Source organism: Mastacembelus armatus, chromosome 6 (genome assembly GCF_900324485.2).
Source record: "Mastacembelus armatus chromosome 6, fMasArm1.2, whole genome shotgun sequence".
NCBI classification, from domain to species: Eukaryota; Metazoa; Chordata; class Actinopteri; order Synbranchiformes; family Mastacembelidae; genus Mastacembelus; species Mastacembelus armatus.
This window is the reverse complement of record NC_046638.1, coordinates 946,798-1,168,675: the sequence shown is the minus strand read 5'-3', so window position 1 is coordinate 1,168,675 and position 221,878 is coordinate 946,798. Positions and strand designations below refer to the sequence as shown.

Genomic DNA, 221,878 nt, shown 5'->3' with positions numbered 1-221,878 from the left:
CATACAAAACCAAAACTGCGTCAGCATACCAACACCTCTCTCTAGCTTCAGCAGACATGAGACCAGGCTGCAGCAGCACAGACGCCACCTGTCAGGAACAGAAGCAGAACAACTGTAATCACTTTATTTAGTTTCTGTGTCCTCAGGGGAGCTGCTGATTACAAGTCCGACACTTTATGGACTCACTGAAGTCTCCACCAACACTGTTTGGGTTTCAGGGGATTTGTCCTTCACAACCACACAGTCAGCTCATCTCACACTGCTGATACACACCGTCATCCGCCACAGCTCAGTCACATCTGGGTCACGAGTCCGCTGAAATAAAAACGCAAGCACAATCATTTCTTCAAACACTTTGGCTGCAAAGCAGCTTTTAATCAGCTCTGTCTTCCTGCAGACGTCAAACAATAAATACAAAAGATAAAACAGTCTGTCCGTCATTTCACATCTCCTCATTGTTTAAGGCAGTTTGGCAGTGAAACCACTGCAGGTACATCCCAGTCCACTCCACATTTACCCTGCACCTGCACAGAACCCAGAGCTTCTCATGGGCCACATTCCTGCTCAGTCTCCAAAAACACATTGAGCTCACTGTGTCCTCTGATTCTTCCTTTCTGCTGCTCTACATTTCACCTCATTGGCCCAAACACTCCAAACAGCGTTGGGATGACTGAGAAGACTTTGCTGGTTTCAGGGAATGATGTCAAAACTCATTTTATTATTAACCTGAGGGAAGCCTGGTCCATCCAGGACACTGATTTAAAAAAGCTATAAACCCCCCCAGGCCCTGCAACACTGACTCAACCCTGACTGTTCTTTTTTGCAGCTGGGATAAGAAGTGTTCGTTTCTCTTATCTGACAGTCCCAGCACTATACGGCGTGCTGTTTGTCCACACTGGGGCTCAGCTCCTCTGCGTCCCCTCCTCTCTCCTGGTTCCAGTCCCGCAGGCCCTCTGGCAGACTGGTGTCCTCCTCCAAGCTGCCCGTTCCCTCCACAAACTCCTCATACGTCGACTTCTCCTCGAACGGTCGCGGCCCCAGCAGCTCCAACATGTCCGCCTTGTCCAGGACTTCCTTCTCCAGGAGCCGCTTCCCCACCTGAGGACACATCAGACACATTCACACACAAACACACAACTTCCCCACTCAAGTACCTGAAGCAGGTCAGCATCCTACAAAACCCAAACACACAGTAACACACAAGCTCCACCTCATTTCAGTCAACTAACATCATCATCCACAGACCAGGTCTGTCTGTACCACAGCTACAGCCTGCAGGAAGAACCTGATCACTGCAGGACGTTTCATTCATTATCAGAAGTGCACAGTAACTACACACACACGTACTTCACTACAAGTCTGAAGTATCTCTACTCTACTGCAGTATTTCCATGTTGTGCTACTTCATCCTTAGACTTCACTACATTTCACATCAAAGCCTGTACTTTTTACTGCACTACACATTATAGTGTAAACATCATATCATATACATTCATGTGAAATGGGCCATTCTGCACAATGACTACTTTTACTTTGGATACTTCAAGTACAAATGGATGATGGTACTTTTGTGTCTTTACTGCAGTAACATTTTTCATGCAGGACTTGGAACACAGGATTTTTACACCACAGTATCTCTACTGTTACTGCAGTAAAGGACCTGAGTACTTCCTCCACCACTGTAAATTACAGATAGACCTCCTTCCTCCTGCAGGACACTCCACAGACTTTCACCCCTGAACCACTAAACACCCCACACCAGGTGACGTGTCTCACCATGTCTACCAGGTCCTTCTTGTCCTCAATGAGCTGCAGCGTGTGACTGTACGCCCTCTCCACCAGCTCCCGGACCTCCTCGTCGATCATCTCGGCCGTGGCCTCGCTGTACGGTTTCTCTAGGACCATCTCGCCCTGCCGGGGCAGGTCAAAGGACACCTGTCCCACCTTCTCGCTCATCCCAAACTGCACCACCTGACACACAGAGAACAGTGTCATCAAGGGGTCCTCGGACCAACCAACACAAACACACTGGTGCTGAATTAAAACAACAACCAGGAGCCAGCAGGTGTGTTGCGTACCTGAGCGTAGGCAGACTGCGTGACCTTCTTCAGGTCATCCTGAGCTCCGGTGGTGATCCGGCTGAAGAACACCTGCTCAGCCACACGTCCTCCCAGCATCATGCACATCCTGTCAAACAGCTGCTCCCGGCTGTACAGGTACTGTTCTCTGGGCAGGTACTGAGCGTAGCCCAGGCCCCGCCCCCGTGGGATGATAGACACCTGGACGACAGCAGCACAGGTATCAGACACTGACTAATTCCTGAAGATCTTCATCACATTACAGATGTATTTCAACCTTTTCTGAACCATATCAGCCTGTTAGTGTTTGGTTCAAAACACAAATCAGCCTGTGGGTCTTTAATGCACCTGCATCTCACTGAACCCACTGAGTGTGAGTGTGAGTGTGTGTGTGAGTGTGAGTGTGAGTGTGCACGTACTCACCTTCAGCAGTGGGTCAGCGTGCTGCAGGAACCAGCCCACGACAGCATGACCAGCCTCATGATACGCTACAGTCTTCTTCTCTGTGGGCTGCAGGACCTGACTCTTCTTCTCCAGACCTAAAAACACACACGCACACACACACGCACACACACAGGTCTGAGGCTGACAAACACTGATACTGTCAGCATTTAAACACAAACACAGCAGTTGCAGTTTGTGGCGTCTCACTGACCTCCGATGACACGGTCGATGGCCAGCTCGAAGTGTTTGCCGTTGACAGATGGGTCCAGGTGTCTGGCGGCGATCAGAGCCGCCTCGTTGCAGACGTTAGCGATGTCGGCTCCTGATGGGTTCACAGTGCAGAACACACCCATTAGCTCAGTACCAACATACACGTCCTGTTTTTATGGACTCAAATCCAAAGACAGTCTCTGCTTCAGCTGATCAACTACACAATTATATTTTATAATTCTCTACACTGGCCCAAAACACCCACATACTGTGAAACAGGATGTAGCTGTGACCTACCGGTGAACCCTGGCGTTGCCGCTGCCATCTTCCTGGCCAGAGCGTCTTTGTCCAGATTGGGGTCCAGTTTGATTGGTCGCAGATGGACTTTAAAGATGGACGCCCGGCCTTTAATGTCCGGGGGACCTGACACGACACAGAAGGACAGAAAGGACTCAACATTCTGCAGACAAGCATCTCACATTTAAGCAACCAGGCCACAGCTGGGTTCACGGCACCAGAGCCATCGACAGAAACATCAGCTGGGCAGGGAGCTGCTGACAAACCAAAACTGTCCTCATGTTCATGGACAACAACAACGTACTGATTTCACTTTAAATGGACAAACCAGTGTTTCTGTTATTAGGCCCAGTGTCTGCTGGCTTCTTTTATAATAATCACTTAGATACTGTGATTCTGCAGAGGAAACAATCTTTGGAGTTTCACTGCAGCATTCACTTCTCATATTTGCTCATATTTGTCCCAGTTTCACTGAGCCAGCAGTGACTCGAGGAAACAACCAGCAGATCAAACAATAATTCAAATTAATTTTCATTTCAGCTGAGTGTGAAGACAAAGAGTATAAAGACCCATCAGCTGTACCGATGTAGATCTGTCTGTCGAAGCGTCCCGGTCTCAGCAGAGCAGGGTCCAGGATGTCAGGTCTGTTGGTACCAGCCAGAACCACCACATTAGTGGCCGTGTTGAAACCTGCAAGCAGAGAACATGGAGACTTAAACCCCTCCCAGCAGAGCTCAAAGTGTGACCCTGAGGAGACACCACCCAGCCTACCGTCCATCTCCACCAGCAGCTGGTTCAGGGTGTTCTCCTGCTCGCTCTGCCCGCCAAAGTTCCCTCCCCCTCTCTTCCTCCCCACGGCATCGATCTCATCGATGAAGAGGATGCAGGGGGCGTTCTTCCTCGCCATGGTGAACATGTCCCTCACCTTCAGCAGAGAGAGAGGCAAGGCAGCGTTGTTAAAAACAAAAAGCACCGAAAACCACAGTAAGATCAATTCAGACCAAGATCAAACATTGTTCAAATCAAATAACACACATCTGGTCTGGGTTCCTTTACTCACCCGGGCCGGACCGACGCCCACAAACATCTCCAGGAACTCGGAGCCATTGACAGTGATGAAGGGGACGTCTGCTTCTCCAGCCGTGGCTTTGGCCAGCAGAGTCTTGCCCGTGCCTGGAGGACCGGACAGCACGGCACCCTGGGATATCAAGCACAACATGACAGTTTACCGGTACAGGGACTGAACAAACCCATGTAAACTTTCAGGAGCCACGTCCGATAAGAGGTTCAGTGTGGAAGAACAAAAGAAATGAGAATGCAGGAGAAACCACAGGAAATTAATGAATTTGGGTCTTTTACCTTGGGGATCTTGGCTCCAAGATCCTGGTACTGCTGCGGGTTCTTCAGGAAGTTCACAAACTCCATGATCTCCAGTTTGGCCTCCTCGCAGCCAGCCACGTCCCTGAACTTCACATTGATGTTGTTCTTCATCATTTTGGCCGTGGACTCACTCATGCTGAAGGGCCCGCCCCTTCCACCACCGCCGCCTCCTCGCATTGGTCCTCTCCGCAAGGTGAAAAGCAGGAAACCAATCAGCAGCAGCGTGGGAATGACGCTCATCAGAAAAGAGCTGGGGGGACAGACATTTCTCATTATTTGGTCAAACGCCTGTCAGGACGGCAGCTGAGCGCCGATTGTCGTCTGAACCCACCCGTCGCTCTCGCTGCTGTAGACGACGGCGGCTTGCTGCGCTGGCTCGAGGCCCAGCTCCATGTGCGCCGCCTCCAGGTTCCTCTCAAACGTGTCAACACTGCCGATGTTGAACCAAACGTAGCTCTGGAGTTCACAGAAAGAGCCAGAACATCACGTCATTGCACTGACACACCCAGAGTAAAGCAAAGCTCTTCTGAGCTTGTTTTCATTTGCACTGGATTCACAGTGTAAATACTTTTCAGATGTTTTCTATAAGCTTCACACTGTGACTGGCTGGATCTAACATGACCACAGGTTTGCACAATAACAGTTTGTTAGGTTTGTTGCCCTTTTGTGAAGAATTTTTGAACTGCAGTGTTTACAATTTAGTGCCACCTAGTGGTGGAGCTGCAGACTGCAACCAGCAGCAACAGGTCAAGTTCAGTCTGTCTCTCTTTAATGTTACAAACATCAGCTTAGAACAAAGGAAGATTTTCTCTCACCGCGTCAGCATCAGCTCCCGGCACCAGGATGACTCTGACATACTGTTTGTTGATGACCTCCAACCGGTCCACCTGGACTCAAATTCAAAGACACAGCAAATATTTCATTTGCTCTAACAATTGTTTTATTCTTGAGTGTTTTCTAATTGTGAGCTTGGTCAAATATGAACTTTCAAGTTTTCAACAGTAAAAATAAATAAATCACTGCAGCATCAAATGCAGTTCAACCTTTTCTAAAACATGTCATCACAGCAGGAATTTGCATTGGCCAATCACATTCAGGTGAGTTTAGAACAACAACACACCACCCCCCACCACACAGCTCCTTGCCCTATGTTGTGTAAGCACTCCTCACCACGCCTCTGCCCAGGTAGCGGTGGACAAACTCCTTCCAGCTGATCTCTCTGCCGCTGTCTCGGAAGCCGAAGTAGAGCAGAATCGAGCTGACTCCGGCCACCGTGACCGCCATGTAACGGAAATCCTTCTCGTCCCAGGGGAAGTCGCCCTGCAGGCCGGGGAGAGACGGGCAGGTTATAAACATGCAGGCGAGGATCACACACAGGACAGTACCTGCAGGACTATTGTTTCTATTGTTTTCTACATGCAGGTTAATACTGCAGACATCCAGCTGTGAATCAACACATACAGATGTTCGTACTAATTGGTAAACAAAGAAAAATGAAGAACAAACTCTTGTGAAGTGACACATTGATTTAACTGCTGCTGAATCACGGAGATGAAAAATTCCTGCTAATTGGACCCAAAACACAAAGCTCCACTTCCTCCCAAATCCACATCAGATCCATTCAGTCCAAAGGTCCAATCAGGACCATGCTAGGTGACTAACGCTACCAAACCAACAGGTTAGCTTTAGATGCTAACATCCAGAAGGAAGAAGGCCCCATGTGGATCCAGTGTGAGTCCTTTGGCTGCTTTGATGCAGCCGTTTCTTGTCAAGTTTACAGCTTTGACCACATGGTATTACTAAGATGTATTTTAACTCTTATTAAAGTGTCTTCACTTATTGTCTCTTCCACATCAAGTTCATCAAACCCTGTATAGAAACATAGTGTCGTGGTGTGACCAGCAGGTGGCGCCGTTTGACAGAGTCACATATTTCAAACCATTTTCAACAGCTGCTTCTGTATAGATTCAGTTTTATCTGTCAGATTGTGACTTCACATTGAAATGACACTGGGCCCTTCAAAGAGGAATTCTTCATTTCATTTGAACTACACAGAAAATAACCCCAACCATCTCTGAGTCCGTATTAAATGTTATTTATTTAAACGTGTGCATCGTAATTCTGCATTTTACTGATGAACAGAGATTTAAAAAGTGTCACATGCCTTTTGCATTCGACTCCACCAGTCTTGTCCTCCACCCCTCGACCTTCCTCCTCCTCCTCCTCCTTTACCATCTGAAACACACACATTATTGGTTGTTTACAATCTGCATCTATCTCCTGTTCACATGGACATTTGCCTGATATAAACATTAGAAAGCATCAAAACTGATTTCAAAAATTGTCCAGATTCCCTGAAGATTTCTAAGAAAACAAATAAACAACCATGTCCACAACAAACAAAACACACCTGGGCTCTGTTTACAATATTAATTACTATTAATTAATTACAATTACTCATATTATTATTAAAATTAAACAGTTGCATTACATCAAATTAAAAAATAAATAACACCAATAGCTTTTTGTTGCTAACACCATCCCCACACATGGACTTCACCTTATCATCGCTGACATATGAAAATAATCTGAGCGGAACACAACGTGGGCCTCAATAACATGAAAACTACATTTTATATTTAAACACATGGTCTCACAATTTAATTTAATTTCATAAAGAGACTTTAAATATATGCTCTAAAACATCTAAAACATTTCCTAAGCACAGTCCTGGGGGGTGAATAAAAACATCCTGTCCGAGGTGTTTTTCTTTGTGGCTTCTGGTCCAGCACCTGTAACGTGCACTGGGTGACGTGCACACTGCAGAGCTCACCTTTGGGCTCAGTGGAGTACAGCCGTCGCGGGGCTGGCTGGGGTCTGCACCAGGACCGGAGGTTAGACCGGAAAACGTTCTGGAAAAGACGACAGAGACACATTGAGATCCGAACCCGACAGGGTCTGATGAAAACTCTTACAGGAGCTCACCTGGTCAGAGACTCAGCTCGGTCCTGATGTACCTGTTTGTCTTTGTCCTTCACTTTTCTATGACAGTTTTCACTGTTGCTCATCACAAGCCAGAAATGTGTTAATATGTGGTTCTTTTTGCTGATACTTGATTCCCTGACTTAATAAAAATAATAATAATAAAAAGGACAGCCGGGTGTGTTGATGATGAAACTGATTATACGGGTCCTGGATCAGTATTAGGAACAACTCGCATCACCTGTGTCCTTTTCGCTGCGGTTGCATCAGAATCTCCTTCAGCATTTTAACAATAATTAATTTCTGCAATCACTTCTACCTGCACCCGCAGCAAAACTATCGTCACAAACCACCTCGTTAACGTCTCAGGATACAGATATCGATTCAACAATCTTCCCAATAACTAATTCATTACCTGTAACTCCCAAGGTCAGCTCACGGCAAACACTGTCTCCACACATAAAACTACTTCTTTCTTGCCTTGGGTGTTTTTTGGCAGGTCTGGATTTATGCCGAAATAAAAGGTACATTATAATTAAGCACGCGAGGTATTAAATTGAGTTTTAAGAGTTGTGGTATTTTGTTGGTAAACAAAAAAACACTAAAATCAATGATTTGGTAACGCGGTTTGGCACGTTGTCGGGCTGGCACATCCGCGCCCGCGAACAAACACACACAACGCTTCGATACCGTTTTCAGCTCGACTACAGTAAATCCCAACCACCGATTCACACACTACAACAGTTTTTAGACAACTATTAGCTACTCCGCTAAACTTCCCCCTTCACCTACCGGGAGAGCGGAGCTCCGGTGTCCGGCTGCGAGGAGCCGTCCTGCCGCCACCGCGGAGAGCCGAGCCCGGGCTCCTCCAGCCCGGCAGAGAGGCGAAGCGGCCGCGGAGAAAAGCCTCAGCAACTGCGACATCCTCCGTGTGCCGCTTGTCCAGCCTCTGCGCCAAAAAAATGCACTTTTCGGTGAAATCTTACCCGCTAAACCTCATCACGTAACATCACCGCTACAAGCTACAGGTGTTACCGAACAAACCGCAACAACGTGAAATGTGGACGCCAGATTTGAGACCGGCTCCCAAAGCGCCTGAAGAAAAGTTATCGTTAAAAAATAGATTATTATTGCTAAAATTAACGTACATGTACAAACATGTCGCTTTGATATGTGGAAGGTATATTTGTAATTAGACACAAATAACAACAATATAGTTTGTTTTTTTATTTTTATTACATTCAGGCGCCATGAAGGGCACCTGTGACTTCCTTCTCTCTGATTGGCTGACACTTCTACAACGCTTTACTCATTCTCACTAGTCACCGATTAGCCGAACCCGAACCTGCATGTTTTTGGACTGTGGCACGAAACCCGGAGAGAACCCACGCAGGCACAGGGAGAACATGCGAACATCCCGGGATGGAACAGGGTTCGAACCCGGAGCCTTGTTCCTGTGAGGCGACAGTGCAGCAGCAGATGTTTGTCCATGAGTTTATTCCAGCCATGAAAGGTTCAACAGCTGCAGAAAATAATGACATTTGGCAAAATAAAAGAACATAATACACGAGGACATTAAATTAAATTAAATTAAATTTCAAATGTGACGTCACACAGCGTCACATCTGCGTCAAAAAAAACATTGGGTTGATTTTACTGAGAAACGTCTGATATAATGTGCAGTTACTTTCATTGCCAGTTAATATCAGTTATTTTTTGGTCTATTAAAATATTTAGCTGACATTGATCAGTGTTTCCCTGAGAACTTCTCATTGTGTCCATACAGTTTTCTTTTTTTTTTAATGACACTCAGAAGCAGCTTCCAACAATGAGTCAAATGATCAAATGATGAAAAATAAAACTATCAATTGTACGTTCAGTGGCTTGGGGGTAAATATTAGTTTTATGAGAAATATTTTTCATTACAGATATATAAAGGTCAAAGGTGAGCTTAATAAAGAACAACAATCTGAGCCAGACCACACTGTTGCCTTATAGACCTGAGTGCAGCTACATTGATGATGAAAATGCACATGTATAAACATAAAAACTGCCTGTATGTTGTAATCACGTTTTAAAACTCAGCCGGTATGAAAGAAAAATTAGCAACTGGGCCAAAGAACCGAAGAGAAAAAGCTGCCTGGACTTTGGCACACTTCAGAAATCTGGTTTGGTTGTTGGAGCTGGTCGCCCTCTGACCTCAGCTTCCTCTGTAGGTGCTGTAGGAAAAGCGGCTCATCAGTAGAGGGAGGTGAAACCTCTGGTCTGGGTCACTGATGCTGAACACGACCTGGAAACAAACACACAGGTGCTGTTGGTGAAACCACCACACTGGCTGCATCACCTGTTTTAATTCACTCCTCTCATGGTCAAATTCTGAGACACACTGATCCAAAATACATTTATCTGAATTAATCCTCACTATTGTCTGTTTTCTCAGATTTGGCACCACCGTGTGGTAAATGTTGGTATTTTCATCCAACAGTTGCTAATGAATATTATTTATCTTCATGTGCAAGTTTTTCAAATCATTTTATTTACCATTTAATTACCAGCTATTTAAATATTACTAGATTATGTATTGACCTTTAGTCAGTTTACTTCTAAATTACTGTATTAATTCCCAGTTTCATTGTCCAGTTTGATGAGAATCAGTGCAATGCTTTTCTTTAACGTGACAGTAAATACAACACTTATCTTTTAAAATAACAGAGCAGACCTACTGAGATACTGTTACCACAACATGAGTCGGACTCTGAAAACAACACTGAAGCTCACCTCTACATAGGGGTAGAATGAGGTCTGTCCCAGACCCGCCCAGTATGAACCGGTCTCAAAGCGCAGCTTGTATGTGCCGGGGATGAGAGCTTCCTGGCTGATGAGTCCTGGGCAGCGTCCATCGTTATTTGTTGTCCTAAACAAGAAAAACAACACTTTAAATTTTCCTGCAGCTGAGAGACACAAGGAAACTGAGCCTGGTCTAGTTTACGTGAACTTATCAGACTGTGTGGAAAATCTTCGTTAATGAACCTTCCACTTTTCTCTAGTTAAGAATTTTTGGTTTCCTTCTTTAGTCTTGATTTTCCACGACAAACAATATGTCATGGTGCAATAAAGACTCTCTTCCTCAGGTCCAGTCACATTTTGGCCTTTGGTGTTTATTTGCCGTCAGTTATTCTCCTGACCTTTGACCTTTGACCACAGTACACAAAGATCATTAAAGGTGTATCTTTTCTATTAGAGGTTCACTGATGCCTGAGTGAGCCTACATGACTATTTTATCATTGACTGATTCTCATTTTTTAGATGATTGTATAAACATTTGTTTTTTTAACACCAAATTTAATTTTGGCACAGTAGTGACACGGTCGTGTCCTCCCCAATCTGAGTAGATGTTTAAAGCTCATTTATAAAAAGATGAGTTGTGCAGTGATGTATTCTGTCCGCAGGTTCAAACCCTACCCGACGCTCAGCATGTTCCACACCATCAGTGAGGAGTCGAGCCGATGCAGGCTGAGGGCCAACCTGGCCGCCGGGACGCCGTCTCCGGTGTTCAGCACGTGGGTGGTCAGAGGACTGGAGCCTGCTGCGGCCATGATCTGCTGCAGAGGTGTGGACAGGTGAGCTCTACCTGAACACTGACACCTGCCACAGCTACAGCCTCAACTGGCCTCACGACGTAGCAGCGTGGACGTAAATGCAACTGCAGTTAATGTCATTTTAACATAATTTGCTGCATATGAGGCCATTAAGCACCAGAAAAGAAAAAGAAACGGCAGCAACATTTAGTCCTCAGGACTAAATAAGGTCACGAGCAGACACACAAAGACAACCTGAAGAAGCTGTGACCACACTGATGTGTCATATTTTTAATTGCAGTGATTCTGGGTTGTAGTTTATGTTGGCTGGTGTCTTCACAGGTCAGTTAAACTAAACCCATACACTGACAGCATCTGAGTTAGTGAGAGCACACACACACACACACACACACACACACACACACACACACAGTCTGTGCAGGAAAACAACTACAAACAACAAAACCCAGAAACAGCAGCAAAGTTTCCTCCCTGGAAACAGACGCTGCAGAAACAAATTCCTGCTCGACTTAAATGAGATAAAATGACGTGTGACACATTTTGCAGGAATCCAATGATTCTGTTTCAAGACTCTGAGCAAACCCAGTGGCAGAAACAACACCGCGCTTCTCCTTTCATGGACTTTCAGTCACATTTGACCCTTGACCTGTTTCTCATGAGCCCCAGGAGTTTCAGTTGTCACTCATGTGAAAGTGTGTCTGACATTTTCATGTGCTCTATTTTAAAAGCAAAGAGGCAGCACAATTATTTCACATTTAAAATGACATAAACACCAGCAAACTGGTCTCAGAAGCTTTGAGCCTCTCAAGCAACCACAAGAGGAGACCAAGGAAGAGCAAACAGAACTGTAGGAAAACTGTGAAGACACGTGCAGATTAAAAACATTAGTGATGTAAGTAAAAGTGCATTAGTGGAAAACCCAGAAACCTCACGTCTGAGTGAGAACACATACCTCTGTGAACGCTCCTCTGCTGCAGTCACTCAGCTCCAAACCTTATCCAACCAGTTGGATCGTCGCTGCACACGCCCACTGCTCAGACAACTACCCAGCATGCACTGCAAACAGACCTGGTGTCAAAGGTCATTGTGGCTCTCATGAATCATTAAAACCAGCTTGAGGGGGGGGGGGTTGTTCAGTGTCTGTGCATGATAAGGTTCAGCTGAGTTAATTACAACACAGACACTAACTCCAGTCCCACAGTAACATTGGTGTCTACACACACACATCACATAAAGCTCCAGACACCTCAGACTTCTGAAAAATATCTTTACTACACTCACATTGACGTCAGTTACATTCAGCACTGGGCACAAACACAGAAGCAACAACAGCAGAAACGACAGTGAAGCCAAACGGTGGCGTCATATTTCCAAAATGATTTTGTACCTGCAGCTACAGGGTTTCTTAATAAAACAGAAGGTTCACGTATAAAGAGCCACAAATATTTTCAGGTTCCATTTTTTTTTTTTTTTTAAACCAACAAATATTTTCCATAAATGCTCTGATCGTATTTACAGTCCGCCACAGGTCGTCCAGCTGGCTGCAGACGCTACAGGAAAAGTCTGTGTGTGTTTGACGCTGCAACAGTTTGGTGGCTGTGCTCTCCATAAAACCAGGCACCAAATCTCTGCTGAAACAAACACGCTGTCATAAGATGATGGGAAACGTGATGGACGTGAAAATTAGACGCTGGGGTGGTGGAGCATGTTGGTCACCAAAGGTTTTAGGAATTTTCTGACAACAAGCAGCAGTGAGAAACAAACAGCAGTTAATAGACATCAACACATGCAACACACATTTGCAGTAAAAACCACTTTAGCTCCTGCCTGGGAAAAGGGCAGAATTACAGCTCATTGATCGAACCGGGACTAAAAACCTTAAGGTTCACGTCTCGACTACAACAAAGTCCTTGTTGACTGATATGTTAGAAACTGTTTTATCTGCCAAACTGGTCAATCTGTTTACTGATGTTGGCAGATAAACTGAACCAAACATTATTAGCTAATAAATCATGAGCCCAACTGGTGAAAATGTCCCTTTTATCATATAATAGTTTCTATGATAGAACAGGATCATCTTTCTATTTATACCTGCCACATGTAGGTCTAGTTTAGAACTAATTTCCTGGGTGAATGAAATGATATAATCCACCCAGAGAGTCATAAAACCATGTTCACTGAGCCTTTAACACCAAACCATAATGTGATCCTGTACACAGCTGGTTACACATCATAACAATAAGCCTGATGAGAATAAACTGTGTGATAAGGAGCTTCCAGCTGCTGCCACATTGACTTTAACACAGACAGAGTTGGTGATATGACGGTTTTAGGTAAAGACAATGTATTAGGGCCTTTGTCACTATAAACATACAGTGTGACAATCGGGGAAAGAGCAATGAATAACTACACATCTGCCAAAGCGGCTTTTTGGTAGATGCACAGTTAAATGAAAAACTACTCTGGTCCACATCACTACAGAGAGGCCAAAATAAAATCTCAAATCTCTCACTGTGACGGATCATTTGTCTGCTGAAGGTTTCTGCAATTTAATATCTATACGTTAAATGACGTCATTGGAAATCGACAGCTTCCTGAACTGTGGGATCTCAGATCAAAATGATGCACAACCACCAATAAGGCGTTTCATAAAAACACAGAACTTCAGCTGCATCGTCCCGCTCGTCAGCAGCAGAGCAGGTACACAGGGGACGGAGAAGACGTAACAAACTGGCAGTGATGAGGAGAGTCAGTCCAGTGCAGCTCGTGCTGCCCGCGCCTCCATTAAGCATCTGTCATCCTGGCTGCTTTCAAGTCCAGCTTCTGTTTCTGGAAAGCAGAGAGAGCGAGACGTACGAAACACCACGATCAGAGACCTCCGGGACATGAAACAGACAGAAGTTTGAAAATTCACCAGATTTACTCAAAAAGTTGTTTTTCCTAGTCTGTCAGGACACAGGAAGGACTTTAAAGGACTTTCTGTTTGGTTTATGTAAGGACACTTCAGCATCTGATGTTCTCCACAGAACTTCAAAAAACTACAATGACCAGAGGTTTTAGGAAACCAAACCATGGCATGTGACTGCCAGGTTTACAGTTTAGTTGGTGTGCAGGCAGTTCTTCTCTAAATGGGATTTAAACCAGGCTAATGATTCTGATTCCAAAAGTTCTGGGAGCCTGCACTTTAAACCTAAGATGCTAAGATGCTAAGATGCTAAATGCAACCTAAGATAATGTTCAGCGTTGTAGCTTAGCGTGTTAGCATGCCACTGCTTTTGCAGGTATTTGGTCCTAAAGCAAACTGTGTGAGATGTGGACTCTAAAGTCACTACATGAAGTCAGGTACTGCAGACCACATCCAGGAACAGACCGGTTATCATGTGCTGTGGTAACACCAGCCTCCTCTGTGGCCTCAAACTAAACCAGCAGCCTGGTTATTTAAAGTGTGTCAGTGTTTGTACCTGAGCTGCAGCATCACAGGTCGTCCTCCAGATCAGACTGATGCTGCTTTATCTGCTTTAAACACACACAGTCAATGGAAACACACTGCAGTTAGCCTTCATTAACACTTCCTGCCTTCCCATCCTCATCATCACTGCAGCCTCACCTCCACTGGATTTATCCCCACGCTGCACAAAATCTCCTGTTCACACAACACACACACACAGACAAATGGTAATTACTCACACACACACACACACACACACACACACACAGTCTCTTCCTGTCAGAAGAACAATGCAGCAGATTAAGGGCTGGTCTGTTCCCCACCTCTGCTCAGATTAATGAGGCAGCTTCGCTGTCAGGCAGGTACGAAGCCTGCAGGCTAATTCTATGTCATTATGTTTCCCTGTAAAGAAACAAACGCTGAACGCGCCGCTCAGCTGATCCACCGAGGCGCCGAATAAAAAGACCCGCAAGGCAACGAGGAACACGTCATCCTCCGCGGATTATGCAAATTGTCTTTGGGACGGACTGTGGTGTGTGCAGGTGTGAGACAGTGTGAATCTTCGGCACGACTGAGGTTATTGTAAAGACACAGGAAGAGACGCACTGGGCAGATCAACAACGTCCTCTGTGATTACACTCACTTTTTAAAAAGTGGTTTCAGCCCTTTCAGTGTGTTGATAACACAAAATGAGTCTTTACCCAGTCGCTCCATCAGCAGGTTTCAGGTTCTCAGTTGTTCAGACTGTCTGCTTTAGTCTTTAATCTCCTGCTTTAATCTCTTATTTAATGAAGCAGATTAATTAACTTGGCAGTTGCACTAAAAACAACAACATGGTGCATAGAGACAAACAGAAGAGTCTCGTCCTTCCCCCGCGCTGATATTAGTCAGTGTAAATGCCTGATGCTCCACCAGAGGGCAGGACTGCATTACGTTTCACGGGGCAGCTGACCATGGGGGGGGGGCAGGTAGGTGTGTGTCAGAAGGGTCTGGGTTCGAATCCCTGTTCTAACCTGTGTGGAGTCTGCATGTTGTCCCTCCCACAGTCCAAACACGTGCAGGTTCAGTTGGTTGGTGACTCTAAATTGCCTGTAGGTGTGAATGTGAGTGTGAGGCCCCCCCATCCTCGCTGTTTCAGGGTAAGCGGTATAAAAATATATGGATGAACAGATGCGTGGAGGTGGTATGTGTACATATTTACCCTGTGGGGGTAGCTGTGGGGGTAGTAGTGCTGGTAGTGCAGCGGCTCGTCCTCGCTGGCCTCTCCTGGCTCAGGACTTTCTCTCTCCAGGCTGCTGACTGAACCTCGGTGAGGAGAGTCCGACACACTGGGCTCCCTGCTCAGAGCATGTTCTGACACACACACACACACACACACACACACACACACACATCATTACTTATGGCTGAAAAACAAAACTGTATTTTGCTCTGTGGGTGTTTTGACCAAGTATCTGAGCCGAGGGCCTGACGGTGGGTCGGACCCAGCACCTGCAGTGATTTCTGGGCCTGTCGGACTGAGGAGATGCTATTCTGTCCTCACCAGCAGGACCACAAACAAGGTTCATGAGAGGCTGCAATGACACTTCATCAATAAAGGATATCTCACCCTTCACACACAAACATGGCTCAGTAACATTCAAGTAAAAATCAGGAGACGAGTGTTAACAATTAATGAAGTGATTTAAAATGTTTTAGGGTAAAAAATATTTCACGAAACTTAGTTTGCTCCAAGACCTTCTTCTGTGCGGCTGCAGGGACAGACCCACCTGACTCCTCCTGACTCTCATCGACTTCAGCTCAGCTGGAAAAGTTAGTGTTTTCTTTGTTAATGTGCACGGGGCAGGTGTGAGCCCTGGCAGCAGGACTCTTAAAGCATGTCCTTCTCCCTTATTTCCTATTTAAAGAAGGTAAAAACAGTAATCCCATAAACACACTGAGAACAGAAGAACCAGAGTCAGAACCTGTTTCACATTTAAATACTGTTGCAACAGACTGATTTAGACATTTTCAGTCTAAATCTGAGTTCAGCTCCGTTTGGACTAAACTGTCGAGCACTTTTCTGATTTTGGGGGAAAAGTCAGAATTATTTAAAGTGAAGACCATCGACATGACACTTTGGATAATTTCCTCATCTTTTTATTCTATTTTATTTTCCAAGGAAAATAAATAACACACACACACACACACACACACACACACACACACACACACACATGCACAGAGCGATCTGGTCGACGACAAGATAACTCCTGAGCGCTGAAGGGGAGCTTATGAAAGGTTATGAGGCCGGTGTTTATCGCTGTTTACCTCGCCGTCATAATCCACGCTCCACTGGCGGCAGTTTTGTCATTGAACCATTACTCTCAGATGCAGCGTGATAGCAGATCACATCTGATGGTAAACACACCGACTCTCTCTGCGAGTCCCCCACAGATCATTTGCAATAATAAACTTCAGTTTAGAGTTCAGTCGTTCGTGGGTGCATTAAACCGCATCAGGCTCATGATATTTATTCTTTTAATAAAACCGGGAGGCCCGGCCACCTCCGGGGTGATGGACACGGCTCATATCGGCTGATTACATGTTTATTAAAACTGGTCATCTGCTGGATGGAAACAGAAAACCGTAAATCGTCCCCTCTATTGACACGTAAATAAACGTGTGGCCCTAACTGGTCTCAAAGTGACTGACAAAACCTACACAGCAGCTAAATGTTTTCATCTCTGCCCATAATGTTTGCAGACGACCACAGGCCAACGTTAGAGGGTCAGTTAGCAAACAGTGGGGACTTTCACTCCAGTTATTTTCCCCATAACAACAAACACACTTCACATGGAAAAATGAATCCTTTAAAATAACTGATGAAATAATTGGAACCAGACTGTTTGTCTGATCGAGGACTCAATCAGGACTCTGCTCTTCTCTGTCATGTGTCTCATCTGTCTCCAGCTTAATGGAGTCTGTACCTGAGCAGTCCTTCCTCTGTCTGTCCATCTTGTCCACACAGTCCAACAGGCTGTCGATCTGAACCTTGATCACCGTCAGCTCCCTCTTTATGGCAAGAAGCTCCGCCATCTTCACTGCAGACAGACAACATAAGACAACATGGACTGATACAGTATATTGACAAAAGTATATGGACAGACATTTTTCCTGGGTTTTCCAGCTTTGTGTTTGTCCTGTCCATGCACAAACACCGCTCTTCACTGGTCTGCACAGATCCCTGACCTCAACCCCACCCAACACCTTAGGGATGAACTGGGACACCAACCGTGACCCAGACGTTACCACCAGCGTCAGCGTCAGGCTTCACTGATGTTCTTGTGTGTGACTGGGATCAATAATTTCCCAAAAGAGATCTGAGGATCAATAATCACATGAGAACATGAGTAATGTTTGGATGTCCTCGTGTTTTCTAGCTGGAACAGAACATATACAACAATGTGTAAGCTCACTCAGGGCTGTGTGTTTGCAGGAACCGTCCTTAAATAGAAAAACAAACACACCTGAAAAGAAGGAAGGACCACAGTGTGGTTTCACAGCTGCATGTGGATGCAAATGTCACCCAGTGACCCCTGCAGTCAGCCTGTAGTCCTGCACCATCAATTACTTTCTGCACTACACTCCCACCTCCTTCTGCTGCACGATCCCTCGCCCTCGCTGTGCTCTGTAATGGACTGTCGGCGCCGCCAACAGCTCACCAAACAACCCTGAAAACTACTTCACTCCTGAAATCTTTTCGACCTCGGAAGCTTGCAAAGGCAATCTAATTTCCTTGTGATGGGGCGCAGTAAAAACTATTAAGGCTTGTAATAAACCAGTATAAACAATTCTTATTTGCCATGCACTATTAACTCAGTCTAATTGCGAGTGCTGATAGGTTCAGCTGGGTTATAGCAGAGAGGAGAGCCCCGCGGTACAGAAGCTTTTAATGAAGACACCATCTGGCGCCACCCTACCCACCTTCCCTCCAGCACCCTGGGGCCCTACCACTGAGACGAGCCGTTGCACAGGCGGCAGATAACACGAACAGGGCTTTAGAGAGGAAACATCCTCGCAGCGATCCACTTCTTGGCCTCAAATGTGCCGTAGCCCAGGCCGAGGTGCTTGTGTGGATTTGCCATTTAAAAGCCTTTAATTGGGGAGGAGTGAGGCGTTTAACACCCCTGTGCATTGACCTCTGCCCCCAGCAGGGTGTTGGTGTCTCAGCCCTCTCCAGTTAAAAGCTTTTTAACATTCAAACCCACAACTGGCTGAGCTGCTCCTGCAACAGGACACACTCGCTGTCACTATTCTTCTTTTTGTCCTTTACACTCTGCAGCGTCGCAGTCATAACCTGGATATAATGACTTTTGATGTTTTCACTTGTTTCAGTGATCACGTGGATCTCAGCGGGTGCATAAAACCACACAACTCTCTGGGCTCAGAAATACTTCTGAAAAATAAAAGCAAACAAAAGATCAAGGCCGACTAATTCACCCTTTGAATGGTAAACTCCATCAGAGCCTCTGAGAAGTGTCCAACAGGATCATGAAGCAGTCAGCAATCATTTTATTTTGGTAAGTGGTTTACTGATATTAAGATTATTAAGGAGTTTGACTCATTTCCTGCAGTATTCATTCATTTAGAGTCACCAACCGACCAGACCTGCATGTGTTTGGACTGTGGGAGGAGAAAACCCACACAGACACAGGGACAACATGCAGACTCCACACAGAAAGGCCCCGGGTCCACCTGGGTTCAGACCCTAATCCTGACCTGCATGTGTTTGGACTGTGGGAGGAGAAAACCCACACAGACACGGGGACAACATGCAGACTCCACACAGAAAGGCCCCGGGTCCACCTGGGTTCAGACCCTAATCCTGACCTGCATGTGTTTGGACTGTGGGAGGAGAAAACCCACACAGACACAGGGACAACATGCAGACTCCACACAGAAAGGCCCCTGGTCCACCTGGGTTCAGACCCTAATCCTGACCTGCATGTGTTTGGACTGTGGGAGGAGAAAACCCACACAGACACAGGGACAACATGCAGACTCCACACAGAAAGGCCCCTGGTCCACCTGGGTTCAGACCCTAATCCTGACCTGCATGTGTTTGGACTGTGGGAGGAGAAAACCCACACAGACACAGGGACAACATGCAGACTCCACACAGAAAGGCCCCTGGTCCACCTGGGTTCAGACCCTAATCCTGACCTGCATGAGTTTGGACTGTGGGAGGAGAAAACCCACAGAGACACAGGGACCACATGCAGACTCCACACAGAAAGGCCCCTGGTCCACCTGGGTTCAGACCCTAATCCTGACCTGCATGTGTTTGGACTGTGGGAGGAGAAAACCCACACAGACACAGGGACAACATGCAGACTCCACACAGAAAGGCCCCTGGTCCACCTGGGTTCAGACCCTAATCCTGACCTGCATGTGTTTGGACTGTGGGAGGAGAAAACCCACACAGACACAGGAACAACATGCAGACTCCACACAGAAAGGCCCCGGGTCCACCTGGGTTCAGACCCACAACCTGCTGCTGGGAGGGGACAGCACTACCCACTGCCACACTGTGCTGCCCCACGTTACCAATATCAACACTAAATGCTAATACAATGCATCCTCTTTACAGCTTGTTCTGCAAAAAACAAAACAAATGAGTGTTTCTTTAGATATAACAACATCCTCCCTGTCCCCAGTCACAGCAGGTTGAGTTGTGTTCATTCATCTGTTTCATTTCATCTGGCTCATTAGATTCTAAATGTGCCACTTTTGCAGCATTTATCTTTCTCTGACCGTAACTAAGTGCAGCTGTGTTCAGTTTAACTGACACACACAAGCCCCAAAACAATGAAATAAAAGGTTCTTGCTCTTCAACATCTCTGCTTACAAAGGTCAGGTGACAGGTAACACCAACATTTACGACCCCAAAGTCTGGACGAGAAAGAGAAACTAAAGCAGGTGTGTCACAGGCTTTGAGCTTCGCAGTAACACCAAACAGACTCAGGAGACATAGAGCTGAAAGGTGTCCCACTGAGTCTTTGCTTCAACATAAAAATGCAGGACTATCTTCTTTAGAAAATAAGACTGGTGGATCTGCTGCATCAAAAACCTGTGACAGACTAAATGTAGGAAGGTGTCGGGTACGAGAGACAGCAGGGGGTCAGCCGGAGTCCAACAAACATGCAGCGTGCACACAGCATCGCTCTTACATTTGGCGTGGCTGCTCCTGGAGGACGGGCCGTGCGTGCTGTTGCGCCTGCCGGACGCTCTGCTGCGCTTCACCCTCAGCGCCGCTGTGGAGGAGGAAGAGGAGGAGGAGGATGAAGGACGGGACCGTTTCACAGCAGTGGGATCCACCGGGACGGAGGAGGGGACACACTGGTAGTCAAACACCCTGCAAGAGACACGCACACACACAGTGAGTCCCATGATGCACCACGGCCCGAGGCTGCTCGTTTGTCTCTTGACTGTTTTATTTCGGTAATGAAGTGGAGGGTAATTTATGTCATGAGCAGATTTAATCTTTATGTTCCTAATAAAGTGCGGAGCAGTTCAGTTTGGGAGGGAGTCTCTGCAGTAGTTTCTATTAAAAACAGACAAAAATACAAAGAAAGCACACAACGCTCATTAAAGCTGACATTGTCTTTCTTTTTAAATAAAATAAATCCACCACAGGGCACCTTGTTGCCTCAACGACTCTTTTACTCACTTCTGCTCTTTTGGGGACAGATGATTGATCAGCACAACAGAGTGAGGTTGGTGTTGGTCTCTGTTTGTCTTATTGTGAACAAATCTCATTAGAAGAGCAAAAGCATCAGTGCCTGTCTGTGACACTCAGCTCCAAGCTCACTGGCTCCTCTAATGATGTCAATCTTACAGAGAAATTGTTCTAGGAGCTAAGGCTCAGTAATTTTCTTCAACAGCTGTTCACTGTAAAACAAATTAATAAATAAATGAAGGAAGTCAGAAGAAACTGCAATTGTTGTGCAAGAATCCACATTTGGTTCCCAGTGAGTAATAGTGGCAGCAGGACGGTGGGACTGAGTCAGAATAAACTAAAGTGTGTGTGTGTGTGTTTATGGTGATGAAGAAACATGTGAAGACTTCTTCCATCACTGGTGGGGCCTTGTCTCCTATAAAAGAACAGATATTCTGTCCCAAATATGTATTTACCTGCCACAGAAAATAGTCCCTAAAAATGTGCTTTTTCAAAGGTTCAGTTCCCAGTGAGAAGAAATGGAGGAGCAGCAGGAAGCAAAGCTGCATGTGACACAATGACAACTGGTGAGATGAATGTCAGCTTTTAACAGATACTGAATAAAACAATAACCTTATTTATTGTTAAAGCTGCTCCCCCTCATGTCTCTAGAGGGTCTGATGACCCAAACTAACTCCCACCATAAGCTCCTCCTTCCTGCTCTTTGCCTCTCCCATCTCGTCCTGTTTCCTGAAGCTACGACGTGAACTACGGATGCCTGGTTGGGACAAAGTGTCCAGTCCAAAGCTAGCGTTAGCTGACTGAGGAGTAAATGTGTCAGCCCAGTAGATGCCCTGGTTCCTGCTAATGTGACCCAAAGCTCCACTTCCTCCCAAACTAACATCAGATCCATCCAGTCCAAAGGTCCAATCAGGACCATGCTAGGTGGCTAATGCTACCAATCCAACAGGTTAGCTTTAGATGCTAACACATCCAGAAGGAAGAAGGCCCCATGTGGATCCAATGTGAGTCCTTTGGCTGCTTTGAACTCTCTCCATGTGAAAAAGCCAAAGCCATGTTAACCCTGGTTGTTGGTCTTTCTTTGTCCCACTCTCTCTGGGCTAAAGAACTCCGCCTCTTGGCTCTGGCAGCCACTGGTTCCCACTTTGAGCTGCAGAGACTCCTCCATGGCTGCTGTTGGAAACCACTACTGGCTTCTTCTGACCTTGGCCAGGTGGCAGGGGGGGCTCACTGACGGAGCAGACTTTGCCAACACAGGGTAGAGAAGCTGGAATAACAACTGTAGGTAGCAGAGAGACTGGGTACCTGCAGGGACCAGACTGGGTGGAGAACGTTAGTGAATGCGCCTTTAAAGATCTTTATGTTGAGTAAGAACCAATGGTCCTGGGGCTGAGAGTCACTTCAGTGTGACAGACGTGTTAAACCTCAGCTCCTCTGCTTGAAGGACGTTTTCTCTGCTGTGACAAAAAAAAACTTCCGGTATTAAAGTGATCTATAAGGAAATTAATCTCCAATGAAAGCTCTGTCATTGTTATGTAGCAGCAGTCGAAAGTCGACCGAAAGTGAATTTGTCTTACAGCTGCAGCAGCTGTTCTCACTGAGTTACCTGCTGGAGGTGAAGGACACAGTGATTTGTCATATGCAAACTGATTTTACTTCATCAAATAATCCCACATTTGCTCCTTTCAGCGTTTCTGCAACGTTTCCCTCTGACTAGCAGGTGTTGGTGCTCGCTGGCGCCTGTTTTTTCCCGCCGTCGACGCGCCCTGATAGGCTGCGTGGTGCTGTGGGTGAGAGCTGAATGACAGCTCCAATTTGATGCAAAGAGCGATAGAGGCGGCGACGGGGAGGGCGATGAGCAGCCTTTCCTCCCTGTCAACCTCAGCTGTCTATCACAGCAGCCATCTACAGCTGGAGGAGGACTGACTGCACAGGAAACATGAACACACTTCAGCTCTTTCGCTGTCACACAGACGAACATGTAGAAACACACCCCTGCACGGCCCCGCTCAGCTCAAGCCCCAAGACGCTTCAGCGGCACAGAAAATGAAACGTCTGCACTGACTTAACGTAGAACAACGTTCAGGGGATTTTCATGTTTTCACCTGAATGAAGTTGTTGTTCTGTGGGCTGAGCCGTCCTCCGTGTGTCTGCATTTATTTAAGTGGAAGGAACTAAATCAAATCCTGGAAACTAATCATGAACGTAGCCGATAGGAATTTTCTCTAATTAAAAAAAACAAATCTGCTTTAATACCAGTTTTTTCATGACATCTGAGTTAAACCTCTCAGCACGACTCCATAACCATTAAACACAGAGAGAAAATAAAGGATTTCATCTACTATATGAAACATGCATTTATTTTCAGAGGAGGAGTCTTAAAAATAGAGCTGTTGAGATTTTAAAGTTCTGGTTCAGTAGAAGGTTTTCACAGAAGAAAAACTGCAGAGAAACTAAAAGAAGATCTAAAAATAAATCCTCATTTAAGGCGCAGAGGTTGTTCGTACCTGCAGGTCTGATGGAGCCTGAGAGATCTGACTTCTCCTCACACACTCACACACACACACACACACACACACACTCTTTATTTCTGTCTCAGTATTTTTATTTTTCTGTCTCTGCTGCTGTGTTAGTGCCACACAAACAGTTTGCTGCAGAGGATTAACTTTTGATCAGCAACTTTCTGAAGAGCGCGGCGGCATGATCAGCACACACACATCCACAACACACACGGGCCGCCTGCCGTGCAGTCGCAACACATCAGGATAAGGGGTGCTCCGTCAGGGGTCGGGGCGGGGGGTACTGTACGTCGCTAAGCTGATAATCCGCAGCCCAGCAGATAAACGGCTATAAATATTTACAGGACGGCCGGGCTCGGCGGCTTTACACTCCGTCTCAGCACACAGACAAACTGCAGCTGTGCAATTCTCTGTGAAAACAAACAAACAGCTCCTGATGTTTCCTGGAGGCGTGACAGGCTGGCTCACAGGGTCAAATATTCTGCCCCCACTGGACAAACAGAACCAAGGTCTCTGGCACAAATGATGTGAAGAAGATCAATTGAATCTTCTGAAACTGCTCTTTAGTGGTTGCATTTGTCACATCAAGCTATTAGACTTTATTTTCAGGCCCACATCCTGTCGAACAGCCTCCACAACTGCCTACACAGTCGGATTTATCGGGTCCGTTTTTATGTTGAAGCTCCATGTGCAGGCCACTACACAGTAAACCCTGAAGCCCAAACTGTCCTCGTGTCTCGTGACCAAGTGAGTTTTACATTTTGATGTTTAATCTAGTATCAGATGCTTTGCACAAAGTCTTCCTACTTGTCCATGTGGTTGAACCACTTTGTGCACTTCACCCTCCTCCTGCCACGCCTTCACAGAGTCCTTCCAGCACGAGAGCTGAGGTCTGACACGTCTGACACGCTAGAGTCGGTCTCACACCCAGGACTGGGGCCGGTTACTGAGACCTGGTATTAAACCAGCCCCGGGGCTACATTTTCAGAGACCACAATATCCATATCAGGAAGTTAAGGCTGACCTCACGGGGCCGTTACCAGTGTGGAAGGAGTCACGTTAAACAAACATGTTCTACATTTCTTCTTCATTATTACAGTCTTGACCCCACCCATCATCCCTGCCCAGGTCTAGAACGTCACATTACAGCCGTCACTGTTTGATTGACAGGTGTCATGGCAAAGGGGACACTGCTGTGTTACGGGGGTTGGACCAGAGTCCATCGGTAAGTGAAGGAGCAGGTGTTCACTATATGAATGAAGGACATGTGAGAGGAGAAGACGGTGAACACAGAGGGAGGCTGGAAACTGAGTCGAGTGTTTATCTGAGCAGCTCTTGTTTTTAAAGCGTCGGCCTCCGTCTCTCTCTGCACTCGTCTGTTCTGTCCTCTGCTCCTTTTTATCTTCTGTCTCTCTCTCCACAGCCTCCGTACAGCTGTCCTCCGCCTCCTCCACCTGTCCTCGGCCGCCTGCAGAGATCTGAGCTTCAGCCTGCGGAGGGCTGCTCAGGTGCCGTCGGCCCACGGCTCTTTGTACCCGTGTTTTTATTTAAAGGATTTTAGTTGTTTATGTTTCCAGCGTCTGTCTGGGAGCAGGTTTTACTATGAGCACATAAAGACTCTGCAGTTTGTCTCTGCCGCACATTTAATGAAATGTCTTTTGATCATCTCATATTTTTATTTTAGCTATAGAGCTAAATTACAAGGGTGATTCTACTTTTTACCGTCTGACTTTTATTAGATTGATTGGTTTTCTAATGAAATATTAATATCTAAGGATTAAAGTGCAGCTTCTTATTAAGCTCAAAGCATTAAAAGGATATTTTATAGACACATTCATAGTTATATTGTGATAGATGTTTATATTGGTGAAGCTGAGACTGATCTATGAACATCTGCAGTATCTGAATTTTGCTCAACATTTAACTGTCAAACAAGATGATGTTCTTTGGCTTTTCCTCACCATTGGACCAGCCAGACCCGGTCCTGCTTCCTGCTGGGCTGGATGGTCCAAATAATGGACCCCAGTCTTTACACACACACAGTTTATTGGAAGGACTCAGTCAAAGCTGGGACACCTGGAGGAAACTGTTTGCAAGATCGAAGGAAGCATCACTGCATCTCTGACATTTCACTTCACTTTCTGCTTTGGACCAGTTCAGCTTCAGCCCTGGACCTGAGCTGAAACATGAGCAGTCCTGAACCTTTGACTGCTGGTGTGACTGAGCCAGTTTCCATCCCTGTAAATTGTGTTGTTCTCGGTAACAGCAGCAAACAATCTCCTCTGAACATTTTATTGGAGTCCTGCTCCTTTTCCTCAGCCTGAGACACTCTGGGGCAGAAGTGAAGCTGACATGGATCTTTTTTGTGCAGACGACTCAGCAAATTCTAGACGACAGAGAAAAACCAACAAAGAGTTTGTCGGGAAATGTGCCACTACGGCAGTTTGTTGTGAAAGAGGTGACAGTTCAGAGAAATCAGAAGCTGAGCTGGTTAGAAACCACCTGAGCTGCTGAGATCACAGACCTCAACTACCTTATATACTTCTGATTTGAAGTACTTTATATACCGCTGGGTAGCTGACGTTAACTACCTTATATACTTCTGATTTGAAGTACTTTATATACCGCTGGGTAGCTGACGTTAACTACCTTATATACTTCTGATTTGAAGTACTTTATATACCGCTGGGTAGCTGACGTTAACTACCTTATATACTTCTGATTTGAAGTACTTTATATACCGCTGGGTAGCTGACGTTAACTACCTTATATACTTCTGATTTGAAGTACTTTATATACCGCTGGGTAGCTGACGTTAACTACCTTATATACTTCTGATTTGAAGTACTTTATATACCGCTGGGTAGCTGACGTTAACTACCTTATATACTTCTAATTTGAAGTACTTTCCATACTGCTGGGTATCTGATGTTAACTACCTTATATACTTCTGATTTGAAGTACTTTATATACTGCTGGGTAGCTGACGTTAACTACCTTATATACTTCTAATTTGAAGTACTTTATATACTGCTGGGTAGCTGACGTTAACTACCTTATATACTTCTAATTTGAAGTACTTTATATACTGCTGTAAGTACTTTATATACTGCTGAGTAGTTGACGTTAACTACCTTATATACTTCTAATTTGAAGTACTTTATATACTGCTGTAAGAACTTTATATACTGCTGGGTAGCTGACGTTAACTACCTTATATACTTCTAATTTGAAGTACTTTATATACTGCTGTAAGTACTTTATATACTGCTGGGTAGCTGACGTTAACTACCTTATATACTTCTAATTTGAAGTACTTTATATACTGCTGGGTAGCTGACGTTAACTACCTTATATACTTCTAATTTGAAGTACTTTCCATACTGCTGGGTATCTTGGGAATTTCCCTCCAGGGATCAATAAAGTTTGATGATCCGTCTGTATTTTGTTGGATCCGTCTGATCCTGAGAAGGATCTAAAGTTATCAGATAAATGTAGAGCAGGAAAAAGTCCAAGGTTTAGATAAATGAAGCTTTAACAGTTATCTCAGGATCAGGAGATAATCATTTCATTAACTCAAGATAACGAAGCTCATTTCCTCATGATATTTATGGAGAACTGGAAAATGAGCCTGTGGGTCTTTTGACTAAATCAGATTTCAACCTTCAAGATGAAAACAAATATTTGCAAACAGCTGACCTCAGCGTCATCAAACTGTTGCCAGAAAATTAACCTCGTCTTAGAATTTACAGCACAGGTCAAAGTTCAGGTCCAGGGCTGAAGCTGAACTGGTCACAGCAAAGTGGTTTAGTGTCAGAGAGAAAAGCAGAAAGTGAAAGTCAGATGTCTACGGATCAGGACTAGGACAGTAAACTCAGCTCCACCTTCAACAGTCCAGCACAACGTCCTTAGAGGACAGAAAAATTAAAAACCTGAACAAAAATGAGACTAAAATGTGACTGATGTAAACGACTAAATGTCTTTAGGTGTGTGAACAAAATAAATAAAACCAAAATCAACAAGCGCATCTTTTGTTTTTTCTCATCTTTCTCTGCTTCTTATTCCTGTTTTGTTTCCTACAGAGCAGCACATCTGTCTTTTCTCAGTCCTGCACCTCACAGTCTCTCACCTCGTCCTCGCTCTCTTTTCTCTTCATCCTCCCTCTGCATCTTTTCCCTCAGACTCACTTCGCCTTCCTGGTAAATCACTGCGTCACAGTGACTCTCACTCTTCTTGTAATGAGAAGAGAAATAGAAAAATGGACTTAAATGGAAAAAACCTACAAACTGATTGCAATGGTTTGTCAACACACACACTTCACTTTCCCATTTTCTGCATTAAAGCTGCTTAATTGAATGCAATTTAATTAACACACACACACACACACACACACACACTGTCTGACTTCATTTCCTGCATCGGAGTCGATTTAATTCAGTTTAGTTTAAATGCACAGAAATATTTTCCTACAATTTCGTTTTCTGCATCAGACACTTTGATTCCAGTTAAACAGTTTCCTTTTCGGCTCCAACACGTTTTGTCGTTTCCTTCACATGCAGCTCTGCAGTCGCTGTAATTACTGTGCAGTCCAGAACCTTCCTCTGTTGACTCACACTGTGATCTAGCCAGAGGCACCTTTTCTCTTATTTATGTTATTTCCAGCTAGCTCCAATGTAAGGTGAACTACTGGATATATATGTTGTCATGTTTTGGTTCATCGCATCTTTTTTTATTTGGATTTACATTATTATTCATTTCTGTTCTTCACATTTTTGGTCTCTCCCATGTTTTCTATTATTCTGTGTCTTTCTCTTTGTGTCGTCTCTCAGCTCATCGTCCTTTAAGGTCCCTTTACTTCCCTCTTAGTTTCTTGTTTCCACTATTATTTTCATATATGCTCAGTATTTTGTTCCATATGACTGGATTTTGCTGGTGCTGGTGAATCTGCTCCCTTCTGTACAGAATAATCTAAACTGAGGGTGGATGAAGGGCGGAGGGCAGGCCAACAGCTGCGCTCATCCTCACAAAGAGACTCTTCAACTGGTTGAAAGCTGAACACAACAAGGTCAAACTGGGATCCACTCACAGTTTTCATCTTTTCCTGGAACAGCAAACAGCTATCAGAGAGAGGCGGATCATTTCCTAACCTCAGTCTGCCATCAAACGGGAGCAAAAAGGGAGTCGAGCCCTTTATGTTCTCAGAGGGCGACCGATTTCCTCCTCAGCGTTGAAAACATGCAAAAAAATACATTTAGAAGCTGCTGAGTCTCTGAGATGTTGTTGTTCTGGCCCGTACTAACTAAAAAAGAGGCGGCGTTATCTTCCCTTCAACACATTTGTTGCTGCCTATGACAAACTAGCTCATTTGCACATGATTCTCATTTAAGTGCTGGCAGCTTGTTTTATCAGATTCAGTCTGAGGAAACCTGAACAAAGAGGACGAGATCAACAGGTGTTCAGAGTGAGACGCCCCCCTACCTGTTGTAGTGGTTGTCAGCGTACCTGTCGTAGTCCATCTCCCCGTCAGACCTGAGGAGAGAGACACAGGTGAAGCTTACACCTGGAACAGACAGATGAGCTTGTCAAAAGCCTCTGATGACATTTGTCTTCTCACAGTGGTCAATGAGGACAAGCCATTTCCTCAGTAAGCACAGGCCCCATAAAGGGGGTCCAGGACTGACAGGGGCCCACAAAACACATGTACAGTATGAGCCTAGTTAGTTATGGGAACCCCAGACCATTAAAGCTGTAACTAAGTAATTTACAGACGAATCTATCCCTGCAAAATTAAAAGAGATAAATCCACAAAGTAGTGTGCTCTTCCAGGTACGTTCAGTAAATCTGCTGCAGGTCAAACTTTCACAGAAGAGCCTGAACCCCACACCAGGACTCTTCTAATCCCCCCAGGACAAGGAATAACCATCTGACCCACAGCAGGAACAGCCCTCTGAGGCCTCGCACTAATAAAGAGGAGACAGACAGGCCTGCACAGATAAAGGTAATGACTCTGATAGAGAAACAGGGGCTTTGATGACAAATTCATATTCTTCGGGTCTTGTGTAGGTGTCACTGCTGCCGCTGCCATGGTTCGTCTTCATCAGCCATGATGGGCATTAATCTGCGTTTAACGACGTATCGATCAGGGGCCGACTCAGAGCTCGGGCTCGGCCGTGCGTTTCCTATCGAGCCGTGTAGGAGCAAACTTTTAAACACGACTATCGATCTGCAGGACGGCCCCCGCTCCTCTGAGCCACATCACACTAAACAACTCTTTTATGGCTCACACTGCTGGTTTATCTGCGTAATTAGCTTTGAAATCACTGCAGCTCCACCTCAGAGGGCGCTCCTCGCTGCAGTTATCGGCCCACAACAGGCGACACAACCGGCTGCTCAACTCTTCACAAACCCAGTCAGACCGGGTCAGATGGGGCTCAGGTCCACTGTGCTGCATTCAGGAAACTGGTGAATCCTTTTCTTTCTCCTGGTCACTGCTGAAAACTGCTGGAGCACTGTCCCAAATCGATTGATCACAGCGGCTCCACGAGCTTTTAAAGGGGGTTTTCTGTTAAATGAAGGCAATAAAGATGTTTAACTTGTCTGAGTCGGCACATCTGAAGTTATCGCATTTCCCAAACCCATTTTCTTCAGGCAGTTAGAAAGAAAAGCCTAATTCAATAGATAGTCTAATAAAGTGGCTGCACATGTAATTACCAACTCATAAAAATGGATTCAGTGTTAAGTTACTCCTAAAACAAACGCTCTCCGTGAACTAGAACTCAAAATACTGTAAAGCCTTAATAAGCATCTATAGCAATAACATCCAGAAGAACAAATCACAGCACAGACACCACAAAAACACAGACCCAAGACTCTACAGCCAGCCCCTCTGAACTGGGACAGACTGGTTTCCAGTACCGTGCAGTTTAGGAGCTCAGGGGGTTCACACCTGGTCCATGTCCCTAACATCAAACAGCAGGTCTGATGGGAACAGCAGGAACCTCAGAGACTCATCCTCAGACTGTAAGAAAACAAAGATGTCCTTCAGGTCTGACTCAGATGGTCTTTATCTGACGGTCTCCTCCATTATCAGACCATGTTTGGTTAAATTATTTGCTGTGGTGTGTTTACTGTCCAGACACAGACATGTAGTTCCTGCGAGTCACCATGTAACTAGGTTTTAACAACATGAACAACATCACAGCTGGAACTAGTCCAGACCGAATCACAGAAATCCCCCCAGTCCGTCTGCAGCGTTAAACACAGAAAGCATTTATTCAGCAAGTCTACCTCTCTTCTTCCGGTTTAACGGGTATTTTGGTCGTTTCAGGGACATTTCATCACCTCTGCCTCGGAGGTTAAGCTGCGGTCTTGTCTGTCAGCAGGATTTTCACAGACCTAACAGCAGCTTTCAATGAGATTTGGAGGACAGATCAGCCCCAGGCCACAAGCAGCTAATTAGATTTTGGAGATCCAGGTTTCAGAACACATCCAGAGGGGGTGTTTGCAGGGTCAAGATCTGAATTTAAATTAAATTAAAAGTGACAGGAGTGATGCGTTTGGGAGTAACAGCAACAGTGTTGGTGGAGGTTTGCGCTCTCCTGAGCCCTTTAGGTGAATCATAAAATAGTCATTTGCATTATTTTCTTGACAACAAAAAGCTCATTTGAAGCAAGTTCATATTAAACCATAACCCATAAAAATCCACAAAGACACTAAGAGACACAGCTGCAATCTTTCTGATCCCAAATGTTCCATCACATATGGAAGCCCAGAGGGGACTGTAGGACACGTGACACCACAATGAAAAAAGAAGTAATCATCAAATTACCTGGAGTGACTGTGGTCTCTTCTTTATGTCCCAGTAACTGGTTAAAGACAGAAGAAGATGGAGACAGCGACAATCACATTTTCCCGCCGTGAGTTTTCACTGGAACCAGGATGGTGATGATGGTTATTGGCACTGTCACTAACCCTAACCCTACACTGGCTCAAAGTTGAGTCTTTCTGAACTGGGGCTGTATCTGTAGTGAGGCTCAGTGTTCTTCCAGTCTGTCGGGCTCAGTCGGGGCTGTGACGCCAGGTCTCAGGCTGCGTTCACGCAGACATCTGACTCACATTAAACAAAACTGTGTTGCTGGGGACGGTAGTTTGGCGAACAGCTGAGACCAGCTGGAGGAACAGATTTATGTGTTGGAAGCTGATTAGACACAAAAACACATCATGATGGTTCTGATCCTCAGACGGGACTGTACAGCTTCTCCCTCTTCGCTCGTGACGACCTCGAGGTGATCAGCAGAAAGACAGCGTTCACGTTACAAAGGCCTCCACCAGGAATCTGCACCTGCACATACAGACAGTGGATCTTGTTCTCCTAATCACTGAGGAGAAACCTGTTCAGGTGTTAAGAAGGCTTCATTTGGTCTGGGCTGGAACGGTGCAAACCCAAATGGTGTTATTACAGAACCCAGCGGCTGTTCTCCTGATGGGAATAATTACACAGCAGCAAGGAATGTCAATAAACAGCCCATTTACAGAGAGCGCTCATGGAGAGAGGGAGAAATCAATGATCTGTTCAAACATCCTGCTCCCTATTCTGCACTGACATGAGGACTCGTCTCCGTGGTGGGAACCTGCTGGAAGAAGCAGCAAAACAAAGAGCGAGAAGAGACGCGACCGAACTCCGACGCAGCACAAGGAGAGGAGATGTGAGGAGGAAACCAGGAGGAATTAGCATTTTTATAGCCGCTACTTAACGCTCAGCTCCTCCAACACTAATGACAGCATTCGGCACCGATAACCCCCTCACACTGCACAGCGTGCATGTGGTCATACATATTCATGTGCGGCAGGTGAGGCCACGCTGAGCCGTTTGTTGCATCTTCCACACACACACACACACACACACACACACACACACACACACAGTCCAGCATCACGTCCATTTATTCTGATTTACAGCTCTGCCTCACCAGGCTGCTGCACTGTCATAAATCAGCGGCGGCGTACTGTAGAGCGGCGTGCTGAAAAGGTGGTTAATGGGCCTTTCAGTCGTGTTCCTGCCACCTCAGCTCAGACTGAAGGGCGAGCCAGGCGGTGACCTCTGAGGTCAACGTGAGCTCTGCCAGGTTTGGTTCCAACACAAGGACACAACCGTGTCATATGAAACCAACTTGTACTGATGTAAGATTCTTTCCCACAAACCTAATCACTTTCAAAGATTAGACTTTCTGAACAGTCCAAGTTATTCCCTGATGCCTTCGTAACTGGGACCTTACCCGAGACACCGGAACCTGAGCTGGGATGGTGCAGAACTCTGCGTCTAGTTCAGTGACCCTCAGCTCCAATGCTGCGACAATATCACATTTATAACAAACATCATTATCACTGAGCAGGACAGAGAAGAGAGAGAAGATATTGCTATCAGATTTCTGTTCATCATCTCACAACAGATGCTTGAACTGGCTTTTTTTGCAGATTATTTAAAGATCCTGTTCTGATTTGTGCTAAATTTGAAAAGCTGCCTAATAAAAGCTGCTAAATCTCCGTGTTAGAGATATATCACATAGAACAGAAACAAAAAGTCAGACTAATACCATAAAGAACAGGGATTAAGACATTTATTTTGTAGATGTGCTCATTAATTAAATAAGATAAAAAATGAAGAGACTATTTAGAATTAACCAGTTAATAAAAAAAGGAAATAAAATCTTTAAAACAGTCAATTTGTGTGCAAAGCAGGAAGATCTGGAAATAAAGAGTGAAGCAGCCAAAGCCCAGTGGTTCTGCTGGTCAGCATCTACCAACATGATTATCTTAATTATATTGAAACTGCATGTTTTGTCTGCATGTAAACAGGTTCAGGGTTGATGAGGTGAAACAGGGAAAACAGCCGCTGCCATCACTGCTCCATCAAAGACAACATTTACATTTAAACAAGGGCCTGCTTGGGTTCCTCACTTCATCTTCCGTGTGTGTGTGTGTGTGTGTGTGTGTGTGTGTGTGTGGCAGGTCAAACGGTTTTTGTTTTCTTGTTATTTTTTGTGCAGCATCTTTATTGAGCTGTTATTTTTCCCCTCAAAGGAAACGCTGATTCATCTCTTTAAACGCTCATCTCAGCAGGGCGATCGAGGGACAAGAAGACATAATTACAGTGTTCCGCACGCCGCTCTCTCTCTCTCTCTCTCTCCCCCTCATCAACACCTTATCTCTCTCTACCTTCTCTCCCGTCCCGTCTCTCCTTTGATTCCTCTGCGTCTGCTGCCTCGCTCAGCTGAAGTTAATCAGGAGGTGGTAAAAACAGCGTTTACAGAGTCCACCTCGAACGAACCCGCAGATCAGTGTGAAAGCTGCACAAACTGAAACCTGCTGGGACCCTGGGAAGACGCCCATCGATTAATTAAACACTGATTCACATGGATTCACAGTTGGAAAAGACCTGCAGGCATCCCAGCATGCACGGCGGAGCGGAGGGGGGGGGGGCCTTCAGTGAAGTTTGCTTCTCTCAGAGTTCAGCAAAACAAAGAAAAAGCACAAATATGAGACAAACAATAGCTGGAGCTGATATTCCAGCACATCCATATTGACCCAGCAGCTCGTGTTGCTCACAGAACAGTCCACATGGTCTAATTACTAAAATCAATAACACAAAGCATCCACTCTTCACTGACACAACCATTTCCTCAACGACTATTCATTTACTCAATAACTGGACGATATGAAGGTGCTTTTCTCAAAACAAGCATTTCAGACCATGTGACTCACATTGATCCCTCATGTCCGTAAACAATCCGAGGCACTCAGAGAGACCAGGTTATGCAGGTAACCAAGGCACAACTGCAGCAGGTGAGTTCAACACCGTCAGGAAAAAACTCCCCAAAAACCCTTAAATGGGGAAAAAAACCTGGAATGAATCTGAGGACGTTCGGCAAAGGAAGGATCAATATCCCACACACAAACACCTGATCAGATCAGCTCCATGTGAACAGTTCAGGTGGAATCAGATTGATCTGGACTGAGGAAATATTGTACCTGCAGCAGGAGACACTGTTCATTCTGATGATTTTAACCAGATTACTCAAACAGGGCACAGAAACCTGCTCTCCACTTTCAGTCAGCAGGTTTAGAGAAACCGCCTAAACACACTGAGCAGATGTGTGTGTACGCAAACACAGTGAGCCATCGATCTGTGTGTGTGTGTGTGCGTGCGTGCGTGTGTGCACTCAGCAGGGCGCCCGCTCTGACTGGAGACATCATGTCATGTTAAACTAACAGCTGCTGGTCTCTGTGACACAGATCATCCACCACGATGACAAACACACTGACGCTGCCTCCAGAGAAACACACACACACACACACACACACACACACACACACACACACACACACACACACACACACACACACACACACACACACACACACACACACACACACACACACACACACACACACACACACACACACGGGGTGAGAAACTGAAAGGCTGCACAGTCAGAAGATTCTCTTCTCTATTACTCAAATAATTCTCATTTCTACATTAAGCTGTGGAAATCTGTAAGCACACCTCCCTCTCTCTGCTTTCACCCTCAGTCCACACTAAAACAGCAGTTCCTGTTTTTCCCAAACTGCCTCTGGTGTTTGTAAATCTGAAACTGCCCTTGGTGGTGTACAGGGAAAAGACGCCATTCAAAATAAAACGAGGTGCAGTGGAAACAGACTCATATCCACGAATCATGTGACAAACATCAGCTGTGTGGGGAGGACGACGAGGATGTGACCTTCATCGCACTAACAGGCGTTTGACTGGAGTCTCTTCATAAAGCTCCTCTTCCTCGGAATGAGACAGGAAGAGAAAAGACGGATTTGTGTGTTCGCCGTCCAGAGACACCTGAGCAGCCAATCATCTCACGCGATTGACGCCGATCAGTGAGAACATGGAGTCTGGGGAAGCTCTCGGCCCGTCACAGTAAAGTCAGAGAGGAGACGGGCTGTTTCTCTGAACGCTGTTTAACTTCACAACAGCGAAGTGCACCGCTTCCTCCGCTCAGAGTTTCCCAGGAGTCCCTGCCTCTGAAGCTCTGAGTCAGACTGAAGCACAGAGACACGCAGGCTGCTTCAAAAAGCTTCTCTTTCAAACATGAAAGGACGTCTGCAGGGGCAGCAGCGATCTAAATGCAGGACGGGGCGACTGGGGGATCTCAGAGGGCTCATGGACGGGGCAGAGAATCGAAGGCTGAATCTTGATACCATGAGATCTGCTTTGACAGCTGTGCTGTCTGACAAGAAAATCAGTTCAGAAGCAGAAAGTAGCAAAATATTTTGTTTAAACAAGACAAATCAAATTATAAAAATTTACTAAATGAATCATGAAGCTGAGACTCGTCAGATCAAACTGACTGCACTAAAAACATAAATATATATATGCAGAGTACTGACGTCGTTTACTGCAGTAAAGTGTGAAAATCCTCTGTTCCACATTAAGGCCCTGCATTCAAAACGTTACTGCAGTCAAAGTACAGAAGTAAAGTACAAATACCAGTACAAGAACTTTACTGCAGTACAGAACTTGAATAAATTTACCGAGTTACTTTCATCATTCAGGGATCAAAGTGCACAAACTCTAAAAAAACAGAAAATCAAAAAACTGCAGGATGAGAAAGAAAAACAAGAAGTGACAGACCAGAAAACTCGACTGTGAAAGACTTTTTCTCCTTCAAGTAAAGTCTGAGGCCACAAGGAGCCGACTGCCGGGGCCCGTTACAACATTTTGCGGATGTGTATCGTGTCATTGATAAATGACAGACGCTGCCTCGCCTCCTGTATGTTTTCATCTCAGGTGAGTTCTCAGCTGCTCACAGCAAGTTTGGTGTCGTTAGTTTTGATTAGGAGACAGGAGGAGGCCGGACCCATCTGGAACACAACCTGGTGTGATCAGGCAGGAAAACACACACAGACACACACAGTGTACTAGTAGCAGTTTGTGGTACTGGTTCTTAGTGTTGGTCTTGTGTGTAGCTGTTCCTGCCAACACAGCAGCAGAATAATAGGATCGGTTCTATCTGTTCTTTAGTGGATTTGTTCATTTCAATGGAAGTGCTGCAGTCACTGCAGATTCACCGAGGATTAAAACCCACAGACATCTTCAGTTCAGACTCTGACCTTTGACCCCAGCTCCTCAGGGGTGATCGCGCTGAAAGTGTGATTGAAGCTGCACCGTGAAGTCTGTCACAGTTTCAGCAGCTGGTCCCTGCAGAGTGAACTGCTCCCACCGGTTCTCCCCACAGACCCTCACACTCTCTGCACGGCCGTAAATCCCAGCTCTGGCTGCCTCAGAGTCGCGTTCGCCCCCGGCTCTAATCCGTCCAGCAGCGAGCGGCGGTGGGATTTGGAGGCAGTTTGGCTTTAGTTTCCATGTAAACAGAGAATGAGGTTAAAGCTGAGGACAGCTGGACCGTCACTCACTGTCAGCTTCACACAGCAGCAGATCCACGGACTAACACGCAGCACTGGAACCACCACTGCTACTCCTATCAGCTGTTTTAGTGATGTGACAGCAAGGCAGCGGCTCCAGGGCGGCTGCACTTCCTGTTCAGCCGTCTGTGCAGCACGAGGACTCAGACGAGAGCTGAGTCTGTACGTGTTCAAACAAAAAACTACTAGAAAAGCCAACACTGACTCCCACAGGTTCATATGGGAGGAGGGTTCTGTGTGAAACAGAGTATCTGAGAGATCAGGTACTAGTTTGTTCACCACTTTAGCCCCAGATGCCACGTCCTGTCCCATTTTCACCAAATTTATCAGACAAGGTTGAATCCTTAGTGCCTACATTAATAATTTCCACCCAATCAATCGTTCGATCTACGGACTGATTGTAATCAGGTGTGGACTCACTTGTCGGGGGCACCACTTCCTCTCTTGGCTGTCGTGGTGCGACTGGTCCTCAGCTCAACGTTCATCCCGGTGTCTGAAAAACAAGCCGTCAAATCAGGTTAGACCCCGACATCTCACCAGTGACCGGAGGGAGACAGTGATGAAGGTGGACAGGTAACACAGCCTGAGACACACACACACACACACACACACACACACACACACACACACACACACACACACACACACACGCTATAGACGCTCGTTGACATGACGTATTCCCTAAATCCTTACCTTAACCATTACAACTAAATGTCTGACCCCAACCTAAACCAGATTATAAGATTAACCCTAAAACAAGTTTTAACCCTCAAGCAGGAGTCTGAAAAAGTGAGGACCGGCCAAATTGTCCTCACTTTGCCAAATGTCCTCAGTCCAAAGAGAGAAGTACAAGTACACACAGACTCAGAGAGCTCAGCTGCAGAGCTCAATAAACGGCCTGAGAGTGTAATTGGCCTCCATCTGTCAGACTGCAGTTAATTTCCTCTCACATTTATGTTGCTTCGCTCTTTTCAACAACAAACATATACACGTCCGTCAGCCTTAAAGAGACAGCACATGAACCAGACCTGAGTTTGGTATTTTTGCCTCTTATGGAGTTTGGCCACGTGACAAAACTGTACTGACGTCAGCCGTGAGCCTGAAACGATCATGGTGTGGGCTCCCTGTTGTCCAGGTAAACTGCTTCTTCCTTATTATTAGTAAAATGGAATTTAACTTTTATCCTTGTCCTTGTTTCACATCCTGGTTGTCCACCAGTAGAACTCTCAGGAGCTCCGGTTCTTCCACCCAGCCTCTCCTGCTTTGGTGCTATTTGTGTAAAGAAATAGTGCCTGGCTGCTATTTCCATTTATACTCTCAGGAGCTTATTGATCTGTAGGTGAGAAGAGCTGTATTGATCAGCAGAGGATTATGGGAAACATTGTTCTGATCAATTTGAAACAAGCTCCACCAGAACGACTCTTTCTTCTCACTCCAGCAGAGAAAATTCTGTTTTTCTTACAGCCAGAGAGTTTTTCCTCTCACTCAGGTTTTATATACGTGAGCTCAGGTCTCCGCTCGAATGTTTCCTCTGTACTTGTGTTCATCAGTCCTGTACCGTCCCAGTGCAGAGTCCACATTGAGACACTAACAGTCTCATTTATCGAGGATATTCTGGAGTTTCCCAGCAGCAGCTGTGTCGACGGATACAAACCAACCAAACTCAGAGATTGTTTTCCTAAAAGTTGTTGCTGTGTCTGGTTTGAAATGATCTGACGAGAAATGAACCATGTGTCAAACCAAAGTCTGCGCAGACAGACTGAGGACCCGAGAACCACAAGAGCAGACACTGACCTACATTAACAGGCTGACAAGTCATTTTTCCTTCTTTCTGGAAGGTTTTATTAGAAACGTTTCTGTCTGAAGCTAAAGTTTGTGTTTGTATCTATGGAGAGGAGCGTGGTTCATAACTCCGATCCCTGACTCTGATGAAGGCCGCTGAGCTGAACTGCAGTTTTTTCACTGCACACCAAATGGCGTTTTGACTTTGTTAGATTGCTTTGCCTCTTCCAACCAGCTTGGCAGTGGGTGAGGTTGGTCCAGAAATAGCTACTCAAACAGAACTGAACCAAACTGTGTGAAAATCCATCCAATAGTTTTGAGACATTTCTGACAAACCACAGCCTCACGATGATGCTGCAGGAGAAGCCAGGTCCCTCAGATTCGTCCTGATGGGAGCATGAATGTCTGCACCAAAGTGATGATGTGGGACTGAGACAAAACACTTTCCTGTCAAGAAAATAAAGTTCTTCCTCTCTGGCTTCCTGCCGATCCATTCATTCACCATTTGGATTTTAGAATTGGAAGCCGAGAGCAGTCTGTCTCTCCACGACCTCCATCAGAGCTTGGTTCCCGCCTCCCAGGACCACCTCGCATGTCAGACTGTGTTCGTCGAGGCAGCAGCTTGCCCATCATCCCCCCGTCCCCCCCGCAGCGCTGACAGTCAGCAGCAGGGTTGTTTATGGCTGCCACGCCGGCTGCAGCTTGTAGGACATTAGTCTTTTAGTGCGAGGTTTATGAGCGCTGTCACTCACCATCTGTTAACTGCTGGGATGCCTTCAAACGCCCCCCCCACCCTCCCCTGGAGATCAATAAGGCTGCCAGGTCGCCGCGCTGAACGGGTGATTGTGCATCATCGACTGAGTGATTACAGCTATTTGCCGTAAGAGGTGGAGGAGAAAGAAGAGGAAAATGAGAAAGGAGGGAGGAAGAGAGACCGATGACAGCACAATTTCACACCCTCATGGTTATTGGTTTTCAGGGACAGGCTGTTCAAACCAGAGCAGAGGCCGGCTGCTGGTGCTGGGACCAGTGGATGACTCCTGTCCATTGTTTTTAATGGTTTGTCAGGGACGGGGATGATGATGTCTCCGCCTCGGCCACATCTGTGTCTGTTCTGATGCACAGAAAAATCAGAGCAACTGACAAACATTTCACAGCTGTCACCATGAGGTCAAACTCAAGCAGCAGCACAAAAACGACAACAGACTCAAAGGACGAACACTTTCTATCAAATTAAATCTTTGACAGATCAGAATAAACCCTGACAGACCAAACACAATCACCCTCTCTCTCTATGAGGATTTATTCAGACTGTCCCATTGTACAGGACGTCGACCATCCACAGGGGACCTGGAGACTCCATTACAAACAAAGAGCTGAATGCAGGAAAATGCTCCCTGGAACCTTCAGACATTCAACATAATAAAAAGGATATGAATGACAGAAAATCACAAAAGCATAATATCTCCCTCATAACACTGGGATGATATTTGGAGTAAAACATTCTATCGATCAAACAACCACAGGGTCAAACTGATGAAGGAATCTGGCCCTGATGCTCACAAACAGTCTGGTCGGTGTTTTCAAGGGCAGCGAATCAAAACACACAGCTCTGTGGTCCTGAACGGCCTCAGCAACAAGACACTAACACCAGAACATCCATCCATCATCCACCACTCATCCCAGCAATGGGTGGGAGGGACAACTGTGGGAGGGACAACATGCAGACTCCACACAGAAAGGCCCCGGGTCCACCTGGGTTCAGACCCTAATCCTGACCTGCATGTGTTTGGACTGTGGGACAACGTCTGTTGTTCTGACAGGAATCTTGGATGTGGCCCAATTGATCTCACAGCTCGTCTCAGGGGTTTACACATCAACATCAACATACAACCTACAAACATCTCAATCCCCCAAACCTGGTGATACCTTCACTGACTCCTTCAGATCGCAGGAACGCACATCACCGAGACACTAAAATCAAATCAAGGATAAGATACTTAAATGTTTCTCTGCAATCTGTTGAGCAGATCCTGAGCTTCTCTCTCTTCTTAAACACCGAACTAAACGATGCGTCTCGATGTGTTTGCTGCCGCCTTGTTCACCACCTTATCTGACGTCACGGGACTGCTGTTGCATTTTGGGAAATATGTCAGACCAGTAAGTGAGTGAGAATCAACCCTCGCTGGATGTGACATATAAAGGTCAATACGCGAAGACGTTACATTCAGCCAAGGAGGGCCACAGGAGCCAGATTTCTTTCCAGTGTGGTTCATTCGTGCTGCAGTGAAATACCACATTAGAGTCTCAGGATCGGTTCTTCACAGCCGGACGATCACAGCCTGTTCTGAAATGTTAGCAGCCACATTCAGTGTTAGAGACACTGCCGTTCTTTCTCCTGTGTGACCGAGGACGTGAGGATGTGAGCGCTGACATTTCAGTGATTTTGTGGATGAATAAACAGAACCTTGAACCTGACTCCCAGTAATGAGTGTGGAGGCTGAAGCGGGTGCTGATGTCTGCCATGGTTAGATGTGTTTTCATCAACCCAAAGACCCGAGAGCCGACTGATATAAATACTTAGTTTTTTTTTTCAGCCTGTCTGGAGTTTCATCCAAACACAACAGACGCAGCAAAGCAGATTAATAACCAGACTGTTTCAGTTCCACCTTTTCCAGACAAACCTGCTGTTGTCTTTTACCATTTATACTGATGTGTTGTACACATCAAATGCACCAAAGACTTTTCTTTTTGTATTTTTGCCAGTATCTCCCAGTCATATAAAGGCAACCAGTGGAAACGGGGTTTTCATTTTACTGGGATTCTAGCTCTAACCAACAAAATCAGTATTATCGATCAGCAAATCTGTCTTATTTTTTCTCTGGAAAATTTAATTTATAATATTTTCAAATTGCTCTGACATCTCTAGTTGGCCAAAGACTAAAAACTGTAAATATTTAATTACACCACAATGTCCTTTTTTTAGTATTTGAAATATTTTATTTTTATTGTACGTACTTTTACTGTTATTTTTTTCAGTATTTCCTCTCTCTCTATTTGCTGCTTTAACATTTGGAATTTCACCACCGTGAGACAGACAAAGGTTAAACTTATCTTAGACACAGAACCTCAGCAGGATTCATGAAGCAGCTGCAAACCCACAATAACAGTTTGAACTGTCAGACCTTAAAACTGGACTTCATTCCTTCGATCCACAGCTCCGAGCTAACGGCTAACTCCGCCCACTGTGCTAACCTCTGAGCTAACGGCTAACACTGGCCTCTAGGCTAACATCTAACTCCGCCCTCTGTGCTAACAGCTACCTCTGGCCTCTGAGCTAACGGCTAACTCCGCCCTCTGTGCTAACAGCTACCTCTGGCCTCTGAGCTAACGGCTAACTCCGCCCTCTGAGCTAACGTCTAACTCCGCCCTCTGTGCTAACCTCTGAGCTAACGGCTAACACTGGCCTCTAGGCTAACATCTAACTCCGCCCTCTGTGCTAACAGCTACCTCTGGCCTCTGTGCTAACGGCTAACTCCGCCCTCTGAGCTAACCTCTAAGCTAAGGCTAACTCCGCCCTCTGTGCTAATGGCTAACTCCACACTCTGAGCTAACCTCTGAGCTAACGGCTACCTCTGGCCTCGGCTAAGTTAGCAGAGTAGCCTACTTGAGTACAGGTACTTAGTTACTTTGCACCACTGCACTTAGTAAATAAAGATGTTAATATTTTTGCCAAACATCTTGTTTGTTCCTCTCAAACTTCAGATCCACACCCACACACACACTTTTAGTTTCTTGTGGGGACCACAGAAATGCCCGGAGTGCCCCCCAGAGGGCGCTGCGAGTTCAGTTTCTACACCTTCATGTATCACTGCGTGTTCTGGTCTCAGTCCCTTAAAAAAACATATTGGACTGTGGAAAACGTTTTTGATTAGTGATATCAGACTGACGAGCTCCAGCCTCAGACTCCTGTGCTCACTTTCCAAAAACGTCCTCACTATCAAAAGTTACAGACAGAGCAGACGCACAAAAGTAAAAAAAAACCACACACACAAACACGCACGCACTTGTTGGTCTGTGCACAGACCATCCCACAACACTCAGGACATGTCACATTATCTTCAGCTGAGGTCTGTGTAATAAAACACACAGGCAGAAACTTAACACACACCTGCACCTGGTTTATATCTCAGCGTCTTAAATCATCATCACCACGTGTCCACAAGTCTTACACTGTGTGTGTGTGTGTGTGTGTGTGCGCGCGCGCGCGTTACTCACGTCTGTCTCGGTGACAGTCCCTCCTGAAATGGGTCATAATCAGCGAAGAAGAGGAGGAAGAGGATGCAACCTGCAGACTGGATCTGTGCAGACTAACAGAGCTGACCGCTGAGGATGCCAGTGGGTTGTACCATCTGACACTGAGAGGGGTGGAGGAGGGAGGACCGGTGCATTTCTCTGCAGGAAGAGGGAGGAGGGAGGAGAGACGAGAGAGGCGAGATGACAAGCAGGTGAGGTGGAACCAGTAGAACAGAGGCCAGAAGGTCCAGTCCTCTCAGCACACCTCGGAACCTTTGCTTCTTTTTTTATCCTGCACCTGGAATCAGGCAGGTGAGCTCAGGATTGTGCATGAAGAAATGCAGCGCCCCCTAATGGACAAAAACACAGAAGAGGAAGTAAAATTAAATCACACCTTAATTTCCTGCTGCAACACAAACATGTGCTCAGTAAATCAGCTGCTCTGTTTTCTCAAAGCAACAGAGACACATTTTAAATTGTTGTGCAGAAACAAACAAACAAACTACAGGATGATGTATGTTCTTGTGTTTGAACTGACTGGTGCATGTGCAGTTTGTCTTTTACAGGCTGTTTTTTTTCATGTTTGTGTGCTGCTGTGAAATCTTTGAGGTTCACACACACACACACACACACAGGCAGGACCAGCCTGTAAATACCAGGAGCCACAGACATTTTCCAGTGAGCACAAGTGAAAGTTTTACCTGTCGACTAATGTCAACTTCTGGCCAAAGAGCAGATCCTGGAGCTTCTGACCCCTGATGACCATGGGAGGCATTAGCTGCTAGTAGCCCAGCTGAGTGCTAACCATTAGCCTACTGCAGGTGTGGCCAGTCCTGGTCCTCCAGAGCCACTGCCCTGCCTGTTTCAATTCAATTCAATTCAATTTTATTTGTATATTATCCAAATCACAATACAAATCATCTCAAGGCACTTTACAAAAACAAAAACTAAATCCCCTGATTGGCTGAACTCACCTGGTCCAGGTAATCGCAGTAGGCAGGGATAGTAGGAAAACAAGCAGTGGCCCTCAAGGTCCAGGGTTGTCTCCTGGATCCTGGATTATTTTGGATCAACAGAGAAGCTGATCAGGCCGATGCTGTAGTTTGAGTCAACAGACCCTTTAAATAAAGATTTTTTTTTTTGACTGTGAGGTTTTTAACCACCTGATGTGTTTTTTTTTCAGTTACAACTGGATTTTCAGGATATTGATGGAGAAAATAAACAGCAAAGTTTAATCAGTGTTGATCATGTGACCCCGGTCAGAGGGACCGACCAGCTGTCATCCTGCTCTGTTTAATTACAAAATCCATTAAATGATTTCATTTTAATTAAAACTGTCCTATCCAATTAAGATATGATGATGAGGAGAGCCGGGTCGTCTCCTGGGCTCCGTTATTTATCTTGGAGTTAACCTCCGCCAGCAGCCGGCCTCCCAGCATGCATTTCAATGAAGGCTGATCCATCACATGAATTCACATGTATCAGGCTGTGCACAACATCCTGGTTCTTACAGCAATAACCCACGAATCGACACATCAGCCCCTCATCTGCATGTTTATTATAAAGTTAATATACTTCCAATACAGGTCTTTTCTTTTCAGTACAGTAATTTTCATGTTGTTGTACTTTTACTTTAGTAAATGATATGAAATACCATCACTGTGTATATCAGAGGACTACAGGGCAGATTCCATAAAGGCGTTTCATTAAAGTTTGATATGCAGCAAGAGAATAACACAAACAGGTTCAAACAGAGTCAACAGTTTCTGCAGATTGTTTGTTTCAGATCTTTGATGTGGTTCTGCAGGAATCACAGCTTCAGCCTGTAATTAGTGACTTCACCATCATAAATAATCATTTTCAAACTGCGGCCCGGCCACATGTTAGGGGACGTTTCTGATCCAAACACACCAAAAAACCTCAAAACGTTCTTTTTTTTTTCTTCCTGGCAACACACACAGGTTGAAGTGAAAACCTGCAGCGCCACCTGGTGGAGATCAGACACACTGCACCAGCACCAACACTAAAACCTGTTAATATCATTGTGTTATTTATTTCTGGGGGAATCTATTTTGAACAGGAAGCTCAGGAGGAATCTGAGGTTTACCACTATGCACAAAGTGCAGCTGAGGCTGATGGGAACAGCAGTGGTGGAAAGTAATTAAATACTTTAAATGTAGTACTTTAGTTAGTACACTTCTAAGGTATGTGTAAGGTATGCCAAACCTTGTACTTTTTCCTGCAATACTCTAATAATATCAGATACATTCATATGAAATGGGCCGTTCTGCACAATGAGTACCTTTACTTTGAATACTTCAAGTACATTTGGATCCTGGTACTTTGGTACTTTTACTGCAGTAACAGTACCGTGGAGCCTATATGGAAGGATTTCTTTCTTTTTAATTGTTTCCAATGTGCTGACTGGTAAAACTCCCACTGGGGTAAAGACTAATGTTTTATGTTTTACCCTCATCCAGGTTCTGAATCTGCAGGATCAACGTTTCTGATCTTTCTGAGCGTTTTCACCAGCAGCGACGTTTTATTTGCTTTTCTCAAATCCACAGATTTTCAAGGCGTCATGTGAAAGAGCGCTGACAGGAGATTATACGTCCACACTCTGCCTTTAGCCGCCTCATAGATGACTCGGAGTGTATGTGAGTTAAAGGCTGGACTGCACGGTGCTTATATTGAACATTTCTTCCCTGCAGCTCTTTTCCAGGCGCAGTTATCAGATATGGCCGCCCTGTCATTTAGAAGCCACACGACATTATCCTGGTTTAAGATTTCCAAAAAAATAAAAAAGAAAGTTTATAGTTCACATTCCTGAGCCTGAGAGAGAATCTGACCAGAGTGTAGCTGCTTTGTTGTGCAGGTCATGATTAAAAGACGCCACAGCAGCTGACTTCTCCTTATAATTTGTGAATCTATTTCTGGGGGATTCTGATGGAGCCAAAAAAAGTGAAAGCATGTTCCAGATGTGGGAGCAGCTCTCTTCCTCCTCCTCCTCCTCCTCTTCCTCCTCCTCCAGCTCCAGCCTCTCGCAGGGAGGGAGGGTGGAGGTGTGAGGGAGTGGAGGAGAAATTTGGCACGTGCCCTCGAAAGTGTTTTGGTTTTAGAGCAGCGGCGGCCGAGCTGAGCGCACAGAGCTCAGAGCTCAGCGGCAGGATGAGGATGGAGGTTTTGTCCAGGATGAAGCTCGGTGGGTTCGTCACGTTGGTGCTGTGTCTCCAGCTGGTCGCACTTTCTTCTGCTCAGGTTAGAAACCTCATGTTTCACTGTGGAACATTGGAAAAACCTTATTAAACACACGTTTGACTGAGTCCTAGAAAACTGAAGAAACTAAAATCAAACAACATGAGGAGGAAAAATATGTTTGGCTGAAATGTTCAGAACTCGTGTTGACATTTTTCTTCCATTTATAAAGGTCGAAGGTCAAAACATATCACTCATTATTTAATGAATCAATTCAATAATGATGTGAGTTTATTTACTGTATTTAAGACAAAGTGACTCTAATAGACTTAAATTTATATTTGTTCAGTTTAATTCTGCTGTTTATTATTTATGTCATGTCCTTTATGTTAACTGTTTATTTGTTTAGTGTCTTAGACTCATGTTCGATGATTTAATGAAGAACCAATGAAAAGATAAAAAGCTGCAGTGATTTTCTAAAACTATAGTTGGTTTTTGTCATGAATAAACTTTCTTTGCTTATACAATTAATTTAAATATGGTAAATTAATCTGAAGGGAACAGGAAGTTCACTGAATGCAGATTTGACTGAAACTATTAAAGCTTCACCAGTTTCTGTTTTAAGTTGCTCTTCGTCTTTAGTTTGACCGAGTTATCGCACTAAAACTGTTTAAATCTGATTTCATGTCGTATTGGAGGCACGTTTTCAGATTTGCCTGTTGCTCGTTCGCCCTTTAGAAATAAAGCTGCAGCTGGGAAATGGCTCCTCACAGCTGCATTTGATGTGACACACATCTGTGTAGTTTTTAACCAAACACCACTTTAGAGAAACATCTGGCTGCAACAGGTGAGTGTGTCCACAAACAGCAGCTGACAGCACCGGCTGTTTTTAAGGCCCAGCAGGTTCTTCACAGCTACTGTCACAAACCAACGGCGTCCAGATGTTGGCTGCTGCGGGGTCACGCTCTGGATCTCTGCCAGATGTGTTGCATTCATGCACAGACTTAGTGTCGGTGCAGGATCTAATCCGAGACACATCATCACGAAAACAGACTCTGCAGATGTTTTTGTTTTTTTTTGTGGGTTTGTGGGGTCCACTGCTGCACATGTGGACAGTCTCCACCATCCTGCACTTTAGTGTCTTTCAGCTCATTATTTTCATTATATGAAAACTATCACGTTTGAGCAGGATTTAACACATGAATTCAAACATCAACACATCCTGTAACCACAGTGACATTAATGCAGCCATTCAATTATTAGTTAGATGTTACTTAAGTGTGTGGTTTGAACCCTCATGTCAAGTGTTGCGCCTGCAGCTTCACTGCTTTGGGAAATACAACTCGTCTTGGAACGTTCACAGTAAACAGATGTTTCAGCAGATGTTCTTCATGGTCTGTCCCATCCCCAGGACTGCCCGTCCACTCACAACCTGCTGAACTCACTGCGACAGGTGGAGAAGATGTTGGTGGTCCACGAGGCGTCGTACCAGCAGGGTCTGCGCTCCCTCAGGAAGAAGATCAGCGCTCTGTACAACAGCACCATGGAGATCTTTAAGACCGGCAAGAACGGTGAGGAGTCACGTTCTCACCTCAGACCATCTCAGTGAGCCTGGAAGGTAAAAAGTCAGTGTCAGGGAGGAGGCAGGTGGTAACAGCAGCAGCACAGACCTACTGAGTGTGGTGTCCTCAGGTCAATGTGTTCCACGTGAATCCAGAACCTGGTTCAGCTTATGGGTCTGTGCCGTAGACCTCCATTGTTGTCCAGAAACTATTAAAAACCCAGCAGGGAGCCACACCGCTGACCTGGCTCACATGGTTCTTTCAAAGCTACATTTACCCAGCATGCAACTGAACCTGAGCTCATGGTTTTTCTTCCTAAACGTGGTCACATAGTTTTGGTGATTAAACCTACGTTGTTTTTGTGCCGTGTCCTTTTGTGTCTGAACAACAAGGGGAAGCTTTGGCATCAAATACCGTCAGAACGTGACGGGATGAGACGAGGCGTCAGTACAGGTCATTTCCATATGAACCAAACAGAAAGGTCAGCGATGGAAATGAGGTCAAAGGTGAAACTAACTGAACTTTGACCTTGGGGATGAAACATAAAATAGAACGAAAGACCCAAAGCAGCACGAGGCCCAGGACCTTTCCTCTCACTGGAGGGGAACTGGAATTGGTCAAATCAGCCAAAACTACCAGCAGGTTGACTAACGTCAGTTGTCTGTTCGCAGCATCCTGCCCCAAACTAGAGCCCCCCGCCCACGGACGCAGACTGGGCAGGGTGTTTGGCGTCGGCCACGAAGTCCACTTCCTGTGCAAGCCCGGCTACGAGCTGATCGGTCCACGGACCCGAGTGTGTCTGGAGTCCCTGAAGTGGAGCGGCCAGAAACCGATGTGCAGAAGTAAAACAAACAGACGTGGGACAGATCAGGGTCTGGATTAGTCGCTGTGGCGACTAGTCTCTGAAGTTTTTTGTTTCATCTTTTCAGGCCTCAACACCACCGACAACTCCCTGGCCTCCTTCTCTCCTGCTGCGCCCTCTTCTTCCTCTTCCTCCTCTTCCTCCTCATCCTCCTCATCCTTCCCTGCATCTGCTGCTCTGTCAGCATCCTCTTCCTCCTCCTCCTCCTCCTCTTCACCATCTTCCTCCTCCTCTTCCTCTTCTTCCTCCTCAGCATCTTCACCTTTCACCTTCTCCACCCCAGCCCCCACCTCAGCGCCCCTCGCCGCCTCCATCCGACCGTCTCACTGCACTCACTTCCTGGGCTCCACCCGCTGCACCTGTGACGTGGGTTTCACCATATCAGGCCGCGACAACAACATCTGCACCGGTAACAAATGCGTTCACACAAAAAGCCCTCCGTGCGATCCGGACCACAACTAACCAGCATGTCTGTGTTTCAGATATCGATGAGTGTCTTCTGTTTCCTCTGGGCCAGCCCGGGCGGCTCTGCGTCCATCAGTGCACCAACACTCCTGGCAGCTTCCACTGCTCCTGTCCAGATGGGTATGACCTCGCCAGAGACGGCCGCAGCTGCACAGGTCAGAGGTCAAAGGTCATCCTATCTGTTAACGAGAGCGTTCAGAGATGCGTGGACCTGCTGTGGTTGACTCACCTGTGTCGTCCTCAGATATGGACGAGTGTGAAAACCGGATGCACAACTGCACGGCGGACCAGATGTGTGTGAACACCTACGGAGGCTTCCAGTGTGTGACGGTGGAGTGTCCTCACATGAAAAACGCCACGTACATCCAGACGTCACCAATGTAAGACCTGAGCCTCATCCTCCTCCTCTTCCTCCTGCTCCTCCTCCTCACTTCATCCCTTCATCCTTCATGCCTGTTTGCAGTTCCAGGTTGAAACACTTCAGGGTGCAGGGTTTTTCTAAGTGGTGGCTCCTTCAGTCACTTTGAGAAAATTTTAGTGGCCAGAGTCAGAATTGCAGGTCATGTGACTCCCCCTGGTCCAAAAAGACCCGGTACAAAAGAACCTGCTGTGAATCAGCCCTGGTTTTTAGTCAGCCCACTGTCACCTGCACAGAAACCCTGATGGGACTCCACAGATGTGGATCGAAAACCGTGTTTAGCTTTGAGTGTTTAGCTTTGAGTCTTCTGTCGAGCCTGAGGAATCTGCTTGTTAGCGCCTCAGAAAAACGTTCAGTGAAGTGACACAAAGTGCAACCAAAGCAAGAAGAGAAGGAATGCATGCTGGGTAAATTAGAGAAACCATAACCTCTCACCTCAGGAGACAAAGACTCAGAGAAAATGTAAATGACAGGGACGGCGATGGAGAGAGATGTGAAAACAATGAGCTTCACCTCCATATCACCCACTTCCCTGCTCCACCCGTCACTTAGCTTCCCCCCTCAAACAGCCACCGGGCTGCGAGTCAGTCTGAGGTTTGGCCTCAGACGCCCTGCTGGGGTTTCAGGCTCCAGTCAGCTGATCGTCAAGAGGCCTGAAACATGGTTATGGCGCTGAACATGTTTACCAGAGTGGTTGTACAGTTTTGATTTAGTCCTTCAGCTGAATCATAATTAAATCTTGCAGGAAGCATGGTGTCACGGGGGACCGACTCTCCAGGGTGGCATCAGTACCACAGGCAGGGCTGAGTCCAGGTTAAGGGTTTTGTGTAGAGGCTGAAACCTCAGGTCCTGTTTGCTGCAACATGCTGGTTAAATGAAAGTGTAAAAACAAAGGGAACTTTCTGGACAAGGAGAAACAGCTTCCCTGGGATTTGGGGTCTTCAGTTTGAGAACAACAACATATTGTGCTCTAAGAACAATTAGATGACAGCTTAGGTTTCATAATTGCAAACCATGAACAGAATATGTGGCCCGGGTGTAATTGCAGGGGGTTTGATCAAATGTTCGAAACAAGCAGATGTCTCTGGAGAGACAGCGGTGAAAAGTTGGAGAGCAGTCTTCGTTAAATGTTGGAGAGGCAGAAGTCAGGGAGGAAGGACAAATGACACCCAACCACATGGACCGCGAGCTGACTGACGTCCACACAACCACACCCAGTTTACGGTTTGATTTTATTGTCTCCCATCCCCAGGCGCTGTGAGAGGAACCCGTGCATGCTGGGAGACAAGGTGTGCACTCAGGCGCCAAACTCCATCTCCTTCCACTTCCTGTCTGTGGTGTCCAACATGTCTGCCCCCCGCGTCCTCTTCCGGGTGTCGGCGGCCCGCGTGCTGGGTGACACGCTGCGTTTCGGCCTCGCGGGCAGCCGAGGACGGGGCCACTTCAGCGTGCAGCGCTCCGGCCGACAGACCGGCACCCTCCTCCTGGTGACACCCATCAAAGGCCCGGCCACCCTGGAGGCCGAGGTGGAGATGAGCGAGCTGGAGCACAACGCCCTGCTGGGCCGCTACCTCACCAAGGTCACCCTGTTCGTCTCTCCATATGAGTTTTAGGAAGGGGGGGTCGGTGGGTAGGGCGCTCAGGGTTAAACTGGGTTTGGGTCAGTTACCAGTTAGTCCAACTGAAGTCCAACAGCAATAAGTCCAAAATGTAAAACACATCACTTTTCAAAGGCAAAAATCAGCCACTGTGTTCCTGAGTCCAGATCCCATCCAGAGACTGACGGCACCAATGAATGTGTGTGAATCCAGAACCTGGTTATGGGTCTGAGTCGTAGACCTCCATTGTTGTCCAAAACCTATTAAAACCACAGCAGGGGGCCACACCGCTGACCTGGCTCATATGATTCTTCCTCACCAACAATGGGAGGCCCGTCTGTTTCCAAAAACCAGCTCCAGACTCTGAGAACGGCCGTCACTGTTTACAGGCTCTGAAGGAACAAAGAGCCGACTGGTCGATCAGTCGACTCCTTCTTTCTTAAACATGCAGGTTGATTTCAGTTGGACTTTCTAAAAAACTGAACTGCTTAGGTTTTTCAAAATGTAGTCACATCACCGTCCTGTATCTCTGGGCCAATATTCTAAGATTTAAGTCTTTTGCTTCAAAATAAGAGCATGGGGAAATAAATCAACCACTGAAGGTAAATAGGTCAGAAACATGGGAATTTTGTTTGTTTTTTATTTGTTTTGGGGCTGGGGGGGGGGTTTCTGGCCTTGCTGTAGGTGTCTCACTGTATGTGTTGTATGTGTTGTAAGTGTGTAATAATAATCAGGATGTCAGGAAGAGATGTGAGTGTGTCTTAGTGTTTAGCAGGTTGGTTCGACCCGACAGAACCGGCTGGACTCTGGAGTTTGAAGGTGGGAACAGTTTGACTGGAACTGCAGCAGAATGAGAGACTGAAGCTGCAGAACTTTCCCAGTTTGAACTGGGAAAGTTGGAAAAACTAACTTCGATGAGCTCAGTGTTTTCACAGGGTCAGGATTCATTTATAAAAAGGGAAAAGCACAACTCGCTGGTCCCAGTGTGAATATTTGCTGTGTTTCTGGGATCAGCGGCTGTTTGCTGAGCAGTGGAAGAGCTGGAGCCAAGTTGTGTAACGAACGAGAACGATGAGGAACAAGACGGACGACGTCGAGTGTTAGGACCAAACTGACAGCACGCTGCAATCACCTGAAGCAGAGAGCAAGTCCAACATACCGAAGTTATTACTCGTATTATTGTGCATTTACGGAACAAACGTATAATTGTTCTTCATAGTGAAAATAATTATTAGTGAAGGAAGATGCCGAGCTCTTTCTGCATGATGACAGAACATTAATAATCAACTTTTTTAACTTCCCACACTTTTCCAAGCTGAACATTTTCCACATCCAGTGTTTCAGTCCAAAGTCACTCTGGCTGCAGTCAAACAACCAGCGTGTGGTGGTTCCCCAGTTTGTGTCACAGGGCTGAGGATTCACTCAGTCTTGGTTTGAGATGAGGAACAGATCTGATCTGGGCCCCCCCACTGACTCAGTTTAAACATCTGCTTTTTGGCCCAATCAGCCATTAACTGCAGTGAACCCATGGGTGCAGCCATGGCTGTGGTCCTGTGATAATATCTGCATCGTGTTGGTGTTCAGGTCGGACTCTGAGGGTTTTAGTCCTTCACGGGGGCCTGGAGCTTTATCTCTGTGCACAAACTGGGACCATGTAGGAGTCTGTTTCTTTTTTAAAAGAACTGTGCTGAATTGTGTAACTGAGCTTTGTCTTCTTTCTGCCTGTCTTGCTAAATGATTCTGCTCAGCCTACAATAAACATGTTTACCCTGGCACTGTGTCCAAGACCGGTTTAATGTCTGCTCTGTGGCAAAGCCCCAGTCCTCCTGGAAGGTTTTGTTTTTGGGGCGTTCAAGTCCTACATGTTCAGTGGAAACTGGAGGTCGACATGTTTTGGTTTGTCAGACAGAAGAATTTAACACGGATCTGTCAGATGGCCCGAGGCCTCCACGGACCAGACAGAACACACACACAAAATCAGACGTACGGTCATGTATGTTGACAGCGCAGTTCACAGGTCCCCCAGTCCTGGATAAACCCCCTTTAAAAAGGCCCTGAACTCCATTAACCTGTTAAAACCTCAGAGCACATCAGTGTTTTTCAAAGTCAGAAACTCATTTGTCTTTAAATTAGACAGCGATCAGCTGCGAGACATCTGTGACGTCACCAGTCACGTTCGTACGTGCACGTCTTCGGGTTTTAATTTGAGCTGTAGGTCAAATAATGAGCACAACACACTCCGATCAGCCAGAACATGAAGAGCGTCCACAGGCGGCGGTGCAGCTGCACTGTCAGGAAGAGCCCACATCTGCCTGCCATCCAGTGGAAGACAGCTGGAAAAGGAGTCCGGTCGGTTTTTGGACCAATCTCACTCCAGCTGTGATATCTCCACAGTAGCTGCAGGTTCTCTTCAGAGAGGCCAGTGTACAGGGTTTGAATCTGCTCACCTGCAGGCTGGGAGCTGCTCCGACCCAGTCTCCCCCCGACCTCACGGTTTGGACCTGGTCACAGTGACTCAGATCATGACTCGCTCTGGTTTTCCTGCTTCCAACACATCAAATTTAAAGGGCCGAGCGTCCAGCTGCACCCACACACCAACAGGTGCTGCTGGAACGAGTGTTTTGGCTGATCGGTTTATTTTCAGCACAACTTTAACAAATTAAAATGTGGAGCTGATTCAAAGAGGATCTCTAAAGTCCCAGAGCCTCGTCCTCTGAGGAGCATGAGCACCTACAACTAATTTCTCATCCTATCGTTTGTTTTGTGACCTGCTGACCAGACAAGACTTGAAACAGGAGATTTTCATAGATTTAACATTTCCTTAATAAATTAACTGCTAATGAAAACTCATCTGCAAACTCCAGTGACGCATCGCTGCCTTTTGCTGTACAGAGGGTCACATGTCCCATCAGCAACGAGATGCTTTTCATACCGGAAAGACCCAGAAACACCAGCTGCAGGAAGGAAGACAAACAATGTTGTGCTGAAATGGAAACTGCAGCCTGTAATTTCTAAGTAAGATGCAGCCTGTGGCTCAGTGGGGCCCAGAGGAAGAGGACTCGTCAGGCTGGGACACAAACAAAAACATCAGCAGCAGCTTTAAAGATGTCTCAAACACACACACACACACACACCGGGCAGCTGATTAGAAACCTTGCAGACTTTATTATCATTATTATTAACAAACTGTCCAATTTTTCTCTGTACAGAACAACAGAAAGAAACCAAAGAGAGAAGTGGACAGGGGGAGAAACCAGATGATCAGGAGCCTCATTGATTTAGACACCACACTGCTTAAAAAAAAAATGATCAAACTTAAAATCGTCATCGCTTGGGACAAGGAGGACCGGACCAGAGATCACAGCCTCCTCAGGGTCCGAACCTGTGGGCAACACACACACACACACACACACACACACACACACACACACACACACACACACACACACACAGAGACATGTTATCCACCACACACACACACGCGCCCATGTGCTGCAGGGCGGCGGGATGTTCTGTACAGCGGGATGTTCTGTAGGCAGCTTCCACAAAACCCCCGTCAGGTGGGACAAAGCAAAGGCAGCTCAATGAATCAGAACGTGTCATTTACAAGCAGGGAGGGCACCGCTCAGCAAACCAAGCGCCCACATCTAGAAAGAAGGCGAGCTGCGTCAGTACCCAGTATAGTACACATGTACACCATTGGCTCGGGCTGGGAGAGGAGAGACTTGGTGTTTGGACCGCTGACGAACTCTTTCCGTCTCGTCTTTAAACCGGGCCCCGACACCGTGAAACTCTGCGGCACAACAAAACCGAAACCTCGGTCCAACGTCGACTGGTTGGTTCTCAAACCCTCCTGGGTATTTACGCAGAACCTGCATCGCTTACATGTGGTTCTTCAACTGATCAGGTCAATTTTATCTAATGCTACAGTGACACTTCCGCTTCAACACGTGCTCAGGTGGTCCCGGTCCAGCTGCACCAGAGGTGGACGCAGCCAAAGCCAAACAGAACATGTGCAAACACGTAACATGCTACAGTTAAATCAAACTGGTTTCTAAACTCAAACTGGGAGAAATGAGCTTCCAGGTTGAGTTTTCAGATCCACGTCACTGATCAGTGGTCATTCCCATAGTGACCTCACATTAAAGACACGATTAGCTTTCACTTCTCTCACAAATGAGGCGTTCACTGCCCTACGTGACCCATCGGCCAGAACCAGCCACCAGCATCCTCCCCTCTCCCCCCTCACCCCGCAGGAAGGAGAAAAGGCAACCAGAGAACATTCAAATCATTGAAACAATTAGTAAACAAATAAATAAGGCTATGACAAAACAATATATATATATTTGTAGATATAAAAAAAAAAAAAAGAACCAAACATGTGCAATGATTCCAGTATCATCTTTACACAAAAATCTTCACATCTCGATAATAATCCAGAGTTTTGTATTTCTTTATTCTGTTGATTTGCTCCTGCGTCGCTCTCAGCTTTTCTGTACCAACCAGCGTGAAGCCGACAGCCGCTCTGCGAGCTCACGATGGCAAAAAGACAAAACCACGAGCCAGTCCTCCCAGTCAGGAGGCCGGACCGGGTGCGATCACTCCTGACTCTGTGCGGCGATGGAACCAGCCAGTAAAAAACAAAAACATTGACAATCAGCTGAACTGGGAACAGCAGATGGTTGTGGTGCGTTTATGGCACAGGTCATGCTGGGGAAAAAAAAAAAAAAAAAGAGTCTGCTGTGCAAAGAAAAACACAGTAAGAAGAGCTGGGAGAGAGCTGACTGGGAGTGTCTGTCAGGTGTCGCCCCCCCCCCCTCCCAAACGCCCTGATCCGTGGCTCGGCAGAGGGCTGGCTGGTTGGCACCGCCTGCCTGGCAGTCCCATGGCGATAAAATCTAACATACATCAGCAACAGAAAAAATAATAGAGATATATCCAGATCCAAACAAACCCCCAAGAACCGCTGAAGGGGGACAGAATTATACGACGGTAGAAAGACAGGACCTCACACTCACACACACACACGCGCGCTCACACGCACACACTGTAGTCATTAAAATACTGGAGTCATTAACCTGCTCTATACATGAGCCGTCCCCACCCCACTTTTTACACATTTACACGTTAGGATACCATTAACGTCACTCTGGCCTAAACCGTGACCTCTGACCCCGTATCCTGACAACACCCCCACCCCCACCCCACCACAAAAAGAAGAAGGTAATACTGCATCTAAATCAGGTGAGCGCAGGTAAAACTGCAGGATGATCCGGCACCGTGTCCAAGCCCGGGAACGGGAAAAACAAAAGCAGCAGCAGAAGAAGGGGGTGTGGTCTCCTGGGGAGTGGGAGGGGCTTATGTAGAGGCAGCGCAGGAGAGTCACTGATCACGCCCACTTTCACCTGTGCGATTGCGGGTAATGTCATTTCAGCAAGAGAAGAAAAAGTAAGATGCGGTGAGGAGGAGCGTTTGGAAATGAAGTGGGCTGAGAAGAGCTGGCGAGGCAGGTGGAGGAGGTTGCTTTCATTGGTGGCAATTCTTTCGTGGGCGTGGTCTACCTGTCCTTCAGCTCCTGAGTGACACGTTTGGTGAATCTGCCGCAGAACAGCCCCATCAGGAAGAGCAGAGCCACACCTGCACCAATCACGGTCAGGATGTAGTTCTTGGACGGAGACGTCATCACCTGCATGGCCAGGTCTGAGAATCCCTCGGCAGGAGCCACCTGACAGGAAGTAAAGACCAAACTGTGTCAGTGCAGGCGTGAGCACACAAACACACATCTGTCGAGTGTCCAGGTAAAAAGGGCCTGAAGTTACAGCCCACAGGAGAAAATCAACAGGAATCAGGTTTTCATACCGTTTCTTCTCTGCCGTAAACTCCGTCAAACTAAACACGTCCTGATGTCTTTCCACAATAAAAGCAGAGAAACTAGAAACTAAAAGCTTCTTGCAAAGATTTTACACAACCCGCTCAGTTTCAAACAGGGGTCACCTAGCTTATGCTGCGAGCTAACTGACATTAGGGCTTGCTCACTATTACCTCACACTTTTAGAAACAACCTGCTGCAGGAGGACAAGTGGTTTCCACGCAGCAGCCGAGCTCCTGTTCGCGTGTGTGTGTGTGTGTGTGACAGGCTGAACGAGCTGCAGCTCATGTACCTTGGCAGCGTAGCTCCACATGTCGATGCGATCCTGAAGCCTCTTCTTGCACTCGGGCTGCAGACGGACACGTTTGTCCTGCAGCGCCTCCATCAGACACGACATCTCTGAGGAAACAAAGCCAACATGAAGTCGTGACAGTCGGACACAAGTCAGTCTTTTTTATCATCTGGGGTGTTACTGTGGCTCGTGGTCACTTCCTGGTCTTAAGCATGAATTCAACCTTTGAACCAGCTTGTGTTAATGTAGTGACTTACTGACAGTGATGAGACCGTGATTAGTTCAACAAGCTCTACACTTTATATTGTCATCAGTTCAACTGGAAGTACAGACGCACCCAAAGGTGCTTCTACAAAGTCCAACTTATGAGAGAACATCTGTGTTTCTAGTTTAAATCTCTGTCAATGTGGCCGAGTCTCATCTTCCCTGTCCACCTGAAGGAAGGAGCCAGCAGAGTAAACAAAGAGTGTGTGTGTGTGTGTGTGTGTGTGTGTGTGTGTGGACTCACGGCGCCCCCTGCCAGGCGGGATGGCAGCACAGTGGTGTTTAATGTCCAGAGCGCAGGCCGTGTGAAGGACGGGGTCGACGAAGATGTCCGCCTTACTCTCCTTCAGCATGTTCAACACCTCCTGCAGGAGGAGGAGCAGGGAGGGGGACAGGGAGTGAACGGGGGGGGGGGGAGAAACATGGCAAAAGAAAAGGCAGGATCAAGAAGAGGAGGAGGATAAAAAGAAGCAGGAGGCAGAGGAGAAGACAAGAGGAGGTTTGTCCAGATTCTGAAGCTGTTTTCTCCTCTTGTACCTAAACTGCTCATTTGAAAATGAAGATGCCAGTGGAGGAAAGTGTTTTGAATAGTTTAGATGTCATGACGCTGGATTATACGTCCCCCTGAGCAGTCAGTGAAGGCAACAGGGAGCTCGCTTACCTTCTTACATCCTTCCTGTTTGATCTTCAGCAGGTTGACCTTCAGACACTCCTCCACCTGCCCCGTCTGCTCCTGAGCCGCCGCCTCCTCTGGACACAGCCGGGAAATCTGACACACACACACACACACACACACACACACACACAGTCAGAGCAGAGTTTCCACTGAACCAACCAGCTGCTGACAGGTCTGAGGATTTAAAGTCAACCCTGACGCTTCACAGTGTGTGTGTGTTTGTAGGAAATCAGAAATGTGCGAACCTCCTGTGTGCAGTGGATCTGCAGCTGAGGGTCCAGCCTGTAGTCCAGGGCTGACTCCTGTAGGATGACCCGGATCTGATCCTCACAGTCCGGAGACAAACGCTGTCACAACACAGAAAAGACAAGTTCATCTTCGAGAACGACTTCAAGAGTTTCCCACAGTCCAGGTTTTCATGTACAGACGATCTGCAGCTCAGGGACGCTGAATGATTGAACCATGACTGAATCTTCTGTATTTACAGCAAAACAACAACTGCACATGTTTGACGGGTCTTCTCCAAACGCTCGTCCAATAACGGAGCAGACGGCACATAACGTTTACACCAAAGACAACGTCAGAAACTTCAGTGTTGAGTTGTCAAAGAACCTGGACGTGAACCGTCAGAGGTGTAGTAAATAGTGAAGACGGTCCAGAGTCTCACCTGGTCGGCATATTTGAGTTTGAGGCAGGAGATGACCTGACCCTCCAGCTCAGTGTCAGCAGTCGCTTTGCTCAGAATGGACTGACAGAACTTTGGGATGTCGGCTTTACAGGCTTTCCTCAGCACCGGGTTCAGCCTGTAGTCTGGACACACACACACAGTCAGGACTCATACCTGTGGGCCCCACAATACAAACAGAGCAGGTGTGTGTGTGATCCATGTACCTGTGTTCTGTGTGATCTGCCTCTTGGTGATCATCTGTTTACATTTAGGATCCATCAGCTCACTGTTCTTGTTCTGTTTCAGACACTGGAGAACGTTCTTCCCCTCTGACTCCCTACAGAAACGCTGAAACACCAAACAGCTGTTACACACATGTCCCTCATACACACAAATGTCACACACTAACCCTAACACAATCACAAACACACACACACTCATGAAACATCTTCCTCTCAACATCTGACCAGTCCAATGAAAAACCAGTGCTGGTTTTACTGGCCCACCCTGATCATGTGCTTGCAGACTCTCATCAGCTGATAGTCCAGTTCAGGATCAACCATCTCCACCTCCTGCAGCTTGAAGATCCGCTGGTGGCAACGTGAATTCAGCTGCCGCTTGTTCTCCTTCAGACACTCGATGACCTGCAGACATTTGACATCAGTGAATCACCTGATCCAGACCACGACTCCCAAACCAGACATGGAAAAAAAGGGACAGATGTTGCAGCTGTGTGTATTTCACATATGAGCACAAAGCACTTTGGCTGTCAGATCAAATTCAGGGAAAAACACTTTCTAATTAATGTTTGAAGTAATGAACAGTAAGTGTGACTCAGTAGAAACAAAGGCAGGACACTGAACTGATCCTTTAACTCATCGGCCTTATTTTCTCTTTGACCGTTTACAGCCTGAAGGGTGTAAGTTGGATTGTATCCTCCAGGAAAATAATGAAGTTTTGATTTGTTGTGTGTTGCGGAAACAAAACAACTATGAATCAGTGACTCTGCTCCAAATGGAAGTTGATGTACATGTAAGAAATGCTGCCACCTACTGGAGACACTCGTCTCCACAGTTTCAGGTCTTAACTAAAATCTCTACAAAACCTTTTTGGAACAAACTGGAAAAAGCTTCACTGCACTGAGTCTCTTGCACTGCAGCTGAGATCACACATGTTGTACTGTTTGTGTATAATAAATGTACATTTAGACAATGACAATTAAAGCTCTGTGTTTTCCACTTGTGTGGAGGTGTAGTTGCTGCACGTGCAGCTGCTGACCTGAGCGTTGCCATAAGCCACGTTTGGACACAGTTGAGCGATGTCCTGCTTACACGAGTCGTACAGCTCCGGATCCAGGCGGATGTCCTCCGACTGCAGACAAAGAAAACAGACAAACTTTAACATGCACCTATTTCCTTTCAGTAACGTGGGTGTTCTGTTCGTCAGCACTTCCTCTGTGCTGCAGCCGAGTCTCTGGACAGCAGCTTTTCCCTCTTGACCCCGAGAAACTACACGTCCGCTGTGGCAACGCTGTGTGTTGGCGAACGTACCATCTCCACCTCCTCCACCCGCAGCTGCTTCCGGCATTTGACGGACACTCGCTGCTCCTTGGCGTCCTGCAGCGTGTCGTTCCTCACCGTGGTGCTGAGGCAGATCACCACGTCCACCCTGAGCGAGGTTCAGAGATAAAATAAACAGCCACAAGAGTCAGTCTGGCTCAAAACCTTTTACCTAATTATTGATCAGACTGTTCTGCTGTAAAACCTGGAGAGATTTTTACCCACATGCCCCCAAACTCATTTCAGGCCCAGGCCAAATGTGGTGGGTTGATACTCAGTTTGAGGAGGGTTAGAAACTTTTATGTGCAGAGACGTTCGGTGTGATTTCCCATGTGGCTGCTGTCAGGTCTACTACAAACCGATTAGTTCAATCTAACTGGAGCAGCATTCGATTTTACACGCTGAGATAAAACTGCAGAACAGAGGGGGGATTATCTACATCCTCCATTTCTCTTCTTCTAACTGCACAAAGTGACGCTGCCTTTCTGTGTGGGGTGAATTAGCTCTGTGATTCTGTTAATCTGCTGCAGGTGTGAAGTTCAGGCTGTTCGGACAGCAGGTTTTTGTGTCTTACTTCTTCTTGATGTTGGGGCACAGTTTGAGAACGTCTTCTTTGCAGGCCGTCTTGAACTTGTATGAGAAACGGAAATCCTTGATCTGAACCTGAGGACAGAAAGAGACGTACTGATCAGGAAAGAGTCCAGCAGGTGGGATCATTTCATCGTCACTTCTGTTGTTAAGTATCAGGCTCAGGTCTTGTTTTTCTTCCACCTGAGCTCCATCAAATGCTTCACAACAGAATCTGTTCAGTCGGCTCACCAGCTGGAAGTGCGTCACTCCCACCGCACACTTCTCATTCATCTCCTTCTGGTGTTTGTTCTGGACCAAACACTCCATCAGATCTCCAGTGTCGATCTGATTATCGGCCACCTCCTGCCAGACACAAACACGGGTCAGACTGGAGACAGAGCTCTCTCAGTATGCAGCATGTCCAGGTGACCAATTAAAGGAAGAGCCCTAATGTGAAGCTCTAAGTCTTAATTTTGTTCACTATACACTCTCCTTTCCCTGACATACTTTGGTTTTGGAAGCCAGTTTCTAACTCCTGAAACCAGAACAACACAATCTGAAACTAGAACACAGAAAACACAGAAGTAGTACAGGACAGGGATCAGTCAGTGCAGACGTACGTGGCAGTAGGACTGGATGACAGGTTCACAGGCTCTCATCAGCAGGGCCTCGATCTGAATATCCTGAGGACAGAACAAACAGCTGTTAACACAGAGCAGAGGTCCTGACCATCCTGATGGCTCTTCCAGCCACAGACGTTAGAGACTGAGTCCAGTCCAGGGGTCTGTACACAACGTTTAGAAGATATGAACCTTTACATTCAGGATTACTAACAGCTACTTTTGCAGCGTATTTTCTGACAGGAAGCAGAAGCAGCTGTGGTTACCTCCGACTCCAGCTCCGTCAGGTTTCCCACCACCTCCCTGCAGTCAGACACCAGGTCCTCCAGGTGGTCCTGCAGACACTCCAGCTCCTGTCCGGCCTCAGTCTTCTCACTGCACCACTTCCCCAGGTCTGTCATGCAGCGTCTCTGCAGCTCAGGGTCCAGCTTCACATCCAGCGCCCTCTGGTGGAGAATCCTCTGCACCTCCAACTTACAGTCCCTGGAGAGCTGCAGGACGATGACCCGGAAAGTCCAGTCAGAACCAGACCAGAGAACTCCTCGCTTTGACCATTCAAAGACGCCTTAAACAGACACTCCACTCTAGATGTCATATGTATATAAACACGTCTCTGTAGATATTAGCATGTTCAGTTTGGGGGTGACAGTGATTTAAAAGATAACAGGTATAAAATACAGATTTCATGTTATAATAAAATGTTTGCAGCAGAGCCTCAACAACATAAAGGCCCAGTCACAGCTGGAAACAGCACAGAGCAACTCGTCCTCACATCTGTGCTGCCTCCTCACAGAGATGGTCTCTGGAGCCCAGCAGCTGCCTGTGACTCAGTACTGCACACCACCTCGTTCAGTAACGCTTTAGTGATGTCAGTGAGCTACGTCAACATGTTCCCAGTTTAATCCAAAGCCCTGAAGAGAAACTACTGGTCAATGCACAGACAATACATTTTTTAGAAAAGTTTTGATCGATTATTTTTGGTGTCTATGAATTTCAACATTTCCACTGTTCACATTTACAGACAGATCAGACGACCAGAAAAGAGACTCAGGCTGCTGCCGGTCTCTGTGACACACGTGCTGCAGCTCACCAGAGTCAAACTCAACACAAACAATTTTCATCCATTAAAATTAGATCATTCTGCTGTGAAATTTATCATTTGAATTACAGGTGTGACCAGGCCTTTACACAGAGACAGAGCATTTAAACATATTCTTTTTGAAGACACTGAGAATAAGGACTAAAGAGGATGATCCTTGTGGAGGGTTGGACAAGTCAAAGCGGCTGCTGCTGCTGTTCCTCAAGGAGGGAACGTCGACCTGAGTGGAGCGTCTCTTTAAGGACAGCCTGCACGTTAACCCTGCTGATGTGATCAACAACTTAACTTGCTGCAGCATTTTTACAAAATTATTTTCCATCGTGAAAACGTCGTATTAAGATTTCAGATTGACAGCTCACTTCAGCTCCCACATGCACCAATACCAGATAACACAATCAGACCACAAACCACCAGCCGGACAGCACGTCCACCTTCCCCTGATTATCAGTTTGGCAGCAGGAAGTACTTACAGTCAGAACCTGGCTTTCAGCATCAGACGCCCCATTGGGGAGCTACAAGAATATTCTCTGGTCAGTGAGAAACAGACTTCCTGTGTGTTTACCATTGTTCTTGTTTACGTCTGCACACTGACAACCTGCTGTAAAACATTTCTATTGATGATCCTGTGGACCTACAGGTTTGGGGCCGATGATCTGCAGCCAGCCCAGTGTGATGAAGGTGAATGGACTGTTTTGTTTTTAATCACATCATTGAACAGAATTATATCTCTGTTATTTACCTTATGACCAGATTCTGCATATTTAAAATGTGGTGGTTCAGAATGAAAATTTTAAAAATTCATTACAGTGAAATTACCTTCATCTGGGAGAGCAAAAACCCACCGCAGCAGGTACATCAAACAACATCTATGACCATCTAATGGTGAGAACTACAACTATACTTCTGTCTAATTTCAATGAGCTGATCCTTTTCACAGACTCACCCTTCGTCCCTGCTCCACTGAGCGGTAGGCGTGGCGGTACAGGCAGGAGAACACGGCGCCAGGCGGCATTACCTCGTTGGTCTCGTTCCAGCCGTGAGTGTGGCAGAGCCGAGAGGCGTCGCCCTGACATTTCTTATACAGGACGGGATCCAACCTGGGGAACAGCACAGTGACAGAGACCTGATCAGCAGACAGTCGCAGCATTTGATTCATAACACAAACAGTGATTTAGCACCAGACTGCATCTGCTCTACAGTGACCGCTTCACATTATTCCACATAAACATTATACATATATTCCAAACACAGCAGCAAAAACATACCTTGGTAACTGATATAGTAGAAATTTTAAATGCAAATATTTAAACAAGAATCAACAGTCTAATATTTCATTTTTCTATATTCGTGAGAAATTACAAACAATAAAATCTATTGTATCAATGAGGAACCAGTGTTATTACTATTCTGATATACATAAATAAAAACCATAGTAACTGTGGCCTAAAGTTTTTAATTGACTGAGCCCCGTTTCCTCTGTGGTTTCATCTGGTCTGTGGGGACTCTCCAGCCTGAGCGGATGTTGGCAGCACTTACTTCCAGTCTCTGGCGATGAAGTACTGCAGCTCCAGAAGTCTGTGCTCACAGTCCTCCACCATCTTCTCCGTGTAGAGATGCTCCATCAGACATGACAGGATCCTGCAGGATCAGCACAGATGCCCCATACATGACTCACGTAATCAATAAGTTGTAGTAGGAGCTTCTTCGAATTGATTAGCAAAATTATATAAAAGAGACAAATGTAAAATACATTATGAGCATAACAAATGATTAAGCTTGGGTTCCTGTAAGCAGTATTAAACTTTATACAGTAACACCTCTGTCACAGTTCTTATGACCCTCTGACCCACAGCCCTGAAACAAATCAATGCAGCGACAAAACATCACGTGAGATTTCAAATAAAACCAGAGCAAAGTTGAGACATTCAAATCCACTACTGTTCTGCAAATAGTAGGAGTCAGGATAAACAGCTGGTGGTGCCATTAAGCTACTGCAGAAGAAGAGGACACAGTAAGTCCTGGTTTACCAGACATATGAAATAAACAGCACTAGAAGTAAACTGGCAGCATGAAGATAAGTGCAGTACAAAGGAGTGCAGAGGACTCACATGGGGTCTCCGTTGCGGATGTGTTTGCAGGCGGTCTGGATGACAGACTCACAAGCTTCATTGAGCGCTCGGTCGATGCGGTAGTCGGCTCCAGGGTCGGCCTCCTGGATCAGAGTCTGAAGCTGAGGACGAAAAACAAACAAAAAACATCTATAAAAATATGACACCAGACTGCACCAGCTGGAAGCTGCCCTCTGGAGCATACTGAAAGGCATTCTGGGAAATGTAGGAAGACATTTGATGAGCTGAAACAGGGAAGTTTATTGTAGGTCTGAGCATCAACTACTGGGACCCATTTCAAAACATATAACCTCTGGACCTCTGAGCAGCCTCAGTTGTTGAACCTGCCACAGGTGTTGAGGTTCACACTTTGACTGAGCACACTCAGGTGTCTCAGCTAAAAAAAAAAAAAACAAAAGTGCTGCAAAATGAAATCGCTGCACCAACATGATTGAGCTGTGCAACATAACTGAGCACTTCAGGGCCCCAGTTCTAGCTTTGACACTCCAGGATAGAAAATATCCATCAATACATTAATTAAGGGGAAAACACTCCTTTTGTTTCGTTAATACGAAATGATCGGATCTAAAAAGACACATGATACAAATACAATAACACAAACACTGAGCCATCTTAAAAGATTCTGTCACTCTCAGCAATTATCGCTATTCTTTGACTCTGCCCTCCGACAGTCGGGGTTACAGCCTAACGTGATCCTACACTCACCGCCCTCTGACAGTTGGGGTCGATGGTGCCCATGTCCCCTCTGCCGACCCTCATCAGGCAGTGCAGCGTCCGTCCTTTGCGGTGCAGTCCGGAGCAGTGACCCTCGATCTCACTGCGACATTGCAGCACGATCTCAGGGCTCAGAGAGAAGTCCTCCATCAGCATCCGTCTGTAGTCCATCATCTCACCCTGACACTCGCCGCTGACCACACGGCCTGAAAGACACACAAAATATTATATATAACATAAGATAATAGAATCATGGTTTTTATAATAAAGTTTTTAAACCAGGTTCTTTTAAAAAAAAATAATATTCGGCTGTCTCTCAAACTGACAGAATTCATTCTCTTATGATTAGATTACAGCATCTTTGCTGCACCTCTATTTCTTTTTTTCTTCACTGCTGTTGACAATCTGAGCCAAAATCCTTTTCTTAGAGAAGGACACGTGTTTTACTGTGGACTCCATCAGACCCGGGCTGACGGACGACTGACCAGTGACTGACAGGTGATTCAGTTAACGGTGGCCCTGACTGTCAGACAAACTACTGGGGACAGGAGTCAGAGTTCTGGGCTCAGAGTGACTGACAGACAGGATCCCTCACCTCTGTGCACGGCCGACTCCAGACAGAGCAGCAGGTAGGACAGGCGAGCTTCTCTGGCTCGGGGCATGTTGGTGTCCACGCTGCAGCGGTACTTCCTCAGGTCCGACTTGCAGGCTTTGGCCAGTGAGTAGCTCACCTTGTAGTCCTGAGCGATCAGCTTCTGCCTGGTGGTCAACGCCTCACGACACTGTGGATACAACCACCAGTTTGTCACCGTGCAAGAGCAACGTCAACGTATTTCCTCGTTTATGGCTCGTTCTCAGCTTTTTCTGCAGCCAAGATGAATTTAAACTTCAATCAGGTCTACGGCTTTTTGTGTGTTTGTGAGAAAGAGTTTCTAAACCTTTTACTTGGAGAAGTTCAAATCAATTTCCCAGCCCCACGTATTGAGAATGCAAATCAATCTCCGCTGAAGGAGAAGGAAAAAGCTTTTCAGCAGCACTCACCCTCTCAGACATCACCTCCTCAAACTTATGATTGAAGAGACATTTGTAAACTCGACCCTCCCCGGCCAGCGTCTGAAAACACAACAAAGCACAACAGTCCATCAGCAGCTGGCACAGATACTGTATCTGTACTTGAATCAAGTCAATAACTCAGAGTCGTGCTAATCAATCACAGGCACTATTAGCTGTTTGTTTACTTCATCATTAACGTGAGATGTTCATTTTCAGAAAGTCACACCAGAGAACTGAACTGAAGGACAATTTAAAGATGAGAAAAAAATAAAGCTGCTAAATGTCATATGTTTTAGATTTGATTCCTCTGCTGAATGTAAAATGGTTAGAAAAAGAAAATATCTAGCGGCTGTATAATAAGTGTTGAACTGCAGAGAGAACACTGTGGAACCATTAAATGAAGGAAAACAGAGTTTGGTGCTTCACAAAGCTGTAACTCTAGACCACTTATCTGTGGACCTGCACATCATCCTCACATTTTCACAGAAGCGTTCCCGGTCCTCACGGCAGGCAAAGTACAGGAAGCGGTCCAGGTGGAAGTCATCCGAGGAGAGTTCGGCGACCCTCATGATGGCCTTTTTACAGTTGTCCTTGATGACGTGCGCCCCCAGTTGCTCCTCGGCCTCCCGCACCAAACCTTTCTCCAGGCAGGCGATCACCTCGCCCTGAGAGTGGATGTCCTGCACAGGCAGCAGAGAGCAAGCATTTACGCTTTTAGTCTACATTTAAGGCTGGACTAGAAACCTTCCTTTTTGACCAGGCGTATAGTTAGTTATGCTGCTATAGGCCTAGACTGCCTGAGGACTTCCCATCATGCACTGAGCTCCTGGCCTCTCATCTCCTGTGTCTTTCTGAGCCTGCTCTTTCTGCTCCTGGTTACAGGATCACAGGAGCTTTTTGTACCTTTTGATTTGAGGAGCTTTCTTTGTTGGCTTCACAGGGCTAATTTAAAAAGGGCCAGTTCATCCAAATTGAGTAAGGTGATTTCATCCAGAGGCAGCGTCCTTGTTACTTTATTTAAGAACACAGAGTTTCCCTTTGTATTTTCCTCAGGTCTGAAAAGCTCAGCATCTAACAACATCACACGTTTCAGCCATTTTTATTTAGCAGGACTTGCATCTGTCAACACTTTAGTGATGTGTTGACACTTTAGTAATGTGTCCACATGATGACGACTTGGGGATAATTTTAATACTGTCCTGGTACAACAGCAGCTGGTGCCTGATAGACACTGACAGATTCATGAGGAACATGTTCGAAAGGTGTCGAAACCCATGGAGGAAAAAGCTGATTAGCTGATAATGACATGAATCAGACTTAAAGAAACACTCAGATGGTCCCAGTCTGAACAGACTGTTGGTTATAGCATGACTAATAGTCAGGTTTTACTTTCACTCCATCAATGATTGGATTTTTTCAGTGCAAAGAGACAACGGGTCTAGTTCTCCAGAGCCACCGGGGTCAATCTAATCTGTGCTCCACCGCACAAAGAAACCACCGTGACCAATTCCTGATAATGAACCAGACCGCTCCCCTCGACAAATAAATGATTTGCTCCTAGTTCTAATTGTGCCGAGGCGACAGCCCATAATAACTGTGCGTCTTACAGGCTTATGACGATCAGCTTGGCTCAGCAAATAGAAAACCACACTGACACACTGCTGTCAAAGCTCTGCACATAGAAGAAGGCTCATCGGACCCACCTCGACCCCTAAAAGTTGTGTTGGCCATTTGTTTTTCCACTGGCAGCATTTCCTCTCACCTTCTCTCCGGTGCTGACGCTGCCGCAGCGCAGAGCGTTGATGTCGTCACGACACTTGTCCATGAAGCCGCAGATCAGCCGGTAGTCGCTGAAGACGATGGTGGTCATCTTGGTGATGTACTGGTTGCACTGGTAGTCGCTGATGTTGCTGCGATGATCCACCAGACAGGACACCAGGTAGCCCTTCCCCAGCTCCTCCGCCGCACATTCTTTAATCTGCGCACACACAGACAGCGTCATGACTGTAGAAGAACCGACGACACCGACAGAACCAAGACAAACAGCGGGGAGCTAAATTAGTCCGATTAGACACTAAATGGTTCGGTTACTTTCTCACGGGGAAGCCTGAGAGTCCACGTGTGTTTATGATCAGAATGTGGCTAAAATTCAACCTTATATGGGGATTGTTAATTATTCACTCTGCCCTTTAAAAACACTCAGATTGTGTGTCTCTGTTGTGAGGATTTAATTTTTGCTAAATCAGTTTCTGGACTGAGAGGAATCCTAATACGCTCCAAACATCTCAGTAAATAAAGAGTCTGACCTCAGAGATGGTCGTCTTGCAGACCTCCACAGCTACAGACTCAAACTTTGGGTCAGTGGTCAGATTCAGCTTGTAGTTCCACAGCAGCTGGAGAAGAGAAGACATGTTTAAACATCTGGATTACAGAGGTTTGGCTCATATTACCCAGGCACCAGCAGCCTGACAGGACCGTCAAGCTTCTAGTACAGCTTGTGCTAACATTTATTTGGGTCAGTTCACAAAGACATAAATGAACTAAATCTGACTGTATTTAATGTGTTTTATACTTGTACTGTAAATTCTGTTTATTTCTATCTACTCTGATTTCCTCCTGAGTTGTCAGGTCTTGTTTGGACATCCAGCACAGCATGTCCACCTTTTGTGGCCCCCATTCTGCAGCAGGTTTCCTGCTGACTAACAGAATACAGCAGCCTGGAACAGCTCGCCAGCACAATAGTCAAGTCCAAGGTACAGGAACAAGACACAAATTAAAAGTGAGTGATGTACAAATCCAGTTTCTGGAAGATCATCCTGGGACTCAGTTCTAAACTAATTTGCATGTAGAAACAATTCAGACAATTAAAACTGCAGGTGGTTGATAAGTGGTGGTTTGTTAAATACACCTGCTGTGTAACAGCATTTAAAAACAAAAGGTACCTCATTTAAATGGTAGTAAAACTACAGATTCAGCCAGTAAGGGCTCCTTTAGCTGACTGTTTAGTCAAACCCACAGAACAATGATGTTTAAAGTCGGTGCCACACTTTACGTGAAAAACCACCGTTTCTGATGGTCTAGGCTTAACACGCTACATTAAATTCTGGGATGGGGTGGTGCATGCTGGGAAGTGGAGTCACTTACGTGGTTGCATTCAGTGGCGATCTCAGTTTCCTGGAAAACCAACAGAGAGAGGAGAGGTTAGAGTGTAACATGGAGAAACCTTCATATATGTGAGGCAAGCCTGTCTGCAGCGTGATGGTGCGTTCAGGTCTTCAATCCAAGGCTCGGCATTGGTCGCCGCTGTGTTGGGTAAAGCTCTGGAGACTGTCTTATCTAAACAGGAGGCCCTGACACAGCTTTCAGGGGCTAGTGGGATATCTCCCTGCAGGGCTGTGTTGATTTGTGGAGGGCGGTCGGTGTCTTTGAAATCAGAGCTGAAGGCTGAAGAGCTTCTGACCGTTCACCACGAGGCAGCCACAGCACGGGCCAGGAATAGTCCACCAGCGTGTGTTCTACTTCCAGTGTATTTCACACAGGAGTGTCACGTTGCTCTTGAGGCAGACGGTGGGCGCGGTGTGGTGGTCGCACTGAGGGAGAGGACGTCCTGATGTTATAAACTGCACCACGCTGGTCAGCTGGGGTGCAGAGGAAAATAAATGGTCCTGGACATGTGGCCAGACTGACCCCCTCTCCAGCAGCAAACTAGAACTTTTTGAGACATGAACCCATTTTTGGAAAATCATGTTTATTAAATCAGGTGATTTCTGCTTTTTCTCACATACATATTTTAATTTAAACATAACTTATTTAAAAGTATATGAAATAGTCTTATTTATGGCTCCGGCTAATTAACCTCAGATGGACAGTATCTGTATCTGACAGGATCCTCTTCTTTCTCGTCACAGTCAAGGAAACAAAAATTCACCACTACAAAAAGCCAAGTGTTTTCCTGAGCCTAATGTCAGACACACAGGCGAGTGCACTGGGCTGACGGCATGAGTTGCAGACATTTTGCAGTGAGGTAGGAAACACCATCCACCACTGTGGTTTCTGAGTTTCCTGTGCTGTTTGTGTAAACAGCCAAAAAAGCCTGACGCCTCCACTGACATGAAGTTTGTTTTAGGGTCTTTGACTGGTAATTAGAACAAAAATACAGACGCAATGATGAAAATACTGCTGGGGAGAGCGTAAAAGGAGGTTCTTTAAATTTGAATAAGAACCTTTCCCTCATCTCACCTTTTATATTTTTGATTTGCTGAATATTCAGTCCAACAGCAGCACAAACTGCAGCCTCCAGCTGAATGAACAGCTGTGAAACAGCCTGAACACAAACTGAACATGATCAGCTTCATTAAGGAGGATTCACTGTAGGACTAGACTGATCAACCTGACACAGGGGTTCCTAATAAACTGACCAAGTCTGCTCAATGAAACAACTTTATGTGAAGTGACTTAACACAGGCAGGGAACTAAAAGGGTCTGAATATAAACTGCAAAGTCAGATGGTTCAGGAACTTAGTGCAGCTGTTAAAGATGAGTCTATCAGCGTTTCAAAGTGATTTTGTATTTGAGGAACATACAACATACAGTTTGCTTCCTTATTTACTGCAGCGTGAAGTTGTTCTGTTTCTGTGGTCGTGACCGACATGACGGTGTCAAAAAGCAGAATGTGACAAAATAAAAGCAGATTCTGAAGAGTGGGGGTTTAATCTGGATGGAGCCAGCCAGTCTGCCGCTGAATCAAACAACACGGGACATTTGTTTTAGTCCCAGTGTTTCTGGACCTCAGAGAAACCTCCCCACCTCTGCACACGCTCAGTCCACCTCTACACCGAACGGCCAAAGATCACATCACACTACTGCAGTGCAAACTGTGACTCGTGTGGGCGTCTTTCCTGCTCTCCCAGAGGATCTGCATGTTTCAGAAAGCTGAGATCTTCTCAGCCATTTGATGCTTGCTCAGGAAAAATCCAGAACAAACCATCAACAACACAACGAGCCTGTTTCTGTGGAGACAAACTGTCAGTCTAACTCAGACCCACTGAGCAACTGTTAGAGCTGTAATCTAACACAACACAGTGGACACACCCATGCACATACTTCACCCACACCGACACATCCGGCTCCGTCTCGTTTAACCACGTTCCAGCTCCCCTGACTGTCAGAGAAAAACCCTGCATCTCATTAAACGGCTGCAGCTAAACTCAACTTAATCAGCTCTTCTCTGCGTCCTGGGAAGGCCGACGTGACGCTGGGCTATAATTGGAAGTGGGTGAGAGGAAGCGAAGTGACAGAAAGAGAGAATCCCGGCATCTCCATCCCACAGCTGGGTGTGGGTGTGAGGTCTGTGCAGCTTCCTCATCATCATCATCACCTCTTTAGCCCTGCTGAGAGTTATTATGAACTGACAACCTTCAGACTCCAAAACCTAAAAGTATCTTGGATTTAGAAAGATGGTTGCAAAGTCTGCAATCTTAAATCCAGGCCAATCAAATCGTCCTGTGGGGTGCATGTAGAGTTAGTGCTCCTGTATCACTGAAGTTAACTGGGTTTCTATTAAAGATCAATTCTGTGCTCACTGTCAATAAACAGATTAATAACATGCAATTTACTTTATTACACAGAGGACAGCTATATCCCTCTCACTGTTTCTATGAACCCAAGGTGACTTTGTCTGACAGGGACATTCAAATAAATGAAACAAGGCCAAGACATGGCATTTTTACTAAAATATTTATTATAACTATTACATTTTGTGATTGTTGACTTTTAGAAAGTGTTGCTTCTCCAAACATTTATAACCCAAATCCCCCAAAAACATTTTTAGGATGAAAAGACTGGAGAAGCTGGACGTCCACTCTTTTCCTCAGTGAAGGACTCAAAGAAAATCAGCTGAAGATTAACCGACTAATCCTGAGCTCAACACTTCGTCTACATTCATTAGTCAATTTCGCACTTCAGAGACCAGCGCGTGCAGTAGAACCACAGCAGCACACACGAAGGAGTCCCAAACCAAACAGTCCTCAGTGTCGCCAGAGCTTCTCCTGTCAATCAAATCCAACCAGACAATCAAAGGCTGAGCATGGATGACTGGCGGCGCCACATCAGCAAACAGGGACTGTTTAACCAGGATGTCCCTGCAGCTCCAGCTGACTTGGTTTTATTGCTCTTCCTACTAAACATCTCAGTCAGTGTTCAGAGCAGGTGTGTGACAGATGTGTGTTTTCTCCACCACTGAACGAACACACACACACACACACACACACACGCACACACACCTGCGGTCTGTGCTGTTTTCTGCACCTGTCGGCGGAATGTGACCAAACTCCAGTGAGTTCCAGGTCTGTGTTTGCTTTGGGAGTAGTTTGTCCTGCAGCCACATTTCCCTTTGTTAGGCTCTTTGAGTTCTTGCTCTTCATTGTGTTTCAAGCCGAAGCAAAACAGCTTAAGGCCACGTTCAACACAAGCTGCTTCACTGACATGGATCTCAACACTTAACAACTAAAGAGATTTGTTTCAGTCAAACTGAAGTGAAGATCCTTGTACGTGTGTAAATACAGCGAGAACAGAGTCACTAACGTTAGTTGCAGTTATCTGTGGGTCAGAGCAGCTCAGGGTTTACTGCCATTATCCAGGAACATGCTGATTATTTTCTCATGGTCACAGTTAAAGTACTTTAATGCTTTTCTCAGTCAGGAAACTGGTCTGCAATTTTTACTTCAACTAAGAAAAAAATGATAAATATATTTTGAAAGTAGTTCCTGCAGCTTGAGACATAAGTATTGGTGCTTTTTTTTTTAATATATAGTTTAACTTTTTGGCTTTTATTCATTGACCTTTAACCTGAGCTGTGCTGAGTTATGCTAGAAGAATAAAAACTAATCAACACCAGACAAAGCCAGACGGCCTAACTCGCTTGGCAAATATCAGGACGCACACGCAGCCACGACAGCGTCAGGATCTGCTGCGAGCAGCGTTAGCACCGTAGCTCACGTCCATCCTGGCTGCGCCTTTTCCAAACATCCATGATATTAACGTACGACAAAGACGAGGCAGGTAAACAATACTTTTCAGATACATGTGAACAATGAGTCTCAGACAAACGCTGCCTGCTGGACGGACACAAAAGGCTGTTGCTTAGCAACAAGGGGCGAATTGGGATTTTTCCCTTTATTTCCAAAATAAAACGTATAAACTGTGATGATGCAGGAGGAGCCTGTAACAGCAGCAGCACTGACAGTGACTGGGTCTCCACAGAGGCCCCATGTCCATGACCGCTGTACTGGAAAGAACTCTAGAGTCTGGTTGTGTTAAACCATCAGGACAGAGTGGTGTGTCTTTTTCTGCAGTTTCCAGTGGGAGAAGTACTCAAATCCTGTACTTCAATAAAGAGCAGGAGAATACTCCATGACGTGCAAGTGGAACAGAAACAAAAGTAAAAAAGCAGAAAACACCCTTCAGGGATCCGGCCCTTAGAGAGCAAAGAGAAAGGACATATTCAAATGCTTTATTTAGTCCAGTACGCTGGTTCAAACGCAGCCTGGTTTCACCTTAGTGGGTTTTCACCAGGGTAGAAATAAAACCTGCGGACAGCGTTACGGACCGAAGGAAGGATCGGAACACCATAATCACTTTCTCCCTTTTGACTCATTTGCCTCTGGAGTGTTTACTATAAACAGAGCTGGTTATATGAACCAATTATTAATATGTTGTTTAGGCAGCGCTACACTTTTCCAAAAGTATGCGGACACCAGCGTGCATACTTTCGATCTGCTACAGCAGAAGTGCTATGGACATCAGGGTTTCTTCAGCTTTTTGGCAACAGTTTGGGGAAAGGCTGCTCCTGTTTTAGCAAGACTCCATCCCTGTGTACAAAGTCGGGGCTATAAAGAAAGGAGGACGCCTCCTGAAAGCCAGACCAACAGAGTCGGACCCTCAGTGATGCTCCTGCGTCTGCAGCAGGTTCGACGTGTGGAGGACAGAGTGAAGCCTGAGCAGCAGCACGTTCAGGAACGAGACACTGAATTGCTGCTTAACATTTACAGCAAATCAGCTGAACATACACCAACTAATCTGTTTATATCCTGAAGCCCTAATGTTCCAATTAGCAATTATCAAACGAAGCACAGCTGGAGGCCGAGGCAGAGTCACATTCGGGGCTCACGCGGCCGACAGGCCAAAGCCAAAGCTTCCTCCTCCCTCTGCACCACGTACACAAAACCACAGCCACCAGCAGGACTGACAGTGGGCAGGCCGGAGACACAAAAATGCTCCCGGTCTAAAAGTGGCTCTTAATGTCACCCTCGATCCAGAGAACAGCAGCAGCACAGTGCCAGAAGGGCGGCCCGCTGCATGAGATCCACAGTAGCTGGTGGGTGTAGAGACGTTACACCCGAAACCTTCATGTTGTACATTAAAACCAGCAGAACCCAGACACAATGTGATTGGACAAACGATTATATTATTGACCTCTACTGTGTTTCATAATGAGAAGCAGCAGATGTTCACCTGACAGACTAACTGATCATGTGTGATCAATTAAATCGACAAGCTGAAGTTCTGGTAATATGACAGTAACTCTGCAGTGCCCGAAGGCTGATATTTGGTGCTAACTTGAAAAAACTACTGATATAATTTTGTACATCAGCTTAGAGAAAAGCTTTTCAAAGTAACTCAAGTTGATCAAACCCTGGATACTAAATTATTCTGCAGGATAAAACACACACAGTCGAATTTGATTTTCTATACCCTACAGTACAGTAAACACATTGTGGTACAGTGTCCACTGAGAACTTAGTCAGGCCATTGAAAAGAAAAACAGGAATGGGGAAGCTCTTCTTGGGTCTAACCTGAACAAGACGGCCTCTCCTGAGGAGAAAGTAAATGATTACAAGAGGAGACAAACCCCCAGGACGGCCAGACTTTCTCAGTAAGTTACGGCAGTAAAAATAAAGCAAAAGCACCTCAGCTGACACCGGTACCATCAAACAAACAACTCTCTCAGACAAACTCTCTGTGGAAACAGCAAACTCATTTTAAGTGTCAAAGAGCTTCAAATGCCGTGATAAGAATCAGCCTGAATCCGCTGCAGGTTCCATTGAAATCAACCTGCCACCGTGTCAGGAGGAAAACACGGCATTTAGCTCAGATGCCCCGTTTCCTATAATAATCACATTTTATCATTGACACTAAAAATGTCAGACAGGAAACAAATGTTAGCGGGGGTGATATCGAGCTTCAGGCCTGCACCTGCATCGGGTTTTCATTATCCATTAATCTGTGGACTGTTTTTCTGTTTAGATTAGAAAATGTCAAACTGGAGAAAAATGCAGATTGCAATTTCCCTGCTTCATCTATCAACCATGTGATTTTTTTGTTACACACTCACCTAAGACTAAAACACAGTTAATTTCTCAGAGCTCAAGCTGACATTTAAAGTGTTGTTGTCTGATCAACAGTCCAACTAATTATTCTTGTTAGAGTCAATTTATCTGCCAGGTGTTTTGTGCGTCATCCAGTCTCCTATCAAGACAAGAGGCAGCAAAAACCTCCTCACATACGAGAAGCTGAAACAAATATCAATTATCAAAAGACCTGGAGACTCATTTCCTGTTTTTTGTGCAGCTCGACTAAATTACAGATTAAAAATAGAAAATGTTCTAAAAATGACCCAATCAATGATCAAAACAGCTGGTAGGTATTTGTTGATCAGCTAATTTCAGGCTCAGTGTCACACTGAGTTTGAGAAACTGAGTCTGACTGTTTGGTATTTTTCTGACAAGTAAATGATTTAACCAGTGAATCCATTATGGAGGTTTTTGTTGGTTAGTTTTTAGCTACCAACCCTTTCAGATTTAGTCACGTTCCTCGTTAAACGTGACAAAAGGTAATGAAGGTTCTTTGCACATTAAATCTTAACTGTTTAAAGATCCGTTTTCATACATGTTTCTTCCTTCAGCAGCTGCAGCTTCATATTTTAAAAAGGTTTATTTTAGGGTGGATTTCACCACCTGAGGAGATGCCGTCTTGTGATTTTTAGTAAGACACAAAACACAGCTTTGTCTTAGCTGCTGTTAGGATGTAGAGAGAGCTCTGTCTGCTGGCTTCTCTTCTCAGGAGCATCTGAACAAGGTTAAAGGTCATAAACCAACCTAGTGCCCTGAAAACCACAAGTTCAAAACAACAAAGTCTGGGAAGGAAACTAACAGATGAATAATCCTCCACCTTTCTTCAACAATCACATCTGACAGTTTCAGCTTCTTACAGCTGTTTACTGTAATACACAGTTTATTTTTGGACTATTAGTCAAACAACATGACACCGATGGTGTTTTCCTGTTTGTGTGACGCTTCACAGACCAAACAATTAAATGATAACCAGAAATATAATCGGCAGATTAAACAAAAACGAAGAGAATTAGTTTCAGACGCCAAATAAATCAACCAAGACATCAGCGTGTCCTTTTATTTTTCTGTGACGACATAATTATTTCAACAAAGCAGGACATGATGAAATCGGCTCTCAGGTGCAATAACACCTGGTTCATCTACTTCACACTTTGTTTCCAACGGACAATGTGGTTCAGCCTTGACATGGAAAATCAGACCCATGCAGAAAGTAACCAGCAGATTAAAGTGTGTTACAGGCGAAGAGGGGCAGCAGAGTGGAAGCGTTGCCGGGACATGTCGCAGCTGCAGCCGCGGGCTGAGCAGGGATCTGTCCCCGGGGGAGGAGGGAGAGTCTCCGCAGACAAAACGGACTGAAGCCGCTGTACCGGCCTCACGTTACCGTCAGCCACACAACCTCCTATTAAACCAGGGTCACCCCAGCAGCCTGCTGCTTTTTAACGATGCTACCCCGTGTGACGGCGTAAAGTTATAAAACCAAACGTTAATTAAATCCCGGTAACACACAAAGCCCGGGACCAACCGGGGGAATGCCTCGTCGAGGCTACGCTAGCTAGCTAGCTAACTAGCTAGCGTTAGCTGGCCTCCTGGGTTATCGTTGGTTAACCCGGTTTAAAACGTTATCCGGTTACCACGTTGTCTTGAGTTGAATCGTGGCTTTAGGTTTGTGTTTGCGTGCCACAATTAGCCGCTGCCTACTTCCAGGTGCAAACCGTCCTGATACTCCGAACTGCGCTCACAATCTGCAGGTTTATTTTGCTAACGTCCAGCAGCCCTCAGTTAAATCACTGACAGTAAAATGACCCAAACTGAAAGGTAACCCGGAATAAACGGGTCTTATGAAAAATCTACGTACAAGTGCACAAGCCAGAATCAACTGTTGTCCATTTGTTCTGTTGACTAACGCGACTCTGGTCCAGTTAGCTAATGTATATTGAAGACACGTCGACGACACAAATACGCAGAGACACGACTCAAAAACTTGCAAGTCGTAAAAATGTAAGAGCCATTCGTGGCTCTGGATGACGCCGAACTAAACAACTGATTCTCCCAACGCCACGTGTGTGTCTAAGTTGGTTCTCCAATGCGTGTCACATCGAAGATACCGTCCTAAATCTTAAATTGGTCCATTTTTCACCGACATTCTGCGTGACGTTCGCTGCCGACGTTAGCGGCGGGCTAACGGTGCGAGCTAACGTTAGCTGGTTCTGCAGGCACACCCTGCTTCGGTCCACACAACCCCAGGACCCAGTGCGTCCCGTTTACCTCTTTCTTGTCCTGGAGACACTCCAGCACCGCCAGGTTGTTGTTCCAGGAGTGCTTGGGGCAGAGCCGGGTAAGGTCGTCCCTGCACACCGCCTCCTCCGCCAACTTCCAACCGGCAGAGCGCCTCCGAACCAGCGAGGCCCCAGCGCCCGGGTTCCTCTCAGCGGCTCCAGGGTTTCCCGCAGCCGGGCCCGGACCTCCGGCTGGATCATGTGGGTTATCGGCATTACCACCAAGTTTGCCAGGATTGTGGTTTTCTCCTCGAATTTGATGCAGAGCAGACAAGATGCACACCAGGAGCAGAGGAACACGTATACAGTCCGCCATCTTCAGAGCCAGGCAACCTGCCGCCGCGTTCACGGGCTGCCGGAAATATGGGAACTACGAGGAAAGTTCAGATTTTTTTTTTCTAGGCTCTGCAGCGGACAGCTCATGAATAATTAAAAAGCTACTTTGAGCGCCTGCTCTCCTGTCACACAGCCACTTTTGGAGACGTCTTGTCCCGATATTCTTTATTGTTTTAACTGCATATTCAAAAATATAAACCGTGCAAATACAGATTCTGCGTTATTAGGAAACCAAATGATGCAGACGAGCTCTCATCAGGGAGAAGTTCAACATTTTGGGGAACAGTGTCAGGAAACGGTGAAAATAAATGTGCATAACTGCATTGGTCTGGTTTTCCTACAGATGTAAAAACTATTTTCTGGAGACAGAGGAGCTTCAGGGTGCAGAGGAAGAAGGAACGCACCTGGATAATATTAGTAAAGCTTGTGTGCTGATTATTTTTAGACAAGGCCGTAACTTTTTACCCTCCTGACCTTTGCACCCTCATACATTTTGGGTTAATCAGCTAAACTGCATTAACAAATCAGCAGCGCTTGGATGTTTGCAGTTTTGATTTTGCACAGCCATGTTCAGACACTGGTGAGAATAAACTCTGGTGACTGTTATTTAATAAAATCAATTCTTTCCAAAATGATTCCAGTTCAAAGACAATGCAGCTTCTAACCAGTCGCACTAATCCCAGAGGTTTCTACTTTATAGGTGTTGCTATGAAAACAGAGCACTAATAAAAATGTTCATCCTACAAAACATTTTTTTCAGTTACAATTTTAAAACTAAAGACGTTTGATGATTTTCTTTACAAAGTGCCGAATAAACTTTTCAGTTACAGTATTTTTTCCTTCCCAGACCTTTACAGGGTCTTTTTACTGATTCATGTGTCCTACACTGTGCTGGTCTCCTACCGTTGGCAGAAAATTGTAAAATATTTAGTTGATCAGTTAATTCAAAGCATTTTTTCTGTTCTAGTTCAGTTTTAGCTTTTCTCTGTTTCTGAATCTGATTTCTGTTTGTGCATATTGGTTGGATCAAAAAAAAAACAACAAAAAAGTCAAAAAGATGCACCAGGCAGGTTTTTAATACAAAATATAGGCACAGCACTGAACATAAAAAGGTTTCAGATGTATCAGTGATGAAAATAATGATTAGCTGCAGCCGTAACTTTAACCACACATGGTCTCTGACAAGGCAGATTAAAAATAACTTGTAATTTTTATTAACTTTGAAGTCATACACAAACAGTAACAAATCCACACATACACTTACTACTTCTTTAGAAAGAAAAACTGTACAACGGCAGGGTCCTTTGGCACTTGATACTCCGGTTCAGCCGAGTGGGGGGGGGGGGACCAAAACAAATCAGACTAGCATGTTGAAAATAAAAGGGAGGAAATATATGAAATGTTAAGTCTTGAGTGTGCGCAGTGAAAATGTGCACACACACACACACACACATATTAGCTCCAGCTGAACGTCGCTTTGCCTCAGCTGAAATTCAAATCCACAGTCGATTTAAGTGATTCTGAAAACTGGTTCTTCAGTCTGACGCATCTTGATGACTAATCACTTTCACCATTTCACATCACAACCAGAAAACCACAAACCAGCCTAGACTGGGAAAGCATCATGAAGTCACTCGCTGATTTAAAAAAAAAACAACCAAAAAAAAAAACAGACTACACACTCATTACTTGAGCAGGAGGTTCAGGTTCACGTCCACAGTTTGACCTCAGACTCACGTAAACACAACCTAACTCGTCTGAATGGGAAGGTGGTTCAGAGGAACCTCTGCGTTCAGGTAACACTCACCTGGCAGAGGCTTCGATTGGCTCTGTGTGCAGCTCAGAGCTCAACAGACGTGTCTTACTTAAGGAAATTTGAATCGGAAAACAAGAGTTTGGTGTGTGTACACAGACCAAACATAGCAGCATTTTATTTCCCACACAGTGTGTGCTTTGTTTGTGGACATCTTCCCCGCTCACTCCCACCTGTAGACCTTCAACATCTTCTCAGTCAGCGAGGCCAGGAAGTGCTCGCCATTCACCGTGAACGGAGTGATGTCCAAAACCGGGAGGTCGGCCGGCAGCTTCTGCAGCATAGAGCCGCTGCCTGCATCCCACACCTGATGAGAGGAGGTAAAGAAGACGGAACAAAAACTCTTCTATCAGTAGCTAAACACATAAAACAAGCAAAGACCACTGTTTTGACCACGACCACACTGGACTGACCATGGTTGAGTTGGAAGCCTCGTCCCCGGCACAGACCAGCATCCCCCCTCCACCTGGACTCCTGAAGATGGCGTTCTTGGTGAGCAGCGTGCAGGATGAGCCGGCGCTGAACGTCTGCACTGGTGAGCAGGAGCAGCTGGGCACCTGGTTGGAGTCCTGCTGAGGGGTTCGGCTCAGAGCCATCAGGACGCAGCGCAGAGACAGGTTGATGCGTCCTGCAAGAAGCCAGTCGAGTCATCTGCGACTATTTAATGGACCAAAGGAGCAAAAACTGCCACACAGTCACTAGTTCCTGCTCCTTTCTACATCAATGTAAACTCATATTCGAGCTATGGCCTGAATCAAACGCTGTTAACACACGACACCAGCTGAACTCTACTATGAACACAACAGCCTGAGAGCGTCACACTCTGCAGGTCTGGGTCTCACCTGGTCTGTATGTGACCAAACAGTGTCGGCTCTCTGACTCCACCTGGATGTCGATGCAGCCGGAGGTCTCCAGAGGCAGGACGTGCGGTCGATACGTAGTCTCGTTGACCTGCTCCCAGAAACAGGCGTCCTCCAGAGACCCGGCTATCAGCCCGCCACAGGGGAATGAGCTGGACGCCGCCCGAGGGATGTAGCACAGAGACGCCACTGGGCGCCTGACGGAAAACAAGACGAGTTCAGTAAGAACATTTAAGTTTGTACGTTTAGCAGCTCTTTGCACTCCGTTAGAGGGGGCGTGTAGTTTTAATCTATGTTGTGATCCATTCAAATCGAAACTTTTCAAAAGGTCTCAAATGTGTCTGTGTGTGTGTGTGTGTGTGTGTGTGTACCTGGAGCGCACCGGCTCCAGCTCCTGGACGTGTGTGCTGGTGTCTCTGGTGTCGTAGACGAGCACCGAGCCGTTGTTCAGACCAGCGTAGACGTAGTTAGTGTTGTCCAAACACCAGCAGCAGCTCCACACTGGTTTACCTGCGTTATAGGTCTGAACCACTGTGTTGGTCAGCAGGCTGCAACACACACACACACACAACCATCACTGTGATTACAGCAGACTGGGACATCCAGTAAACGTCTCGATCTATGTGTGTGTGTGTGTGTGTGTGTGTGTGTGTGTGTGTGTGTACCTGGTCAGCTTGATGGTGTTGTCCAAGGCGGCCGACAGCAGCAGGCTGTCGTTCTGCCTGTTGAATGACAGCCCTCTGATCTGTTTACTGTGGATGGGGACGTACTGAGTCGCCTTTGTGTTGACCACACTCACCTTCTTCACTCCACAACCTGAGCACAGGACACAGACACACACTTTCTACTGTACCAGTGTGAATCACAGCAAATGTTCGGCCAGTCTGCCAATTAGGACGGAATCTCACAACACGCTTCCACCAAATCACCCGACCCTGAAACAACAGCGCCTCTTACAAACGGCTGTTTGTGTCTCCACCATGTCTGAGAAGCTGAGACCAGGCAAACAGCCGCGACAAACTGTGGCTCTGTCTCACGCCATAGTGCACAGACCACAACACTCCTGATGCCGCAGGAAGACACTGATAATGACATTTACAGTTTCTCAGACTCAATTATTGATCTGATGTGATCCTCTAAAGAGACGACATCTCACTCAGTTGGAACTACAGAAACACTAGGTCCATTCTGTTTGTACAGGTGTTAAAGATGACCTCAGGCTGAGTACAGGCACAGCTGCAGAGACACATTAGTCAATTTCTCACAGAATTAATGTTAATTAAGGAGCACAACAGCTCCAAGGCAGGACTGTGATCAGTTTTATTGGAACTGATACTAATGCCTGGATCAACCACGGTGCTGATCTTTGGTCTCTACTCTGGACTCTCTACTGGCCTGTATTTGTTTAGCCCAAAGTGCTGGAAACAGCGAGGGTATGGTCAGTATTTACAGTCCGTCAGGAGTAAACAGAAAGGAGACTCACCTGGCACCAGCGTGGTGTGAGGGGAAGGCTGCGAGGCCAACAGGCAGCTCAGAGGCTCACAGTACGACAGAACCCTGCAGCCTCCAGTCTGACACACCAAAATGGCCTTGGAGAAGCTGTACTGTGCCGTCCTGGAGCTGTCGGCCCTATTAGAGACTCCCAAGGGAAGTGAGGTCGACCCCAGGGAAGAGGAAGAGGAGGGAACCGAGCTTCTACCAGACTGGGCCATCAAAGCCTTCGCAGGCAGAGAGGAGAGAACAGGGCAGGTTGTCACCAGGAGGATTCATCTCCTAAAAATTTACCTGAGACTGGACTGAGTCTGTTTCTCAGTGGTTTGTTATGATCCAGTTATTAGTTAGTTAATGCTTTGGCAGGAATAATTTTTATACTTCTTTGCTAATAATACAAAATGAAAAGCTGACCAGATGACAAAAAGACAACAGCACACTGAGTTTTTGTCGTCAAACAGGTTTCAAGTTCAAGGAAATGAGAGAAATGGTCCGTGTTACCTGAAGCTGCTGCTGAACTTGTCCAAACTGGTTGGTGACAGCCTGCAGTTTCAATTTGTACTGGGCTGACTCCTGTTCAGCCTTTATCCTCAGAGACTGCTCCTGCTCCAGAGACCTACAGACACAGACACAGACACAGACACAGACACAGAAACTTGTTTTTTGCACCTCATGAGAACTTCACCTCGACTTACATTCATTCCCTGGAGACTTACTCTAAACCCTGATCCTGGTTGTCTAAACCCTAACCCCAACCCCGACCCATCACCATAACTTTATAAACTCACATTTAGAAAAGTGAATTCACCTTCACATCTAGAAAAACACTGACATTATAAACTGAAACTGCGGCTTGTCAGCTCAGTTCAACACGAGCGGCTCCTGTAGAGATTCAGAGCATCGGCAGTAAAGCGGAGAAAGCAGCACCCACCTCCTTAAACTCTCTTGTTCAGAGTTGTCGAGCGCTCTCAGCCTTGGAGCATACAGCCGCACGATGTCTGAGCGCTTCGCTTTCTTGTTGCACTGAGAAATAAGCAAACAACAAATCAGTAAATAATGTCCACCAGGACAACATGACACCTGATGTGACTTCTGTCAAAACAATGACCTCGCTGACCTGTGGACATTTAGCAGCCGAGCCCTGAGCCTTCAGCCAGCGCTGGATGCAGTTTAAGCCAAACAGGTGTCCGCAGCGCAGAGCGGACAGCCGGTGTTCGCCTGCTGTCGTCCACGCGTCGAAGCAGATGGTGCAGGTGTCGCCATCGGCCTCCTCGCCCTGAGACGAGTGTTTGGATCCTGGGGTTGCTGGAAGAGACTGGAGGTGGAGATGATGACAGTTAGCCAGTAAAAGAACTAAGTACCAGTAAAGTACCAGTTCCAAATGAGGACTCTGGCACACTCGCTGTGGTGCTGAGTGACGCTACTGAAAACAGAAAAGGCAAATTCAACTGCTCTGCAGAGGCTCATTCATCTTTCCTGTCTGATTGTTTATTCCACACTTGGTTTTATCTTCTGCTACTTAATCACTCAAAGGTTTCAAAGGTTGAACTGGTTTCATCTGAGCTCTGGCTGCTTTTAAAACCACAAATAATCTTAAAATAGAAAACATAAGCAGGTTTTCATTTGCAGTTCTCCAAACAATTAAAAGGAGCCATCTGTCATTGGAGATTTACACCTTCCCGATATCACCATGTAAACACAGGACATTATAACAGGAAGTGCAAAGTGAGTGGTTTGAATGTTACCTGGGTGTTCTGATTTTGGGCTTGTGTTGTCTCACTGGCTTCAGCTGAACTAGAGTCTGGACACAGAGAAGGTCATACTGGACTCTCAATGTACAACAGTTAAACAGACATGGAGGTTAATGATAAAATCTGTATTAGACCATGACAACAGATTGTGAAGTCCAGGGTCTGTGTTGGTCCGGTCATGAAGCCCAAACAACATTAAGTAAATGCTGATCAGACTCACTGGTTGAAACAGTGTCCTGTGGTTGTGCGTGTTGCACAGGCGTGCTGACGTGAGGACTGGTGGGTTGCGTGGGGTCGACAGGCAGCACAGCAGCGGGTGCGGATACGTCACCCCCCGCTTCCACTGTTATGACGTCTTCGTCAGAATCACTGATCTCTGTGGTGCTGCTGGACTCGGGCTCGGCCATGCTGGCAGCAGGAACCCGAAGCAGGAAATCCGGAAAGCCTCTGGAGGGCGCTGCAGTCTGGCTGGGGTAGTGGACCCTGAGGCCCTGTCTGGAACAGCACCAAAACACAGGTTTAACCTCAGAAAAAACCAAGACCTCGGTCAAAAGACAAGTTCCAGGAGGAGAGTGGAGGGTCTGAAGGCAGATACAGCTGTTTACAGCTGCTAATTTTGGTCACAGGTCACAGGTCATGTATCATCTCTTTCAGCTGCTGAATATGTTGCTAGTGTCGGTAATTGGAGCATGACTATGGGACTCCTTTCACATGATCACCTTGTTGTCATGCTGTTGTTTGATGCAAAATATCAAAGCAAAACACAAGCAGTATAAGGCATTGTGGGTACCTGAGTCTCCTCCGTCTGGGTGTCCCCTGAGCTGCTGGTTGTGTAGCTGCAGACCTGCCCAGAGCCCTCTGACTAAATGCCCAGGTTGCAGGAAGTCTGGGAGGTGCCCGAGCTGCAGCCTGTCTACCTTCATTGTCATCATCATCTTCATCCACCTCTGTGCTGCTCCCGGAGTCTGACATGACGTGTAGTGCGTTGGCGTCCTCCACGCGTCCTGCGGCGGCAGCAGCAACATCCGGCTGTCTGCTGCCTCTTCCCTCAGTCTCGACAAGCGAGTCCACCTCCATGGCCTCCATCTGCTCAGTGTGAAAGAATTTTCAGACTTTATTGTTCCTTATAAAGCCTGCCATGTCCTTGTACCACCCTACAATAATCACCTTTTAGCTCTGTATGGTTCTGTTCCTGTTCCTACCCTAAGGCCCTCAGCAGCAGCTGGCCGGCTGTTCCTTTATCAGAACTTGTTATCAGGGGTGGTGACACATATGCAGGCAGGGCTTCAGATGAGATTACCTCAGTATCTCACTGTATCTGCCTGTGAAAAACTTCTTTATGCAACCTTTGACTAGTGTGAGAGAAATGTTCACGCATACAAGATGCCACCTTGTGTTCCACGACAGACATCCTGACACCTTCCCTGTGTGAACTCAGCTAAGCTAACTCACCTGTATACCTGTTGTGTAACCAGCTGCTCAGTGGTTACAAAGCCCTCACGCACAGACTGAGTGTTTGCTGTGTTTAACACCATTGCATCATACATTTTACTAATGCATTATACACATCACTATTATTATTCACATCATTATTACATGTTTTACACTTAAGTCATGTTGTATATAAATAAAGATGTTTAATATTATTATTATGGTATTTGATCCTTGCTCTTTAGCACAGCCCCTTAAAGCTGTAATGCATATTTTTATGTTGACCATGTCCCATTTCACAAAGCACCAAACCGTCCCCTGCTCCACTGACCCCGCACACAAAGTCAAATCATTCACCTCATGTTTAGGGTCACGTCACTCTGCAGTATAATCTGTAGTACACGGTACTATACAACGCAGTACACAGAGTCCCTCCTCCTCATGTCCAAGTGAGAGTAAAACCTCAGTATAACCTGCAGTGGACTTTAACGGACAACCAACCTCTCACCTGATCGCAGTGCGGCTGGACACCTTGACAGGTGTGTCCACATGTTGAGCTACCATTAACCTATGCTTATATAACCTAAGCTATGGTTGACTAACTGTGTTAGTATCAGATGATAACACTGTGTATTAGTATTATATCATAACACTGTGTATTAGTATTATATCATAACACTGTGTATTAGTATTATATCATAACACTGTGTATTAGTATTATATCATAACACTGTGTATTAGTATTAGATGATAACACTGTGTATTAGTATTAGATGATAACACTGTGTATTAGTATTATATCATAACACTGTGTATTAGTATTATATCATAACACTGTGTATTAGTATTAGATGATAACACCGTGTATTAGTATTAGATGATAACACCGTGTATTAGTATTATATCATAACACCGTGTATTAGTATTATATCATAACACCGTGTATTAGTATTATATCATAACACCGTGTATTAGTATTATATCATAACACCGTGTATTAGTATTATATCATAACACCGTGTATTAGTATTATATCATAACACCGTGTATTAGTATTATATCATAACACCGTGTATTAGTATTAGATATTTTATTTATCTGTTACTGAGTGCATGATGATCACATTAAGCCAGATACAGGCAGCTGTGCTCCCCGGTTCTGGGGGTGCGTTCCTCGGGTAAGCACTGAACTAGAGCCCGAGGCCATCAAGGCCTTCGGGTAGAAAAGCTCTGGCGTTAACAGCAGCTGACTTTTACAGTTTAAACTTGGCTCAGTTTGACTTCTGTCCTTGTGTCCTGTTCGAAAAGCAGAAACACTCAAGAATAAAACGGCGAAAACCGCTTCTCTGTTCTGATCTCCAGGTAACCAAGAGTGAGCTAAGAGTTAGCTAATGCTAGCATGTATGAGGCTACAAATAAGCGATTAAAGCGACTAAGCTCGACTCCGACTGGACTCCGGAGGTCGGTAAATAACGTGCATACGGTCTACCGTCCACATTAATACGGTGATGTTACCGAGAGACGAGTCTGCCTGGCTGCTCGTTAACAAGGCTAACGTTAGCTCGTCGGCTAACCGAGCGGGCAGCAGCGTAGCGGTGGGAAACAAACACCTTGTGTTAGTTACCTGTCTGCAAGTGAAGCTTTAACAGCTGCTGATCCCGATCTCAAACGCCACACGAAGTTCCAACATGGCTCCAGGACAAACCGAGCAAACGGCAGTGGCAGCGTCGACTTTGTGGGCTACCTCCAGCTCAAACAGCGGTGATATTTCGGTCTGACGCGCTGTCGGAGGCTCGAATCTCCCGGCGCCAGTTCACTCAGCCTGCCCCATCCTGCCGTGACGTCACCGCCAAAGATCGTATGTGACGAAGAGGAAAACTCGGAAAGGAGACTCGTTTATTTTCTTCTCGTTCAAAGACACGATGATGATGAATGTTTTCTCCCAGTTCTCCCAGTACATGTACTCAATACTTAAGTACAATTATGAGGTATTTGTACTTTGAGTATTACCGTGTAGTGCTACTTCATCCTTGGACTTCACTACATGTCAGAGCCAAACCTTGGACTTTTTCCTGCTCCACATTTATCTGATAACTTTGTTGATAATCCAACAAAACACAGTCTGATCATCAAACTTTATTGATCCCTGGGGGTAAATTCCCAAGCTACCCATCAGTATATAAATATAACATATATATAACAGTCTCATACTTGTAATAGGCAAATCTTATGCTAAAAAAGTACGTTATTATTGTGTACTTTTGTGTATATGTCTTTATATGTATTTTCTATCAAAAAAAACAAAAACTATCCTTTATTTTCACACAGGGTGGGGTGAAAATGGACAAATAAAAACCAGGCAGTCCAGATAGATAAAAACAGGCAGAAGTAGCAATTTTATTGAAGTATTTTGTTGAAAATAAAACATTTTCCACCTTTCATCACCTTCATTAAAAGAGACTGACTAAAACTGTGCTGGTTTCTTTGTTGTTTAGACACAAATATGAAGTTGGTATTTTCTAAGAGTCTGAAGACATATTGAGGTAATCAGTCAGCCAAGGCCCTTTCAGTTGTATGAGGTGAGGTGATCAAATCTGTTGCATGGCCTCAGTTAGTGTACATGAACATGGGTGACAGTTACACAGCTAATGCTAATGTGTGGACAGGGGACAAACAGGCTGGTGAAGACCAGGACTGAACTGAACTGAAGCCTAAGCTCTGAGCTGATAAACCCTGGGATGGGAAACTGAGTTCCTGGTTCCAGAGCAGCTGATCAGAGTTAGAGGTCTATGTCTTCCATGGAGGTGGAATTAGAAATTCTTCTGCATCTTACGCAGAACATGAACACATTTCTCAAAAGAAAATCAACACAGCTGCAGCAGCAAAGGAGAGGGAACTGTTGCTGGAGTCAATGTATACATAGTCATTTCATTTCACACCACATACCAACTGACTCCAAGTTTAAATACCTATGGCTTATAGTACTCTGTGAACATTTTTGTGATGTGTCTAAAGGTTTTCCACAAATGAAATGCCAGTTAAACGATATAACAGCTGTGTTGTCGTGCAGAAGCCCTGCTGACTAAGAGGCACAGGGTTGAAGAGTTTTATTGCTCCTCCAACTCTGTCACCACACTTTGCAGTTTATCCACCAGCACTGTAGAAAAGAAACAGTCCCAGTGACGTATTATTCAGCAGATACCTTTTGCCAATACAGGTTTTACTACACACATTATCTGTCTGTATGTTTTAAATGATCACTGACAGTGTATTTGTACGTTAGTTTGGCAAACACACAGGGCGCTAACAATGATTTGACTGATTTACCTCCAGCAGATGGTCTCTGGAAGCTGTCGTTGTCCCGACAGGCGTTAATCAGATCTCTCAAGGCTGCAGGACAGTCGTCAGGAAGCAGCTCCTGAAATTTCTCTTTGCACACCTTCTGATAGATTTCGGTACTTGTACAACCTGGAATAAAAAACAAAAATTCAGAATTTTAGCGAATTCCATAGTATTTTTTTATTTTGATGGATGCACAGTTGAAAACAAAATGATCCAAAAAAAAAAAAAAGATTTCTGTTAATTCTGTTTTATCTACTTGTTTAGCTGAATGTAAAAGCCTACACTAGGATGGGAGCTGCAAGTGCAGTTCTTTTATCTGTGTAAGAAGCGGTCAGTCTTTGTACCTGGCCATAACTCAGTAACTGCTGCAGCTGCTGTTTTGGGTGACGTTGCTAACTAAACAAATAAAAAGGAACATTGTGCTGCAATATTTTATAGTAGGTATCTACCATCTGTTTGCAGTGGGTTTTATGTTATGACCTGTGGTTTTATGTCATATCTCTCTGGAAGAGTTCAATCTGTTGCTATACATTATTTCAACTCAAGAAGGTTAAGGTAAAGGTGTTCCTCAGGGATGAATATTAGTCCCACTGCGTTGAATTCAGTACATACTATACTATACTATACTATAATGTGATAATGTGAGTTTTGATACTCAGAAGCCAAAGTAACCAACATGCCCTCATACTGACCTCTGCTCTCTGTGAACAAGGAAACCGACTTTAAAAAGCTGAATTTCAAAACTAATGGATGTGAATAATTGATACTGAAAACAATAGTTTGGATGTTGATCACTGGTCGGCAGATACACACCATCAAAAGGTTTCTTACGAGTTGTAACTTCCCACAGGACAATTCCAAAGCTGAAAAAAACACAAAGTTAATGTTATCATTTAATTAATTATTTGGTCTTTATGAATTCAGTTATTTGTCCATGGGTCATGGAGAAGTCAGTAGCAGATTTACTGGTGATAAATGATTGGTTGGAATGAGAAAGACTATAGAAAGAACTATAAGTGCTTGGAGCAAAGGCAGTGCTGCTGCTCTTTGTAATGGAGTTAAAGTGTTCGATACTGAAATAGACATGAACAAGGATTGCTACCACATGGTTGGTATCTGACCTGTAAATCTCGCACTCTTTGCTGTATCTGTGGTTGATGTCGTCGAGGATCTGAGGACAGGAGTAGCACAGAGATCTGCTCTCTTTTTCCTTTGTCGGCTTTTTCAGCGACGTCTCAGTTTTTGCCAGCTCAAAACCTCCCAACTGTACCAAAACCAAAGAGCAACATTAGGACTTCATGCATTTTCCGCAGCCCTTTAAACAGGCTAGAATCCAGCACAGGAATCAGTACCTTCACTCTGTAGCCTTCATCCACCAGGAACTTGCTGCTTGTGATGGATCCATGAACTTTACTTTTTTCTTCAGTCTGGTGCAGTCTAAGACACAACAGATTCTCATTACTGGATTTTATTAGAAACATCACATCAAAGTCTCTGTAATCAGGGTTTGTGTCAAGGTTGTTTTTAAATCAGCTTAACTTTAAATAAAGAACTGCACAAAGCATCTATCTGGGATGTCAAGCATTACAGTAGAATGTAATGTTTATTTTAGATACATAGATATAGACTCTTAAATGTCACACTGGGGCTTCTGAGTCAAGTCTGGCCATCTGGGCTAGTCCTGGAGCAGTGTGACCATTGTGTTCAGTTGAAATTGTTTTAAATCTAAAATTAAATTTAAAAAAAAATCAGGTGCCAAACTTAACAGGGAATAAGCTGTGACAGGACTGGGCTGGCCACATGTTAAAGGAAGGACTGATCCCGTTAGTGCAGCTGCCAGTCATGTCTTGGTGCTTTTCAGTTGTAGCTACTGTAAATATTAAAGCTGCACACCCCTCCTCACACAATGTATAATAATACTGTATTTAAATAAAGTTAAAAAATGTAAATGAAATAATCAAAATATTAATATTTAACCAGAAACGTAATTTAAAAATTATTGTATGGCCTGGAAACAATGTACTCCATATTTAGTATGTGCTGTTATTATGGTTCGTCAAACATATCAATCATTGGAGACCGACCGGTAGAGTCCTTGTGCTGCATCCAGACACATCCGGGCTTTCTTGGCCCAGGACAGTTTGCGCTCAGAGTCCAGAACCTGTCGGAGATTTCCCTTCGCACAGTACTCCATGATGATGAGGAAGTGAGGGTTGGGTCCTATGGGAAGAGACAAGGACACATCACACGGCTGGGATTTTAAAGGCGCTATGTGGCCGATGTGCTGGGACTTAGAGCCTGCAGTTCACCCACCGTCCTCATCTTGGACACAGATGCCAAACATTCGCAGGATGTTGGGCGACTCAAACCTCTTCATGGTCTCAACTTCCTTATTGAAGATGTTCCGCACCTGGCTACACAGTGGAGAAGATGTTTGGGTCGACAGTGAATATGTGTCTGTCATAAAGTTCATCAGGTTCATCAAACTCTCTCAACAGCACAAACCTGGCGTTAATCAGTGATTTCAGTCTAATGAACACAACACTCTGTATCATTCTGGGGTCACCAAGCCTGAATCTTGAGAGCTACTATGCCACTGGTTTTCCAATTATCCCTTCCAGTTTCCGATTGGCTGAACACACCTGATCCCGGTAATCAGCATGCGTACACCCGGTGCGTTCTGCCCGCCCTTGATGGCGGGGATAGTTGGAAAACCAGCAGGATAGTAGCTCTTGAGGTCCAGGGTTGGTGTCCCTTGATTCAAACAGACTAATTTCATCATCCTGAAGCCTTTAAAAAGACATTTCTCCAAAGTTGTCGATGGATTAAGTCAGTTTTCTGCACTTCAGAAGGGGCTTTAAATTCAAGTCAAAGACTAAAACTGATGGTTTAGGTTAGTTCTTGGATGCTCGGTCATAGAATATGAAAAACTTCATACAAGTACAACTAATGAAGGTAATAAAAAAAATGATTAGACATCTAAGAAAAAAATGACTTTTTCCTATGTTCCTGTGGTTTTGGGCCTCGACCTTGGGCTGGTGTTGAGAGGGTCCATGTATCTTTTGATGGCCACTGGGAATCCACGATACTGTCCTTTGTAGACCTCTGAGGTCGATGTCTTCATGAAGGGTTCTTTGGGAATTTTGTCGTACTTCAGCTCATCTAGTCTGATCATTCGGATGACCTCGTTAGTGATGCTGGGCTTATTCACTGTGAAAATGCAGAGTCACAAATGATAGTTCAGGTGGAATCAGGAGGAAAAAGTTAAACCTATTATAATCAGCATGTCACCAGCCGCCACAACAAATCATCACCTTTTAGTTGCCATGATGAACTTATAATCAAACGGTTTCTTTTCTCCACCTCCAGCAGCCACAGACCAACCTGCTGATCCATGTGGACCAGTGTCTGTGTCCACCTGCTGAGTCTCAACCCAGTGGTCTCTTAGTTTGAGCTCTGGGTTTGGTCTCCACCACCTGGTGAGGGAAACCTCTGGCTCTGTAGCTGCTAAATGCTCCACTATGTTCACCAGCTGGTCTCTGACTGTGTCTGTCTGCTGTTTGCTGCTGAGCAGGTAGAGGACTGTGGCTTTTTACAGCTGCTGAAACAGTAACAGGACCCTGAACACTGAGCTGAGACTCAGTGTGAAGCTGCAGGTGAACATTGTTTTCATTTTGTCATTTGTTCTTATAATAATATTGATCATAGCTGCTGTAATAAGACACTGACACTCTAGGATCTATCCAGAAAAAAGTAAATTAGTGCCAGAATGATCCTGAATTTTATGCTATTGCACAGATAAACATCTGAGTTTGATCGAGGTATTTACATATTTATATATTTACTCAATATATTTCTTACATTGCTGCTGCAGTTTGTTTTAATAATCTAATCTAATCTAAGTAGAACATTACTGATGCAAAGAACTCACACATCTCCACGACCTTTTCCACGCTGGTTTTGAGCTGATCAACCTTCTCCTCCTGGGCCTTAAGGTGCTTCAGGAGCACTGAGGAACAACAGCAACAAGAGTCACACAGAATCCAGTCCACCCTGTCCTTTCCGACTTTAAATCAGATATCAGAATCAGGATCTTTCCACAGCAGCAGCAGTGAAGAACCTGCACCCTGACGCCAAACCACAACATTTATTCAGATGGACAACGTTTCAATCCAAGTCTGATACTCACAAACCTCCAAAGCTTTAACTTGGATCAAAACATTTTCAGATCTTACTGAGCTGAAGTCAGTGTGTATCAGCGTAATTTTAGTCAGATTTGGTTCTAGTCAGAAGCAAATATTTGATAAAAGCTTTTGTCATGAAGCTGTTTCATCCCACATGGTGTCAAGTTCTGAAAAAACAAACATCCTGCAATGATGAAGAGATTTAAACACTTTTTCCATGTTCAATCATCTTAAGAAAAAAAAAACACATATCTAAAGTCAAGGTCAAAACCTGTTTCCCTCACATTGACCCAGCTCGTTGTCATCCTGCTTCCGGTCCAGCTCGTCTTCCTTCTCTCTGATGGCAGCTTCAAACACCCTGTTCCCCGTCTCCACCTGCAGAGCTAGAGACAGCGCCTGGTAGGCATCGTTCAGCCGGTCATTCACACTGTCAAACTCTTCTCCATGGCTGCTGGACTTCAGGACACGCTCCACCCAGTTGGCAGAGGTGTATTTCTTCATGAGCTGCTGTGCTGATTCCAGAGTGATGGAGAGTTCTTGAAGGGTTTTTCCTACAGTGGAAGAGGTCTGGATTATCGTCATGTCTCTGTCTCTGAAGGACTTCACCAGCATCTCCAGGGCTTGGACTCGTTTCGAAATACGATGGCAGCGCTTCTTATTGGCCTTCACCTGCTCCACCAGGCTGTAGATAAGCGAGGCCGCAGACAGGATGGGCTCTATGAAGTCCATGACCAGCTGCAGAGATGGAGAGAATGTTAGCTCATATCAGCTGAACACGAGATCGTTCGTCTTTAAGGGAACCGCAGCTCAGAACCAGAATCACACTGATCTAGACAAGTCTGACACTTAAAACAATGGAAACGTTCAGTCTATTTGTCTCTTTTTTCTGTAGCCGGGCAGCATAAATACACAAAAGCATAAACCCAAAGAAGAAAAACAAGTCAGTTTAAAAGCTGTGTTGAACTTGAGTCCCTACACTTCAGTTACTGTGAGATGGTGTTTTCAATGTTGATAAAGTAGACCTGGAGGTGTACACTGGACAGAGGGTGACGTGATCAGAAGCTACAGAAATTAAAACTGACTTGATTTACTGCAGCCTCGCCCTGCAACAACCACTGACATGTCTCTATGGCTGGTTTTATGTATCCAGGAAGTTCCTCTGTCCACACACTGATCTCTGAACAGGATTTAAGTATAGGTCAATGGTTTCCTTGCCTGTAGAGTCTGAGCTTATCTCATGTACAGAGAAGTTGTTGGTAATAAACTAAAAGTGAAGAATCCGCCCCCAGTACTGACGCCCCTGTTGGGAGGAAGGAGGGAATCATTACTTGCCTTTGTGTCACATTTCGCCTGTGAAGGGTCAGACTTTAGGATGGGACTATGTGTTTAGTCAAACTACAAACCAACATTAGAATACAGCTTGGTGTAAAGACCGAGTGTCGAGAAATGACTCATTCACTCCTGATCTCACAGTCACAACGTGAGCTGCCAGCTCAGGGTTTACTGGAGAGAGAATAGACTCAAAAAGATTTCTTTACCTTGTGGAAGTCAAAGAAAGCTCGACCGGGGAATAAGTTCCGTGAGTGAAAGTGAAACTGCCTCTGTAGACGTGCCTGTGCTGGCAGCTTCCTGTTACCTTCCTTCCCCCTCTGCTCTGGATTGGTCTGATATGATATCGTGGGATGGAACTGCTGTACTGATGATCTGTCAGGCTGGATGGAAGCATGAAGCCAAGCACTAACACACCACAGAGCCTCACCTCTGTCTTTGATTGCACAACTAAAGCTTCAGTCTGATGTCCTCATTAACTCTGCATCAGCAGAAAGGAAATGCTGCAGCCCTGTCCTGGTTTCTTTGGACTCTATCTGTGTCACAAATGAGGAAGTGTCGTGCAGTGACACGTGATGGCAAACAAACAGTTTTATAGTGTTAACTCGAGGCCTGAGTGAGTGCCACAGGATCATCCTGTTTCATTATGTGTTCACAATCTTTTGATAAATCTTTCTTCATCTGTCACAGTTACACTATTAGACACAGTCACTTTGGGTCATATAAGAAAACAGGACATGTGTGTGTGTGATACTCCCAGAGGAAAACATGCCCAAACTCCCACTGAGACAGGAAGCAGGTTTAACACAAACCAAACCAGGCCAGACTATCAGTCTGGCCAAGACACTCACCCAGTCGGTTCATTTGATCCCAGGTTCTAACCCTGTACATAACGTAAAGAGGAATCAACATGTAAACACAGTAAACACAGCAGCAGTGTGGAAGCCAGGGACTGCCACCATCCAGACCAGCTGAGCCAAATCCCCCTGATGACCAGGCTCCACCCACCAGGCTCCTCAGAGAGCACTGTTCTGTACACCTGATTATTGATCACAGAGCTTATTGATTGGTTTATTAAAACAAACATCTGCTCTTTAATGAAGCGTCAGATCTTTAGTTTTTCCAAAAATGTATCACAAACATTTGATAAGAGAAAACACAAATGATCCCAGGACTTTAAAGCAGAGCTCCAGATGTGTGCGTGTCCTCTCAACATCTGGGCCTGCTGGAGTCGGTGCGGAAGAGTCTTTTGAGGACGAGGAGCTGCAGATACCCAGACAGGAGGATGACGAGGCTCTGGGTCGCCGACCACCAGTTGACGTAGCTGAGGTTGGACTGGAGGAGGTAGTGATCCTTCCCTTTCCTCATGCGGGCAAAGTTGTAATGACGCCACATGTGGAAGATCTGATTCTGGAGCTTCTGCACGCTCTCCTGAAACCAAAAATATCTTACACAGTAAAATGTCGGCACCTGCTGGGAAACTCTTGGTGTTGCACTTTTCTGTTCGTAGCAAAGGTTGTAGAGTGTTTACATCAGTGATGAGGCCGAGGCTAAATCTGGCCCTCGAGCAAAAATGTTTCCCCTAAACCATAAAGTGACGTTTTCACTCAAAGAATTTGAGAGGGTCCCAATAAAAACGGTCTTTCACTCTGTAGTCAAACTGACAGTGATGAATAACTATGAAAGTTCAGCTGCAGTGGGTAACAATGGATGTGGTCTTTGATACAATCCTGTAAAAATGTTTTTATCCCTTAAATCCATTTCATCCTTAAATTAAAATAAGTGAATAGCACTTTGACCGTACCTGGAAAGTTGCTGGACTGTGTTTAACTGTCTGACTGGTCCTTTATTCCACTGGGAAACCGATTCTGGCTGTGGTTAGATGCTGCTCAAAATTAGTCAGGTCACCTATCAGAGCCTACAGTGTGTTTGTTAACGTGCTGCCCTGTCTGCAGCTGACCACACTGGACTCCACCAGGGTCAACCAGAACCAGCTCCCTGATGTGTGTGGCTCAGACTCAGCACCTCTGCTGCCCCTGTCCGTGAACAAATACCTCAATATTGGTCAAGGTGGTGTTGAGGACTCGTCCTCCCTCCTCCATCCCTCTCTGTGACTCCTCGAAGCCTTCGTAGACTACACCAAAGTTCAGAAAGACCCTGATGCCTCCAAACTGGTTGTTGTGGTTCCCGAGACATATTTTGTAAAAACCTGTCAAAAGTGCATTTAAGCTCAGAGAAAGTGTGTGATGGACCGGGAGAGACCGACGTACTTCCTGTGATCCTACCTGTCACTTCGGTCTGGAAGTTCATTTGGCCGACCGCATCGTTCATCGAAGCCATGACGACGCCCTGTGGAGAGCTGACCGTGACCAACAGCCGGTGGTTGTTTGCCATTCCCGTTACCCACTGCACCTGTGTCCATACATGTTAACCAATAATACATTTACTCAAGTACTGTATTTCAGTATAATTCTGAGGTATTAGTATTTTACCTGAGTATTTCCATTGTTGTGCTACTTCATCCTTGGACTTCACTACATGTCAGAGCCAAACCTTGGACTTTTTACTGCTCTACATCTACATTTTCCAAGGACTTTTACTTGGAACAGAGTATTTTTAATCTGTGGTATTTCTACTGTTACTGCAGTCCCATATACACCGTCCTACTAACTGCTACTAACACTTCTACAGACCAAACGTGGATTCATCCGCTGCTAAAAATAGGTCCCAGCAAATGATCTGCTGGGGACAAACAGGGAGTGGGTCTAAGGAAATAGTTGGATTGGATCTTTCTTCTGCAGTTTGTTGACAATAAGAGAAATGTAGAATAAGACTAAGCTTCACAGGTGCAAAAGGCAGCACCTTCTTCAACTGTGGCAACTGCCAGAAACTGCAAACTAAAAAGCAAAAAGCAGATATCCACGTACAAACGACCCGGGTCGTTCTCTGTAGTCATGTTTGATATATTCTGTCTTTCTGCAGGTCATGGGCGAGCTCCTGCTAATGTACTAACACTGGTGTCACATGTTTACAAGTCATGTTTGAAAGTCAGTGTGATAAGCCTGAGGACGAACGGCCCAAAGGCACAGAGACCTTCATGGCATGACAGAAAACCACAGTTCTCTTTGCAGACACGGTGCAGGTTATAAGGTGTACAGGTAAAACTCTCACCAGGTACGTCAGGTAGAAGCTTCCACTCTGGTGAGCAAAGTGCCAGAAACACTCCATCCCTGCACCAAGCACCTCCACAGCGAAGTCATACCTGTCTGCTCCCCTGAACAAACCGGCGCCGCCCTCGGCGAAGGCAGGTTCTGACTTTCTGGCCCAGACACAGGGAGAACTCAGCACCACAAGCAGAGCACAGACCAGCATGGCTGCAGTCTGCTTTCACTGAGGGGGTGACTCCAAGGAGCTGCTGCTTTCTCCTGTGCAGGAGAATTATTAACCACGATGCTGAGGTGAGATAACATATCATCATACAGCACTGAGTGTTTCATCTGAAGCCTGATTGGTCCCAAACAGCACCTGTCCAGGAGCTCTGAAGGTTTTCGTCTGTTTTACTTCACCTGCAATGAGATGACGAATCCTTCAACTATGTTTCCTTTGTGATGGAGCAGATCTGGGCTCTGCTGTCTGCACAGTCAATATCAAGACATTAGCTTCATACTCAAGGAGACAACAGTGGCTGATCCTTTTGAATCAGTTTTTAGGATTGAGAAGTAACTCAGTTTAAACATGATAATATTCTTATTCTACATCCACACACTAAAAACTGTCTCTTTCCTCTAAAGTTCCTTCCTATAGCACAACTCAACTCCTCACACATTCAAAGACATTTTTCAGAAACATCCTCTTAAAGCCTCAAACACCTGCTGCTGTGTTGGTCTGAGGAAACATCACATGTTCATCACACGATCACTTCGTAGTAAAGTTTAATTAGATTGTGTCAGTACAAGTACACAATCGCAGTACCAGAAAGAACAACCAGCACAGCCGACCAGTGACCGTCACAGCTCAGAGACAGGCCTGTGTGTCTTTAGGATTCACGTCTTGTCTCTCAACAGCGAGGCTTCTCCTCCTCGCCGCCGCTCGTCCCGATGAAGAGTCTCTTGAGGAAGAGGAGCTGCAGGTACCCGGAGGTGACGATGAGGAGGCTGAGCGCCGTCGACCACCAGGTGATGTACTGAGAGTTGGACAGCAGCAGGAAGAAGTCGGCACTCCTCCCCATGCGGCTCAGGCTGTAGTAGCGGAACATGTGGAAGACGTATTTCTCCACTTTATGAGTCGTGTCCTGCCACAACAGAAGACGGATCCAAATACAAGTACTACAAACTTTACTGCTACCACTACCTTTACCAGTACTAATGTTACTGCTGCCACTGCGTCTTCAATCAGAAGCATATACTGGTATTACTACTACTATACTACAATTACTAACCATTTACTACAATACTGCTTCAGAATTGCTACTATTATTTCAGCTGAAGAGGAACAAACATTAGTCACTATGGCCAGTAACCACAGATATACTGGGATCAGTTACAAGTGGTGCAAAGTACTTAAGTATTTACAGTAAGTAATTTACATTTGAGGTATTTGAATTTTACTACATATGTATTTTCTGCGGCATTATACTTTTACTCTACTACTGGGCAGGAGAATCCAGGGTGAAAGTGAACTATAGTGTGTGTGTGCGTGTGTGTGTGCACCTCTATTGTGGTCAGTGTGTCGTTCAGGTCTTTGCCGATTTCCTCTTTCTTCTTCTTCTCTTCCTCTTTGCTCTTGCTGGGGTCTTGGTAGCCGTCGTAGTAAATCCCAAAGCTGAGGTAGACCTGCAAGCTGCCGAAACGGTTGTGGAAGTTGCTGAAACACATCTGATAGAAACCTGGACGGACACGTGAGACAAGTTACAGAACATATGGAAACTCTGACAGCTGTGGGAGAACTGGTTCGCTGCTGTAATGGGACGGGCAGACGGACAGGTACCTGTTTCCTCAGCCTCAAAGTTGATCTGACCCTTTGCATCATCAACAGTCGACACCAACAGACCGCTGGGAGCATTGACTGAGACTGACAGGTGTCTGTCATGGCCGACTCCTGTCACCCACTGGACCTACAGGCAGACAGGGAACAGGTTAAAAACTGTTACTGTACTTCCAGGGTATTTAAAAATAGAAAGTCTGCTGCTCAGAGAAACTGGGTCTCGTCTCACCATGAAGTTCAGGTAGAATCTCTCTCCATGGTGAGCCATGTGCCAGAAACACTCCAGGCCCACAGCAGCAAGCACCACAGAGAAGTCGTACTGGTCTGCGCCCCAGAACAGCTCCTGGTCCGTTATGTTGGGGTGGGGGTTTGTCACGAGCCCAGTATGGACCGGAACCCAAAAGACAGGAGCAAGAAACAAACAGGGAACAATTTGCAGCATGTCTGGAAAACAGGAGAGTTGTTCTGTAAGTGAGTCGGTGCAGAGGCAGATCAGGAATCATTAACCGTCGGTGGGAAAACTGGGCTGTGGTCACAGATGGAGTCAGGCAGTGTCCACCCTGCACAAGGACTGTTCAAGAGGCCGGATCACTTCTGTGCAGGCCCGTATTATTAACTCCCACTTCCACATCCCAAAGCTGCAGTCTCTGTGGTCCTGCTCAGGTCCTCACCCCACATGGTGGATCTCATCTGACCTCCAGTGTTGCCCAGGCCTCTTCTCACTGCTGTTCACAGCTTCATGTGATTGTGATTCCACAGGTGCAATCACTTGGCTGCAGTGACCACAGGTAAACGGACTGGTTCAGTGTCAGAGTCCGTCTGACCCGATGACACATTTCAGTGATATTGTAAACTCTAAAGCAAAGATGAACAGAATCCGTGTGACTTTAAATGTAAAAACGTTTTTATTAAAAATCATTTGGGACTTTTTCACCACGTAAATAAAAAAGTAGAAAATGGAGTAAAAAAGTTGCAGTCACATGGTTTAAACATTCATTGAACAGATGATTGAAAACTGATCACTTTGACTTTACGAGGTTCACAAACATGCTCCTGATTTTAAACCTCACCATTGTCAGTGAAGGTTTAACATGTTCTCATTTAATAAAGAAGCCGATCGATGTCAAATCAGTGTCGATCGGTTTCAGCTGATCACTACCTATTGATCATTTCAATTTATTTCACCACTCTTTTTTTTTTTGTTTCATTATTTGCTGAACTTTTCTTCGGCGTGAGTTTAAAAGACAATGTACAGTTTTTACATGTACAACAAACATTCGCTCTTTGTCAAAGTGGTTTCTGCTAAAAAGTCTTTGGTTTCATTGAAACACAATCTAGTTACAGAATCATTTTGGTCTTTGTCTTCTCTGATTGAAAAACTCTTTTCACTTCTGATTGGCTGTTGAGAAAAGGTCAGCAGGTCACATCTGACGTCACAGATTCAGGATTAAATGAGTGTGACCTTTGACCCTAGAACAGGCATGTGCTGTAGACGGTGGCCTTGTGGCTGATCTCCTGCAGCAGCTCCTTCACGGCGGCCTCCAGCTCCACCAGCTGCTCCGCCTTCATCTCCAGGGTCCGCTGGTTGTCGTCGTACGACTTCTCCAGATCTGAGAACAACAGGGACATAGAAACCAGGAACCATGTTTTAACAAATGACTGCGCAGAACCAGAACCATTTCTTGAGCAACAGTTGGGTTCAATAACTGGGACACCGAGGGTGCAGATGTGCTGTCAGTGCGTCACCTTTGAGCTGCTGCAGCTTGTCGCTGGCCTGCAACAGCAGCTCTTTAGCTTCCTGCTGCAGTGACTCCGCCCTCTTCTTTGCATCGGCCACGCCCCCTGCCTTCTGAACTATCAGTTGCTCCACTGTGGCGTACTTATCCTTCAGGTCCGAGTCCAGGTTCTGACCACACACACACACAAAACCACAAACGCAGACAGATTTGGTGACACAAATATTTATTAGTTTTAAGGTCCTGGAGGATTTTGTCAAAAGAAACAGATAATCTGCAGAGACTCACCTTCTTCACCTCCTCTGTGATATTTCTAATGCTCGCTGCGTCCTGATTGGTGCGCTCGGTGCTCAGCGTGATGTTCAGAGCTTTGTCTCTCAGCAGGGTCACGTCCTGCTCGAGCCTCTGCAGCCTCTGGGAGGCGTTGTTCAGCTTCAGCTCTGCGTCCGCTGTTTCTGACTCCACCTGAACGCGACACGAACAGACATGGTGTCACCTTGGCGTGTCCGATGTGACGTCAGTAAACGCCGAGTAAACGTGTGCGTCATGTGGTTCATAAAAAGTGAGGCAGTACTGACCGAGGACAGCAGGCTGTTGGTGTTCTGGATGTCGGCTGCAGCCTGCTGGATGGCGCTGCTGGCAGCGGTCTGAGCTCGCTCAGCTTCTTCCAGAGCTCGCTTCACCTTCTCTGCCCTGTCCTTCACATCGGCCGCCTCCTCACTGAGCAACACAGGAAGTGGGACTTTATCAGTCTTATTACAGGAACTTATAGGGTTGAGCTCTTTTTAAGACCAAATATCAACACTCAACCTGGCTTGGCGGGCCTGGTCCAGCAGGTTCTCAGCTTTCTGGATATCGTCTGCACTCTGCTGCAGGATGGTCTCCACATGTCCTAGTTCTCGCACCTTCTGCCGGATCTCCTCGGTCAGGTTTTGCAGCTGAGCTGGTGTGGTTGGCATCTGCATTGCCAGAACCTCGTTAGCCACCAGCTCGATGCTCTCCGGGTCTGCAGCGTCCTCTGAAACAACACAAACAGCGGCTCTTTGGAAACTCGGACTCATAAGGTCCAAGAGAAGATGAACTAAAACGTTACTGCAGAATCTCTGCAATGGTTCCTGTGTTTTAGAGCGGACTCCATACGGATCCAGTGTCAGTGTTAGTGCCAGACTAAACACCAGACGACCAGTCAGGACCTTTTTACTGGATCCCAGTGTTCACAGATCTCAGACAATAACGAACAGAACCAGATAAACACTAAATCAGAGACATACGTGTGAGGAAGTCTCTGATCTGCTTGATGAGACTTCTCAGCTCCTCGTTGCTCTGGTCCACTCTCTGTTTGGTTCTGTTGGTTTTCACCAGGACGTCATGAGCGCTCAGCTTCGCCGCATCTGCCTTCAGCTTGGCCTCTGACACCTGAAGACAAAATACAGGTGAGAACAGCCCCCAAAGCCCAGGACCTGTCGGAACCACCACAGTCAGAACCAGGCCCAGGCAGACTCACCAACTTGGACAGTTTCTCCACTTCCTGCATGGCGCTGATGATTTCCTGTTCAGACTCTTGGGCTTTCCTCCAGACGCTGTTGGCTGTTGTTACCACGCCGTCACATCCTTCACCTCCACACTTGGTATGACCATCAGAGTCCACACAGCCCAGACCTCCACAGGAAGAGGACCAGCACGATTCCTGACCTGGTGACGGACTGCCGCAGGTCTGCAAGAGCCAGGACAGAACATGAAGGCGGAGTTTAATGAAGAGACACTGTTTCTGTTAATCTGTTGAAAGGTCTATTCAGGTTTACTCTTTACTTTATTTGCCTTTCGGTCCAGCAGACATTTTGGGAGGTTTAATTGTCTAGAGTTCGATAGTTCCCCTTAACTTTTATTAAGGACGTCTCACACAGCGAACATTTCAAGCTGGAAGCACTTTGGGAGTCTTAACATCCTGGCCTGCACTAAAAGATCAGCTGGTCTCATTATCAGGTCTTTGGACAGTTGATCAGAGGAGCCTATGGTTGTTGATCCTCACGAGTCAAATGTGATTTTAACGAATATGTCATTTGGTCAAATGTGTTTATAGAACGTAGAACCCTGACGCCTGTGTCGAGAACAGGTTCAGATTTCACTCTCTGACCTTGTGGCTGATCTCTGAGAGGTCCAGAGTCTGCAGCTCTCCTGCCAGGTCGTCCAGTCTGCGGGCGTGCTCGCTGTGCCTATTCAGGAAGTCCTTTTGGGTTTGGTTCAGTTTGTCCTCTGTGAGTTGCCGTAGAGCGGCGGAGGCTTCCACGGGGCTGCCGGCATCGATGGTGGAGGCGTTCGCTCGAGCCTCAGCCGCCTGAGACTGCAGGAAGTGCTTAGTGATGCTGTCGGTCGCCCCTGGCAACAGACAGGAAGTAGAAATCAGCTGACTGAGACTCACCAAAGAAAACTTTATTTAAACTCCACAGCTGGTCATCAGTAGGATTAATTAATTAATAATTATTATTATTATAATGTGTTTGATTCTTGATGTGAAGCCAGTTCAGGAATAAACTGACAGATTTGAAAATCCGCCCACAGGGGGCGACACAGCCCCACAGACCCTGGTCCACCTGGAGGAACTCTAGTTTAACAGCTCACTCACATGTTCTTCACCTGAAACCTGCAGCCCAAAGCTCCAGAACATGCAAAACAGTCTTTATCACATTTCTTAACAATAACTGGCTGCATTTTTCTTCCAGTCTCACCACTAGATGCTGCTAAATCTTTGACATTTCACACATTGCACCTTTAGGACTCATGTGAACCACTGTCTGATGTTAACATGCCCCCGGCGGCCGACCTCTGACCTTCGGCCGTCTTTACCTCTGATGTCAGAGTTCTTGATGAACTCGACCTGATCCAGAAGTTCCTGAACCGTCCGCTCCAGTTTCTGAGCGTCTGACGTCACTGAGTCCAGTTTAGATTCTGCAGCAGAGTCCTGGTCCTCAACCTGCCCCAGAGTCTCCTCTGTGTGGTTCAACATCTGGCTGAGGGCCCCTATCAGGTCACTATGAGACAAAGAGAGGTCAGAGGTCACTGCTTTAACCTGCCTTAATCTCGTATTAAAGTTAATGCCAGCAGCTTAAAGTCAGTCTCACCTGGCCTGCTGCAGCAGGTGCTGGATCTCTGTCAGCGGTTGTGACGCTGGGTTCTGGTTCAAGAGGACCCGGATCTCGGCAGCGCTCCTCTCCATGCTCTCCATGGACTTCCTGTACGGTCCACTGACTCCACTGGCTTTGATGGCGTTGACCTTGTTGACGAGGCGGTGCGTCTGATTGGTCAGCTGACCGATGACATTGTCCCACTCAGCAAAGCACTCGTGGCAGCGCTGACAGTCCGGGAAGGTTCCTGAGAAACCGCGGGCGCAGACGTCACATCGTGGTCCGGAGACGCCTTCCACACAGACGCAGTGGCCGCTGACTTTGTTGCACTGCGGCTGAGAGACGCCACGAGGGTCACAGTCACACGCTGAGGAGAGACCAGAGGGTTCATCAGATTCCTGGTCAACATCTGCAGCTTTACTCTTCTTTACCAGATGTGGACACCAGGTACAGATACTCAAAGATCCTGAAAGTCTAAAGGTTTTACTGAACAGGTTTAAGACTTTTTAATATCACAGAGAGTCTAATTAAACACTTGCTTCATAGTTAAAACTGACTGAAGCACCGAAGATCTAGACTTTAGCTCTGTGGAGGAAAAAGTCCAAGGTTTGACTCTGACATGTAGTGAAGTCCAAGGGTGAAGTAGCACAACATGGAAATACACAGGTGAAGTATAAATAACTTAAAAGCACTTTAGTAAATGTATTTAGTTACTTTTCACCAGTGACTTTAGGTCAGTGGTCTGACAGTAAATCACAATAATATATCTGCACACACGCACACGCACACACACACACACACACACACACACGCACGCACACACACACACACACACACACACACACACACGCACACACACGCACACACACACGCACACACATACAGTTGAACCATAAAACCACATCAGAGATCAGCTCAGTCTGCTGTGTCTGGAGCTTCACACACTTTACCAGAGAAAAAGGAGACGCTGAGTGAAAAATGTGGGCATGTTTGGTTGTGCTGCCCCAGATGTTGGCTGATGTTGAGAGCAGCTTCGTCTTTTCATCTTTGTTTTGACTTTATCCCATTTCCTGACATGATTTTTTTTCAGAATACAGGCTCGTGTGTGTGTTTGTGTGTGTTCACACTGATCCTGAACAACATAACTGTGAATCTGATTCTTCAGTGTCTACATGTTTTATTTAGAGGAGAAACTTTAGTTAAGTCTCCTGCCTGTTTACTGCACATCAATGAAACCTAAACCAGTTTATTTACTGTACACACACACACGCACACACACGCACACACACCCTCACACACCCTCACACACACACACACACAGGCAAACAAATATCTGCAGTCACAGCCTGAGAATGTGATGAAAGGTCTGAGTGTTTGCAGAGCGAAGAGTCTGAGGACGAGTTTTATGTTTCAGCGAGAGGAAGGAAAATGAGATACAAACATCTCCAGGAGGTCAGACTCCATATTTACAGTGAAAACATTTCACAGGAAGAGTCACAGACAAAATGACTTCCTGTTTAACTAAATATGCGTGTGTGTGTGTGTGTGTGTGTGTGTGTTTGTGTGAGTGTGTTTGTGTGTCCCATCTGGTTTGTATTAAACACAGCTGAAGCTTCTTTCAGCTGCAGAAGAAACAAACTAGAACCAGACTGAGAATCTCTGAGAACTGAATCTCTCTCAACAGACACAGACACAGTCTGTCAGTGGAGATAAATCTTTGCCCTGACGATGGTGTTGGACTAAAGCTCGTTATATATTTGAACCACAAACCGACTGACACTGACCACAGACAGTTTAGTCTACAGTTTACATCAACAACCAAACAGGGTCAGAGAGTCCGGTCTTGAATCCAGAGGAAAAGACTCAGAGTCAGGATCCTGTGATCCATCAACAGGTTTAAAGACATGTTTTTAATCTGACAGCTTCTTCTACTTTATCTCTGGTTTACTTTTCTCTTTCCCACATTATTCCAGGTTTTCCTTCCCTCTTCCCTCCCACTTGGTGTCATGCTGACCTTCTTCTCTTCCCCCCTCTCTCAGCAGGTTCAGCCTCCAGCTCCGCTTCACACCAACAAAGCCTCTTTGTGGATTTTAAAGATATTCGGATGTTCAGGCAGATTTCTGGTCTTGTTGCCATGGCGACAGGACTAGCAGGCCTTCATGAAGTTCATATGAGTCACGGCAGACTGCATCTGACCATGATGGGGGGCTGCACTGTTCCCACAGCTCTGCTTTTACTCTCAGATGCCTAAAATGAGTCAGAGACCTTGAGGAATTCTGAACTCAGATCTGAGCTGATCTCTTCTCTGGACTCAGGTCTGAGCTCAGAACTGGACGCTGGACTCAGATCTGGACTCTGATTGAGATGTTTGTCAAGGATGAGTTGAGTTCTTTGCCAGTGATTTCCACCAAACTGACAACATGTTTGACTGACGACCAGTGAGCTGGTTCCTGATAGCGAACATATAGAAGGAGAACCTACCATGACACTTGACTTCAGGGTCTCCCCAGAACAGCTCTCTACACTCGCTGCACGTTCTTCCTCCAAAGCCGGGCTGGCAGGAACACTGACCGCTGATCTGTGGAGAGTCCAGACTGTTTTTAGACCAACAGAAAACAGAATGGTCCAAGCTTTGCACTATTTCATTGACGTTTTTATAAAACATAGTAATGTAACTGATGATTTCCATTTTCCTCCTCACCTCGTTGCAGGACGTCCCGTACGAGTGTTCGGGGTTGCAGTCGCAGATCTGACAGCCACGGCCGCTCGCCATGTTCCAGGTCTCGGGCGCACAGCGGTCGCAGTGCTGACCAATCACGTTGGGGAGGCAGTGACACTGGCCGCTGGTCCGGTCGCAGTGACAGTTGCCGGATGACGCACAGCTGGAAGGATCGCTGCCCAGCTGGTTGCAAACACACTCTGCGGACCGGGACCAGACCATGATTGAGATTTTAACGTGGTTTTGTCCTCAAAGACTTTTTATTGAGAATTCAAGGCTTTACTGAACATGTATGAATGTCTTGATTTAAAATAAGATCATTAAGCTTCATTACAGTGAGCACTTACTGTTTATACCCACATGTTCTGACTTGCTAAGTTTCATTTATAACCCATGTTGTTGTTACTCAGCTGGACCCCACTGCTCTGCATTCCTGTGACGTCGCTACGTACAGCAACGAAGGTGGTTGCCACGGTGACCCCAGTAAACGCGGCGTACTCACTCGTGCAGTCCTGCAGCAGGGCGTTGCCGTAGTAACCCAGTTTGCAGTTGTGGCAGGCGGGGCCTTCGCTGTGGTGCAGGCAGCGCAGACACTCGCCGGTCCGGGCGTCGCAGGACTCGGGGTCCAACATATCGATGTTGTTGTTGCACTGACAGGGCTGACACTGGCCCCCTGCCTCTCCGGGGTTCCCATAGTAACCAGGTGAGCACTGGTCACAGCGAGCACCTGGAGAGGGCAGGTGAGCTGCATTAATTTATATTATATTATATTATATCACACATACAAACTGACACCTCAGAGTGAAACTGGACTGATACGCTCCAGCTGGTTTTCACCTCCTGCCTTTGATTCTCTCTTTCACTAGAAAACAATGGCAGATCCTGATCCTCAAACATCTAATCCAGTTTAGCTGCTTTCAGCTGGTAATTTATTTAAATAAAATAAAATAATTTCTATTTTTCAGCAAATAATTTATAAAAGAGTTCATAGTTTTAAACCTCTAATGCTTTCAGTGCTTCGACTTCAGCTCTTTCACTTGTCTTCGCTTTTCAGTCTTTTTAATTGGAGCTTTGGTTTAAGTGTCTTTAAATATTTAAACCTGACAGCCAATCAGAAGCCAGTGTGTCATAAAGGTCTCGCGTCCTAAAGTGGAAACAAAAGCTGGTGATTCATGTGTCTGTCAGCAGCTGATTTCAGTCTTCACATCTTTGTTCCTGTGGTAATAACAGACCAGGTGTCACGTCACATTCCTGCTGTGTTTACATCAAACTAAATCCCTGGTTCTTCTCTTTAAATTAAAACTCTTTGTCTCTGCAGGTCTGTAGATGTTTCACTCACAACAACTGCAAAGTACCACAGTTTCTTTCACTTCCTGCTGAAAACCCTCGGACGCTCGGTTTTTACCTCTGTATCCGGTGTTGCAGACACAGATGGCCTGCTGGGAGTCGTTGCTACGGTAACAACTTCCCGCGAACTGCCGCAGGCTGACGGGGCCGTCGGGACACATGCAGGGACGGCAGTGGTCACCTGACCCCAGCACGGGGTTGCCATAGTAACCATCCAGACACCTAGACACGGGTGGGAGGAAGTGATGAGATATCTGACCTCTGTTCTGCTGCAGATTTTGTGTTTCAATGCTGTGTCCAGATAACTGATCACTGATTGATTGATTGATTGACTGACTGATTCATTGATTACCTTTCACAGCTGTGTCCAGTGCTGTGGTCCCTGCAGTGGATGCAGCGCCCAGTGAGGGGGTCACAATTGTCGGCGTGTCCGTTGCAGGAGCAGGGTTGGCAGGTGGGGAACCCCCAGTGACCTGGCAAACATCGGTCACACTGACGACCATATGCTCCCGGAACACAAACACACTGACCGGTCAGCTGATCACAAAACGGACTCTGTGAACCCAGAGGGTCACACGCACACGCTGCAAAAACACCAAAACACATTCAGGTGCCGTCTTCATCACCGTAACATGAGGTTATTTAAAGTGCCTCTGCAGCTGTTTATTGCTATTATCAGCAGTAATTGATTACTGATTGATCGGGTCCTGACCTCTGCAGCCATTGGGTCCAAACTGGAACGTAGCCGGAGCACATCTGTCGCAGTTCCTGCCGACCACGTTGGGGCGACACTGACACTGACCCCCGCTGGGGTCACACACGGTGCTGAGGGAGCCCTGGGGGTCACACTGGCATTCTGGGAAATGAAGTTCAACACAGGAGACACGTCAGAAAACCAACAACCTTGAGGAATGCACTGAAAACAAACTCCACAGTGTCTCCGTCTGGTGCTGACAGCTTTATGAGCCAGGACGTCTGAGGATGTTTAAGAATGTGAGGAAGAAGAAACCAGTCGAGTCTTGTTTAGGAGGTCAAAGAGGACGGAAACCCTGACGAGTGACTTCAGTCAGAGCTTAACAATAATAACAGGAAAGAAGGGAGGACTGAATCAGTGCTGACAATGGACGTGAGGCAATGACTGTCCCCTTTGTGAGACCAAACCAGGCAAATGGATAAAAGCATTTAGAGTGAAGCTCTGATCGGCACCACTCAACAACCAAACATCTGAATCCACGATTCCAGCCTCCCCTAAAGACCAGTCCGCATACAGCTCCCAACTGCAGACCTACATCAAACCTGTGTGACAATGTGAATGTGACAAACAGCCACAGTCAAATCAAACTCTATATTTTGGACTCATGTACAAACAGGACTAATCAATGCTTTCATTTCCAGCTGTACTGGTCTGAGAAGACCAGGTCTCTGCACCAACGAACAGAGTTTGAAGTACTTGTCTCTAAATCTCTGAAAACCCATCCATCGGACTCATCTGGACCTCTCAGCTCATTGAGTGTTTTCTTCATTGTGCTGGAACTAACTCCCAGAGGACCAGACTCTGTTTCAACCCTCTTCAAACCAAAAGATCCTGATCTTCAATTTGTGTTTTAATGTTTAAGTTGTTTTTCTTTCTTGTTTTGAAATCATGTACTTTTGTAGGGACCATCTGTGTCTGAATCAGAACCAGGTTTCTATTTCTCCTGTCGTCGTTCCACTGAGGGCAAAGGTCAGGATTCAGCAGCAGAGCTGAGGGGTTTGTCAGGAATGTTTTCATCTCTTCTTCTCCGACTCTGTCAGGTTTGTTGCTATGAGGTTATTATAACAACATGTCCCTTCATAAATAAAACTAAGTACATGTGATTCCCCTCGTGATGGCTCAGACTCTCTGCCTACTGAGGGTTAGATAAAAGTATTTGCCATCACCTCCCACTCTGCTGTGCTCAGCTCATGCACTGTGGAGTCACAGTGAGTTTAAACATTACTTCACTGGGTTTAAGGCGGACTCGTGTACCTTTAGCTCCCTGGTGCAACATGGCAGAGATGCTGAAGATGAAATTCCTGCAGATGTCGGTCATTGGTGTCTTCACGACGCTCTGGCTGTTCTCCAGACAACGATAACGCTGGAAGGTTTCCCAGTCGCTGTTCCCGCTGGAGTCTCCTCCCTCTGAGGCCGTGAAGATGTCCAGGTTCTTACAGTGAGGCATCAACACGATCTGAGAGGAAGAAAAGCATGAGTCTGACAGAAAGAATGACCTGAGGATACAACCACGTGAACATGTTCCATCACTTCCAGAGCGTGAGAAGAACAGATTCCTCACCGAGTCGATGAGGGTGTACGGAGACTGGACGTCGCTGGCGGCCGAGTACAGCGGCAGACTGAGGCGCACTGTGTAGTTCAGACCAGACTCAAAACAAACCGGCCTGGGAAGGACCACATACCTGAGGAGACAGAGGCCCGTCTGCTTTAAGGTCTCCAAACTAAAACACTTGATGTCTTCCTGTGTTAAACATAAAACAGTTGGCATCTTACCGTGAGCTGGGGTGGAGCGAGATCATCTGGTTGTCATCGTCGGGTACGGTGTTAACACAGCGGCTGTCTGCTCTGATTGGTCCAGGCCTCATCACCGTCATCAGGACCTCTTCCCATTGGTCAGGGAGCTACAGGACCAACGAGCACATCAGACCTGAACCTTCAGCCCCGTCTTATTTATTGTTTTGTCTTCTCTGTGTCCAGGGTTAGCAGATCGTTACCTGAGGCTCGTAGCGGATGATGATGTCATACTCCATGGAGTGGGGGATGTTGTCCACAGTAAACTCCAGGAAGGCCCCCTCTGGGACGTTGACCAGACCAACACCAGTCCAGGTGGGACTGCGGTCCTGAGGGTGAGGTCTCTGGACCACCGTCACTCCCTGAAGAGACAGGATGAGGCCATAAAACATGAAGGGACATGATAAGAACATTACTAAAATAATAAAATGTTCAGCTTCCTGTTCCTGTGAAACACAAACTGTGTTTTTAAAGCTCCAAAAAACAGGAAAAGGATCCAAGAGTGTTGACATTAGGCAGAAAAATGTTCCTGGACTATCGACTTCTGGACGAACAAGAGGCCAAAGGTTAAAAAAACGACTCACTGGTCCAAACTTGGCATCTTCGGCCTCGTAGGTGTAGTGATCCAGAGCGATGAAGTAGAAACCAGACTCGACCTGATCACAGCGTCGCCCGAACATGTGATCTCTGCAGACGCACTGGCCGCTCAGTTGGTCACACCTGCAGCACCACAGGAAGCACAAAATGTCAGATGTCTGTTAATAATAATAATAATAATAATAATACATTTTATTTCATGGCGCCTTTCAAAGTCTCAAGGTCACCTTACAGATAGTAAAGGAAGCATACAGCATGATATACATAGAGTGCATTAAAACAACAGTAACAAGAATACATAAACGGCGGGAGAGAATGTAAAGGCAAAAGCGTGATTATCTAGGAAGTGGGCGAAGTACAGTAAAAGTAAATTGAAATACAGAAACCCAGATGACAGAACAACAAATATGAAACAGTATGAGACAATATGAAATAGGCAGAGGGTGGTAGGACATCACGGGCTGCTTTGAGAAGTTAAGAGAGTTAGGTGGAAAACGCTATACGGAACAGATACGTTTTGAGTGATGATTTAAAAGTTGATAAGTCCGGAGACGACCGGATGCGATGAGGGAGAATGTTCCAAAGGCGGGGCGCAGTGTGGATGTGAGGATGGAGTTCTGGTGATGATTCGGGCAGCAGAGTTCTGGACAAGTTGAAGTTTGCGAAGTGATTTGAGAGGTAGACCAGTGAGGAGTGAGTTACAGTAAACCAAACGAGAGGTGACAAAGGCGTTAATGAGTATTGCCGTGCTATCGGTGGTGAGTGATGAACAGATGCGGTTTATGTTACGGAGATGGGAGTAGGCCGACCGGGTAGTGGTATTGATATGCTGAGTGAAGGAGAGAGTACCGTCTAGGATGACACCCAGGCTTTTAACTTGGGGGGAGGGGAGGACAGTATTGTTGTCAATTTGAATAGAGAAGGTGCTGGTTTTAGAAAGGGTGGATCTGGTGCCCACGAGGAGAATTTCAGTTTTGTCAGGGTTGAGTTTCAAAAAGTTATGGGTGAACCAGGTTTTGATATTATGTAAGCAGGTAAGGAGAGAGGGAGGGGGGAGGGTAGAAGATGGAGCAGCAGAGAGGTAGAGCTGGGTGTCGTCTGCATAACAGTGGAAATTGATGTTATGTTGCCTAAAGATATGTCCGAGAGGAAGGAGATAAATAATAAAGAGGAGGGGCCCCAGGACAGAGCCCTGAGGCACGCCACAACTGACAGTAGAGGGCTGGGAGTGGAAGTTCTGGAGATGGACGGACTGGGTGCGGTCAGATAGGTAGGAGGTGAACCATGAGAGGACCGAGCCGGCTATGCCGATGGAAGCAAGGCGATGGAGGAGAATATTGTGAGAGATGGTGTCAAAAGCTGCAGTTAGGTCAAGGAGGATGAGGATGGAGACAAGGCCAGAGTCTGCGGCTACTAGGAGGTCGTTGGTGATTTTGACCAGGGCAGTTTCAGTGCTGTGAAGTTGGCGGAAACCAGATTGAAAGTGTTCGTATAGGCTATTGGCGGAAAGGTGGGTATGGACCTGGTGGTGAACAACTTTTTCCAGGATTTTGGAGAGGAACGGGAGATTGGAGATAGGGCGGAAGTTGTTAAGGTCGGCAGGATCGAGACCAGGTTTTTTTAGAATTGGTGAGATGATGGCTGTCTTGAGTGATGGGGGTACGATGCCAGAACTGAGGGAAGTGTGAATAATGTGGGTAAGATGAGGAAGGAGAGAGGGGAGACAGAGTAAGTGTTAAGTGTATAAGCCTTTATAGCTCTATGACGAGATGCTGGTACTTATTTACTGTTGGACTTACTGATTGTTTAAGGCTCCTCCAAGGTCACAGTCACATGGTCTGCAGCCGTCCATGTCATTACTGAGACCCCAGTGTTCAGCCTGAAAGCACACACACACACACACACACACACACACGCACGCGCACGCACACACACACACACGCACACACACACACACACACACACACACACAGCAGATGTTAGAGACGTGTCATTAAGTCTTTCAGGACCTCCCAGCTTGTTTGTGTCAGTAACAACCTGATTTAAAGGCGTGAGAGGACTTTCATCTCTTTCCCACATAATAAACACACGTCACCTCCTACAGTTTGTCAGTAAACTGGTCCTTTCTGCACTAAACTGATTTATTAGACACCATGAGAATGTAAAGTCACACACCTTTTACTGCACAGCTGCACCTACTCTGCACTTGTTCTTAACACATTAGTGTCTGATTCCAGTCTGACCAGTTACACATGCAGGACTGGGAGAACGTCCCTCCTGATGCCACCGGCTGTGAAACACCAGTAAATAAACGTATTATCTCACCACACACTGGTCACAGTCCCGACCGGTCACCAGGCGTTTACAGAAGCAGCTTCCTGTTTCACTGTCGCAGGGATTTCCTCCAGGGAGCGTTCCCACAGGGTTGCAGGTGCACGCTGAAAAGTCACATGACACAAACAACAACAATAACAACACACAAACCGCATAAACAGTCATCACACACACAATAATCATTCACTGCATCATAATAAACAGTTAATCCTGCTGGATATTCTGCAGATTGTGCCTGTATGTGTGTATTTCTGTGTGTGTGTTCGTGTGTGTACCACTGAATACTATTTGTTGTTTTCGTACCTTTACATCCTTCGGGGTCGTCGCTCAGCCCGTAATGCGCCTGTCTGCAGCGCTCGCAGCGTTCTCCCTCCACATTGGCTTTGCAGCGACACTGACCGGCGATCAGACCGGCTCGGACATCCGTCATGCGGTCACATATTCCTCCGTTCAGAGAGCCCACGGGGTCACAGTTACAGGCTGGAAGACACGACAGGTCAAGTCTCAGAATAAAGCCCCGACTGCAGCTTAAATAAAGTCAGTAACAGGAAGAAAACCTCAGCTATAACAACAGAAGATGGTTTATGCTGCACAAACTATAAAAACCCTCTGAGGGGAATGTGTGGTTTGGGATTCTGGGCTGAATAAACTGAGTAACACTATCTACTGAGGAAGACCATGTTATTATCATCAAAAGATCCAGGAAAGCCACTTGGTGTGTGAGGTGGTTTGTTTGAAGTTAGATAGTCTGATAAAACCTGCATGTTTTACAGAGTCCAGGTGTTTTCTGGAACATTGAGACAAAACTCCACATTTTAAAGGAACAATCTGTTTTTACAGATTTTTCTCATATAAATAAAATCTGTCAGCACCAAGTTCTGTGGCTCTTACTGGAGTTATAGAGCATCTTAATACCCTGTTTTAGATTCATTCCCTTCACGCCTGACACCCAAACCATCATCATCGATTCTTTTGGGATCCAGAGGACAGACTACAGAAAACCTAATAAACCATGTACATGTCAAAAAGAAATGTCTTGTCTTTTACCAACAGGGAAAAGTGGATTTTTCAAAAATGAAGTTATTGTGTGAAGCTGCTGTGTCTGGTGGTTTTTAGACCATCAGACAATATGGATTAGATCTACTCTGCTCACAGTCTTTGATATATATCAGATCAGACGGTTCACACTGGGTGTGTTTTAGTGTCAAGTTGAACAGATCAGGACTCACGTTCGCAGATGTTGGGGTCTCGGATGTCTCTCTCTGGATGCTGGTAATAAAATGGTTTACACTGCTCACAGTTGTGTCCGGCTGTGTTGTGCTGACAGTCTTCACAAACTCCTCCGCTGACGTTTCCTGAGGCCATGAACACGGCCATGTCGAAGTGACACGAGACTGAGTGCTGGTTACAGTTACACTCTACAGACACCACAGAAGAAGAAGGAGAGTCGGTCAGACACTGGGATGTTGGGATCACAAAGAGACGAAGAAAAGTTAACACACTTCCGGTAAAATTTATATCTGGCAGCACCTTAATCACAATCACCAGTATGAACCAGAAAGAAAAGTATAAAGTACAAGAAAATACCACACACTAGTAAAGACCAGCAGGAACCAGAACAGACCAGCAAGAACCAGAACAGACCAATAGGAACCAGAACAGACCAGCAGCAACCAGAACAGACCAGTAAAATCCACTATGCACTCACTCTTGCAGGCATTGGTGTTGCGTCCCTCAGCTGGTCTCCAGGGAAGGTCGTGGTGGAAATCCTGACACTGTTCACAGTTCAGGCCTTTGGTGTTGTGGTTACACATGCAGTGACCGTGAACCTGCACATACACAAAACACAACAATTAATGCTGAGTTCACTGTTTGTTAAAAAGGTTCACCAACATTTGAATATTTTAATGAAAGGAAAAACTATTGTCAGTGCTTAAAGGAGGAACTGTTCCTACAGCTGATGGAGCTGCATCAGCTGGTAACGAATGAAATGAAGTGGAGGTGAAGCTGCCACCCAGAGCTCACCATGCCCTCCATGGGGTGGCCGGTTCCCTCAACGGGGGCACACTCAGAGGCGTGTCCGTAGCAGAAGCAGTTTCCTCGGACCACCATGTCGTAGATGGCGTAGTAATACTTCTCTTTGATCTCCATACGAGAGTCCAGCAGGTTGTCTCCGAGCGTGTGCAGTTTGGTGAACTTCACCCGCAGGTTGGTGATCTTCAACATGTCTGAAGAGAATAATCAATGACAGGTCAATAACTGATCGATAACCCTGACAGACTGTATGGTTAGTGTCTGGTGTGGGGAGGCGTACTCTGGATTTTGGGGCTGTAGGGGTCATCAATCCTGAAGGCTGGGTCCAGAACTCTGAAAATCACCTGTGAAAAAGGAACAAGTCCAAAAATGATTGACTTTTATTTTAAAAACTGATCATCAGGTGAGTTATGACATCAACAGCAATAACCTGCCGCCCACCGGACTTCCTGTTAGAGTAGTAGGAGTATTGAGTACTGCAGTAAAAGTATCATATTACTGCAGTGGAAATATCAGAATACTGCAGTACCTCTCCCTCAGTGGACGGCTCGATGTCGGAGTAACGTGAGTCACAGATGACATCATCGACCTTCTTCATCGGCCCGTGGGAAACAGACGGGAAGGACGTCTCACAGTCGTAGGCGAAGTAACGATAAACCTGCCACGTCTTCCCGAAGTCAGCTGACCGCTCGATCACCATGGCAGCAGGACGAAACGTCTGAGGAGGCAAAAAGAACGTTAACTAAACATCCTGTGTTCTGCTGATCCCACTGAGACTCATCATGTAAACAACATACAAACACTGTGATTAGGGTAATAAACCACACAACACCCTTAGGTGGACTGTCCCTCATGCCGTCGGAGTGGGATTACCCAGAATCCTCTGCTGTGTGTACCAGTGTACAACTCACCTTGAAGGTCATGATGAGATGTGTGAAGTGAAACTCGGCCTCGAGGTTCAGCTGGATGGTGACGTTCTCCAGACCTGCAGGCAGCAGAACAGATACACCAACCGATGATCAATAATCTATACATCTTATATTCTGGTGCTGCTCTGATCAAACTGAGGTTTCTTATTCTGCAACTCCCCAGTTAGACCCAGCCATGAACCAAATATCTCTGCTCACTAAAAAACCATCTGAAAGAAAAAAGCTAATTTCCTTAGGTTGAGTCCTGAAGCTATAAATCTACATAAACAGTCTCACAACCAGAACTACAGAACCAGATGTAGTCGCTCCAACGTGGGTTTAGTTCTTCCAAATGTTCCTGTTCTCCTGGGAAAGTTCCTGCAGGGGATCATCTTCTTTGTGTACAACCTCTGTAATCACTGCATGTCCTGCAGGAGGGCCCCGCCCCACAGCTTGAGAACCACTAATCATGGAGAAATGAAAGCCTGAGGCTGCGTTCACACCGGCGCTACCTCTGCATGAACAATAACACAGTCTCTCATTAAACTGAGTGGAGGCATCCAGCGACTCGGGGCTGGAGGGTTTTGGTCTAAAGGTTAAACCATGGACTGTTGCACCCCGTTAGTGGCTAAAGCCTCTTTAACATAACTACAGACTGAAGGTGAATCTGTGCTGCTGTTTCCTCCTGTGTCCCTGAACCTGATGATACTTTTTAAAAATCGGACTCATGAGTCAAACTGTGGGACAAAACACAATTAAGATTTTTAGCTCCTGGGTCTAAAATCATCTGCTGAGACGCTCTAAAGTTACCATGTACATCGGCTGGCAGAGCGGTGGAACCAGAGCAGAGACCAGTCGGCTCTTTGTTCCTTCAGAGCCTGTAAACGGTGACCCTGGACCTAGTTTTTGGAAACAGACAGGCCTCCCATTGTTGGTGAGGAAGAACCATGTGAGCCAGGTCAGCGGTGTGGCTCCCTGCTGGGTTTTTAATAGTTTTTGGACAACAATGGAGGTCTACGGCTCAGACCCATAAGCTGAACCAGGTTCTGGATTCACACACATTCATTGGTGCTGTCAGTCTCTGGATGGGATCTGGACTCAATGACACACACTAAGCCACTGCCTGTGACCTTTTAATTAGTACTAACATCTAGGCGTCGCCTTTGACCTCTGACCTCTGACCTGTGTTTGTTTGGCTTCTCACCGTTCTCAGACTGCCACCAGGTCTTCAGTCGGTTCGGAGCGAACGTGGTGACGACGTTGTCAATACGATGACTGCTCGTCTGACTGGTCAGCTCGTTGTACGGTTCTGATGAGTCGCACACAAAACACTTCTTCTCCTCCTGGTTAATCAGAGAGAGAGAGAGAGAGAGACAGAGACAGACAGGAGAGAGAGAGAGAGAGAGACAGGGGGTAAAGGGTTAATGGAGGGCGAATTCCTCAGATTCCTCTCTGCTGTTCTTTAGCCGTGATAAGAGGAAACTTTCTGGCCGTAGCTCCTTAAATGAACAGATCATAAAACAACCTGATCCGTGATTCACCTCAAACATTTAACGTTAATGACGTTGAGAAAAACTTCACATTTTCACATTTTTTCCTGTGAAACCATGAGCATGTGGACCCAGCCCTGTGTCGGACCAGTGTGAAACAACACGTCTTATCAAACTAAAATATTTTCTTCCTTTTCACAGTCCACAGTTTCTCAGCTCGCTCAGGAACATTTAGAGTCAGTGTTCACTGGCATTAAAAGTCTGACTGTTCCTGCTGATATCAGGTTCTACGTCTCCCTCACATCTGTTCTGTTCTTCCAGTCACTGCTTTTTAAAACCAATGATCTATGATCCATCAAAAGAAAGTACCTGGACTCACAAAGTGGAAGAACGTGGATGGATGGATGATCTTAGTTCAAATAAACGAGGCAGCAGAAACTTGTTGGGAATAAAACACTGAGACGGGAACTAAAACAGGAAGCTGGAAATGTTTGGGAGTGAAGAAGAAGCTGGTTCATTATTGTTTCTCCAGTTCCTGTGTAGAACGACACAATAACCTGCATGTTACATGAGACTGGTACCATCCAGGTACGTGTCCCCCTATTTGAATGTGTGTGTTTTATGTGTCGTCTCTTCTCAGGGGTGATGGTTTTTCTTTTTAGAGGAAACTGATCTGAGTTCAGTCTCACACTGACCCGCAGTTTACAGAGACGACACCAGTGAAACCAGTGACCTGACCAGTCTGAACTGTGGTGTGAGGAGACCGGCGGTTTAAGATGAATCCAAACATGACGATGTTTATGCGAACAGCCTCACACTGAGCACGCTCAGTTTATCTAGCGTCTGCTTGGACAGCGTCAGCGTGACCTTCGACCTTTAAAGTGGTCTGTGTTTTATCCACAGGAACATCTGGAAAAACATCTGTCTGCTGCCTGAGCTCACTATTTCCTTACAGGGGAGTGAGTGGTTACACAGGAAACACTGCAGACGACACACACACACACACACACACACACACAGAGCGTCCAATCAAAATGCAGCACACCGAGAGAGACTCTGCAGGAGTTAAAGCCACTCATCCCCCCGTGTTTATTTACCCACAGCCTGTTGTTGTTTATCTCAGGTGTTGTTTACCTGCAGGTGGCTGACGATGCAAAACGGTTCGGGTCGGTTCAGACCACAGGTGGAGGTGGACGACAGCTGGTGAGCTCGGCCAATCAAAAGGTCTCCTGTTGCTGGGTAACAGCTTCCCTCAGTGCAGACGTCGCTGAGCTCTGGGAGACCGACGTCACTCGGGGCCCCACCCACTGAGGCCCCGCCCTCCTGAGCACAGGTAAACACCTGCAGAGCTGAGAACAGAGGCTCTTATTGTGAAAATCTGAGACCAGACAACAAATCAAACTGTTTCAAGCCCCGCCCACTGTATGACTGACAGCTCTGCGTAAGCGACGACCCCAATGAAGAAGAGTTTTATTAATGTTGTTTCAGTGATTTTATCCTCAACAGGCAGCAGCTTCCACAGCCTGAAGAGACCGGACTAAAATAGGTCAAACTCTTCTAACAATTATTACTAATAAATATTTAATAATAAAAAATATATTTCTCCTCAGCACATCAGTTTAAAACCAGCACGTCACCTCACTGGTCTCCAACCAAAAGATTATAAAGACTTTGCTCAGTTTTCAACATATGAATAAATTTCTGATCCGTAACCAAAACTCTTTGTGGATCTAAAGACGTTACAAGAAACTGGACGTTATTTAACTGAGGTGCTTATTGATCAGGACAAAAACAGACAATTGTGATCCAACGTACACAACAAAATATGAGACGTTAACGTTTGTTGCACAGAAATTTCATTTGTGAACAGCTGAATATCTTAAAAACAGATTTTGAAAGGGTCAGAATTCAGTCCAGAGCCCGAAGGTCCATAAAGTGAGTGAAAAAATCAGATTAAATGTCAGTTTGTTGACAAAACATTTGATTTTGGAAATTAAAAAAAATAAGGCTCCATGTTGGTCTGTGCTGATGAAGAACAAGTCAAACCTGGAGGTTCTTCATCATCATCATCATCATGAACTGAGGCAGATTCACTGCAGTGATTTAATCAGTCTGGACTGTGTCTAACAGATTCATGGTTCACACACTTCATTGACTCATTAATCACTAAATCAATCAATCAATCAATCAACCAAACAGGTCTGGTTTTCTCCCACACAGGGAAATTCAATGAGGACACGTGTTTGATTGATAAATCAAAGGACTGATTGGTTTTCTGTTGATCGATTAGGATCTAAAGGAATAAAGTTGATCCGTTTGTCTTTCAGTCCAAAACTGTGATGTCCGGGCTGTTGCTGGAGTCATTGAACACAGCACGGTGAGGAGGAATCAGGTCAAATTGATTTTCTATTGATTTGTTTTTCGATTGATTGTTATCAAGCCACAGCTGGTCAGATTCAAACAGGAGAAACTTTATTGCTCAGACAGTTTAAAGAAAGTTTGACTCACCGAGAAGAACCGCAAACTGAAGCGCCAACATCCTCCGCAAACAAGAAGCTGCGACTCCAACTAAACCTCCGCAAACCTGCGCTGACTCTCGGGACCCTGCAGACCCCCTCAGACCGCCGGCCCCTCGGACTCCACCTCTTCACGTGGATCTCAGCACGAAGCCTCTGGCCGCACTTTCAAAATAAAACCAAGTGCCAGTCCGTGACGTTTAAATGTGGGTCACACAATTTGTAAACTGTGCAGCGACATTAACAACAGAAATATGCAGAGACAATAAGGAATAAATAATAAAAAATCAACTCCTGTTGGAAACTAATGGGGTTTTTGCAGAAAACAGTGCAGCCAAACGACATTTATATCAAAGAAGAAACTTTATTTACACGAGAGAAAATGGAAAAAGTGGTTTTATGAAGAAAACAAACAAATTAATGTGGCATCAAACGTTTTAGCTTCATGCTACCTTTGAAATTGTTTATTACAATAAATACTGATTCTTGGGCTTCTTTATTGTGTGGCCTAAAAATGGTCTTTTTCAGCCAATTTGAATTAAAAAAACAGCCAACAAGTGTTTTAAAAACCAGTTTAAACAATGAAAAACGATAAAATACATATAATGTACCACCTTCAATGTGGTGCTTTAATTCTGAAACAACTGACCTGACTTCCTGTCTGTGTCTGTGTCTCGTTAGCTTTTCATCAACATCATGTGGCCAAAAGTATGTAGACAACTCTCCACAGTTTTCTGACCTGAGGTTTCAGTGGATGTTTCCCTCTTCAACTTCTGCTTCCACACAGTCTGTTTGTCTCTTCACTTCTCAACAAGTGACAGCAGCTTCATAAAGAACCGGTTTGTTCTGGAAGAAGTTCCTGTTCCACCGGTGGACCTCACTGTCTGGATGCAGCTGCTTCAACATCTGGAAGGAAAAATTAAACTGGGCCTCTCAAGCAGCAGATTAATGAACATTATGTCACAATCACGTTACAATATTGTGTCCACATACTTTTGGCCTGATTGTATATATTTGTGGGTGAGCAAAAAGTATATGAGTATATAAGTATATGTTTTATTCAGTCAAACTAAATTCAGAACTTCCATTGGAAAAGTGCCATTTTAGCCCCGAGACAGTCTCAGACATTTAACTGTCCAAACAATTCTGGCCATGTGTTGTTGCTGATTAAAACCATGTTGATGTGTGAGATGCACAGTCAGAGACATGAAGTGAAGCCAGTCACAGTCACAGAGCTCAGAGCTGCTCGACCTGCACAGGTTTCATTTTTAAAATCTGCATAAAATTATAAACAGATTTTAAATTTAGTTATTTTTCGTCTGGAGTTCTGAATGTGGTGGATATAAAGGAGGCTGTATGTATGAACCCTCCTCCCCCTCAGGACTCTGCAGACAAAAGACATTCCTGACTGCCCCCCCCCCAAGACACACACACACACACACACACACACACACACACACACACACACACACACACACCTCCTCCCCCCACCACACTTAAACCTCACCTGCAACAACAAAGGAGGTGTGTGTGAGTGTGTCTGTGTGTGTGTTGGGGGTGGGCGCATGTTCGGGAATCTGACCCCCCACCTGAACATCTGAAGACTCATTCAGTGTGTGTGTGTGTGTGTGTGTCTGCCCCCGGTGCATTATGGGAAGTGACTGTGAACGTGTGGTGGCCTGCAGAGACGAGCTCTCAGCCAATCAGAGCCCAGCTCATCTGTCTGAAGACAAACATTAACAAGTGAATGGAAAGAGCATTAACACACACACACACACACACACACACACACACACACACACACACACATTTGTCTTCTAGCTCTGTGAGGACACTGGCTGACATAAAACACCCCCCCGCCCCTCACCCTAAACATCCTAAACATCTGACCCCAAACTCAACCCACACCTGGTTCTAACCTGAACCCTCAATCCACATCTGGACCCTTAAACCAGGTCTGAGCCCTCAAATTAGGTTAGAAGGAGTGAGGACCTCAATGGTCTACAGCAGTAGAAGTATTACAGTCATTCACTCAAATAAAAGTACTATCAGCAAAATGTACTACAAATATCCAAAGTACCAGTTCGACTCATATTATTGAAAAATATTTCACATTACTGGTTAATGACATTAATGAATTAATATTTTAGCAACGTTTTACTGTTCAAGTTGCTTTAAAATACGTTTTAGTCCAGGGGTTGTCAACATAGGGTTTGGGCCCTCCATAGGCTCACCAGATAAGTCTGAGGGGTCATCAGATGATTAGTGACAGAGGGGAAAAGATCTAATCTAGTCTAGATCAGCAAAATCAGCCTAATAATAATAATAAACAGCAGTACTTCCTAAAACTAATATAGTGAAGTAAACGCAGTGAACAAGAAACAGAAATACTCTAAAGACTGCCTTAAGTACTTCATCACTTTTCACACCTGCTGATCTACAACACACAGCTGACTGTCTTTGATGAAAGGACACACTGCCATCAATTAAATTAAATCAATTAAATCAATTAAATCAATTAAAACCACCCACAGTCATGTGACTTCAAATACCACTTTGGGGTGGGACCTCTATAATATCTATGTACTTGAGTATAAAATACTAAAGTAGAAAGTTTCTCTTAGTTTGACAAAATCCTTCTGGAAGTGTTTGGAGTGAGAGCGTCCTCTGCTGGACAAAAACACAACAACACCGACAAATTGATTCCCATTGTTTTATGGAGTACTGAGATCCTTTACTGCAGTAACAGTGGAAATAGCACTGTGTAAAAATCCTCTGTTCCAAGTAAAAGTCCTGCATTCCAAATGTTACTGCAGTAAAAGTCCAAAAGTACCATCATACAAATGTACTTGAAGTATCCAAAGTAAAAGTACTCATTGTGCAGAATGACCCATTTCCCATGAATGGATCTGATATTGGAATCTAATTATTGATGATTATTGTGTTGATCACTTTAATGTTGGAGCTGACGTTAACTACCTTATATACTTCTAATTTGAAGTACTTTATATACTGCTGGGTAGCTGACGTTAACTACCTTATATACTTCTAATTTGAAGTACTTTATATACCGCTGGGTAGCTGATGTTAACTACCTTATATACTTCTAATTTGAAGTACTTTATATACCGCTGGGTAGCTGACGTTAACTACCTCATATACTTCTAATTTGAAGTACTTTATATACCGCTGGGTAGCTGACGTTAACTACCTCATATACTTCTAATTTGAAGTACTTTATATACCGCTGGGTAGCTGACGTTAACTACCTCATATACTTCTAATTTGAAGTACTTTATATACCGCTGGGTAGCTGACGTTAACTACCTCATATACTTCTAATTTGAAGTACTTTATATACCGCTGGGTAGCTGACGTTAACTACCTCATATACTTCTAATTTGAAGTACTTTATATACCGCTGGGTAGCTGACGTTAACTACCTTATATACTTCTGATTTGAAGTACTTTATATACCGCTGGGTAGCTGACGTTAACTACCTTATATACTTCTGATTTGAAGTACTTTATATACCGCTGGGTAGCTGACGTTAACTACCTTATATACTTCTGATTTGAAGTACTTTATATACCGCTGGGTATCTGATGTTAACTACCTTATATACTTCTAATTTGAAGTACTTTATATACCGCTGGGTAGCTGACGTTAACTACCTTATATACTTCTAATTTGAAGTACTTTATATACCGCTGGGTAGCTGACGTTAACTACCTCATATACTTCTAATTTGAAGTGCTTTATATACCGCTGGGTAGCTGACGTTAACTACCTTATATACTTCTGATTTGAAGTACTTTATATACCGCTGGGTAGCTGATGTTAACTACCTTATATACTTCTAATTTGAAGTACTTTATATACCACTGGGTAGCTGACGTTAACTACCTTATATACTTCTGATTTGAAGTACTTTATATACCGCCGGGTAGCTGACGTTAACTACCTTATATACTTCTAATTTGAAGTACTTTATATACCACTGGGTAGCTGACGTTAACTACCTTATATACTTCTGATTTGAAGTACTTTATATACCGCCGGGTAGCTGACGTTAACTACCCCAGGTATAGATATAGAGATATTCACAGGTCTGTCTGAGAAAATAAAGCCTGACTGAGCTGATTACTAACATGTAGGATTCTGCAAATATAGTTTGTAATATCTTTAAATCAAACAACCATGAAAACGTTTTCACTAATTCTGTTAAGCAGCAAACTTCATAAACCAGAATCAACATCTAAACACTAGAAAATATTTTATTGCATAAATTTCACCCATGAGAAAAAGAAAATAAACAAATCTCAGTGATAAAGACAATAGTGGCGTTACAGACAAAAATACTATCCTTCTGAGGAGTTTGGCCTTATGAGGTATAACATTTTCAAATGTGTGACCTTGCAGTGTATAGTATTTCAGCATGCAGTACTTCATAGTATTTATAAAGTACAGATGGCGTATAATTCTGCTCGTTTGGAGATTTCCTCTCGAAGTGAATCCACAGTTTCCAACAACAAAGAAACTTCAGCAGATTTTTCCTGTTTAGTCCTGATCAGCTGCTGGATCTTCTCTTCCAGATCTGGCAACACAGAATACACACGGTGTATACAGAGAATACACACTGTGTATACACACAATATATACGGTGCATGCACAAAATACACAGTGTATGCACAGAATACACATGGTGTATTAACAGAATATGCGGTGTATACACAGACGCATACTGTGTTTACTTGGAAAACACGTTTACTGTGCACTGCACATACTACTGAGGATAATACTAAGAGTACTACTAATACCGGCAGTATTACTCTTGTTCTCACTGTGACGATGACAACTCACATGTACAATCGACAGACTAAATTCTAAAGATTTAGAGTAAGAGTACTACCTAGTATCTGAGTGAGCTTGTCCTCCACCTGTTTCTTCATGTTCTCCGCCTCCTCCAAGATGTTCCTCAGCCGTTCTCCAGCTTCACCCTGAAGGGTCCGACCCGAGTTCTTCTGCTTCAGAACCTCCAAAAGCTTCTTCACATTGTCCAGCTCCTGTTAAAGACGTCCCATCAAAACATGCTCTGATTGGCTGACACCTGTCTGAGAGTACATACATACATGTACTGCAGTACTGCAAATACCTGACACGAGTCTGTGAGTGCCTACACTATATACATATGATGGATGAATCTAATGTACAAAAATTACGAAACACTGCTTTTATGAAACACTACCACCTGGTCTACTACTCTGTCGGTGGTCCAATTTAAACTCAGTCTGTGTGTCGGTGGCCCAGTTTAAACCCAGTCTCTGTGTCGGTGGTCCAGTTTAAACTCACGGTCTCTGTGTCGGTGGTCTTCTTTAATGCCGACTGTGCAGCGTCTCGGGCCTGTCCGGCCATCTGTCTGTTCTGCTCAGTTTTAGTCTTCAGTGTGTCGATCTCGTTCTGCAGATCTTCAGGCTGATGATTCATGAGCTTCGTCTCGATGTCGTCCAGTTTGTCTTTAATCTGTAACGTGACAGAACAAACACGTGTGAAGACATTGTGGTCACCATCCCAGGCTGAGCTGCAGTGCCAGATGTTTTCAGTGTTTACATTTTGGAGTCGGCCTTTGGTCATGTTCTGGTCTTGGTTCGCTGACTCCAGATTGTTGTTGGCTTTGTCCTGAGCTTCCTGTGCTTTAGAAAGGTCTCTGTTGATGCTGGTCACATCGATGTTGTTCTTCCGATCCCTAAACACACAACACATGACAACTCTCAGGACTGGCTCAGATGCCAGATTAGTGTCAACAATCATGACATGAAGTCAGAAGGTCAAAACAAAACAGGAAGATTCATGATTCAGGGACCCTAAAGCTAACAGGGGTTTCATGTTTTAAACAGTTTACTGTTTTGTGTCTTGATTAAAGATTCATGTCTTAAAGGTTTTATTTCAGTTTATTTAACTTTCATGTTCTTGGCAAAGTTTCATGTTTTAGTTTCTGTTTAGGATTTTCAGAGATCTGATGGTTTTCAGACGCTGACCTCAGCTCCTGAGCTTTCTTCAGCAGATCCCGTGCCGTCTTGGCCTGCTCCTTCAAGCTCTTCAGGTCGTCCTGGGTGTTTGTAACGTTGGACAGCAGATTTTTGATGTCGCTGATCATTGACAGGATCTGATCAGGAGATCGTGGCAGCTGGATGTCCAGAACAGCTTGGGCCATTCTCTCGATGTCTTTTGAAGGAACCATCTCATCTGTCGGGGGGGAAGCATGATGAATGAGGACGTGTCAGCCGTGTTGTATAAGGTTAATAGGTGCTTTTCAGGTTGTGTGTGAGCTGCTAGCTAACATATCAAACACCTGAAGAGGTTAGGACAGAGATGGTTTCCTGTAGACAGAGACACCACTCTCTTGCCTTTTAAGGGACAGTAGTTTTAAGAAAAGTTCAACTCTGCAGCGGAGCTGTGTCTTAGTGATCTGCTGTTTATTCTGCAGCCTTCTGTCGGACTCTCAGACTTCCTACAGTAACACCTGCACACTGACCCGTCAGGTAGTGCTTTATTCTTTGGATGAGCTCCCTGGTTTTGTTCTTCTCTCTCTCTAAGGAGTCCATGTTGTTGTTGATCCGGTCCTGCAGGTCTTTGGCCTGGTTTTTAGTGTCCTGAGCCGCCTGCTTGGCTTCGCTGATCTGACAGGAACAAACGGTTATAACAACATTTACTTAACGAATTGTGTTAGTCATGTTGCAATTACAGTCAGTGGGAGTTGAACTGCAGTGTATGAAGAGTGCAAAACAAATTGGATCAGGACCAACACCAGTCCCTCCAGTTGTCCCAGTGTAAACCTGCCTTTTTCTTGGACCCCTCCAGTCTAGATGGGAATGCGATGAGCTGGTCCTTCACTCCCTTAGTTGTTTCCAAAGTTTTCTGACTGACAGGAACGACTCCGTCACAGTTTAGACCTCCACACTTCCTTTTTCCCTTATCCAGACGACACAGAGCTCCACCACATCCTGAACAGTCCTCCAGACCTGGTCCTCCACAGATCTGCATCAGACCAAACCCAGGACACATTATTTATTTAATTACCTAATGATTCTTAATTAGATTCCCATCTACTGATGCTGCCGCACACAGGATGAAGCCCTAACCAGTCCTGACTCTTCATTTAAATGTCATGTGACTGCAGGTATGAACTCACCTGTCTGTTGAGGTCGACCATGCTGAGCCCTTTGATCTTCTTCTCCAGCGCCGCCAGATCACCTCTGCTGCGGCACACACTCAGTTTGTATTTGACTTCCTGTCTGGTGTCCATGGAGTCCTCTAAAGCTTTGTTGGCCTTTCTCACCCTCTTCTCGTCTGACATGAAGATTTTATGAAGCTTGTGGATTTTATCCATCAGCTCTACAACACATCAGAAACCAACAGGAGAGGAAAAAGTCATCTTTGATGAAGTTACAGACATTTCCTGTTGCTTCCTGTTCACTTGGTAATGATGATCATCCTGCGCTGGTCAGTCATAAAAGCATTTCACATCAGAAACCTGGCGGTAACCTCTGACCTTCAAACACTGGAAAAGGCTGCCAAGAGGAGCTGTAACCTGACCTATAAAGGCTCCACCCTTAGATTGGGCATGTTTGGATGAAGCTCCATTGACATGAACAGTTTCCTCCTGGTCCCGGTAAGTGTTTCTAAACCTCTGAACATTTCTAGGAGATCAGTGGAGTCCAGCACAAGTTCTCTAGACCTGCAGAACCTCCTAAACTCAAATGCAGAGCCTCAATCAGGGAGTTGTTATGGGTTGGACAGATCATTGTACCTTGCAGGACTTCTTCTTCTTCCTCTTCTTCTTCCTCTTTTTCCACAAGTTTGTCCTTCAGGTTGTGCAGCAGCTTCTTGAACTCCAGGTCAATGTTGGCAATTTCAGTGTCGAGGAGAGGAGACAGGTCAATCACGATCATGTTCGGGTCAGTGGCATCTTTGAGCTTCCTGAGAGAGAGAAAAAAAATTAAAATTAAACACTAAGGCTAAAGTCTAAGTTTTCTCGCTGTCAAACAATGACAGGACTCTTTATATTTAATGAAACAAATGAAGCTGTGTTTTTATAAGCGTCAGAACAGGAATCCTCAGTTTTCTTTAATAACTGCAGAACTTGCCTGAGCGTCACACACAGTTTCGCCATCTCGTCCACCTTTGGTGGGGAGAGTGCCGTCAGGTTGGCAAGGCTGTCCAGTTTAAACTGGATGTCCAGGATCCTGGACTGGTAATCACCAGGCTTCAGGTTAACGTGGCGAGGGACGAATGTTTTCATTGTCTGTGTGTCTCGCTGGATGTCGGTGACATTTTCAGCCCAGGGAATGGTGCAGGGGTGGCACTTCTCACAGTCCGGGAACTCCGACTTGTAGCCGGGAGCGCACTCGTCACAGAAGATACCGGTGACGCCGGTCCGACAGATGCACTCCCCGGTTTCAGGGTCGCATGACGGACGGTCGGTTCCCTCCAGGTTACAGTCACAAGCTGAGAATGAGACGTGATGAATCAGAATGAAAACAGTCCGTCACAGAAAAGGTTCAGTAAAAGCTGTTTCACTCACGGACACACTGCAGGTCTGGATTCCCAAAATGGTTTTCTCCACATTCATCACACTGTCGTCCTCCAAACTCAGGTCGACATGGACACTGTCCCGTCACCTGAACACATCACAGCTTCATTCAGCAGTCCATTGACTGCACGTAGTTATTTGCTACTTTTAATATGTCCTTTATTGTGAAAAGCTCTGGAAATGTGCTACTTAAACAACCTTTAATTACTTGCTGACGTATGGAGGATCAAACTCAGCTGCCTTGCCCATTGCAACATTTTGTGTGGTGCATGTGATTCGGTTCTGTCTGTGGGGGGTGGACCTCTTGCCTTGTTGCAGATGTTGGACAGAGAGTTGGCAGGATCACAGCTGCAGGGCTGACATCCCGACGCTCCATCCAGGTCCCAGTATTCGTCCTCACATTCGTCACAGAGGACCCCCATCACACCCCTCCTGCAGGGACACTGTCCCGACACTGGATTACAGAAACAGGGACTCCCCAGTGGGCACTGGGTCCCCTCCGTCCCTCTGCGATCACAGGAGCATTCTGGGAAATACACAACAAACACATTATATACATGAGACATAACCAATGTACATACATAATATTCTTCACATCCTTGTCCAAACCTTTGCAGTCCTGGTCCAGGGCGTTTCCATAGTAACCAGGTTTGCAGTTTTGGCAGCGTGGTCCCATCGTGTTATGGAGGCAGTGCAGACATTCACCTGTCAGGCCGTCGCAGGCGTCACGGTCGTCTGGGTCGATGTTGTTGTTACAGGGACACTCTGCGCAGCTGCCACCTGGCAACATCAGGTTGCCATAGAAACCAGGGCTGCACCTGTCGCAGCTTGGACCTGAGAGAGTCACTTATAATTAACAGGGTATATTTACTGTGTCCATATGGTTAATGTATATGTGATAATGGTTTAGGCCCATAAACAAAGTGTTTCTCCTGCATCGGACACACCTGCCTCACTGCTGTGTGACACCTGCCTGCCTCAACACATCTGGTCCTCAAAGTTGGTTTGTCCAAAATCCATGTTTAGTAAACAAAATATTGACCCTACAGGAACCTGAACAGGAACTTTTTAGAGCAGGTACAGACAGGTGAAACACAGAGCTCCTACCTGTGTGCCCCGCCCTACAGGTGCAGGTCAGTCTGTGGGATTGTGGCTCGCGTTGGCAGGAAGTGGCAAAGAAACGTCCACTGTTCTGAACATCTGGACACAGGCACGGCTCACAAGGCTGTTTGGAGACAGGGTTACCATAGTAACCTTCCACACACCTGCAGAAACACAGGTGTGCCATGAGGACGAGGACATCTACGGAGGAAAACATTCAGGACATCTCATTCTTTTAGTGGGATTTTATCAGGAAGTTAGTGACTGTACCTGTCGTCTTACCTGTTGGAAAGAAACATAAGAGGATTATATTTTCAGTGAAACCACCTGTCTGTGATTTACATCTGTCCACATAAATAACCTGTCACAGTGTGGTCCGGCGGCGTGCTCCCTGCAGTCCAAACACTCTCCGGTCTCTTCGTCACACACCCCCGACAGTCCGTTACATTCACAGGGTCGACATAGCGGGAAACCCCAGAATCCCGTCAGGCAGCGATCACAGCGCCGACCTGTGACCTCTGAGCGACACGCACACTGACCTCTGACCTGATCACACAGCTCCAATAGTGACCCGTGAGGGTCACAATTACACGCTGCAGATAAAAGAGCAGGAAAAATTCACAAATTTCATTTAATTTGTCTTTAAATTGACAGAAGTTTTTTTCATTTTCAGGATTATTGCAGATTATTTTAGTTTTTAGTGTCTTACGTTTGCAGCCATCAGGTCCGAAGCCAAACGTCAGTGGTGCACAGGTATCACAGCAACGGCCAATCACGTTGACTTTACATTCACAGAACCCTCCTACTTTACTGCAGGATGGTCTGAGAGACCCAATGACGTTACATCTGCAAACTGACCACAGGTACAGTTCAACAGCAGGTTCAGAAAAACCATGAACGTGATGCAAAACATTTCAGAGGAGCCAAGACGTCGTTTCGTGTGTTGAACTAGGGGCCTGTTTGGAACTACTTACGAACGGCTCCATTGTGGATTCGTGCCGACATGCTCTTGACTAAGTCCTCACAGACTGTCGGCATTGACTCCCACGGGTCGAGCTCAGTGGCCAATCCGATGCAGCGAAAGTGGTGGAAAGAGTCGAGGTCACTCTTGGAGCAGAAGTCCTGGACAGACTCGATGCTGGGAATCAGACCCATCTGCAGGGACATGGAAATAACATTTAGTGCACAACATTTAGTGCACCATGTAAAAATAATCTCAGAATCCAACAGATCCCAGATTCTGTTCAGACAGCTACTCCTTACACTCTTTGTTTGTATTTTACAAGGATGATAAACAGACTCAACCCTCCAAAACCAGCTCCAGCTGTAGCTCTGTTTGTTTACTGGAGAAATACACACACTAACACCTCTGCTATGACTCGGTTGTAGCTCAGCTCTGACTGGACAATACCCATTGAGGGTCAGGGCGTTGGACTGGGTGACTTCCTCACCGAGTCAATCAGGATGTGCTGTGATCCGTCAGCACCAGGATCTTTGTTAAGGATCACGTCCACAAAGTATCGACCTCCTGTGTTCAGACACACAGCAGAGTCCAGAATGCTTCCTCTGGAGACAAACAACAGACAGCAGTAAACAAACATCGCAAATGTAAAGTAAACAACAATAAACAAACCACAAACAAACATTTAACCCTCATCAATCTCAGATTATTTTCGTCTTTGACTATATTGAACTGTCGTGAATAAACTTCTGACCTGGAGCTTCCAGGAAGGATCAGAGTTTTACTTCCTCTCGGGTTGCTGCTGCAGCCGCCATCACCTGGGCTCAGCATGATGATGCTGACTGAAGCCAGCCAATCAGATGGAGACTGCAGAGGAAGGTCAGCTGACGTCAAAACACAGGAAGAGAAATTTGACATAAAAGAAGCATTCATCATTTCTCTTACCTCCGTCTCGTAGCGAATCACCAGCTGGAAATTCATTGATGATGGCAGGTTGTCCACAGTGAACCTAAGCCCCGCCCCCTCCAACACTCTGACCAATCCCAAACCTGTCCAGGTGATCGGTTGATTTGCGGTCCTCTGACGAGGAATGATCTGCAGGGCGTGACCTGGCTCCAGGGGGATGCTGGTGTGCTGCAGAACCCAAACAGAACATCAGTGGACAAACTGGCCTCGGAACAAAATGTGACATGGACAAGTCATCTCACCTGTCCCTGTCGCCTCTGGCGGGCGAGTCGCCGAGTCCTCTGGACCAAAACGACCCGTCCATTACTGATCTTAAAGTCATAACCTTTCTCTCTGAAGTAGTGCTCACACTTTGGTAAAACTACTGTATTCAACTGCAAATACACACAAGTACTACATGAGAAACACACATTAACACTGCTCATACTGTATTAAAACTACTGGAAACCTGAAAATGCACAGAAATACTGTGTGTAATACTATCACCTGTACTGCATCAGTGTTACCTGAGAAGAAGGTGGGGTTGTAGTAGTAGTAGTAGTGGTGGTTGTTGTAGTTGTAGTAGTAGTAGTAGTGGCAAAGGAGCTTTGTAAATAGAGTGGAGTGGCAAACTCTGCCTCATACAGGAAGTAGTCCAGTGGAGGCAGGAAATACCCGTGGGCAGGGTCCGAGCAGCGCCGACCAATCATGTTTGGTAAACAGTGACACTGTCCATCCTCCTGAGAACACCTGAGGACACAGGAGGTTTGTTTGACTGATGGACTCACTTTGAAACAGAAGTTCCAACCTAGAAATAAAGTTTATTCTGCTGAGTAAGTTCAGCACATATTTCCTGTCTGCACATCCTGAAGAGCGAATCCTCCTCTGTTCATCTCCCCGACCTTCATAATTTCTTCCTTTTCTGTATTTCACAAAAAATCTGATGCTACACATTTTAAAGTCAGAACAAAATCAGAGGACTCTTACGTGGTGCCTTGAGCTCCTCCGACATCACAGTTACAGGGTGAACATCTGTGCACAGAGTTTCCCAGACCCCAGAACCCTGGCTGAACCAACGCAGACAGAAACACATTGAAAACCATCTGTTTGTTCGGTTGTTTGGTTTCCAGTTAACATGTAAAGACTAAAAAATGGTAAGAACATATTTTTAGCTCTGGAAAAAATGATTTCGTATCTACAGGAGTACTGTCTCTCTAACAGGAGACCTGAGTAATAATTTGAATTAAGCAGTGAACAGATACAGCAGATTTAGACATATATAATAAAACATCATCAGCATATAAAGTAATTTATGAAGATTGAGCATCAAATAACGATAAGGAACGGCCTTCAGCTAACAGCTCAGTTTTTAAAGTGAATAGCAGTGGAGACAGTGGACACCTCAGGGTGCTTATCTAGTCTAATCTTATCTAATCAGACTGGTGAAGATCTGACAGTACACAGACCAGATGGTGAGCTGTAGTTTTCTGCAGAAACCACTAGAGGTCACTAAAAGGGCACGTTTTAGTTCACAGACTTTTGCTATAAAGTGCAACCTACCAGACATTGATCACACAGTGGTCCAATGGCAAAACGGTCACATTCACAACTTCCTGTTAGCTGATCACATGACCTGACACTTCCCAAAACATGACACCTGCACACTGAAATACAAAACACACCCAGAAAGTATTGACATAATGAACCTGAATGTTTTAAAAGGAGAATTAAGCAGTGGGTTTATCACATCCAAACTTTAATATTAGAGCTCAGGCCCACAGGAAGTGTCTCTGCCTGAGTGTTTATGAAAACGCTGTAATGAAACAAAGTGAACCTGTCACCTTGACAGCCAGCCGGGTCGTCCTGTCGCAGATTGAAGAAACCATATTTGCAGCGATCGCAGCGTTGACCTTCCACGTTTTCTTTACACACACATCGACCAGTCAGGGCGTCACAAAGACCACCACCCTGAGAACCAGCCGGGTCACAGTCACAGGCTGAAACACAGAACCAGCTGTTACATCATGTCATATATATGTAACTTGGAAATGTGCTTGGTGACACTAACTGCATGTTTGCAAATTAACTGTGACTTCACTCAATAAGGAAACAGAACCACAACCCCGGTGGTGTGACCTAAACTAACATTTTACATGTCAAATTTTTGATCTAAGAAGAAATTCTAGAAAATCAGCTAAAATCTGCACAAATAGATACTGAAGGAATGAATGAATGAATGAAAGCAGTGGAAACGTACGTATGCAGGCGTGTGGGTCGCCTGTTGATCTCTGTGGATCCTGGTACAGATAAGGTCGACAGCGTTCGCACTGAGGCCCTGTCCTGTCATGGCGGCAGTTGTCACACACGCCGCCGCTCACACCACCTGTCGCTTTGAAACGAGCGGCATCGAAGTGACACGAGTCTGAATGACCATGACAGTGACACCCTGACAGACACGAAACAGGAAGTCATTACAGACTGAAAACATGATTATTAGACAAAGATAAGTGCATAGAATCACTATGAAAAATCAATGTAGGTATTTTTATACACTGCTGAACAATTTTACCAGGACATTTTTGAGTGAGTCAGTCCTGAGTTAGAAAACAAAATATATATCTAATCAAGAAAAGTTATTTTGAAATACAAACTGTTACAATAAACTGGACTTAGGAAAATATCTATAAACAGCAGATGATTATTTCACCACAAAGGGAAAGTGATTCTGCATCAATTTATTTTACTCCTGCAGATGTTGGTGGCATTTTCTGCTCCAGGCCTCCAGGGGGAGTCGTGGTAAAAGTCCTGACATCTCTCACAATTGTCTCCAGCTGTGTTGTGTTGACAGACACATCGACCATGAACCTGGAGAGCAGAAAACAGCTTTACCTGCAGAAATCACCTGGAAGTTCACCTGGAAGTTCAAGTGTGTTTGGTCAGTTTGTTCAGACACAGTTTGATCCAACAACAGTGACCTTTTTTTTTAAATTTTAATATTATTATTAGTAATAATGGATGGATGGATCTTGACACCCCTTAAAAATACAAGACCTGATCAAGACCTGATCAGACCTAGTACAGATCTGATATCTGGTGCATACCATGCCGGTCTGGGTGAAAACGTCCCCCCGCCTGTTGTCCACATGTGTACAGCGGCTGGCGTGTCCGTTACAGAAGCAGCTTCCTCGGACCACCATGTTGTAAAGGGCATAGTAATATTTGTCCTGAGGGTTCCTGCGTCTCCGGCTCAGCAGGGTGTCGCCAAGTGTGAAGAGCCGAGTGAAGTTCACACGGATATTAGTCAAAGTGATCAGATCTGAGTAGAAAACACATTTCAGTGTTTAATAGGATTCTGTCTGTCTGATGAGCAGAACTACTGAACATTCATTCACTCATTAACTCCATTTGTTCTAATGAGAGAGGCTTCACTCTTCTTCTTCTGTGTGTAAAAAAAAAATTCACATGGGAAAAGACAAAGCATCACACTTCTAAAAAAAAAGTCAGCCTTAAACATATAGCCACAAAACAAGATCAGGTCAAAGGTCAGGAGGACTGAGGCAGCAGTGCACCCATATGAACAGGAAATCACAGAAAAACACGCTCACCTCAGATCCAGATCCTGCTGGAGTTTTTCTTTTGTTTTGTTTTTTTTATTAAGAAGTAAAATATTTAAAGTTTAAAAACTCCTGAGGCCTTGTTGAGAAGAAAGAGGTTGGCGATAGAGGCTGTTTCTCTTCAGCCAATCAGACACCAGGATTCTCATTAAATATTAAACCTCACCTTGGATGTTCTGTGCGTACGGGTTCTGTATTTCAAATATGGGATCTAGAGCCTTCAGCACCACCTGGTGGACAAAGAGAGAGAAACATCTTCTCAACATCATAATGCATTTAGAGAGAAACAGTCCTGCTTGTTTTCCAACTATCCTCTAACTATCCCTGCCCTACCTATGCTGATTACCTGGGTCAGGTGTTTTCTGCCCATCAGAAGCTGGAAGGTACTAATTCATTTTGTCTTCCCCCACTTCCACTTTCATCTGACATGGTGTCTTCCAGCTTGTGATTGGTTGAACAACACCTGATCCAGGTAATCAGCATTGCTGTTGTGTTGCCCATCCCGGATTTAGAGACTAGTCAGTGTGTGTGTGTCCATCATGGCCGGATCAGGAGACAGTGGGGCCCTGGGCTCAAACATGTGAAAGGCCCCCACATCTTTTCATTAGACCAACAAACACATCAGTGTGTTTGTGTCTGTTTTTTGTGTGTGTCTTGTGACAGATTAAACATCACTTCACACAACGGCTGCCCAAGGCCCCTGAAGCCTTTGGGGCCCCAGGTCTGACAGTCCCATCCATGCTGTTCATGTGTGTTTTGTGGTGTGTAGGTGACCCTGAGTCAAACATGTCACCTCCCCGTCAGTGGATGGCTCTGATCCGGAGTATCTGCCGTCACAGACGACGTCGTCGATGCTGTCTGCGGGTTCGTCGGACACGTACGGGAAATGAACTGAGCAGTCTTCTGCAAAGTAACGGAAAACTTTCCAACTTCGCCCAAAATCCAGCGATCGCTCCACCAGCATGGCGGCCGGACGGAAACTCTGCAGAGACAGAACAGGAAGTGACCCCATGGTGTGTTTTTTACTTTTTATGATAAATATAAATATAACAACACTGATCACACTGATCAGAACATGTTTAGGGTTTTACCTTGAAGGTGAGGACCAGGTGGCTGAACTGGAACACAGTCTCCAGATCTAACTGGATGCTGACCTGATCAACACCTGCAGGTGTTACACAGGTGAGTTAAAAAACAAACATATACCTTATATCATAATGATTCAGTTAAGCATGAATCCTTCAGTTCAGGAGACTGAACAGTTCCTGACCCTGTAAACTGACCGTTCTTAGACTGCCACCACTTCCGTTTTCTCTCGGGCTCGAAGGTCGTGATGACATTCTCGATGCGGTGGCTGTCGGGGCTGCTGTGGCGATTGTACGGCAGACGAGAGTCACATTTGAAACATTTCTGCTCCTCCTGATGGATAAAGACACTTTCAACCAAACTGATCAATAATCATCAACATTTTATACATATATATTTAACAACAACAACTCAGTCTGCTTCGTTTTCTTTAACAACCTCAAGCAGGACGACTTGCTCCAACACATTTTCTACCATCAAGCTTCACATTATTGATTATTGATCGGTGCAGAGGTCTGAGTGATTCACACTGATTCGACACCAGCTGACTAATGATCTCACATTAGCAGAATAAACAGTTTACAGTGTCAGGAACATATAAGAAAATACAGAAAAGAATGTTTTTTAAAATACAAGCAGAAAACAAAAGTGTTGGGAGCCTTTCACCTCACAGAGCCAACGCTCTGAAGTGAAAAGCTCTTTTCATGCCTGGCTGACCACAGAATAAAACCTCACCACAGAATAAAACTGAAGGTGTGAAAAGAAACAAACAGGTCTTTCAAAATGGAACAGTCAGAACCAAGCAAACAACAAACTAATCAACCTGACAGTGCACAGGTGGGTCAGAAAACACCCAGCTCAGAGGGGTTGGATCCTGGTGGGAAACACACAGTCTGAATGCATGAAGCAGGTGCAGTCTATACAGTCTGTGCAGTCTGTGCAGTCTATACAGTCCGAGATGCCAAAGGTACTTGACTAACGTCAGTATATGATGCTGTCGGAATGAGAACATGTTTTAACAGGGCAGTGAAACACAGTGAAGAAACAGATTATTTAGACTGAACCAGTGTTTTATCGTAAGATTTAAATGAAAAGCAGAATCTCACGGTAACTGAGGTAAAAGTGAAAGGAAAAGGTTTGGACACACTGATGGACTCAGGTAAAGATGGACAGGACATAGAAAGTCAGTTAAAGCTGAGCGGATGTTGATTCTACACAGTTAAATCAGCGTCAGTGTCTCCTCAGCCTGCAGGGCCTGGGGACATTCACCCACCTACTCATTATACTAAGACTCCAACAAAAATATGAGACTGTCTGAAACAGCAAAGTGTGTTTTCAATTGGACGTGTTGGCACGACAGCACAGATCTTAAAGAATGAAGAGCTGTGAGGCGGATTGAAAGCTGAAAATGCAGTAATGAGGAGTTGAGTGGAAAAGGTTCCTGGGGGAGAAGATCCTAAAGTGGCAGATCAGAACATGTTCCAGTATGAAAGTCGGAGCACGAGCCAGAAACACATCAGTCAGTCAGACAGAGGAGAAACTGCTGCAGCTTATTCACATGATGTGTGTGTGTGTTCACATATGTAGATGGACCTGTCAGAGTATCAGTGAGTATACAGTATGGACAGCAGGTTGGACGTTAACCACTAACATTAGCACTGGCTGACTAGTAACGTTCCCGCTGAACCCGAGAGCGTTAGTCTGGTTCCTGGACACATCTGAAATGTGACTGCAGTTTGATGTCGACAGGAGCCAGATGTGCCACGAGCATCTAATCCTCAAAACACAAATCTGTTGGTGAAGGAGCTGAGATACATGCAAATACTGACTCCTCAGAATTATTGGATGGTGTTTGGTGTTTGTTCTCATTAAATTAGATGTAAAATCACAATACTTACATACATTTGTCACTACCTAAAGTATTACAGGATACTGCAGTATGACTCCTGTATCGTGATAGGTGCAGTATTAACTGTTTCTTGCCAATACACAGCATTGGTGTATTTGTACAGTACCTGTGTATGATCATTAGTCTCTAACACTTACTCATACCTGTTACTTGTACTACTGATACTTCTTATTTTACTTATACAAATGTTACACTTGACCTCTGACCTGCAGGTATCCGATGATGCAATAGTTCTGAGGTCCATCCAGGCCGCAGGTGGACGAGGCTGAGAGCTGAGCTGCTCGACCCACCATCAGGTCACCCAGTTGGGGGTGACAGGAGCCACCAGGACACTGGTCCTGGAGGTCCTGGAGGTCCTGGAGGTGAGCTGTTGGAAGAAGAGCTGCAGACACAGACGTGAGTGAGAGAGATTTCGTATTTGAGTGGAGATCTCAAAACTTCAGAGAGCCTGTGGTTTGTCGTCGGAGAGTTTTATAGAACATCATACCCTCAATAAATGAGATTAGATGTGTTACTACATACACCACTAATCACTGCAATACACTTTCACTGCTCAGTGACAAACCGCTCCATTTCTTCACCCTGACAACAGCCTCCAGCTGAATGTGCACAGAGCTGATCATTAACTCACACTGGACTGGACTCCACCTCCACCTCCACCCACAGGGCAGCAGCTGTAAAACTCTGGGGCTCATGACTGACAACTCAGCTCTGATCATCACTGAGAATCGGTCCCAGCAGAGACTCCACATCGTCCACAAAGTGCTGCTGCTTCACCAGAGCATATCAGCCGTTATGCTGATGATACTGTTTTCTACAACAATGTAACACTTCCCATCTGCTCTACCTCCTCCTCTCTTCCACTTCCTCCTCCTCTCCTTCTCTAACCTCCTCCTCTCCTCCACTTCCTTCTCCTCTCCTTCTCTAACCTCCTTCTCTCCTCCACTTCCTCCTCCTCTCCTTCTCTAACCACCTCCTCTCCTTCTCTAACCTCCTCCTCTCCTCCACTTCCTCCTCCTCTCCTTCTCTAACCTCCTTCTCTCCTCCACTTCCTTCTCCTCCCCTTCTCTCTCTCCTGTCTCCTTTTTCTTTCCTTCTAACTCACTGATGAAGAGGATGAAGATCATGCTGTGCTGACACCTCCTGGTCTCTGGTGGACTCTGGTCCATCATAGATTCTGGAAGAAAACAGACAAAGTGTAAAGCTCAGACTGAAACACATGATGAGTGTATGTCTGATTTATTGCCTGTCGACTGATCTGAGGTCAGATCACCACAACTCTCATTTCCTCAAAGGAGCCAAACCAGCATGAAGAGTGTCTTTTTGGACATATTTCACCACTGCAACAGCGTTTATGGTTTAATTCCTTAACTAACCAACTAACTGACCGACTGGTCGACTGACTGACTGAAGTGTCCTGGAGACAAACTGTTGTTTTACATTCAAACACAAAGTGGAGCTTTATTGACATCTGGCTAACAGCACATGACAAACTGGACCCCTAAACCTCCTGATGTGTAGATAGAAAGACCAGCCCAACATCTGGACCCCCACACCCCAAAACCACCCCACATCCCTGCAGAAGTCCAGGACTATAAGACCCTCATACATTTACATGGGACTTTGTCCTAAATATGTTCAGACCTGTAAAATTTATTTGTATTTCATTAACAGAACAGATCTGGACCAGGATAAAACTTTTTTCTGGGTCTCTGGTTAAATATGAATCCAGCTCCTGTTTCTTGTTGCCACCCCCACCCCTGATGAATCCACTCATGCAGCAGTAAACTATGAACCCTGGAGGGACTGATGAACTTTAGCAGGAATGTTTGTCTCAGCAGTAAATTTGGGCATTTACTGACTTTCACTGGTTTTCTACATAAACTCTGGGGTAAAAACAGGACATGTGGTTCTGTAACGTTTAAAAGAAGCTGTATCTTCAGTTTATCAGATCTATTCAGATCTTCACCAAGTGCTCCTTCGAATAAACAAGTCCACAACCAGCAGAGAATTTATCATGTCACACCTGTCAGTTTGAACAGTAATATTTTCAGATGTAAACATCTGGGTTTGCTGTTCTCCCTCACACATTGTCCTATTTCCACACATGCTCCTTCCTCCATTGTCAGACTGAATCATTGTTCCAGCGACGACTCCACCTACTCTCACTGTACGTACAGTAAATGACACAGATACTCTGAGATTGTGTTACCAACAAGCAGCACTGAACCACTGAGGTCGGACCAGGAGTCGGGAAGGTTGTTGTTCTAAACCAAAGCATAATGTGGAGCAGTTCTCCAGGAAAAGCACCAAAGCTGAAAGCTGCAGGGGTTTCTGGATGACGTGCTCAAACTGGACTCTACTCAAACTAACAGCACAGGTACCTGAGGAGACCAGGTGTGTGCTCAGTCCCAGTATCACCTGGTTTAAACTCAGTCAGTTCAGACCTGGACCACATCTCATTATATTTAAGTTACAGATTTACACCTTTACCTGTCCAGTTACATCCCCCTCCTGCCCCTGCATTACCCCAGCACCTCTAAATCTATTGCAATGTTTTACTCAGGTCTCCTGGGTGTCCTCAAGGACCCTTAGGACTTGATCCGAGCACCAGAACCTCATCAGTGGCCTCTGGAAACTTGTAATGCACTGCATGAACATACTTTGCAGGTTTGCTTTTGTTTAACTGGCAATTTCATAGTTTGAAGAGTCAAAAATCACCTTGAAGAGACCAGAGACCAGAGTGTTGTTCAACCAGTGGCAGGGCTCACCAGTCAGACTTAGTGTAAAACGTGCAGTTGGCACATAAACTAACATCAAATCAGAATAAAGCTCAGCGATAACCACAGAACTGTAACTGCACATTTGAAGTTGTTCTTTAAAACTACAACACACAAAAGCTGCTGCTTCTACTTCGTTTGTCGGCCTGTTTTGTTCTGTTTAAATATCTGCTGACCAGCTTCAGCACGTCCTGAAAGATGCTTCTGCTCACTACAACTTATTTCTGATGAGGAAGGTGTTAGAAATAATGTCAGTACAGTGTTTGAATCAGATCTCAGAGCCACTTATCATTTTAAACGTTGCTGCAGAGCAGGTCGACCTGCCTGTTCATGGACGGTCTGTTAACATCAGCCTCAGTCCTGCTCTAAACTCATCCAGGTAACACGGTCAGGCCCAGCAACAGGGCTGAGCTTGGATTAATTAAAGAGCTTTAACATGTTGAAGTGAGAGCAAATATGGACCTACCTGCCCCTGCTGCCACGCTGAAAGAATGAGCACATCTGGGCAGGTAACAGCACACCTGAGACACACGTAGCCTGAGGCTGTAGGTGTCAGAGAGGGCGAGGGAGAGGGGGAGAGAGGATTTAAAGCAGACCTTAATTCACCACAGTGCACAGTGAATAACACAGATTTTTAGCTGCAGAGCACAGCAGCCACCATAAGCCCAGACTCCCTGAAAACCATCCAGGTCCTGACTGGAGAAAGTCCATTAACTATTTTTGGACCTTAGAGGATCCCTCCACTTCCCTCCTCACATCAGAATCAGAAATGCTTTGCCTGTACTGAGTCTACTTAGAGGCTTCACTGAGAAAAGGATCCGTCTTTAAAGTCAGAACCAGATGTGATGCGACAGGATTCTGTCAGTGATGTTTGGCAGCAGAGAACCATCAGTGCTTGTTTCTGCCTGTGGCACTAACATCGGGTCCATCCTGAGCATTTCCTTTAATTCTGCACAAATGACTAAGCTGCAATGAACTGAGTCTAGATTTTACCCACAGGCTGGGTTTCCTGTGGTTCTCCACACTGCTCTTCATGTGTTTCATTATTATTCCTGCACTTTTTATTTTCATTTTAGTCTGTTTTTAAATTCAAAGCACTTGAACAGAAAAGGGGAGAGGTGACAGAGAGTCAGGGCAGAAAACCATCATTTGCTCAGTGGATTTGTTTTTAATAGCTACATCACATTTTAGTCCTGTTGATCGAGGAGCAGCTCAGATCACTGGCAGGACACGTTTCTGTTCTTTCGTCTGTCCTCAGTGATGTAAATGAGATGGACAAAATAATAGGAACACCTGCCAGTACAACAGCAGCTGAAACTCCATCCTCCAAAAATCATCAACACGTCCCTAAAGCCAAAACCCAAAGACGGACTTCACTGGAGCTGCTGTTTATTTACTGAAACAGACTATTTGTTCCTAATAAAAGCAGTGTGGTTGCATTCAGAGGAAAGGTTTTGTTTTTTCTGTCGTTGGCTCAGTTTGTGTCTGTAACAGGATGTGGTAACTCACTGTTCTGAAAGCATTCATGGCAAGAAGCTAACCCAAATGAATGCAAACTGGTGGTGGGGGTTTGTGGCTGTGCATTCCCACGCACCTCTCCTCTCACATCAACAAACGCCAAAGACTCAGTCGCTTAAAACAGACGTGAGGATCGATCCCGCGGATGTTTCCAGCTCCTACAAAACTCCACTGATCCACAGCGTCCACCTGCAGGAGACCACATCATCAGAGCCGTCCAGCCTCCTGTGAGTGCTTCTCTCCCGTTAAACTGAAGAATCAGGCAAAAGGTAAAAGTACAAGAATTATTGCTTTAACGTAAAAAAATAGGTGCTCACTGCATTCAGGGAGACTAAAAACACATCACAACAGTAAGAGTTACAGTTTTCCACACACACATACAGATGAATAATAAAAATACGATCATCTCCTGGTAGGAAACTGATTTCCTCTGATGTCAGCAGTAACAACGATGGCTGCAGATAAACTGAGTCTTTTACAAAGACTAAGGGACTTAAAGGAAGAAGATCTGAGGACGTTTCATTCATACCTACAAGTACCTGATGTCCTGGGGGAGCTCCCAACAATCCCACAGTTCAGACTGGACACGGCGGATCACGTGGAGACAGTGGACCTGATGGTCCAGACGTACTCGCAGCAGGCTGAGGAGGTCACCAGGAAGATTTTAGAGAAGATGGACATGAATGACCTTTGGGACGGTATAGAGTCAACTGGTGAGTTTTAACCAGTGAGAAACCCTGAGCTCACTGCTGATTTCATCACTGTTTTTTGTAACGTGCACATTCATGTGAACGTTTGCCTTAGTCAAGCATCCTGCCTCATCTTCTCCTCTGTTGTTTCCTCACTCAGAGAGACTTGATGTGTGTCAACAAGAATTTAAATGCAGCCTGAAGATGAAATTTCAGCCACTGTGTGAAAGAACTGCAAAGCCAGGAGAGTCGATGTGTCTGAATGAGATCCACACCGAGCTCTACATGGCAGAGGGGGGGGCTGCAGACGATGAGTACAAGGTCAGACAGAGTGAAACAGCAGACAGTCCAGAAACAAGGATCAAAGGTGAAGACATGTTTAAAACCTCACCTGGAAGAGATGGACCAATCAGAACAGTGGTGACAGTGGGAGCAGCTGGTGTTGGGAAAACAGTCTCAACACAGAAGTTTACTCTGGACTGGGCTGAAGACAAAGCCAACCAGGAGATCCAGCTTCTGTTCCCCTTCACTTTCAGAGAGCTGAATGTGCTGAAAGAGAAAAAGTTCAGCTTGGTGGAACTGGTTCATCACTTCTTCACTGAGACCAAAGGAATCTGCAGGTTTGAAGACTTTCAGGTTGTCTTCATCTTTGACGGTCTGGATGAGTGTCGCCTTCCTCTGGACTTCCACAACACTCAGATCCTGACTGATGCTACAGAGTCCACCTCAGTGGATGTACTGCTGACAAATCTCATCAGGGGGAAACTGCTTCCCTCCGCTCGCCTCTGGATAACCACACGACCTGCGGCAGCCAATCAGATCCCTCCTGAGTGTGTCAACATGGTAACAGAGGTCAGAGGGTTCACCGACCCACAGAAGGAGCAGTACTTCAGGAAGAGGTTCAGAAATGAGGATCAGGCCAGTACCATCATCTCGCACATCAAGACCTCACGAAGCCTCCACATCATGTGCCACATCCCGGTCTTCTGCTGGATCACTGCTACAGTTCTGGAGGATCTGTTGGAAACCAGAGAGAGAGAACCGCTCCCCAAGACCCTGACTGAGATCTACATCCACTTCCTGATGGCTCAGACCAAACTGAAGAACGTCATGTATGATGAAGAAGGTGGGAGAGATCCACAGTGGAGTCCAGAGAGCGAAGAGATGATCGAGTCTCTGGGGAAACTGGCCTTTAAGCAGCTGCAGCAAGGCAACTTCATCTTCTATGAGTCCGACCTGATGGAGTGTGGCATCAGTCTCAGAGCAGCCTCCATGTACTCAGGCATGCTCACAGAGATGTTTAAAGAGGAGGGTGGTGGTATGTTCCCAGACAAAGTTTACTCCTTCGTCCACCTGAGCGTCCAGGAGTTTTTGGCTGCTCTTCATGTCACCATGTCTTTCTTCAACGATGGGGTGAATCCACTGGCAGGGAGCAATACATTGTATGACAGATTTTCAAATGAGGCCAATGTCCTCTACCAGAGAGCTGTGGACAAGGTCTTACAGAGTCCAAATGGACACCTGGACCTATTCCTTCGCTTCCTCCTGGGCCTTTCATTACAAACTAATCAGACTCTCCTACGACACCTGCTGATACAGACAGACACAAGCTCTCTGACCAGTACAGTCCAATACATCAAGACAAAGATCTGGAAAAGTTGCTCTGCAGAGAAAAGCATCAACCTGTTCCACTGCCTGAACGAACTGAAGGATCATTCTCTAGCGGAGGAGGTCTACTGGTACCTGAAATCAGGACGTTTCTCCACAGGTCACGTCCCTCCTTCTCTGTGGTCAGTTCTGAGCTTCATCTCAATGTGGTCAGAAAAACATCTGGATGTGTTTGAACTGAAGAAGTACTCTGCTTCAGAGGAGGCTCTTCTGACACTGCTGCCAGTGATCAAAGTCCACAGCAAAGCTCGGTACGTAGCTTTTAAAAGTTTAAGGGGATCATTTGTTGAGATGTTTAAAATTTGGTCTTGGTTAATCCTTATTTTTTTTCTCCAGCCTGGCCAGCTGTAACCTCTCAGTGAGAACTTGTGTAGCACTGTCCTCGGTTCTCTGCTCCCAGTCCTCAGGCCTGACAGAGCTGGACCTGAGTAACAATACGCTGCAGGATTCAGGAGCAAGGCTATTGTTTACTGGACTGCAGAGTCCACACTGCACACTGGAAACTCTCAGGTCAGAGTTCAGCTGGTTACACCACATTATTGAGTCCAGACAGGTGCAGGGCTATAGAGAAATGTAGTTTTTACTTATATCACACTGTTCATTGTCACATTAATGATGTAAACTCAACGGTCGTCTGCTCACTGTGGAGTGATGTGGATTTAGGGATTTGTCCTCACTTATTGGACCCTTTAAAGACACAGGTACCTGTTGTCTAAATCAAACATGTACTTTGATTTGCTTTTTGATAATTTATAAATAGACTCAATGAAATCTTTTCTCAGTCTGAGCAGCTGTGACCTCTCAGTGAGATGCTGCCGAGCGTTGTCCTCAGTCCTCAGCTCCCAGTCCTCTCGTCTGAAAGAGCTGGACCTGAGCAACAACAACCTGAAGGACTCAGGGGTCATGGTGCTGTCCATCGGACTGAGTAGTCCACACTGTACACTGGAAACTCTCAGGTCAGTGTAGAGCTGTTTAACACATTTATCATTATTGTGCTGCTTTAAAAAACTACAACACATTAATGTGGCTGCAGGCTGTCAAGCTGTAGGATCGCAAACAGAGGCTGTGTTTCACTGGCCTCAGCCCTGACCTCCAACCCCTCTCACCTGAGAGAGCTGGACCTGAGCTACAACCATCCAGGAACCGTGGGAATGAAGCTGCTACGTGCTGGCCTGGATGACGTACACTGGAGACTGAACGTTCTCCGGTATGGACAGAAGCGTTGCTTTATGTTGATCAACAGTTAGGGAAAGTTCCTGACAGCTCCTGTTTCCAAAACATGTCTGTTTGTTTCTGCAGGTTGGAGCATTGTGGAGAGCCCACGGTGGACCCCGTTCCAATGAGGTGTAAGTCTTTCACTTAAAAACCACATCAATCATAGCTGACTAATTCTGAAAACTTGTTTCTGCGTAACACAACATGAACTCTTGTTAGTTGGTAAACAACAAAGACCAAAAAACATCTGATAAGTCTGAAAAGACTCACAGCTGGATTAGGGGACAACAGTCTTTAGTCTTTGAAACCTGTTTTCAGTCACCTCCTGCTCATTATGGGTTAATGTACGAGGATTCATCACAACATTCTCCTCATTTCCTTACTCTTCTGTGGCCAGATGCCAAACCAGATGTAAATCAGACTACAAGTTAGGACAGCACGTTCTCCTGCAAAAATATTACAGCATTAGATGACGGTTTATTACAGATCATTGATCAGATGATTAATTAGTTGTAATTATCTCAAACTGAATGTTCAACAACAACCAATCTGACAGAAACCTGGCCCAATTTTAAAATTAGTGCTGAATGTGCATAATGTCTGCACAGCTTTAACAAAAAAAGAAAGGGGGCTTGAATTCTTCCTTGAGGAACACCTTAATCACCTTTAAAGGTCTAAAACAAAATTACTATCAGTACCAGGTAGGTCCTTTAGAGAGATCCTGTCTGATCACAACATAAACAGCTGTAGCAGTCATGATGTAATCAGTAAAAACTCTGCACCTGTGTCATGTCTCCTCAGATTTCTGTAAACTGAGAGTGAACCTAAACACAGTAAACAGACAGCTCCAACTGTCCAACAACAACAGGACCATCAAACATGTCGAGCATCAGCTGGTCTACCCAGACCACCCAGAAAGATTCAGCTTCTGGGAACAGCTGTTGTGTACTGCTGTAACTGGGCGCTGTTACTGGGAGGTGGAGTGGGAAGGAGACGTTCAGGTAGCAGTGAGTTACAGAGGAATCAACAGGAAAGGAGACAGCTTCGACTGCAGGTTCGGATGGAACGATCAGTCCTGGAGTCTGAGCTGCTACGACGAAAGCATCTATCATGATAAGCACAAAACAAATATCAGTCTGTTCTCAAACAGAGTGGCTGTGTATGTGGACTGTCCCGCTGGCACTTTGTCCTTTTATAGCGTCACATCTGACGAACTGATCCACCTCCACACCTTCACCACCACATTCACTGAACCTCTTTATCCTGGGTTTGAGCTCGGGTCGTGCAGTTCAGTGTATCTATGTTAACTGAAGAAAACACTGAATGTACATGTTCAGATTTTGTCCCGATTTGTTTTTGTGCCCAATTATTAGCCACCTCTCAATGGGACAGGACCTGATGTTACACCAACACCTCCAAAAAAAAGTCTAGAAAATCCATTAGTGCCTTGAGGTGATTTTTATTTGTGATTTGCCACTAAGCAGAGAAAATTGAATGAATTGAATGGCTGTCCACCAACAGTCCTCATCCATCCTGACTGAGCTTGCAAAGAAGAATGTCAGAAAATTCTCCAATCCAGGTGTGAACTTGTTGCGTCACATCCAAAAAGACTTGAGGCTGTAATTGTACTGAGAGTGAAGGGTCTGAATACTTATGTAAATGTGATATTTCAGTTTTTCTTTTTAATAAATTTACAGACATTCCTAAATTTGTTTGTTTGTCATTATGTGGCACTGAGAAATAATGATTTTAACCATAAAGACATGCCCTGTGGTGCTGCCTTAACACTGGTGGACCTGGTCAGACCTGGCTCATCTCAAACAGGCCTATGGTCTTGATCAGGCCTCTGTTTAATGACAGTATTTTCTACAGTTTTACTACAGGCCTGTAACATCACGATACAAAGTTCCAGGTTAAAGGTTAATGAAAGTGTGTAAAGGTGCAGACAGGTGTGTTGTTTTGCTGGTCTCAGTTGTGTTGATGAAAGCAGCGGCTGAAGGCCCCACACACTCATTGTTAACCCTTTCACAAAGAGGCTTTGTGTGTGTGACAGAAATGTGCTGACTCCGCACTCCGACACACAAAGAAGAGGCCGACGCTCAGGTGTATAAAGGCTGTGAGCTCGCACAGGTGTGAAGGCAGGCCTCCACCGTCAGCACAGAGCAACACTCCAGCAACATGTCCACCACCGACATGAACATGATGGCCAGGGTAAGTCCCAGCATGCATTGCTCTTACACATTTTACACACAGGTCACATGACTTCCTCACCTCTGACTACAGACCATCCCTCTGCCTTTATGAACATAGAGCAAAGAATCACTTTTACCGCTGCTGAATTTTTACATTTCAGACTGAAACTAGTTTTTATCTCAGACCTAAACATTAAATACAGCAGCTGCTGAACCTGAGTTTGTGTCACTGAGTCCAGATCCCATCCAGAGACTGACAGCACCAATGAATGTGTGTGAATCCAGAACCTGGTTCAGCTTATGGGTCTGTGCAGTAGACCTCCATTGTTGTCCATAAACTATTAAAAACACAGCAGGGAGCCACACCGCTGACCTGGCTCACATGGTTCTTCCTCACCAGCAATGGGAGGCCTGTCTGTTTCCAAAAACCAGCTCCAGGGGCTGAACAGAGCAGAGATCAGTCGACGCTTTCTGACTTCACTAACTTGACGGACTTCTCCACCATGGAGACAGAGCCTCAAACTCCTTCATCCGTCAGTAACAACCCGACCTCTCTGTTCAAACCTCTCCCCTGTCAGGTCGTCTTCTACGAGGACAGGAACTTCCAGGGCCGCTCCTATGAGTGCAGCAGCGACTGCGCCGACATGTCGTCCTACCTGAGCAGGTGTCACTCCTGCAGGGTGGAGAGAGGCTGCTTCATGGTCTACGACCGCACCAACTTCATGGGCAACCAGTACTTCCTGAGGAGGGGCGAGTACGCCGACCACATGAGCATGATGGGAATGAACGACTGCATCAGGTCCTGCCGCATGATCCCCATGGTAACCACACAACCTATTACACCTCAATACTGACACACGATCCCCATGGTAACCACCAACCAACCACAGTCAATCCAGCATTATTTGCTAATTATCTGTCCTTTAATTGAATGAATGGACACTTTCATTGATGCTGTGAGATCGTCTGTCCTCATTTGTACCTGAACACACCACAGAGGCCAGTTCAAGTGTCCTGATGTCAGTTCACTGGTTATTGATTATTGATGTGTTGCAGTACCGCGGGTCGTACAGGATGAGGATCTATGAGAGGGAGCACTTCGGAGGCCAGATGTACGATCTGATGGACGACTGCGACAACATCATGGATCGTTACCGCATGTCCAGCTGCATGTCCTGCCACGTGATGGACGGACACTGGCTGATGTACGAGCAGCCCCACTACAGAGGCCGGATGATGTACATGAGGCCTGGAGAGTACAGGAGCTTCATGAACATGGGCAACATGAGGTTCATGAGCATGAGACGCATCATGGACTCCTACTACTAGACACTGTCAGCGATAAACAAACAATAAAGTGCTGTTTGTGTAAATAAACCCTACTGCCTTGTGTCGTATTCACTGCTACATGACGAAATACTGGGCTCTATCAAATTTAAACTGGTCAAACTGGAGGGAAATATGAGAAAAGTCAAATAAAATACTGAAACACTGAGGAAGTAGAATCACATGATATATTCAGCACTGACACGCTTTTCACATTAAAAATAACCAGAAAACTGAACAACTGTTGTTTGAAGGATTCTGATGTAAAACATGCAGGAAGTAGCTCAGCCAGAAATCAGGTGGGCCTGTTCTAAAAAAACCTTCTGAACAAAAACTCCACAGCTACAGATGTTTCCTGTTCATCATCCTAACAGTGTGTACAGTAGTGTACTGGAAACCAGTAAAAACCTATATAGGACACTCATCCTGGTATTTAGACAATCATGTACTTAACCACAGCACCGCTGATCTGTCAGCTCTGGTTAACCTGACACAGTTAGAGAGAAATGACAGCAACCTCCTTACCCAAACCCCAGCCCCTGATCCCACTGAGCTGCAGCCGCAGGACTGGACTTACCTGAAGGATCAGAGGTCTCCCCCTCATCTGTGTGATGTGGATCCAAACCTTCTGGATTCCTTCTGTCTATGTTGCATGTCAAAGGTTCAGGTGGATGAGACACAGTGTGTCAGAGTTTCATCTGTTCATTCAAACTGCAAAACAAAAGTATTTGTGTAAATGTGAAAGAGGAAATTTCACTGCTTTTCCAACAGGCTGGAGTCCAGGTATAATGGTTTTGGACATAGACCTGGTCTGAGGTGACTTAGATGGGAGAAATAAATCAAAACTGCACCTTTTTGAGTTTTCACAAATAAAACTTTTACAAATCGGAAACAGCTTTTTAAAGAGTCTTTTTACTCATCTTTAAAATCTGGTCCAGGTCTGACAAGTCTAATTGTAGTGGTTCTGGATTCAGACCTGGTCTGAGGTGACCTATATGGGAACAAAAAATGACTAAACTCTCCCTTTATTGCAGTAAAGCTTTTACAACTGTGACAGTGGGTTTCAGGCAGTGTTAACACCCTTTCACAATAAGAGGCGAGACAATCAGCCTCACCAAACACAGGTGCGTCTGTTCTTTTTGAAGCCCCACAGGTACAAAAATAATGAGACTCTGGCCTGTTGATTTGTTTGTTTATTGTTTTTAAATCAAATAAACTCACCGAAGGCCCAGATGATGCAACAGCTTCCTGCCTTTTACGTCAGAAAACAATCAGCTTAAGTTGGTAAATGTTCCCACAACAAACCAGGACTTCCTGCTCCAGGATCAACTCCTCACCTGCACAGCTGCTCTCAGGTGTCTCAGGTGAGTCACATCACCATAACGACTCAGACCCCACCCTCCTCTGTGACATCACTGCTGCCCTCCACTTCCTGCGCAGGCCCTGATTTAGCAAAATAACAGAACTGAAGGTTAAGAAACTGTTTTTGTTTTAGTTTCATCAGATCTGAACATCTGGCACAGAAACATCTGTTTAAAGGACTTCAGCAGCAAAACACCTGCAGGAAGAACCAAGGAAAGAAACTGATATCGCTCAAAAACATAAAAATATAAATGAAATGCAATAAACATGAATAAAAGACCATGTTTGAGATATGAACAAAAACAAACAATAAGACTTTCTATGATGGTTCTGACTCTGAGGGATCAGATTTTTATAAACCAAAAATAATCAGAGTTTTATAGTTTGATTTGACCTTGGATTTAAAATAATATTATTTTACTTTCTCTTCCTCGGACAGATGCTTTTTATTTTACCGGGGAAACAATTCTCAGTAAAATACTGCAGTTTTGATTTAAACCAGTAAAATAATAAGTGAGACATCCAGTTTTTACTTTAACGTTCATTGATTTGATCTGTTTTCTCAGTCTCAGTCTAAACCTGTGAGGATGAAACATTTCATCTGAAAATCAATTATTCCTCAAATATCAGATTCAGCTCTGGCTGTTGAAACACTATGTTGTTGAAATGTATCTTCAGAAAATACACACAGACTGTGCATATAGAGAGCTGATATATTGTTCCCACGATATTTTACATATTTCATTAATATATTCTGTGTTTTTCATGTTACTCCAGTATCATAACAGAGTCATTTACAAATCTGTGCCAATTAAAGATCTTTGTTCACTTCACGTTCTCTGTATAAAACATTTTCATTTGTTTATTTTTGTACATTATTCATATGTTTTGTTTTTATTGTTAAAGACACAATGATCAGTTATTTATTAGAACTTATCATGATTCTTTGGTTTCTTCTTGTTTTGAAGTTTTTATCATGAATATTGATGTGAGAGCTCAATAATAATCATCACTGGGATGTTTTATCTTCAATAAAATAACTTTTAGTTCAACATGTTTCACAATAAAACATTTTCTTCAAACAAGTAAAATAAAGAAATTAATTGATTTTTTTTTTCTTCCTGTGATTTTGCTTCGACTGATCTAAAACAGCAACAGAAACATCTGAAGAATTTATTTTGGATTGTGAGAAACATCCACACTGGGACAGTTTATCCTTTTCCATTGAACCTTCAATGTTGTAATGAATCAACTGTTTAAACTCTGTGTCATTGTCTTCAGGCTGTTGTTCCAGAACTGGTGGTGCTCGCCCTGAACACAGGCCTGAAGGAGACACGCGCTGCTGCCTGTGGGCTTTGTCTGGACTTTCTAAGAGAAATGCCGAACGCTGAGCGTCTCTTTCATGACGCGTTGCTGGCTCAGGCTGTTTGGACAAAAGGCTTCAGCAGCTCAGGTGCTATAAAGAGCAGCAGCTGCTCCACAGGTAACACGCACACATACAGAGGACAACACTGTGGACAACCAGAGCAACATCAGCGACCGGCAACATGACGTCCAGCAGGGTGAGGAGTCCACAGACACAGCAGTTTAACCTTCAGACTTCAGCTTCACCTAAAAATATGCAGCTTTTAAGTTTTGTTATTTCCAGTTTATCATAAATCTCTTTTCATAAAGGCCTCACAAACTAAACCTTATCAATGGGCATTGACTCTTTTGCTGTTTGACATAATCATTTTAAAATGATGCATTTCTTCATATTTACATTTTTCTGCTCGAGCCATGAGAATCGTGTCTGAGCTCGTTATGATCAGATGTTTAGCTGCTCAGACGTGTAAATCTTCAGGCTTCCAGTTAGTGCAGAAAATTCCAGAGCTGAGTTTTATAAAGTATGACTCAAATCGACTAAAGAGCAGTTGTGAGGATTTGTTTTATCATTTTAACAAAAAGATCTATAATTCAGAATATTGATCTCACATGTCCTCCATCAGTCAGTAACAACCTGACCTCTCTGTTCAAACCTCTCCCCTGTCAGGTCATCTTCTACGAGGACAGGAACTTCCAGGGCCGCTCCTATGAGTGCAGCAGCGACTGCGCCGACATGTCGTCCTACCTGAGCAGGTGTCACTCCTGCAGGGTGGAGCGAGGCTGCTTCATGGTCTACGACCGCACCAACTTCATGGGCAACCAGTACTTCCTGAGGAGGGGCGAGTACGCCGACCACATGAGCATGATGGGAATGAACGACTGCATCAGGTCCTGCCGCATGATCCCCATGGTAACCACACAACCTATTACACCACAGTATTAACACATTAAGGAGTTTTTAATAGATTGGGTGGGTTTTAGTAAATAAAACAAACCCATCAGCATTAAAGTAATTCCTGAAATACAGAGGACCAAGAGTAGAACCCTGAGGGACGCCTTAACTGATTCCTAATAATGACAGTGGGACAAAGTTCTCACAAAACAAGATCCATTTGTACACTAGAAATCAATGAGAAGGTGTGTCTAGAAATAAAATAGCAAGTTTACCTTAAGAACAGGTTTAAGCAAACCAAAGATGTAAAAGGACCAATAACAGAACCTGGTAACTATTCATGACTGACATTAAGTGTATCCACATACATTTGGCCAGTAGTACAAATAAGGACCATTAGATCATTTGTCCTTATTTGTACCTGAACACACCACAGAGGCCAGTTCAAGTGTCCTAATGTCAGTTCACTGGTTATTGATTATTGATGTGTTGCAGTACCGCGGGTCGTACAGGATGAGGATCTATGAGAGGGAGCACTTCGGAGGCCAGATGTACGATCTGATGGACGACTGCGACAACATCATGGATCGTTACCGCATGTCCAGCTGCATGTCCTGCCACGTGATGGACGGACACTGGCTGATGTACGAGCAGCCCCACTACAGAGGCCGGATGATGTACATGAGGCCTGGAGAGTACAGGAGCTTCATGAACATGGGCAACATGAGGTTCATGAGCATGAGACGCATCATGGACTCCTACTATTAAAGTGGAAACACTGAGAATGAATCAATCAATCAGTTTTGTTTGAATTAAGGTGAAACACCGTAGTTGTTTTTAATAATAATAAAGTTCATGGTGTAAATATTTGGTCTCAAAATCATTTGCAGGTAAATACAGACAAATATAAAGGAAGGACATGAGTAGGCAACAACTTTGTATTTCAGGGACTTAAATAAATAAGACTGTAAATTACATGAATAAACAATTCATGGGGACAGACATTATGTTACTTATTAAAATGAGTTTAATCTGCCTGTGATTTACAACATCAAGTACCAAAAATGCTGAGTACTTCCTCGAGTACTTACAGTGTAGGTAGTGAAAGAAAACAAGACAATGGGGAACGGGAGGGGAAATAAATGATACCAAGTCTTTTTCTAAATACTGGTACTTACATGGTAGAGTACTGGGAGACAAAACTGAAGTTTGGGAAAGTATCATAAACATTAAAACTAAACACAAACTGGACATTTGAATGTTACTTTTAATTATATTTGAGTTAAACCAACAACTAAAATCCCTGCTACAAAAAATCACGTTTTAAGCACACCTTTATGAAATTTACAGTATAACACATCTATTCTTCATTCTTCTCCCTGAAACTCCACCAAACTCACAAGCTGTGAATAAAAGAGTCAAATGTCATTAAAGCAGCTTTAAATAAAATCTGTTAGAGCTTGGGCCTCTCTGCTGCACACAGGTATAAAAATAAAACATCTACAATAACATAAAATCCACTCGCACTTGGACAGATCACCCTGTTCATTTTTAAAATACATGTTTTATAAATGTTTCCCTGATGTTTAGACACCGAATATTCCCCTGACCAGCTGACGATAGTACATCTGTACTATCACAGTACCACAGTGCATTTAATCAGCAAAATGTACTACTTAAAAATACAGTATTCATGATGGAGAACGAACCCTTCAAAAGACTCTGTTTTCTGGATTTCAGGACTTTGGGCACAAATTAAGATGAAAATATTAAATATATGACAGTGCAAATTGCCCACGTCCGACTGAGAGGTTCCTGCTGAGAGGTTTTAACCATGACCTCCTACATGGAATTTAATGGCACCACTGAAATCCCAGTAGACCCGAACTGGTTGGATCAGTTACTGTAATTGAAAAGACCAGTGTGTGTGTGTGTGTGTGTGTGCGTGTGCGTGTGTGTGTGTGTGTGTGCAGAATTATAATATACATCTACCTATAAAAACTCATCACATTTCAAGAGTTGTCTTTGACCAATCAGATCAACTCCAGCTGTCAGGCAGAAATAGTGCAGTAAAAAATACAAGTTCCTTCTGAAATGTAGGAATGCAGTAAAAAGCAGCACAAGATGGAAATACTGAAGTACGAGTACCTCAGAACTGTACTTAAGTACAAGTATTCATGGTGCTGAGTCTAATCTAAGATATGATTTTTATGAAAAGAACAGGGGCCTCTGTGGACTGACGGGACTTTAATAACCATGTGGACCAGAACCAAAGACTGAAGAGTTTCTGCAGTTTTCTGTTGGGTCACATGAAGACATGTCAGACGGATTCTGATGCAGTTTCTGGTCTCAGCATGTTGTCAGGTTTACAGCTCAGTCTGCCAACTGCAGCTAAGCGTTGGCAGAGCCTCGGCTCGGCTATGACCGGCTGAGCCTCGGCACACCTTGGTAGCAGCAGACCTTATGAGCTGGTTCAGGACCAGGTTTAGCATCGCTCGCTGCAGCTGTGGGCCAGTTTCGTCACCCAGACCCAAACTAGAGCTCCTCGTCTTTCACCACAGGTTTGGTAACGTGGTGCACCAGGGGTTTCTGGCCCACCTCATCTGCGAGTTTAAAATCAGGTCACAGCCACAAGAAGGTTTCCAGGAAGTGACCTCAGCCTCAGACCTGACAGTCAACAGCTGCCCTGATGTTCTTCTTCTTCTCCTCTGGGTCCTGAAGGTCTCTGCAGCTTCTGCTTCATCTCTGGAGTGAAGAGAGTCTTCAGATGGAAGTTTCATCACTGCAACTAGAAACCAACAGGAAGTCAGAGTAACAATGAGACTTCAAAATAAAGTGTAAAACTACATCTACAGATTTTGATGCTGAAACGGGAACTCACTCAGACTCCGAGTCGTGTTTCACTTCCATTGATGTCGTCAGCATCGCCCTGGTCACCATGGTTAGTCGGTTGGACTGTTGCCGTGGTGACAGTGGTGGGATGACTTTAACGACGACCCCATTTCCCCTGGCAACCTGTTGAAGGCTGTGAGTGGTCAGTGATGAGAGGGGCGGGGCTTCACTGAGTGAGTACTTCACTGCTGGGGGCGGAGGGGAGCGGCGGGGGGCAGGGGGAGTCCTGTTCTTTAAAATTCCTAAAAACAAACACATCAGTTACAGCCAGAGAAACAGCAACCTGATTGGTCAGCAGGTCACATGGTTCCCCACCTCGTGGTCTCATTGGCTGCTGAGTGCTATCAGGTGAGCTGGGCGGAGCTCCACTCTCAGCAGCTGATTGGTTGCTGACTCTGGTCTCTATACAGAGCTCCTTCTCCTCACATCCACCTCCTCCCCCCCTCTCACCGCCTGGAGGGTCCACCAGCCAGTAAGACGTCACGTGATTGGACAGAGTTTGAACTTTGACAGGAGAGGGGAGGAGTTACAGATGTAAACAGACAGGTAAATGTACCACCTGTCGTGATATTTGTTAAATTTCATCAGTGAGAACCGGCTGGAATGTGCTAGTGTTAACTCAATATTACATATGCAGCTACTGTTCCTTCAAAATATGTCATTAAATCATTTATTTCACTTTAATAGCAGAAAATAGACAACGCTTTATCCTACTAATGTAGGAACCACGCTGGTGTTTTCATCATTTTCCTTCTTTCAGATCATCCATCAGCTTTTTAGACTGACTTCCTTCCTTCAGACAGAAGTAGGTAAATGACCAAACTGAAGCTGACCTGCTGATGACGTACAGAGTCTGTTAGTGCTCATGAGTTATGTTCTGGTTCTGTTACCCTGAAGCCTGCTGTGGTTCTTCTGTCCTCCTCTCTGACTGTTCTGCAGATGTTTGTGTTTCCGGCGTTCGTCCTCGCTGTCAGACGAGTGGAACGAAGCGTCAGAGCTGCTGTCAGAGCTGTCCGAGTCTGAAACACACAGACGCTTCTGTCAGGATCAGATGTGGATCAGGACAAACTCAGAGTTTAATGGTTCATTTCTTAAAAGTGGAGATTTGTCATTTTTCAATTATTTTCTCAACTCACTGATGAACTGGTTTAAAAATATTGCAGAGTTAGTCTGTGCCCCTGCTGTTCAGTCTGAGAATTGCATGATGGTGTGAAGTGTGTTATAATGTCTAATAACCTTTTCTTGTGAACTGCTTCCGGGTTAAGATGGAGGAGCTGTTGTTACCATGGAAACACTTCCTGACAGAACCAGAGGAGGCGGGGCTTTTCAGTCCATCATCAATTCTAAACAAATAAATAAATAAACACAAACACTAAAATAAATGTCCATAACAGATCAATGAGGTGTGTCATGTTCTTCAGGTCTGTCAGGTGCGTCAGGTGTGTGAGCTGGGTCAGGTGTGTGAGCTGGGTCAGGTGTGTGAGCTGGGTCAGGTGTGTGAGCTGGGTCAGGTGTGTGAGCTGGGTCAGGTGTATGAGCTGGGTCAGGTGTATGAGCTGGGTCAGGTGTATGAGGGGCAGTTCTGTACACAGGTGAGGATCCGTTTACCTGCTGCTGTGCAGAGAGGCCGTCGACTCTCCAATGGTGGTTCGATACAGACTTTCATCTCCAGAGAACAACTGCTCCCTGTTCAAAGAGCCCTGCAGAGAGAAGACAGACAAACATGAATAATCAATTGATCAATAATCACTTTTTACCAGCTGCAGTATTGATAACAGTCTGTCAAAAATTCTTTCAGCTTGTGTCTCGATGGATCTGACTTAGAAAACCATCCCTTACAGTCAGGAGGGTGGTGTGGGTGTTCCCTGGCTCACTGCTGGTCTTCTTCCTGATGAAAACCTCCTTCAGCTTTATCCTCAGCTCCCTGTTCAAGACACAGTAGAAGAAGAAGAAGCCGACACCCTGCAGGACACAAAGGAAAGGTCAGAGGTCAGAGCTGGAAACACTGAGGTTTCATTTAGAAACAATTTCTGCTTTTAAAGGACACAGGACTGAGCTGAAGATGCTCTACATTTATCTGATAACTTTAGTTCCTTTTCAGAATCAGATGGATCCAACAAAATACAGACTGATCATCAAACTTTATTGATCCCTGGGGGGAAATTCCCAGGATTTGCAGGAATCTGAAACATGAGATTTTCCAAAAAACAGAAACGTGTTCGTGTATGAAGAAATCTGCACAAGCGTAAAGAGCAACCTGTTGCTGAGGAAGCGACAGATTTGACTGATTGATCAGTTTCTGAGTAATGATCAATACTTTACTGAGCATGTGCAGACACGTGTCTGTGGGCTGGGACTGTTTACCTGCAGGCAGGTGAAGATGCAGAACAGGTAGTGGAAAGAAATGACATCAGTGTTGATCGCCATCACACCAGACAGCCAGGAGGCGCTGAGGAGCAACAGCAACAAGATGGCCGACCTCAGAGAGGAGCTGCAGGAGCAAACGAGGAAATAAGGAGAGGAGACAAGGAGACAAGGAGATAAGGAGACAAGGAGACAAGGAGTCCTAGTTCAGTGCTGTGCTAAGAACAAACAGATGGAATATAAAAGTCAAACTGACCTGAGCTCAGTCGTGTCACGGCTCATCTGTCTCTGTCTCCGTCCTCTGGACTGTTTAACTGCCAGGACAAACATCACCATGGTAACCTGAGGGAGACAGAGAGGCAGCCAATCACAGATCAGAGCTGTATCCTTCAAACGACACAAATCATTCATGTCTCATACAGACATTCACAGATCATCCCAGACAATTCCAGACATATGGACAGTTACAGTCGGTCTGTACCTCAGTCATGCAGTTACAGACACAGACAGAGACACAGACAGACCATGAGGATAGCAGTGAAAGGTCCTACGATGCTCCACATCACAGAGTCCTGAACAGACAACCAACAGAACTCTGAGCTTCCAAAACCACCAGGATCCAGGCCCACGGAGAGACCTGCAGGAGAACCACGAGTTACTACAATGAATGAGTGGAGTTAGTCTCTGAACTGTGAAGTTTTCTGAAAGTAGAAACATTTTTGGAAGGTGAGTTTCCCAGATATAAAAGCTGCGATATGATATTTTCCAATTGTCTGGGATGGTTCGACACCTGTGATGACAGCCGGGAGGCCCCAGCCAATGGTGTAGTAGAAGGTCATGTGACGGCGGTCGATGTCGCGGATCTCAGTCATCACGCGGTAGACATGCAGCTCCTCCACCAACATCCAGCAGAACGAACACATGCAGCAGTAATGCAACAAGATGGCCGCCAGCGTGCACAGTGACTGGTTCTCCGTGTGGTCAATGAAGAGCAGGAAGACGAGCTGCGACAGGAAGACGGAGGTCACCTGGTTCAGGTGGATGCTGCGCAGGTTGGAGCGCAGGTTCGTGAGGATGATGAGAAGGATGAAGGTGGCAAGGAGGAAGATGAGTGAGGAGGAGAGGGAGGTGAAGGTGGCGAGCTTCAGGGGAAGAACATCCACGTGCTGAAAATAAAAATCACACAGGTTAAACATTATTTGCACTTCAAACTGGTTCATTTTCCGATGGCTCACTTTGATTAGATTTATAATAAATGTGTGTTTTTGATGAAAACATGCATCACAGTGACAAATCATGATCTGCAAAACAAAGATAGTTTCAGGTTCTGACATTTAAACAGAAAATGTGACACTTAATTTATCATTTAAACCCTAAAACCTGAATTTACTGCTCACTATTGACGTATATTTTATAAAGAGCAGCGAATGAATGAATTTGCCACAGAACGCATCTGTGGCTGTGTCCGTCTCAGGTGGGCTAGTTACCTCTCTCCTAGAGATGTCCATCACCACGGCAACGGTGGACGCCTGAACACAGCGACAGGTGACATGAGTCAGATTTCTGCTGATGAGATAACAGCCTGTGGAAGACCAGCTGCTGGAACCATTCACCCTGAAAAAACAAAGAAAGCACCTAGCTGTGAACTGTTAGCCTAGCTTAGCATAAAGACTGGGGGGGAACAGTTAGCCTAAAAGACTGGGAGCAGGGGGAAACTATTAGCCTAGCTTAGCATAAAGACTGGGGGGGAACAGTTAGCCTAAAAGACTGGGAGCAGGGGGAAACTATTAGCCTAGCTTAGCATAAAGACTGGGGGGGGGACAGTTAGCCTAAAAGACTGGGAACAGGGGAAACTGTTAGCCTAGCTTAGCATAAAGACTGGGGGGGACCGTTAGCCTAGCTTAGCTTAAAGACTGGGGGGGGGGACAGTTAGCCTAAAAGACTGGGAGCAGGGGGAAACTGTTAGCCTAGCTTAGCATAAAGACTGGGGGAATCTATAGCTAAGTGCACCTTACCATGCTGAATCAGTCCAGACAACACATCGTGGCCTCACTCGACCTTCTCTCTCAAACAGGCGGAACTGCAGGGTGATGGGCTGATCCAGGGGGAGTGGCCAAGAATCACCTTCATTGTACACGACCGTAGTAACAACAGGTGTGTTGATGACTGATCGACAGTTTGGTCTGTTCCAGAGACACAGAGAAATGAGGTCACAATGAACAATGACTGTTTGTTGGTGGTTGGATGGTTTATTATTTATGGCATTATTGTTGTTGTGTTTGTCGGAGCTGTACCTCAGACTGTGGTGTTCAAAGCTCAGTGGCAGCAGATCTCCCAGAGTTCTATAGACAATCAACACAATAACCAGCGGCGAGCTCGGTGTCTCAGTATGGCGTTTTGATTTTGACGACGCAGCTCGAGGCGACGCAGTCTGACTGACATCACCAGGTGGATCACCTGGTGTCTCCATGGTGACTGCAGATCAGAAGGAAGGGTTTTGGTTTGACTGGTTATGAAATATGGCGTTTTCTGTTTGTGACACCTGTAGCAGTTTTACCATCATCATGTGAATGGAATACTGGGAAATCTACGGCAGCCTGGAGGTCATCAGGAAGTCCAGCCTGGATCTCAGAGAGGCGGGGCTTCGTCCTGCTGCTATCCAGAAGGTCCACTGAGAAAACTGAAGACAGACATAGAGGACAGTATGAATGGACATGAACTGATTAATGAACATTAAGACCCTCAGACACACACTTCCTGCATGCACCACAATAAAAGTCTTTTAGTCAAGGCAGAGGTAGACCTATCACAGTGAGCTCCAGTAGATGTTTTGAGGTGATGGCACAGCTAAACTCTGTGCGTTCATAATGTATCACACGTGTACCAGAGTACCCAGATGTGGACACAGGCAGGAACACAACTAGTAATCTTATTCCTCAAGTAAATATAACTTACTGCACAGATGTTGTTATTATTCTGTTCAGACTCACTGATGTTTGGAGTGAGGGTGATGAAGGGCTTCAGGTAGGTCTTCCTCACGTTCCTGGCGAGATTTTCGGCATAAAGCTCAAAGCTCCTCAGCAGGTGTGAAGCTCCACCCTCTGACCTTTGAACCTGGGGCAGGTCATCATTCAGGTCCAACAGGGCACTGCTGGTCTGAATTATATTCTACAGGACACATGAGTTATTATCAGGTTTGAGTACAAACTAGTGCGCAATATATAGTAGTCTTTTTTGACAGAAACATTCTTTGAGGTAAAATTAATTAAAAAAATACATAAGTACACATGTTACTACTGTGTTTAATGATTTTAAATCTAAAAATAGACTTTAAAAAAACAAAGTACTATGATTATTTTAACCTAAATGTTTTATTATCTGTATGTGACCTGGTGGAAGTGTCGGTCCTGCATGGCAGACATGTTGAAGCCCTGTTGCTGGCTCTCGTACTGCAGCAGCAGACTCAGCAGACTGAACGCCACCTGCTGGTCGCTGCCATAACGAGCTGCCGTCTGATTGGTCGCCTCCTGCAGCTTCACAGCGATACTCCTTGACCTTTCACCATCCAATCGTGACACGTTTCTTTGAAACTCCTCCTCCTGAGAGGTCAAAGTTCAGAGATCACAAGAGTCAGTGTAGTACCTGGCTGTGGAGGTGTAGTACAGTGTAGTATCTGGCTGTGGAGGTGTAGTACAGTGTCGTATCTGGCTGTGGAGGTGTAGTACAGTGTAGTACCTGGCTGTGGAGGTGTAGTACAGTGTAGTACCTGGCTGTGGAGGTGTAGTACAGTGTAGTACCTGGCTGTGGAGGTGTAGTACAGTGTAGTATCTGGCTGTGGAGGTGTAGTACAGTGTAGTACCTGGCTGTGGAGGTGTAGTACAGTGTGGTACCTGGCTATGGGGGTGTAGTACAGTGTGGTACTTGGCTGTGGAGGTGTAGTACAGTGTAGTATCTGGCTGTGGAGGTGTAGTACAGTGTAGTACCTGGCTGTGGAGGTGTAGTACAGTGTAGTACCTGGCTGTGGAGCTGTCTGAAGCTGAGTAAGGTGCAGTTAAATAGGTCAGGGCGGAGCCAACCAAGCTGCTCATCACAGTGACGGACAGCTGTACCTGTTGAGGGGGTGGGTCCAAAGAGGTTACAGAGTTCCTGATTGGTCAGTATGAATGTAATGCTTTTATTGGCAGGGTAATGAAGTATGTTTATTGTGAGTAATGTGTTTTCACCTGCGGAGCCTCGGGGACAGCGCACCGCTGCAGGCTGACTGAACCGAGTCCTCGGCCACCAGAGTCCGGTTTCAAATGCCCTCGGACAAACGTCATATACAACTGAAACATCCAGGGAGGTGTCAAAGTTTATTCAGTCCTCAGTAAACCTTCTTATATACTCACTGTACATTACAGTGCTGATAATTAAACTCTTCATACCCACACAGCCTCGCGATGTGACTTCAGCGTACGGGTTGTCACAGGTGTTGCACTGACGTCCAACCACACCTGTCTTGCAGAGACACTGACCGGTCTGAGAATCACAGATACGAGACAGAGAACCCAGCTGGAAACAGTCACAGGGGAGGCAGGAGTCACTGCCATCAGGGCGGAAATAATTCTCCTGAAACCACAAAGTCTGTGTGAAAAAACAATCTAGAACTTCAAAAAGCAGACCAGGCCAGAGGAGCAGACTGTAGGCACACAGGTGGACAGATCATGACTTTTGGTCTCCTCTGTCCCCTGTCAGGTCTCCTCTGCGAACATAAATCATGATTTGGAAGATGATCAGCAGGAACAGACCACTGTTCAATCTAAGTACCTGTTGTATTTTTACCTTACAGCTGCACTCGCCTGTAGTTTTGTTACAGTCTCTGTTGAATCCTTTAGAAACATCACAGTCACAGGGACCACAGACTGGACCCCCCCACCAGCCCCGAGCACACGGCACACTGGATCTGAAAACACCAGTGATCAGTGATCAATAGTGTTATTGATGATGCATCCTGTGTCATGGTGCGGTTCAGAGCACAGACGTATCTACACCAGCAGGTCTACTGCCTACTGACGACAGTCTCCGTGGCAACTGTATACCTATTCAGTCTCCATGGTGACAAACTAACCAACCTGTGCTGACAGTAGTCTCCATGGTAACCGTCTCCACAGTGACAGCGGTACCCGCAGGGGGAGGTGGGCTGGTGGATGCAGGTGGAGTTGTGCTGACAGGGGTTCAGGAGACAAACATCCACACAGTCCCTCCCAAAGAAACCTGGGAAATAAAGGAAGCACAACACAAATTAACTAATCACTTAATCAATATGTTCATCAGCAATCAGGCTGGTAATAATCACCTGGCTGACAGGTGCAGGTATGACCTGCCCAAACGTCTTTGCAGTGGCTGTGTGGCGGACAGACCGCGGAGCTGCAGGAGTCGACCACGTCACACCCGTCCTCCACCCCGAGCCTCTGACCGCCCCGCAGGTCGGCGTTGGCCAGCTTCGTCTCGCCCATCCTCACACCCTGACAACGGATTTTAGGTCAATATTATCACACTGATTTGTGTTTAATATGTTTAATTGATTTTTCAATTTTTTTAATCGGCTATAAATCAGGTGGATGTAGATGACTGATAGATCTGATTGGTGGCCTGATACTGTGGCTCCACCTCTGGTCTCTGCTACACACAAAAACAAGATGCATAATATTTTGGCTTCAGTTTTACATCGTGGCAGGAAGTCATTTACAGTCCATACTGTTGATGGCGTTCAGCTTCTCGTGCAGAATAGTTACTGCGCATCTCACCTGGATGCAGCCTCTCCACCCGTTCACCACAGAGCCATTCTTCTTCTTCAGTCCTCCAACAAACAGACTCTTCAGTCTGAGACCCGGCAGCTCGTTACCGATCTCCACTGACCGCTGAAGGACAGGAAAGAGTGAAAAAGCTTTAATAACATCCTGAGCTGACATCTTCATGAGGAGGTTTCCTCACTAACAGGAGTAACAGCTTGGTTTGGACGTCCACATCCAGACTCCGACTGCCCAACAACAAACCGCTACAAGTTGTCTGGTTTAATTTGGCAAACGTGCTCATGCAAACACACAAAGACCACCTATAAATCCAGTTTAAGAATGTTCATACCTGGAACAAACTGTAGTCCAGAGACACCTCAGCCATGTATTTGATGTCTTTTCCATCTTTGCTGCTTTTCAGCTCCATCAGGACGTGATGCCACTCTCCGTCATCGACTCGAGTCTGATGGAAGTCGAGCAGGGCCACACGCTTCACTCCCAGAAACACCTGGAGACGCAGGTGACTGCTGCTGAGCTGGACCCAGAGACAGAGGAGGTTATGAACCATGAGACGTGCAGAAAAAAAAAAAAGGTGTGACGTTCTGAAAACATGAGGTTCAGTTCGTTGTCTCCTCACCAGCAGTTGAATCCTGGATGATGGTCCAGCTTCGACCTGCAGTAACGTTCCAGCTCTGTGCCTCGTCCTGAACATCAGACCCAGATACCACGGCACACTGATGGTTACCTGTGGCTCCGCCCACCACATCACCGCCTCGCCGTTAAACTTCAGAGGGTTCGACACGACTGTAGACATGTTGCCGTTAAGACCAAACAGGATGAGGGTCATGTGAGTGAGCTGAAGGCTCGGCAGGTGAATTCTGAACCCAATCAGTGAGAGGACGATCACACCCGAACGCTAAAGCTCACCTTGTTCACAGGTTTTCCCTCCAAAACCGAGAGGACACCGACAGCTGTAAGAATTCCACCTGTTCACACAGACCCCTCCGTTCAGGCACGACGTCCTGCTGCAGAAGTCCTGCTTCACCAGGCAGCCTGAGACAAAGGGTCGGACAGGAAGGTCATAGGTAAACTGGTTTTAGCCTCAGGTTCCTTCTTGCTTCTCAAGTTTGGAACCTTGAGGAGATTTGTTTATTCATACCTGCGTGGGTGCCATTGTTGGCGATGAACCGGGCCATGTCCACTTGCTGTCCATCGATGTTCAGGTCTCTGATGCAGCCCTCAAAGTCTTGGCTCCTGACTGGGAAATCCTCCGGCAGGTCGGGAACACCTCCGAGCAGCAGAGGTCCGGTCAGATCCATAGACCTAGAGGACACATGTTCAACACTTTGACAGAAGATAACCCCCATCCCACATCTGCACCGCAGCAACCAGCAGAGGGCATCAATCCACAACAAGAACGTGATCCCTCACCGGCCTCCCACCCATCTAAACCACCAGCAGAGGTCGATTGTTTTAAATCTGACTGTTAAACTTGTTTATATATTGATCTTCATTTTAATTGTTTGATAAGGATGGAAGAACATAAAGGTAATAAGGACGAAGAGAAGGAAAAAAACTATGAAAGTAAAAAACAAAGGATATAAAGAAGGAAGTAAGGAAGGGAGAAGGAGCTAAGGAAGCAGGAAGTAAAGACTCTCCCTCTCACTTCTTCAGTCCGGTCTGTCCTCTCTGAGCCCCACATGAATAGTTCCTGAGCAGGCTGCTAAATCCCGTCGCCACCTCCACGTCACAGTCGTCCACGGCGACCACCGCCATCTTCTCGCCTGATGGGCCGAGAGACACACCGAGACGCCCGACGCTCACCTGGAGACAGAGCAGGAGACCGGGTCAGAGGGCAAAGCATTTTGGGGAAAAAAAAAAAAATCACAGTCTGTGTCCAAATCCAGACTGTGTTCTGACTGTGTTCTGACTGTGTTCTGACTGTGTTCTGACTGTGTTCTGACTGTGTTCTGACTGTGTACAGCGTGTACTACACAGTCAACCAGTTTATTGTCCTGCCTTCATGGACAGTTTTGTTAGTTAGTTAGCTCCAACAGATGAATCTGCTCCGTAGATATTTAAGGGTCAACAGTCCTGAAACAAAAGAAATGTTGACCTTTGACCAGAAATGTGTGTTCTGTTCTGTTGGTTTGTGCCGATGTTTGTTCTCTAAATGTTTCAGTATCAGTGTTTTCCTGTTTCTGGGTCAGGTCAGGTCAGCAGGTGTTTCCCACAATGCACTGGGTTTCAGTGATGAGACCTTCACTTCATCCACAGCAGCAGCAGCAGCAGCAGCTCTGTGATTTCCTCTTCCTGTGTGTGAAGGACAAAACTCCCCGACAGATGCTCCAGCTAATGACAGGTCAATGAAAAGACAAAGGTCGAGCACGTGGAATTTCCATCCTGGCATTTCCTGGAAATTCTCACCAAAATCACCCAGACTCCCGGGAAAACTACTTTTCCTCTAATTGCTGTCTTTTCACGTGTGCTCACCACGAAGCTAAACTCAGGTGGTGATTTAACCAGAAGGACACAGACAAATTATGGGACAACAGGCACATAAAGAAAAGGCAGCTGGCCCTCCTACTAACAATAACGCCCCGGACTGAAACAGACCCAGAATGACTACAGTCCACACGGCTGCTGCCATTTCTACCCTCTAATGTGTATTTGTAAAGGTCTCTGCTTTTTCTGTGACTTTGTAGTTTAGTCTTAGTTTGGTCTTGTTGCTCAGTCTGCACCATTTTTACTATTTTTACAGTCTTCGTCCTATTTCTTGGGTCTTTGTCATTACCTCCTCATTTTGCAGTCACTCTGGGGAGGTCAGATCCAAGACCTTTTCTCTGGCTACAGGACTAGAAATGTACCTCGGTCAAACCTCTCTGGGTTCAGGTTCAAAGATTCTTCCTGCTTCACTTATTCTTCTCACGCCTGGTTAATGTTCATGAGGAGACAGACCCTCGGAGTCTGTACTGACAGTAGATTGAAACTGCATGTGTGGGTACTGACCTTGTTGTAGTAGTGTAGGTGGACTCGGTGCCACTCTCCATCACTGACTCCACCCTCCACAAACGTCTCCACTGTGGTGGTGTTTCCTCCTGCAGGGCACAGAGGGACAAGCAGCTGGTTAATGACTAACAGGCTCCACACATCATTCCTGTAATCTCCTCATGTTTGCCTCTCAGGGCTGGTCACAGTCCATCCATTCAATGATACAGCACCGATCTGGGTCACAGCAAAAGCAAGATCAGGAATTCAGCCCACACGTCCCTGAGCAGCATTTTCCAGCTCATACCGGGGGATCCCATGGTGTTCCCAGAAAACCTCTAATGGAAGTTTCCCATGAGGATCCCAAACTCCACACCTTATCTCTAAGGTCCTACAGAGGAAGCCCAGTTTGGCCACATGTATCAGAGAGATCTTCTTTCTGTCACTACCCACAGCTTGGCCACAGTGACGTAGACTGACTGGTGACCTAACAACCTTGGCCAGATTCATCAAACTGTTGAAACTGGACAGATTTGTTGTAAATCACTTGTTTCAACCTGATGAAACGGTCCTTGCTGAAATATCAAAGCAGGAAAAGATGAATCATGAGAGCAGAGCTGTGCTGGGACAGAAAGAAAGTCCTTCAGGTGAGTTTCACGAGGCTGATGAAGAGCTGGTACCTGCAGAGAAGGTGAACTGGATCTGTTCATTAACGATCTCCAGAGCGATGAAGTCGTGTTTGTGGTTGAAGCGTCCGTTATACAGCAGCAGAGCGTCCCTGTCTCTGGTCACAAAGCTGAAACAGCCACACAGCACAAATAACACTGGGGTAATTAAACACAGATCAGTAGATACACAGACAAACAAGCTGCTGTTTTACTGATTCATATAATAATTGATTTATGTTGTTAATCATTGATTACTAATATAAATAATACATTAATAAATATCCATTGGTCTTGATTATTTAATAAAGAATCCTGTTTATTGTAAAAACCTTCCGATATTTGAGAGACGTCTGCCCATAAATCTCAGTTATTACGGTAAAGAGACTTTTAAAAAGCAGGAAACTGTCGAGATCAGGAAGAGGAAGAATGTGGGAAAGAGATGAAAGGAGGCGTAGTCTGCAAACCCTCACCGGGTTCACACAGAGGTCAGAGGTCAGACAGTTCTCAGACAGGAAATCAGGACAGAGCGGACACTTCCTGTTGTCTGCTCTGAGGTGAAACTGACCTGAGATCAGATCATTGTGTGAACTGAAGGAGGATCAGACTTTATTAATCTCCTCCCACAGCTCATTTAGAGCTGAGATGATTGGTTGATGAAGGAAGTGGACTGTCTCACCTGAGGGACAGGTGTTGTGGACTGTCTCACCTGAGGGACAGGTGTTGTGGACTGTCTCACCTGAGGGACGGGTGTTGTGGACTGTCTCACCTGAGGGACAGGTGGAAGTGGAATCTCTGCCTCAGCCCTCTGTAGGTGACGAAGGATCGCCTCGGGAAGCTCCGACTCGTCTCTTCGCAGTACGCCGTCTGAAACTCTCCGTCAGGACACCGACACACGAAGCCGCCCACCTGCAGGTTGACACACCTGCCTCCGTTTTTACACACACCTGAGACACAGTGTCCAGACCCAGAGTCCACCTGGCAGCGCTCACCTGGACAGAGACAGCAGATCAGACATCTACAGCAACCCAGAGTTACCTCGACATGAGGACCCATCATGTCGTCTGGTTATTGAGGACTGGACTCTTACACATTAGACTGAAGTCATCACAGGAGATATGACAGTGGAGATGAGCTATTTCTTAACCTTCCATGAATTTACTGTAAACACAACCTTGTTTCACTGATCGGCAGAGTTGTGAGGACACTAACACACAGTCTCCAGGTGAAATGGTGAATTCTTTGGTTTATAAAATCAGAACAACTGAACTGAACTGGCTGGTGTCTGGGCAGCCAGTGTAGTAAACAGGGACTGACCAGTATAGGCGAGAGGACACTGGCAGCTGAATCCTCCTTCTGTGCTGTGGCACGTCCCTCCGTTCAGACATGGTGACGAGTAGCACAGGTCGATCTCTGCCTCACAGCTTTCTCCGGTGAAACCCGGCGGGCAGCGACACCTCAGGCCCCCCACCGGCTGAATCGACCTGAACAGTAGTGAGTCGGACGCCGTGAACGCCGACGAGCTGTGGAAGCTCAGCACCGACACGCACTTCATGTAGTTCTCACAGGGCTCACGCAGACAGACGTTATCGTCAAACGGCAGCACCTGCTGACTGGAGAGCATCGCCAGCAGAGACCTGTTCAGGTAGATCTCCTCCTGTAGGGTCTCAGACGACAAGAAACTGCCTGACAGATCATCATGGCCCTCAGACAGACGCATGACTGCCAGAGTCACGTTCAGGACCTTTCCCTCAACGTGGGAGTCGTTCTGGATGTTGAAGATGAAGACCTGGTCTCGGTGGGTGGAGAGGACAGCAGCCACGGCGTCCACAAACTGAGACAGCAGAGGAGACAGGAAGTGCCGCTGAGACATGTTGTCCAACCGCACGGTGACGCTGTTGGCCAACATGTCGTCGGTGATGATGACAACACGCAGCAAACAGGCCGCCGTCACCTGGTGGACGCCGTCTGAGGACAGACAGGAAAACATGAGTGTGAGGAGCTGAGGGCGTCCTCCAGAGGACGGACAGTGATTCAGCAAAGATTAACCCGCTCTCACAAGTTCATCCAGTTTATTCTGAGAGCGACGCTACAGGACCAGAGCTAGGATCATTTTATTAACATACAAATTGGACAAATCAATGATAAAATCGATGAACTACAGCTCATCCTGCTCCATCTCCTGCCACAAAGAGAAAAAGGACATGACCAACATAAACAGAATGGGATTGAGTTACCAAGCCACCGATTCACCCGGTCACTCAATATAAAACGTAGCTTCTTGTCTAAAAACCAGTGAGACCTGACCGTGTAAAGACTCGTAATAAAACAGGCAACAGCTCAGCCACAGGAAACCACAACGGGACCATCAGATCTCACACGTGGTACAGACACAAAAACCTGACAAGAGGAACGACATGAGGTGGGATCTATGAGATCAGCCTTCACTTGTGGTATTTCATCCAGTTTTCAGACTAAACATTTGAAGGTGTCGTCAGAGAAAAAGCCTGACACCACGTACGACCGATGGACTGTTGACACGATAATAAAAACCTGCAGTGTGTCGTCGTATCACAGAACGGATCTGAACACAGGTCTTTGGTTTTGAATATTCACAAACGTTTTTATGTATTTGATCCCATCCTTAGTTTATTAGTTTAGAATAGTGTGTGTGGTTCTCAGAGAACATGCCAAACAATAAAGTTGAACCTTGAACCCGCTGAAACCTCTTGGTGTTAAAATTAGATGCAATTCATAAAAAAGCAGACTGGTCCTTTAACAACAGCACGAAGCGTCGGAGCAGACCGGAGGACGTCTGTGTGATTATAGAGTCTTTGTTAGAGCCTGACCCCCCCACACACACACACGTCCGTAATGACTCGACAATAGAGCGAAGCTTTCCACTCTGTTACACTGTCGGTCCACATCATATCAACACACACTGACACAACTGGTTAAAATAATGTTTTGATAACAGACCGAGCCACAGACAACACAGACCTGATCGCTTCGATTCCCAAACGCATCGACTGACAGTTTGAGAATCAAGTTTGTGATTCACATTAAAAACAAAAGTCCAGTGTCGGCTGCTGAAGGTTCTACCAACAGCAGGTTCTTCCTGAAAGTGTCACTGAGACTGTTGTTGTTTGGTTCTGGTGAACAAATGCAGGAGCTTCTTGGACTAATGATTAGTGGGAACAGACAATGATGTTCTAGCTGCTTAACAACGTGCGACGCTGGTTTCAGTCAGACCACAGAGGAGTGGAGCTGCTGTCAAATATTAACAGGAAAATATTGGGTCAGGAGGGAATTCACTTCCTGTGAACAATAACAGGCTGCTGCTCTGCTGCTTTGTGCTGAAACATCTTTCAACACTTCGTCTGTTTAAGGCCCAAAACACAGAAACTCACAAGTGTTGAAGGCAAATCTGTGCACGTCTACACATACGTCTGTGCAGCTATCTTTGTGAGGACGCTCGTGGACATAAAGTCAGTCGCCCCAGACCTGGACATCTGAACCCTCAAACCAGACAGTCTGTCGTCACGGTGCAGAACAGTCCTCACACACACACACACACACACACACACACACACACACACACACACACACACACACACACACACACACACACACTGGAAACAAAGCAGCAGCTGCAGTCGGAGGATTAGAAACCGAATCTGTGTTATTAGTGTGAATCAGCAGCTGCAGGAATCGAACTCTGTGTTACTGCAGAACAAAACTTCACACTTTCTCCTTCTGTTCCGCCAACACAACACTGCCCGCTGATCTGTCATTACACATTTACCTGAAACCTGAGATTCACCTGAGAGCTCACGACAGGAAGCTACATTTCTTCAGTCTGGCACGAGATTCACACGCACCAGGACGTGCGTCTGTGCCTTGACGCTGAAGCTCTGAGAAATAACTTTGATTAAAACTAACTGGAATAAGAATCTCTGAAGTTCTAAGATTCAGATTCTAATAACTGGTTCCTGTATGTTCGAGTGTTTCATTTTGGAATCCACATAAAATGTCTTAAAGGATTATATAACGTCTCTTAGAGACCTTATGTTTAGGTTCTGAATCTTCAGTCAGACTCTGAGGGACTGAACTGGCCCCTCTTTGTGTCCTGGACTAAAGGAGTCCGAGTTTCGAGGTTTTATCTGCCTCTCTTCAGCTCTGCAGCTTTCGGCTCAACACGTCGTCCTCGTCTCCCACAGCAACCGTCACTCTAAGTGCATGAATGAGATCAGAACCAGAACAAGGCCAGACCGAGACCTTCTGGGCCAGAACACTGACAGGAAACCAGACACCATTCTTTTGCAGAGTGGGACAAAGACAGAGCAAAAAGCAGGGTTAACATGGTTAAAGTTAGTTCAGAGTCAGGTGGTTCAGACCAGGTTAAAGAGATTAGTTCAAGTTAAATCTGAGGTTTTTGGTGTCGTCACTGATTCACCCAGTCACCAGTTCTCCCAGTAACAGGTTCACTGGTTCACTGGTTTGCTGCTCTGACCCTCAGCATGTTAGTGCTGGAGAGTTGGGCTGCTCTGTGCTGGTTTGTGACACACAAACAGATCAGTGTGGGTCCGCTCTGATCTGCATCGGGACAAAAGATGAACACACTGACCCCCCCTCACTAATCTGAGTTTCGCTGCCCCCCCACCCACGATCCCCCTCTTCTCCTTTTCTTTAACATGTCCCAAATATGGAGCTGCTCCTTGTTGCCACGGCGACACATGCTGAGAGAATGCCTAAGACCCCCCCCCACACACACACACACACACACACACCCGAAGCCCCCGACCACAGTCCCACGTCCATGTTGGACCCTCCGCTGAGGGTTTTTATGCAACTGGACAGATTCAGGCCGTCACCCTCAGAGGTTTAAATAAAGTTTCATCAGAGTCTGGTGGTTCAGTGTAAAACCACAGTTACACAAAGTACTGAGGGTAAAATGTACTGAAAGTACTACGAGTGAAAGTACTTAGTATTCAAAACAGTTTAGACACTTAGAGTCTTATTATAAATAGTTTCCTGACAAGTGAAATGTGACTGTCTCTAGTTTTTCCTCTGGAGTCGTCACCTCAACTTTACATTTTCTCACTAACACTTGTGCTTTTACTGGACTTCGACCGCAGGACTTTCACCTGTGATGGACTGGGTCCATTAAACTCTGCAAAGTGGTTTGACTGTTTTATCTGAGTGGTTCGTATATTTCCTCCCGGGTGGTTTAGAAAGAACAACAACAGGTTTTATGTTTCTGTGGAGAGAAACACTCAACCTGTAAAAGCTTAAAGAAAATATTCTATGGATGTTTGTTATGTAGGTACCATGTGTTTAAGTATTAATCAATAAATCAATCAAATGATTGAAACAACAAATAAATCTGGTGTCTGTTTCTCCGGTTTGTCATAGTTTCTGTTTTCTACCAGTAAACTCAACCTTTTTGATCTTTGGACTGACGGTTGAACAGAACAAGGATTTTAAGACATTTTATAAAATAAACAACGATTTAATCAATTGGATCAATCACTTGATAAAGAATCACTTGTTTCTAACACTGTTCACACTATAAATTAGTGCTCACTCTGATCCTGTTCATTGTGTTTGCTGTAGCTGCTGTGATGCAGCAGAGGTTTAAGGTTTAACACTGAACCACAGTCCTGGTTTTTAGTTCCCCTCTGCTGCTGAGCTGACCTGCTAAAACAACTGTCTCTAATCTCAGAAATAAAGGTGGACTCAACTGATCTGAGGTGTTTGTGAGGTTTTGGAGGTTCCTTACCGCTCACTTGGATCTTCATAGAGGCCTCCAGAGGTCTGTTGTTTTTCAGGTCCCTGCTGATCTGGAGTTCCCCGCTGGCGTGGTTCAGGATCAACAGGTTCAGTTCGTTTCCCTCCAAAAAACTAAACGTCAGTTTATCTGTCACATCCGGGTCTCGAGCCGGCACCAACCCAATCACTCCAGCAGGGAAGGTGTCGGACTGGTTGGTGACGTAGTTGTTGAAAACAATATCAAAGTCCTGCAGGACAGGCATGTTGTCGTTGACATCCAGCAGGTGGATGTGGACAACTGCCCTGCTCACTAACGGAGCGGATGTGGCCTGGACAGTGATGGTGTACTTCGATTTCAACTCATAATCCAAGTCAGCAAGAGCGACCAGATCCCCGTTAAACATATCCAACTGGAAGACTTCAGGAACGTTCCCCTCCATGATCTGAAACAGGATCTGAGCGTTTGATCCTTCATCGGGATCTACAGCAGCGATCCGAGCCACAACGGAGCCCACAGGACTGTTCTCCATCACATAGACATCCATCTCATCTTTGGTAAACACAGGAGCGTTGTCGTTGATGTCCTGGAGGGACACCTGGATCTCCACCGTTGTTCTAAATGGTGGTACACCTTTGTCCACAGCGACCGCTCGCAGACGGTACACAGCCACGTTCTCTCGGTCCAGTTTTCTGGCTGTCCTGATGATGCCAGAGTATGGTTCAACGATGAAGTCTCCATCTCCATCATCACCACCATGGAAGGTGTAGCTGACTCTGCCGTTGGCACCAGAGTCTCGGTCAGAGGCAGAGATCTGCAGGACGCTGGTATAGATAGGGGCATCTTCAAACACAGAGCCCTGGTAGAGGTCTTGGAGGAACTGTGGAGCGTTATCGTTGGCATCCAAAACAATGATCTCGACATAAGTGGTGTCTGATTTCTGTGGAACGCCGTGGTCATTAGCGATGATAGCGAGGGTGTAGGAGGCCTGGCCCTCGTAGTCAATGTCAGTCTGTGTGGTGATGGCACCTGTCTCAGGGTGGATTTTGAACTGCGGCACATTATCCTCCATGGCGTAACTGATCCGTGCATTTTCTCCAGTGTCTTCATCTGTGGCGCTGATTACCACCACAGTGGATCCAATGGGCCGGTCCTCACTCAGTGTCACTTGGTAATTGGTGCTCTGAAACACGGGCCGGTGGGTGTTGGCATCTGTGACGTTGACATAAACCTGTGCCATGTCCTGCCGCATGCCGTCCGACGCGGTCACTGTCAGGACATACTGCCGATCCTGCTTGTAGTCAAGGGGCAGCGCCAGGGTGATCAAACCACCGGTGCTCAGGCTGGTGATGGAGAACCTGTTCCGGGTGTTTCCAGTGGAGATCTGGTAAGTGACAATGCTGTTGGCGTCACGGTCGATGGCAGACAGCAGCAGCACGCTGGTTCCTACAGCAGTGTCCTCGTTGATCTTCACGTTGTACAGGCTCTGAGTAAATGTGGGGACATTATCATTCACATCGAGGATGGTCACAGTAACGGAGGCTGAGGATGACATGGCAGGAACTCCATGATCCACTGCTTCCACGCCAAATGTGTAAAACTCAGTGGCCTCCCGGTCGAGCTCGGCACTGACCATCACCCACCCGGTGCTGTTGTTGATGGTGAAAGGGAAACCCGGCACTACATCTATCAGCTGATACTCAAGCTGACAGTTGTTACCGGAGTCTGTGTCAATGGCCTGGATGTGGATCACAGAGTGACCAACAACAGCACTCTCCAGGACTGTGGCCTGAAATGGGGTGCTGACAAACATAGGGGCGTTATCGTTCACGTCCACCACTTGGATGACCACGAGCCCGGTGCCATTAATGAGTGGAGGTCGGCCACCATCCTGAGCCTTAATCCACAGGTTGTACTCCCTGACAGTTTCGTAGTCCAGAGGGCTAACGAGGTCGATGATGCCAGTCAGTGAGTGGATGTAGAACTGGCCCCTGACGTTACCACTGATGATGGTGTAGTGGATTTTGCCATTGTCGCCTTCATCCAGGTCAGTGGCCTCGACCTGGATCACTCTGGTGTTCACCGCCATGCTTTCCAACACCTGGATGACGTAACGTTTCTGGATGAACTGTGGGAAGTTGTCATTCTCATCCTCCACACTGATGAACACGGTGGCGGTGGAGCTACGAGGTCCTGGATCTCTGCCTTGATCGCTGGCCTCCACAATCAGCCGGTACTGAGGTATGTTCTCCCTGTCAGGCCGTTTCATGATCTGGACCAGACCAGTCCTGGAGTTGATCCTGAAAGCGGCAGAGTTCTGTTCATTAACAATCCTGTAGACCATGTTGGCATTGGAGGGTGCATCTCCATCTGTTGCTCTAATAGTCAGCACCTCGAAACCCGCCTCGACGTTCTCCCTGAGGCTGACCCTGTACTCCGTCTGCTCGAACACCGGCGTGTGGTCGTTGGTGTCGCTGACAGTGATGGTCAGGTAGGCCATGGACGACAACTTTGGCTCACCGTTGTCTGTGGCGATAACCCTGAAGACATGTGTGTCCTTGACCTCCCGGTCAAGCGGCCGGAGGGTGGAGACGCCACCGGTCTGCAGATCGATCTGGAAGTAATCGTTGGACCTGCTATCAAACAGAGCTTCCATGTAGTACTCCACCCTGCCTGCGTCTCCGGGGTCTCCATCCAGGGCTTTCAGCGTGATGACACGTGTCCCTGCTGGCTCATTCTCTGGTACTGACACCTGGTAGTTTGGCAGCTGGAACTGAGGACCCGAGTTCACTGCTGCACGTCTGATGCGCTCAGGAAACGCCTGAGTGACGACAGGTGGAGCCTGGCGGAGCTCGAGGTGCACCAGGGTGGGTGCATGGAGGCTGCGCGTGTCCAGCAGCGCGCACACCGCATCCAGAGCACAAACAGGAATCAAACCATCAGAGGGACTTTTCTTTCGTCCTTTAACTGCGCAGGAAATCTCAAAATGTTTGTTTCTGCGCAGGAAATGCGGCAGGTGATCCTGAACTTTGCTCCGCAACTCGGCGGGGGACCTGCACCGCAGCCTCATGTGAACACTCACCACCGGGTTACCGGAGTGCCCCCCGGGTCGGATCACACAGACCTGGCTGTGGAGAACCAGCCGGAGACGCAGCAGCATAAACTCATGTGGATCAGTCTGTGATCGGACTTGAACATAAACTGGAACTGAGTTTCTCCTCCGGGACGTGCAAACTGTTTCTGCCGAAAGAAAAACGATCCCGGTCCGTTTCTGGATGTGAACGAAGCGACGAACAGAAGCGGGTGTCAAGTCCCGGTCAATGTTGTAGCTCCAACCTGGACCCGCGGAAGCGTTGAACAGCACGGATCCGGAGGCGAACTTTAGTGCGTCCGAGAGCAGCGGGCTGGACCGGTCGAACCGTCCGGACAACGGAGGAAGAAACAAACAATAGAACCAGAATGTCTGAGAGAAATCCATGACTGAGACGCTAAACGTCCGTTCCCCTGTCCATGTTTCAGTCACACTGATCCAAACTCTCATCCTCCCACCGGCCGCTGCGCACAGGGCCGACAACAGCCAATCAGCGGCCCGGGGCCACCGGGGGGGCCGTGGGAAGTAATCACCCCCGGAAACACCCAGAGGATAAAATAAAACCCAGATAACATGCTTATTGAATTTATTGTTAGTTTGATTACACACATCAAGAGAAACATCATAGCACAACACAGCAAAACCCAAAATACAAAAGTCAGTTGTCAATTTAAAAAACTTCACATTAGATCACAGGAGGTTTTTGTTGGAGGTTTATCTGCTACTCAGGTAAATATCTAAAGGAGGGAAAAAGGCCTCATGTGGTCACAAACATCTTCACATCAGTAAACATTATAATAACCTGATGATTTCTGTCTGGCAGGTTAAAATAGACTAAAGGTAAACATCTGACCCAATCTGCCATTAATGTGGAATATTCAGTGATATCTGAGGCAAAGGCTGAGCAACAGCCTGGGTTCACATTCACTCTGTTGTCGTGTGTCGTCGTGCACGGACCTTTGTACAGCTCCTACTGCAACAGGCACCGTAGGAAAACCTGGAAAATCTTAGTTGCTGCTTGTATAAATTCCTAAAATGTTATTCTGGAATGTTTTCAGTCAAGGCACATAAATGTCACGTCTACATCCCAATGAATCCACAGTGAAACTGACCCAACACCCCGTGGACTGTCTGTCTTTTTAAAGAGGAAACAGACACAAACAGTTTCTATAGTCACAGTTGACTGGTTAGTAACTAACTGGCCTGTGGCTGGTTAGTAGATATACCCAACAGGTTAAAGTTATCTGACTGTGGTGGTTACATGAATCAAATTACACTTTAAGGTTAAAGTTGTCAAGTACACAAGTACAGGTTTTCAACTGTGTATTGTATGTAGTAATACTTTGAGAGAAGAATATTTGAAATACTTGTTAAACTGAATAACAGCTGGTTATGAGCACTTTTAATATGCGTGCTAGTTTTTATTAGTCTGACGTATGTTTATGTCAATTATAATGTGAATCTGTATCGATAACACACAAACACGTTAATGTCTCATCTGACAGTTGAAAGAAAAGTCTGAAACCATTTTTGCCTCTGGACCAGTTTGAGCAGTTCTCAGCCACACTGACGTCATGTGTCTGTGGATGCTAATGTCTGATGGGTTGTGGTCCAACCTGCACTAGCTCTGACAAAACTGATCTCAGGTTCCCCTCAGGATGAACCGCATTAATACTGGGATTCTCTGACTCGGTAAACAATATAACTGACGAACTCTGGTCGGTTATTTTAAATGCCCATCAAAAAAAACTTATGTTAGATACTGTTGGTCACTCACAGATCACTGACAATATTAGAACACATGTCACAAACTGTCAGTATTGACATTAACCTGGATTAATAGTTCAATGAAGTTTAATATCTCGTGTATTATCTTACTGAGCCTCCACTAATCGAGTTTTGTTAAAAACACACGAAGAAACAGAAACTGAAGCGTTCATCCACTTTGCACAGGTAAGCTGCCGCGATGCAGGTGGGAGGAGTGTTAAACACCTGAGGCACCACCTGGAGGCTCCTGCAGGTGCTTCCTGTAAGCTCTCTGGATCACTGCCGCTGCCACCTCTTCCTGTTTCCTCCGCAGGGTGCTGCTGATTGGTTCACACAACACCTGCGGGTGACAGCCATCACCTGTTACCTCAGGCTGGATGTAGGACAGTTGTAGAGAGCTGTTTGTTTTGTTTACTGAGCATGTAACATGTTGGTGTTCTCACAGAAGGTCATGACTTTGGTTTCTAATAATTTCCACTGCAGAACACTGTCAGGCTGTGAGAGCAGAGACCAATGTAAAAAACTATCATTGCAGACACTATTTCAGTGGGTATGAAGGCGTCTAAGTCTAATTACTGGGGCTGAGTTTAAATAGGGAAAATCTGTGGAACAGAATAGAATCAAATCAAATAGATCAGAATAAAACAGAGTAGTGTAAAACCTTGGACGAGTTCTTGGTCGTGAACTTTTCCTCCAATCTGGCTTTAAGAGCGTCCTTCTCTCCGGAATCACCAAACACCTGCACACACATATTAAAACATAAATAAAACTCAAAGTACCGATAAAAATAAAAATAATAAAAGCAGGTGCCCAGGTGATGTTACCTGTGTGGTAACTGCGAGCAGGACATCCGAACAGCGGATCTTATCTCCAGGAAGCAGAGGCAGGTCCATGTTCACGAGATTTATGGTGTTAGGTTTGGGAATCTTAAGAGGATCCTGCAGACTGTCACAGAACTCTGACAGCTGACTGTGGAACACACGAAAGTTCGTTAGAGTCCACTAGAGACCATCAAAGTCCTTATTAGACTCCATTAGAGTCCATAAGAGTTCATTAGATTAGTCTGCTCTATTTCAGGATAAGGGTTTTCAAAGTCTGCCACACTTAGAGGTTCATAGACTCAATCAGTCAGATGAAACAAGAAAGAAGAAGACACCCAGAATAATCCTGTTCTTTTAATGACATCTGGACTCACCTGTACAGGATGACCTGCGAGTCGTCAGGGTCAAACTTCGTCCAGGTCTTGTAAAACATCTGCAGGTCATCGTCACTCGGCTGCTCAGGGTCGTCAACATTTAAGACCTCCAGGATGACGGAGATGTACAAGGGGATCATCAGCAGGACAGACAAGAGGATGTAGGAGGTGAAGAAGCTTATGGCCACCACTGAGTCACCACAGTTCCCTCTGATGGTCGTTCCCGGGATCTCGATCTCTCGGTCACAGTCTGGAGGCGTTTGTAGGAAGGCTTGAAGGAAACCATCCCATCCAGCTGTGGTGGTTATCACAAACATGCAGATCATGCTGTTCACAAACGTCTCAAAGTTAAGCATGTCGTCGATCATGGCGTGCTTCTTCACGTGGGCGAAGGCAATCATGCCGAAGATGGAGTAGGTGAACATGAGGAGGAAGAGGAGCAGGCAAACGTTGAAGACTGCAGGAAGTGACATTCCAAAGGCCAACAGCAGCTTCTGGATCTCCCGGCCACAGTGACAGAGATGGAGGATTCGAAAGATACGAGCCAATCGGAGCATAGGGAAGAGAGTCACCGCTATCAAATACTTAAACATGATGTCAGCAAAGAAGATTTCTGAAAGAAAGAAAGCGAGAGAGAGAGCGGGAGAGCGATCATACAAAGATATCAGACCTTTATTGATATGGAGGCTTGGATTCACAAAGTCCAAACTTATCAAGTTTAACTCTGGAGCATAAACACAGTGACGTCAAGACACAGCAGGTCAGCTGGTCCCGACAGAGTCACAGACGCAGCTCTGTTGTTCTACCTGTCCCATAAAAACATGTATCTACCTCTACCCTCAGACAGACAGCAGATATTACAGTTTATGTCTGAGACCAGGTTATCTGTCAAAGAAAACCCTCCAGCATTAGAACCAGATGTAGATTAAACTGGATGTTCTCCCCAGGAGGACCACAGATGGTTGCTGTCAGCTGCTGACATGACAGTTCGGTCTGACCACATGCTGTAAAACTAAATGTTTATGTTCTGAAAAATAAAACAAGTTTTAATAGGGTGACATAATAACCACCTAGGAAGAAAATGGTAACAGCTTTGAGTCTGACTGAGTTGGTTGGGAGACTTGTCTCCGCTCAGCTCCTACATTATCCTGATAAAACAGTCAGAGTGAGACCTCATCAACTCACCTGGACTGTACTTCTCTCGTGTGGTCTTGGACTGTGAGAAAAGTTGAGATGTAGATACTGAGATTTCACAGTCACACACTGAAAATTCACTGACTCACCTACAGTGCACACAAAAAGGACCACGAAGTCGAGGATGTTCCAGCCGACAGTGAAGTAGTGGTGTCTAAGTGCGATAATCTTCAGAAGAAACTCGATGAAGAAGATGATAAAGAAGGAAAAGCGGCACCAGTACAGGATGATTTCTTTCTCTGTGCTCTGCTGGTCTGTCTCCAGCATCAGAATCACCATGTTCAGGCAGATCACGGCCACCATGAAGACCTCAAAAGATGGTCTGGTCACCAGGTCAAAGAGCCAAGCCCGGCACTTACCCTGGAGACACAGGAGGAGGATAAACAAGAGATCAGAGTAAAGGCTGTAAAGAACAAATAACTGGATCCAATGCAGTCACTTATTTATTAAAGGCAGCTTAAACCCGATCCCAGATTCTGTCACTTTCATCTCAAATCAAAGTTTGACTTTTGGAACAGCGGGTGTGTACTATAATCTGTAGTAGTGACTTTGTACTTCTGTCTCCACCAACACAATCACCACGTCCAGGCAGATAACCACCATCCACCTGAACTTCACAGCCGGACAGGAAGTCAGTGAACCGACCTGAGGTCGTGGGAGAGGTTTCATAGGTGTCTTGGTCAACCGTTTCTTCATGGCCCTGGAACATCTCTGCTGCTCCTCTGTCATGAAAACATGTTTCCCTCCAAAGTAAAAATGAGAATAAAGACCAAAGTTAACTGACCGAGAAACATCTGAATATTCCACACTGAGCACAGATCATTTAATTTATCCTGTCCCTCAGTCTGTCTCAGTCTGTCCCTCAGTCTGTCTGTTTGTTTTCAGTCACTCTGTCTCTCAGTCTGTCCCTCAATCTGTCTTTCAGTCTGTCTCAGTCTGTCCCTCAATCTGTCTCTCAGTCTGTCTCAGTCTGTCTCGGTCTGTCCCTCAGTCTGTCTATTCCTCAGTCGGTCTGTTCCTCAGTCTGTGAGTCTCTCCGTTCGTTTTCAGTCAGTCTGTCCCTCAGTCAGTCCCTCAGTCTGTCTCTCAGTTTGTCCCTCAATCTGTCTGTCCCTCAATCTGTCTTTCAGTCTGTCTCTGTCTCTCAGTCTGTCTGTCTGTGTAGATACATATCTTGTGTCTCTGCATGTCCATAGTGTCGATGAAGACTCTGATGAAGAGGTTGGAGGTGAAGAAGCAGCCAATGAAGATGAAAAGGATGAAGTACTGGTATATGTACAGGTTGTCCTCATAGACTGGCTGAGACTCCACCTACACAGACACATACCAGTATCACTGTCAGTACCATCAATGGTTCAAATATTATTAGTACTAGTATTAGTATCAAGTGTTAGCACCAGTACTATTGTTAGTACCTGTATCAGTATCAGTATTAGTACCAGTACAGTTAGAAAAACTACCAGTGCCATAAATATCAGCACTAGTATTAGTACCAGTACCACTGTCCTGATCAGTAGCTCTTCAATAACCTGTATCATGTAGTACATGCACTGACCATTGTGGAGTCCACAGCTGCGTACATGATGTCCAGCCAGCCTTTAAGTGTTGCCTAGAAGGGAACAACACAGCACTTCATAAAAAAATTAAATTTAATTTAATTTTCTTTTCTAACCAGATGTTGTTTCTGTGGAAAGAAATTTAAAGTTTTACTCAGCCAGTGATTCATTTTCTGTTTTACTCTTTGAGGTTCAGACTGACCACTTGCAGCAGCGCCAGGTAACCAATAGCCACGTTGTCGTAGTTTATCTTATGGTTCCTCCAGCTGACGTCGCTGGAGTTGTCGAACATCAGAGACAGACATTCGCTGAAGTTGTTCACCTCTTCATGTGAGAAATGTTCCTTTGTCGTCTCATTATAACAGTATTGATACTTTCCTGCAAACATATCCACTCCGACAATGCAGAAAAACAACCAGACGACAAAAATCACCAGCAGCACGCTCCACATGGACCGGAGGGTCACTGCCAGGGCCCTCAACACCACCTGCAGACAGACAGGTACAGGTACGCATGGTCACTGCCACCACCTTCGTTTGAAGAATCTACTGCATCTGTCTGTGGTTAATGTGTCTGTCTCACTCTCAGGCCCTGGAAACGAGACAGGATCCTCAGGGGCCTCAGAGCTCTCACAATCCTCAGAGACAGGCCTGCCCCCAGTTCATAGTATCCCAGAGATTCAGCTGTCAGAGACATCAGAGACACCTGGAAGACACAACATACCTGGTGATGACATCATACTGCAGGTGAGTGATTGACACAATCACAGGGAAGTTCTCTGATGCTACATGCAAACTGCTTCCTGTTACACTGATCAATTTATTGGCAACAATCAACTTTATTGATCACATTCTCACAGCCAAGATGACGAAGTCGAGCCAGCACCAGGCACAGGTGAAGTATTTCTTGAACCCCAAGGCGATCCACTTGAGGACCATCTCCAGCAGGAACAGGACGGTGAACACCAAGTCTGCTATGTCCAAAACCCTCTGCAGGACTGGACGCTGCTGCAGGTGGATGTCCTCGAACACCTGTTCACATACACACACTCACGCTAGCACCTGGACGAGTGTTTTACCCAGGTGTTTTGTTACTTCCACGTTTAAAGCTACACCCTGTTGTTTTACCTTTTATTCAAAGTGCTGCTCTTTTGTTTCTCATTGCTTCATTTCACTTGTTTCAATTACCTGTGAAGCTAAAATCTCATCAGCAAACAATGATGTGATAATAAAACAGATTCACACTCACACTAACCCAGGAGTTCTATCACAGGGACCCTAAGACTAAGTCAAAACAAGACACTGGTCCTAGGCTAACCCAGTTTCACGGTATAATGACGTAATGTAATGGGGAATAATGGAGGCACTGTCTTTGTTTACCAGCACTGCACTGCTCAGCAGGATGATGAAGATGACGAAGGCCTCAAAGCATTTGTGTCGTACAATGGATAAACAGGCTCTCCTGAAGTTAGACCAGACCCGCCCTGTGCCCTGGGATGTGTCTATATCCAGGACCGGGCAGCAGCAGTAACAACCTGAAACACATATCACAATATGTTGGGTCAAAGCTGATAAAAAAAATATTCAAACATCCGGACCTCTAGGACATTTTTATATGGGTTTAGTATTTCTATAGACATTTTAGGGTTTAGGGGTGGGGTTAGGGCAAGGGGCTGTGTGGTGGATCGTGTCAGTGTTCGTACTGTCACAGCAGCAGTCCTCAGGTGTGTTTCCTTCATGATTTTTGTCGTCATCCTGTTGAACATCAGAAAGTTTCTGCACAAAGTCACAGTGAACAAAAACATTTAGAAACAATCCACTAAATCAAGTATAATTATCGTTGTTGTCCTGTTCACTTCTCGGTGTTTACACTACGAAAATATATACTACATCCTGTTATTGTTGATTATTGTGCTCAATGAGAGCAGAATGAAATGTTAAAAGAACAATAGGACTGTAGTCTCAGTGTCGGTTTTAGGTGAAATACTAAAAAAATGAACAATAGTTTTTATTCTCATGTACTTGCTGCTTCTTCTCTTCTTCATTTTCAGGCATTTTAAGGTCAACCTCCTCGGCCTCTGCGGTGGGGACCCTCGTGGAGTCGACGTCGACAGGCTTGACCTCTGAGGCCAAAATAGTCAGAGTAATGCAGTCCTTCTTCTTGTCAGTCTTACTGTCGACAGCTGATGATCAAATTCACAAAAGTCACGCAGATCACACAAAATATGTTCAGTCGTGAAGTATGAGGTTTATGGTTGAGCTCACGCAAAGACTTCAGGATACAGGCCTTATTAGCAGTAGCTCTAGAAGCTACTGGAAACAAACTGTTCAGTTCCTGTAAAAATGAGACTTACCTTTTTGGTTTCTGATTATTTGGTTCTTCTTTCCCTGAAAAGGGCAGATATGCTTCAGGATCCAGATCCTGGTCCCGGTCACGGCCCTGCAGATCTGGTTTATGGCAATCTGAACATTGTTTTTTTCTTTTGGAGCCTCCAGATTATCACCACAGATTGAGCTCAGCAACAAGCCCAGGAACAGACTCAGGACCTGAAATGAGACCAGGAGCAAGTTCAGGACCTGAAGTGTTTTCCGACAAAGTTGCATTGGAATCAGCAGAAGATATGCAGAGGACCACACATCTACATCGTAGGCATGGTCCTGCATGCCTACTGCATGGTGCATGGTCCACTGCACAGAAGTGACACCTTCTGAACTACAGGCCCAGTCTGAACAAAAAAGGTGTTGTCAGTTTATCCTCCAGATCATCCAACATACTAATCAGTGTGTAACGTGTGGTTTGGTGATTCGGGATGTAAAGCCTCTGTGTTCGACTTGTGTAGTCCACCTGTGAGTGATCATCTGTGCATAAAGCATGGAGGACACAGAAGGACCAAGAAACTGTAGCCAACACTCTGGAGCTGCACCACAGGTGCATATTTCCACTGGTCAGTTATTAGGGGAATGAGGATTTGGGGGAGAAAAAGACCGGCCTTCGTTGAACCAGACTGGCCCAACCAGTTTGCACATGGACCCAGACCAGGGTTTGCTGCTCTGTTTGCACCTACAACTTTGACCTGCTGGACTCTGGAGGATTAAACAGGCTAATTTCAGACAGGGTCTGCATTAAAGTAGTGACTCACCAGCAGGTTTCCAACAATCAGGACCATAAAATAGAAGATCAGACATGTGGTCTGACCCGAGACCTCCATGCAATCCCATAAGGTCTCAATCCACTCTCCACAGAGGATCCTGATGACAAGGATGAATGTGTGGAAGAAGTCGTGCATGTGCCAGCGAGGAAGCTGGCCGTCCATGGTGATGTGATGGACGTTGCGCCCATAGTCCTCAAAAAACAACTGCATGCCGACCACAGAGAAGAGGAAGACCATGATAAACAGAATGAGAGTCAGGTTCCTCAGAGCCTTCCAAGCGCTTCCTGTAATCCTCAGAAACAGGTTGAAGGTCGGCCACCACCGGCCCAACCTGAACACTCGCATCTGGATAGGAGGCAGGTCCACAGGTGAGGGGGCAGGTGGTCAGGAAGAAGTAAACAAGTTAGAAAAGAGACAGGTAAGGGGACAGGCGGTCATGTTAACTGTATTCAGTGACTGCGTGTTATGATGGTGTCACACTGACCAGTCCAAATCCCTCCATAAAATGCTGAAACAGCTCCAGGACGGTGAGGACGACAAGGAAAAACTCAAAGATGTTCCATCCCACCTGCAACCACGACAACAGAACAATCAGACACGTTACCATGGCAACAGCTGTTGTCATGTTTGCAACACTACCACCGTTACTAAGAAGTGGTCTGTGGAGGTGAGCATGCAGAAAGTTTCATAAATAATCCTAATTCTATAATCTGTGCACATGTAAACGTTTGGCTTGGATCCTGTGCACAGGCCTCTGGTAACAAACAGGAAGTTCAACCTTGAAGTAGCCGTAAGGGTCCAGGGCAATAATTTTGAGGATCATCTCAAGTGTGAAGATGGATGTAAAGACCTGGGGGGAGAGGTTAGAGGTCAAGGGTCAGAGGTCATGGTAGGATACTGCACAGATAATGGCTAAGCTTAGTAAGCAATAATTACTACAAAACAACAGAAAGACAGAAAATGGCTTTAAATCTACACATCTAAACAACTACAACACCTTCAATAATACACAGACATGGAAACTACAAAGAACAAATAAAATACGAGACACTGTTATACCCAGTTGACTCTACTCATCTGTAAATGAGAGCTATAAATTTTACTGTAACACTGACCAGCTGTGCAATGCTCAGCAGGTACTCAAAATCCATCGTCATTGGGTAATGAATCATGGCCACGAAGATGATGTTGAGAACAATGCAGAGGACGATCCCAAGATCAAAAAATGGGTTCATGACAAAAGCGTAGATCCGCTGTTTGAACCAGCGCCAACAGCCACAGCAGTTCCACTTCAGGAAGAGGTTGGCAAAGGTGTACCAACATGAACAACACGACCTCTGGTCCTCCTCAGGCTCTGAAACACACAGACCATCATTCATCTGGTGATAATTTAATATTGAAGAACACCTGAGTCATTTTTCCATAGATGTCACCAGATCACTGTGGATGTTGAACCGTTTCCATCAATCAGACACAACCTCAGGGTCTGAAGGACAAATATGTGCGTGTACCTTCCATGGCAGCCTGTTCCTGCTCTTGGATTTTTGTTTCTGCGTCTGAATTCTTCTTCTCTGATACGGAGTCTTGTTTTTCTGACAGCTCCTCCCTGCAGGAAGTCTGACGTAAAAACACATTTATTTTGTTTTGGACAGTTTCACAGGTTTGCTACTCCTTTCATGTACATTTACACCATTTAATTATGTAAAACATTTAGGTTATTTATTCACGCTCCACTGACTCACACTAACTTTTGTTCCTACCTGCTGTTGTTCACAGGGAACACTTTTGAGTGTGACACTGACACTAAAGTGTGATGAAGTTTGTTTACACTGAACTTGAAACATTAAAAAAGTATCACACACCCTAAAACACAGAAATACAACTACAACTACAATAATGTCATTGATGTTAAAACGAGAGAGAAAGATAAAAAGTGAAAGCCTCTCACCGCCTTCTCCCTCCTCTTCATCACCTCCTGGATCCGAATAAACTCTTCTTCTTTTCGTTTGGCCTCAGCGATGGCGGCCTCGTCCTGTTCCACACACGACTTGGCAACCACCGCCACAAAGAGACTGATCAGGCAGAAACAGCTGGACAAGACGAGCACGAAGAAGAACACAGAGATTTTGTCTGCTGCCCGCAACACCTGCAGGGAAATGGACAGGTCAGCACCAGGTCAGAGACAGGGAGCATCATAGAACCAGTTGGATCATCAAGGGACCAGTCAGTGTGTGCACTGGCACCAGTCTGTTACTGACCAGCTGGAGCAGGTTTTCCCAGTAGTCCTTGCCCATCAGTCTGATCAGGGACAGCAGGGACCAACCAAACGAGTCGAAGTTAGTGAATCCATAGTTTGGGTTTTTGCCACACCTTAGACAGGAGAAACCCTCCGGACAGCCCCTGAACACATCACCAGCATCATCATCATCACCACCTTCATCAGTTTTATTATTATAATCAGTGAATGTCTCATGTGTGAACATACCCAGCATTAGAGCTGTTTCCACAAAGCAGAGGATCAGGGTGATCTGGGTCGAAGTAGTAGTAGTTCTCTGTCAGACAGACACAGACACAGACACAGACACAGACACAGACACAGACAGATTAAGACAGTTGTTTATCACCATCTTTATGACCAAAAAGACACAAACATCAACATTAGATCACAAAACGAGTGATACATCAATGCAATTATTATTTCTGTCATATTGCATCATCATCACCATCATCACCATCATCATACCAGGGCTGTTGATGTACGTGTGGAAATCATCTTGAGAGATGTTGTTGGTCAGGTTGCTAGGCGACCAGAGAGGCATCTGGACACATTTATGTCTCATCGTCCCCATGAAGAGCTGCAGACCAATCAGAGACAAGATGCTGAGGCTGAACGCCATCAGGATGGTGACGTTAACAAATCTCTTCACTGATCGGACCAGAGCTCCGGCAGTCATCCTCATACCTGAGAGAAGGGGTGGAGTTGAAAAAGAACAGACCCTTTGACTAATGGTAACGTCCACACAAGCTACTACCAACCGACCCGCAGCATCAGACACACACACACTGACCTGGGTAGACTGAAATGAGTTTCAGGAGCACAGAAGCTACTCGCAGTACGGAAACTTTCCCAAAACCTTCAAATACTGTCAGAAATCTGAAACACATCAGAACTGTCAGTTGAAATTTGTAGCTGGAAAGTTATTCAAACAACCACAAAGACACAGAAAACAACCAGAGACTTGTGTGACCCACAAAGGCTGAGTCCACATCCCAGGCCTGAGGTTCCTGCTGTTCCCATCAGATGTAAAATGCACCAACCAATTCTGATGTCATGACCTGATTACAAGTAGGTGCTGACTAATGTGTGTGTCAACTGTCCTGAAGACAATGAATAGGTGTATCTCAGGTGTGTCACTGATATTTACGTCGTGCTGATGACCAGGACGTCCAGCCAGTTCCAGGGATCTCTGAGGAAGGTGAAGCGTCCGATGCAGAAGCCTCTGGACACAACCTTTGTGAAGACTTCAAACGTGTAGATGGCGAGGAACACGTAACTGTTCAAACACAGAAAACACAAACAATGGAACATGATACCAACATCCTAAAACAGCCTGTTAGAGAGAAGTGTTTTCACATTTATATTAATGATATTATATATATATTTATTCTGCTATTTAACAGGTGGAGCTGAATGTTTAAATATCAGATTGAACTGAGAGAGAGCTGATGCTTTCCAGCCCAGGTAAAACCAGATCGGTAAAAAACAAACAAACACCAGATTGTGGCTGTAATAAACTCTGCAGCCTCTAGGGGATGCTGACAGAACCAATCAGTCTGAATATTATTTTCTACTGAGATTAAGACAAAGTATTGACTGTTTCATGTCCCGAGGGCAGGACTCAGACTCTGTCTGTTCCTCTGAGACGGCAGCTTTGTGACCATGTGACACTGAGGACAGACTTTTCTTTGTTCCTGAGTCCGGAACTTTTAGCTTTAACTTTAAATTCCAGTTTTATTCTGTCACCACAGCTGGTTTTCACCACTTCTCATGTTTCTTGCTGTTTCTAGTCCTGTTGTGGGGTCTGAGTGTTGCTCTGTGTGTGTGTGTGTGTGTGTGTGAACTCACTGATGGCTCATGAATATGCAGTTGATCAGAAGAGTCAGCAAGATGAACAAACGGAACAGAGTTTTGGTTTTAAGGAACAAAAACCCTCAGGTGAGGACTGACTTTAGCAGTCTACAGTCTGGTCTTGTGTTCACGCTGCAGAGGTGATTCAAAGCAAACTAGACCACAGACATAAAAACCCCCCACAAAAACACCACATAGAGATATGAAACCTATCTGTTCTCAGATACTCTGATACTACTATAAACATGCAGTATCATTTAGTACGAGGTGTACTCTGTACTCGTTTCCTCCATAGATTGAGCACAGCTCCAGTCATGAAGGATATAAGTGATTGAGGATCTTGATGGTGAAGGTCCTCACTGCACTGAATGGACTCAGCAGGTAACAGGCCGACCCAGCGTTAAACCGGTGGATGATGTTTCCTTTACTGAGCACGATGAACGTCTGCAGACAGACAGGTCACAGGTCACCAGGACTGCTGGACATCAGTTCCAGCCTGACTGTTCTATCACCTGTCTAGAACTTACTGAGAACGTCCTAGAAACCTGATTTTGAACCAATGACATTTTTCACAACTGTTTTATTACGAAGAGAGACCTTTTGTGATTGGTAGAAGGGATCCAGCTCCTCCAATGGGGTGTTGAGAAGCTGGGGGGGCGGGTCCCCGTAGATGAATGGGAGGGGTTTCCCAGCCTCCAGGTGAATTGCAGGTTTGGGCAGGTCTTTCTCTGCTACCTGTTCATCAGACATATAGCCAATCAGAGAGGAGAATCAGAGGTACATGTTGAAGATGTCTCTCTTGAATTAAAAAGGGTACATTTAAAATACTATACGTATTATCTGTACACGTTAATGGGTTAAATAGTCACAACAAGCGGGATCACAGGCTTAGTTCAGGGTGTTGAAACAGTCTGAGCCAACATTGTTCTCATCAGTGTGAATTCTTGTTATTGACAGCTGAAAGGTGATCAGTATGTTTTGTACCTCTGTGTTCCTCAGCTGCTCCGTCTCAGCTTCTTGTCGACGTTGGCTCTCCTGCAGCGAGGCCGGTGTGAAGCGTCTGAAGACCTCCGTGCCAACAGGGGGAAGCAGAGACACCGTCCTGGCATTTTGCAGCTCCGCCCGGATGCTGCTGTCACCCAGCAACTGCTTCCTGAAGGGAGAGGTTCAGTGATACTAGACCAGTAACTATACAAACCACTAATGAACTAGAACAAAAATTCATGAATTTCCCTCAGGTTTATCTTAAAAGGTGCTCGGACATATAGACTTCTATGTTTACATGTCTACACTTCTATGTTTACATGTCTACACTTCTATGTTTACATGTCTACACTTCTATGTTTACATGTCTACACTTCTATGTTTACATGTCTACACTTCTATGTTTACATCTCTACACTTCTATGTTTACGTGTCTACACTTCTATGTTTACGTGTCTACACTTCTATGTTTACGTGTCTACACTTCTATGTTTACATGTCTACACTTCTATGTTTACATCTCTACACTTCTGTTTACATGTCTACACTTCTATGTTTACATCTCTACACTTCTATGTTTACATGTCTACACTTCTATGTTTACATCTCTACACTTCTATGTTTACATCTCTACACTTCTATGTTTACATGTCTACACTTCTATGTTTACATCTCTACACTTCTGTTTACATGTCTACACTTCTATGTTTACATCTCTACACTTCTATGTTTACATGTCTACACTTCTATGTTTACATCTCTACACTTCTATGTTTACATCTCTACACTTCTGTTTACATGTCTACACTTCTATGTTTACATCTCTACACTTCAGTGTTTACGTGTCTACACTTCTATGTTTACATCTCTACACTTCTATGTTTACATGTCTACACTTCTATGTTTACATCTCTACACTTCTATGTTTACATGTCTACACTTCTATGTTTACATCTCTACACTTCTATGTTTACATGTCTACACTTCTATGTTTACATCTCTACACTTCTATGTTTACATCTCTACACTTCTATGTTTACATCTCTACACTTCTATGTTTACATGTCTACACTTCTATGTTTACATCTCTACACTTCTATGTTTACATGTCTACACTTCTATGTTTACATGTCTACACTTCTATGTTTACATCTCTACACTTCTATGTTTACATGTCTACACTTCTATGTTTACATCTCTACACTTCTATGTTTACATCTCTACACTTCTATGTTTACATGTCTACACTTTAATGCTGCCTCGGAGCTTCTGTGTTGTGTCTCACCCGCCGCCATATTGTCTGGGGCAGCGTGGCCATTGTGTTCTGTTCAAATAGTTGTAAACACCAGATGTTTGTGTTACTTTTGGATGTTCTAATCCAAGAAATGTCAAAACCAATATCGAGATATAAATGAATGTGTGGGAGATTCAGATTCAGCAGGATTTACGTCATGTTTTGATGAAATTTCGGCCCCAAACGCCTCTGAAGTTCTCACTCTCTTTTTTATAGATCCATGTGGTAACACTGAGTTTATTATATAAACACAAGATGTTTCTCTTGGAGAGCTTTTCTCCCCTGATTGATTTAAAAACAACAAATACAAAGGACATTTTAAAGAGAGAATACTCTCAGATGGTTTTATAGTCTGAGCTTTTGAGACTTTTTATTTTATTCAACATGGATGAGTTTGACTTTAAGTTAGTTTGTCCTCTGACAGCAGAACCATATAGTTCTAAGCAATGATGATGAGGCCACAGATGTAAAGCCCCAAATCTGTTCCAGATGTTTCCCTTTCCTGTGGGACCATAGACCATAGAGCCCCCATAGAACCTCTATGATCTATAGTCCCATAGGATCCCACCGGGGAGGCTCTAGTGATACTATAGGTCCTTTACATGTTCATGTAGTTACACAGGAATGTGTTGATGAGAAGGATCCATGTTTGTTATAAATCTGAGCTCTGAGCAATAATGATGTGACGTCCATGGACAACATTTGGAGTCGGACTGTGGTGTCTGTCTCTTCATATGGGAGGTTTCCTGATGACTACCCTGGTCCTTATGTTGACCCTGCAGGGTCAGTGTGTGGACTGCTGTTTCCTCTGTGGTCGTGTTGTGTCCCTCAGCTGAGGTGTCCACACTCTTCACCAGCAGAGAGGGTGAGGAGTGGATGGAAACACACACTGATTCATTGATTCATGTTTTCTGTTCAGCATTTCCCGAAAATCATTTTCACCAACCCTGTGGACAGTGAAGTGATGTAACCGATCACAGCTGGACTGGATTTACTGTATCCAGCTGTGCAAGAGGTCCTCAGACCCTTTACTGCAATAACAGTAGAAATACCACAGAAGAAAAATCCTCTGCTCCAAGTAAAGGTCCTGCATTCCAAATGTTACTGCAGTAAAAGTCCAAAAGTACCATCATCCAAATGTACTTGAAGTATCCAAAGTAAAAGTACTCATTGTGCAGAATGGCCCATTTCACATGAATGGATCTGATATTATTGGATTCTAATTATTGATGATTATTGTGTTGATCACTTTAATGTTGGAGCTGACGTTAACTACCTTATATACTTCTAATTTGAAGTACTTTATATACCGCTGGGTAGCTGACGTTAACTACCTTATATACTTCTGATTTGAAGTACTTTATATACCGCTGGGTAGCTGACGTTAACTACCTTATATACTTCTAATTTGAAGTACTTTATATACCGCTGGGTAGCTGACGTTAACTACCTTATATACTTCTAATTTGAAGTACTTTATATACCGCTGGGTAGCTGACGTTAACTACCTTATATACTTCTGATTTGAAGTACTTTATATACCGCTGGGTAGCTGACGTTAACTACCTTATATACTTCTAATTTGAAGTACTTTATGTACCGCTGGGTAGCTGATGTTAACTACCTTATATACTTCTAATTTGAAGTATTTTATATACCGCTGGGTAGCTGATGTTAACTACCTTATATACTTCTAAGTTGAAGTATTTTATATACTGCTGGGTAGCTGACGTTAACTACCTTATATACTTCTAATTTGAAGTATTTTATATACCGCTGGGTAGCTGATGTTAACTACCTTATATACTTCTAAGTTGAAGTATTTTATATACCGCTGGGTAGCTGACGTTAACTACCTTATATACTTCTAAGTTGAAGTATTTTATATACTGCTGGGTATCTTGGGAATTTGCAGGAAAAAGTACAAGGTTTTGCTCTGACATGTAGTGAAGTCCAAGGATGAAGTAGCACAACATGGAAATACTCAAGTAAAGTACAAATACCTCAGTATGGGACTTAAGTCCACATCTTGAGAAAACTAGTTAGTTACTTTCTCGACTTACAGTTGTGAAGGATGAAGTCTCAGCTGACCGGCTCTCTTCAGAACCTCTCCTCGCTCCTTCTGGCTTCTCCAAAACTCAAAAAATGACATTTTTCTGCTCGTCATGGCTGCAGCTCACTCGTCCACCTGTTCCCACCTGCGTCACCACCCCCTCGCCTGTGTCTGTGTGTCTGTCTGTCTGTGCCTGTCTGTGCCTCGGTGAGTCTTCGGTTGTCTGAGTCTTGTCTCACTTCACTGTTTCCTGATCAGCCTCCAGAGTTGTGTATATCAGCAGGGTGGGGTCATCACAAGCTTCAGCGTCTCATGGCCGTTGCTGCCTGGATGGATGAAGTGTTGCTCCGACTGCAGCTCCACACGTCTCTGGTCTCTTTACACTTCAGGATTTCACTGCCAGCATTCCACACTCACACTTCCACAGACACACACAGACATACACACTGATTTCCTGTTGTCCACATAACATCATGAGAACGTTATGTGCTGATTTCCAGAGACCCTCGAAAACATCGTTTATCACACACACACACACACACACGCACACACACGCGCACACACACACACAGACTTCCTTTTGTCCACTTCTGAGAACATTATGTGCCGATTTCCAGAGACCCCTGGAAACATCGTTTATCGAGCACTGAGACACACACACATACATTTGCATGGGGATAAGAAAAGACACAAAGAATTTCACTGTTTGACAAATGTTATTCCTGATTTCACACACACACACAGACACACACACACACATTTGATTGTACTTAAATAGGAGACTCAGTAACATAACACATTCTTGAGCCCGTTGCTCTAAACCTAACCGATACCAGGGGCCTCATTTATCAAGTATTGTGCCAAATTAAAATTTGTCTTGAAGCTGCATATATTCAGGACCCCGTTTAAATTCCCGGTGGCAGGCAGGTACGGTGGGCAAATCTATTTTGCGGTATGGGTGGGGTCAGGGTGGGTCATCTGGTCCTCACAAAATACCTCCTGTTTTATTTCAAGGCTGGTGAGATGACAGGATCTGCTCTGTGACACACCTTCAGCAGGACAAAGACAAAAGTCTCCCCAGGGAGCCCCGTGTGATGGAGCTACAGGAGTCAGGACTGGTCCCTGTTCTCAGAGTCCTATCTCCATTAAACCCACTGAGAAACCAGAAGAAACAGAGGCTGCAGAACTTCATTGGGAACCCTGCTGTTTTTAAGTTTCAGTATGGCAGTGATCCAGAGACATTTGTCATCCATGGGTTCACTGAAAACAGCAGCTGGGCACAGTCAGACCACAAACCAACCACAAGATTCAAAATGACCACAAAGACTAAAAATCTGCAGACACACAAATGTTTGTATTTAAAACAGGAAAAACAATGACTTACGCAAGGTGTCCTGTTTCAGTGAGAGGTTTCTGCAACTGTTTGGGTGTCCAGGGACCTTCTGGGTTTCCTGTCATAGCTATCTGACTAGCCCTGCTAGGGAGGGAGATGACTGAGTCAGAGCTAATGCTGCCTTCACGTGCTGTCGGGATGATGATAGATCCCATTGGTGAAGTCTACAAGTGTGTTGTGTTCAGGTGCTTTCATGGTCGGAGCGAAATGAAGGATGATGTTGGGTAAACCCCACAGTAACGGTATTTCTCAATAACACACTAAGTCTGCACCGATCTGCATCCAGAGGAGCAACTGAGGTGGCTCGATGCCTCCTGGATGCTGGAGGTGTTCCGGGCATGTCCCACCGGGGAAGCCCCAGGACACGCTGGAGGGTCTCTCAGCTGGCCTGTGAATGCCTCGGTGTCCCCTTAGATGAGCTGGAGGAACTGACCAGGGAAAAGGAAGTCTGGGCATGGATGGATGGATGGATGCTGAGTGTGAGCAGACAGCACATCACAGATGTATAAAATAATCAGCAGAACAGTTAATACAGAAATTATTAACCATTCGCGACGGATCCTACGTTTCTCTCCGTCATGATGAAAACGTCACAAGTCATCCCGTCTCGGCAACTCGTGTCAGAATTATGTGGACTCTGCCATCCATCATCTATACGCCCTTAGTCCTAACCAGGGTCCCAGGGACCTGCTGGAGCCTATCCCAGCTCTCTTTGGGTGAAAGGCAGGGGTCCACCCTGGACAGGTCACCAGTCCATCACAGGGCCACATAGAGACAAACAACCTCACACACTCACACTCACTCCTATGGGCAATTTAAAGTCACCAATCAACCTGACATACATGTTTTTGGACTGTGGGAGGAAACCAGAGTACCTGGAGAAAACCCACACAAGCACAGGGAGAACATGCAAACTCCACTCAGAAAGGCCCCTGATGGGTTTCAGACCAGGAACCTTCTTGCTGTGAGGCCACAGTGCTAACCACTAACTACCGTGCCGCCCTCGGACACCCCTATTCCGATATCACGTGACACCAGGGTTACTTTTATTCCCCTTCATTCGACCATTTACACTCCAGTGCCTGGTGCCCTCTAGTGACATGGGATAGTAACAGTACTGGATAGTAACCTCGGGACACCACATCTGTGTTGTCCTCTCTCTGGTGTCCTGTGCCTGTCTCTGGTGTCTGGGTCTGTCTCTGGTGTCCTGTACTTCTCTCAGGTGTCCTGTCCGTATTTGTCTCTGATGTCCTGCACCTGTCTCAGGTGTCCTGTACCTGTCTCTGATGTCCTGCACCTGTCTCAGCTGTCCTGTACCTGTCTCAGGTGTCCTGCACCTGTCTCTGATGTCCTGCACCTGTCTCAGCTGTCCTGTACCTATCTCAGGTGTCCTGTACCTGTCTCAGGTGTCCTGTACCTGTCTCAGGTGTCCTGTACCTGTCTCAGGTGTCCTGTCCGTATTTGTCTCCGATGTCCTGCACCTGTCTCAGGTGTCCTGTACCTGTCTCAGGTGTCCTGTCCGTATTTGTCTCTGATGTCCTGCGCCTGTCTCAGCTGTCCTGTACCTATCTCAGGTGTCCTGTACCTGTCTCAGGTGTCCTGTACCTGTCTCAGGTGTCCTGTCCGTATTTGTCTCCGATGTCCTGCACCTGTCTCAGGTGTCCTGTACCTGTCTCAGGTGTCCTGTCCGTATTTGTCTCTGATGTCCTGCGCCTGTCTCAGCTGTCCTGTACCTATCTCAGGTGTCCTGTACCTGTCTCAGGTGTCCTGTACCTGTCTCAGGTGTCCTGTCCGTATTTGTCTCCGATGTCCTGTACCTGTCTCAGGTGTCCTGTACCTGTCTCAGGTGTCCTGTCCGTATTTGTCTCTGATGTCCTGCGCCTGTCTCAGCTGTCCTGTACCTATCTCAGGTGTCCTGTACCTGTCTCAGGTGTCCTGTCCGTATTTGTCTCTGATGTCCTGCGCCTGTCTCAGCTGTCCTGTACCTATCTCAGGTGTCCTGTACCTATCTCAGGTGTCCTGTACCTGTCTCAGGTGTCCTGTCCGTATTTGTCTCTGATGTCCTGCGCCTGTCTCAGCTGTCCTGTACCTATCTCAGGTGTCCTGTACCTGTCTCAGGTGTCCTGTCCGTATTTGTCTCTGATGTCCTGCGCCTGTCTCAGCTGTCCTGTACCTATCTCAGGTGTCCTGTACCTATCTCAGCTGTCCTGTACCTATCTCAGGTGTCCTGTACCTATCTCAGGTGTCCTGTACCTGTCTCAGGTGTCCTGTCCGTATTTGTCTCTGATGTCCTGCGCCTGTCTCAGCTGTCCTGTACCTATCTCAGGTGTCCTGTACCTGTCTCAGGTGTCCTGTCCGTATTTGTCTCTGATGTCCTGCACCTGTCTCAGGTGTCCTGTCCGTACAGTCATGTGCTGTCACGTTTTTTTTTTTTGGTGTCCTGTCTCTTTAAATGTTTGAACGCTCAGCGCGCGGCCCCGGCGCCCCTGACGTCACGGCTGCGTGCGGAGAAGATGGCGGCGGCGTTGGAGCGCAGCTTCATAGAGATCTGCGGGTTTGAGAGGGAAACTCTGCACCGGGTCAGAGAAGCGACAGTGGACCTCGGTAAAGCCGCACACCGTCCTCTCCGCCGTGTCCCCGGTTCTGACCCGGTCACACGCGTTCGTCTTGGCGCGAGGGCTGTTAGCACGTGCTAACGGCAGCTAGCCCCGTCAACGCGCTGTCGGGGCCTGGTGTAACGTTAACGGCTTAACGTCTTAACGTTGTCGGTACTGGAACAGGTGAACGGTAACATCACCGGGGGTCGCTCACCTGTTACCGCTTTAGCTTCTGATAAACAGTGAGGTAACGTTGGCGGTAACCCGGTGCTGTGGGCTCACCCAGTGGGTGCTGTGGGCTCATGAAGACACAATCGGATCCTTACTAATCAGTCACAGTCCTGGTAGAGTCTAATTTGTGTCCCAGGGGGCAGGTCCATAGTGTTTTGGACACAATACGCGGAGCATGAAAACAAACAGGAAACACAGTTTAGCTGATTATTGATTAGTGTCACATGATGATGATGATGATTATTAATAAACATCGCAGCTCAGCACTTTTTTACAAATGATGTATTTTCAGAAGGTTTTTCAGACCCGTCACAGACTCTTCAGGAACTGTGATGTGGTTTTGGTCCCCAGCGAAAATAAGTGTGTTTGCATCTGCAGGTCTCACTTCTCTTCCTGGTGGGGTGAAGTTCCCAGACAGTGCTGGAGCGTTTCATTATGAGGAGAGTGGGAAGCTGTTGTCGGTCACCAGTAACAGGTTCATACACTGGTGAGTGGCTTCGTCTGTAATCCTGAGTCGAACTGTCCCTGATCAGGTGTTTTCTAATCTATTACCTGCCAATAAACACTCAACAATCTGTAGCTGACACACACTGAAAAACACACCTTACGTTTCACGACCATAAGACGGTGAAGGACCTGTCCTGATCCAGTTTAAAGGGCCTGTCCTGATCCAGTCTAAATGTGTGTGTTGACGCTGTAGGTCCACGTCAGGAGACGCGGTGCAGCTGGTGGAGCAGTCTCTGGACACCAACCTGCTCAACAACGCTGTCAAACTCAGGTTCACTCACTGTTCTGTTCTACCTGGAGGAGTCACCATCCAGGAGACCCTCAACAATGTCATCATCCTCATCTCCACCAATCAGAGCGTCCACAGGATGGTGCTGCCTCACCCCACGCGCATGTACCGCAGCGTGAGTGTTGGTTACCCTGTCGCAGCGTCACGTTCCTCTGGGAGAACGTTCCCATGACAATGTTTGGATCTTGTTTAGTGAGTCAGTCCGTTATTTGGGCCAAGTAGTCTGAGAAATCCACCTGTGGTTCCGAAGATAAGCAGCTGTTCTCCTGCTGTGGATCAGATGATGGTTTAGTAGATGTACAACTGTTCTCCTCTCTCAGGAGCTGGTGACGGAGCTCCATATGCAGTCCATCTTCACTGACGTGGGGAAGCTGAGTCTGCAGGACCCCTCCCACAGCGCCATCATCCCCAGCTCGGTGGGACAGACGGGGAGTCCCAGCACCTCCACAGCCTGGCTCAGTTACCAGGGAGAGGCTCACTACGCTCTGGCTTCACCCGCCGGAGGCATCATGGTGGTCACCCTGCCGCCGCATGATACCCAAGGTAAGGACCCGCCAACTGTCTTCACATGTGGGGCTGCTTGTTCACATTAATCTGAACCTCCATAAGCTGTTTGTGTCTTTAGGGGCAGCAGTAAAGCTTCACATCTTTTGGAGCAGGTGTGTCAGTTTATACACGTGTGTGTGTGTCTTGGTTTCAGGCAGCGTGTCAGTGGTGGAGCTGAAGAGGAGCTCCATGATGACGAGGTTGTCCGGCTGGATGCCCACAGCCATCCGGGGGGACCAGGGTCTAGCAGACCTGGTCGTCAGCCTGGCGGTCAGAGAGCTGGAGGAAGACTCCTTCATCTTCGCCCTCTGTCAGGACCACAAACTGCGCATGTGGTCCTTCAGGGTCAGACTGGACTCGTACATTTATGTAGAAAACCTTACACAAACGTGGTGTTTGTGGACACGCAGCTGTTAATGCTAATAACAGATGTTCAATTCCAGTTGAATTTAAAAAGTTAAAGTGAACTTCATCTGCGCTGTCGTCCGCCCCTGTACAGGAGCAGGCATGTCTGCTGGAGGTGGACATGTTGGAGTACATTCCCGCCTGCAAAGGGGTGAAGCGTCTGTCGGGTCAGGGTCACCGCCTGAGGCTGGCCTTCTCCTCCACCACCGGCCTCTGCGTGTCCGTTTACCTGGCCATACCTCAGAGAGGACAGTTCACCGTCCTGCAGCTGGTCGCCACCGACAACAACCGCTACAGCCTGGAGCACATCTCCTCTCTGTTCACGACACAGGTAAACCACAGTGATTTCATTTGCGGCTGCACGCACAGGTAAGTCGAGCCCTTTATTCATCTCAGTGTGACTGCACTGTAGCACAGAATGTGTCACACATGATGCTGGTACGAAACACAACGGTTAAAGGCTAAATACCTAAAACCTACTCTGGTTATATAAAAACGTACTTGAGTTGTTGTATTAACGGAGTAAAAGCTTGTCTGTCTGTCAACAGGAGACTCTGGTGAATTTCGCTCTGACCTCCACAGACATCTGGGGTCTCTGGGTGGATGACTCCAACTCAACTGTAGTCAAATACATCAACTTTGAACAGTAAGTGGGAGCACCAGGAGCACAGACACTGGCAGTACTGACGAGTTGTCGGTGTGGACACTGGTTCTGTTTATAGGCGTCACGTTACAGCGTATACGCGTCTCACACTGCATCTCTACCATGAGACGACCTAATACATAGACGGGTGTGTGTCTGTTCTACAGCAACACAGCGGGTCAGTGGAACCAGGTGTTTGTTCAGCCTCCGCCCGAGGAGGAAGTCCATATAGGAGTGGACCAGGACCCCAGGGTAAGACCAGCCCCACACTCACATCAAACAAGTGGTGAAGTCCATTTACATATAAGTGGCACTGAAATTATTTTTCTGGGGGTTTGACATTAACAGGAGACGTACCTGGAGTTTCTCTTCTCTCCTCTGCGCTTCACCGCTGCCGCCATAGTTAAAGCTCTACAGGTGAGAGAAAAACCACGTTTGACGCTGCGCTGTGGTGAAACATATAACCAGAGCAAAATCAGATCCTAAATACGTCAAACAAATTGTATATTTTTGTTGTTGGTGGTGAAATATTTGGCCTGTTGTTGTACCTGCTGATGTGGTGGAGGATGACGCCTACACTGTGTTTCAGATCTACCGTCGGGGATCGGAGCGGATCACTGATCTGTCCTGGGACGCTCTGAAGAAAGAGGTGACGGTGGCTGTGGAGACGGAGGTGAATTATCTTCTTACTGCTGTTTGTTTCAGGCTGTTGGCTCTAACGTTTACATCTGTGAGAATGTTTTCTCCTCCTGTGTCCTCCTGCAGCTGCAGAGCAGTGTGACAGAGTTCGAGTTCTCTCAGGAGGAGTACCGCCAGCTGCAGGTCGAGTTCTGGTCCAGGTTCTACGCCTGCTGTCTGCAGTACCAGGAGGCTCTATCCATGCCTCTGGGCCTGACAGTCAGCCCCCACACCAACATGGTCTGTCTGCTCAAGAAGGTGAGTGTGGACGAGCCTCTCTTGCACTGCTGCTATCCCACGTCTTTGATACAGCACAAGACATAGATTTTAGGTTGCTGGTGATCAGCCCAGAATCAGGGAGATGAAACCTCTGATCCTCACGAGTAGTCTGGTTTTTCTCAGCTGAATTTCCGTTCCATGAAATTTTTTGTTCTAATGTATCTTCCTATTATTATGTTCTAATGCAGTTTTAAGTGTAACTATGTTCAGAGATGAAATGCAGGTGAAGTTAAATACAGATCAAATGCCATGAAACAGTGACGGGATGTTTCTGTGGTTCAGGGTTTTGTGTCCTTCCTCCTGCCGTGTTTTGCTGTGGATCATCTGTACCTCTCCTATGATGAGTATCTTTTCTCCGAGGAGGAGACGCCCATTACCGAAGGTACCTTTACTGAGACCTATATTAAACTGGAAATGCTACTTATAATTGAAAATATCTGTTTGTATAAACGTCCCACTGACTTGACAGCAGTTTCAACTCAGCCAAAGGAAAAAAAGTCACCTAATTAGTGCTGTACTTAACGCGTGCTGTCCTCAGATCCAGATGTGGGCCGGGACATCCTGCAGCTGGTTCAGTGTTTGCGGCTCGTCAGTGATGCGGTTTCTGGAGAGATGGCGTACGAGATGGAGAAAGCTCTGGAACATCTGGAGTCACCTGAGACAGCTGCTGAACTCGTCCTGGAGAACATGCTGTCCAACGACAAGTTAGTCATCCTGCAATTTGTCACCGGATCGTTTTCACAGACTTCATAGAAAACTGAAAATAAAAAACAAAGCCCTGTGTTTGAGCAGAACAGTAAACACATCATAGAAGTTGTAATGTGGTTTCATATCTTAGCCTGGGGACTCTCTGAAAGCAGTGTGTCACTTTATCTGACTGACGCGTCTTGGTTCCTGCAGTGACAACGTGATCGAGGACATCCAGAACAAGCTGCAGGACGTCCGTAACCCGATGGCGGCCATGGTGGCCCTGCTGCGGGAGATGGACCTGGAGACGGACTCGGAGGTCGCAGGAGAAGGACCCATCGCACCTGGTAGGAGCTTTTTGTCAAATCAGGTGTCTTTACATGCTGCTGCTCACCTGAACCCCAAAGACACCACATGGCGTCAGTGTGTTTAGTTCTCCCTGTTGTGTGTCCTGCAGGTCAGAGTCTGAACATGAGGATCAGCCTGTCTCAGCTGTACGGCAGCAGCTCTGCAGTGTCTGTGGTGTGTCAGGCCGTCTGTCACATGGCCATGACCAGAGCTCTGTTCTGTAGAGACCTGCTCATCCTGCAGAAACTCTACCTGCGCTTCGGAGACAACGTACGGACACACGGGGACACGCTCTAGAGCTCTGACAAACATGTTGAATGTGTTTCTTCGTTGTTTTTGTCGGAACTCCGCCTGTACACCAGACGAATCACGTGAACGCTTTTGGAGGGGCTGTGCTCCACTTCTGTGCAGAGACGTAAGCTGAGCTTGAAGTGATGAGAACGTACTGATGGTGTATGTCTGTGTTCAGGTGTTTCTGGGTGGGGGGGCTCAGCTGCTGCAGCTCCAGCAGGAACTGATCCCTCGGAGCTCCCAGCTCCTCTCGACGTATTACCTCCTCAAACACATCAGTCAGAGCCTCGCCTCCTCTGTCCCCATGGACATCATGTGAGTCTCACACACACACACACACACACACACACACACCTGGATCTATACAGCTACAGTGAGAGTCTGTACAAAGGGGGTGGGATTGGATCTCATGGATCTCAGTGACGTCTGGTATGTGACCTGTCCATGTGACCTGTGCTGTTTCAGAGACGCTAACCTGCAGCACCTCACAGTGTTGGAGCTGTCGGACACCCCAGCTCTGTCCGCCAACAGATCAGGTCAGTGATGCTACACCATGTCTGTTGGTGGAGTTGTACGTCACAGAAGGGATGATGGGAAAGGAAGTTGTCTTGTTTTGGTGACTGTTGTGTGTCTGTGCAGTGCTGGGTCCTCAGACGGTGGTGGAGCTCTTCTATCAGACTGTGGCCAGGAAGATGATCATCTCTCAGATGTACTCTCAGCAGCAGACTAACTCTCTGCTGCTCTGGACCCACATGATCTCCAACGTGGTCCACCTGCTTGCACAGCTACTGTATCCTCCGACCGCACAGTCAGCGAGCATGAGATCACAGCTAAACGCCATATAAACTAGAAACTGGATTATATTTAGCTCAGAGTTTGTTTTTGAGTCTTAACTGTCTCCCAGTTGGCCCAGTAACCCTGGTTTCCAGTTCCCCGAGTGTCTGATGGCCAACTGTCAGTACACACAGCTGCAGGTGGGTTTCAGACTCCTTAGTGTCCACATCACTTACACACTCACCTGGCTGTGCACGGCAGATTCACAGTTTCACCAGGTTTTATTATTTCTTCCCTCTGCTGCTCTGACACCTGCACTGAAACTGACACAAACACATGTAGCTGTTGTCAGATCCTCTTCAGACTAGGCCTAATCTTCCTGAACTAAGCTGTAATGTATAATGTGTGCATGCAGAAACTGGATTACACAGTGGACTGTCTCGGGTGTGTCTCACCTGTGTTTCCTGTCTGAGCAGGAGTACGTGAGGCTGATTGGTCCCTGGTGTCAGGTGAACATCGGCTCCTGTCGCTTCATGTTGGGTCAGTGTTACCTGGCGAACGGGGAGGGCCAGAAGGTGAGTGACAGCAGCCGCACTTCCACTTTTACAGCATGAACATTCAAACCACCGACCCCAAGACTCCGAGACTCCTCGTTCTTTTTCCTCTGTCAGGCTCTGCAGTGTTTCCAGGAGGCAGCGACAGAGGTGGAGAAGGAGGAGTTCCTGATGAGACTGACGAGCACTGAGGAGGAGGAGGCTGCCTCCACCCCCAGACTACAGTACTACAACAAGGTGCACATTTGTTTTTTTACATAATTTGACCAGGGAGATAATGACAAGAAAGAAGCTGATCAGCTGTAATTAGCTGTTTTGACACATGCTGCTAATGTTTGTGGCCCTTCAGGGTTAGGTACGGAGGGGAAACGGTTAAGGTCAGGACAGGTCTGCAGGAAAGAAAAGTCCCCACAGGGAGATCATTTTATTCTGTACTGGTCTTTGTACGTCTTGCCCAGGTGGACTCGGGCTCTGTGGCTAATTCTGGGACTGACTGTTAAACTGAATTAATGTGTGTGTGTCTTCAGGTGCTGCGGTTGCTGGAGGATGTGGGTCTACCTGAGCTGGTCATCCAGTTAGCTTCTCTGGCCATAACAGAGGCCGTCAATGACGTCAGCAGTCAGGTAACAGGAGTCGGTCGGGTTTGTCTACAGCTGTAGAAACCAGTCTCTGTGTGGAAATAACAGACCCCTGTGTTCTTGGTCAGGCGGCTCTGTGGACCCGGATCTTCAAACATCATCTGGACCTGGGACACAACAGTGAAGCCTACGAAGCTCTGACACAGAACCCAGACAGCAGCATGTACGGACACAAGTCTCTTTTGATGTGTTTAACACGACATTAATGACGTGGGGAAGACTGTAGATGGTGTTTTTAGAATAGAAAGACCTGAATCTTATAAGTGAGCAGAAAACAAAAGGATAAATGGGACAGTCTGATTAACTCTAATTAGTCTGATTACCTCATGAGTTAATCTGATTAAATGGAATTAGTCTGAATAACTCTGTAATTAGTCTAACCAGTTGTTGTTGCTGCCACAGGCAACTGGATTGTCTCCGTCAGCTGGTGGTGGTTCTGTGTGAACGTTCTCAGCTCCAGGATTTAGTCCAGTTCCCCTACGTCAACCTGCACGACGAGGTAAACCCTTCACCTGACCTCTGACCTCAGACTGGTGATGAAAACATTACTGTCAGAATTAACCTAAATGTTTGCACAGAGGACAAGGGGCTTCAGTAGAACATGGGTCAGTACTTGGAGAGGAGTGTGAGATCAGAGGAGTGTTTGTCAGTCTGAAGGTTGAATTCTCGTGTCATCGCCAGGTTGTCAGTATCATCGAGTCTCGGGCCCGAGGTTTGGACCTGCTGGCCCATAACTACTACGATCTGCTCTACGCCTTCCACATCAACAGACACAACTACAGAAAAGGTGCAATCACAACATCCGTCTGTAATATCCCCCCTTTGTTTATTTTTCCGGGCTGTGAGGAACACACTCGCCTCTTTGGTGTTTTCGTCTTGTGTTTTTTCCTCTGAATGTGCAGAGGAAATAAACCGACGTGTTCTGTGTTTACAGCGGGGACGGTGATGTTTGAGTTCGGGATGCGTCTGGGTCGTGAGGTTCGGACTCGTCTTGGGCTTCAGAAACAGGCGAACTGTTACCTGGCTGCTCTCAACTGTCTTCGTCTGATCCGACCCGAGTACGCCTGGATCGTCCAGCCCGCCTCTGGAGCCGTGGTACAGAAACAGTCATACACACTCCCATGTCAGACCAGAGCTCTCAGCTTTTTTTGCCAATTCAAAGTTAGTTTACTAAATATCCTAACTGTTATGAGCTGCACTCATTGTTTTAGAGTCTGAAGTATTTCACCTTGTGGCCCAGCAGAGGGCGCTCTTAATATTCAGCTCAACCTGTTGATGCCCTATAGATCTATCAGTAAATTGATAAGTAAAAATGAAGGGCTGACCAGGACACTGAAGCGTCAGCTGGAAGGATTTTGGTAAAAATGCAGTAGAATTGGTTGTTTTCTGTTCTAAGTCTGGTTGAACTAAAGTGCTGCTGTGTTTGCTGCAGTACGAGCGTCCGGGAGCGTCGCCAAAGAGAAACGCTGACGGAGAGTTTTCTTCTGAACCAGGTGAGACCCGCTGTCCTTAAATAAAACTTAATTAGCCACCTCACTGTGGCCAGACGCTACACGCAAATTAAAATGAACGTTTTCTAGTTGAGTCTAAAAGAATCAGACGAACAATGAGCGAACAAAGTGAATTGAAACAGGTCAACACAAAGTTCAAGTCAAGGACAGTCTTTGTGATCAAAGTGACCGAAGTGGTTTCATTAAAACCAGTTAGTGATCCCTCGTCACTACTGCTGATAAACATTTACATTAATATACGCAGGAAAGACAAAACAGAAGCAGGTTTGTTCACCTGGTCACGTGTTTGATTTCTGTTTCCTGCAGCAGTCAAACATCAGGTGGACATCCTGGAACTCAAGGACTTGGAGAAGGAGTACATCCTGTCCCGCAGCCGCCTCACCCTGGCCCAGCACCACCCGCCATCTGCCGCCGTCGCTGGTACACCCAAACCTTTGACCCACACCTTTAGTACCCAAACCCTTGACATCAGCACCCACACCTTTAGCACCCACACCTTTAGCACCCACACCTTTAGCACAACCAGTGATGTCTTTGTTCTTTTCAAATCAAAGGAGCCTTGTTGACCTGTTGGTTTCAAAAAAAACATTTACATATTAGGACAGTTCACTGTGACAACATTAAGACTGATATTTACATCACTCTCTCTGACAGGAAGTGCATCGGCGGTGGAGATGGTGGCCTTGTTGGTCCAGACCGGACTCTTTGACTCGGCACTGTCCCTGTGTCAGACTTTTAAACTGAACCTGACTCCGGTCTTTGAGGGTCTGGCCTTTAAGTGAGTCCTGGTCATGCAGCTGGTTTAGTTCTGGGGAGTTGATAGTTAGTGTAGTTAAAACTAAATAAAGTTGTTCCAGACAGTCTGGTCTGGACAGTCTGGTTTTTCCGGGGGTCGTCTGCTCTCTCTCCCGTCTGAAAGTGACCGAGAGCGAGTTGGTTTTTTGGCTGGAGGCTCATTTCTGTGGTGGTTTCATTGTTCAGGTGCATCAAGCTTCAGCTGGGAGGGGACGAAGCTCAGAATGAAGCCTGGAGCTGGTTGGCTGCCAATCAGCTGTCGTCTATCACCAACACCAAAGAGTCCAGGTGAGTTTATCAAAGATTTACCTGCTGAAACAGCAGAGCACAGTTCAGCGACACTAATCACGTGTTAAATAAATTTCTGTCATGACAAACAGATTTTTAGTTTAGTGAAAATGTTATTTTCCAGCAAACAGGCTGTAAACAGTCAGACACGGTCAAACTGTTTCATTTCCATCTCATCTTTTCCTCCTGTTTTCTCTCACTTTCTTCTTTTACTTCCTTTTTCCTGAATCTTTTGTTCCTTCACTCTTTTTCTTCATCCTCTTTCTTCTTCTCTGGTTGTCTTTTCTCCATCACGTTCTTCTGTCTGTGTCTGTCCTCAGCGCCACAGACGAGGCGTGGCGGCTGCTGGCCTCTTACCTGGACAGGTATCCATCCTCCAACGGACACCACCACCGCTGTGTCATCAACAAGCTGCTGTCACATGGTGTCCCTCTGCCTGATTGGCTGGTCAGGTCTTACAAGGTGAGCGATGAGCCAATGATGTGCAAACAGAAACTAGTCAGCAGGTTCATTGATGAGAAATAATCATGTGGTTGCAGAAGCTGAAGTTACAGTCGTGTGTGTTGTGTGTTTCAGGTCGTGGACGCGGCCTCCCTGCTGCGTCTGTACCTGAACTTCGACCTGCTGGACGCTGCAGCTGAGCTGGTGCTGGAGTACATGGACGCTCTGCTGGGGAGAGGACACCAGTACTTTGGAATAGAGGTAACAGTACACAGACGTACTGCATCCATCAGGGCAGTAGTTAACCTGTACTCTGCAATCAGCAGAGCAAACACAAAGAAATGAATCAGATCCAGTTGTGCATTAAAATTGTTTTACTGTTTATTCATGTTTCAAATGAGTCCGGCAAAAGAAACCTCCCAGGATGCACTGCAGGATTGATGCATCGTGTTTCTGAGAAACATTTATCTGTAAAATTGAAAATCCTGCTCGTCCGATCAAAGGAAGAAGTTTTATATTCACTTTCTGTTTCAGAGGCCTCTGTCTGCAACGTCGTCCTCAGCCTGGCTGCCGTACACGTCCATCGATCAGCTGCTGCAGGCGCTCAGCGAGACGCAGACCAACAGCGGCGTGAGTCTTCATCGCTTCCTGTTTACAATCAACACACACTAATCCATCTGTCACAGGCTGCACAACCTGCCATGGTTGGCAGCAGAACCTGGCGTTAGTTCAGCGTAATTTCCAAAATGCTCTGAAACAGACTAACACCATGACTCACAGTATCCATGGCAACATTATACTTCCTGTTTATTGTAAGTTTCAGATAAACATTGACAAACAAAGTCCAATGTTGCCATGGTTACAGTGAGCTATGGTGTCTGCTGTTTAACAGCCCGAGTAGAGACCGGTTCTGGTGTCTGAGTCTGAAATACACAAAATGTTTGAATTGATCATTTAACAATCTGTTGATCGCCTCATTGATCAGCTGCTGCTGCTGGGCCTCAGCGTTGATGAAACCCTGTTCTGTCCTCAGGTTTATAACAAAGTTCGAGACAAACTGGACGATTACCACAAACTGGTGGACAAGACGACCAAACGCAGACTCCTCACTCGATAAAAACCTCTGACAATGAAACTAAATCAGATTTTTCTGCTGCCACTTTTTAACGTTGGACTTGAGTAAACAAACATGTAAATATTTGTTGCACAGCTGGTGGTGAAGTTAAAGCAGCTACGTGAATGTTTTTCTTTTTTATAAGAACATTGTAATAATTTTGTACTTGATCTTTTCTTGTAAATTCTGATAAAAATAAAGTTTTTTCTTGCACATGTGTCAAATTACTGGAAATATCAAATCAATTTTCAATTTACCAAACATTTGGTCACTAAAGACAAAAACACAGTGGTGGAAAGAAACTGAGAGTTAGACAAATAAGTGTACTCACATTTCTACTGCACTACATTCATCTGACAGGAAAGATACTCTAGATATGTTAACTGCCTTATATACTTCTGATTTGAAGTACTTTATATACCGCTGGGTAGCTGACGTTAACTACCTTATATACTTCTGATTTGAAGTACTTTATGTACCGCTGGGTAGCTGACGTTAACTACCTTATATACTTCTGATTTGAAGTACTTTATGTACCGCCGGGTAGCTGACGTTAACTACCTTATATACTTCTGATTTGAAGTACTTTATGTACCGCCGGGTAGCTGACGTTAACTACCTTATATACTTCTGATTTGAAGTACTTTATATACCGCCGGGTAGCTGACGTTAACTACCTTATATACTTCTGATTTGAAGTACTTTATATACCGCCGGGTAGCTGACGTTAACTACCTTATATACTTCTAATTTGAAGTACTTTATATACCGCCGGGTAGCTGACGTTAACTACCTTATATACTTCTAATTTGAAGTACTTTATGTACCGCCGGGTAGCTGACGTTAACTACCTTATATACTTCTAATTTGAAGTACTTTATGTACCGCCGGGTAGCTGACGTTAACTACCTTATATACTTCTAATTTGAAGTACTTCATATGCCGCCGGGTAGCTGACGTTAACTACCTCGTATACTTCTAATTTGAAGTACTTTCCATACTGCTGGGTATCTTGGGAATTTCCCTCCAGGGATCAATAAAGTTTGATGATCAGTCTGTATTTTGTTGGATCCATCTGATTCTGAACAGGAACTAAATTTATCAGATAAATGTAGAGCAGGAAAAAGTCCAAGCTTTGACTCTGACACGTAGTGAAGTCCAAGGGTGAAGTAACATAACATGGAAATACTCAGGTAAAGTACTAATACCTCATAACTTGAATAAATGTACTCAGTTATCTTCCACCACCATCTAATGTGGCTACAGCTGTGCTGAGACATAACCCCCAGTGTACAAAGAATAAAATGTTAAAGGTGTTTTAACAGCGCCACCGTGTGGTCAGTTGCAGCGTGACAGCTGAAAACGCAGCCAATCAGCAAATGGACGATGAGCGACAGCAGGTTATTTAGAAATGTGACAAACAACAACCATGTGCGTGTGTGTACCTTCTCTGATCCAGTCCACCCTCCTCCTCCCGAGGCAAAGCTGCACATCTGGGTCTCTCCAGCAGGGTGGATGCTGTTGTTGTCATGGAAACGCCTGCATCTGTGTGAAGCTGCTTCCTCTAAAAGAAAACCCGAAATACTTCCTACTATTGAGTGAATGAATCACTGTCAAACTGGATCCACTCAAACCAGAAAGCCCAGTCTGACTCAGCTTCAGTGGTTACTGAGCAGCCCTGACAGATCACAGACTCAACATCTGAACATAAAACCACCAGAGGTTTTCTGTCTGAAATACCCAAACTGCTCACCAACAAACCATGAGTCTAAAAACTACAATACCGACCAAGAGAGACTTGTTTAAAGTCAGAGCTGATCCACTGACGACTTTATCTGTAATTTAGCTCAAGGTGTGATCACTGCAGTCCACACCTCAGACCCTGCACACCAAAACCAGACTGCAGAGACAGGAGGCTCCTGTTTCATTTTTCTGTTTCTAGTCTGTTTTAAGCCAGTTTCAATTTCTAGTCCTTACGCTAAGCTAACTTCCATTGTGTTTCTAGTTTGCATGCTAAGCTAACCATTTCCTTGTTCCTAGACTTTACACTAAGTTAACCATTTCCTTGTCTTTCTAGTCTTTATGCTAAGCTAACATTTCCTTGTTCCAAGTCTTTACGCCAAGCTAACCATTTCATCTTTCTAGTCTTTACACTAAGCTAAACATTTCCTTGTCTCTCTAGTCCTTACGCTAAGCTGTTGCCTTCTTTCTACTTTACGCTAATCATTTCATTCTTTCTAGTCCTTATGCTGTTTCCCTTGTCTTTCTAGTCCTTGTTAAGATAAACGTTTCCTTTTCTCTCTACTCCTTACACTAAGCTGTTTCCTTGTTGTTCTAGTCTGTATGCTAAGCTAATGTTTCCATACACTAAGCTAAGCTTCCTTGTCTTTCTAGTCCTTACGCTACACTAACCATGTCCTTGTCTTTCGAGTCTTAACACTAAGCTAACAGCTTCCTTATGTTTCTAGTCTTTACGCTAACAGATTCCTTGTCTTTCTAGTCCTTACGTTAAGCTAACCATTTTCCTTGTGTTTGTTGTCTTTATGCTAAGCTAACGGTTTCCTTGTCTTTCTACTCCTTACGTTAAGCTAGCCTTTTACTTCTTTCTAGTCTTTACACTAACTGCTTCCTTGCGATTCTACTCTTTATGCTAAGCTAAGTAGATGTTGGATGTAGCTTCAAGTTTACCGACGTGACTGGCATCAGACAATATCTGTCAGGGCTGTGACAATTTCATTATTGATCCAACTAATCAATAATTTAGTCTATAAAATGACCAGGTGCTTCTCAGAGTCAGAGGTGCAGTTAATCAACAACTCTCCTTCGTCAGGGAAGTCACCTTTCAAAATGCTTTCACTTCTTTGACTCTCTAACTTTGGGTTTTATTGGACAACAATAAGACATTAGAAGACATCACTTCAGACACTTTTCTCCTGTTTTATAAACCGAACCATTGTTTAATCGGCAGAATAACCTTTTGATCTGTCAAATAACAGCAAAATATACCCGTTATAATTTACCACATCCACCACAGTGACGTCTTCAAATGTCCAGAGCCCAAAGTTCAGTTTACTGTAAGAAAAGCAAATTAATTGTTCCTGTCAGTGAGAAACAATGTTATAGAACCTTAACCCTTCAGTACCCAACAGTTTAGTTGTTCTGAGGTCAGACACATCTGGGTGTGTCTTTCCTATCAACACAGACGAAGCTTCACTGAATAGAGAAATTAATAATCAGCTGTCTGCAAAGGTTTGGGCAAATTCCACGAAGGAAAAGTCCAATGACTGTGCGCACGCATGTGTGTTATTGAGTCCAAATCCCATCCAGAGACTGACAACGAATGTGATGTCCGTAGTGTAATGTGAATCCAGAACCTGGGTCAGGTTATCGGTCTGTGCCGTAGACCTCCATTGTTGTCCAAAGCCTATTAAAAACCCAACAGGGAGCCACACCGCTGACCTGGCTCACATGGTTCTTCCTCACCAACAATGGGAGGCCCGTCTGTTTCCAAAAACACCACATTGATTGTTGCTGTTGGTCTCTGGACGGGATTTGGACTCAGTGATACACAAAAACAGACTTTCTTCAGCTGTTGTCCTTAAATCCGTCAGTATGTAAAGAAACACAGCTGAAGCTTCTGCTTCTTGGACCTGAAGAGAGAAAATCTGTGCAAGAGGCTGAAACATCATCACTCAGGACCAGAACAACTCTGGACTGCACTGACTCACGTTAGTTAAATTTCTTCTTCAGCTGATGGACTAGAAGGAAACAGCTGGAGAAAGGCTTGTACACTCACTGTGAGCTGAGCCGAGTGTGAGACGGGACAGGAGGCGTCTTCCCCAGAGTACAAATAAAAACACAACAGACATTTATTGTGCCAGAATCTACTGTACATATTCAGCAACATAATGTGGTGTACCATGTGGTCCTTAGATACTGACTTACAGCAGCATGTAGTGAATCATATAAAAAGGCTAAATGGAATGCTTTGTTCAGTAATACTGATTTGTACCATATAAAGAGGAACGCAGTCTTATCATCATCATCATCATCATGGCCACCGCTCTGCATACTGACTTAGAGGTATCAGCACCAGAATAAACTGCTAAGTGACCAGTACCCATGTTAATTCATGAGGTCTACCTGAGCAGGTGACCACACAGGAAGTCCATAGTTCATGTAGAGGTGGAGTCTGTGGCTGCGCCTCTGAGGCCGACAGCTGCTCCGTCCGTACAAACAGGAAGTGGAAGGTGCGTGTCACACAGTGCTTTTGGTGGGCAGCTCCGTGCTGTTGTGTCTCGTCTTGCGTGACGTACCATCGTCTCGCGGCCGGGCCTTCTGCAGGTTTGACATGGCGGCAGTGCGCTCAATGTCGATGAGGGCATAGAGCTCAGTGCGGCGTGTGGGGGTGGTGGGGGGCAGAGGGGAGGTGGGGGTGCGGGGTGTGTGAGGGTTGCTACCGTCAGAGGCGCCCTTGTTCCCGGCGCTGCTGTCCATCTCCACCTCGATGTAGTTGAGAGTTTTGGGCTGCTCCAGATAGCCAGGGATCGGCGGCCGGCGGAAGTCAAAATTAAAGACGGTAGGTCCGTCGGTGCGACGCCGGGCTGTGTCCGGTCGGTGGGCGCTGAGCGGTGCTGTCACATTCTCCGTATTAACGTAATTGTGTGAGGGCTCGAGGGCGGCGGACAGCGGGTGGGAGTAGGAGTGGTGCAGCAGACCATGGTGGTTGTAGCCGTTGAGTGATGGCGTCTTCAGGCCACTGCAGCCGTTCTCATCCTCCTCCGAGCTCAGCTTTCTCGCCTCCCACACAGGCGGCAGCGCCGGCAGGTTCTCGTAGTCCAGTAGGGCGGTGCGCCGCTGAGCCGAGTTGTTAACATTCTGCATGTCAGGGGTGAGGGGGGGCGGGCGGTGGCGGCGAGGAGCTGTGGATGGATTGGAGGAGGAGGAGCCATTGGAGTGTGGGGGAACTGGTTCAGCCTCAGCAGGGGCCTCTGTGGGGCCATTAGTCTCTCGGGGCTCCTCGACCTCCTTCAGCTCCTGCTGCCGCTTCTCCTTCTCCATCAGCTGCCTCTGAACAGGGGTGGGGCCCAACACAAAGCGCACCTGCCCCTGAGGTTCCAGCAGCACCTGGGGCTCCGGCTGGGCAGGAGGGGCTGGAGGCTCAGTGCGGACCCTCGGAGGAGGCGGGGGGGTCGGTGGACACTGAGACTGCGGAGAGGTGGGACTCTCCAGGGGGGTGGTGACGGTCAGCGGGCTGGGCTGGTCCTCCAGAAGACCGGTGGTGTTGACATAGGTGTGAACCTGAACACACACACACACACACACACACACACAGTAGGGTTAGAGGTGTGTGTTTCACACAGTCAATCACAGACTCACTCTGACTCACAGCACATCACACTAAGTGATGCTCTTTACTTTGGTCTAAACAGCCACATTGCTTCACAGACCCAACAAGCGTCGGATATTTCAGTATCATGTGTGTGTGATGTTTCAATGAGAAATTTTTCTGATGTGCTTACATGTGGGAAATCTTCATATTTTATGTGGGATGTTATTCCCTGCTTGGAGACTGAGATTTCTGTGGGAGGGGTGTTCACACTGACCTTCCCGACTGCAGCAGTGTGGAACCCTCCATGACCCTGATGTTATTTTACAGTTAATTAGAAAAAAATCAAAACAAAGCAGTGCTGACACTAACTTTAACAAACGTTACCAACAATCAGAGTAAATGTGAGGAACAGAAAGTGCAGTCGGCGTGAAACATCTCACCGCTTCGTCGGCCACCAGCAGAGGGTGTGTGGACTCCTCCCCCACAGAGGGCAGACGGGTGCTGGCCACAGATGGGTGACGGGTGGAGGGGTGAGATGGAGCCTCCCCCATAGAGGGAATCCTGGTCACACCATTGGGCACAGTGGGCACAGAGTAACCTAGAGCTGAACACAGCAAAGGGGGGGGGGGGCAGGAAGTTTAATGATGGGACCAGAAAGCCCAGAAAAACAGAACAAACAGCTCTAATGTGAAAATCACATGACTGTCAGAGAACCAAGTGTGTGACAGACCTGTGTTAGAAATGTGTCTTTAGTTCTACTGTTAATGTCCAGGTCCTCTAATACAGCTCTACAAACAACTGTCAAAACATGTTTTGTCATCCATGATGGACATCATCTATTTCATCTACAACATAAAGTGTGCAGAAAGTGTACCTGCAGGAGAGAGAGAGAGAGAGAGAGAGAGAGAGAGAGAGAGAGAGAGAGAGAGAGAGAGAGTAAGTGTGTGTGTGTGCATGCATGTACCTGCAGGAGTGTGTGCTGCCTGGTGGTTTGGCTCCAGCACCGCCTCCTCCACCACACTGATGCTGTGGCTGTGCATCACCTCCTGCAGCATGTTGAAAATCTCCTCAGCTCGAGAACATTTGAAGGCAAAAATACCTGAGAACACAGACAGGAACAGACAGGAACCACCGTCACTACGAGCACCAGCAAAACCAGGTAACAAACAGGGTCATGGGAACACAGGACGACCCGTACGTGACACAGGGAGGAACAACACTAACACCACACACACACACACACCTTCCTTTACAGCTAATCAATACTGATCACCTGATCAGCGTCAGTTCACAGTCCAGTCAGAGCTTGATCACAGCACTGGGGGTGGGGTGGGGCGGAGTATGAATGAGGAGGTACAACACAGCGTGGTCTGAGACTTACCCAACCCTTGAACCTACTGACCCCCTCCCAGACCCCAGCTCTCTCCTCCTCCTCTTGTCAGCATGGACCCAGAAATAATGACAGTGAAGGAGCATCATGGTCAAAATGTGAACACGATCTAAGGCTGGAAACAGACTAAAGACGATTCTGCAGCAGAGAAAAGACACTGACTCACTGTCACACAGCTGGATGTCCCACAGCAAAAACAGTCTGTCTGTCGCCGCATTCGTGTGCGCTGCATTTTGCCATTTTTATAGAAAAATCAGGTCTGTCAGTTTATTAGGAACCCCCGTGTCAGACCCAGTCAGTTTCTTAGGAACCCCTGTCTCAGGGGATGGAATCCTGCACTCCCAAAGTGTGCTAAATGTGAACTAGTGTCTATCCTTCAGTGTGAAGTTAGTCTGTAGGTCAAATGTTTTCAGAGAACACTGCTGCTAGCTCTGTGTACAGTGTTGCAGCCCTGTGGCTCCTTCACAATAATCAGTGTTTAGATTAAAGTTCCAGAAATTTCTACAGCCACAACCTTAAATTTCTAAAACCTGAAAAGACATGAACGCAGCATCAGCTCTTCGACGCAAACGAAACATCGCTGTGTTCCTCTGTGGCTGCAGGCACTGTTTTGTTTAACTCCCACACATCAGTTCAGTGGCTCCACACAGAACATGACGCCTCAACAGTGGCGTCCACAGCAGTTTTTTTTTTTGAGTGTATACAATTAAACAAGCATTTTATGACTAGTTTAAAAGAAACAGATACCAGGTACTCACTGAGTACAATTCATTATTTCTGTGTGTGAGAACATCTCACAGTATGAATTTACTTTTTCTGTTTTTCTTAGGAATTTGCATGCTCATCTAGAACAGCCTGAACAGATGCGAAGCGTGTTTAGATGAACCTCAGTTTTCTCTCTTTTAAACAAACACACCGCCTTCTCTTTTTAAACGGGCCACACATGAACCCAGACTAAGCAACAGTTCAGAGCCGATACAAAAACACTGATGGTGACGTTCTGTGATATGTTTTGTTTCTGCTGTGATGACGTATTTAATGTGACACGTACCCTGGCCAGTCTGGCAGCGGCGGCCGCTCTCAAACGAGAACAGGTTGGAGTCGTAACCATAGCGCCGTAGGCACAGGTAAGGCCACCTGACGTCGTCACGGCGATGGGTGTGGAGGACGAGCTCGGCGTCGGTCAGCTCCATCACACCAGAGCCCAGCTCGTTCCCATCGTCGTCTACGTTGATCACCTGGACAGAAACACACGTCACTCGACCTCAACCACATGTTGTGTTGTCCAACTAAACACTATTTCCAGAAAATATCATGTGTCAAAATGTTATTGACATGTGGGGGGGGGGGGGGCGACGACTTCTAAAACACTCAGATTTCCAGTAACTGTGCCCAGGGTGCTGCAATTGTGAGTTAGTGAACTGATCAGTTAGATAAACATAATGTGCAACTATTCCGATAATTAAATAGTGACTTTAAAACAAAAAAGCATGGATGCAAAATGAAATGAAACTTTCCTGCTTTTATCACCGCAATCAGAATAATTCGGTTCTGTACACAAGACAAAAGACCACCTTGGACTGAAAATTATTTTCCACTGTTTTTTTGACATTTCAAAACTATTAAAACTATAATCAACACACTGTATCATAAAAAAATACTGTGTGTTGCAATTTCACAGCATGTTACTTTGGAGGAGTCATTCTTTCAGAGCACAGCAAAACCCTGTTTTCCATTTGTAGAACTGCATAATAACATTTAATGACTCTAAACTCTGGGTGGGATATGACTCAAAACAATCACCAATCAACTTCATGATGGCGGTATGAACACAGGTCATGACTAAAAGACTCCGATCTGACAAAGACACATCCACTGAACCAAAGTGAGAACGTGAGAAAACAATTTACTGTTGGGATGAAGCTCAGTGACAGAAATTGAGAAATCATCAGTTTGTGAAAGGTTCCAACCACAGTCATTAGTGAATAATCCAGGGTGTGGGCTGACAGACTTCGACTGACTCGAGGTTGCTGTTGAAACAGGTAGAGGCAGGAACTCACCTTGAATTTACTTTGATGATTATCTGGAATTGACTCTTTCTCTGGACAGCTTAAACAGCTACCCATGGCTTCTTCAGAGCACCATCTGATGTCTGGGGAACAAGGAAAACATATGTTAAACCTGCAGAAACCTAAACCTTTCAGACACCACAGTCACATTTGGACTCTGAGGGGAACCTCACCTAGATCCTGCCTCCAGTAGCCCTGGTCCCATCCTCAGAGCCTGAGGGACACTCATGCTTTAGTTGATCTGCAAACATGAACAGCAAGTCTGCACACAAACATAATAATCCTTCAGAGAAACACACAACCAGTTTATACTAAAGGACAGATTCAACGTTTTCACAGCTGCCTCATGTTCAAGTGTAATTACATCAAATCCAAAAAACAAACTTAATATTTTAAAACGTTTTTCAAGCAAAAATGTCATGAACACTGTCACGGTCCAGCTTCTCAAATGGCACATTCGTGGTTTTTGTGTCTCACATCACATTAAACTGGAATTCATCAGTTTGAAAGTCACACTGAGAAATCATGACCAAGCTTTTTCTGTTTTCTGACGTCTTGTAACCAAACTGTATTGATAAGCAGTGATCAAAACACACATTTGATCACTGGGCAAGTTTCTCTTCTACCCTTACCTATACAAAATTGATTGCTCAGGCTGTAAACCTGCTTTAAAAGAACCGGTTCACATATTTCCATCATGTTAATACGGTTTTCCTTTTGTTCATGATGCACCTCAGATCTCAAAATATATTTCTGTCCAAAAGACTTTGAGTTTACTGTAGTGTAAGACACAAAAACTGTCTCATGCTTTGCATATTTGCATGAAATACTTAGAGACAATTTGGTATTTTTTAACTTGCCTGACAACAAATCATAAGCTATAATTACAAAATATTATTTGTTCTACTTTTTACATCTTGTTGAACATTAGATGTGTTTGCTTTTCTCCAGCTCATGTTGTAACTTAAGCTCCAGTGCTTTGGAATCAACTGATTAGTTGATAGACAGAAAAATAACCAGCAACTCTTTCTGTTATTTGTATATTCAGGCACTGAGAAACCAAGATGGAGATTTTCAATATTTTCCTAATAGTTCAAAGACTAAACATCTGATTGTTTACTCATGAAAACAATCTGCAGATTCATGGAGAATTTAAAAAAAAAAATCATCCTGCTCAATTTCTGGATTTTGACCAGTTCTGGTAACTTTTCCGAGGTTAGTTATTTTGGCAGATTAGAGACTAAACTACTAACCTGAAGGTTAACAAACATGTCCAGTCTGTAATTAAACCGATGTGCAGGCCTGTTGGAAAAACCGTGTGGTCTGTAAGTTTACCGGAGTCTGTGTGGGACAGACAATCCAGATTTAATCCAGATTCCACTCTCACTTTCTGTTCACACTGAACTGGGTGTTTACCAGCCCCGACTCCAACAAACACACTAACCCACGTTAACTAACCAGCCATCGGGTCCATTACTCCAGCTGACTCACCCAGACTGAGCAGTGGGTTGGTTTAGGTTAACTTACCCAAACAGCTAGTTAGCATCGCGCTAACCTGATGCCTCAATAAGCTAACGCTGGTTTCTGCTAATTAGCTCCGAGGCTAGTTAGCGCTCCGACGCAGCGACGCACTCTGCCCGTTCAATAAAGCCGAAAACAGCGGCCGGTACATGGAGCCATACTTACCAGGCACCGTTAGCGTGTTGAATCAAAGCCTCCAAACTTTTCCACACAGCCGGGAAGCGGCTCGGGACTGTCCCTGGACGTCGCTGGCCAGTAGACGGGGAGCCAGCTAGCGTTAGCCCGCTGCTACACCCGCAGATCCTCCATCTTTCCTCTGCGCTGCTAGAGCGCCAAAAAAACAACCACAACTTCTTTCAAAGCTCCCTAACGCTGCTGTTTCTGCACGGGAAACAGAGAAAAGCGGTTTAAATCCATCGACGGTCCTCCGGGCTTCACTGCGGGATGGGAGGTTCCGTCCAAACGCGCTTTTTATCGCCGAAAACCAAGTTTTTTTTACGGTGGGACCGAGTCTCTGGTGTTAGCCTGTCGGGCTAAATCACTGCTACTAAACTTCCGACACTTCCAATGTGCTGAACACCCGCGGCACGGCGCATGCGCGAGATGGGGAGGGGGGGGGTGAAAGAAAATACTTTGACATACAGACAGTACTCTGAAATACACACAATATTCTGAGATACATGCAGTACTCAGGCATACAAACAGTACTCTGAGATACATAAAGTACTCTGACATACAGAGTACTTTGAGATAAACAAAGTACTCAGAAATACAGACAGTACTGTGAAATACACAATTCTCAATTACACAATCTACTGCTCAAAGTACTGAATCATGCTGAGTACACACACTAAAACTGAGTTTTATGAATCTACACAATCTGTGAGATACCACAAATTAGCAGAACAAGTGTTAGGTTTTAGTAAAAGTACTAATAGGTATCACATTGTTGCCTCACCAGTGTTACTGAGTAACACAAAGTACTCTGAAACACCTCAGTTACTTCACTAAAGTAAAAGTAGTAACAGCTACCACAAAAGCATGTACTTCTTACTGAGCCCCTCACGTTGTTTGTTATGGTA

General features: G+C 45.7%; 18 protein-coding genes across 32 annotated transcripts; 5 read left to right on the top strand and 13 right to left on the bottom strand.

Annotated features, from left to right (window-relative positions):
- Positions 1–341: 341 nt before the first annotated feature.
- On the bottom strand, positions 342–8,456 carry afg3l1 (AFG3-like AAA ATPase 1). The gene is made up of 16 exons (XM_026311326.2): positions 8,184–8,456; positions 7,243–7,321; positions 6,574–6,644; positions 5,580–5,729; positions 5,225–5,296; positions 4,741–4,865; positions 4,389–4,659; positions 4,090–4,227; positions 3,801–3,954; positions 3,612–3,719; positions 3,030–3,155; positions 2,734–2,844; positions 2,502–2,617; positions 2,079–2,279; positions 1,777–1,971; positions 342–1,098 (listed from the first exon to the last, which is right to left on the bottom strand). Exons 1-16 carry the CDS (start codon positions 8,313–8,315, stop codon positions 871–873), a joined length of 2,277 nt encoding a protein of 758 aa, XP_026167111.1. The 5' UTR covers positions 8,316–8,456; the 3' UTR covers positions 342–870.
- A 158-nt stretch (positions 8,457–8,614) lies between these two features.
- Positions 8,615–12,118, bottom strand: LOC113132921 (5-hydroxyisourate hydrolase-like). 2 transcript variants are annotated; one of them, XM_026311369.1, is made up of 4 exons: positions 11,943–12,118; positions 10,854–10,993; positions 10,170–10,305; positions 8,615–9,681 (listed from the first exon to the last, which is right to left on the bottom strand). In XM_026311369.1, the coding sequence occupies exons 2-4, from the start codon at positions 10,985–10,987 to the stop codon at positions 9,592–9,594; spliced, it is 360 nt and encodes a 119-aa protein (XP_026167154.1). In that variant the 5' UTR covers positions 10,988–10,993; positions 11,943–12,118; the 3' UTR covers positions 8,615–9,591. The 2 variants fall into 2 exon arrangements, with proteins under 2 accessions (XP_026167154.1, XP_026167155.1); XM_026311370.1 differs by having other exon boundaries at positions 10,854–10,990.
- A 119-nt stretch (positions 12,119–12,237) lies between these two features.
- Positions 12,238–43,326, bottom strand: LOC113132911 (RNA-binding Raly-like protein). 4 transcript variants are annotated; one of them, XM_026311352.1, is made up of 8 exons: positions 43,209–43,326; positions 37,569–37,641; positions 29,157–29,207; positions 20,651–20,835; positions 17,408–17,521; positions 15,640–15,791; positions 14,452–14,506; positions 12,238–13,819 (listed from the first exon to the last, which is right to left on the bottom strand). In XM_026311352.1, exons 1-7 carry the CDS (start codon positions 43,243–43,245, stop codon positions 14,465–14,467), a joined length of 654 nt encoding a protein of 217 aa, XP_026167137.1. In that variant the 5' UTR covers positions 43,246–43,326; the 3' UTR covers positions 12,238–13,819; positions 14,452–14,464. The 4 variants fall into 4 exon arrangements, with proteins under 4 accessions (XP_026167137.1, XP_026167138.1, XP_026167139.1 ...); XM_026311353.1 differs by having other exon boundaries at positions 12,238–13,813; XM_026311354.1 differs by having other exon boundaries at positions 14,452–14,503.
- A 189-nt stretch (positions 43,327–43,515) lies between these two features.
- Positions 43,516–78,888, bottom strand: glg1a (golgi glycoprotein 1a). Of its 5 annotated transcripts, none has more exons than XM_026311319.1 (27): positions 78,514–78,888; positions 69,983–70,012; positions 69,145–69,231; positions 68,601–68,816; positions 67,315–67,518; positions 66,827–66,898; positions 66,381–66,567; positions 65,777–65,991; positions 65,051–65,172; positions 64,479–64,580; positions 63,886–64,039; positions 63,413–63,454; positions 62,110–62,334; positions 61,844–61,906; positions 61,473–61,586; positions 61,228–61,316; positions 60,645–60,762; positions 60,373–60,465; positions 59,601–59,738; positions 59,319–59,442; positions 59,095–59,237; positions 58,673–58,774; positions 58,413–58,520; positions 57,996–58,116; positions 57,488–57,594; positions 56,888–57,051; positions 43,516–43,576 (listed from the first exon to the last, which is right to left on the bottom strand). In XM_026311319.1, exons 1-27 carry the CDS (start codon positions 78,838–78,840, stop codon positions 43,531–43,533), a joined length of 3,513 nt encoding a protein of 1,170 aa, XP_026167104.1. In that variant the 5' UTR covers positions 78,841–78,888; the 3' UTR covers positions 43,516–43,530. The 5 variants fall into 5 exon arrangements, with proteins under 5 accessions (XP_026167104.1, XP_026167107.1, XP_026167106.1 ...); XM_026311321.1 differs by lacking the exon at positions 43,516–43,576 and adding an exon at positions 46,480–46,504; XM_026311320.1 differs by lacking the exon at positions 43,516–43,576 and adding an exon at positions 54,469–54,708.
- On the top strand, positions 46,332–51,609 carry LOC113132900 (fibulin-7-like). The gene is made up of 7 exons (XM_026311332.2): positions 46,332–46,484; positions 47,833–47,992; positions 48,655–48,825; positions 48,913–49,254; positions 49,328–49,465; positions 49,555–49,690; positions 50,981–51,609. Exons 1-7 carry the CDS (start codon positions 46,395–46,397, stop codon positions 51,339–51,341), a joined length of 1,398 nt encoding a protein of 465 aa, XP_026167117.2. The 5' UTR covers positions 46,332–46,394; the 3' UTR covers positions 51,342–51,609.
- A 1,032-nt stretch (positions 78,889–79,920) lies between the features above and the next one.
- Positions 79,921–88,022, bottom strand: rfwd3 (ring finger and WD repeat domain 3). Of its 2 annotated transcripts, none has more exons than XM_026311327.1 (13): positions 87,830–88,022; positions 85,566–85,861; positions 84,996–85,270; positions 84,770–84,825; positions 84,142–84,339; positions 83,956–84,047; positions 83,526–83,640; positions 83,017–83,251; positions 82,199–82,349; positions 81,905–82,081; positions 81,516–81,730; positions 81,087–81,301; positions 79,921–80,980 (listed from the first exon to the last, which is right to left on the bottom strand). In XM_026311327.1, the coding sequence occupies exons 2-13, from the start codon at positions 85,859–85,861 to the stop codon at positions 80,837–80,839; spliced, it is 2,169 nt and encodes a 722-aa protein (XP_026167112.1). In that variant the 5' UTR covers positions 87,830–88,022; the 3' UTR covers positions 79,921–80,836. The 2 variants fall into 2 exon arrangements, with proteins under 2 accessions (XP_026167112.1, XP_026167113.1); XM_026311328.2 differs by lacking the exon at positions 87,830–88,022 and adding an exon at positions 85,943–86,183.
- Positions 88,023–88,574: 552 nt separating this feature from the next.
- LOC113132903 (mixed lineage kinase domain-like protein) lies at positions 88,575–95,582 on the bottom strand. The gene is made up of 11 exons (XM_026311339.2): positions 95,270–95,582; positions 94,016–94,466; positions 93,479–93,556; positions 92,577–92,757; positions 91,861–91,961; positions 91,632–91,767; positions 90,900–90,984; positions 90,669–90,811; positions 90,361–90,410; positions 89,533–89,673; positions 88,575–89,362 (listed from the first exon to the last, which is right to left on the bottom strand). Exons 2-11 carry the CDS (start codon positions 94,458–94,460, stop codon positions 89,313–89,315), a joined length of 1,410 nt encoding a protein of 469 aa, XP_026167124.1. The 5' UTR covers positions 94,461–94,466; positions 95,270–95,582; the 3' UTR covers positions 88,575–89,312.
- Positions 95,583–96,235: 653 nt separating this feature from the next.
- On the bottom strand, positions 96,236–98,909 carry LOC113132771 (transmembrane emp24 domain-containing protein 6-like). The gene is made up of 5 exons (XM_026311110.1): positions 98,883–98,909; positions 98,232–98,441; positions 97,346–97,472; positions 97,115–97,269; positions 96,236–96,491 (listed from the first exon to the last, which is right to left on the bottom strand). The coding sequence occupies exons 1-5, from the start codon at positions 98,907–98,909 to the stop codon at positions 96,270–96,272; spliced, it is 741 nt and encodes a 246-aa protein (XP_026166895.1). The 3' UTR covers positions 96,236–96,269.
- A 132-nt stretch (positions 98,910–99,041) lies between these two features.
- On the bottom strand, positions 99,042–100,501 carry LOC113132923 (transmembrane emp24 domain-containing protein 6-like). Its single transcript, XM_026311373.1, has 4 exons — positions 100,273–100,501; positions 100,047–100,173; positions 99,770–99,945; positions 99,042–99,351 (listed from the first exon to the last, which is right to left on the bottom strand). Exons 1-4 carry the CDS (start codon positions 100,483–100,485, stop codon positions 99,118–99,120), a joined length of 750 nt encoding a protein of 249 aa, XP_026167158.1. The 5' UTR covers positions 100,486–100,501; the 3' UTR covers positions 99,042–99,117.
- A 428-nt stretch (positions 100,502–100,929) lies between these two features.
- On the bottom strand, positions 100,930–121,414 carry lamb1a (laminin, beta 1a). Its single transcript, XM_026311318.1, has 33 exons — positions 121,384–121,414; positions 120,010–120,224; positions 118,590–118,728; positions 117,389–117,462; positions 117,007–117,195; positions 116,758–116,821; positions 116,469–116,671; positions 116,152–116,272; positions 115,673–115,861; positions 114,747–114,923; positions 114,435–114,547; positions 113,909–113,988; positions 112,097–112,232; positions 111,716–111,874; positions 111,495–111,622; positions 111,283–111,403; positions 110,976–111,177; positions 109,680–109,823; positions 109,320–109,551; positions 109,026–109,189; positions 108,123–108,347; positions 107,603–107,820; positions 107,383–107,479; positions 104,899–105,268; positions 104,624–104,808; positions 103,914–104,155; positions 103,284–103,493; positions 103,051–103,195; positions 102,590–102,797; positions 102,358–102,499; positions 102,068–102,244; positions 101,790–101,949; positions 100,930–101,653 (listed from the first exon to the last, which is right to left on the bottom strand). The coding sequence occupies exons 1-33, from the start codon at positions 121,412–121,414 to the stop codon at positions 101,514–101,516; spliced, it is 5,400 nt and encodes a 1,799-aa protein (XP_026167103.1). The 3' UTR covers positions 100,930–101,513.
- A 4,435-nt stretch (positions 121,415–125,849) lies between these two features.
- lamb4 (laminin, beta 4) lies at positions 125,850–143,425 on the bottom strand. Its single transcript, XM_026311109.1, has 36 exons — positions 143,375–143,425; positions 142,848–142,977; positions 140,707–140,778; positions 139,808–139,983; positions 137,890–138,025; positions 137,698–137,771; positions 137,400–137,588; positions 136,773–136,836; positions 136,094–136,308; positions 135,737–135,857; positions 135,250–135,438; positions 134,834–134,989; positions 134,553–134,656; positions 133,980–134,059; positions 133,520–133,742; positions 133,256–133,387; positions 132,993–133,181; positions 132,802–132,914; positions 132,538–132,652; positions 132,061–132,241; positions 131,796–131,939; positions 131,448–131,679; positions 131,093–131,250; positions 130,595–130,819; positions 130,294–130,511; positions 129,977–130,073; positions 129,536–129,900; positions 129,213–129,368; positions 128,585–128,785; positions 128,233–128,430; positions 127,928–128,072; positions 127,431–127,638; positions 127,003–127,138; positions 126,745–126,915; positions 126,305–126,458; positions 125,850–125,989 (listed from the first exon to the last, which is right to left on the bottom strand). Exons 1-36 carry the CDS (start codon positions 143,423–143,425, stop codon positions 125,850–125,852), a joined length of 5,658 nt encoding a protein of 1,885 aa, XP_026166894.1.
- Positions 143,426–144,350: 925 nt separating this feature from the next.
- On the top strand, positions 144,351–148,778 carry LOC113132769 (NACHT, LRR and PYD domains-containing protein 3-like). Its single transcript, XM_026311108.1, has 7 exons — positions 144,351–144,612; positions 144,749–146,507; positions 146,593–146,766; positions 147,039–147,212; positions 147,290–147,463; positions 147,556–147,602; positions 148,273–148,778. The coding sequence occupies exons 1-7, from the start codon at positions 144,351–144,353 to the stop codon at positions 148,776–148,778; spliced, it is 3,096 nt and encodes a 1,031-aa protein (XP_026166893.1).
- An 862-nt stretch (positions 148,779–149,640) lies between these two features.
- Positions 149,641–150,992, top strand: LOC113132787 (gamma-crystallin M2-like). 2 transcript variants are annotated; one of them, XM_026311126.1, is made up of 3 exons: positions 149,641–149,682; positions 150,242–150,484; positions 150,720–150,992. In XM_026311126.1, exons 1-3 carry the CDS (start codon positions 149,650–149,652, stop codon positions 150,990–150,992), a joined length of 549 nt encoding a protein of 182 aa, XP_026166911.1. In that variant the 5' UTR covers positions 149,641–149,649. The 2 variants fall into 2 exon arrangements, with proteins under 2 accessions (XP_026166911.1, XP_026166910.1); XM_026311125.1 differs by having other exon boundaries at positions 149,650–149,671; positions 150,234–150,484.
- A 2,335-nt stretch (positions 150,993–153,327) lies between these two features.
- On the top strand, positions 153,328–155,376 carry LOC113132768 (gamma-crystallin M2-like). Its single transcript, XM_026311107.1, has 4 exons — positions 153,328–153,339; positions 153,633–153,834; positions 154,340–154,626; positions 155,104–155,376. Exons 1-4 carry the CDS (start codon positions 153,328–153,330, stop codon positions 155,374–155,376), a joined length of 774 nt encoding a protein of 257 aa, XP_026166892.1.
- Positions 155,377–155,548: 172 nt separating this feature from the next.
- On the bottom strand, positions 155,549–178,539 carry LOC113132764 (cadherin EGF LAG seven-pass G-type receptor 1-like). The gene is made up of 34 exons (XM_026311100.1): positions 175,074–178,539; positions 170,609–171,259; positions 170,061–170,283; positions 169,307–169,422; positions 168,648–168,736; positions 167,305–167,462; positions 166,798–166,961; positions 166,566–166,691; positions 166,276–166,442; positions 165,988–166,173; positions 165,651–165,764; positions 165,200–165,368; positions 164,976–165,117; positions 164,686–164,806; positions 164,289–164,472; positions 164,088–164,189; positions 163,879–163,973; positions 163,254–163,463; positions 162,855–163,032; positions 162,422–162,544; positions 162,159–162,339; positions 161,880–162,047; positions 161,352–161,478; positions 160,655–161,030; positions 160,389–160,501; positions 160,121–160,206; positions 159,865–159,991; positions 159,340–159,462; positions 159,109–159,200; positions 158,737–158,843; positions 158,391–158,519; positions 157,816–158,004; positions 157,490–157,742; positions 155,549–157,396 (listed from the first exon to the last, which is right to left on the bottom strand). The coding sequence occupies exons 1-34, from the start codon at positions 178,537–178,539 to the stop codon at positions 157,372–157,374; spliced, it is 8,880 nt and encodes a 2,959-aa protein (XP_026166885.1). The 3' UTR covers positions 155,549–157,371.
- Positions 178,540–178,732: 193 nt separating this feature from the next.
- LOC113132620 (sodium channel protein type 4 subunit alpha B-like) lies at positions 178,733–196,951 on the bottom strand. 3 transcript variants are annotated; one of them, XM_026310881.1, is made up of 32 exons: positions 196,860–196,951; positions 195,486–195,893; positions 192,129–192,297; positions 191,742–191,879; positions 191,470–191,588; positions 191,142–191,201; positions 190,441–190,569; positions 190,084–190,169; positions 189,759–189,977; positions 189,501–189,567; positions 189,274–189,415; positions 188,964–189,161; positions 188,527–188,632; positions 188,131–188,369; positions 187,794–187,865; positions 187,500–187,583; positions 187,004–187,360; positions 186,218–186,410; positions 185,886–186,046; positions 185,567–185,639; positions 185,244–185,398; positions 184,722–184,895; positions 184,447–184,569; positions 184,067–184,351; positions 183,864–183,917; positions 183,482–183,619; positions 182,954–183,058; positions 182,398–182,668; positions 181,115–181,727; positions 180,744–180,888; positions 180,581–180,658; positions 178,733–180,259 (listed from the first exon to the last, which is right to left on the bottom strand). In XM_026310881.1, exons 2-32 carry the CDS (start codon positions 195,587–195,589, stop codon positions 180,137–180,139), a joined length of 4,980 nt encoding a protein of 1,659 aa, XP_026166666.1. In that variant the 5' UTR covers positions 195,590–195,893; positions 196,860–196,951; the 3' UTR covers positions 178,733–180,136. The 3 variants fall into 3 exon arrangements, with proteins under 3 accessions (XP_026166666.1, XP_026166669.1, XP_026166668.1); XM_026310884.1 differs by having other exon boundaries at positions 185,567–185,618; XM_026310883.1 differs by having other exon boundaries at positions 195,486–196,121; positions 196,860–196,935.
- Positions 196,952–199,359: 2,408 nt separating this feature from the next.
- nup160 (nucleoporin 160) lies at positions 199,360–210,703 on the top strand. Its single transcript, XM_026310885.2, has 34 exons — positions 199,360–199,472; positions 200,075–200,183; positions 200,397–200,607; positions 200,813–201,035; positions 201,193–201,383; positions 201,538–201,774; positions 201,992–202,089; positions 202,254–202,338; positions 202,435–202,503; positions 202,676–202,759; positions 202,852–203,022; positions 203,326–203,425; positions 203,582–203,747; positions 203,944–204,077; positions 204,188–204,348; positions 204,548–204,684; positions 204,835–204,905; positions 205,009–205,159; positions 205,274–205,343; positions 205,620–205,718; positions 205,815–205,934; positions 206,225–206,320; positions 206,404–206,498; positions 206,738–206,834; positions 207,017–207,122; positions 207,270–207,430; positions 207,768–207,828; positions 208,153–208,266; positions 208,501–208,624; positions 208,828–208,929; positions 209,250–209,391; positions 209,506–209,631; positions 209,905–210,000; positions 210,404–210,703. Exons 1-34 carry the CDS (start codon positions 199,382–199,384, stop codon positions 210,485–210,487), a joined length of 4,182 nt encoding a protein of 1,393 aa, XP_026166670.1. The 5' UTR covers positions 199,360–199,381; the 3' UTR covers positions 210,488–210,703.
- Positions 210,704–214,329: 3,626 nt separating this feature from the next.
- Positions 214,330–221,373, bottom strand: frs2a (fibroblast growth factor receptor substrate 2a). 3 transcript variants are annotated; one of them, XM_026310903.2, is made up of 8 exons: positions 220,962–221,373; positions 219,449–219,537; positions 219,267–219,358; positions 218,258–218,444; positions 216,781–216,915; positions 216,257–216,420; positions 216,007–216,126; positions 214,330–215,785 (listed from the first exon to the last, which is right to left on the bottom strand). In XM_026310903.2, the coding sequence occupies exons 3-8, from the start codon at positions 219,330–219,332 to the stop codon at positions 214,742–214,744; spliced, it is 1,716 nt and encodes a 571-aa protein (XP_026166688.1). In that variant the 5' UTR covers positions 219,333–219,358; positions 219,449–219,537; positions 220,962–221,373; the 3' UTR covers positions 214,330–214,741. The 3 variants fall into 3 exon arrangements, with proteins under 3 accessions (XP_026166688.1, XP_026166689.1, XP_026166690.1); XM_026310904.2 differs by having other exon boundaries at positions 219,449–219,516; XM_026310905.2 differs by lacking the exon at positions 216,007–216,126 and having other exon boundaries at positions 220,962–221,372.
- Positions 221,374–221,878: the final 505 nt, after the last annotated feature.

Coding starts and splice junctions, on each gene's coding strand:
- LOC113132787 (XM_026311126.1), top strand. CDS start 149,650: ATGTCCACCACCGACATGAACATGATGGCCAGG. Junction 149,683..150,241: donor ACATGAACATGATGGCCAGG/GTAAGTCCCAGC, acceptor CTCCCCTGTCAG/GTCGTCTTCTACGAGGACAG. Junction 150,485..150,719: donor CCTGCCGCATGATCCCCATG/GTAACCACACAA, acceptor GATGTGTTGCAG/TACCGCGGGTCGTACAGGAT.
- LOC113132921 (XM_026311369.1), bottom strand. CDS start 10,987: ATGGCCGCAGCAGGCTCCAGTCCTCTGACCACCCACGTGCTGAACACC. Junction 10,306..10,853: donor TGGAACATGCTGAGCGTCGG/GTAGGGTTTGAA, acceptor TTTCTTGTTTAG/GACAACAAATAACGATGGAC. Junction 9,682..10,169: donor CATTCTACCCCTATGTAGAG/GTGAGCTTCAGT, acceptor GTTTGTTTCCAG/GTCGTGTTCAGCATCAGTGA.
- LOC113132903 (XM_026311339.2), bottom strand. CDS start 94,460: ATGGACTTCATAGAGCCCATCCTGTCTGCGGCCTCGCTTATCTACAGC. Junction 92,758..93,478: donor GGAAAAGGTCGTGGAGATGT/GTGAGTTCTTTG, acceptor GCATTTTCACAG/TGAATAAGCCCAGCATCACT. Junction 91,768..91,860: donor CTGTGTCCAAGATGAGGACG/GTGGGTGAACTG, acceptor CTCTTCCCATAG/GACCCAACCCTCACTTCCTC.
- LOC113132923 (XM_026311373.1), bottom strand. CDS start 100,485: ATGCTGCAAATTGTTCCCTGTTTGTTTCTTGCTCCTGTCTTTTGGGTT. Junction 100,174..100,272: donor GATTCTACCTGAACTTCATG/GTGAGACGAGAC, acceptor GTCTGCCTGTAG/GTCCAGTGGGTGACAGGAGT. Junction 99,352..99,769: donor ACACACTGACCACAATAGAG/GTGCACACACAC, acceptor CTGTTGTGGCAG/GACACGACTCATAAAGTGGA.
- LOC113132620 (XM_026310881.1), bottom strand. CDS start 195,589: ATGACGAGCAGAAAAATGTCATTTTTTGAGTTTTGGAGAAGCCAGAAG. Junction 192,298..195,485: donor AGACTTCATCCTTCACAACT/GTAAGTCGAGAA, acceptor CTCTCCCTTCAG/GAAGCAGTTGCTGGGTGACA. Junction 186,411..187,003: donor TGATTGTTGGAAACCTGCTG/GTGAGTCACTAC, acceptor GTCTCATTTCAG/GTCCTGAGTCTGTTCCTGGG.
- rfwd3 (XM_026311327.1), bottom strand. CDS start 85,861: ATGGAGGCCATGGAGGTGGACTCGCTTGTCGAGACTGAGGGAAGAGGC. Junction 82,350..83,016: donor TCACACCACGCTGGTGCCAG/GTGAGTCTCCTT, acceptor TCCTGTGCTCAG/GTTGTGGAGTGAAGAAGGTG. Junction 82,082..82,198: donor AACACCATCAAGCTGACCAG/GTACACACACAC, acceptor TGTGTGTTGCAG/CCTGCTGACCAACACAGTGG.
- nup160 (XM_026310885.2), top strand. CDS start 199,382: ATGGCGGCGGCGTTGGAGCGCAGCTTCATAGAGATCTGCGGGTTTGAG. Junction 200,608..200,812: donor CCACGCGCATGTACCGCAGC/GTGAGTGTTGGT, acceptor CTCCTCTCTCAG/GAGCTGGTGACGGAGCTCCA. Junction 208,625..208,827: donor TTTGAGGGTCTGGCCTTTAA/GTGAGTCCTGGT, acceptor TTCATTGTTCAG/GTGCATCAAGCTTCAGCTGG.
- LOC113132911 (XM_026311352.1), bottom strand. CDS start 43,245: ATGACCCATTTCAGGAGGGACTGTCACCGAGACAGAC. Junction 20,836..29,156: donor GCTGACAACCACTACAACAG/GTAGGGGGGCGT, acceptor TGTCTCTTGCAG/GGTGTTTGACTACCAGTGTG. Junction 15,792..17,407: donor ACAGAGGAAGGACTGCTCAG/GTACAGACTCCA, acceptor TGTGTGTGTCAG/AACATGCTCTGAGCAGGGAG.
- lamb1a (XM_026311318.1), bottom strand. CDS start 121,414: ATGTTGGCGCTTCAGTTTGCGGTTCTTCTCG. Junction 116,822..117,006: donor AGCCGTCCACTGAGGGAGAG/GTACTGCAGTAT, acceptor CCTTTTTCACAG/GTGATTTTCAGAGTTCTGGA. Junction 116,273..116,468: donor GCCACCCCATGGAGGGCATG/GTGAGCTCTGGG, acceptor GTGTATGTGCAG/GTTCACGGTCACTGCATGTG.
- LOC113132771 (XM_026311110.1), bottom strand. CDS start 98,909: ATGTTTCTGAAAAATGTCTTTGAATGT. Junction 98,442..98,882: donor TGAAAAATGTCTTTGAATGT/GTGAGGAGTTGA, acceptor CAGTGAAAGCAG/ACTGCAGCCATGCTGGTCTG. Junction 97,473..98,231: donor GCTTCTACCTGACGTACCTG/GTGAGAGTTTTA, acceptor GTATGGACACAG/GTGCAGTGGGTAACGGGAAT.
- LOC113132768 (XM_026311107.1), top strand. Junction 153,835..154,339: donor GAGCAGCAGCTGCTCCACAG/GTAACACGCACA, acceptor GTCCTCCATCAG/TCAGTAACAACCTGACCTCT. Junction 154,627..155,103: donor CCTGCCGCATGATCCCCATG/GTAACCACACAA, acceptor GATGTGTTGCAG/TACCGCGGGTCGTACAGGAT.
- lamb4 (XM_026311109.1), bottom strand. CDS start 143,425: ATGAAACACATGAAGAGCAGTGTGGAGAACCACAGGAAACCCAGCCTG. Junction 132,653..132,801: donor ATCCTTCCTGGAAGCTCCAG/GTCAGAAGTTTA, acceptor GTTTGTCTCCAG/AGGAAGCATTCTGGACTCTG. Junction 128,431..128,584: donor TGGTCGACCTCAACAGACAG/GTGAGTTCATAC, acceptor GGTCTGATGCAG/ATCTGTGGAGGACCAGGTCT.
- LOC113132769 (XM_026311108.1), top strand. CDS start 144,351: ATGGCTGCAGATAAACTGAGTCTTTTACAAAGACTAAGGGACTTAAAG. Junction 146,508..146,592: donor AAAGTCCACAGCAAAGCTCG/GTACGTAGCTTT, acceptor TTTTTTCTCCAG/CCTGGCCAGCTGTAACCTCT. Junction 147,603..148,272: donor GGACCCCGTTCCAATGAGGT/GTAAGTCTTTCA, acceptor ATGTCTCCTCAG/ATTTCTGTAAACTGAGAGTG.
- LOC113132764 (XM_026311100.1), bottom strand. CDS start 178,539: ATGGATTTCTCTCAGACATTCTGGTTCTATTGTTTGTTTCTTCCTCCG. Junction 169,423..170,060: donor CACTTCCACCTGTCCCTCAG/GTGAGACAGTCC, acceptor TGGCTGTTTCAG/CTTTGTGACCAGAGACAGGG. Junction 165,369..165,650: donor GGTGGAGAGGCTGCATCCAG/GTGAGATGCGCA, acceptor ATCCGTTGTCAG/GGTGTGAGGATGGGCGAGAC.
- LOC113132900 (XM_026311332.2), top strand. CDS start 46,395: ATGAGGATGGAGGTTTTGTCCAGGATGAAGCTCGGTGGGTTCGTCACG. Junction 46,485..47,832: donor TCGCACTTTCTTCTGCTCAG/GTTAGAAACCTC, acceptor TCCCATCCCCAG/GACTGCCCGTCCACTCACAA. Junction 47,993..48,654: donor CTTTAAGACCGGCAAGAACG/GTGAGGAGTCAC, acceptor GTCTGTTCGCAG/CATCCTGCCCCAAACTAGAG.
- glg1a (XM_026311319.1), bottom strand. CDS start 78,840: ATGGCGGACTGTATACGTGTTCCTCTGCTCCTGGTGTGCATCTTGTCT. Junction 59,443..59,600: donor TCTGCAAGCACATGATCAGG/GTGGGCCAGTAA, acceptor TTGGTGTTTCAG/CGTTTCTGTAGGGAGTCAGA. Junction 43,577..56,887: donor ACTCAGGAGCTGAAGGACAG/GTAGACCACGCC, acceptor TTTGTCCATTAG/GGGGCGCTGCATTTCTTCAT.
- frs2a (XM_026310903.2), bottom strand. CDS start 219,332: ATGGGTAGCTGTTTAAGCTGTCCAGAGAAAGAGTCAATTCCAGATAAT. Junction 218,445..219,266: donor ATCATCAAAGTAAATTCAAG/GTGAGTTCCTGC, acceptor GTTTCTGTCCAG/GTGATCAACGTAGACGACGA. Junction 216,916..218,257: donor CCGCTGCCAGACTGGCCAGG/GTACGTGTCACA, acceptor CTGTGTTCTCAG/GTATTTTTGCCTTCAAATGT.
- afg3l1 (XM_026311326.2), bottom strand. CDS start 8,315: ATGTCGCAGTTGCTGAGGCTTTTCTCCGCGGCCGCTTCGCCTCTCTGC. Junction 5,730..6,573: donor GGTGGAGTCGAATGCAAAAG/GCATGTGACACT, acceptor CCCGGCCTGCAG/GGCGACTTCCCCTGGGACGA. Junction 4,866..5,224: donor CGGGAGCTGATGCTGACGCG/GTGAGAGAAAAT, acceptor TGTGAACTCCAG/AGCTACGTTTGGTTCAACAT.